Source organism: Megascapheus bottae, chromosome 5, assembly GCF_031878675.1.
Source record: "Megascapheus bottae isolate mThoBot1 chromosome 5, mThoBot2.hap1, whole genome shotgun sequence".
NCBI classification, from domain to species: Eukaryota; Metazoa; Chordata; class Mammalia; order Rodentia; family Geomyidae; genus Megascapheus; species Megascapheus bottae.
Window position 1 is genome coordinate 55696735 of NC_143513.1, and position 288358 is coordinate 55985092.

At 39.3% G+C, this 288358-nt stretch overlaps 2 protein-coding genes, 2 long non-coding RNA genes and 2 pseudogenes across 5 annotated transcripts in view; 1 reads left to right on the forward strand and 5 right to left on the reverse strand.

The window, feature by feature from the left end:
• LOC150063427 (uncharacterized) overlaps positions 1-16254 on the reverse strand; it is a 90803-nt gene extending 74549 nt beyond the window's left edge. The window contains exon 1 of the long non-coding RNA XR_016535423.1: positions 16188-16254. This is a non-coding gene — a long non-coding RNA (uncharacterized LOC150063427). The remainder of the gene's footprint in view (positions 1-16187) is intronic.
• A 4075-nt stretch (positions 16255-20329) lies between these two features.
• Positions 20330-25764, reverse strand: LOC150063429 (uncharacterized). Its single transcript, XR_016535421.1, has 3 exons — positions 25645-25764; positions 21416-21514; positions 20330-20397 (listed from the first exon to the last, which is right to left on the reverse strand). It is a non-coding gene; the product is annotated as an uncharacterized LOC150063429 (long non-coding RNA).
• A 38557-nt stretch (positions 25765-64321) lies between these two features.
• On the reverse strand, positions 64322-65143 carry LOC150063430 (periphilin-1 pseudogene; annotated as a pseudogene).
• A 3422-nt stretch (positions 65144-68565) lies between these two features.
• Positions 68566-74824, reverse strand: Coxfa4 (cytochrome c oxidase associated subunit FA4). The gene is made up of 4 exons (XM_090332361.1): positions 74657-74824; positions 73170-73258; positions 71082-71142; positions 68566-68783 (listed from the first exon to the last, which is right to left on the reverse strand). The coding sequence occupies exons 1-4, from the start codon at positions 74696-74698 to the stop codon at positions 68727-68729; spliced, it is 249 nt and encodes an 82-aa protein (XP_090188487.1). The 5' UTR covers positions 74699-74824; the 3' UTR covers positions 68566-68726.
• A 5223-nt stretch (positions 74825-80047) lies between these two features.
• On the reverse strand, positions 80048-93690 carry LOC150063432 (uncharacterized; annotated as a pseudogene).
• Positions 93691-94050: 360 nt separating this feature from the next.
• Positions 94051-232233, forward strand: Phf14 (PHD finger protein 14). 2 transcript variants are annotated; one of them, XM_090333168.1, is made up of 18 exons: positions 94051-94179; positions 94616-94726; positions 104780-105543; positions 114107-114251; positions 120696-120855; positions 128096-128207; positions 131561-131698; positions 138183-138329; positions 139218-139488; positions 140486-140592; positions 142077-142172; positions 144445-144548; positions 145800-145931; positions 147292-147460; positions 158059-158109; positions 158225-158346; positions 197700-197817; positions 232037-232233. In XM_090333168.1, coding segments are annotated over exons 1-18 (2823 nt in total). In that variant the 5' UTR covers positions 94051-94178; the 3' UTR covers positions 232112-232233. The 2 variants fall into 2 exon arrangements, with proteins under 2 accessions (XP_090189294.1, XP_090189295.1); XM_090333169.1 differs by lacking the exons at positions 197700-197817; positions 232037-232233 and adding an exon at positions 188195-188420.
• Positions 232234-288358: the final 56125 nt, after the last annotated feature.

Here is a 288358-nt window from a genome sequence, read left to right on the forward strand (position 1 = left end):
TTTGGGCCAGCCCAGGCCAGGACACCCTTTCGGGACGGGGTCCTGGCCTCTCACTGGATTGGGGGGTTGCGGGGAAACACAGGGGGAGGCGGAGGGTAGGGTAGGGCCGGGCAGGGCAGGGCAGGGCAGGGCAGGGCAGGGGTAGAGGATGTCGGCGCGAGAGGAGTTCCCCTGAAGGCCACCGGCCGGCCACAGAGGCCGGGCACGGGGACCTGGGCCAGGACAGCCCTTCGGGACGGGGTCCTGGCCCTTGCGTGGGGCAGGAGGGACAGTGCAGAGAACCCGCGCAAGGAGGCGACGCAAAGACGCACGAGAGAGGCAAGAGGGAAGGAAGAGAGGACGGCGCATGGACGCAGGGGGGTGGCCCGGGCACAGCCCTCGGCCATGAAGGCCGCGCCGGGCTGTTTGGGCCAGCCCAGGCCAGGACACCCTTTCGGGACGGGGTCCTGGCCTCTCACTGGATTGGGGGGTTGCGGGGAAACACAGGGGGAGGCGGAGGGTAGGGCAGGGCAGGGCAGGGCAGGGGTGGGGCAGGGCAGGGCTGTTTGGGCCAGCCCAGGCCAGGACACCCTTTCGGGACGGGGTCCTGGCCTCTCACTGGATTGGGGGGTTGCGGGGAAACACAGGGGGAGGCGGAGGGAGCAGGAGGCAGGGCAGGGCAGGGCAGGGCAGGGCAGGGGTAGAGGATGTCGGCACAAGCAGAGTCTGGCCAAGGACGCCCTTTCGGGATGGGGTCCTGGACTGACTCAAGCCAAGGGGACAGACGAGGGCATCACCGGGGTCAAGCTGTTGATGTGCGGGTGGCAAGATGGCCAGTGGAGGCGAGTGAGCCTCCGCAGCCACAGAGCAGGCCATGAAGACCTGGCACAAGGCTGTGACCAAAAGCCCCAAACCGGGATCGGGGTCCTGGCCAGTCCCGCCTTTGGGTGGAAGGGAGGGGGAGCGAGGGACTGGGCAGGGACAGGAAGGATGTCAGGGGAAGGGCAGCAGGTAGTGAGGGGAGGCCGGGGAGGGGCAGGGGGTTAGGAGGGAGGGAAGGACACAAGAGAGCGGGAGGCAGGGTCAGCGCAAGCAGAGTTCCTCGGAAGGCCACCGGGCGGGCCACAGAGGACGGGCACGGGCACCTGGGCCTGGACAGCCCTTCGGGACGGGGTCCTAGCCTCTCACTGGATTGGGGGGTTGCGGGGAAACACAGGGGGAGACGTAGGGTAGGGCAGGGCAGGGCAGGGCAGGGCAGGGGTAGGGCAGGGCAGGGCAGGGCAGAGGTAGAGGATGTCGGCACAAGCAGAGTCTGGCCAAGGACGCCCTTTCGGGACGGGGTCCTGGCCTCTCACTGGATTGGGGGGTTGCGGGGAAACACAGGGGGAGGCGGAGGGTAGGGCAGGGCAGGGCAGGGCAGGGCAGGGCAGGGGTAGGGCAGGGCAGGGCAGGGTAGAGGATGTCGGCGCGAGAGGAGTTCCCCTGAAGTCCACCGGCCGGCCACAGAGGCCGGGCACGGGGACCTGGGCCAGGACAGCCCTTCGGGACGGGGTCCTGGCCCTTGCGTGGGGCAGGAGGGACAGTGCAGAGAACCCGCGCAAGGAGGCGACGCAAAGACGCACGAGAGAGGCAAGAGGGAAGGAAGAGAGAACGGCGCAAGGACGCAGGGGGGTGGCCCGGGCACGGCCCTCGGCCATGAAGGCCGGGCCGGGCTGTTTGGGCCAGCCCAGGCCAGGACACCCTTTCGGGACGGGGTCCTGGCCTCTCACTGGATTGGGGGGTTGCGGGGAAACACAGGGGGAGGCGGAGGGCAGGGCAGGGCAGGGCAGGGCAGGGCAGGGGTAGAGGATGTCGGCGCGAGAGGAGTTCCCCTGAAGTCCACCGGCCGGCCACAGAGGCCGGGCACGGGGACCTGGGCCAGGACAGCCCTTCGGGACGGGGTCCTGGCCCTTGCGTGGGGCAGGAGGGACAGTGCAGAGAACCCGCGCAAGGAGGCGACGCAAAGACGCACGAGAGAGGCAAGAGGGAAGGAAGAGAGAACGGCGCAAGGACGCAGGGGGGTGGCCCGGGCACGGCCCTCGGCCATGAAGGCCGGGCCGGGCTGTTTAGGCCAGCCCAGGCCAGGACACCTTTTCGGGACGGGGTCCTGGCCTCTCACTGGATTGGGGGGTTGCGGGGAAACACAGGGGGAGGCGGAGGGTAGGGCAGGAAGGGCAGGGCAGGGCAGGGCAGGGCAGGGGTAGAGGATGTCGGCGCGAGAGGAGTTCCCCTGAAGGCCACCGGCCGGCCACAGAGGCCGGGCACGGGGACCTGGGCCAGGACAGCCCTTCGGGACGGGGTCCTGGCCCTTGCGTGGGGCAGGAGGGACAGTGCAGAGAACCCGCGCAAGGAGGCGACGCAAAGACGCACGAGAGAGGCAAGAGGGAAGGAAGAGAGGACGGATCAAGGACGCAGGGGGGTGGCCCGGGCACGGCCCTAAGCCATGAAGGCCGCGCCGGGCTGTTTGGGCCAGCCCAGGCCAGGACACCCTTTCGGGACGGGGTCCTGGCCTCTCACTGGATTGGGGGGTTGCGGGGAAACACAGGGGGAGTCGGAGGGTAGGGCAGGGCAGGGCAGGGCAGGGGTGGGGCAGGGCAGGGCTGTTTGGGCCAGCCCAGGCCAGGACACCCTTTCGGGACGGGGTCCTGGCCTCTCACTGGATTGGGGGGTTGCGGGGAAACACAGGGGGAGGCGGAGGGAGCAGGAGGCAGGGCAGGGCAGGGCAGGGCAGGGCAGGGGTAGAGGATGTCGGCACAAGCAGAGTCTGGCCAAGGACGCCCTTTCGGGATGGGGTCCTGGACTGACTCAAGCCAAGGGGACAGACGAGGGCATCACCGGGGTCAAGCTGTTGATGTGCGGGTGGCAAGATGGCCAGTGGAGGCGAGTGAGCCTCCGCAGCCACAGAGCAGGCCATGAAGACCTGGCACAAGGCTGTGACCAAAAGCCCCAAACCGGGATCGGGGTCCTGGCCAGTCCCGCCTTTGGGTGGAAGGGAGGGGGTGCGAGGGACTGGGCAGGGACAGGAAGGATGTCAGGGGAAGGGCAGCAGGTAGTGAGGGGAGGCCGGGGAGGGGCAGGGGGTTAGGAGGGAGGGAAGGACACAAGAGAGCGGGAGGCAGGGTCAGCGCAAGCAGAGTTCCTCGGAAGGCCACCGGGCGGGCCACAGAGGACGGGCACGGGCACCTGGGCCAGGACAGCCCTTCGGGACGGGGTCCTGGCCTCTCACTGGATTGGGGGGTTGCGGGGAAACACAGGGGGAGACGGAGGGTAGGGCAGGGCAGGGCAGGGCAGGGCAGGGCAGGGCAGGGCAGGGGTAGAGGATGTCGGCGCGAGAGGAGTTCCCCTGAAGTCCAGCGGCCGGCCACAGAGGCCGGGCACGGGGACCTGGGCCAGGACAGCCCTTCGGGACGGGGTCCTGGCCCTTGCGTGGGGCAGGAGGGACAGTGCAGAGAACCCGCGCAAGGAGGCGACGCAAAGACGCACGAGAGAGGCAAGAGGGAAGGAAGAGAGAACGGCGCAAGGACGCAGGGGGGTGGCCCGGGCACGGCCCTCGGCCATGAAGGCCGGGCCGGGCTGCTTAGGCCAGCCCAGGCCAGGACACCTTTTCGGGACGGGGTCCTGGCCTCTCACTGGATTGGGGGGTTGCGGGGAAACACAGGGGGAGGCGGAGGGTAGGGCAGGGCAGGGCAGGGCAGGGCAGGGCAGGGCAGGGCAGGGGTAGAGGATGTCGGCGCGAGAGGAGTTCCCCTGAAGGCCACCGGCCGGCCACAGAGGCCGGGCACGGGGACCTGGGCCAGGACAGCCCTTCGGGACGGGGTCCTGGCCCTTGCGTGGGGCAGGAGGGACAGTGCAGAGAACCCGCGCAAGGAGGCGACGCAAAGACGCACGAGAGAGGCAAGAGGGAAGGAAGAGAGGACGGCGCATTGACGCAGGGGGGTGGCCCGGGCACAGCCCTCGGCCATGAAGGCCGCGCCGGGCTGTTTGGGCCAGCCCAGGCCAGGACACCCTTTCGGGACGGGGTCCTGGCCTCTCACTGGATTGGGGGGTTGCGGGGAAACACAGGGGGAGGCGGAGGGTAGGGCAGGGCAGGGCAGGGCAGGGGTGGGGCAGGGCAGGGCTGTTTGGGCCAGCCCAGGCCAGGACACCCTTTCGGGACGGGGTCCTGGCCTCTCACTGGATTGGGGGGTTGCGGGGAAACACAGGGGGAGGCGGAGGGAGCAGGAGGCAGGGCAGGGCAGGGCAGGGCAGGGCAGGGGTAGGGCAGGGCAGGGCAGGGCAGAGGTAGAGGATGTCGGCACAAGCAGAGTCAGGCCAAGGACGCCCTTTCGGGACGGGGTCCTGGCCTCTCACTGGATTGGGGGGTTGCGGGGAAACACAGGGGGAGGCGGAGGGTAGGGCAGGGCAGGGCAGGGCAGGGCAGGGGTAGGGCAGGGCAGGGCAGGGGTAGAGGATGTCGGCGCGAGAGGAGTTCCCCTGAAGTCCACCGGCCGGCCACAGAGGCCGGGCACGGGGACCTGGGCCAGGACAGCCCTTCGGGACGGGGTCCTGGCCCTTGCGTGGGGCAGGAGGGACAGTGCAGAGAACCCGCGCAAGGAGGCGACGCACAGACGCACGAGAGAGGCAAGAGGGAAGGAAGAGAGAACGGCGCAAGGACGCAGGGGGGTGGCCCGGGCACGGCCCTCGGCCATGAAGGCCGGGCCGGGCTGTTTAGGCCAGCCCAGGCCAGGACACCTTTTCGGGACGGGGTCCTGGCCTCTCACTGGATTGGGGGGTTGCGGGGAAACACAGGGGGAGGCGGAGGGTAGGGCAGGGCAGGGCAGGGCAGGGCAGGGCAGGGCAGGGGTAGAGGATGTCGGCGCGAGAGGCGTTCCCCTGAAGGCCACCGGCCGGCCACAGAGGCCGGGCACGGGGACCTGGGCCAGGACAGCCCTTCGGGACGGGGTCCTGGCCCTTGCGTGGGGCAGGAGGGACAGTGCAGAGAACACGCGCAAGGAGGCGACGCAAAGACGCACGAGAGAGGCAAGAGGGAAGGAAGAGAGGACGGATCAAGGACGCAGGGGGGTGGCCCGGGCACGGCCCTCGGCCATGAAGGCCGGGCCTGGCTGTTTGGGCCAGCCCAGGCCAGGACACCCTTTCGGGACGGGGTCCTGGCCTCTCACTTGATTGGGGGGTTGCGGGGAAACACAGGGGGAGGCGGAGGGTAGGGCAGGGCAGGGCAGGGCAGGGCAGGGCAGGGGTAGAGGATGTCGGCGCGAGAGGAGTTCCCCTGAAGTCCACCGGCCGGCCACAGAGGCCGGGCACGGGGACCTGGGCCAGGACAGCCCTTCGGGACGGGGTCCTGGCCCTTGCGTGGGGCAGGAGGGACAGTGCAGAGAACCCGCGCAAGGAGGCGACGCAAAGACGCACGAGAGAGGCAAGAGGGAAGGAAGAGAGAACGGCGCAGGGACGCAGGGGGTGGCCCGGGCACGGCCCTCGGCCATGAAGGCCGGGCCGGGCTGTTTGGGCCAGCCCAGGCCAGGACACCCTTTCGGGACGGGGTCCTGGCCTCTCAATGGATTGGGGGGTTGCAGGGAAACACAGGGGGAGGCGGAGGGTAGGGTAGGGCAGGGCAGGGCAGGGCAGGGCAGGGCAGGGCAGGGGTAGAGGATGTCGGCGCGAGAGGAGTTCCCCTGAAGGCCACCGGCCGGCCACAGAGGCCGGGCACGGGGACCTGGGCCAGGACAGCCCTTCGGGACGGGGTCCTGGCCCTTGCGTGGGGCAGGAGGGACAGTGCAGAGAACCCGCGCAAGGAGGCGACGCAAAGACGCACGAGAGAGGCAAGAGGGAAGGAAGAGAGGACGGATCAAGGACGCAGGGGGGTGGCCCGGGCACGGCCCTAAGCCATGAAGGCCGCGCCGGGCTGTTTGGGCCAGCCCAGGCCAGGACACCCTTTCGGGACGGGGTCCTGGCCTCTCACTGGATTGGGGGGTTGCGGGGAAACACAGGGGGAGGCGGAGGGTAGGGCAGGGCAGGGCAGGGCAGGGGTGGGGCAGGGCAGGGCTGTTTGGGCCAGCCCAGGCCAGGACACCCTTTCGGGACGGGGTCCTGGCCTCTCACTGGATTGGGGGGTTGCGGGGAAACACAGGGGGAGGCGGAGGGAGCAGGAGGCAGGGCAGGGCAGGGCAGGGCAGGGCAGGGGTAGAGGATGTCGGCACAAGCAGAGTCTGGCCAAGGACGCCCTTTCGGGATGGGGTCCTGGACTGACTCAAGCCAAGGGGACAGACGAGGGCATCACCGGGGTCAAGCTGTTGATGTGCGGGTGGCAAGATGGCCAGTGGAGGCGAGTGAGCCTCCGCAGCCACAGAGCAGGCCATGAAGACCTGGCACAAGGCTGTGACCAAAAGCCCCAAACCGGGATCGGGGTCCTGGCCAGTCCCGCCTTTGGGTGGAAGGGAGGGGGTGCGAGGGACTGGGCAGGGACAGGAAGGATGTCAGGGGAAGGGCAGCAGGTAGTGAGGGGAGGCCGGGGAGGGGCAGGGGGTTAGGAGGGAGGGAAGGACACAAGAGAGCGGGAGGCAGGGTCAGCGCAAGCAGAGTTCCTCGGAAGGCCACCGGGCGGGCCACAGAGGACGGGCACGGGCACCTGGGCCAGGACAGCCCTTTGGGACGGGGTCCTGGCCTCTCACTGGATTGGGGGGTTGCGGGGAAACACAGGGGGAGACGGAGGGTAGGGCAGGGCAGGGCAGGGCAGGGCAGGGGTAGGGCAGGGCAGGGCAGGGCAGAGGTAGAGGATGTCGGCACAAGCAGAGTCTGGCCAAGGACGCCCTTTCGGGACGGGGTCCTGGCCTCTCACTGGATTGGGGGGTTGCGGGGAAACACAGGGGGAGGCGGAGGGTAGGGCAGGGCAGGGCAGGGCAGGGGTAGGGCAGGGCAGGGCAGGGGTAGAGGATGTCGGCGCGAGAGGAGTTCCCCTGAAGGCCACCGGCCGGCCACAGAGGCCGGGCACGGGGACCTGGGCCAGGACAGCCCTTCGGGACGGGGTCCTGGCCCTTGCGTGGGGCAGGAGGGACAGTGCAGAGAACCCGCGCAAGGAGGCGACGCAAAGACGCACGAGAGAGGCAAGAGGGAAGGAAGAGAGGACGGATCAAGGACGCAGGGGGGTGGCCCGGGCACGGCCCTCGGCCATGAAGGCCGGGCCGGGCTGTTTGGGCCAGCCCAGGCCAGGACACCCTTTCGGGACGGGGTCCTGGCCTCTCACTGGATTGGGGGGTTGCGGGGAAACACAGGGGGAGGCGGAGGGTAGGGCAGGGCAGGGCAGGGCAGGGCAGGGCAGGGCAGGGGTAGAGGATGTCGGCGCGAGAGGAGTTCCCCTGAAGTCCACCGGCCGGCCACAGAGGCCGGGCACGGGGACCTGGGCCAGGACAGCCCTTCGGGACGGGGTCCTGGCCCTTGCGTGGGGCAGGAGGGACAGTGCAGAGAACCCGCGCAAGGAGGCGACGCAAAGACGCACGAGAGAGGCAAGAGGGAAGGAAGAGAGAACGGCGCAAGGACGCAGGGGGGTGGCCCGGGCACGGCCCTCGGCCATGAAGGCCGGGCCGGGCTGTTTAGGCCAGCCCAGGCCAGGACACCTTTTCGGGACGGGGTCCTGGCCTCTCACTGGATTGGGGGGTTGCGGGGAAACACAGGGGGAGGCGGAGGGTAGGGCAGGAAGGGCAGGGCAGGGCAGGGCAGGGCAGGGGTAGAGGATGTCGGCGCGAGAGGAGTTCCCCTGAAGGCCACCGGCCGGCCACAGAGGCCGGGCACGGGGACCTGGGCCAGGACAGCCCTTCGGGACGGGGTCCTGGCCCTTGCGTGGGGCAGGAGGGACAGTGCAGAGAACCCGCGCAAGGAGGCGACGCAAAGACGCACGAGAGAGGCAAGAGGGAAGGAAGAGAGGACGGATCAAGGACGCAGGGGGGTGGCCCGGGCACGGCCCTAAGCCATGAAGGCCGCGCCGGGCTGTTTGGGCCAGCCCAGGCCAGGACACCCTTTCGGGACGGGGTCCTGGCCTCTCACTGGATTGGGGGGTTGCGGGGAAACACAGGGGGAGGCGGAGGGTAGGGCAGGGCAGGGCAGGGCAGGGGTGGGGCAGGGCAGGGCTGTTTGGGCCAGCCCAGGCCAGGACACCCTTTCGGGACGGGGTCCTGGCCTCTCACTGGATTGGGGGGTTGCGGGGAAACACAGGGGGAGGCGGAGGGAGCAGGAGGCAGGGCAGGGCAGGGCAGGGCAGGGGTAGAGGATGTCGGCACAAGCAGAGTCTGGCCAAGGACGCCCTTTCGGGATGGGGTCCTGGACTGACTCAAGCCAAGGGGACAGACGAGGGCATCACCGGGGTCAAGCTGTTGATGTGCGGGTGGCAAGATGGCCAGTGGAGGCGAGTGAGCCTCCGCAGCCACAGAGCAGGCCATGAAGACCTGGCACAAGGCTGTGACCAAAAGCCCCAAACCGGGATCGGGGTCCTGGCCAGTCCCGCCTTTGGGTGGAAGGGAGGGGGTGCGAGGGACTGGGCAGGGACAGGAAGGATGTCAGGGGAAGGGCAGCAGGTAGTGAGGGGAGGCCGGGGAGGGGCAGGGGGTTAGGAGGGAGGGAAGGACACAAGAGAGCGGGAGGCAGGGTCAGCGCAAGCAGAGTTCCTCGGAAGGCCACCGGGCGGGCCACAGAGGACGGGCACGGGCACCTGGGCCAGGACAGCCCTTCGGGACGGGGTCCTGGCCTCTCACTGGATTGGGGGGTTGCGGGGAAACACAGGGGGAGACGGAGGGTAGGGCAGGGCAGGGCAGGGCAGGGCAGGGGTAGGGCAGGGCAGGGCAGGGCAGAGGTAGAGGATGTCGGCACAAGCAGAGTCTGGCCAAGGACGCCCTTTCGGGACGGGGTCCTGGCCTCTCACTGGATTGGGGGGTTGCGGGGAAACACAGGGGGAGGCGGAGGGTAGGGCAGGGCAGGGCAGGGCAGGGCAGGGCAGGGGTAGAGGATGTCGGCGCGAGAGGAGTTCCCCTGAAGGCCACCGGCCGGCCACAGAGGCCGGGCACGGGGACCTGGGCCAGGACAGCCCTTCGGGACGGGGTCCTGGCCCTTGCGTGGGGCAGGAGGGACAGTGCAGAGAACCCGCGCAAGGAGGCGACGCAAAGACGCACGAGAGAGGCAAGAGGGAAGGAAGAGAGGACGGCGCATGGACGCAGGGGGGTGGCCCGGGCACAGCCCTCGGCCATGAAGGCCGCGCCGGGCTGTTTGGGCCAGCCCAGGCCAGGACACCCTTTCGGGACGGGGTCCTGGCCTCTCACTGGATTGGGGGGTTGCGGGGAAACACAGGGGGAGGCGGAGGGTAGGGCAGGGCAGGGCAGGGCAGGGGTGGGGCAGGGCAGGGCTGTTTGGGCCAGCCCAGGCCAGGACACCCTTTCGGGACGGGGTCCTGGCCTCTCACTGGATTGGGGGGTTGCGGGGAAACACAGGGGGAGGCGGAGGGAGCAGGAGGCAGGGCAGGGCAGGGCAGGGCAGGGCAGGGGTAGAGGATGTCGGCACAAGCAGAGTCTGGCCAAGGACGCCCTTTCGGGATGGGGTCCTGGACTGACTCAAGCCAAGGGGACAGACGAGGGCATCACCGGGGTCAAGCTGTTGATGTGCGGGTGGCAAGATGGCCAGTGGAGGCGAGTGAGCCTCCGCAGCCACAGAGCAGGCCATGAAGACCTGGCACAAGGCTGTGACCAAAAGCCCCAAACCGGGATCGGGGTCCTGGCCAGTCCCGCCTTTGGGTGGAAGGGAGGGGGAGCGAGGGACTGGGCAGGGACAGGAAGGATGTCAGGGGAAGGGCAGCAGGTAGTGAGGGGAGGCCGGGGAGGGGCAGGGGGTTAGGAGGGAGGGAAGGACACAAGAGAGCGGGAGGCAGGGTCAGCGCAAGCAGAGTTCCTCGGAAGGCCACCGGGCGGGCCACAGAGGACGGGCACGGGCACCGGGGCCTGGACAGCCCTTCGGGACGGGGTCCTAGCCTCTCACTGGATTGGGGGGTTGCGGGGAAACACAGGGGGAGACGTAGGGTAGGGCAGGGCAGGGCAGGGCAGGGCAGGGGTAGGGCAGGGCAGGGCAGGGCAGAGGTAGAGGATGTCGGCACAAGCAGAGTCTGGCCAAGGACGCCCTTTCGGGACGGGGTCCTGGCCTCTCACTGGATTGGGGGGTTGCGGGGAAACACAGGGGGAGGCGGAGGGTAGGGCAGGGCAGGGCAGGGCAGGGCAGGGCAGGGGTAGGGCAGGGCAGGGCAGGGCAGAGGTAGAGGATGTCGGCACAAGCAGAGTCTGGCCAAGGACGCCCTTTCGGGACGGGGTCCTGGCCTCTCACTGGATTGGGGGGTTGCGGGGAAACACAGGGGGAGGCGGAGGGTAGGGCAGGGCAGGGCAGGGCAGGGCAGGGCAGGGCAGGGGTAGGGCAGGGCAGGGTAGAGGATGTCGGCGCGAGAGGAGTTCCCCTGAAGTCCACCGGCCGGCCACAGAGGCCGGGCACGGGGACCTGGGCCAGGACAGCCCTTCGGGACGGGGTCCTGGCCCTTGCGTGGGGCAGGAGGGACAGTGCAGAGAACCCGCGCAAGGAGGCGACGCAAAGACGCACGAGAGAGGCAAGAGGGAAGGAAGAGAGAACGGCGCAAGGACACAGGGGTGTGGCCCGGGCACGGCCCTCGGCCATGAAGGCCGGGCCGGGCTGTTTGGGCCAGCCCAGGCCAGGACACCCTTTCGGGACGGGGTCCTGGCCTCTCACTGGATTGGGGGGTTGCGGGGAAACACAGGGGGAGGCGGAGGGTAGGGCAGGGCAGGGCAGGGCAGGGCAGGGCAGGGCAGGGCAGGGCAGGGGTAGAGGATGTCGGCGCGAGAGGAGTTCCCCTGAAGGCCACCGGCCGGCCACAGAGGCCGGGCACGGGGACCTGGGCCAGGACAGCCCTTCGGGACGGGGTCCTGGCCCTTGCGTGGGGCAGGAGGGACAGTGCAGAGAACCCGCGCAAGGAGGCGACGCAAAGACGCACGAGAGAGGCAAGAGGGAAGGAAGAGAGGACGGCGCAAGGACGCAGGGGGGTGGCCCGGGCACAGCCCTCGGCCATGAAGGCCGGGCCGGGCTGTTTGGGCCAGCCCAGGCCAGGACACCCTTTCGGGACGGGGTCCTGGCCTCTCACTGGATTGGGGGGTTGCGGGGAAACACAGGGGGAGGCGGAGGGTAGGGCAGGGCAGGGCAGGGCAGGGCAGGGCAGGGGTAGAGGATGTCGGCGCGAGAGGAGTTCCCCTGAAGTCCACCGGCCGGCCACAGAGGCCGGGCACGGGGACCTGGGCCAGGACAGCCCTTCGGGACGGGGTCCTGGCCCTTGCGTGGGGCAGGAGGGACAGTGCAGAGAACCCGCGCAAGGAGGCGACGCAAAGACGCACGAGAGAGGCAAGAGGGAAGGAAGAGAGAACGGCGCAAGGACGCAGGGGGTGGCCCGGGCACGGCCCTCGGCCATGAAGGCCGGGCCGGGCTGTTTGGGCCAGCCCAGGCCAGGACACCCTTTCGGGACGGGGTCCTGGCCTCTCACTGGATTGGGGGGTTGCGGGGAAACACAGGGGGAGGCGGAGGGTAGGGTAGGGCAGGGCAGGGCAGGGCAGGGCAGGGGTAGAGGATGTCGGCGCGAGAGGAGTTCCCCTGAAGGCCACCGGCCGGCCACAGAGGCCGGGCACGGGGACCTGGGCCAGGACAGCCCTTCGGGACGGGGTCCTGGCCCTTGCGTGGGGCAGGAGGGACAGTGCAGAGAACCCGCGCAAGGAGGCGACGCAAAGACGCACGAGAGAGGCAAGAGGGAAGGAAGAGAGGACGGCGCATGGACGCAGGGGGGTGGCCCGGGCACAGCCCTCGGCCATGAAGGCCGCGCCGGGCTGTTTGGGCCAGCCCAGGCCAGGACACCCTTTCGGGACGGGGTCCTGGCCTCTCACTGGATTGGGGGGTTGCGGGGAAACACAGGGGGAGGCGGAGGGTAGGGCAGGGCAGGGCAGGGCAGGGGTGGGGCAGGGCAGGGCTGTTTGGGCCAGCCCAGGCCAGGACACCCTTTCGGGACGGGGTCCTGGCCTCTCACTGGATTGGGGGGTTGCGGGGAAACACAGGGGGAGGCGGAGGGAGCAGGAGGCAGGGCAGGGCAGGGCAGGGCAGGGCAGGGGTAGAGGATGTCGGCACAAGCAGAGTCTGGCCAAGGACGCCCTTTCGGGATGGGGTCCTGGACTGACTCAAGCCAAGGGGACAGACGAGGGCATCACCGGGGTCAAGCTGTTGATGTGCGGGTGGCAAGATGGCCAGTGGAGGCAAGTGAGCCTCCGCAGCCACAGAGCAGGCCATGAAGACCTGGCACAAGGCTGTGACCAAAAGCCCCAAACCGGGATCGGGGTCCTGGCCAGTCCCGCCTTTGGGTGGAAGGGAGGGGGTGCGAGGGACTGGGCAGGGACAGGAAGGATGTCAGGGGAAGCCAGCAGGTAGTGAGGGGAGGCCGGGGAGGGGCAGGGGGTTAGGAGGGAGGGAAGGACACAAGAGACCGGGAGGCAGGGTCAGCACAAGCAGAGTTCCTCGGAAGGCCACCGGGCGGGCCACAGAGGACGGGCACGGGCACCTGGGCCAGGACAGCCCTTCGGGACGGGGTCCTGGCCTCTCACTGGATTGGGGGGTTGCGGGGAAACACAGGGGGAGACGGAGGGTAGGGCAGGGCAGGGCAGGGCAGGGCAGGGCAGGGGTAGGGCAGGGCAGGGCAGGGCAGAGGTAGAGGATGTCGGCACAAGCAGAGTCTGGCCAAGGACGCCCTTTCGGGACGGGGTCCTGGCCTCTCACTGGATTGGGGGGTTGCGGGGAAACACAGGGGGAGGAGGAGGGTAGGGCAGGGCAGGGCAGGGCAGGGCAGGGCAGGTGTAGAGGATGTCGGCGCGAGAGGAGTTCCCCTGAAGGCCACCGGCCGGCCACAGAGGCCGGGCACGGGGACCTGGGCCAGGACAGCCCTTCGGGACGGGGTCCTGGCCCTTGCGTGGGGCAGAAGGGACAGTGCAGAGAACCCGCGCAAGGAGGCGACGCAAAGACGCACAAGAGAGGCAAGAGGGAAGGAAGAGAGGACGGCGCAAGGACGCAGGGGGGTGGCCCGGGCACGGCCCTCGGCCATGAAGGCCGAGCCGGGCTGTTTGGGCCAGCCCAGGCCAGGACACCCTTTCGGGACGGGGTCCTGGCCTCTCACTGGATTGGGGGGTTGCGGGGAAACACAGGGGGAGGCGGAGGGTAGGGCAGGGCAGGGCAGGGCAGGGGTGGGGCAGGGCAGGGCTGTTTGGGCCAGCCCAGGCCAGGACACCCTTTCGGGACGGGGTCCTGGCCTCTCACTGGATTGGGGGTTGCGGGGAAACACAGGGGGAGGCGGAGGGAGCAGGAGGCAGGGCAGGGCAGGGCAGGGCAGGGCAGGGGTAGAGGATGTCGGCACAAGCAGAGTCTGGCCAAGGACGCCCTTTCGGGATGGGGTCCTGGACTGACTCAAGCCAAGGGGACAGACGAGGGCATCACCGGGGTCAAGCTGTTGATGTGCGGGTGGCAAGATGGCCAGTGGAGGCGAGTGAGCCTCCGCAGCCACAGAGCAGGCCATGAAGACCTGGCACAAGGCTGTGACCAAAAGCCCCAAACCGGGATCGGGGTCCTGGCCAGTCCCGCCTTTGGGTGGAAGGGAGGGGTGAGAGGGACTGGGCAGGGACAGGAAAGATGTCAAGGGAAGGGCCGCAGGTAGGGAGGGGAGGCCGGGGAGGGGCAGGGGGTTAGGAGGGAGGGAAGGACACAAGAGAGCAGGAGGCAGGGTCAGTGCAAGCAGAGTTCCCCGGAAGGCCACCGGGCGGGCCACAGAGGCCGGGCACGGGGACCTGGGCCAGGACAGCCCTTCGGGACAGGGTCCTGGCCCTTGCGTGGGGCTGGAGGGACAGTGCAGAGAACCTGCGCAAGGAGGTGACGCAAATACGCACGAAAGAGGCAAGAGGGAAGGAAGCGAGGACGGCGCAAGGACGCAGGGGGGTGGCCCGGGCACGGCCCTCGGCCATGAAGGCTGGGCCGGGCTGTTTGGACCAGCCCAGGCCAGGACACCCTTTCGGGACGGGGTCCTGTCCACTAACGGGATTGGGGGCCAAGGTGGGAATCACGCTGTTGGGAGCAGGAGGCAGGGCTGGGGCAAATGGTGTCGTGGAGAGAGGAGTTCCCCGGAAGGCCCTCGTGCCAGCCACAGTGTCCGGTCACGGGGACCTGGGCCAGGACAGCCCTTCGGGATGGGCTCTTGGCCCTTGCGTGGGGCAGGAGGGACAGTGGAGAGAACCGCCCAAGGATGTAACGCAAACACTCATGAGAGAGGCAAGAGGTAAGGAAGAGAGGACAGCGTTAGAGGGAGGGTGTCTGCCAGGCCCGAGCCTAGGTCCTGAAAGCCGGGCCGGGCTGTCTGGGCCAGGCCTGGCCAGGACACCCTTTCGGGACGGGGTCCTGTCCTCTAACGGGATTGGGGGCCAAGGTGGGAATCACGCTGTTGGGAGCAGGAGGCAGGGCTGGGGCAAATGGTGTCGTGAAGAGAGGAGTTCCCCGGAAGGCCCTCGTGCCGGCCACAGTGTCCGGTCACGGGGACCTGGGCCAGGACAGCCCTTCGGGACAGGATCCTGGCCCGTATGTGGGGCAGGAGTGACAGTGGAGAGAACCCGTGCAAGGAGGCGATGCAAAGACTCATGAGAGAGCAAGAGGGAAGGAAGAGAGGACGGCGCAAGGAGGGAGGGTGGCTGCCAGTCCCGAGTCTAGGCCCTTAAGGTCGGGATTGGGCTGCCTGGGCCAAGCCAGGCCAAACCAAGCCAGGACACCCTTTCGGGACGGGGTCCTGGCCTGTCCCAGTGTTGGGTGGCAAGTTGGGGATGTAGGGAGGTGCAGGAGTAAAAAGGATGGCCCGAGAAATGACAGCAAAAGTTAGAGGGGTTAGGCACATGCGGGGTACACCGGAAGGCCACCCAGCCTGCCATAAAGGCCGCACAGTTTGACCTGGGCCAGGACAGCCCATCGGGACGGGGTCCTGGCCCTTTCATGGGGCTGGAAGGCAGTTTGGAGGACCCACGCAAGGGGCAAAGCAAGAAGCCGGTGCGAGGTGTTAAGAAGTGTGGATGGCGCAAGGACACAGGAAGGTGGCCCGGGCACTGCCCCAGGCCTTGAAGGCCGGGCCAGGATGTCTAGCCAAGGACATCCTTCGGGTCAGGGTCCAGGCCCTTGCATGGGGCAGCAGAGATAGTGGAGAGAACCCATGCAAGTAGGTGATGCAATGGGCAGGAGTGAAGCAAGAAGGAAGGAAGAGAGGACAGCACAAGGAGGGAGGGTGGCTTCCAGGCCCAAGCCTAGGCCCTGAAGGCTGGGCTGGGCTATATCGGCCAGGCCAGGACACCCCTTGGGGACCGGGTCCTGGCCCGTCCCAGGGTTGGGTGTTAAGTTGGGGACGCAGGGGAGGGGCAGGAGTGGAAAGGATGGCCGAGGAGTGGAAAGGATGACAGCAGAGGACAGAGGGTTTTGGCGCGAGCAGAGTTCCCCGGAGGGCCACCCGGCCAGTGACAAAGGCCTGGCAGGGGGACCTGGGCCAGGACACCCTTCGGGACCGGTTCTTGGCCCTTGCATGGGGCAGGAGGGACAGTGGAGAGAACCTGCGCAAGGAGGCGACGCAAGACGCACGAGAGAGGCAAGAGGGAAGGAAGAGAGGACGGCGCAAGGAGGCAGGGAGGCTTCCCAGGTCCAGAGCAAGCCTTGAAGGCCTGTCCAGGCTCTCTGTCCAAGGACACCCTTTAGGTTGGGATCCTGGCCTGTTCCATGGTTGGGTGGCAGGGCGTGCCCTCAGGGAAGAAGAAAACAGAGGAAAGGTTGGTGCAAAAATGGACAGAAGTAGGCAGAGTAAGGGCATAGGTGGTAGGGGCAAGCAGAATACCCTGTAAAGCCATCTGGTAGGAGCCAAAGCCCAAGCAGGGTGATCTGGGTCAGCACAGCCCTTGGATATAATGGCCTAGAACTGTTATGTCGCAGGGACTGCAACACCTGGCAGTGACAACAAGGGTGGAATGAAGCTTCACCAAAAGTTGAAATGGTTTAACTTAAAGAATGGATCAAGGTTATCATCAGCCATAGCATCCTACCTTGCCTTCCATCTCTTTTCTGGTCTGCTCCATTCCCTGCTTTGGAATTCATGGCGTTATGCTGTCTTTGGATGAAAACTTTTGTTATTGGTTTAAAAGAAAGAATTCTACGCATTTTTGAATCTTGAAATCCTATTCTTATTTTACAAGCAATAGAAGTAGATATCATGCGTTAAAAGTAATACTTTCCCTTGGGCTCTCCTAGCAGAGATTTACAATAGAGCAAACTTTGATACAAAAGGTCATATAGTATGACACTAAATGAAAGGATCTCTAGGATATAGAAACATAAGCCATATAATGAATGATTGTTGTTCTTAAGATACTATGTTATCTCTCATCTCTTTTGCTGTCCCCTGGTTATCTCATATTGTTACAGTATCTCACTTTGTTGCCTGATATATAGGATATATTTGTATTTGGTTATTTGAAATTGGATAGGGAAGGGGGGGGAAACAAGATGAGAGGTGGGAGTTGGGAGGAGGGAAATGGGGACCAAGACATGTGAAAGGGTATCAATGTATGTGAATTAATGCACCTTCTATCTGGCAAATATCATGTAACCCTTCTATCAATTACATAAAAATTATATGAAAAAAAGTAATACTTTCAAGTGTGGAGTATGGAAAAAAACATTCCTCCTGGTAGAAAATATCCAGTGACTCTGGATTTTAGTAATTCTATAGTAATTTAGTAATTCCTATAGTAATTTTCATATTTCCTTACTTTATTCCAATTTGTACTATACACAATATACCGATCTCTTTCCAATCAAAGTTGTTGATGAATTAGTGTAAGCTCCTTTTTCACTTGTTTTGCCTAACATTTCCTATAAAGGTGACTTTCAACCAAGTCAGCTTTTATTTAACTAACTATAGGATACTGCATTCCTTTGGAAAACATAATTCTGACTATATGTACTAGAAATAATTTTAAAACTCGTCCTTGTGGCCTAGGCATGTGGCCTGGTGTTAGAGTGCTTGTCTCATATGCACTAAGCCATGGGTTGGATTCCTTAGTACCATATACACAGAAAAAAACCTGTGAATCAAATGGTAGATTACTACCCTTGAGAAAACCCGGGGACCATGCCTAGGCCCTGAGTTCAAGCCACAGGGCTAGCCAAAGAACTCTTTCTACTCCAACCAACTCATGTCTTTCTAAAAGTATTTTCATTGTGGCAAAAATTGTAGCCTACTGGCATACTTCTTTCCTACTATGCAGGCAATCTTGCGAGTGATTGCTCATTACCACATACATAGAAAAGGTAGAAAATAGCGCTGCGGTTCAAGTGGTCAGCAGTAGCTTTGAGCAAAAAGTGTCTGAGAACAGTGCCCAGACCCTGATTTCAAGCCCCAGGGCTGGAAAACATAAATAAATAAAATTTATTACATTGTCAGGGTGATACACGGAGGGGTTACAGTTACATGCATAGGGTGGGTAGTACATTTGTTGTTGGACATTTTTACCAGGTCCCATACTTTTGTTCCACTTTCCCACCCCAACCCCTGTCCAAAGTTGTAGAGTTTACTACCAACCTATCTTTCTGTTATTTTTTGTTTTAACTGCACTTAAAGTTGCATCATAACTATATTGTGCATACTTTTACTTTGATTAGTTCTGTTATTACACTAGTGACCAAAATCCTTATATGCCTTTTAATAATATATTATATTCAACATTCACAGGTGAATTTCTTAGTCTTAAGAAAGGCAGATCTACCAATTTACCCTGTAAGAAAATCCTCAAGGTACTAACTTATGTCTCCAAGCATGTCTGGCTATGTCTAACCACTCTCCTGGCACCGCCAGCACCCCCAATTCAACTATACCTGCCTTCAAGACCACAGGACCTTATCTCACTTCAATCCACACCAACCCCAGGACTAACTTCAGGATGTGCTTCCCTGAAGGACTTACACCTTGTGCTCACTGGTTCTGTAGCAAGTATACAGAGAGTGCACTTTTGCTCCAAGAGTCCATCTAGGGGAAAAATTTAAGCCAATGAAGAAGTTCAAATACATCCAGGCTGCACAAAGACTCAGCAACATCTTTTTCCAGCCTGTGCTAGTACTAGGTCACCATTTACACTTTATATATTTCCCCTCCTTTACAACCCGCTACAACACTAACCCTAAAGAGCAGACTTTTGCCTGGTAATGAAAGCACTGAATTCATTGAATGGGCTAACAATCCTGGTATTGGAGAGAAAGGAGGGCAGAATGTGGTCCTGAAATAGCACATTTTAGGGTCACCCAGTAAATAATTCTGCCTTGAGGGTCTTTGGGTGTATTTTTAATTGTTTAAGTTAATATACTTTATTGTTATTATACAGGTGTTGATGTACAGAAAGATTCTAATTGCAGGAGTTAAGCAATGAGGGCATTTCCTTTTATACAGTGTCTTCTGTTCCCTCAAACCCTCCCACCCCCAATCTTTTCCTTCAGTTTCCTCCCTTGAGCTGTATTGTTCACTTTCACTAGTGTCCAGTGACCTCCACCTTTTAACCTCCAGTTCTACACCCTCCCATATATATGCACATGTATATGTATATATAGATATACTTGATACATATATACTAGATATGTGCCTCAATACCCCATACAAAAGGAAAGAAGACAGAATCAACAAAAATTTAAAATATGAAAAATGTTAAAAGAAATGAGTCATTTGTTTCTTTATCTTGGAGTTCATAATGATACATAATATATGTATATGCATTTGATTTTGTGTTACTATGAATAGACCTGTAGGCATTCCTCTTTTTCCACCTTAAGAGTATATACTCTTTTTGGTCTCATTGTGTACAAACACTTAAAATACTGTATTTTTTTTTATATCCTAGTGTATTTTAGATCTAATTTCTGCATATTAGGGAGAACATGTGTCATTTGTCTTGCTTGAGCTTAGCTTACCTACTTAACATGATTTGTTCTAATTCTATGTATTTCCCTGCAAATGCTTATTTTAATTCTTTCTAATGGTTCTATAAAATGCCATTTTAAAAAGTACCTCATTTTTTGGATCAACTTCCACCAGACTGCTGTACATAGAGGTTGTACTAGTTTATATTCTCACTAACTGTGCTGTATAGCCCCCTTTGCCCTGCATTCCTGCTAACATTTGAATTGACAATGTGGGCCAATATAACTGGAGTGAGAGGGAATAAGTAATCTCAATGAGTGCACAATGACTACCTGGAGACAAGGCCAAAAATTTAAACATTGGGTACCAGTATCTGTTATTGACTTCATTGTCTGAAAAACAAATTTGGTAAAGTCATTATCCCCTCCCTTTTCCTTGACAAGTTTATATATAAAGAGAATCTGTATGCCATCATGTTTACAAGGGAAAAGTCACAAACACAAGTGAACCTAGAAAGACTGTTGTCCTTGCTGGCCATTAGTGGCTCAAGCCTGTAATCCTAATGACTCAAGGAGGTTGAGATCTGAGGATTGCACTTCAAAGCTGGCCCAGTCAGCGAAGTCTGTGAGACTATTTCTCTAATCAACTACCAGAAAACTGGAATAGGCACCACGGTTCTAAGTGATAAGAGTGTGAGGCTTGAGCAAAAAAGCTCAGGAACAGCACCCAGTCACTGAGTTCAAGTCCCAGTAAAAAAACAACAACAAAAAATACATTCTAAAAAACATTTAAACTATCTGTTGGTATCTGTACTGATGAAAAAGTGTAGCAAACAAAGATAAAAATTCATCATTATGATTTAGTCTATCAATTTATTACCTTCATAGCACAAAAGTAAAGATATAACATGCCCTGTAACAATCTGTTGTTTTGTTTTTTGTTTTTTTATAATCCTGGGGCTAGAACTCAGGGCCTGGGCATTGTCATTGGATACTTTTTGCTCAAGGCTAGCACTCTAAGGCTTGAGCTACAAGAATCACTCCCGGTTTTTTCTGGGTATGTGATACCAAGAAATTGAACCCAGAGCATGCTAGGAGAGCACTCTACAACTTGGGTATGCTCCTGACCCAAGCAGGATCACATTCTTGTGGGCCACTTTTCTGGAAGCCCAGAGCTCATACAGCAAGAGGGCAACACCATGTCACCTTGGAGTGAACCACAGAACTTGCACACAAAACATCACTACTAGCACTAGTGTCTAGCATTAAGGGATCTTACCTACTGTCATTCAGACACATGCAGATCTCCATAGTGGTGGACAACCCAACTTAAGCAAAAAGCTGCACCTATGAGGACAAAATGTACCTTAATTACACTTTTAAGAAAAGCATCTTTTCATCTAAATGGAAAAACTGAGCTTTGACAAAAAATAAATTTGAAACTCATTATGTTGTTTGTTCTAACTTTTCTCCCATGCAATCTTTTTGGTATTGATGACTGAACAAGAACTTTGTACATATTAAACAAGTATTTGTTCTGATAGCTACTATCCCAGGCCTGAGTAGTTTGTTATCAAGCTTGTTTTAAACTTGTTTCTTGTAAAAGGCCAGTCCAAGCTGGCCTTTGACAATCATCCTGCCTTCACTTCGAGATAGTCATTAACCTAAGAAAATCAGTTCTGTCTGTATGGCAACAAATTATGATTCCTGAAATCAGATTGTGTTCTCATCTCCACACAGGATGGATGAAAAACTAAACATACAGGTGGATGGAAAGTTCTAATTTTAAACATAATGAATCTAATTTGGTAAAATCATACTAGGAGAAAAATATTACACGACAGCATAACAAAAGTACACTAATCCCAGGCCAGACCCACAAACACTACTGGAAAGTTAAGTAGAAAACACAGGACCTAGGCTAGGAGTGTACCCTGGAGATAGAATAATCGCCTAGCATGTAGTAAATTCGAGATTCAATTCCTTGGAACCACATACTCAGGAAAAGCCCGAAGTGGTGCTGTGGCTCAAGTGACAAAGCACTAGTCTTGCGCAAAAAGTGTCCAAGGAGAGTGTCCAGGCCCTGAGTTCAAGCCCCAGGACTGGCAAAAAAAGAAAACACAGTAACTTTGTTAAATAAAAAACTACTGGGGACAGGAGATTAGCATAGTGGTAGACTACTTGCCTGGCATGCATGAAGACCTGGGTTCCATTCTTCCGTACCACATACATAGAAAAAAGCCAGAAATGGTGCTTTTGCTCAAGTGGTAGAGTTCTACCCTTGAAAAAGCCCAAAAACAATGCCCAGGCCCTGAGTTCGATGCCCAGGACTGGCAAAAATAATTATAAAAGGTAAGTAACTTACCATACATAGAAGACTATGAAAATAATGACAGTAATTCTGTTCTTGTGGACAGAGGAACACTTCCCATTGTACTTCCATTCATGTCCATTTTTTCATTTTCTATAAAAAGAACAATAAAATATTTAATTTAACCTATTTGTTATAATTACTAGTTAGAACATCACGTCAACCTATGATTCATTTGTAAATATTACACAAACTAACAGAAGGATTTAAAAAGGAGGTTTTAATTTTACAAGCTCTTCAATGAACTACTGAGGATCTACTAAGTTCAAAATAAAAAATACACATTACTATAGATGTTGGCCTCATCAATCATTCCACACGTGTGCGTGTGTGTGTGTGTGTGTGTGTGTGTGTGTGTGTGTGTGTGTGTAAGTGGCATTGTGGCTCAGAGTAGCTAGTCTTGAGTGAAAAGCACAGAGATAGTGTCAAGGCCCTGTAAGCCATACAACCAACAACAACAAAAGACCAATAGGACACCTAGTATTAACATACACACATGCACATTTTTACACATACACATGTATAAATACATACAATGACACGCACACACACACATACCAATAAGACCAAGAGGGCCAGAATTCAACACCCAGTACCACATCACAAAAAAGTTAAAGCAAAGAACAGCCAGAGGCCCTGAGAAGGACCCCTAGTACCACACACAAACACATATATATACACACACACACACCTCCAAACAAGAGTAAGGCCTTGAGTTCAAGCCCAACTACTGGTATACATGCATCAAGGAAAAAGCAAAAGAACCTTTACTGGCACTATAACCTTAGTCCCCCTCCCCCCAAATAAAGAAGGGGAAAAAGGCTTTAAGTTCAAACCCCATACCTCATCAAACCCACACCCATACACATATGCACAAAAGCCAAGCAAAAGTGAGAAGCCTTAAATTCGAGGACTTCACACAACCACACACACACACAGAAAAAACAAAACAAAACAAAACAAAAAGAGGCTGGAGTGTAGAGTGCTTGCCCAGCATGCAGGAATCCCAGGGTTTGATTCCTTGCAACTACATACATGGAAAAAGCCAGAAGTGGTGTCCAAAGTGGAAGAGTGCTACCCTTAACAAAATCCAAGGCAATGCTCAGACCCTGAGTTTAAGCCCCAGGACTGGAGAAAAAAATAGAAAAAAAAGCAAAATCAAGAGGACCTTGAGTTCAAGGCTCACTTCTAGCACATAAACACGCACACACACACACATCTCACTTCTGGATAATGGATGCACATGTGTGCATGCACACACACACACACACATACACACACACACACACACACACACGCACACACATACACACGCACATAAGTGCACCAAAGAAAATGGAAAGACTTTGAATTAAAGCAACAGCCTCTCACAACAGGAAAAAGAAAATGTCAAGATAGAGCCATGAGTTCAAGGCTCATTTCTGGACTTCTGATATGCAGACTGACACAGATGACACAAGCACTTGCACACAAAAGCAGAAGACAAGCAAGAAGTCCAGAAATCAATCCACAGGACCTCCAAAAATGAAAAGTGAGAGGCCTTGAATAGCTCACCACCACCACCCTAAATAAATTTGTAAAATATATATAAAATATACAAAAAAAAACTCCAACCAAGTGAGGTCTTGATGTCAAGCTTTAGTACCTCACCACAAACAAGAGATAACAGTGTTTAAAAAAAAATGTACAGGAAGTGGCCCTATGACTCAAGTGGTAGAGCAATAGTCTTGAGCTGAAGAGCTCAGAGACAGCACCTAAGCCCAAATTTCAAGCCCCATGACCTACAAAAAAAAATTATCCATTTCATTACTTATATAAATGTAACACCCCGCTCATCATCTTCTCAATTAAAAAAAAAAGAAATTAAACTAGAGTGAGAAGTGTTGCATTCAATTCAAGGACAACTAGCTGTTCCTTCAAACACAAGTATGGACAAACACACAAATAAGAGTGATAGGCCCTAAGTCCAAGCCCTACTACTGTACCACAATGAAAAAAACAAACAAACAACAAAAAAAAGTGCACCTATGGTAGCTCACGGCTATAATCCTGGCTATTCAGAAGGTGCCAGGCCTGGTGTTCAAGCAATAGTACAACACCACAAAAAAAGGAAAAAAGAAATAAAAATTTAAATAGCAGGGCTGGGAGTTTGGCCTAATTTGTAGAGTCCTCCCCTAGCATGCTCAAAGCCCTGGGTTCTATTTCTCAGTACTACCTACACAAAAAAGGCCAGAAGTAGCACCGGGGCTCAAGAGGCAGCACACTAGCATCAAGCAAAAAACATGACCAAAAACAGCACTCATAACGCGAGCTAAAGCCCCAGAACTGACAAAAAATAAATAAAAATTTAAAAAAAAATCTAAGCATGAGCAAAAGAACTTCAGTTCAAACCACAGTACTCAACTACATTCAAAATAAGAAAAGGCCAAGCAAGTCAAAGGGTCTGAGTCCAAGCTCCACTTCCAGCACACCTCAGTGTGTGTGTGTGCACACACAGGCACGGGCACATGTGCCTGCACACGAACATGCACGCCCACAAACGAATAGCCATAGACAGATACAGACACACAAACAACCTCAACACCAAAGATGAGCTGGAGGCACCAAGGTCAAGCTACAGTACCACATACTCCCCTTACCCTGCAAAAACACACAACAAAGAGCAAAAAGACTCTTGAGATTCTCCAAGTACATTACCACGCCCACAAAGCCAACCAAAGCCAGAAGTTTTTTGCTTTTTTGGGGTGGTGTGGGGACAGTCCAGGGGCTTGAACTCAGGGCCTAGGCACTGTCTTTGGGCTTTGTCAAAGCTAGACCTCAACCATTTGAGCCACAGGGACACTTCTGGCTTTTCTAGTGAATGAGGTACCTAGGAATTGAACCCAGGGCTCTTGTGCATGCTAGCCAAGCACTCTTCCACTAGGACACATTCGTAGTCCCAAGGCCTTCAGTGTTAAACCACTGTGACCATCAAAAAAGCCTGAAAACAAAAGCAAGAGGCCTTCAATTCAAAACCCAGCACCTCACTACAAAAAAGAAAAACAAAAGCCAAGTGCCAGGCCAGGAGTTCAAGCCATAGAACCACACCACAAAAAAGAAAAATACAGAGCAAAAAATCTAAAATGAGGGAAAGGCATTTAATTGAAGCCCAATAACCTCATCACCACCCGCCAAAATCTAAAAGGCAACCAAAAGAGCCTAACTTCAACCTCCATTTTAGGTGCAAGAGCACATAGCCTCTCACCTGCATGCTCCCGAGAGTGCACACACAAACACACAAATGCACGCATACGCACACGTGCACACACAAGCACACACAAAAGCCATAGAGAAGTCAGAGGACAAAGGGAGACAAACGCTGAACAAAGGTGGGAAGCCTTGAGTATAAGCCCAAGTAACCTCCTGGCCACCAAAAATTTAAGAAAAAAAAAAAACTCCACACAAAACAAGCCTTGTGAGGTAAATTTCCCTTAATAAATAAATACTCCAGACAAGAGTGAGAGGCCTTATAGGCAAGCCCTACTGTTCTGAGACTGCCGTGTCTGAGGGAACACACACCAAAGACGTGAGAGGCCCTGAGTTAAATTCCTGCTACCTCACCACAAAATTTTAAAGGCTAAACAAGAGCAAGAGGTCCTCAATTAAGCCTAAGAACCTCACCACAGATGAAAAAACAGAAAAAAGGAAGAAAAAAACAGAAAAGAAAATCTGTGGTACTTGACCAAACTATTCCAAGCTAGCAAATACTTGGTGAAAGCTCTAGAAAGGAAAAAAGAGCAAAAACTCCATAATTTCACATACCCCGTGAAGAAACTTTTCTGCGGTCACCCTGGGAGACAGAGTCCACAGAGCACTTTGGGCTCAGAGGTAGAGGTGGACAGGTGGAAAGAGGCGGCAAGGACTGCATTCCAGTAACAAGACTTCCTCAAGTGGTTTGGCGCCAAGAGGTCAGGGCTTTGAAAGCCTAGGCTGTGCTGACTGGTAGGCCTCTACCAGAAAGGGGTGGAGTGGAAGGTAACAGCATTCTGATTGGTTGCTATGCTGGGTGGTAACAGCATTCTGATTGGTTGTTATGGGTTGTTTTTTTTCTCCTGCAAGGATTCACCCCCAGGGTCAAGGAAAGGTTATGAGCTCTAGAAGGGTCTAGAAAGTTGAAGGGCCTAGGGAAGGTCAGAAGCGAACAGTTCATTACAAGGTCTCATATGCAATGGTTTTCAACCTACCTGGGGTCCTTTGGTGATTTACTTTGCCATTTCTACTTGAGTTCAAAATATTAAAAAAAAATCCTGGAAAGGAAAGGTACAAGATAGGGAGAGGCAAATGCCCTTAAAACAAAACAAAACAAAACAAAAAACAAGTGCCAGGCCAGGGGTTCAAGCCATAGTACCATACCACAAAATTAAAAAAAAAAAAAAAGCAAAAGAAATAAACATTTAAATAGCAGGGCTGGGAGTTTGGCCTTGTTTGTAGAGTACTTGTCGAGCATGCTCGAAGCTCTGGGTTCCATTTCTCAGTATCACATGCACAGAAAGAGCAAAAAGTGGCACTGTGGCGCAAATGGCAGGCACGAGTCTTGAGAAAAAAAAAAAAAAAAAAAAAACAAGACCAAGAACAGAACCAAGGCCCTGAGTTTAAGCCCCAGAACTGGCAAAAAAAAATTAAATTAAAAAAACTAAAAATCGGGCCAGGAGTTGGCCTAGGGGTAGAGTGCTTGCCTAGCATGCACGAAGGACCAGGGTGCAATTCCTTGGTACCACATACATAGAAAAAAGCCAAAAGTGGTGCTGAGGCTCAAGTGGTAGAGATCTACCCTTGAGAAAATCCAAAGACAGGGCTCATGCCCTGAGCTCAAGCCCAACACTGGCAAAAACATAAATAAAAATCTAAGCATGAGCAAAACACCTTGAGTTCAAACCACAGTACTCAACTACATTCACAAAGAAAAGCCAAGCAAGTCGAAGGGCCTGAGTCCAGGCTCCACTTCTAGCATACCTCAGTGTGTGTGTGCACACACATGCGCGCCCCTAAATGGCCACAGACAGATACACACAAACAACTTGAACCCCAAAGATGAGCTGGAGGCACCAAGGTCAAGCTACAGTACTTCATACTCCCCTTCCCCTGCAAAAACACACAACAAAGAGCAAAAAGACTCTTGAGATTCTCCAAGTACATTACCATGCCCACAGAGTCAACCAAAGCCAGAAGTTTTTTGCTTTTTGGGGTGGTGTGGGGACAGTCCAGGGGCTTGAACTCAGGGCCTAGGCACTGTCTTTGGGCTTTGTCAAAGCTAGACCTCAACCATTTGAGTCACAAGGACACTTCTGGCTTTTTCTAGTGAATGAGGTACCTAGGAATTGAACCCAGGGCTCTCATGCATACTAGCCAAGCACTCTTCCACTGGGACACACTCGCAGTCCCAAGGCCTTCAGTGTTAAACCACTGTGGCCATCAAAAAAACCTGAAAACAAAAGCAAGAGGCCTTCAATTCAAAACCAGTACTACGCCACAAAAAAGAAAAATACAGAGCAAAAAATCTAACATGAGGAAAGGGCCTCGATTGAAGCCCAACAACCTCATCACCACCCGCCAAAATATAAAAGGCAACCAAAGGACCCTAACTTCAAACTCTATTTTAAGTTCAAGAGCACATAGATTCGCACCTGCTCAGACCCTCATTTATGCAAGCGCACTGAGCGTGTGCGCGTGTACACACGCGCGCACGCACACACACACACACACACACACACAAACACACACGCAAACGCCAGAGACTAGTAAGACACCAAAGGGGGAAAAACGCAGAACCAAAGTAGGAGGCCTTCAGTTCAAGCGCCAGTAACCTCGAGGCCACCAAAAAGTCAAGAAAAAAATAACTCCACACAAAACAAGCCTTGTGAGGTAAGTTTCCTTAATAAATAAATACTCCAGACAAGAGTGAGAGGCCTTATAGGCAAGCCTAAAGACGTGAGAAGCCCTGAGTTCAATTCTTGCTACCTCACCACAAAATTTTAAAAGTTAACAGGAGCAAGAGGTCCTCAGTTCAAGCCTCAACCTCACCACAGACGAAAAAGATAAAAAGAAAAGAAAATCTGTGGTACTTTACCAGGCTAGAAAATACTTGGAGAAAGCTCTAAAAAGGCAAAAAAAAAAAAAAAAAAAAAAAAAAAAAGAGAGCAAAAGGCCATAGTTTCACTTACCCCATGAAGAAACTTTTCTACCGTCACCCTAGGGGACAGAGTCCACAGAGCACTTTGAGCTCACAGGTGGATAGGTGGAAAGAGGCGGCAAGGACTGCATTCCAGTAACAGGACTTCCTCAAGTGGTTTGGCGCCAAGAGGTCAGGGCTTTGAAAGCCTAGGCTGTGCTGACTGGTAGGCCTCTACCAGAAAGGGGTGGAGTGGAGGGTAACAGCATTCTGATTGGTTGCTATGCTGGGTGGTAACAGCATTCTGATTGGTTGTTATGGGTTTTTTTTTCTCCTGCAAGGATTCACCCCCAGGGTCAAGGAAAGGTTATGAGCTCTAGAAGAGTCTAGAAAGTTGAAGGGCCTAGGGAAGGTCAGAAGCAAACAGTTCATTACAAGGTCTCATTTGCAATTGTTTTCAACCTGCCTGGGGGCCTTTGGTGATTTACTTTGCCATTTCTACTTGAGTTCAAAATATTAAAAAACCTGGATAGGAAAGGTACAACATAGGGAGAGGCAAATGTCCTTAAAACAAAAACGTTCACACCTGGGGCTGGGAGTTTGGCCTAGTGGTAGAGTGCTTGCCTCGCATGCACAAAGACCCGGGTTTGATTCCTCGGTACCACATATGTAGCAATAAGCCGGAAGTGGTGCTGAGGCTCAAGTGGTAAAGTGCTAGCCTTGAGAAAGTCCAAGGACAGTGCTCAAACCCTGAGCCCAAGCCCAGGACTGGCAAAAAAAAAAAAAACAAAAAAAAACAAAAAACGTTCACACCTGTAATGCTAACAGGTCAAAAAACTGAGGTCGTGGGAATGTGGTTCAAAGCCAGCCTAGGCAGAAAAGTCCAAAAGACTCTTCTCTCCAATTAAACACCACAAAGGCAGAAGGTAAACTATGTCACAAACACTAGAGAACAAGCTTTGAGCAACAAGGCTTAGAGACCGCACCCAAGTCAAGAACTAGTTCAAGAACCAAGTGCAAAAACCAGCACTGTAAGAAGGAGGATTCAATATTTGCATACCCAATGCCATGAAGATGGTATTGAAAATATAAACACAACTACACAGAAATAAAAATTTATGACTCTACACACATAATGTTTTATGTATATATAGATTAATATGTATCTACGACATACAAACCCTCAGACTAAGTTTAATTGTGTTCTAAAATCTAAGTGCCTGTAATTATATATAGAGACTCCACTCTTGGATACATGTTTGTTAAAGACGGTATTTGAAATATGATGCAAAAATCAATGTTAATAAATTCTTAACTTAAAAAAACTTAGGGGCCGGGAGTTTGGCCTAGAGGTAGAGTGCTTGCCTAGCATGTACAGAGGCCCGGGTTCAATTCCTCAGTACCACATACATAGAAAAAAACCAGAAGCGATGCTAAAGCTCAAGTGGTAGATCTCTAGCCTTGAGAAAGCCCAAGGACAGTGCTCAGGCCCTGAGATCAAGCCCAGGGCTGAAAAAAAAACAAAAAAACTCTTGGGCTGGGAGTTTGTCCTCTGCCGGGAGTTTGGCCTAGTGGTAGAGTGCTTGCCTACCATGCAAGAAGATCCATGTCTGATTACTTGGTACCACATACATAGAAAAAAGCCGGAAATGGTGCTGACACTCAAGTGGTAGAGCTCTAGCCTTGAGAAAGTCCAAGGATAGTGCTCAGGCCTAAGCTCAAGCCCAGGCAGGACTGGCAAAACAAAAACAAAAACAAAAAAAGAACTAGTACTGGAATACACACACACACATGCTAATTTAATGCATATTCCAGAAAACTAAGAAAAATGGAAGAAATAGTGGAAGTTAGGAAGGATGAGAAAAAGCAATGAAAGGGAGCAATTAATACCACTTCTTTGTATTAATATATTTTTAATGAATGGGGACTCCTTTGCATGACTAAAGATAAAATCATGTGAGACCAATCAAGACCGAAGGAACAAAAGGTGCAGGGTATCCTTAACATGTGGCTACTACATCCAAACAGAGAGAGGACTCAATATTTGCATACCCAATGCTATGGACATGGTATTGGAAATATAAACCTAACTACATACACATAAAAACCTATGACTCTATCGACATAATGTTTTATTTCCTAAATTAATATGTATCTATGATATACAAACCCTTAGCCTAATTTTGATTATGTTCTAAAAACTAAGCGCCAGTGATTATATACAGAGATTCCCTTCTTGAACAACTGTTTGTTAAACATATCATTTGAAATATGATATAAAAATCAATGTTAATAAATTCTTTAATAAACAAAAAAACTACTAACAAAAATAAAATCATTATTATTAATTTTTGCGCGTCTATGCTTGAGCTCAGGGCCCGAGCACTGTCCTTGGGCTTCTTCAAGACCAGTGCTCTACCAGAGGAGCCACAGCACAAATTTCGGCTTTTCTCTGTATTTGTTACCGAGGAATTGAACCCCAGTCTTCTTGCATGCTAGGCAAGCACTCTACCACAAAGCCAAACTCCCAGCCCTTTCCCTCTTTTTTTAATGTGTGTGGTAACCAAGGAAGCGAACCAGGGTCTGCGGGCATGTCTAGACAAAGCAATCCACCACTGTGCCAAACTCTCTGTCCTAATTTTCTTTTCCTTGACAAGAGAAAAATGTTTAAGTGATGCTGTGCCTCAAGTGGTAGGGTGCTACTCTTGAGCACAAAGAGGTTCAGAGACAGCACCCACCCAGCCCCGTTCAAGCCCCATGACTGACATGCACAAAGACCCTGGTTTGATCCCTTGGGACTACATACATAGGAAAAGCTGGAAGTGTTGCTGTGGCTCAAGTGGTAGAGTTGTAGCCTGGAGAATGCCCAAGGACAATGCCCAGGTCCTGAGTTCAAGGTCCAGGACTGGCATAAAGATTACAAAAGTTAAGTCACTTTACCTTTTGTAAGGAGAGTATGAAAACAGAAATAGTAATGCTGTGGACAGAGGATCCCTTACCATTCTACTCCCATTCCCGTCCATTTTTCTCTGAATTTATGTATCATTTTCTACAAAAATAACAACAATAAAATACCTAATTTAACATATTTGGTATAATTACCAGTTAGAACACCACTTCAAAGTATCATTCATTTGTATACATTCCCCAAAGTAACAGAAGGGTTTAAACAAGGAGCTTGTAATTTTAGAAGCTCTGCAATAACCTACTGAGGATATACTAAGTTCAAAATAAAAAATATAGGTTACTTTAGATGTTGGCCTCATCACTCATTCTATACATTTGTGTGTGTGTGTGTGTGTGAGTGCGTGCACGCATGAACATGAGCGTGCAAACACACACACCATTGCACAAGCATTCCATCAGTATTGGGGCCTGCACTCAGAACCTGGCCAATGTCCTTTAGCCTTTTGGCTCAAATTCAGCACTCAATCACTTGAGGTGCACCTCAACTTTTGGCTTTTTGGTGGCTAATGGGAGAAAAAGTTTCGCAGCCAGGTACGATTGCTCACACCTGTAAGCCTAGCTACTCAGGAGGCCGAGAGCTGAGGATCTTGGTTCCAAGCCAGCCCAGGCACCAAAGCTGGTGAGATTCTTGTCTCCAATTAACCACTAGAAAACCAGGAGTGGTGCTGTGGCTCAAGGGAGGTAGGGCAGGAGCCTTGAACTGAAGAACTCAGGGGCAACACCCAGACCCATGGAGTCCAAGCCCCACCACCACCAACAACAACAATAAAAAATAGATTCACAGACTTTCTTGTCCCAGGTAGGATTACAAGCATGAGTCATAGGCACCCAACAATAGTACAAGTCCTGGGCACTGTCCCTGAGCTTCGTTTTGCTCAAGGCTACTGCTCTACCATTTGAACAACAGAACCCCTTCCTTCTTTATTATCCAGTTTATTGGAGATAAAAGTCTCACAAAATCCCACTATCTGGTGATTGTAACTAGATCACTTCTATACCCCAACAACAACAATAAAAAACAAATCTCACAAAGTGAGCACTAGAGTCTCACACCTGTAATCCTAGTCAATCAGGAGGCTAAAGTCTGAGTATCACTGTGCAAAGCCAGCCTAGGCAGGAAAGTCTGAGATTCTTACCTCCAATATATACAGAAAGAGCCAGAAGGGGGCCTGGAGCACTTTACTAGTGGTAGAGTGCTCACCTAGCATGCATGAAGCCCTGGGTTCGATTCCTCGATAACATATACACACAAAAACCCAGAAGTAGTGCTGTGACTCAAGTGCCAGATTGTTAGCCTTGAGCAAAATGCATCCAAGGACAGTGCCTAGGAACTGAGTTTGAAGCCCCAAGGGGAACAAAAAAGAAAAACCCACAAGTGGTGCTGCAGCATAAGTGGTTGATCACTATCCTTGAGGAAAAAAAAAAAAAAAAAAAAAAAAAGCTCCAGGACAGCTCCCAGGCAGACTTTTCTGTCCAGGCTGGCTTCAAATCATGATCCTCAGATCTAGGTCTTCTGAGTAGCTAGTATTGTAGGAGTGAATCACCAGTACCCAGCTGCATTACATAGTTTTCTATTAACTGCTAGTAAGTGAGGAGGCTGGGAATATGGCTTACTGGTAGAGTGCTTGCCTAGCATTCATGAGGCCCAGGGTTTGATCACTCATTACCACATAAATAGAAAAAGCCAGAAGTGGTGCTGTGCCTCAAGTGGTAGCGTGCTAGCCTTGAGCAATAGAGACAGTGCCCAGGCTCTAGGTTCAAACCCTCGGACTGGCAAAAAATAAATATTAAGTGCAGCTGGGAGTGAAATTTGGGGATAGAGTAGAGCTGAGCAGGCTTTACACATTAGAGAGAGAACAGCAGACAAGCCAGATGAGAGTCTGGGCCTGTGTGTGACTCTTGCACAAATATAAATAAAGATATTCATGGAAATATTTCTTAAGCAAGGGTTACCTAGAGTGAAGTCTGAAAAGCTAAGTTTGACTAAGTATTCCTGACAGTCATCCTCTCTGGGGCTAATTGCAATTGCTCCAAAAGTTCAAATCTGCACACTTAAAACAGCAATGGATAAAAAAAGTGAAATAGAGCCAGGCATGGTGACTTACACCTGTAAACCTAGCTACTCAAGAAGTTGAGAACTGAGGATCAAGGCTCAATGCCAACCCAGGCACAAAAGGACATGAGACTCTTATCTCCATTTAACCTCTAGAAAACAGGAAGTGGGGCTTGGCTCAAGGGTAGCCTGGTAGCCTTGAGCTGAAGAGCTCAGGGACAATGACAAGGCCCAGGGGTAGTGCGGTAACCATGAGCTGAAGAACTTAGGGACAGTGCTCAGACTGAGTTCAAGCCCCATGACCCATACAAAAAAAAAAAAAGAAATAGCAATAAGTTAAACAATCTAGTTAAATTTAAGGCAGACAGCCAGTTATAACCACTGAATACAGAATTTTAAGCTCCTAATAAAAATCGATAGCATTGTTATAATTAGGAAGATATGGACCATAACCATTATTTTACCATTCACGTATAGGACACTTTCTTGGTACAGTGTCTTCCTCAGGCTAATATAGTTGGGGAATGGAAATCAAACCTAGAAAGAAGTCAACAACAATTAGTTATCATAAGGTCTAAATTATAAAGGTAGCCATTTAAAAATATGTCACATCACTCACGATGGGTTTAAATTTATAATGGCCACTTTTTTCTTCTTCAGGTCCAGAAGAATCCCAAAGTCTCAGGATGCATCTGAGCAAAGTGCAAGCCAATGACACTTTGCCACACACCTAAATGACAACACAAAGAAAAAAAGATGCCTATTAACATTTTTCCAGTCTCCTAGAGGTTCAATGCTTAGCCTGGCAGAAAGTCAAAGCATTGCTTAGTCATTTGCTTTTGCCTGGACTCTGAATGAAGGGGGTGGGTGGGGAGGCAGTCATTTTATACCCAGACTTGCACCTATGCCTGTGAGGGTCAGGTTGGCAGCATTATCTGCTCTCACCTATACATGACCTATGCATAGCCCACCCAGAAAATGGGGTTCCTTACCTGTCCTCAAACTTGGTGGAAAATGGAAATATGAGATGCAGACTTGCCATCTGTGGATGCACCTGAGCTCTTTCCCAACCACTTAGTCCTTACCCAATGGGATCCTCACACATTATAATACAGGAGCAACATATTTTGCTTTCAAATCAATTATATATATGCACCCTAGGATATCAGGAAAAACTTTATGTCTCATAGAAATTATAAGAATAATGGCAAAGACCTCCTTCCTTTTAAAGTAAATCTTGTATAAACCAGCTACCTAATTGAAATAAATGCAAGCCACGTTACCAAATTAAAATAGTTTTGAAACAACCTCTCTTTTCCTTTTTTTGTGATTCCTGGGGCTCAAGCTGGGAACCTAAGCACTATCCTTGGACTTTCTCAAGGCTAATGTTGTACAACTGAGCAACAGCACCACTTCTAGCTTTTGCTGTACACATGGTATGGAGGAATCAAACCCAACGTTTTATGCTTGCTATGCAAGCACTCTAACACTAGGTCCCACTCCTACCCCAAGAAACAACCTTATCTAGGGAACTTACCTTCATATTAGCATATAAAATTGACCTCTGAATGCCCTGTAGGCAATTACCAAATTACAACCATTTCAATTCCACATAAATGCTGCAGGCAGACCTGTATGCTCTCATCTCCATTCTCCAATACCTGTTTTCACTTTCCAATTTTTCCTATTGCTCTTTTATCCCCTGCCCTTAACCCTACCATCCCCATCCCCACACATACACATTCTGGAACAATCCTCAGGACAAAGCACCTTTCTAAAAGCTCTTTGGGACTCCCTGGAGCAAAAAAGCTAAGGGACAGTATCCAGGCCTTGAGTTCATGTACCCATATCAACAGCACAGGGGGGGGGGATAAAAAAACAGGCATCAGTGTCTAATATCTATAATTCTAGCTACTCAGGAGTTTGAAATCTGAGATTATAGTTCAAAGCCAGCCTAGGCAGTAAAATCCATGAGATTCATTTCCAATGAACCACCAGAATTGAAAGTGGCATTGTGGCTCAAAGTGCTACAGTGCTAGTCTTGAGTGAAAGGCTCAGAGACACTGCCCAGGCTCTATAAGCCACCTAACCAACACCAACAAAAGAGCAAGAGAGCACCTAGTATTGACATGCATGCATGCATGCATGCATGCATATCACACATACACATACATATCACACATACACATACACACCAAGTCCAAGAGCGCCAGTACCTCATCACAAAAAAGTTAAAGCAAAGCAAGATTCAAATGCCCTAAGAAGAAACCCTAGTACTTCACACACACACACACACACACACACACACACACACACACACACACACACACATACACACCTCCAAACAAGAGTAAGTTTTGAATTCCAGCCAAACTACTGATATGTGCATACACACAAGAGTATATGTGCACCAAGGAAGAGCAAAAGAATGTTTTTTGGCCCTGCTACCTTAGTCCTCCTTCCACCAAATAAAGAAGGGAAAAAAGGTCCTGAGTTCAAACCCCTTACCTCACCACACCCACACCAACAACCACCCCCATACACATACACATAAAAGCCAAGCAAGAGTGAGAAACCAATCAAGTGAGGTCTTGATGTCAAGCTTTAGTACCTCACCACAAATAAGAGGTAACAGTGTTTAAAAACAAATTTGGATGAATCTAGAGCGAATCATGTTGAATGAGACAAGTCAAGACCTAAGGAACAAAAGGCGCATGGTATCCTTAATATGCGGCTATTAAATCCAAAGAGTACAAGAGCGAGGACTCAATATCTGCATACCCAATGCTATGGACATGGTAATGGAAATATAAACATAACTACAGAGACATAAAAACCTATGGCTCCATAGACATAATGTTTTATTTCATAAATTAATATGTTTCTATGACATACCAACCCTTAGTCTAAATTTTGATTAAGTTCTAAATACTAAGTCCCAGTGATTGTAAATAGAGATTCCCTTCTTGAACACTTATTTGTTAAACTTGTCATTTAAAATATGATGTAAAAATCAACATTAATAAATTCTTTAATAAAAAAATAAAATAAAATAAAAGTAGCAGCCAGATACCGTGGCTCATGCCTGTAATCCTAGCTATTCAGGAAGCTGATATCTGGGGATCAAGATTCAAAGCCAGCCTGAGTACTAAAGAACTTGAGATACTTATCTCCACCTAATCACTAGAAAACAGGAAGTGATGCTGTGGCTCAAGAGATTGGGCTATAGCCAAAAAAAAAAATGTACAAGAAATGGCCCTATGGCTCAAGTGGTAGAGCAATAGTCTTGAACTGAAGAGCTCAGGGACAGCACCGAGGCCCAGAATTCAAGCCCCAAGACCTACAAAAAAAAAATAAATTTACACATTTCATTACTTATGTAAATGTAACCCCCTGCTCATCAACTTCTCAATTATAAAAAAAGGAAAAACTAAACTAAACTAGAGTGAGAAGCCTTGCATTCAATTCAAGGCCAATAACCTGTTCCTTAGAACACAAGTATAGACAAGCAAATACCTAAAAGTGATAGGCCTTAAGTTCAAGCCCTAGTACCTTACCACAAAAAAAAAAAAAAGACCAGGAGCCTGTGGTATCTCACAGCTATAATCCTGGCTATTCAGAAAGTTGAGCTCTGAAGATCACAGTTCAAAACCAGCCTGGGCAGAACAGTCCTTTTGAGATTCTTACCCCCAATTAACCACTCAAACACTGGGAGTGCAGTCTAATGATAGAGTGCTTGCCTAACAAGCACAAAACCCTGGATTCAATACCTTGGTACCACATACTCAGAAAAAGCAGGACGTGGCACTGGGGCTCAAGTGATATAGTGCTAGCCTTGAGTACAAAGAGGTTCAGGGACAGCACCTAGGCCCTGAGGTCAAGCCCCACAACTGACTTAAAAAAAAAAAAAAACCTCCAACCATAAGCTAAGTCTTGAGTTCAAGTCCCAGTATGAGACCACACACACAAAAGGAAAAAGCCAAGCAATTGGAGAGCCTGAGTCCAAGCTCCACCTCTAGCACACATTTGTCACATACACAAAGATTAACAAGATACCACCAGTTCAAGTGACAATACCTCTACCCCCCATGCCTACAATTCTTCAATATTCTAGTGACAGCACATGCACACGCAAACACGCAAAGACAAATGGCCCTGACAAGTTTGTCCAAGTAACTTGCCACCCCAATACAAAGCCAAGAAAGAGCTAGTCCCTAAGTTATTTTATTTTTATCGTTGGTTCCTAAGTTCATGAGTTGGACAAACAAACCAAACAAGAGAGGCCCTTAGTTCAATTTCTAGTAAAACACACACATACACACACACACACACACACACACACATACCAACTCTATGCATGAGCAAAAGGCCTTGAGTTCAAGCCCTAATAACTGATCACACACACACAAAAGAAAAAAACAAGTGAGAGAACCTGAGTTCAAGCTCTACTTTTTTTTTTGCCAGTCCTGGGCACTGAACTGAGGTCCTGAACACTGTCCTTGGGCTTTCCTCAAGGTTAGAGCTCTACCACTTGAGCCACAGCACCACTTCTGGCTTTTCTATGTATGTGGTACAGAGAAATTGAACCCAGGTCTTTGTGCATGTTAGGCAAGCACTCTGCCACTAGGCCAAACTCCTGGCCCTCAAGCTCTACTTCTATCACACCTGTGTGGACATTGCACACACACACACACAAAGATAAATGGAAGTGAGGCTACACTATCTTATTTTCTCCCAACCCTAGAAGTGCCCATGTCCACACAAACATGTGCCCGAGCACACCCTCACAACAAAGAGCAAAAAAGACCTGAGTTCATGCAAGTACCTCACTAATTCCACAAAAGCCACCCAAGAGCTAGAGGCCCTAAGTTTTAAACCACTGACTCTGGGTTGTGGGAAAAAAAAAAAGACTTGAAACTAAAGCCACAGGCTTTAAATCCAAGAAACAGTACCTCACCACACACACACACACACACACACACACACACACACACACACACACACACAAAGCCAACCAAGAGCTAGACCTGGATTCAAGCCATACTACCATGGGTACAATGACATGAGAAAGGATATCAATGTTTGTGAAGTAGCACCTTCTATCCGGTGAATACAATGTAACCCTTCTATTAATTACAATAAAAAATAGATGGAGAAAAACAAAATAAACTATAAGCATGAGTGAAAGGTCTTGAGTTGAGGCCTCAGTACCCAGCTACACACAGATAAAAGGCCTAGCAAGTGAAAGAGCCAGAGTTCAAGCACACCACTGTGTATGTATGTGTGCATACAAGCACGCGCCAAATCACGGTCACAGGCAAACATGGACACACACAAACTTCCTCCCCCAAAGATAAGCACGAGGCACTGAGTTCAAGCTACAGTACTTCATTAACCACACCACTTCCATGGGAAAACACACAAAGAGCAAAAGACTCTGAGTTTCTCCAAGGACATTACCACAGCCATAAAGCCAACAAAGGCCCTAAGTTTTTTGTTGTTTACTTTGCCAGTCCTGAGGCTTGAACTCAGGGCCTTTCCAGGGGCTTTCTCAAGGCTTGTGCTCTACCACTTGACCCACAGCAAAAGTACAGGCTTTTTCTAGTGAATGAGGTACCTAGGAAATGAACCCAGGGATTTCATGCATGCTAGCCAAACAGGCTTTCATTAGGTCACACTCCTGGCCCCAAGCCCCTAAGTTATAAACCACTGTGGACATCAAAAAAGCCTTGAAACAAAATCAACAGGCCTTAAGTTCAAGTCCACTACCTCACCACAAAAAAAGAAAAAAAAAAAAAAAAAAAAAAAGTGCCAGGCCAGGGGTTCAAGCCATAGTAACACACCACAAAAAAAAAAAAAAAGCAAAAGAAACATTTAAATAGCAGGGCCTGGAGTTTGGCCTTGTTTGTAGAGTACTTGCCTAGCATGCTCAAAGGTCTGGGTTCCATTTCTCAGTACCACATGCATGGAAAGAGCCAGAAGTAGCACTGTGGCTCAAATGGCAAGGCACGAGCCTTGAGGGAAAAAAAAAAAAAAAAACATGACCAAGAACAGCACCCAGTAGGCCCTGAGTTTAAGGCCCAAAACTGGCAAAATAAAAAATTCAATTTAAAAAAAAAAATCTAAGCATGAGCAAGAGACCTTGAGTTCAAACCACAGTACTCAACTACACTCCAAAAAAGAAAAGGCCAAGCAAGTCAAAGGGCCTGAGTCCAAGCTCCACTTCCAGCACACCTCAGTGTGTGTGTGCACACACAGGCACGGGCACATGTGCCTGCACACGAACATGCACGCCCACAAACGAATAGCCATAGACAGATACACACACACAAAACAACCTCAACTCCAAAGATGAGCTGGAGGCACCAAGGTCAAGCTACAGTACCACATACTCCCCTTACCCTGCAAAAACACACTACAAAGAGCAAAAAGACTCTTGAGTTTCTCCAAGTACATTACCACGCCCACAAAGCCAACCAAAGCCAGAAGTTTTTTGCTTTTTTGGGGTGGTGTGGAGACAGTCCAGGGGCTTGAACTCAGGGCCTAGGCACTGTCTTTGGGCTTTGTCAAAGCTAGACCTCAACCATTTGAGCCACAGGGACACTTCTGGCTTTTTCTAGTGAATGAGAGTACCTAGGAATTGAACCCAGGGCTCTTGTGCATGCTAGCCAAGCACTCTTCCGCTAGGACACACTTGCAGTCCCAAGGCCTTCAGTGTTAAACCACTGTGACCATCAAAAAAGCCTGAAAACAAAAGCAAGAGGCCTTCAATTCAAAACCCAGCACCTCACTACAAAAAAGAAAAACAAAAGCCAAGTGCCAGGCCAGGAGTTCAAGCCATAGAACCACACCACAAAAAAGAAAAATACAGAGCAAAAAATCTAAAGTGAGGGAAAGGCCTCGAATTGAATCCCAACAACCTTATGGCAACACGCCAAAAACTAAAAGGCAACCAAAAGACCCTAACTTCAAGCTCCATTTTAGGTATAAAAGCACACAGGCTCACAGCTGCTCATGCCCTCGTGTGCACACACACCAACACACACACACACACACACGTACGCGCAAACGTATGAGACTAGTAGGAGGCCAAACAAAAGTAGGAGGCCTTGAGTTCACGCCCCAGTAACCTCATGGCCACCAAAAATTTAAGAAAAAAAACTCCACACAAAACAAGCCTTGTGAGGTAAGTTTCCTTAATAAATAAATATTAATAAATAAATACTCCACACGAGAGTGAGAGGCCTAACATGCAAGCCCTACTGTTTCCAGTGGGCCTTGTGTGAGGGAACACACACCAAAGATGTGAAAGGCCCTGAGTTCAATTCCTGCTCCCTCACCACAAAATTTTAAAGGCTAAACAAGAGCAAGAGGTCCTCAGTTCAAGCCTCAGAACCTCGCCACAGACGAAAAAGATAACAAAGAAAAAAAGAAAAAAAAATTCTATGGTACTTTACCAGGCTAGAAAATACTTGGAGAAAGCTCTAAAAAGGCAAAAAAAAAAAAAAAAAAAAGAGCAAAAGGCCATAGTTTCACTTACCCCATGAAGAAACTTTTCTGCGGTCACCCTAGGGGACAGAGTCCACAGAGCACTTTGGGCTCATAGGTGGACAGGTGGAAAGAGGCAGCGAGAACTGCATTCCAGTAACAAGACTTCCTCAAGTGGTTTGGCGCCAAGAGGTCAGGGCTTTGAAAGCCTAGGCTGTGCTGACTGGTAGGCCTCTACCAGAAAGGGGTGGAGTGGAGGGTAACAGCATTCTGATTGGTTGCTATGCTGGGTGGTAACAGCATTCTGATTGGTTGTTATGGGGGTTTTTTTCCCCCTGCAAAGCTTCACCCCCAGGGTCAAGGAAAGGTTATGAGCTCTAGAAGAGTCTAGAAAGTTGAAGGGCCTAGGGAAGGTCAGAAGCAAACAGTTCATTACAAGGTCTCATTTGCAATTGTTTTCAACCTGCCTGGGGGCCTTTGGTGATTTACTTTGCCATTTCTACTTGAGTTCAAGATATTACAAAACCTGGATAGGAAAGGTACAACATAGGGAGAGGCAAATGTCCTTAAAACAAAAACGTTCACACCTGTAATGCTAACAGGTCAAAAAGCGGAGGTCTTAGGACTGTGGTTCAAAGCCAGCCTAGGCAGAAAAGTCCAAGAGACTCTTCTCCCGAGTCAAACACCACAAAGGCAGAAGGTGAACTCTGTCACAAACACTAGAGAACAAGCTTTGAGCAACAAAGCTTAGAGACCGCACCCAAGTCAAGAATTAGTTCAAGAACCAAGTTCAAGAACCAGCACTGCAAGAGCAAGAATTCAATATTTGCATGCCCAACGCTATGGACATGGTATTGAAATATAAACACAACTACACAGACATAAAAATTTGTGACTCTATAGACATAATGTTTTATTACATAGATTAATATGTATCTACGTCATACAAACCCTCAGACTAAGTTTAATTATGTTCTAATATCTAAGTGCCAGTGATTGTATATAGAGATTCTCTTCTTGATTACTTTTTTGTTAAAGACGTCATATGAAACATGATACGAAAATCAATGTTAATAAATTCTTTCCTAAAAGAAATTTACAAAAAGAAATTACTGAAATACACACACATTCTAATTCAATGCATATTCGGCAAAGCTAAAAAAAAATGGAAGAAATAATGAAAGCTAACAGGGATGGGAAAAAGCAATGCAAGGGGGCAATTGATAGTGCTTCATTTTATTAATACATTTTTAATGAATGGTGACTCTTTTGCATAACTAAAGATAAAAATAAAATCATTATTATTAATTTTTGCCCATCTGCTTGAAGTCAGGGCCTAAGCACTGTCCTTGGGCTTCAAGACCAGTGCTCTACCAGAGGAGCCACAGCACAAATTTCAGCTTTTTTCTGTATATGGTACCAAGGAATTGAACCCCAGTCTTCCTGCATGCTAGGCAAGCACTCTACCACAAAGCCAAACTCCCAGCCCTTTCCCGCTTTTTTAAATGTGTGTGGTAACCGAGGAAGCGAACCGGGGTCTGTGGACATGTCTAGACAAAGCACTCCGCCACTGTGCCAAACTCTCTGTCCTAATTTTCTTTTCCTTAACAAGAGAAAAAAGTTTAAGTGATGCTGTGCCTCAAATGATAGGGTGCTACCCTGAGCACAAAGAGGTTCAGAGACAGCACCCAGCAAGCCCCATGACTGACAAAAGAAAGAAGAAAACAGAAAGTTTGAAAGCAGTTGAAAAAGGCAAGTTTACCACATACTGCTGCCAGCTACCAGGCATACCTGCCATCACTGATAAACACAAGCTCAGAACGCTGTCTCCAGAGGCCTCAAAACACCAGACACTGTGGAGCCTTGTATATTTCATGTATTGTCAAGGAGAGGTCAAAGCCCAGGTCAAGGGTGCTTATAATTACTGATCTGCTCATCTCCTAGGCTGGTAACCTGGACACAATTCTGATCAACATTTGTGGGGCTTTGTTGTTGTTTTTTGGAACTTTTTTTTTTTTTGCCAGTCACGGGGTTTGAACTCAGGGCCTGAGCACTGTCTTTGGGTTTTTTCTCAGGGCTAAAATTCTACCACTTAAGCCACAGCACCACTTCTGGCTTCTTTTTTTTTCTATGCATAAGGCACCGAGGAATCAAACCCAGGTCTTCGGTCATATGTAGGCAAAGCATTCTATCACTAGGCCAAATTACCAGCCCAATTTTTAATTTTTTGTTCTGTTTGTTTTCTTTTCTGCACTGTCCCTCAGAATATTATGTTTAAGTTTGGAAAAAGAACAAATCTTGGACACTCTAAAATACTAACTTGCAAGTGTAAACATATTTAACAAGTGCCTAAATTAATCTAAAAAGTACAACAGATCATGTTCAGGAACCCAACTCAATGGCAGTGGCCTTGATCTTTCTAGCACTCCAAAAGTAAACAAGGAAAAAACAAAAAAGCAAATCTAAGGAAAAACTGAAAAATAAAAACATAGCAAACCAAGCCAGGTTGCTCATGCCTAATCTTTGCCACTCAAGATGATGAGACTTGAGGATCTTGCTTTGAACACATGCTGGACAGGAAAGTCTGAAGCTGTGACTGCAATGGTAGATTACCAGTCTTGAGTGGAAAAAATAACAATAAAAACAAAACAAGGGCTGAGAGTTTGGCCTAGTAGTAAGAGTGCTTGCTAGCATGCACAAAGACCCGGGTTCCATTCCTTGGTACCACATACATAGAAAAAGCCAGAAGTGGTGCTGTGGCTCACATGGCAGAGTTCTAACCTTGAGAAAGCCTCAGGCCCATGCTCAGACCCTGAGTTCAGGCCCCAAGACTGGAAAACAAAAACAAAAACAAAAAAAAAAAAAACAAAACATAAAAAACAAGGGACCATGCGCTTGCCCTAAACTCAATCTACAGTACTGGCCCCAAAACAGAAAAAAAAAATCTTTGGTATGATATTCTAATTACTAGCAGACTCAATCAGAAGACAGATTTTGAGATTGAAGCCTCTCTTAAACATCCCTCCGTTCCTGCTAATTTCCTGCAAAATGTGCTAGGGATTTCTTATCGATATATACGATATAAAAGATCTTAATTCAGATCTTGATTTCTCTTAAAAGTAGAAAAATAAAAATGAGCAAAACCTGGCATATATATCCATCTATTAGTACTTCAACGAAGAGGATATAAATTATAAAATAACTAAAAAGATCTCACAGCTATCTATCTCTTATCTATACTGTAGTCATTTGCCCAAAAATTCCAGTATAGGTTTAATTTCTACTTTAAACTTGGGCCTCAAAGAACCTTAACGCTCATATAGAAAAAGGTGAAAACTAAAGATCAGTGAAAAACTGTAAGTAGTGGTGTGGCTCAAAGTAGTAGAGCACTAGTCTTGAACAAAAAGGCTCAGGGACAGTGTTCATGCTCTGTGTTCTAGCTACACAATTGCCAAGAAAAAAAAAAGTTGTTAACTAAATGAAGAAAAAAATCCACTGAAATTAGCTGTACTTAATATTAAAATACAAAGTATGTTCTTAATTTTCTATTTAAATCAGTTCGTCTTTTTATCTTATTCATTGATAATGGTAGGATTTTGATATCAATGACAAAGTGCCCATAATTTATAAAGCATGGTTAAAAAATCTTAAAAGTAATGTTTAAAATATCAAAAAAATGGTGCCGGGGTTTGGTCTAGTGGTAGAGTGCTTGCCTAGTATGCATGAAGCCCTGGGTTCAATTCCCTGGTACCGCACACACACTAAAAGCCAGAAGTGGTGTGGTGGCTCAAGTGGTAGAGCATTGACAAAACACAAAGGCAGTGCTCAAGCCCCGAGTTCAAGTCCCAGGACTGGCAAAATAAATAAATAAATAAAATACCAAAAAAATGTAATTTCGGGGGATGGGGTCACAGTTTCTGTTTGTTTCCCTCAATTCCCCTTTCAAACATCTCTCCCACAGCTCCAGAAATCCATACCTTCAGGGAATAAGCTAACAGTCCAAGAAGGAAGGTATTGAATACTACGGGAGAAATTTAGAAACAATGCCAATATCCTTGGCCTGCAGGTAAATGGGAGCTCAGGTGTGGCTGGCTAAGGAAGAGCGGGAAGGGATACTTCTGGCTGCTGACAGAACAAAAGATGCTTCAATTTATTTGATTCAAAAGAAGGAGAGTAGCAGAGATCTGAGGATTCAAGGGTTTGGGGGGTTTTGGGGGAGCATGGCAAGAACTAGGTGAAACTAGAGACTGAGACTGAAGTTCAGTGCCAGAAGGTGGGCATAACATATACCATGCCTGAGATTCCACAGAAAAATAAAATAGTACCTAAGGCAAATAGCGAGTAATAAGGCAAGACCCTGAGGTGCACATAGCCTCACTACCCATTAAGGGAGGAGTAGGCTTGTGACTTTCATTTTACAGCTCAGTAAATTGAGGCTTGGGCCTTCGTCTAAGGTGTTGGAACTAGTAAGAGCCAGAGCTGACACTTAAGTTGGAGCCTCTACTACTTAGAATCTCCTGCCCTGCTTCTCATGCCCACCTCAGGAAAATTGCACCCCTGTCCTGGAACAAGGGAGGAGCCCAAGCACCAGATAAAGCAAAAAATAATAAGCTACAGCTTGAGGCCTTAAGTTTATTCTCAGTTTCTGGCACTTACACAGAGCCAATAGTGGGGCCTTGAAGTACCTATCAGACAACAAACAGCTGCACCAGAGAGGACAACAGCTATTAGAACTGCTCTTCAGTTCTACTTCTAAAATAACATTACATCACAAAACTCATCTTCTAGAAAAATTATTATTACAGGATGGTTTCTTTCCTTTAGAAAGAACTGAAATTTGCATTTTAAAAAAATCATATTATTCATGACTGGAAAGACCTGATAATGAACCATCATCCTCCTCCAAAATGCTTACCTACAGAGAGTGATATATTGTTCAGAAGCAGAACACTAGTCTACTGTCCATAAGGTCCTGGGTTCTATCCTCAGTATGGGCTTATGGAAAAGTTGTACAACACCCTCCTAGAGGGTCCTTCTGATGCCCAGTGGAGTGGTCTGGGACCAGCACAGAGCAACAATCCTGATGGCGCCAGATGCCTGACCCTAAGACTCAGGGTGGGTGACAGAACTTCAGTGTTACCAAATCTGGATCTATCCCACAATAAAAGTTACAATACACCATATTGTAATCTACCCACTACTAGCTACCCACTACAATCTACCCACTACTAGATACCTAAAGATAAAAATTGAAGGCAAAGAGGCCAAGAGTTTTGCCAGTGGTAAAAGTGCTGGCCTAGCATACACGATTGCTTGCAACCACCTACATAGAAAAAAACCAGAACTGGTGCTGTGGCTCAAGTGATAGAACATGAGGCCTTGAGAAAGCCCATGGACAGTCCTCAGGCCCTGAATAAAAGCCCTGGGACTAGCCCAAAAAAATGAGGGCAAGGATGCAGCTCACTTTAGAACAATGCTTGCCAAGAACCAGGTTGTGATCAGTCTCAGACACAACAAAAAGGAAAATCAGAGCCAGGCTGAGCTCTGAAAATCACAGTTCAAAGCTAAGACAGACAAGAAAGTTTACCAGACTCTTATCTCCAATTAGCCACCAAAAAGGCAAAAGTGGAGCTGTGTCTCAAAATGAAAATGCACTGGCATTGAGCATAAGACCTTAGGAATGGAGCTCAGGTTTTGAGTTCAAGCCCTAGGACCAGAACCACAATACTCAAATCTCTACCCCTTGAGTAGCGAGGATTTGTTTTTGCCAGTTCTGGGCCTTCAACTCAGGGTCTGAGCACTGAGCTTTCCCCAGGCTAGAGCTCTACCACTGGAGCCACAGCACCATTTCCAGCTTTTTATATGTGATACCAAGGAATAGAACCCAGATCTTTGTGCATGCTAGGAAAGCACTATTACCACTAGGTCAAGCTCTAAGCCCAGTTGCAAGGATTTTGCTTGAGCAACCACCTCCCAGCTTGGTCTACTGTATTTTTGTTTTTTAGTTTTTATTTAGATTTGATTTTGTTGGTCCTTGTTTAATTCTAGAGTGCTAGAAAGAATGAGATCAATGCCACTGCCATTGAGTAGGGTTCCTGGTGTATGTGTGTTTGGTTTTTGTTTAATTTTTTGCTTTTTGCCAATCTTGGGGCTTGAACTCAGAGCCTGGACACTATCCTTGGGCTTTCTGAAGACTACCAGTGACCCACAACACCACTTCTAGCTTTTTTCTGTATGTGATACCAAGGAGCCGAGCTCAGGTCTTCATGCATGATACCCAAGCACTCTATCACTAGGCCACACTTGCATCCTGATTTGATGAGGGTTTTTTTGTTGTTGTTGTTGTTTTTTGCAGGTCCAAGCACTTGTACTCAGGGCCTGGGAATTGTCCTTGGGTTTTCTCAAGGCAAGAGCTTTACCTCATTAGTCACGGCGCCATTTCCTGCTTTTTTTATATATGTGGTAATCAGGAAATGAACCAGGGTCTTCGATCATGTCTAGGCAAAACACTCTACCCCTAGGCCAAACTACCAGCCCTGTTTGTATTTTTTTGTTTTCTTTTGTTTGTTTTGTTTCTACACTGTCTCCCAGAATATTGTGTTTAAGCTTGAAAAAAACAAATCTTGGATACTCTAAAATACTAACTTGCAAGTGTAAACATATTTAACAAGTGCCTAAATTAATCTAAAAAGTACAACAGATCATGTTCAGGAACCCAACTCAATGGCAGTGGCCTTGATCTTTCTAGCACTCCAAAAGTAAACAAGGAAAAAACAAAAAAGCAAATCTAAGGAAAAACTGAAAAATAAAAACATAGCAAACCAAGCCAGGTTGCTCATGCCTAATCTTTGCCACTCAAGATGATGAGACTTGAGGATCTTGCTTTGAACACATGCTGGACAGGAAAATCTGAAGCTGTGACTGCAATGGTAGATTACCAGTCTTGAGTGGAAAAAATAACAATAAAAACAAAACAAGGGCTGGGAGTTTGGCCTAGTAGTAAGAGTGCTTGCTAGCATGCACAAAGACCCGGGTTCCATTCCTTGGTACCACATACATAGAAAAAGCCAGAAGTGGTGCTGTGGCTCACATGGCAGAGTTCTAACCTTGAGAAAGCCTCAGGCCCATGCTCAGACCCTGAGTTCAGGCCCCAAGACTGGAAAAAAAACAAAAACAAAAAAAAAACAAAACAAAACAAAAAAAACAAGGGACCATGCGCTTGCCCTAAACTCAATCTACAGTACTGGCCCCAAAACAGAAAAAAAAATCTTTGGTATGATATTCTAATTACTAGCAGACTCAATCAGAAGACAGATTTTGAGATTGAAGCCTCTCTTAAACATCCCTCCGTTCCTGCTAATTTCCTGCAAAATGTGCTAGGGATTTCTTATCGATATATACGATATAAAAGATCTTAATTCAGATCTTGATTTCTCTTAAAAGTAGAAAAATAAAAATGAGCAAAACCTGGCATATATATCCATCTATTAGTACTTCAACGAAGAGGATATAAATTATAAAATAACTAAAAAGATCTCATAGCTATCTATACCTTATCTAAATTCCAATTTAGCTTTAATTTCTATTTTAAAGTTGGTCCTCAAAGAACCTTCAGGCTAACACCAAAAGCTGAAAACTAAAAAAAGGTGCAAAACTGGAAGTAGTGGTGTGGCTTAAGAATATACTGTAATCATTTGCTCCAAGAACATACAAACCCCACTGGTGGCTGTAGGACTTAAATAATCTTAAACTTTATACTAAATAAAGATGACTAAATATCTATATTAACCAAAATGAAATAGAGCTAGAGGAATGGCTCATGCAGCACAACTCAAGTCCTTGAGTTTGTACTTATGCCACCAATATGGAAATGTTTGTGAGTGTATATGTGTGGGTGTGTGTATTCACTGCCAAAATTTACTCCACTCAGTTTAGATATCTATTAAAATCAGTCTATTCTTCCAAATTGCTGACAGAGAGAGAAAAAACTTTATAGTAACATTTTATTGGAAAATTAATTAGTATCATCATTTTTTTTTGCCAATCCTGGCTTGAACTCAGGGCCTGAGCATAGTCCTTGGGCTTTGTCAGGGCTACAGCTCTGCCACTTGAGCCACAGCACCACTTTCATCTTTTTCTATGTATCTGTTACCAAGGAATCAAACCCCGGTCTCCATGCATGCTAGGCAAGCACTCTACCACTAGGCCACATTTCTGGCCCTTGTCTATTTTTTTTTATTAAAGAATTTATCAACATTGATTTTTACATCATATTTTAAATGACAAGTTTAACAAACAAGTGTTCAAGAAGGGAATCTCTATTTACAATCACTGGGACTTAGTATTTAGAACTTAATCAAAATTAGGCTGAGGGTTTGTATGTCATAGAAACATATTAATTTATGAAACAAAACATTATGTCTATAAAGTCATAGGTTTTTATGTCTCTATAGTTATGTTTATATTTCCATTACCATGTCCATAGCATTGGGTATGCAGATATTGAGTCCTCGCTCTTGTACTCTTTGGATTTAATAGCTACATATTAAGGATACCATGCGCCTTTTGTTCCTTAGGTCTTGACTTGTCTCACTCAACATGATTTGCTCTAGATTCATCCACTCCCCTGTGAATGCCATTATTTTATCTTGTCTGTTGGCTATGTAAAATTCCATTGTGTATACATACCACATTTTCTGTATCCATTCATCTGCAGTAGGGCATCTGGATTGTTTCCATCGCCTGGCTATTGTGAATAGTGCAGAGATGTACATAGCTGAGCAGGCCCTCATCTATTTTTTAAAAAAGTGCTTACAAATCATGAGGAAAGGAGAGAGTCAGAAGTATAGTGGCCATACTCTGAATTAAGCACTCTCAGTGTAAGCACTCTTAGTGGCAAGCAGTATCATTAAGTATGCACCAGATCCTAGGTTCAATACCAGCACCACCAAAGAAAACCAATTCAGCCTAATGAGAAGCACCTGAGAATTAGAGCTGAGAAAAAATAAACATTCCTATGCACACACAATGCTGATCCTTCTCCACAAGGGAAAATTAAAGGAACAGGCTTCAATTAATTGTGCAAGAAAAATACAAGTACCAGTAAGAAACCTGTTTAGGAAAGAAGAGAGGAACCAGGAGTTTGGCCTAGTGGTTGAGTGCTTGCCTAGCATGCACTAAGACCCTGGTTTGATCCCTCGGTACCACATACATAGAAAAAGCTGCAAGTGTTGCTGTGGCTCAAGTGGTAGAGCTCTTACCTTGAGAAAGCCCAAGGGCAGTGCTCAAGCCCTGAGTTCAAGCCCCAGGACCAGCAAAAAAAAAAAAAAAATCCAGGCACAGTGACTCACACCTTTAATTCTACTTACTGGAGACTGAGATCTGAGGATCAAAGTTCAAAGCAGCCCAGGCAATAAAGTCTATGATACTTTTTTTCTCCAGTTAACCACCAGAAAACCAGACGTGGCACTTTGGCTCAATGTGTGGGGTGGTAGCCTGAAGAGATCACGGACAATGCCCAAGCCCATAGTTCAAGCTCCATTAAAAAAAAAAAAAAGAAAGATTAGAAAACAAATTTACAAGGGCTGCAAATATGGATTAATTGAGAGTGCTTGCCCAGTATGCACGAAGCCCTGGGTTCAATTCCTCAGTACCACATGAACAGAAAAAGCCAGAAGTGGCACTGTGGATCAAGTGGTAGACTGCCAGCCTTGAGCAAAAGAAGCTGAGGGACAGTGTGCAGTCCCTGAGCTCAAGCCCCAGGAAAAACGGTTTCACAGATTTTCCTGCCCAAGCTGGCTTTGAACTACAGGCTTCAGATTTCAGCCTCCTGCATAGCTAGGATTATAAATGAAAGCCATCCAACTCATAACATCTTTTCAGTCTAGAATTGCACCAGAGTGCCTCACTTATGCTTGGCAGGCACTCATTGAAACATATTCCCAACTCCACCAGATTATGTTCTACCTTACAGACAGCAGCTCAGACACACATTTCAGGTAATTCTATGTTCACTTCCTGCGGAATGGCTCAAACCATGCTGCTGAGCAAAAGCACAGAAAGTTAAGACTAGCTAAGAGAAGATCAGATGAGATTTTGTTTATTAGTAACTCACTCCCACATAGAACAAGAATTCATATAAATTATAAAGATCCAGACACTAGCCCAGAACATTTAGGGCTTCAGCCTTTTCCCCCAAGTTACTGCTGCATTAACTGAACAAGCATTAAATTGCTGCATGTCCATTATCTTTCACCAAACTGCAACGCCTAATGAGGAGACTTCATAATCATTTACCAAATATTCTAGCTATAAACTGAGGCTCACAAGTCAATACCTGAAGAAAAAAAAAAGTGAATCCTGATGTCACAAGCCCTTAGCTAGGCTGGGATTTAACCTGTTACAACAACTCTTTCTTACTCAACTCAAGTATTCATCCTTCAGCCTTCTCTAAACTCAGCCAGGCTGATTTTTTTCTTTATAAGCAAGGTTTATTCTACTAAACAGAATTTCCGCAAGAAAATAGCTTATATAATTCCATAGAGCAATTAACAGATCCTAACCATGGAGCTTGGAGAAAAGTGGTTTGTCCACGAAACCAACATCAGTTACAGCTAGAGATAATTCTTCATAATTATGTCTATGTACTAGCTAACTTTGAAAATAACAATATACTACTCCAGATGACAGTGACTCATACCTATAACACTACTTGCTCAGGAAACTGAGATCTGAGGATTGATGTTCAAAGCCAGTCAGAGCAGTGATGTCCTTGAGACTAATATCCAATTAACCAGCTAAATGTTGAAAGTAAATCAGTGTCTCAAGTAATAGAGCCTTTAGAACAAAAGAAAAGGAAACACTAAATGACAGCATCCAAGACCCTGAGTTCAAACCCCAGTACAGGCACCAAGCAGGGAGAGAGAGAAAGACAGAGAGACAGAGACAGACAGACAGACCCACAGATGGAGAGAGACAGAGAGGGACAGAGACACAGACACAGACACAGACATAGACACTGAAACAAATGCATAATCAGGCTCATAGTTCCAAAGACAAAAAGAAAAAACCTCATATATCGCTAAGTGATCAGTATTCTTGTCCTGTAAAACAAAATGTTCCATATAATACAATACAAATAAACAACTGCCAAACAATAGCTTGTAACAATGGGAATATTTTGACAGAGCCAAATATTCTAAACTTGGAAGCTCAGTGAAGATAGGCTGGTATCACACATTATTCTCAGATACCAAGCTTTACTGATGATTCTTTGTCCCTTTTTCTATACTCTCCACATAAATGGGCTATTGACACTTCACTGAATGCTTCTTTCCATTTGCTTTTTAAGAATAATAACAATGACACTTGGGACCTCTTTTACTTGATTTTTGCCTCCAGCCTCTCTTTCCCACTCGTTTAAAGAGAAGTTACAACCACCTGAAGAAGCCACCACAGCCACATTCTGGGGTCAGCAGCCTAGGACAGCACCATCAACACTGATGCTTACAGGATCTTAAAGGATCCCAAAGTCTGCAGAGGGCAAGATCGCAGACATGGCTTACCCTTGTAAATTCATGCATGCATTTTGGTAAAGAATTCAAAATCCAGGTAAAAGGGCCTTTAGTTATTCCTGGCCATCTCATCTGCTAGGCTCCTAATTTGGACAGTATTATGGCCAATATCTGCTTATTCTTTCCCAGAAGGAAAACTCCCTAAATTTAAAAAGAGCAAATTTCCAAAGCACTCTCTAATAACTTGTAAGAATAAACAAATGCATTGAATTAAGCCTGAATTAACCTAAAATAAAATCAGATCGGGGTTAGGGACAAGACTCAGTGATAGAGGCTCTGGTTTTGATTCCTAACACTGGAAAAATTACCAAACAACAGCAATTTTTAAAAGTTAAATAAAACTGAAAGTAAATATTCAGCAAAACAAATATAGTTATAACATTGTAAATACTCCACAAATTCAGACAAGAAGAAAAAATTGGAATAGAACACTTCCTTTAAATATGCCCTTGACTCCTGCTTATTTACTGTAAATATATATATATCATTTCTATGGTAGTATACATTATATTTTTAATTGTGGGGATAATGTATAGAGGGGTTATAGGTAATTACTTTTTGCACATTGATGCCCCTTCTCATGTTTTTGTCCCCATTTCCTTCCCCCATCCCCTCCCAACCATCTTGTCTTCCCCCTTCCCTTACCTATTTCAAATAAACAAATAAACCTATATACAATATACCAGGTATCAAAGTCAGATACAATAACAACACGAGATTAATCAAAGGTCAAAAAAAGAGAAGAGAAATAACATAGTATATTAAGGTATAAATTATCTTGGGACTGGGAGTTTTGCATAGTGGTAGAGTGCTTGCTTAGCATGCACAAAGACCGGGTTCGATTCCTTAGTACCACATATATAGAAAAAAGAAAGAAGTGGTGATTTGGCCCAAGTGGTAGAGATCCAGCCTTGAGAAAGTCCAAGGATAGTGCTCAGGCCCTGAGCTCAAGCCCAGGACTGGCAGCACAAAAAAAAAAAAAAAACCAACTTGAATCTTGAGGCTCACAGTGAAAGAAGATGAATAAATAGTTAATGAAAAGGAAAAAGATTGACATCTGTTCTTAATGTTAAAATTAGAAGTATATTCTCCTTGGCTTGCTATTCAAGTACATTTATATTTCCAACTCTCTTCTTCAATTTTTTTTTTTAGCCAGTCAGGACCTGAGATATTAAGAGTATTTTCTGTACAAGAAACCCCAGTTAATTATGTGGTTGTCAAAGCAAAGCCTTTCAACTTTGTCGCCAAATACTTTAAATCCAGAAGCAGGTGTTTACCAAGTGTTTTAAGTGTTTAAGTGTTTATCATCTTTTTACTATTTAATAAATTAACTATCACTATTTGTCAAGCAATAACAATTCTCAAGTATTTGAAATAAATGGGGGGGGGAAGACCGACAAAAAATACTGCCAAGGGCCAGGAGTTTGGCCTAATGGTAGAGTACTAGGCTAACATGCGCAAAGACCGGGGTTCAATTCCTCAATATCATATACATAGAAAAAAGCCGGAAGTGGTGCTGTGGCTCAATTGTTAGAGCTCCAGCCTTGAGAAAGCCCAAGGACAGTGCTCAGGCCCCAAGTTTAAAGCCCAGGACTGGCAAAAAAAAAAATACTGTCAAGATATGAAAAGGAAAAGAAGAATTTGAAAGAAACTGGGGCTGGGAATGTGGCTTAGTGGTAGAGTGCTTATCTAGCTTGCATGAAGCCCTGGGTTTGATTCCTCAATATTACAAAATGAGAAAAAGACAGTAGTCATGCTGTGGATCAAGTGGTACAGCACTGGCATTGCCTTGAGCACAGAGAGGCTTAGGAATAGAGGCCAGGCCCTGAGCTCAAGCCCCAGGACTGGCAAAAAAAAAAAAATGTAAACAAAAAAATAAAAAGGAATTCTGACAGAAAAATGCACTAGGTGTCTTAGGCCAGCACATAGAAGATATTTATACAGAAAAATTAAGAAAGAAGCCAGGCGCAGTGGCTCATGCCTGTAAATCGTAGCTACTAAGGAGGCTGAGATCTGAGGATCAAGGTTGGGTGGTAGCCTTGAGCTGAAGAGCTTGGGAACTGCACCTAGGCCTAGTTCAAGCCCCATGACCCCCCCAAAAAAAATTAAGAAAGAACCCATGCTTTCAACTGAAGTCAACTACAGTCCAGCCAAATAAACCTAGGAATGGATGAAGGAGCCTCACCCTGACTTCTCACCTGGGCAAGAGGAGGACATCAGAAGCCAGCAAAGTCTGAGAGATCCAGAGAGGCAGGCCAGGGATGAAGGTACTGCTGAAAACTTCCTTTCTGGGTTTGCAGAGTCAGTTTTAAGTTTGTTCCCAGAAAGACAAACCCAGCTGCTAAAATGCATGCCCAAAGGGGAATAACCTGGTAAAGGAGGTGCTTAAGAAAAACTAGCAGAGATATTTACTAATAATGCAAACTCCTCATAGCTGCAAGAAAGGGGAACTTCTGATGTGGATGACAAAGGCAGCAAACAGAGATGCTTCAGGCCAGAAGCAGAACCAGCCGGAAGAGCCTCCATTCAATTGTTTCAGCTAGACTCAAGGAGAATGCTGGGGGGCCCATAGCTTTGACTAGGTGAAATTGGAGCTGGGGTTGTTTCTATGTGGTAGGGGGCTGCAAAACCCACACAGGGAAATACTGAATCCAGGGCAGATGGTGTGTGGCTTAGCAAAACCCTAAAATGAACTGTTCACTACTTTGTAGGAAAGGGAATCATCTTGTGATTCTCATTTAATAGATCAATAAACTGGGGCGCACAGAAATATTTGTCTGGAGTCTTGGTACAAATAAGTACCAGGTTTGACATTTAAATTGGAACTTATAGGTTCAGCCAGAATGCCTGCCCCATACTGCCTTTTCTGCCATAATAAAGCATATTTGCCCTTACATGAGCCCCATTCCTCTTTGGAAAACTATACACTTGTCCTGGAACAATGAAAGCCAAGTGATCGAGTTCAAACCTGAAATGGAAAAGCTAAGCTAGAGCTTGAGGCCCTGAGTGCAATGCCTTCTCCCCTCCCCCAAAAAACATATATACATACATATATATATATATATATATATATATATATGGTTAAGTCCTGAAGTATATCTTCAAATAACAGTTGCTCCCATAGCTACACAAAAGAGCTCCACAGCTGCAGGTACTGCTCTATTTATACTTATTATATTCTTATATTAGCTACTTTTGAAGTAGCATTACACAATAAAACTCATTTAGAAAAGTTATTACTACAGGGTGCTTTTTTTTTTTTTTTGGCCAGTCCTGGGGCTTAAACTCAGGGCTTGGACACTGTCTTTAGACACGTTTTGCTCAAGTCTAGCACTCTTCCACTTGAGCCACAGCACCATTTCCTGCTTTTTGTGTGTATGTGGTACCAAGGACTCGAACCCAGGACTTCATGCATGCCAGACAAGCACTCTACCACTAGGCTGCACTCCTGGCCCTATCCTTGGACCCATTTTGCTCAAGGCTAGTGCTCTGCCATAGTGTCACTTCCAGCTTTTTCTTCTGTGTCTGTGATACTGAAGAATAGAACCCAGGGCTTTGTGCATGCAGGCAAGCAGGCTATCACTAGGTAGCCCTACAGGGTGATTTCTTTACAAGCCTTCTCCAAAACCTTCCTCCAGTGCTGGGGCTAGAGCTCAGTGGTACAACAGTAGCCTATGCTCAGTTAGGCCCTAGATTTAATCCCTACTATGTAGAAGGGAGAAAAATGACACAGCACCTCCTATATGGTCCTTCTGAAACCTAGGAGTGGTCTGGGGTCACTAAAAGGCACCAATCATAGTCATGTGAGTGGTGTCAAGCAGGCCCAGTATGCTTCCTCAATCTCGAAGCCAGAGTGAGCAGCAGAGCTACAATGTGACCTGAGCCTGGCATCTCACAGCAGAATTCAAGGCAATCCCCCTGATGTGTCCTGTGGGAAGCTTTTATGACAGGATAATAAAAAGAAACACACATTCTAGTACCTCTTAGATATCTCAAAATAAAAATAAAATGAGCCTGGAACAGAGTGGCTGGCAAATCTGGTCCAGGTTTTCATCCTCAGCACTGCAGAAAGACACCCAAATCAAACAAAAACAAAACAAGCAATTTAAGTACAGGTTCTATTATCCTGTTCCACCTATTCTAAATGTTCCTCAAACAGTAGTCTGTAGCTCATGGTAAGCAAGCAGTAATCTACTAAAGTCAATAAAGTTGAACACAAACCCAATGTGGTGGCTCATGCCTATAATCCTAGCTACTCAGGAGGCTGAGATCTGAGTATCTAGGTCCAAAGCCAACCCGAGCACTAAACACTATGAGACTCTTATCTCCAATTAACCACTAGAAAACCAGAAGTGGCACTGTAGCCTTAAGCTGAAGAGCTCAGGAACTGTGCCCAGGCCCAGATTCCAAGCCCCATAACCAACAACAAAAAAAGATGAACACAGATGATCGAAAAAGATATTAGTATTATTAACCAAGTGACGGATTTGATCTCTCAGCTCCAGTGGGAGCCCCTTTACCCATCTGTTGAAAGAAAGAGAGAGAGAGAGAGAGAGAGAGAGAGAGAGAGAGAGAGAGAGAGAGAGAGAGAGAGAAAGAAAGAGAGAAAAGAAAGAAAGAGAGAAAGAAAGTTATGCCTAAGACCCAGCCATACCACTCCTAGGCATCTACCCTGAGCATCGTAACCCAGGAGATGATAAGGACACCTGCCCAGCCATGTTCATCGCTGCATTGCCAAGTGATGGAAACAACCCAGATGCCCCACTACATATGAATGGATACAAAAAATGTGGTACAAGCCAGGCGCAGTGGCTCACGCCTATAATCCTAGCTGCTCCGGAGACCGAGATCTGAGGATCAAGATTCAAAGCCAGACCAGGCACAAAAGGACCTGAGACTCTTATCTCCAGTTAACCTCTAGAAAATGGGAAGTGGGGCTTGGCTCAAGGGTATGGTGGTAGCCTTGAGCTGAAGAACTCAGGGACAATGCCCAGGCCCAGGGGTAGTGCAGTAGCCTTGAGCTGAAGAGCTCAGGAACAGCACCCAGGCCGAGTTCAAGCCCCATAACCCCCCCCACACACACACACACAAAAAAAGGTACATATATACAATGGAATTATACATAGCCACCAGACAAGATAAAATAATGGCATTTGCTGGGATATGGATGGAATTAGAGCAAATCAGGTTGAGTGAGATTAAACCAAGACTAAAGGAACAAAAGATGCATGGTCTCCTTGATATGTAGATATTAGGTCCAAAACATACAAGAGCAATGACTCAATACTTGGGTACTCAAGGTCATTGACATGAACTTGGAGCTATAAATATAACTATATAGATATATAAATATATGATGGGATATATATTCTATAGACATATTGGTATATTACATAGATGGATATGTATCTATGACAAACTCTCAGTTTAATTTTAATTTTGTTGTTAAATTTATGTACCAGTGATTGCATATAGAGATTCCATTCTTGAATACTTGTTTGTTAAACTTGACATTTGAAATATGATATAAAATAATCAGTGTCAATAAAATCTTGTAATAAAAAAAAAGAGGGCTGAGAGTTTGGCCTAGTGGTAGAGTGCTTGCCTAGCATGTACAAAGACCCGGGTTCAGTTCCTCGGTACCACATACATAGAAAAAAACAGAAGTGTTGCTCAAGTGGTAGAGCTCTAGCCTTGAGAAAGTCCAAGGATAATGCTCAGGGCTGAGCTCAAGCCCAGGAAAGAAAGAAAGAAAGAAAGAAAGAAAGAAAGAAAGAAAGAAAGAAAGAAAGAAAGAAAGAAAGAAAGAAAGAGTTTCCCTGGAAGAAAGACCTTGGCTAGCACACACACAAAATTTTTTGCCAATCCTAGGGCTTTAACTCAGGACCTGAGAGCTGTCCTTAAGCTTTCTCAAGGCTAGTGCTCTACTACTTGAGCTATAGCACCACTTCTGACTTTTTCTGTGTATGTGGCACCAAGGAATCAAATCCAGGGCTTTGTGTAAGCTAAGCAAGCACTCTGCCACTAGGCCACACTCCCAGTCCCAATATTGAATTTTTAATTCTTGAAACACATGTCATTGCTTAACTTTAGCACTTCCTTCTTACTCTAATTCAAGTGAACAGGGAATGGGGATGCATATGCAGGGTATCTCAAAACCAGGCCAAAGCTTGTCCTACCAATATCTTGACCATTTTTCTCTTAAACTGTTTATTCAGGTAATATTAAGGCAAGTGTTTGTTTTGACAGAACTGAGGGTTAAACTCAGAAATTGTGCTTACTAGGTAAGCACTTGGCTCTACTATGTGAGCCAAGCATTTTTCTTTTTGCCAGTCCTGGGCTTAATCTCGGGGCCTGAGCATTGTCCTTGGGCTTTCTCTCTCAAGGTTAGTGTTCTACTGCTTGAGCCACGGCACTACCTCTGGCTTTTCTATGTATGTGGTACCAAAGAATGGAATCTGGGTCACCATGCATGCTAGACAAGCACTCTACCACTAGGCCAAACTCCCAAGACCCAAGCATTTTTCTTTAAAGTGGTTCTCTCTCAAATATTTTTATTTGTTTGTTTTGGGTGCTATCCTGGGACTGGACACTGTCCCTGAGCTTTTTATGCTCAATGTTAATGTTCTGCCTCTTCAACCACAGCTTCACTTCTGGGTTGAGGGGTTTGTTGTTTTTATTTTCTGGTAAGTTATTAGAGATAAGAGTTTGACAGACTTTTCTGCCACAGCAGGCTTCAAACTCTGGTCCTCAGATCTCAACCTCCCAGGTTACTAGGATTATAGGCATGAGCTACCAGCACCAGGCTTCTGGGTTTGTTGTTTTGTTTTGTTTGTTGCCAGTCCTGGGGCTTGAACTCAGGGCCTAGACATTGTCCTTGGCCTTTCTCAAGGCTAGTACTCTACCACTTAAACCACAGCATTACTTCCAGATTTTTCTATTATGTGGTACCAAGGAATGGAACCCAGGGCTTCAGGCATAGTAGGCAAACACTCTACCACTAGGCTACACTACAGTCCCTCAGGCTTCAGTTTTAAATAAAAATACAGACTTCCAAATATATATGTAAAATAATAGCTTCCAAAAACAAATTACTAGATCACTAAATTGTGATAGACTGGGAAAATAATTGCTATAACTTAATATGGATCCAACTCAGGAAAATAAATTAAATGGTTGGATTTTCCCACACAAACAGGAATGTTACTCATACATTAAAAAGAATGGTAATGTGCCATTTGAAAAAAAAAGTGGAAAGATGGAGGTGTAGGTGGGAATTTTTTTCTTTTTTGTCAGTCATAAGGCTTGAACTATGAGCCTGGGCACTGTCCCTGAGCCCTTCAGCTCAAACTCTCTACTACTCTGAGCCACAGTACCACCTCTAGTTTTTAAGTGGTTAATTGGAGATAAGAATCTCACAGACTTTCCTGCCTGGGCTGGCTTTGAACTCCAATCCTCAGATCTCAGCCTCCCGAGTAGCTAGAATTACAGGTGTAAGCCACTGGTGCCTGGCTGAAAAAAAGCACTTTTAAGTATGTCAAGCCCAGAGAGACAATGAATGTGTTCTCCTGTATATGGAATCTATAATTAATTTATAAATATATAAGTAAACATGTACATAAGTATATTAATGAAGTATTATGGTAGATTTACAGAACTCAAATGATGTAATTCCTTACGAAAGCTAACTCAAAATTCAACAAATTAAAAACACCCAGAAACAGGTACTCAAAAGTGGAAGGGCGGGGAAGGTGGTTTGGCCTAATGGTAGAGTGCTTGCCTAACAAGTACAAAGACCCAGGTTTGATTCCTCAGTATCACATACACAGAAAAAGCTGGAAATGGGGCTGTAGCTTAAGTGGCAGAGAGCTACCCTTGAGCAAAAAGTGTCCAAGGACAATGCCCAGGCCCTGAGTTCAAGCCCCAGGATTGGAAAAAAAAAGTGGAAGGAAGAGTTGAAGAATAAGAAGAAGGAGACAATGTAGTGAGAACATTCAATGGCTTACCCACAGGGCTAAGATGCCTGAAGGTTAGTGTAGTTGAGAAGATGTTTTAAATATAAATAAGATTCTCATACACATATTAGTTATCACCTTTCTCTAAGAATAAAATTTGTTTTGGTTTTCTTGCTTGTTTGGAGATAGGGTTGGAGATAGGGTCTTTCTAAATTGGCCAGTGTATGGTATCTGAGGTTACAGATACACAGATACAGACCACAGAACCTGGCTGGTTTTTGTTGTTGTTGCTGTTGTTGTCTCATTTTGTTTTGCTTTTTTTTTGCCAGTCCTAGGGCTTGAACTCACAGCCTAGGAACTGTCCTTGGGCTTTCGCAAGGCTAGCATTCTAATACTTGAGCCACAGCACCACTTCTGGGTTTTTTTTTCCCCTACGTATGTGATACAGAAGAATCAGACCCTGGTTTTCATGCATGCTAGGCAAGCACTCCACCGCTAGGCTAATCATCCAGCCACAGAACCTTGGTACTTTCATCATGTGTCCCTGAGGAAAAACGTTCAGTCATACTCAAATAATGTCTGTGCTTTCTTTAATATTCCCACTTAGTTGACCTAGACCTTTTTGTACGGCACTGCTGTATTTTACTGTGCCTGGCATTTGCTATAGGACAGTCTGAAGTCTAACACCTTGTAGCATCCACCTCCATGAACCTCATTCTTATCTCCCACTCAGACTTCAATTGGCCACCCACTAAATAAACCTTCACTATCAGCTGTTGCACAATTCTTCCGTGCCTGCAGCTGTGGGATTCCCTCTCATTGCTTGTATATATCCATTCCATTCATTTCAAGTCTCAGCTTCCAGACTAGCTAGGATTATAAGTGTTAAGCCACCAGCACATAATTGGAGGTGTCTATTTTTAGCACTGTAAGAACTCATGCCCTTGACATGGCTGGATAGTTACAAGCGACAGAGTTGAAATCAAGAAGTAAATAATTGCAGGAAATATCAGTAAAGAATGGTGACTGGCTATGAGAAGGTATACTTTAGTTTGACAGAAAAGAAATAGCTTGGGGCAGGGAGTTTGGCCTAGTGGTAGAGTGCTTGCTTAGCATGCAAGAAGACCCAGGTTTGATTCCTCCATACCACATATATAGAAAAAAAGCCAGAAGTGGTGCTGAGGCTCAAGTGGTAGAGCTCTAGCCTTCAGAAAGTCCAGGGACAGTGTTGAGGCCCTGAGCTCAAGCCCAAGACTAGCACAAAAAAAAATAGAAATCACTTTTTCTCACAATCCTTTACTTCTCTTTATATATCTTTATTCTTTCCTTCAAATTTTTGAGGAGTTAGCTGACTTAAATGCCCAGAGGTCTCTAGGAGAAAGATATCACTGGTGTAGGGTGGGAGTATATCACAAATGAAGTTAAAGTAGATGCCCTCTCTCCACCCCTCTCTTTGTTAGGCCTGGGGCTTGAACTCTGGGCTTGGGCATTGTTCCTGAACTGTTCAGCTCAAGGATACCACCCTTCCCCTCGAGCCACAGCCTCACTTCTGGTTTTCTAATGATTAATTGGAGATAAGAGTCTTAAGGACTTTTAATGCCTGGGCTTTGAACAGTGAAACTCAGATCTCAGCCCCTGTGTAGCTAGGATTTCAGGTGTGAGCCACCTTGCACAGTGCCATATCTCTTTTATCTCCCAAACTGCTATTCCATTACGTTGGTGAAGGGGCCATAGTGGTCAGATCTTGCAATGCCTTGTTATGGTTGCATTGAGTGTATAAATGTACAACATTGTCTTCCAGTTATTATACAGACTATGTATTACATACATAGATAAAAAGCTGGAAGTGGTGCTGTGGCTCAAGTGGTAGAGTGCTAGGCTTGAGAAAGCCCAAAGGCAGTACCCAGGTTGTGAGTTCAAGCAAAAACAAAAACAAAAAGAGAGAATCCTCAGGAGCTGACCCACTTGACACTTTGTCTCCAGGAACAGCAGTAACAATATCCTACAGGCCTCATCACCCAAGCTTCAGTATCCTGGAAAACAGCTATTCATCACATATAGTATGCCTTCTTCCCCTTACCAAACCACTGATAGTGAGGCTTGAATTCTGGAGCAGGACTCTGCACCTGAGTTTTTCTGCTTAAGGTTATCGCTCTACCACTTGAGATACAGCACCACTTCTGGCTTTTTCTGTATATGTGGTACCAAGGAATTGAACCCAGAACTTTGTGCCTGCTAGGCAAGCACTCTATCACTAGGCAAAACTCCCAGCCTTTAGTATACCTTCTGATTTGGAAGACCACCCCGGCTGGAATGGGACAACTTGAGCCTCTGGTCTTCCTGCAACACAAACATAACTGCTGTTTTTATTTAATATGCTGACAGAATATTTAATCCATTTCAGCCAGGCACTGATATCCCCATACTCAGTTTAATACTACTGTTACCTTGATCTTAGGAACCTGAGGTCTTAGAGGAACTGAAGCTTGAGTAGCAATATCATAAGGTTTATTTATTGTGTTAACCCTAATCCATCCTACTGCATCTGTTCCAATCACATATATACTTTCGCTTTTTTTTTATTTAAACTTGGTTGCTTTGTTTTGTATTTTTTTTAATTTCACCAAAAGCTTTACAATATCTGCTTTTCCTCTGTTGATCATCAAGTCTTTATGGTAAAACAATAAATGTTTTGTCACATCGGTTGGGCATTACTCAAAATCAATAGACAATCTACAAATAAGAACATACAGCAAAATACACTGTCTAGAACACATCTGTATATATCTATCCTAAATTAAACTTTAAAAAGGGATTTATTTTTTTATTGTAATTAGTAAAAGGGTTACATGATATTTGCCAGATAGAAGGTGCATTAATTCACATACATTGATACCCTTTCACATGTCTTGGTACCCATTTCCCTCCCCCCCACACCCCCCCAAAAAAATAAAAAAGGATTTAAAGAACAAAAACCAAATAAGCTGTTTAACACTGACAACTCTAGAAGAATGCTGCTAATGCCAAGCTATATGCAGCTTTAAATGCTTATGTCTAAACTGAAATATGTTAGCAAAACACTAATTCAATAAAACAACTCCTTAGTCTATTACAGTGTCTCAAATTTTACTTTTAAGCTTGTAAAACCATCTTGATTAAAGGAACTGAATTCTGGAAGTAGACTTCCTTTAAGAGAAAGAAAAAAACACTGGGAAGATTAAATAAAATCAACATCAGTGTCTTCCTGATCTTTCTAATGTCAGCAACACCACTGTTCACATTAAAGAATAGCAGGGTTAATATATGGGAATTTTACTGGCCTTATACTTTATAAATGGATAAGTCAAGAAGTTAGATTTCAAAAAGAGGAAAATTTAGGTGGCCTAAGAAAACTTATGTGGCCTTCATCAAGCTTTTAAATTTGTAAAATGGCATAAAACATACTTTGAAGCACCCATTGTAAGTTCCATAAAAATCATTTATGCTGCTATTTCCACTTTCAATATAATCTTTAGGACTTTTAGATGATATCAATAAAGGGCATAAAAATAATGTCAGAATGTGAGTATATGTTGGAAATGGAAAAAGGATGGGAGGATAATGCAATTGGGCAGTAATAACAAACATGATTGCTAAAGTTTCATACTAACTAATGCTACAAAATTATATATTTTGGCTCAATGCACAGGACTGCTGAAAATGGCCAGGAAATGAGTGTAATATTCTCATGGTCCTCGTTAGATTCTTAACTAACTCTTGATGTGGTTGGCTCACTCATGAAGGACTGGTACACATAAACTCCTTGCTAGCTTACTAATTCTTCTTTCAAGAACACTTGAAGGTTAAAGGACGTCTAAAAAGTGACCAGAACAAAATATTCTGATTATAGAGTAGTAAAAGAATAATTTGCAAATGACTTAATTATGAGCATGTGATCATATTTTTTCAAGTATGGGCCTATGAAAATGTAAAACTCCAATGCTCCTATTATGTGGAGTTTTTTCTTCAGAAAGGCATTTGAGGCATCACATCTTTAAAATACTTACCTTTCATCTCAAGCTGCTCTTTTATTCTTACTATATGATTCTTGTACAAGGAATTATTTATTTGGAAAAAATATTTTAAGATGTGTTTTAGAGGTTTTAATGTTTTTGTTGTTGTTGCTGAATGAGAATTGTTCTCAAAGCAAATATTCATTAAGATACCAGAGTACTGTTTATTAGGATGGTACCCTCCACCGGCTAAAGGCCTAACAAAAGAATCAGGTTAAACAATAATAATAATAATAATAATAATAATAATAATAATAATAATCACACCTCAAAATGCTAACAGTTTTCACATGGCAATCTCCATTACAAGTATGCAAAAGACTGCACATGTTTAAGTGGAATGATCTCTACTTATAAATTACACTCACATGACCAAACAAATCACCACATGTTGTGGAAGATAGTAAAACAGAAGTAAGTATAAAAGACTGCTCTCCAGGACTGCTTTACAAAGCTCGGCAAAATAACCTTCATTTTTTGGGGGGAGGGTGGGGAGGAGTTGGTGGGGGGTGATATAGGCAGGGAATATGAACTAGGTGGCTTTGTGTTTAGAAAAAAATATAATTAAAATATTTATTTTAGATGTTTAACTAAATTGGAAATGTGGCCAAATAAAGTATCTCTTTGTAACAAAAGTTCTATACATTATGGATTTACAGAAATCCAAAGGTGGAGGAGGGAGGGAGGCTGGTTACATCTAGAAACATTTCTTTCTTTATTTTGCCTGAACCCTAATTCTTCTAAAAAGGCTCTCCAAAATCTTGAGCAGAATTATCATATTCTGCAATGAAATTCTTTAGTTCTTCAACACACCGCTCACCTATTTCATGTAAATTCTGCCTCAGTGCAAACTGTATTGACTGTTCTAATGATGGATCTTTTTCAATCAGCATTTTCACCACCATCCTGATAGTTTCACAGTCTTGCCAGTAAACCTGCTCTATATCTTTGGTTTTTGATGCTATTGCTTTAGAGCGACTGTCTAGCTGACTGTTTTCAAATAATTCTGTCCCATCTATTGTGTTCGATTCAGGTTCTTTGGGCTGGTCAATTAATAATGGTGCAGCAAGTACAGTCTCAAACTCAGAACTTTCAGGCAAGTTACTTTCATCAAACTTCTCTAACTTTTCCGCAGCCCACTTGCTTGCAGCCTCAGCTAGTTCCTTTTTGGTTAACCTAGTGGGTTTGTCTAACAGCTTTGATGATGGAACTGCTGAAGAGCTTGAAGGTGAAGTGTCTCGTGATGTTTTCAAACACTGAGCATCTCGTGATGTTTCAAACACTGGTGGAATGAGTATGACTTGCTCCATTCTGGAGAGTAGCCCCTGCTGCTGACACTGGAGCCAGACCTGCTGTGTGGAGAGTCCTTTCGACCACCGGGTGATTGTCTGAAAACTGGAGGCTCCCTTTTATGGGGAGTACGGTCCCGTGAGTAATGAGAAGAGTAGAAACTTTTCCTTCTAAAGCCATCTCTTGTGTCCCTCATGGTTGCTGGAGAGTAGACAGGAAAGCAATAAACCACATATATTCTTTCTATGGAGCTAAAGTCATTTTGTAAATTGGTGTTTTCTTTTTTTTTTCTTTTTTCTTTTTGTTGGTTATATGGCTGAACTCTAGGTCTAGGCGTTGCTCATGAACTCTTCAATTCAAGGCTATTGCTGTACCACTGAGCCACAGTGCCACTTTCAAAAGTTGACATTTTTTCCCCCAGTCTTGGGGACTGAACTCAGGGCCTAAGCACTGTCCTTGGGCTTTCCTTAAGGCTAGTGCTTACCACTTGAGCCACAGCACCACTTTCGGCCTTTGTATGAATGTGGGTACTGAGGAATTGAACCTCGGTCTTCGTGCATGCTAGGCAAGGACTCTACCATTAGGCAAAACTCCCAGTCCAATGACATTTTTTTAAATATGACTAAATGTTTAATTTTACAGTATTGCGTGCAAAATTTTGACAGTAAAGCCCAGATAACCCTAGGGTAAATATGATTTTTTTAATCTTCTTCCTGAGTTAGCCAATGTATAACCATAAGGTTCAATGGCCCACCTAATATACTAGATACTGTAACCTTCCCTTAATATATAAGCCCTGGACTGGGATCATGGCCTACTGGTAGAGTGCTTTGCCTAGCATACACGAAGCTCTGGGTTTGATTCCTTGGTGCCACATACACAGGAAGTGATGCTGTGGCTCAAGTGGTAGAACGTTAACCTTGAGAAAGTCCAAGCCCCAGGACTGGCAATGTGTGTGTGTGTGTGTGTGTGTGTGTGTGTGTGTGTGTGTGTGTGTGTGTATGCCCTGCTGGCTCAGGGCATACTTATTATTGAGTAAGCTCTCTTGATTTACTGGGGTTTTTTGGGGAATGATTTGGCATGCATCAGACTTGATGGTTTGGGGGTACTATTCACAATACTGATGACTAAGGGGAGCTGAACCCATTGAACTGGACTTTTAGGTTCTTTCCCAGAGATATCACCTAGGGAATCAGTCAATGTGCAGTTAAAATTGTTATAGTTAACTTGGTGCTTCCTGGATGTAAATGACAGCCCAGTGTTCTTCCTGATCTGGAGTTGGAGTCGAAGTTTCCTTTACTCCAGTGTGGCAGCCCAAACATCCATTGCTGTACTTAAAACATCCAAAAAAGGTCCCTCCCAGGCTGCCTCAAGCCTTTTTATAAGTCTTGATGAGCACATAATTACCAGGTTGATGAGGGTGAACAGGAAAGTCAACCCTCCTCCACCCCTTTATTTTGTAAGGGAGAGCAAAGTAGAAGGCAACTCAAGTATACAGCTGTGGGCCCAGAAACTGATTGACTTGCTCAAACTCTGACGGGATCCACTAGAAAGATTGCAGCTTCTTGATTTTTACCTCAGAATTAGTGAGAGGGGCATTAACAAATCGAATTCCAACTTTCTCAAGGGGACTCTCTCAGAAGGGAAAGACTCTGGGTGAAGATGGGAGAAACGCCAGGGATGAAAGAAAACCCAGAGATTAATAAAGCTAGGCACAGTCTGTAGTTGCAGAGGAAAACTGTTACCTGCTTCCTATGTGTGGCTCTAAAACCAATGCCTCTGGGGCCAGTGCATTGCCTAGAGCATCAACTAACTGCCTCACCTCCAAGACTACCCATGAGTAGGAATCTATTCTTTTTGTTGCTCTCAGGGCAGGGCAAGGAGCCTCTTTGAGAAAACCCCATTATATTGGTTCCTTCATAAGAGCCTCCTACTTTAATCTTAGGGGAATGTGGAGTCTAGTCCTGGAATGTCTGGTTGTGTGTGGAGTTGGGTAAGCAGACTACACCCTTCCCAAGAAATCAAGAAGTCAGTGGAGGGGAAAACCTGCCAGAGGAGCAGCCAAGAAGTGGCAGAGCAAGGATTAGGTTCCTCAGCACCAACATGAGGGCCTCTCCTCTCAGAACAAGTCAGGCAGGACTTCTTTTCATGGCCCTTTGAGGAATAGGGAAGTTTTCAATGTTAAAGGACTTGCTTTTAGGGCAATGAAAGATAACATAAAAGCATGCACAGTGGCTTACGCTTGTAATCCTACCTACTCAGGGAGGCTAAGATCTGAGGATCAAGGTTCAAAGCCAGCCCAGGCACTAAAGGACCTGAGACTCTTATATCCAATTAACCTCTGGCTTGGCTCACGGGTAGAGTGGTAGCCTAGAGCTGAAGAGCTCAGGGACAGTGCCTGGCCTAGTTCAATCCCCATTATTGCTCACCCCTCCCCCCAAAAAAACATAACCTGGACTAGGACGGAAGCCAACTCTGGTGCCATGCTCTATTTATAAAGTAAATCTGGCTATATCAGGAAAATATAGAATACAGAAAGACTAGGTGAGGCTATTTTCATATTCATCTGGAATCATTTCTTCTTTTCACAACTTAGTATAGGAAGAGGAATCAAGTGCTACTGATCTTCACCGATAAAGGCTAGGGTCTCTGCTAAACATCTTCAATACATAGAATTGTCCACTATAATGAAGAATTGGCTGCAAGTCAACAGTGATAACTCTAAGCAATCCTGCTCCTGAAACTGAAATCATGCAGACACTAATAGTTTCTAAAGATATGATTCATCTTAAATTTCTTCAGCTATTTAGCAATAACCCAAATGCTTTGTTCATTACCTTGCAGGTTACTTATAAACAAATTTACTTACATTAAAGTCAAAGTCATCTCACTAAATGTTTCTATGTGATAACTTCTACCTCATGTGAAAACATATAGGAAATATGGCTGATTCTTGATTAGCCATCACTGAATTTCTCTGCTCATCAGACCACTGGATTCTACACAAAGACCTCAACTGTGTATCAATGGCAAAAGACACATACATTATGTTTTAAACATAGTTCCAATTCCCTAGCCTGTTTTTTCTAAAGGTAATTCTCCCACATAACCCTTTCCTAAACTTTTCTGATTTACTTAGACTCAGGGCCTGAGCACTGTCCTTGGGTTTTCTCAAGGCTAGAGCTCTACCACTTTATCCACAGTACCACTTACCGCTTATGGCTTTTTTTTTCCTATGTATGTGGTACTGAGGAATCGAACCCAGGTCTTCATGCATGCTAGACAGGCCCTCTATCACTAGGCCAAATTCCCAGCCCAAAGCTACATAAATTTTTAACATCACTCCATAACAAACTCAGTGAACTCCAAATTGCCAGTCACAAAGGCTTGAATATTCTTCACAATAATACTTTGCATAATTTCCAGCTATCATTATTAAATACTCTACTACTAAAGTAATGAATGGTTGCACAGAAGAGGAAAATTTGTTAAGGCAGTTCAAAGTCTCATTTTCAATTACATGTATTTAAGAAATTCTTCAGATTCAAATAGCTTAATGTTTTTCTATATTCTAGTTATAAGAAATCAGAGGGACTCAGCATTAAATAGTGACACACATCAAGTTTCAGAGATTTATTAATCAGTGTAATAAATCCAACAAATCAACATAATTATGTCATGCGTTTGTAGGAGATATTTCCTGGCAAAGTGGAAAATTGTGCGGATGGCTTCTGAAAGACCTTCATTTTCAGCAGCTTTATTGTGAGGATTTTTCAAATTTAGAAGTCAGGACCTTCTTTCTTCAGTTTACTGTAGTCCACATTCACAGAGTAGAACTTGAAAAAGGAGAATGACATTTTAGATAATCTATCAACACAGAGAAATGGCATAGAAGTTTTATAGAGTTCTTTTTATCTAGCTTTCTGTGTACATAACAGAAAGTGAAGTTACAACCTCTAAAAAAAAAAGTCTGAAGGCTGGGTATGGCCCAACTAAGTGCAAGAACTTGTGTTCAAGGCTAAATGCAGTAAAATAAATGAATAACCACGATTCTGTTTCAGAGTGATATACTCTTAAATTTCCCTTTTCTTTTTTTCTTTTTATTTTTTTTTTGCCAGTCTTGGGGCTTGAACTCGGCCTGAGTGAGTAGTGAGTGTAGTTACAGCCAGAACTCTCCTTCTGGCTTTTAAGTAACTAATCAGAGGTAACTTTCTTGCCCTGGTTAGCTTCAAACCTCAATCCTCAGATCTCAGCATGACTTGGTTCCTATTGTATATGCCTCTACTTCCAATTAAGTTCTTCATGTACATTAAATATATACAATCTCCAATAGAAAAAAATAGGAATATAGACAACTGTCATTCCTATTTTACTACAGTGCTATAAATATCTCCCTCTCCCTCTCTCTCTCCCTCTCTCTGCCAGTCCTGAGGCTTGAACTTAGTGCCTGGGCACTGTCCCTGAGCATCTTTTGCTCGAGGGTAGCACTATAACACTTGAGCCATGGTGCCATTTCTGGCTTTTTCTGTTTATGTGATATTGAGTAGTTGAACCCAGGATTTCATGCTTGCTAGGCAACCACTCTACCAGTACAGCCCGTGCTATAAATATTGATGGGAAAAATCTTACAACCAAGAGAGGGTAGAAATACATTTCATTTATGGTTTATGCAACTTTTCAGACAAAAACTGATCGGCAGGGCAGCCAGGTGTTGGTGGGTAATACCGGAATTCCTAGCTACTCAGGAAACTCAGACCTGAGGAATGTGATTAGAAGCCATCCTGGGCAGGAACGTCTATGAGACTCATTTCTACTAGACAACAACAACAAAAAAAAAATCAGGGACAGAAGCCAGGACCTGAGCTCAAGCATCAAGACTAGCACACACACAAAAAGAACACCTCACTTGCTTCAGAGGCTGTCTATTTTCTGTCTGTCACAGAGGTTTACTTATTTCTAATCCAGAATGCATTGATATCACCAACACAATCATATTTGGTGACAGCATTTAGAAAACACTGCATTTTTGCAGGGGGTGTGGCTCGAGTAGCAGGGCACCTGCCTAGTGATCATGAAGTTCCAAGAGGCACAAAAGAGGAAAAAAAATCATTTATATTCAAGACTAATATTAGAAATAAATTAAAAAGCTCCATTTGAAATCAGCTCAGAATTTCTCTGGAAAATCAGAAATCACAATGCATATAAGTCCGTAAGGCTTATTCATTTGTGTGCCAACACCACAGAAGCAGTCCGTCATGCTATAATTACTTGAAAACTACAATTATCACCAAGAGAATCCATATTACAGAATCATCATCAACATTTTCTTCAGTTTATATATCAAGAAACTCAGAGCTGAGGTTAGTATATTCCAAACCACTTGATTTATCATTTAGCACTGTTTTCGAACTATGCACATAAAAATAATTCAATATACTGTTTGATGAAAGAATCAAGGCCTCTTTTTTTCCCCCAGTGTTTCTTAAATGTAGCAACTTTTTTTTTTCTCAAATGACTACTTAAATTCATAAGACAGAAAGAAAATCAGGCTGGGTACTGATGGTTCCTGCCTGTAACTCTTAACTACTCTGGAGGCTGATCTCTGAAAATCAATCGTGATTTGAAGCCAGCCTTGTCAGGAAAGTTGGTGTAATTCTCCACAATTAATCAACAGAAAGCCAGAAGTGGAGTTATGGCTCAAGTGGTAAAGCAATAGGCTTGAGTAAAAGAGTTCAGGGACAGTGTCCCTGACACCCTGGCACCAAAAAATATCAGAAAAGAAAAAATATCAGTATATCTATTGATCATTTTTTGAGATTAAGTATTCAGATTGCTTGTTCCAACTAAAGCAGTACTGCATATGTGTGTGTGTATGTGGGTACACACACATACATGTGTGCACCAGTCCTGGGGGTTCTGGGGGTTGTACTTAGGGCCTGATCATACCCAGAGTCTAAAGGCTGTGAAGAAATTAGTAAAAATATTCATTACAATGGGCGATTCAATTTCATAGAACAATCTATACTGGACAAAGTTCATTATAACAAAATTTAATTGTAGTTCCAATTTCAAGATAAACTACCCAAGGCCAATTTCTTAGTTTCCAACAATTCTGAAACAATTTTGTGCCTTACCTTGTACTGATCATTGGGACCCAGTTTGTTCCAGGGTTCTGGGTTATTCTTCCTGTCCCAACTAAAATGAATATAAAATTATAATTATTATAGTACAATACTTTTATTGTAAAGTTAAAATGGAGACCAAATCTGTAATAAGCTCACATAATCAAGCAATGAATAGAACTCTGAGTTTCAGGGGCCAGAGTTTGACATAGTGATAGAGTGCTTGCCTAGCATGCACAAAGACCCGGGTTCGATTCCTCACTACCACGTACATAGAAAAAAGCTAGAAATGGTACTGTGGCTCAAGTGGTAGAGCTCTATCTTTGAGAAAAAGAACTCAAGGATAGTGCTCAGGCCCTGAGTCCAAGCCCAGGACTGGAAAAAAAAATTAAAATAAAATAAAAAAGAACCCTGAGCTTCAGGGGGAAGCTGTACTGTCCCTACCATCATCACAGGAGATAAGATGCAGGCTTCTACAAAGGCTTTTCATTTTATCACTGAAGTGATAGGTATGTGAATTGTTTCTCAACATTACCTATTGTGGAAGAGTAGGCAAATCTTTTCCTAAATTGTTACTAAATACTTAATACAATACAAATGCCAGGGGCTAGTAATATGACTTAGTAGTAGAGTACTTGTCTAGCATGCATGAAGAACTGGATTATATTCCTCAGTACCACAGAAACAGAAAAAACTGGAAGTGGCATTATGGCTCAAAACGGTAGTGTTAGCCTTGAGCAAAAAGCTCAGGAACAGTGCTCAAGCACTAAGTTCAAGCCCCAGAATTCGTTTTAAAAACAAGCAAAATAAATAAGTAAAAACCACCACCAAGAACAAAACAACCAAACCAACAACAACAAAAAGAAGTATGAGGAGCTGGGAGTTTGGCCTAGTGGTAGAGTGCTTGTACTAGCACACACAAAGACCTGGGTTCGATTCCTCAGGACCACATACGTAGAAAAAGCTGGAAGTCTTGCTATCAAGTGGTAGAGATCTAACCTTGAGAAATCCAAAAGACAACGCTCAGGGCCTGAGTTCAAGTCCCAGAACTGGCACACACATACACACACATACAAATGTACATAGAATTGCTAATGCTATACTTTATGATGACTTGAAGACTCAACCATAATAAAATAAAATATTAGCAAGTCTAGGTGCCGGGAGTTTGGCCTAGTGGTAGAGTGCTTGCCTAGCATGCATGAAGACCCGGGTTTGATTCCTCGGTACCATATACATAGCAAAAAGCCGGAAGTGGTGCTGAGGCTCAAGTGGTAGAGTGCTAACCTTGAGAAAGTCCAAGGACAGTGCTGAGGCCCTGAGCCCAAGCCCAGGACTGGCAAAAAAAAAAAAAAAATATATATATATATATATATTAGCAAGTCTATTATACTAATAAGAAAATAAAAATCAAAGAATTTCATTTCAAAAATCAGAAAAAAATTGACAATAACCAAACAAAGATCTGAACTTACTGTCTGGCTACAAAAGTCAGGTAACTATGTTATCTACCCTAAAAAGACTAACTCCTAGCCAGTTTGACAAACTATCAAAGTTTTATACTTTTTTGTTTGTTTTTGATCATGGGTCTTGAACTCAGAGCCTGGGCACTGTCCCTGAGATTTTGTGTTCATGGATAGTGCTCTACCACTTGGATCCACAGTGTAACTTACAGTTTTTCTGGAGATTAACTTCAGATATGGAGGGCGTCTCACAGACTTTCCTCCCTGAGCTGGCTTTGAACTGTGATCCTCAGATCTATTTCCTTAATAACTAGAAAAACAGGCATGAATCACCAAGAAAGCTTTAAACTTTTTTTTTTTTTTGGTCAGTTGGGGGGCTTGAACTCTGGGCCTGGGTATTGTCCTGAACTCTTCAGCTCTAGGCTACCACCCTACCCCTCGAGTCACAGTCTCACTTCAGGTTTTCTAGTGGTTAACTGGAGATAAGAGTGTCACAGACTTTAATGTCCAGGCTGGCTTTGAACTATGATCTTCAGATCTCAGCCTCCTGAGTAGCTAGGATTACAGGTGTGAGCTAGGATTACAGGTGTGAGCCACCGCACCCTGTGGCAAGTTGTAAACATTTTAAAGTGCTTACCTAACATCCGGATTGAAGAGAGCCAGGCGTGTCACATACATTAGTGCTCCAGTACCTCCCGCTCCAATGAATACAAAAAGGGGAATCAACTGGAACCAAATATAAAACGGACAAGAATTAAGAAACAATTTCCACTTTGCTAGTATTAACTAAAAGAGAGGTTACAATAGCTTCTACAGATTAACTTCCAAATCTCACACTGCTTCTTTGCTATCTTGACTTGCAATTTAAGAGAGCATAATAGATTTCTTATAAGATTTATGTAACAGATTTATAATTATTCTAATGAAATGGAGTTTGCAAAGGATGTTACAGTGATCCTGGCTTAAGGATCTGATGTATTAACATGGAGCAAGTTTTATGCATATTTTTAAATTATCAACAATTTATACTACATTTTCGGGATCCATGCATCAGTTGTAAGTCAGCTAGGTTATAAAGTCTCACTTAGTATTTTCACATCATTTCTACTAAATTTCGTGGCTTCTTTTATGTCAAGGCTAAGGGGAATTAAAGAAGTTTTCAGAGGGCCGGGAGTTTGCACGAAGACCCAGGTTCGAGTCCTCTGTACCACGTACATAGAAAAAAAAGCTGGAAGTGGGTGTTGAGGCTCAAGTGGTAGAGTGCTAAGCCTTGAGAAAGTCCAAGGACAGTGCTCAGGCCCTGAGCCCAAGCCCAGGACTGACAAAAAAAAGAAAAGAAAAAAGTTTTCAGAGAATTAAAAACGCTTTCTGGTAATTATATGTGTCTCCAAAAGGATGTATGAAAAACATAACCTCTGTGAAGAGTGTGAATAAACAGAAACAAGCCTACTACCAATATTGGCTTTAATCAGAAATAGAAAACACACTTACCGACTCATTAAGTATTCAGGAAACTGAGTTTAAGACAAAGATAACACACATATATCTATAGATATATAGATATCGATAGACATATATCTGAGGGGCTTTGTTTTTGTTGTTTGCACACTGACATGCTAGTAGGGGGAGGAGAGCAAGGAACAAGTCATCACAAAAACTTAAATGAAATTAAAAGACTGCAATCTCAAGTTCCCTAAACGTCAAGGCATCCATTCATCCAAAGTGAAGATTCCAAGTTCAAGGGCCCCTCATACTACGGTAGGTCTGGTGGTGCAATGCGGGGAATGCATCCTCCCCACAGAAGTCGCCTAACAGAGATCCTAGCCTTAGGAGCTCAAGCCCATCTCTACCACCCCACCTACAAACCGGCATCCGGTTAATTATCCTCACAATCACGAGGCAGTTCATTCTCCTCGTAGGTGTCCCTCACCTTAGGCCTGCCAGCAAAAACACGACAGACACGGCCTAGAAGGCCACACGGCACAAGAGCCTGGGTCACCACGAAGACCAGACGAAGCCTAACTCCCAGGGTCGCCCAGGGGCTGCGGAAGGAGACCGTTCCCTCGGGACTACGAAAGCGCTCCAAGACACCACATGGACCCAGGAGGACACCAAGGAACTTACGCTTGGATGCTTCTTGGCCTGATTGATGATCTGGCGGAGCATGTTTGCAGCAGAGGCCTGAGGTTCCAACCAGAATAAACAAACCTTCCAGGCGCGAGACTTACGCCGGCTCTGAACCCTGGCCCGTGCGGACGTCCAATGTCACCCAGATCCACCGATCTGAAGGACCCTTAGCTTCTGGAGTAGCCTGCGGGGCGGGAGGTCCCGGATGCGGCTGTCTTTGACAGTGCCTGTTTCGACCAACTGCATTCCGCAACCGCCCTAACCTGACCTGCTCATCACCATTCCATTCCAATATGAAATAGCCTTCATTCCTGTACTATGGATATTTCTGGCTAGTATCTTTGGCCGTCGAAACTAGAGGCTTTCGATGGACCAGTCAGGCAGTGTTCTAGGATGCCTGCGCGTTGAAATCCGAGGGGGGCGGTCGCGCTCCGCGGGTGGGGGCCTGTCGCTCGGCGCCGGGAAGCCGGGGCCGCGCGCGCCGTCGCTCTTGGGGGCGCGCGTGCCGGGCGCGCGCTGGGCGGCCCGGACGGCCGCCTAGGGAGCTGCGCGGCGCCTGTGCCGGCCCAGAGCCGGGCGCCTGGAAGGCGGGTCGAGTCTCCAACCGCCAAGGTCATCCACCAGCTGTGGTTTAAGATGACAGCAGCTGCTTCCCGTTATAGCCTGTGGCTTACAGAGTTGGAAGCTAAGAACTAATAAAGCAGTAGGCTCTGTTTAATACTTATCTTCACAAAGAACTTCAACGTGTCTCTTCTTTGTGCTCGCGCACGGGCCAGTAATGGGAGTTGAACTCAAGGCCTCCTGCTCTCACTTAGCTTTTTGGTCAAGGCTAGCGCTTTACCACTTGAGACACACCTCCACTTCCAGCTTTTTTGCTTGTTAAGAGTCTCAGACTGCCCCACTGTCATCCAGCCATCCTTAGCAATTAGGATTCTAGCTGTGTGCCATTGCCACCTGTCCAAAAATGGCATTCTTCATATTCAATGGTCCTGTTCCTACAAACCATCTTTTTCCATTCCACTACCCCAGTTCTATTTCTTTGTCTGTGGAAGGGGCTATGTGGGGCCCTTGAGGTTACTTTACAACAGATAATCTCAACCCTTGCAGGTCCCTTAACTTAAATCCTTAACCAAGTGATCCAGTAGACAAAAGTAGGAGACAGTTTCACTAGAAAAGTTAGCTTACAGTAGACAATAACTAAGTGAAAAAAATCTCCAGTTGTAGATCTGTGGAGCAGATATGTTTGACATAAAGGCCTGAAACTCCTGAATGAGCTGGAAGTCTATCATGGCTGACACCTAGAGAGATCAGAGTGGGGACCAGACCCTAGGCCAATGTCACATAGAAGGCTTTATATTCAGAATATTTCTTTTTTCATGATTTCTTTTCTTTCTTTCTTTTTTTCTTTCTTTCTTTCTTTCTTTCTTTTTCTTTTTTTTTTTTTTTTACCAGTCATGGGGCTTGAACTCAGGGCCTGAGCACTCTTCTTGGTCTATTTTCAGGCTAGAGCTCTACCACTTGAGCCTCAACACCATTTCCAGCTTTTTTCTATCTATGTGGTACGGAGGAATCGAACCCGAGTCTTCGAGCATGCTAGGCAAGCACTTCACCACTAGGCCAAACTCCCAATCCCTATGTTCAGAATTTTTGGAGCTCCTTAAACAAAATGTTCCACAAGGTTGCTTTGACCATAAAGAATAGATAAATGATGAATTCAGGGCCTGTACACTGTAACTGAGCTTTTTCACTCAAGGCTAGTGCTCTCTGACTTGGAGGAGTTTATCTGATTTAGAGATGGGCAGGGGAATCACAGAAATGATGAGACAAAAGACAAAGGGTATAGAAATGCAACAGTAACATTCACAAGACACTATGTTGAAAATGAACTTTACAACTTAGGGGAGGAAAATAGCAGGAGAAATCTAGAGATAGGGTAACAATGTTCCACAAGAATTGTATTCATATCCTTATTTATACAACTCCAACCCCTCTGTATATAACCTTTACAATAAAAACAAGAAGACATTTTAGGACTCTGGTGTAAAATGAATCACATAAATCAGTGACATTGTTTACCAAGAAAAGGTTGAGAAGAGAGAGTCTATCTCAAGGTCAAGACAAAATATGGAGCTGAGGATTCCAACATGCACTGTGTGGGAGAGGAGATAGGACAAAGGGAAGGACACATCATCATCATCAAAATTGCTATAAGGGTGATATGTTATGAAGTTTATGAAGCCTATTACCCTTTTGTCATTCATTCACTATACCTAAGTACATATTCTATACCAGGCACTATTCTACACACTAGGAATATAGCCATGAAAAAGAAAATTATCTTAAGAGAACTTACATGCTGTTTGGAGAGAACAAACAATATTTAGCAAATATTTATCAAAACAGAATGAGTGAAAAATCACATGAGAGAGGTAGAGGAGAGGTTACTTAATTAGAGTGGAAGAGAATCTTTCTGAAGATATTTAAGTTAAAACCTAAATAAGAATTGGTAACCTGATAGTTTTTTTCTAAAAAGAACAGATCATTTTAATGGCAACGAGAAATGGCTTAGAAAATTGGGGGAGGGGGGGCGTCAGTTGTAGGGCTTGAACTCTGAGCCTGGGTGTTGTCCCTGAGTTCTTCAGCTCAAGGACCACCCTACCCCTTGAGCAACAGCACCACTTGTGGTTAATTGGATATGAATCTCACAGACTTTAGTGCCCAGCTGGCTTTGAATGGCGGTCCTCCTCAGATATCAGAGTAGATAGGATTATAGGTGTGAGCCACTGCACTTGGCATGGTTTAGAAACTTTAAAAAGCATTAATAGTAATAAAAACAAAAACAAAAAACAAAAGTGCTCAAAGACAGCCAATGTGGTTGATCCATAACAATAAAAACAAAAATCAGCAAGAGAGTAATAATTTCTGGCATTTTTTCATGATAAAGAGCACAGCTGTTAAAAATCAGCAAAGTATTATAGACACAAACTTTTTAGACATGAACAAAGAATACTAAAATACTAAATGTAGAAAGCTCAGTAAATAAATTGCGAGACCTTTCATTTATTTTTTGTTTTTATTTATTTTTTTTGCCAGTCCTGGGTCTTGAACTTCAGGGCCTAAGCACTGTCCTTGGGCTTTCTCAAGGCTAGCACTCTACCACTGGAGCCACAGCACCATATCCAGCCTTTTTTTATATATGCGATACCAACGAATCAAACCTGGATTTTCATGCATGCTAGGAAAGCTCTCTTACGACTAGGCCAAACTCCAGGCCACTCTTATTTATTTGTTTATTTTTATATTTTTTATTGTAATTAATAGAAGGGTTACATTATATTTGCCAGATAGAAGGTGCATTAATTCACATCCATTGATACCCTTTCTCATGTCTTGGTCCCCATTTCCCTCTGCCCCACCCCCACCCCTCATCTTGTTTTCCCCCCTTCCCTATCCAATTTCAATCTTATTTATTTTTTAAAACATTTGTTTGTGGTCCTGGGTTTTAACTCAGTGTCTGGGCGCTTGGCCTAAGTTTTATTTATTTATTTATTCATGTATTTATTTTGTGGATCATGGGGCTTGAGCTCTTCAGCTCAAGGCTACCACCCTACCCTTGAGCCACAGCACCACTTCCTATTTTCAGTTGGTTAATTGGAGATAAGAGTCTGAGGTCTTTCTGTGCCTGGCTGTCTTTGAACCTTGATCCTCAGATCTCAGCCTTTTGAGTAGCTAGGATTACAGGCTTGAGCTACCAGGCCCTGCTTGCTTTTTTTTTTTTAATTTATTTAAGTTTTTATTAACATTGATTTTTACATCATATTTCTAATGTCAAATTTAACAAACAAGTATTTAAAAATGGAATCACTATATGCAATCACTGGCACATAAATTTAACAACAAAATTAATATTAAGCTGAGAATCTGAATGTCATAAATACATATCCACCTAAATAATATATTAATATGTCTATAGAATATATTCCATCACCTATTTATATGTCTATATAGTTATATTTATATCTCCAAGTTCGTGTCAATGATCTTGAGTTCCTGAGTATTGAGTCATTGCTGTTGTACTGTTTGGATCTAATATCTACATATCAAGGAGACCATGTGCCTTTTGTTCCTTTGGTCTTGGCTTATCTCACTCAACCTGATTTGCTCTCCTTCTGTCTACTTTCCGGCAAATGCCATTATTTTATTTTTTCTGGTGGCTATGTAGAATTCCATTATATATATGTACCACACACTTTTTTCTTTCAAACCAAACACACAAGGGCCAAAATAACATTTTTTCCATGTATTTTTATTGTAATTAGTAGAAGGGTTACATTACATTCGCCAGATGGAAGGTGCATTATTTCACATACATTGACACCCTTCCTCATGTCTTGGTCCCCATTTCCCTTCACCCCACACCCACCCTCATCTTGTTTTCCCCCCTTTCCTATCCAATTTCAAATAACCAAATATGCAGATATCCAATATATCAGATAACAAAGTGAAATACTGTAACAATATGAGATAACCAAGGGACAGCAAAAGAGATGAGAGATAACATAGTACATTAAAGACAACAATCACTCATTATATGGCTTTTGTTTCTATATCCTAGAGGTCCTTTCATTTAACGTCATACTCTATGGCCTTATGTATCTAAGTTTTGCTCTATTGCAAATCTCTGCTAGAAGAGTCCAAGGTTTCTATTGATTATGGCAAATGAGGGAAACCATTGAGCCTATGTTCCTTTGAGTCTGGCTTACTTCACTTAATATGATTTTTTTCTAAGTTTTTCCATTTCTTTACAAATGGGGAGATGTCATTCTTTCTGACAGCAGCATAGAATTCCATTGTGTACAAATACCACATCTTGTTCATCCACTCATCAACTGAAGGACATCTGGGTTGGTTCCATATCTTTGCTATGGTAAATAGTGCTGCAATGAACATCGTTGTGGTAGTGGATTTAGTATGCCTTGTTTTAAATTTTTTAATTTTTTTTGCCAGTCCTGGGCTTGAGCTCAGGGGCCTGAACACTGTCCTTGGATTTTCTCAAGGCTAGAGCTCTACCACTTCAGTCTCAGCACCACTTCCGGATTTTTTCTATGTATGTGGTACTGAGGAATCGAACACTGGTCTTCAGGTATGCTATGCAAGCACTATACCACTAGGCCAATCTCCTGGCCCTCAAAATAACTTTTACTAATAAAAATTCACAAATATCAAAGGCTCCACTTCTTTTTCTTAAGTCTCTGAGTTGCAATTCTCTTAACTAACATCTTATCACAGACTTCAATATTAGCTTACTACCTTCTCTAACACAGCAAAGTACTTCTGGCATCTTACTCATCAATGTCATAACAAGATGCTATGTATAGGGTTTCATTTTTATCTATGAGCACAGGTGCTCCTTTTTGCTATCATCTAAGGGTAGGAAATTAGGCATCCTTATCTTTTTGCTTCATCAATAGCATATTCAAGTTTTTTCATCATATCTGGAGATCCTTGGTCAACCTCAAGTAACTGAAGAACCCTTTCATACTTTTGTTCCAACACCTCAATTTCTTTCATGAGCAAATGTTTTATATCAGCAATGGAGTCCTCAAGTCGTGCTGGCAGGGGATCAGGCACAACAGCTGGTTTAGCCATTGCTTCAACTTTTGGGTCACCTTTCTCCCTGGGCTGTTTAAGGGTGATGTCTTGCCTTCTCCCTTTTCCTCAGTTAAGGTTTCAAGTTGAGGTTCTTCCATTCTCATTTACTCTTGGGTGTCAAATCCTCACTATGCTTCTCTGGGTCCACTTCATTTTCAGGCCCTTCAGAATTTTTACTTGCTTCCTTTTCCCTCATTTCCTCTATTGCTTCATTGGTGATATATTCAATATAATATATTTTCAATTCCAGAGTTGTTACACCAACAACTCTGCAACTCTTTCATGTTTTTCTTTTAACTTCTTAATTTGATTCCTAATCTTATGTTGTAGATAGGCATCTCTATCTTCAGGACTTTCTTCTTTTCCCGCTTGAAAGTATATTTTTAATAATCTTTAAGTATGTATACAAAGGAATTGCCATTTAGCAAAGCAATTTATGATTCAATGCATCTGGATCAATGTGACAACTTTCAGCATTTTCACCAATCCTTCCTATTCTACCTCTTCTCTCCCTTTTCTGAGTTTTGTAGGATATACATTGAATTCTTTTTTCTTTTTTTATTGTAATGTATGGAGGGGTTACAGTTATATTCGCCAGATAAAGGGTACATTACTGCTCACACATTGATACCCCTTCTCATGTTTTTGTCCCCATTTACTTCCCCCCACCCACTCCCAATCATCCTATTCCCTCCTTCCCTTTCATATTTTAAATAAACAAATAAACATATATACAATATACCAGGTAACAAAGTCAGATACTGTAACAATATGAGATTAAACAAAGGGCAACAAAAGAGAAGAGAAATAATATAGTACATTAAGAATAACACACATAATATAAAGCTCTTATTTCCATATACTGGAGATCCTTTCATTTAGCCTCATCCTATAGGTCCTTATGTATCTAGGTTTTGAGCTATTATAATCCTCTGACATGAGAGTCCTAGGTTTGTACTAATTATGACAAATGAGCCCATGTTCCATTGGGTCTGGCTTACTTCACTTAATATGATTTTTTTCTGTAAGTCTTTCCATTTCTTTACAAATGGGATGATTCATTCTTTCTGATGGCAGCATAGAATTTCATTGTGTATAAATATCCAATCTTCTTGATCCATTCACCTATTGAGGGGCATCTGGGTTGGTTCCATATCTTTGCTATGGTAAATAGTGCTGCAATGAACGTCATTGTTGTAGTGGTTTTAGTATGTCCTTGTTTCTGGACGATTGGATAAATGCCAAGTAGTGGAATTGCTGGGTCATAGGGAAGCTCTATGTTTTAGTGTTTGGAGGAACCACAATACTGCTTTCCATAGTGGTTGAACCTGGCCACATCCCCTTCAGCATTTGTTATTAGATTTCTTGATCATGGTCATTCTAACTGGAGTGAGGTGGAATCTCAAAATTGCTTTGATTTGCATGTATTTTATGGCCAGAGATGTGGAGCATTTCTTCATGAGTCTGCAGGCTATTCTTATTCCTTCTTCAGAGAAGTCTCTGTTCATGTCTTTGGCCCATCTTTTAATGCAATGGTTGTTTCTTTGAATATTTCTTTTGGAGAGTTTCAATTTTTTTTTAGCTATCGTCATATTTTAGATACAAGGCCTTTGTATGTTGTATGGTTAGTGAAGATGTTCTCCCACTCAGTGGGATTTCTATTTAACTGGCTAGCTATGTCCTTTGCCATACAGAAACTCTGCAGTTTAATGCAGTCCCATTTGTCCAAACTTTCTTTAGTTTGTTGTGTTTCTGGATCTTTATTAAGAAAGTTTCAACCTGTGGCAAGGAGACCTAGTGTATCTCCTATTCCTTCTTGTAATGTTTTCAGGGTATCTGCTTTTACCTCGAGGTCTTTGATCCATTGGAATTAATCCTGGTGCCACAGGAGGATGACATAGAAGGATCCAACTTCAGTTTTCTGCACGTGCTTAGCCAGTTCTGCCAGCACCACTTGTTGAAGAGGCTGTCTTTCTTCCATTCTATTTTTTTTTTGCCAGTCCTGGGCTTGAGCTCAGGGCCTGAGCACCATCCTAGGACTTTCTCAAGGCTAGTACTCTACCACTTGAGCCTCAGCACCACTTCCAGCTTTTTTCTATGTATGTGGTACCAAGGAATCGAACCTGGGTCTTCGTGCATGCTAGGTAAGTAGTGTACCACTAGGCCAAACTCCCAGCCCCTCTTCCATTCTATTTTTTGGGGGTGGGGGCTCCCTTATCAAAGGTTAGGTGGCCATGGATCTCTAGGTTGATTTCTGGGTCTTCAATTCTATTCCACTGGGCCTATTCCTATGCCACTACCAAGCTGTTTTGGTTACTTTAGCTCTGTAATAGAGTCTAAAGTTTGGTATTGAAATTCCTCCTGCGCTGTTCTTTCTGCTAAGAATTGCTTTTGCTATATGGGGTCTTTCATTATTCCATATGAAATTTTGGATTGCTTCTACTATTTCCTTAAAGAATGACATTGGGATACTGATGGGCATTGTGTTGAATTTGTAGATAGCTCTTGGCAAGATGGCCATTTTCACAATGTTAATTCTTCCAATCCAGGGGCAGGGGAGTTTTTTCCCATTTCCTCAGTTCTGCTTTAATTTCCTTTTTCAGGTTTTTAAAGTTTTCATCATAAAGGTCCTTTACATTCTTAGTTAAATTAATTCCTAGGTACTTTATTTTCTTTGAGGCTATTGCAAAAGTTGTTGCTTTCCTGATTGCTTCTTCACTGGTTAAGCACCTGCAGAAAACTAAACTTGTATCCTTCTATGTCATCATCTTCTTATGGCACAAGGATTAATTTCAAATGGATCAAAGACCTCGAGGTAAAAGCAGATACCCTGAAAACTTAACAAGAAGGAATTGGAGATACATTGAGTAATATTCTAAATAGAAGGTACTTTTTTAAATCAATATATCAGAGTAATCATCACTTAGAGGAGAGTCATTGCTGATCTGCAGTGGCATATATAGAGAATGGGAATGTTGGAAGTCATCAGATTTATGATATGTACTATTTTGTCTCTGCCTCAAAAGGATTCATGGGAGTCATTGGTGAACAAGATGACAGGGATCAACTAGAATGTAAGTAGACCACAGACTAGTAAAATAACTATTGGCTTAGAGAATGTGATTGTCTCATATGGGAAATGAAATTTAGGCTCCCCAGTCTTCTGGAGATAAGAAGCAGATAGAATGATATGCTTATCTTCCTTTGCCTTATGTGCTCTTTAGTTGGATTTAAGGCCAGAGACAGTACAATGAAGTAGAAAGAATTCAGATGGCCAAGTCTGGTCCTAAGCAAGGTTTATCCTGTACCTTCAGTTATCAGTAAATTTTACTTGATGAAACTTCAAGACATGTGTACATCTCTTTTTTTCTTTCACCTAAATCTTAGTCCCATCATTATACTATGGGTGTTGGAGGGTAAATGAATTCTCTATAGCTCACCAGATCAAGATAATATATACATAGAAAAAATAGAGTTCATTGCCTTGGGGTTATAGTTCAGAGCTAGAAAACTAAGCAGGCTTGAGAAAATGAAGGGAAAGAAAAACAGCAAGAGAGTATAGCTTTAGTCACACTCTGTACACTTTGACTTAGAAATAACGTATGGTATTTTAGCTTGCTTCTAGTGTGTGTATATCTTGAGGGGAAAAAGTGAGAAATGAATGTAAACCAAAGACATAAAATTATTGTAGTCAGGGGCTGAGAGTTTGGCCTAGTGGGAGAGGGCTTGCCTAGCATGCACAGAGACCCAGGTTGGATTCCTTAGTCCCACATACACAGAAAAAAAGCTAGAAATGGTGCTGTGGCTCAAGTGGCAGTAGCACTAGCCTTGAGAAATCCCAAGGACAGTGCTCAGGCCTGGAGCTCAAGCCCAGGACTGGCAAAAAAAATATTGTAGTCAGAAGGTCAGACTTTGCTGCAGTGGTTTTGGCCCTTATTATGAAAAGTTTCTTTTAAAAAATTTCCCTGTTGATATCAGGTTTAGCTAGATGACCTGATTTGGGAAATAGAGCATAGGAAAGAAAAAATAATACAGAAAGAATTCAAATGTGAGATATGGAAATAGCCCAATGAATGAGGTTTAGATTCCTTATAGATACATGAAACAGACAGATGGAGGGTTTACAGTATAAATGCAGATTATGCAGAAGGAAGTGCTATGAGGATACTGAGATTCGGACATAGTCTGCATAGAAGGAAGGTGGGGGGAATCAGATGGAAAAGGTTAATCCAGATTTGATATGTGGAAAGTTATCTTTTAGGCTATTAAGCTTCGTATTTTTTTTTTGTTCTTACCTTAGGGCTTGAATTTGGGCATGGATACTGTCCTTGATCATTTTTTTTCCTCAAGGCTAGCATTCTACCACTTGAGTCACAGCTCTACTTTCAACTTTTTGGTGGTTAATTGATAAGAGTCTCCTAGGCTTTTCTGCCACAGCTGATTGTGAATCATAATCCTCAGATCTCAACCTCCTAAGTGAGTAGAATTATAGATACAAGCCATCTCTCCTCTGCCATTAAGATAGGCAGATAAGATAGACAGATAAGATAGATATACAGATAGATAGATAGACAAATAGATAGATGAGCACTAGTGTTTCAAGCCTATAAGCTTAGGCATTCAACAGGCTGAGACTAGCTGGGTACCAGTGGAGGTGTGGCTCAAGTAGTAGAGCACCAGCCTTGAGCATAGAAGCGTAGGGACAACTAGGGCTCTAGTGACTCATACCTGTAATCCTACCTACTCAGGAGGTTGAGATCTGAGGAACACAGTTCAAAGTCAGCCCAAGCAGAAAAGTCTGTAAGACCCATATCTCCAATTAACCATTCAGAAAACAGAAATGGCACTGTGGAAGAGCAATAGTCTTGAGCTGAAGAGCTCAGGGACAGCACCCTGAATCAGAGGTCATGACCAATAAATAAATTAATTAATAAAAGCTTAGGACAGAGTCTAGGCCCTGAGTTCAAGCACCAGGATTGGTGTGTGTTCCTGTGGATACACATACATGCACACACACACACAGACACACACAGGCACAGACACACACAGACACACACACATACAGGCTGTGACCTAGAGGATCAACAGTTGAACAAGTGAAGTCTGCAGGACTCCACTTCCAAAGTAACCAGCAAAAGGCAAAATGTTGGGTTCAAGATGTGGCTCAGGGGTAGTAAACCAACCAGACAAAGTTAATGAGCACAAAGACCTCAGTTCAAACGTTTAAAATAAATTTTATTGTTATTAAGGTGCTGTACATTTCACAAGTCGGATAATGAACACATTTCCATTTTTTTTTATTTTTTTGGTCAATGTCACACCTTGCTTTGCTTTTTCTGTTTCCACTTCCTGTCACTGCCTACAAGTTATATAGGCCGTTTTCACTTAATGTATACGTGTAGAATGAATGATTAATGACTGCATTAATTTACCCTTCCTCTATTGCTTTCTGCACCCTTTTCCTTCAAACAAACAAACAAAAAAAATCAGACCAGGAGTTTGGCCCAGTGGTAGAGTGCTTGCCTAGCATGCACAAAAACCCAGGTTCTATTCCTTGGTACCACATTCATAGAAAAAAGCCAGAAGTGGTGTTGTAGCTCAAGTGGTAGAGCTCTAGTCTTGAGAAAGTCCAAGGACATTGCTTAGGCCCTGAGTTCAAGACTAAGGACTGGCAAAAACAACAACAACCCCCCACCCACACACTAATACTACCTCTCCAGCTACAACAAGAGCAAAATATATGGGCCTGGGAATTTGGCCTAGCGGCAGAGTGCTTGCTTGCATGCACGAAGACCCAGGTTCAATTTCCCAGTACCACCTACATAGAAAAAGCTGGAAGTGGTGCTGTGGCTCAAGTGGGAGAAGTCTAGCCTTGAGAAAGCTCAAGGACAGTGCTCAGGCCCTGAATTCAAGACCCAGCATTGGAAAAAAAAAAGAATAAAATATGTTTAAGAAAGGAAAATGTTTATATCCAAACCCAGAATAAAACAACTGCAGGGCATATGGTCTTAATAAATGAACTGAATTTTTAGCATCCAAATCCAAAATCCACGTTCTTTTGATTTTTTTTTTATTTTTTATTTACCACTTGTGGGGCTTGAATCCAGGAATTGGGCATTTTTCCTGAGCTCTTTTACTCAAGCCTAGCACTCTACCACTTTGATTTACTGTGCTACTTCTGGTTTCCTGGTGATTAACTGATGATAAGAATTTCTTGCTGGGAGCTGGGTGTGATGGCTCATGACTGTAATCTTACCTATACCTGTAATTCTACTTACTCAGGAGGCTGAAATCTAAGGATCTCAGTTCAAAGCCAGCCTGGGCATGAAAGGCCATGAGACTCTTATCTCAATTAAGTGACAGAAAACCAGAAGTGGTGATGTGGCTCAAGTGATAGAAGGCTGTCCTTGAGCTGAAGAGCTCAGGAACAATGACCAGGTCCAGAGTTCAAATCCTACAACTGACCCCCCCCCCAAAAAAATGAATCGTGTGGACTCTTATCCAGGCTGGCCTTGAACCATAATCCTCAGATATCAGCTTCCTGAGTAGCTAGGGTTGCAGTCATGAATCACCAGCATAAGTTTCCCTTTTTAAAAAATTTCTTGTTTCTTTGTTTTTATTTAATTTTATGAATAACTTTAAAATACAAAAACATATTTGTTGTTCAAGTTAAATATGATTGCATGCAATTTAAGGTCTAAAAGTAACTATCAATTGTACCTAATATAAATTATTTCTTCTTATATATTTTTCCTGAAGACTTGTACCTAGAAACTTTGAGAAGTTTTAGTGATTATATGTTGATATTTATGGTTGTGTATGTGTGTATATATATATATATACATATATACGATAGTATAGAAAATTGTTTCTCTTTTTATTCTAGTCCTGGGCCTGAGTACCGTCCCTGAACCTCCTTTTGTTCAAGGTTAGAGCCACAATTCTACTTCCATCTTTTAGGTGGTTGATTGGAGATAGTCACAGGGACTTTCCTTCCCCGGCTGCCTTTGAGATCTCAGCTTCTGAGTTGCTAGGATTATAGGTGTGAGCCACCTGCACGACATAGTTTCTTTAGAAAAAAATTATTGAGCCATGGAGTGCAATTATATTAATGTAAATTGAAGTCAGAATCTTATATTTTTATTGTTTGCATTTAGGCTTTTAATTATTTTTTCAGGAGATAAATTGACAAGTGAAGTTGTTTTTATGATCAGACAAATGAAAATTAGGCCTTCACTTGCTAATAAAAGTTCTGAGGCTACCCTTAATCTAAAAACAAATAAGTTTTTCTACCAGTATGGTTATTTAGCATAAACTATGATTAACTGCAAAATTTCTATTAGAAAATGAAAGCACTTGCTGGTCTGTGAATGTTTACTTCACTGTTATAAACCTGAACGCTTCACTGTCATCAGTTCAAAGTAAACAGTTGAAGCACTTAATATACAAAATTCAATGAAGATTAAAAAGCAAAGAAACTAGCAATTTTAAATAATAGTACCTCTTGTCATTGAAACTTTGTGGCTATCTAGTATCTTGGAAAAGTTTGCTTATATGTTTTAAAATATAGTAAACACTAGTATTAGTTTAATTATTTTAGTTTATCTATTTTCTCTCCCTTTCCACATTACCATTCAACATATATCTTCAAATTTTAAACTGCAATACTCTTTGTCGTTCTCATCCTCCTTTTCTTCTTCTTTTGGTGTTTAAGACAGGAACTCTTTGCAGGCTGGCTTCTAACTCATTACGTAGCCCATGCTGATCTTGAATTCTTAAACCTCTTGCATCAGACTCCTGAATGCTGAGCTTACAGATGTGTACCACAAACCTGACTAATTTATCTTTTCTCTGAATTCTTTAATGCATTCAGCTACTTGTTCATTAGTTAAACTTATATTGGCTGTTTGCTAAGTACTGATTATTTTGCTAAGTACTTAGGACAAAGACATTTAGTAGTATCTTCCATAAATAATACATCAATAATAATGAACACTTTAATAAAGCAGCATATCATAAACAAGTGAATAAATTTGTAAAAAGAGAGTAGAAAAATCACATCTGAAAGTTTACTCCTAGTCTTTCTATACTATTCCAGGTCTGTTTTTATGTTCTACATTATTTCAATTACACAAACAAATATCATTGTAATAAGTTTAAGTAATGAGAGTTGTTCAACTTTGTTCATTTTCAAGATTGTTTTGAGTGATCAGGATTCCTTCCCCCCCCTTCACATTCTGTGCATTATTTTGTGTAGTGCTGACAACTTTGGGAAGGGGGGCAGGGTGATCAGTTCTGGGGCTTGAATTGGGGCCTGGGCTCTGGCCCTGAGCTCTTTTGCTCAAGGCTAGCATTCTACTACTTTTAGACACAGCACAACTTCCCCTTTTCTAGTGGTTAATTGCAGATAAAAGTCTAAAGAACTTTATTGCCTGGGCTGGCTTTGAATCATGATTCTCAGATCTCAGCCTCTGGAGTAGTTAGGATTACAGGGACAAGCCATCATAAATAATGGTATTGTAATCCATAAACATAAATTGTCTTTCCATTTTGTTTCTTTAATTTCTTTCAGTAAAGTTTCATGTATCCCTTGTATAAGTCTTTAACCTCTTTGTTTAGTTACTATGTATGTTGTTCTTTTGATACAATTACAAATTGAGTTGTATACTTAATTTTTGTATTTCAGATTATTCACTGTCAGTGTGTAGAAATGTAACTGATTTTTTTTTTTTTTTGCCAGTCCTGGGTCTTGAACCCAAGGTCTGAGCACTGTCCTTGGGCTTTCTCAAGGAGAGCGTTTTACCACTGGAGCCACAGCTTCATTTCCAGCCTTTTTCTATATATGTGGTACCCAGGAATTAAATCCGGGTCTTCATGCATGCTTGGAAAGAACTCTTACCACTAGGCCAAATTCCCTTCCCCATAACTGATTTTTTAAATACTGTCATGTTACCCTACTTTTTGCTAATTGTCTTTCAGTTTCCTGCTCTCATGTGTATCTTTTTGCTTTGCTTTGTTTGATGATGTTTGTTGAGGCTCTGCAAACCATGTTTCTACTTTGCTAGTTAACTCTCTTAACTAAAAATAGGCTAAAAAGTGGGAGAAATGGGGGCTGGGAGTTTGGTCTAGTGGTAGCGTGCTTGCCTAGCATTCACAAAGACCCAGGTTCGATTCCTCGGTACCCCACATACATAGCAAAAAGCTGGAAGTAGTGCTGAGGCTCAAGTGAGAGAGTGCTAACCTTGAGAAGTCCAAGGACAGTGCTCAAGCCCTGAGCTCAAGCCCAGGAATGGCCAAAAAAAAAAAAAAAAGTGGGGGAAATGATATATTGTTTCTTCTTTTGTTTTTTTGTTCTTGTTACCAATATTTCAGAAACACTCTTTCATCTCTAAAGCAACAGTAATTGCTAGAGTAGCACTTTTTTCTACCTTGAAGGATTGGACTTTTTTTTGGTGTGTGTGTGTCTTTCTTTTGAGACAGGATCTTGCTCTATGATGCAGGATGTTTTCAAATTTGCTATGTAACAGGCTGAACCTCAAATTCATAATCCTCCCTCAACTTCACAAATGCTTGGATTATAAGTATGTAGCAGCCTGTACGTGCCTTTTAGGTGGTCTTTTTTTTATTGTTGTTGTTGTTGTTTGGTGCTGGTTTCTGGGCTTTAATTCATGTCCTGGGCATGGTCCCTGAGGTCCCTGAGTTTCTTGTTGTTTATTGTTTGTCACAAATCTAGGGCCCTACTACTTAAGCCACAGCTCCACTTTTATTTGTTTGTTTGTTTGTTTTTCCAGTCCTGGGCTTGAGCTCAGGGTCCTTGGACTTCCTCCAGGCTAGCACTCTACCACTTGAGACTCAGCATCACTTCTGGCTTTTTTCTATGTATATGGTACCGAGGAATTGAACCCAGGTCTTTGTGCATGTTAGGCAAGCACTCTACCACTTGGCCAAACTCCTGGCCCCTTCTAGCTGTTTCTAGTGCTTAATTGGGGAGAAACAAGTGAAGCTCATGAACTTTGCTATCTGGGCTGGGTTTGAAATGTAATCGTTGAATCTCAGCCTTCTGAGTAGCTAGGATTGCAGACATGAGCCAAAGGCAATGGTATCTTTTAGTTTAGGTTTTTTTTTTTTAATTTATGAAAACCTTGCTTTATCCTAATTCCTATACTCTCCTTTTTTTTTTTTTTTATAAATGAATACTTTTAGTTTCCTGGAACCTCTTTCTAAAATTCTTTGGCATCAGCACCAGCCAGTTAGTAGACTTTAAATCCCAGTTCCATATGGGTCTGAAGCACTTGAGTTTGATTGTCAACCCAGGAACCCCATCCTTCCATTTTTGAACCTTTAAAGATTGTCTTTAGCTAGAGATCACAAGCATGAACCATGGAGCCTAGCTATAACTCCATTTCTAAGTGTGAGAACATAGCTTTTATTTGAGTAGGACCTGTAATGCAAATGAAAAGGAGAAGAATTGGAGGGCTTTTGGCTGGAGGGTGGCCTAGTGGTAGACTGCTTGCAAGTACAAAGCCCTGGGCTTGATTCCTTGGTACCACCTACACAGAAAAATTTGGACGTTTATGTATGGCTCAAAGATGATGTCTAATGTCCTGTGTAGAACTGGCAAAAAAAAAAAAAAGAAAAGAAAAGAAAAAAGGGAAGCCTTTGATTAGTACACAACCTAACACAGTCTACGGTTTGCATTCATTCACACTGTTCTACATATTAACCTTGTCAGAATAACAACAGCAATAAAATCCCGATGCCATCAAACATTAGAAGAATATTCCTAATATAAAGGAAAATACTGTCATTAAGATCAGACTTTGTCCTTGCTCCTTTGGGCATATGAGATCAGACTCTAGTTGCAGGATGCGTAATTCATTTTAGTGTCTTCAATGAGACAGCCTCTTTGGCAGGAAAGAAAGGTCTAATTCTATTAACGAAGAGAAGCTCTAAGAATATTGTAACTGCTATTCCACTGTCAAGATATCATTCTTCCTAATCAAACACTTGATTCTCACAGACTGTGCCTGAAATCTGAGCTGATGGCTTTAGCTTCACTAACTGATTGTTAACTGCAATGATTATAGGATCTCATGAGATGTGATTCTTTTTAGAGTAATTATGCTCAGTGAAGGTGTGTATATGTGGGTAACAGTGGTGATAGTTCTTTTCAAAGAACATTCAAGAAAGTGTGAACATGTTCTTAGTCTTCTAAACTTGGGTGAGAATAAGCTAGAGAAGCTGGAACATCCTATATTTTACAGGACATTCTTTTACTCCCAGCTTTTTATGTTTATGTGGTACTGAGGAATCGAACTTAGGGTTTCATGCACACTAGGTGAGCACTCTATGACTAAGCCCCATGCCCAGCTCCTGCACGTTTTTTTTCATATATTTTTATTGTAATTATTGGAAGGGTTACATTATATTCACCAAATAGAAGATGCATTACTTCACAAACATTTATACCCTTTCTCATGTCTTGGAGCCTGCATGTTTTATTTTCACTGGAGCAAATTTTTTTTAGCCCCTCAAACCTGGGTTTTCCCTTATCATTCTTCTAATTTCCCAAAGCCTTTCAGAGCTTCCACTTCAGCCTATTCCAGTTTGTCATTTCTATATTAAAGTTCTATTAAAGGCCTTAATAAACAAGCACTTAACTCCTGATGATTATCTGATAATTTAAATAATTGTGTTACCAGTGCATGTCTGGGACTAAAGGTATTTTAATTTCCACTGATAATGAGGTCATCAGCCTGTAGATCTAAATAATATTGACTAATACATCTCAAATTTGCAGTGTTGCCATTTTGTCTTGTCTTCCTTATTGCAGGAAAGCCGTTAGGCAGCAATCAGATATTAGTTTCAACTTGCTTACTTAGCCCTGAGCATTTACTTACATTCCTCCTTTGATTTGAAATATTGCATTTCCTGGGGGAGTTTTTCATTCTGCCTGGATGTAAAGCTAATTTAGTATACAAAGACTTCCCTGAGTCTTCCTTCCCTGGTGTGCAAAGGCTCCACATTTTTCTCTGGTAGCCTTGTCAGCAGTAACAGTAATTTACCTAACTATAACTTCAACTTTAACTTCCTATCCAGTAGTGAAAAGTAAAAAAGCATTTTGTGCAAGGTACATCTTGCAAATTGCTCCACACAAATATTTTCAAGCTTGATGCAAATTGGTCACTATCACAAAAACTTCAATGCTGCATTGTATGATTCCATTCTTGAAGCATTATATTTCACAGCTTTTTACATCCCTATATTTCTAATGTAATAATCATTGCCATTCAAAGAATCTGATGGAATAAATGATGAGTTGAATCAGCTTCACCCAAACTGTATATCTATCCTCGATATACAGTTTGAATATCATTAAAACTGTTTTATGTTCTAACATTTTAGTGTTTTAAAATGAGTTAACATGTTTTTCAAGCTGTTGAAAGATTGCCATACATGTACATATTTGTCCCGTTTTTACTAATGGAATTAAAAGTTCATCTTTTTCAAAATTTTTATTGTCGGGGTAATGTCTAGAGGGGTTACAGTTATATTCACAAGATACTGGGTGCATTACTTCTCATACATTGATACCCATTCTCATATTTTTATTCCCATTTCCCTCTCCCCGCCCTCTCCTAATCATCTGGTTCCCCCCCCCTTTAAAAAGGGATACATTTTAGGATAAATTTATAGCTAGATATAAGACATTATTTAGTTCTAGACAAATAGCCTAAAAAACTCACACTAGTAAGAAATTTTTCCCTATGTGTATTTTTTTTTCTTAGCAAAGCTTGCATACTTTATTTGGAAACATCTGTATACAATATAATAGTAAATACAACTACACAGATACTGTAATTCTTTCTGGTAGAATAATGTTAAAAACAGCAACTAAACAAACTCTAACGAGATATCCTGGCACATTCCAGGATAGAACAAGAGATGTAATTAATGGGTGAGTTTGTCTGTGGGTGATATGAGCTATGGTTGCTTGAAGTGCCAAGGTAACACAGGTCTTTTTGTGGAAAGTTTATTCTAACTAAATTGTTAACAAATGAAAACTAGGGGCTAGTGGTATAGTGATAAAATTTGTTGCCTAGTAAGCATGAAGCTGTGAGTCGTTCCCCATCATCTCAAAACAAAATTTAAAAAAACAAAAAAAGCAGAAAATCTGAAACATGAACTCCCTCCACAGCTGAATAAAAGGGTGGGACTAGGCGCGGAGGGGGAGGAGACTGCGTGAGATGGGCGGAGCCTCTAGGATTGTGGGCGGAGTCTGAGCTCAGCTTGCTGAGCTGCATTCCATTTCGACTTCCGTTGAGCTGTGCTCCCCAAGTACCAGGGGAGGGGCTCGGCTGGCAGCGACTGTTGCGCATGCGCTCTTCCCCGCCGCTGCTCTGAGGGCCGCACTCAGCCTGTTTTCACTTCCTTCTTTCCGAGCCGTATCCGGGTCAACGTTTTCTCTATTGTCTCCGGTAGTCGACCTCAGACTGCGAATTCTGGGTCTTTTGTTGCTTCTGGTGCAGGCCAATAAAGTTTTTTTTTTTAATTTATTTTTAATTTTATTTTTTTTTCCTTCTGGTTTTAACTGTGGACAATTAACTTCCCGGGGCCCTCCGGGCTGGCCTGGCTGCCCGGACCTGAGGGCGCCTGTAGCCGGGGTGGGGCGCCGTGGTTCGGGGCGCGCGCAGCGGGGCCGGGCGGGGGTGAGGGCGGGAGTCGGGGTGACGGGGGGCGGGGGGCTGCACCCGGGGGCGCCCCGTGAGGTCGGATAGCACCCTCCGGACTTGCCTCCGCGGCCCGGGCCCCTGGGCCCCCGCGGTCTCTCCTAGGTCTCTCCTCACGACCGCCTCGCGGATTCCTTAGTAAGTGCATCCCAGGCCATGTGGGGAGCCAGGGCCGTTTGGACGCTGGGGAAGGCGGGACTCGGGGAGCCGGGGGTGCCGGGCGGGTCTCGGGGCGCCGTTCCGCTCCTGGGGTGCGTGTCCCCACCTCTCCGTGGGCTGCTTTTCCACTGACGGTTAAGTTGTCTGAAGGGAAAGCCCCGCGGGGGTCGCAGCGGCGTCTTCCCCGGACGTACGCGGAGGGAGGGGGCGGTGGGATTTTTCGCCTTTCCCCGGGATCCTAACACTGACCACGGAGGTACCCCACCTTTCCCCCCGCCCCAGGCCCCACCCCAACCTTCTCCGACCACTCAAGACAAAAGAGCATCTTGATCTTCCCCTCCGCACCCCCCACCCCCCGCCCCGTGTCTGCTGTGATTGCCAATGACCATGTCATTTAATTTTTCTTTCTTAATAGTGGATCGCAGCTCCAAGAGGAGGCAGGTGAAGCCTTTGGCAGCTTCTCTCCTAGAAGCTCTCGATTATGATAGTTCAGATGACAGTGATTTTAAAGTTGGAGATGCCTCAGGTAAATGTTTCCTTTCTCTCCCCTTTGCTCAGCTTTCCTGGAGTGGGGCTTACTTTTTTATTTTTTTTTGATAGCTTTTATAAGAATCAGTTTTGATTAAAACAAAGATGCAAAGTGGCAGAACATACACTTCCTTTATTTTGTTAGGTAGGTTTTCTGCATTTCCCTAAGAGCTTGTCAGTATATCCTGTCATTGCTTCTCTTTTCCTTTCCTACTTACGCAGAAGGCAGAAGGCCCAAAGACACAAACACATCTCCCACTAGTCTACACTTTACAGTGTCTGTATGCTTATTTCGTGGACAGAGGAAAGTAAAACATCCCAAGAGTATTGTAGACTAGAAATAACAATGACCAAAGTTCTATCCCTTGGCACTATGGAGATTTTTGCTTTCTGCCAAGTCTCTTACTACAATAAAGTTGATGAGAGCAAAAACTATTCATATTATTTATTTATTGGTGGCACTGCAATTTGAATTTAGGACTTCCTCACTGCTCTAGGGCAGTTTTCCACCATTTCAGACAGGTTTTCAGCCGTTTGTAAGTTATTTTTCAGATAATGTCTCACATTTTGTGCCCTCAAAGGCCTTAATGATCTTTCTACCTATGCCTCCCATGCAGCTGGAATTGCAGGTGTAGGTTCCAGTTTATTTGTTAAAATGAGATTTTGCTAACTTTTTCTTGGGACTGCCCTGAAACTTAATAAGCTAGCTCCGCCAGAAATCTGGAGTAGCAGGAATTATGCATGTGAACCACTTCATTAATCCAAAAAACAAAAAACAAAAACAAAACCCCCTCCCAAACCCCCTAAAACAACAAAAAACTCCAAACAAACCAAAAACCAAACCAAAATAAAACCAGGAATTATACCTTATAGATTCTGCTTTTTTGAACATTTTTGAGGTGTGACATATATAGGTGCATTGTACACAGTGATATGAAAACATTCGAAGAATCATTCACATTAGTAAAAAATTAAAATACATACAGAAGTATGTTTTTCTTTGTATCTTTTGTCCAGTGTATCTCATTTGCTTAATTAGGTTTTAACTGAAGGTATATGAAAATCAATTATATGAAGCATTTTCTGTGAAAAAAATTGAACACCTGATCAATGGAATTATTTATAATTCTACCATTTTTTTTTTCTTCTTTTGCCATTCCTGGGCCTCAGCACTGTTTGGGGGCTTTCTTAAGGCTAGTGCTCTACCACTTGAGCCACAGCACCACTTCCAGCTTTTTCTATGTGTGTGGTACCAAGGAATCAAACCTGGTCTTTGTGCAGGCTGTGCAAGCACTCTAACCACTAAGCTAAACTCCCAGCCCCCCAATTCTACCTTTTAGCTAGAAATTTTAACTAATGAGAAATAAAGTAAGAAGAACCTTTCCAATTTTACCTGGGCACCTGTGGCTCACATCTGTAATCCTAGCTACTCAGGAGGCGAGATCGTAGGATCATGGTCAGAGGCAGACTGGGCATGAAAGTTCTTGAGACTCTTATCTCCAGTTATCCACCAGAAAATGGAAATTGGCTTGTGACTCAAGTGGTAGAGCACTAGCCTTGAGCTGAAGAGCTCGGTCGGGGACAGTGCCAAGACCTGAGTTCAAGCCATATGACTGACAAAATAAATAAGTAAAATAAAATTTTTTTCCAATCTTTTCCAATTCTCATTTTTGCTTGAGGCTCAGTGGATCAGATGCAGAGTCTTCCATGTGTTAGGCAGATGTAGTACCAGTTTTTAAGTATCCTTCCAGAGTGTTTGTTTTCCATAGAGATATCTGACTCTGTTCCTCTGGGGTGTGTGTGTGTGTGTGTGTGTTTGTGTGTGTGTGTGTGTGTGTGTTTTCTAGAGATGGCAAGAAGGATGAGGTTTGGTTGATTTGTGTTAATGTTAATTACTTGTGATAGTATCAGCAAGTTGAATTTGCATTGTGATTTACTGAAAACTGTTGGGTTTGCAATCTCAATTAACTTCTACAGTAACTTAGTGCAGGAGATACTTGGTTTTCTTTCTTTCTTTTTTTTTTTTTTGGTTTGTTTTTTTGGCCAGTCCTGAGGCTTAAACTCAGAGCCTGGGCACTGTTGTTGGACTTTCTCAAGGCTAGCACTCTACCCTTGAGCCACAGCACCATTTCCAGCTTTTTCTGTATATGTGGTACTGAGGAATCGAACCCAGGGCTTCATACATGCTAGGCAAGCACTCTACTTCTAGGCCATGCTTCTTACTCCCCACTTTTTTTAAAAAACAGGTCATTGGGTTACTGAATAATAAGTTCAGTCAGGCAGTAACTTTACTTGTCTTTTTTTTTTTGGTGGGTCTTGGGCCTTGAACTCTGGGCCTGGATGCTGTCCCTGAGCTCTTCAGTTCAAGGTTACTGACCTACCCTTGGACCTGGGTAGCTCTAGGCTACTGGCTTCTGCCCTGCCCTTGAGTCAAGTCCTTCTTCCCATTTTCTAGAGGTTAATTGGAGATGAGAGTCTTAAGTCCTTTTGTGCCCGGCTGGCTTTGAACCTTGATCTTCAGATCTTAGCAAGCTGAGTAGCTAGGATTACAGGTGTGAGCCACTTTGCCCAGCAATTTTACCTGTCTTTTCTGCAGTAGATACTAGGCATGACTAAGTATATTTTTAAATTAAAATGACATGGTTATTGTGGTTTCTAATGATTAGCAATCAAAAGATGATATGGGGCTGAGAGGTCAGCCTCGTGGTAGAGTGCTTGCCTAGCATACATGAAGACCCAGGTTTGATTCCTCAGTACCACATACATAGAAAAAACCTGAAGTGGTACTGTGCCTCAAGTGGCAGTGCTAGTCTTGAGCAAAAAAAGTGGCCAAGGACAGTGCTTTGGTTCTGAGTTCAAGTCCCAAGGACTGGCAAAAAAAAAAAAGATATGTTTATCTTGATTAACTTTTAACTTTTTCTTCTATGCAGCTCTCATTTGATTGACTTATGCTTGTCATTTCCAAAAAAGAAAAAGAAAAAACAGAGAAAGGCGGAAAAATTTAACTATCTTTCCTATCTTAGTGAAGACTGATTAGATGAGACTATTCTAGGTTAGAAGACAGGAAGAGATAGGTTTGTCAATAAAACTGTAAACTGGAAAATAATGTGTTGGAAGTCATGAATTATGGGGAGAAACTCAAAAGCTTATTTTAAATTTTCTGGAAACATTTTTATGTTTATAAATCTTGATTTTGAGGATAAGTTTTTCTTTTTTATTGAGTCATTTAGAGGTAGAAAACAATTATAAAACAATGATACAGAGATAAGGCTAGCTTTTTCCATGTACATGGTATCAAGGAATTTAACCTAGGGCTTTGTGCATGTTAGGTAAGCACTCTATTACTAGGCCACACTCCCAGCCCCTAATGTACTTTCTGAAAATAATTTTTGTTCTCAACTTATTCAGAGATTTCTGACTTTCATTGATTCTAGGGACTATGATAGGATAAGGTTGTAATCAGTGATAGGATAAGTTTTGATGTGTTATTATGCTCTCCTAAAAAACTTTCAAAATCACATAATGTTCTTACCATGGAGTACCCAGTTTGCTACTTTTATAGTTTATCTCCCTGTCTTTTTGCAATCTTAAATTTAAGGACACGAATTGTAAGATCACAAATTTATTTTGTTAGTTCTTATGTTATTGTAAAAAAAGAATTAGTGGAAATGGTTTGGTCTGGAATAATTAATATTCAATAGAGATTGAGTCTCATTTCCACTCTCATTTCAGGTGAATTAGGTATTCTCCTTTGTTAATATGTTCATTTTCTCCAAATTATCCTTCTCTCATCTTCAAATCCTTTCTTTCCTGTGTCTAACACATAAAAAATTGAATTTATCACTGGTTTTCAAACATACCAAAGTTATGAAATCTTAGTTTTACTTATAAATAAGAAATTAAACTGAAGTCAAAGGTAACAGGTGAATATCCATCCATATTCTAAAAAAATTCTAGGAATATCCTACCAAGTTCCTTAAGACTTAAGTAAAATGCTTAAATTGGTTGGCCTCAATGTTTTGTAAACTTCATTCTACATATCACTGTTTAAATCTTCATCTTGAAATCATTTACGTTTTTGTTTAAATAAAAAAAAGATTATTACCATTACCCTAGATGATGCACACAGTTTTATTTATATGCTTTTCAGATGATAAAATACAAAAGAAATAAACACTAAAGAATGCTCTCCCAATAAAGAAGCAAGTAATTGTGTGTGTGTGTGTGTGTGTGTGTGTGTGTGTGTGTGTATTGGTCTTGAGGCATGAACTCAGGGCCTGGGTGCTGTTCCTGAGATTCTTTTGTTCAAACCTAGTGCTGTTCCACATGAATCCAGTGCCATTTCTGGATTTTTCTGAGTAGTTTACTGGAGAGAAGAGTCTCATGAACTTTCCTGCATGAAAAATTTCCTAGCGTCCAACCAGAATCCTCAGATCTCTGCCTCCTGAAGAGCTAGGTGTGAGCCACCAATGTCCTGCTAACAAGTAATTCTTGATAAAGTTAAAAGTTATTGGGTATCAGAAGATGTAAGTCTGGAAAAGTAGAAGGTCAAACAAATAGACTTATTTTTATTTATTTTTGTCTGCTGTGGGGCTGGAACTTTGGGCCTTGGCGGCCTCGGTGCTGTCTTGTTTTTCAGCTCAAAGCTAATACCCTACCACTTGAGCCACAAGGCTACTTCCTGTTTTCTGGTGGTTCACTGTCACGGACTTTTGTGCCCAGGCTGGCTTTGAATTGAGATCCTCAGATCTCAAGACTCCTGAGCTAGGATTGCAGGTATGAGCCACAGGCACACTGCAAAACTTTAAAATAATTAGGTGATAGATTTTCTGTTTTACTTAGAAAAACAAAACAAAACAAAACAAAACAAAACCCAACAACCCCCTCTACATTAGTTGCAAAAGAAGAGTTTCATTGTTTTTCACAGAAGTATACAATGTTTCCAGATCAAATTCCCTCCATTTGTCCGTCTTACTTTGCTTCCTGTTTTTTTTTTTTTCCACGTTGTGGGGCTTGAACTCTGGGCCTCCACACTCCACACCACTATTTCTGAGCCTCTTTGTGCGCAAGGGTTGCACTCTGGCACTTGATTCAGAGTGGTACTTTTTTTTTTTTTTCCAGTCCTGGCCTTGAGCTCAGGGCCTGAGCACTGTCTTTGGGCTTTCTCAAGGGTAGAGCTCTACCACTTGAGCCTCAGCCCCACTTCCGGCTTTTTTCTATGTATGTGGTACTAAGAAATCAAACCTGGGTATTTATGCATGCTAGGCCAAACTCCCAGCCCTGCCCTTTTGGTTTTTTAGTCGCTAATTGTAGATAAGAGTCCCAGTGTCATGGGGCCCCCGATAGCTTCGGGCTGCTATCGTCAGATCTCTGTCTTCTGAGTAGCATTATACAGGGGTAAGCCATGGGCACCTGGCAGCTTCCTGCCCCCCCCCCCTTTTTTTTGACAATCTTGGGACTTGAACTCAGGGTCTGAGCACTGTCTTTGGGGTTTCCTCAAGATTAGGGCTGTATGATGTGAGCCATAGCACCACTTCTGGCTTTTTTCTAAGAATACACAGGTATTCTTGCATGGTAGGCAAGCACTCTACCACTAGGCCACACTCCTGGCCCCGGCTTCCTGCTTTTTGAGACAATTTTAACAGGTTCCATTGTTCTGTTTTCATACACGCACACAAATCACTTTGACCATAGCCTAGATGAGGGCTTTAAGTTTTTTTTAAATCTTCAGTGTTATTGGCATTATATATTGGATAATTCTTTGTTGAGGAGAATCAACTGTACATTACAGGATCTTTCACCATATCTGTGTCCACTACTCAATGCTAGTAGTATCTTCCTAACCTTCTTTCCTAACGCCTCACCTGGTGACAAACATCCTTCCTTGAAGGTGAAGCCTGTCCTCTAGGGGTGAATTTGTCCTCACTTGTGAATCAGTGGTTTAGATTTACTCTGAAAACATAAGAAGACACAACTATACTTAGAGTCAGAAGTTGAGGATAAGTTGTGTTGGCTGACTTTTGACAAGAACAACTCAGGATTAGTCAAAGATGAAGCCAAGATGGTAACTCACAATTAATCAGTTGAGTAGTGATCTGTATGTTATTGCTCATATATATTTATGTACTAATCATTTTGTGCTCTATCAATGAATAGACTAAGGTTGCTGAAATTGTTGGAAATATATTACAAAGTTAAGGTAAAGCTGAGTTGAACCATAATGGTTTTATTTGTTTTAACATTTATCATGGAAAAGCGTGGCTATAATTTTGATGATGATTATTATAGTAATCTTTATTTTTATTATTGAATATTGTGAAGGAATTCTTAAAATTTGGCTTTTTAATTATGTAACCTTAGAAATTTTTTCTTGAATTTCTGTTAGTTGAAATTACTACTGCTTCATGAAACTGACATGTGTTGTATACTTGAAAAAGATGAATTTTTGAGTAAATGGGAAATAGTATTCCAGTCTTAAGTATTTTTTAAATGTTAAAATGTTTTATTTAATGGATTTGAGATTAACTTTGTCTTTTGCCTATGATAGTTTTATTTGAAGTAGCTGGCTCATTTCTCCATTATATTATTCCTTTCCTCTTCTTTAATTTGTTTCCCTTTTCTTTTTAAATCCTCTTAATAGTTTATTGAGCACCTGGTGTAGGATAAATGCTGTGAAACCATTATAATATTTAATTTCATACTTAAGATATGTCCATGACATAGGCACTCGCACCTCTGTTGGACAGAGGGGCACAGGAAGGTCACAGTGCTGCACAAGTAGCTGGTGACCAGCCTTGAAAGAATCCTTGGGCTTTAGCACAATGCCAGATTCACTTGGAGATGGAGAATGGCCAAATATGAATGGGGTTGAGACCTATGGCTCAAGCCTATAATCTTTAGCTGTTCAGGAAGCTCAGATCTGAGGATCATGATTGAAAGCCAGCCTGAGAGACCATGAGACTCATATCAAATTAACCATCAAAAATCCAGAAGTAGAGATGTGGTTCAGGTGGTAGAGTGCTAGCCTTGAGCAAAAAACAAACAAACAAAAAAACTTTGGTACAGTGGCCAGGCCCAAAGTGCTAGTCCCAGGACTGGCACAAAGGAAGTGAGTGAGTAGGCTTCACAGAGGTACATCATGCTTTCACAAACACAGACCTCTACTTTACATGCAGTGTAGGGGCTTGGTTCCCCAACATTAGGAGGAATCTCAGGGTCTCAGGCCAGACTTTCCACAGTTTCTCCGTAAGTTGCAGGTTGTCCTGGGCCCAGAGCCTAGGGCTGGACAGGAAGTAAAAGTATCATCAGGCTCATGAATAGGCTGGTGGTTCAGGACCAGCAGGAAGCTCAGGTTCCTAGTCCAGCAGGACAGGATTCACTAGCTCATCCCTATAGTCACAATATTGGGCCACAGTGTCTGGGGTGCCCCCATATATGCAGTTGAATGAACATTTATAAGTGATAGATTTGAAATGTGATCCAGAGAGGTTCTTTGACTTTGTAGTAACAGGATTTTTTTTTTCTTTTTTTGGTGGGATATGGGGCTTGAACTCTGGGCCTGGGCGCTGTCCCTGAGCTCTTCAGCTCAAGGCTACTGCCCTACCCCTTAAGCGACATCACCACTTTCCTTTTCTAGTGATTAATTAGAGATAAGAGTCTCAGGTTCTTTAGTGCCCAGATGGTTTCAAATCATGATCCTCAGATCTCAGCCTACTAAATAGATAGGATTACAGGCATCAACCACTGTGCCCAGCAAAATACTATTTTTGATGGGTAATATTTATAAGAAAAAGCCAGCCATGTGGTGGCTCATGCCTGTAATTCTAGCTACTCAGGAGGCTAAAATCTGAAGATCGTGGTTCACAGCCAGCCTGTGCACTAAAGTCTAATGTCCATGAGATTCTTGTCTCCAATTAACCACCAGACAACTGGAAGTGGCACTGTGGTTCAAGGGGTAGGGTGGTAGCCTTGAGCTGAAGCGCTCAGAGTCAACGCCCAGGCTCAGACTTCACGTCTGAAAGAAAAGTATTATTTCCACATGTAATAAGGAGAACTGATGACTGATGACAGAAATTAAAGAAATAACTTGATTTATGTGGTCAAATTTGATACATCTGTAGTGTCTATAGTTGGAATGTGAGTAAGTAATATATCCTGTCTGATGAATGATGAGGTGGAAAAACTACTAGGATCTGTGGGACAATTTCATATTCTTCTAGTAATACGTTAACAAAAATAAAACATTTGAATGTCTTAAAAAGGTCCTATATTCATACAAAGTTAAAAAATAACTCAAAACCAAGCCTAGCCATTTACGTCTACTTTAGAAATTGATTAACTGTGAAAACCAAAATTGAACCATAAAATTCTCTGTTAAAAATCATTTAGTGGGCTGGGAATTTGGCCTGGTAGTAGAGTACTTGCCTAGCATGCACCAAGACCTGGTTTCTATTCCTTGGTACCATATACATAGAAAAAGCTGGAAGAGGTGCTGTGGCTCAAGTGGTAGAGCTCTACCCTTAAGAAAGCTCAAGGACAGTGCTCAGGCCCTAAGGTCAAGCCCTGGGACTGGCAAGAAAAAAATATTTGGTAAAATTTATCAAATAATCCCAAAGTTGGGATAGTTTTAATTTGTGTTAGTTATTAAGTTATGTATTGATAAAATGTCTTTTATGAGATTGATTTAGGAGAAAATATTTATTTATTTATTTATTTGTTTTGTGGGTCATGGGGCTTGAACTTGGCCTGGGCACTGTCCCTAAGCTCTTCAGTTCAAGGCTTCTGCCCTACCCTGGAGCCTAGCTCCACTTCCTGAGCTTTAGAGATTAACTCGAGTCTCAGATCCTTTTGTGGTTAGCCTTGCTTTGAACCTTGAGCCTCCTGAGTAGCTAGGATTACCAGTGTGAGCCACCACACCCAGTGAATCGTTGGTTTTTATCTTCATTTCTAGCTCTTTTAATTATGACATACTTTTACAACATTTCAGTTTTCTTTAGTCATTGTTCATGAAAGCTTATTCTCTACCTGTTCAGTCAAATGTACTTATTTTGTAGATTTTTTTAAATTTAAAAATGTATAAAAATTTTTAATCTTACCAGAGGTGATTTTTTTTGATCAGTTGAATTTGTGTATGCTTTTAAAAGTAATTTTCTTTCTTAATGATTTGTAGAAATTTGAACTTAAAAAGTTGGTTGAAGTCTGTCAAGTTTAGAATCAAAACAGATTTAGTTTTGGTGCTGGTACTAGTACTCAGGGTTTTGTGCTCTTGCTTGGCCTTTTTTTCCCCTCTGCTTAAATCTGGTGCTCTACCACTTGAAGCATGCTTCTGTTTCTGGCCTTTGGCTGGTTAATTAGAGATAGGGGTTTCAAGAGATTTTTTGCTGAGATCTGCAGATCTCAGTCTTCTGATATAAACTATTCTAATAAGCAAGAACACTGAAAACTTCTCTTGCATCTTTTATTTTTATGACATTTCTATTGTCCCTTTGTCTGTGATTTCAATCTAGAATTAGTTTGATGTTTTAGGGTTGTACAAGTTGATTATTATAAATATGGCCATTCTTCTGAATAAAAATAAATTAATGAACTGGCTTTGGGTGAGATTTACCTTGTTTTGAAAGTAACTTTTTGTTTAGTATAATCCTGTATTGTTTATAAAAGAAAGAGGGCTTTGTCCATATTAAATTATCATTACATTAAAACAAGTGCTTATTAAAATTACTTTTAGAAAAAATTTGTTTCTAGGATACTAAATGAACTAGATGACACAATGAGTGCTACTTTTTATACAGTTAGCATATTTTTACAGTTTACCATGCAGCTCATATACTCATCTTCACTAATGCTATATTGAATTAAAACCATTATATCAACTTCATTGACTTATTATTTAATCTGGTTGGGAATGTCTACCATTCTTTGACTTAGATTTGTTTATATTGTTTTGCAAGTTATTCACAAGTTTTGGTGGTTTCATTTTGTGTCAGTGTTGTGTGTGTGTGTGTGTATGTATATACATATGTGTGGTTTTTTTTTCTCATATTTTTAACAGATTCTGAAGGGAGTGGTAATGGAAGTGAAGATCCTTCAAAGGACAGTGGAGAAGGTTCCTGTAGTGATTCTGAAGAAAATATTTTAGAGGAAGAACTGAACGAAGATGTTAAGGTTAAAGAAGAAGAAATTAAACCTTCTGCAGGGGAAGAAATATTGTCATCTGACAAACAGTTAATTAAAATAGAAAAGAAAGAGGAAGAAGAGAATGGAGAGAGACCTAGAAAGAAAAAGGAGAAAGAGAAGGAAAAAGAGAAAGAAAAGGAGAAAGAGAAGGAAAAAGAAAAAGCAGCCGGATCTGATAATGTGGCCATTTCTGCTGCTGCCACCAGTCCTCCTGCAGCAAATACATCCCCTTCTGTACCCACTACAGCAAGCACCACAGAGGAACAAGTCAGTGAGCCCAAAAAATGGAATCTTCGTCGCAACCGACCACTTTTGGATTTTGTATCCATGGAAGAGCTAAATGACATGGATGACTATGACAGTGAGGATGACAATGACTGGCGGCCTACAGTGGCCAAGAGGAAAGGGAGATCAGCATCTCAGAAGGAAGGAAGTGATGGAGACAATGAGGATGATGAAGATGAGGGAAGTGGGAGTGATGAGGATGAGAATGATGAAGGCAATGATGAAGACCATAGCAGCCCTGCTAGTGAAGTGGGTTGCAAGAAGAAGAAGAGTAAAGTTCTTAGCAGAAACAGTGCTGATGATGAGGAACTGACCAATGATAGCCTGACACTATCTCAAAGCAAGAGTAATGAGGTAGATCAACCCAATTTTTATGATTATCTGTCTGTCTGGGGAAAAGGGAATTCGTGGCTTCCTTGAATTCTATTTAGCTATGTTAGTGGATGAGAACTCTAAAAATAACATTTATTCATTTGCTCAACAAACTTTTATTGTCAACTATTTGTTATTATACTCAAGAAGTTTATAATTTCTATTCTCAAGGAGCAAAAGATAGAGAATTTTTTTTCTGTCAGTAGACTTGGGAAATGATAGTTTCCTTTCCCCTCCTTTTTTCCCTCTCCCTGATGCTCATGAGACCACTGCATTGTGCTTAGAGGATTATGAGAACAGCTCACTTTTCTTTTCGCTTAGCTTAGTTCATATTCACAAACTTTACAGACTTTATTTCACAGGGCTTTACAATTCTGTTGAAAGGGACAGCAAACAGCTTAATTTCTCAGACTTCTAGAGTTCTAAAGGTTAAGTCCTTATGCAATTGTAACATCAATCATCAGTATAGTCATCAACCTTTGCTTTGTGTATACAGGAGTAAATATGGACTACCTTTATGTATATTTAGTGAACAAATTCTTTCTGCAAAGAAATGAAAGAAAAGCAAATATTCCATCATAAACAAATGTTTCTATCATAAAACTACAGTAATGACTCAGTTCTTCCTCTTGAAGTTCTACTACTGAAAGTTAGGTTTATCCATTGAGTCCAGAGATGCAACAACAGTCAAGACTCTTCAAACACAAAAACTGTCTTTTGTCTGTGTGTTTATGTATATGTTTTTCTTCAAAGGAAAGATTGAGTTATTGTCTTACATGTAGATGTATCTATTACATCACATGTATCACTATAATAATTCTGTCATTTCTGTTAATGTGGTGATAGTCACTAAAATTTACTTCTTTTTTTGTTTTCCATGTCATTAAAATAGGTTTAATAGATAAATTTTCTTCTTATTCTTTATTTATTCTTCCATATTTTTCTGCTTAAAATTTTTCTTTAGCAACAATTATTTAATTAGATTTCTTGTAGAATTTGGTGATTTTTTTTTCTTGCTGAAACAATTCAGAGCAATTTAGGGGTTATTTGTGATTGGAGATGAAACAGCAGCTTAACATTTTGCATTTTATATAGTTCTTCATGTCCAGGTTGCTCACTTTTTTATGCAGAATGTTGCCTCCAGTGCTGTCCTAATTTATCTTTAGGTAAAGGGAAACTCTTTTGGGATATTGGGCTGCATTTTAATGATACAGCACAAGATGTGTCATATTAATGTTATCTTCAGGAAGTAGAAATATGGAAATCTGTTATATTTCATTTAGGCATGCCTTCAGTTTATACCATTTGATATATATTTATTGCCTCATTTATACTAAACATAATCAGAAATGTAGTTTAGGTAAGGAAGGAGGGAGTGCATATTAGATTTAGGCTAAGGTATTGGGGATACCTGAAGATGTTCAGAAATATGTAAAACATATATTACCTATTAATGAAACCACAGTTCTGAATAGTACTTGAGGCTTTAGTTCACTAACTTTTTTACTTTTTATTTTTATCTTTTATGTTGGTCTGAAGGCTTGAACTCATGGGCCTGGGATCTGTCCCTGAGCTGTTTGTTTATGTTGGAAGCTAGTGTGCTACTTTTTGTGTGCCATTACTTCTGGCTTTTTTGGTGATTAATAAGATATAAGAGTCTCATGTACTTTCTTTCCAGAGCTGGCTTCAAACCAAGATCCCTGTATCTCAGCCTCCTGAGTAGATAGGATTACAAATGTGACCCACCAGCAGCCAGCTTAGACCAGTAACTTTTAAATACAATTAAAATCACACATGAGGGCCAGGAGTCTGGCCTAGTGGTAGAGTGCTTGCCTAGCATGCATGAAGCCCTGGGTTCAATTCCTTGGTTACTACATACACAGAAAAAGCCAAAAGTGCTACTGTGGCTCAAGTGCTAAACTGCTAGCCATGAGAAAGCTCAAGGACAGTGCCCAGACCCTGAATTCAAGCCCAGGTTTGGTCCAAAAAGTCACATGTGATATTTATATTTTTTTTCATAAAACAATTTTAGTAAATACTAGGACATTGAATCTTTTTAAAAATTGTAATTAATAGAAGGGTTACATTATATTTGCCAGACAGAGGTGCATTACTTCACAAACATTGATACCTTTCTCATGTTTTTAGGACATTGAATTTTTTTTTTTTTTTTTGCCAGTCCTGGGCTTGAGCTCAGGGCCTGAGCACTGTCCTTGGACTTTCTCAAGGCTAGAGCTCTACCACTTGAGCCTCAGCACCACTTCGGGCTTTTTTCTATGTATGTGGTACCAAGGAATCAAACCTGGGTCTTTGTGCATGCTAGGCAAGCACTCTACCACTAGGCCAAACTCCCAGCCCATGGACATTGAATTTTTTCCTGTTAATTTTTCAAAGTCATTTCAGAAATGGGATACTGTTGGGCACTGTAATCCTAGCTACTTGGGAGGCTGAGATCGGAGGATCACAGTTCAGAACCAGCCCAGGCACAAAAGTCCATGAGACTTATCTCCAGTTAGCCACCAGAAACCAAAAATGGCGCTGTAGCTGAAGTATAGAGTGCTAGTCCTGAGCTGAAGAGCTCAGGAACAGTACCCAGGCCCAGAGTTCAAGCCCCATGACCGACCCCAAAAGAAAAACAAAACAAAACTCACAAAAAAGAAATGCCAGGCTGGGAGCATGTCTAGTGGTAGAGTGCTTGCCTAGCATGCATGAAGCTCTGGGTTTGGATCCTTTGTGCCACATACACAGAAAAAGTCAAGTGGCTCTGTGGCTCAAGAGACAGAGCACTAGCCTGAGCAAAAAGTGTTCAAGTACAGTACTCAGGCCTTGAGTTCAAGCCAGGATTAGAAAAAAAGAAAAGAATAAAGGGAATACAAAGAAATATTTAGTTTATGAGTCAGTAAACTTTTCTTGGGTATTGTGTCAGGTAGATTTATAGAGAAATGTTCTATTTGAAGAAAGTTTGAAGTTTCTTAGGGAATTTTAGTTGTTTTTGAGTAGAGTCCTTTGTTTATAGCTATTGCTTTCAAACATTTTGGACCTAGGATCCTTTATATTGTTCAGAATTAGGGAGTTACCCTGTTATTATTTATGTGGATCATCTGTTGATATTTAAATTTCAAAACAAAACTTAGAAATTTCAAAAAGCAAGACCTACCAGAAGCTGATAAGTTATCTGATTAATATTAGTTAACTTCCTGAAGCTTCTGAAAAACTTCTTATCCCCATGAAATAACAAGTGAGGAAAAGGCAGATATTATGAACAGAGAGAGGCTGCACTACTTGGAAGCTATGATGGAATTTCCTGCTTTTGAATTGAGTATTTGGTAATAGTGTGTTTTCTGCATTTTTAGAGTGTAGTACACTCTAATAATGCTCTGGTAATATGGTTGTGTCCTGTACAACCTTTTATATTGATACATTTGTGGCTCACTGTTTTGCCTTTTGGTCTAAGGGGCTCTCTCTCTCTCTCTTTTGTGCTGGTCCTGGGACTTGCATTCAGGGTCTGGGCTCTGTCCCTGAGTCTCTCTGTGCTCAAGGGTAGTGCTTTACCACTTGAGCCAAAACACCACTTCCAGCCTTTTCTGTATATGTGGTACTGAGAAGTTGAACCCAGGGCTTCAGGCATGCTAGGTAAGCACTCTGTCACTAAGCCACATTCTCAGCCCATTTCATCTTTTTATTTTGGTTTTTCTAGAGGTATATAGGAACTTCATTCTAATGTGAGGTAATGTAATGATTTGGGGGATCAATTTTAAATTTCAAAATAAAAATACAAACAAGTATTCACTGGTTATCTAGTGTCCAGTAGAAATTACATTAGATTCCATTAAACTATTCTGTAGTCTTAAGAGTTATTACAGAAGATGCATAGCCAAAAGAAGTAAACATTTTGGTTTTATATTTATTAAGTATAATTAAGGCCATGTTTTATCTATTAAAGAAAACAGATTATTTATATTTTTCTTTGGACACATTGTCTAATGATTTGGGCACTTGTTTAAGGATTATGTAGGGATGTAGTTTCTTCCTTTTTTTTTTCTTTCTTTTCTTTTGTGCCAGTCCTAGACCTTGAACTTAGGGCCTGGTCACCATCCTTGGGCTTTCTCAAGGATAGCACTCTACCACTTGAGCCACAGCACCACTTCTGGCTTTTTCCTGTGTTTGTGGTACTGAGGAATTGAATCCAGGGCTTAAAGCTAGGAGAGCACTCTACCACTAGGCCACAATCTCAGCCCTTTTTTTCCCCCCCCTTTTTATTATGTTTAGAAGATCTAGAGCTAAATAAATCAGAACAGGAGAAATTTACTTAGTGTGATTTTCTCTGCCTGCGAAGATCACATATATACAGAGAAATTGTTGTCCACCTAATGTTTAGTCATTCACTGTTTTGTTTTATGAGCAAACTCAGAAAAATAGAAATTACAGTTCCCTGTGGATGTTTTTTGGAACCATAGAATTAGTTTCTCATGCATAAACCATGTTTCCAGGGCTATTCAGTTATAATTCCACAAGAGCAATATTAGTAGAGTCCACTAACCCGAGTATCCTCTTAATATGCTTGCTCATGAGGCTGTTTCCTACTGTGTACTGTACTTTTGTTTCTTAAACCTAGATGTGATCATTAAAAAAAAATCTATTTGGGCTTACTATTGGGATGACATTTAAATTAGTAATCCTCATTAAGGATGGTAAGTTTTCTTTGGGAGTTCTAAACAAGATTCCCTCCTTTCCCTACACCCCCACATCACTGTCTCATGCCAGTGTCATAAATTGTCAGTTCATATTTCATCTTTGGAATGATCAACAAGTGCAGATGGTTATTGCGCCTAATACTTGCCAGAACTATCCTGTGTACTTTTTTTCTTTCCATGTATTACTCACCAAAGCTTCATGAAGTATGTCTTATTTTTCTTTTATCATAGACATTTTACAAATGAGGAAATTCTACCTTTAAGGTTCAATAGTTATTGAAAATGGATTGTAGAACCCAAGAATGTATTACTTTTAAGTTAAATGCAATTTCCTTTGAAACATAGCTGATGTATGAAAATATGGGCAGATTTTTGTTTACTGTACCAATGATAAAACACATGGAGTTTCCACATAGAATTCTCTCTCTTTCTCTCTCTCTCTTGTTCTCTCCCTCTCCCTTCCCCTTTTCTTCTCCCTCTTCCCCCCCCCCCATGGGTCATGGGACTTGAACTTGGCCTGGGCGCTGTCCCTGAGCTCTTCAGCTCAAGGCTACTGCCCTACCCTTGAGCCAAGCCCCTCTGGTTTTCTAGAGGTTAATTGGAGATAAGAGTCTCAGGTCCTTTTGTGTCCAGGCTGGCTTTGAACCTTGATCCTCAGATCTCAGCCTCCTGAGTAATTAGGATTATAGGTGTGAGCTACCATGTCGCTTAGGATTCTCTTTTTTTTTTTTTTTAACTTGGTAGCCATTAACTGCGAAATATTTTGTTTAGTTTTACTACAAAGCAATAAAATACAAACTTGGAAGTGCTACAGTTCTTAAGAGAAAGAGCTTCTTCTCCTTGATTTTTGCATTTTTATTTATTGTGTATATAAATTAGTTGTAATTTTAGATGTATATGCAATATATATTGAAATAATTATTTACTATGACTTTCAAATGTTTTGAAATATAGTCTATGAATGAAATTTACAGATTTTGAAATAATGGACTCAAATGTTACTTTTGAATATTGTTAGACTTGAAAAGATTATAAAAATATGAAAGATTAATATGAAATTTAGGGAATATCTTCTATGGAACTCATTGATTCATTTTGGTTTTAGGTATGATTCAATTTGTAAATGAAAATGCATGAACCAGGCCGGGACTTTGGCCTACTGGTAGAGTGCTTGCCTAGCATGCACCAAGACCCAGGTTCGATTCCTCGCTATTACATACATAGAAAAAAGCCAGAAGTGGTTCTATAGCTCAGGTGGTCTTGAGGAAGCCCAAGGACAGTGCTCAGGCCCTGAGTTCAAGCCCAGGACTGGCAAAAAAAAAAATTCATGAGCCAAAGTTATTTTTTATTACACATAGTGCTAGACACAGTTTATTAAATATGTTAACAATTATTTTTGTTTTGTTTTGCTTTTTTTTTTGGAAATAAACTTATTTTGTTGCTCAGGCTGATCACCAGTTCCTCGGTGTAGGTTCTTTTTGTCCTCAGCCTACAGTCATGAGCCATTGTTCCAGGTTTAATCATTTTCTTCTATTCTCTTTTTTTTTTTTTTTTTTTTTTTTTTTGTGGGTCATGGGGCTTGAACTTGGCCTGGGCACTGTCCCTGAGCTCTTCAGCTCAAGGCTACCACCTTACCCCTGGGCCTGGGCACTGTCCCTGAGTTCTTTAGCTCAAAGCTACCACCCTACCCATTTGCCAAGCCCCACTACCTGTTTTCTAGTTTTCTAGAGGTTATTTGGAGATAAGTGTCTCAGGTCCTTTTGTGCCCAGGCTGGCTTTGAACCTTGATCCTCAGATCTCAACCTCCTGGGTAGCTAGGATAACAGACATGAGCCACCATGCCTGTGCCCGGCCTCTTCTATTCTTTTAGGTATTATTGGGAATGGAATTGAGAATTTAAGGCTTGCTAAACAAGCATTACACCATTTGGTTTGTATTCCTACTATTTTCGCTTCCCCCCTTCCACACTTCAGGTAGCATTTCCTGATTCTCTTACCTCCATCTCCCCAGTAGAGGATTACAGCTGGATTATAGTTGTGAATCACAATGCTATGCTTGAATCTTCTTTTTCATTTTTTTTTTTATTGACAGTACTATGTTTTGAACTTGGTGTAACTGAACAAATGTTTGGATACATAAGCCATACTCACAGCACTTTTTGTTTTAGTTATGACTACCATTATTTTTGGATATGACCTTGTGTTTGTTCCTGGGACTGGTTTCAAACTCAGTCCTCCACCTAAGCCCTTCTGTATTCCTGTGGTTAGAGCACACACTTCCCACATGCTTGGTTTGTTAGTTGATGTAGGTCTAGCTAACGTTTTCCTTGAAACAACATTGATCTTTCTCTGCCTCCTGAGAACTGAAGTTGTGAGCTACCATGTCTGGCTCCTAATTCTGAGACTACCAGCACAAGCTATCATGCTTGGCTTTTAAATTAATTTCTTTTCAAAATGAGATTTATCCTTGTGGTTATTTTTATTTTATTTCTTTTGCCTGGGGCCTGAACTCAGGGCCTGAGCACTGTTCTTGGGCTTTCCTTAAGGCTAACGCTCTACTACTTGAGCCATAGCACCACTTCTGGCTTTTCTATGTATGTGGTACTGAGGAATCAAACCCTGGTTTTTGTACATGCTAGGCAAGCATTCTACCACTAGGCCAATCTGCTCCTGCCCCTCCCCCGCTTGTGGCTACTTTTTAATGTACTAATGTGCTATGTGAACTTATTTCTTTAGTATTTTTTTTTGTCTTTTCTTTTTTTGGCACTGGTGATCGATCCCAGGACATTGCACTTGCTAGACAATCGCTTTGCCACTGAGCTACATCCCAGCCCTCTCTCTTATGTTTTATCCTCTGTTGCTGCAGTATCTGACTTTGGTACCTGTTATATTGTATACATATTTATTTTTTATTTGAATCAGAAGGAAAAGGGAAAAAAAGATGAGACAAGGAACAAAGGAGGAACCAGTGTATCATTGATAGTCACAAGACAATATGTTGGAAATGAGTTTTACGACTTAGGGGGAAGGATAGTGGGGGAAAAAGGATGGGAAGGGGTAACAACATTCAAGTAGTAATGTACTCAATACTTTATGAATGTAACCCCGCATACATAACCCTGTCAACAAAATTTAAATTAAAAAAAACTTATATTTGGGGTCGGGGGTTTGGCTCAGCGGAAGAGCCCTTGCCTGGCAAGTGCAAGGCCCTGAGTTTGGTCCCTGGCTCTGGGGAAAAAAAACAAAACAAAACAAAAAAAACAAAAAACAAGACAACTTATATTTAAAGATGTAGCCACTCAGACTGTCATTGATTCAGTAATCTTACAACTTTTGAACTACCTACCACGTATAGGATATAGATTCTGCAACTCAGACCTCACATGCACTTATCAATATGTTACCTTGAAATTATTTCTTTCTATTTCATATATGTATGTCTTTTTTTTCCCAGATAGTATTGAAAGCACCTGAAGTGTAGGAATTTATACTTTTATAATCCATATGTAAGATTAATAGTTACTTGTGGATTAATTACTTCATTTTTAAATTTTAGTTTAAGGTGCAAAGTAGAACAACCAAACAAATGAACATTTTTGCATGTTTGGTTTTAATGCATATGGAAGAGAATGTATGGAATTTTCCAAGAAATGAAAAGTAAGAGAGTGCTTAGAGGGTTCTGTGACACAGGTACACTTCTGAAATGTAGACAAACTCTGGAGTCACTAAAAAGAATAAAGAATGCAGCACAAATTGGAAAGACACAGTAACATTTAAAATTGTTTAAAGTAGGAGTTTTATTAAAATTACTCTTTAATTGAAATGTCACTTTCTGATGTATTTTAATGTTAGGACTCGCTGATTCTTGAGAAGAGTCAAAACTGGAGTTCTCAAAAAATGGACCATATTCTGATTTGCTGTGTATGTCTTGGTGATAATAGTGAAGATGCGGATGAAATAATTCAGTGTGACAATTGTGGCATTACAGTCCATGAAGGTAATTTGGCTGGTTTTTCTCCATCTAGAAGTAATGTATTGACAGTATTGAAATAAATATAAGCAACCTCTTTTTCATCTTATCAGTTTCAAGGTTTGTCTGTGTTTATATATGCATATATACATAAATATACAAAAATCATATATATACATATGTATATACATATGTATATATACACATATATACATGATTTTTTTCTTGGTGTGGGATTTGAACTCTTGACCTTGGTGCTGTCTGTGAGCTCTTCAGGTTAGGGCTAGCACTCTACCCCTTGAGCCACAGCACACTTCTGGTTTTCTGGTGGTTAATTGGAAATGAGTCCCAAGGACTTTTCTACTTAGGCTGGCTTTGAAGTGTGATTCTCAGATCTCAGCCTCCTGAATGGCTAGAATTACTGACATGAACCACTGATGCTTTGCTATGATGTGATATTTCATTTGAAGTTTCAAAATAGATATGAGTTCTGGTGACTTATGCCTGTAATACTAGCTTCTCAAGAGGCTGAAAATTGAGGATCGCAAGTTCTAAGACAGCCTAGGAAGAAAAGTCTGTGATTTATCTCAAGTCTGTTATTTATCTCAAATTAACCAGCAAAAAAGTCAGAAGTGGAGCTGTACCTTAAGTGGTAGAGCACTTACCTTGAGAGAAGATGCTAAAGGAGAGCAGAATTCCCTGAATACAAAAAGGAGTTTAAAAATGGATTTTCATTAAATATTAATCCCCAGAAAAGGGAAAGAAGTAGGACATAGTATTACTAAGGTTTTATTTTTAAATTTCAGTCCTTTAAGTGACAAATTTCCATATTGTACTTCAGACATACAACTTTTAAAAAATGCCCTTTTGGGAATGAGTAATCTCCTTGGTGAAGATCGTATAGTTTTGGTATCTTCACTGAAAAATTTAATAAGCCTGGTGCTGGTGGCTCATGCCTATAATCCTAGCTACTTCGGAGACTGAAATCTGAGGATCGTGCTTCAGAGCCAGCCTGGGCAGGAAAGTCTGTGAGATGTGAGACTCTTTATCTCCAATTTACCACTCAAAAGTTGGAAGTGGGTTCAAAGTGGTAGAACACTAGCATTAGGTAAAAAGAGGTCAAGAACAGCTTCCAGGCTCTGAGTTTAAGCCCTACAGACCTTGACCAAAGAGAAAGAGTGAACACACACACACACACACACACACAGTGGCAAAGCAAAGTGTTTAATAGAGAAAAAGAAATAGAGGATACACTCTTAGAAAAAATGGTAGGTTGGAGCTAGATGGGCTCAAGAGAACCGTTGAGATGTTCAGAATTTCAGTTTTCCAATCAGTGGTCATGGTAGGTCTTAGGGAGGACAAAGAACTCCCTGGTGTCTCTTACTGTGTAGGAGAAGAGATTGGTTTCAACCTTCTTACCCGTCAGTTAATCTGCCTTAGTCTCATGATTATTTGTTTCATTTTATTTTGCCAGTCTTGGGGCTTGAACTCAGGGCCTGGGTACTGTCCTAGGGCTTTCTTAAGGCTAGTGCTCTGCCACTGAGTGACAGCACCACTTCTGGCTTTGTGTGTGTGTGTGTGTGTGTGTGTGTGTGTGTGTGTGTGTGTGTGTGTGTGTGTGTGATAGGGCTTGAACTCAGCCTGGGCGCTGTCACTGAGCTCTTCAGCTCAAAGCTACCGCAAAAGCTACCGCCCTACCCTTGAGCCAAGCCCCTCTTTGTTTTCTAGAGATTAATTGGAGATAAGAGTCTCAGATCCTTTTGTGCCCTGGTTGGTTTTGAACCTTGATCCTCAGATCTCAGCCTCCTGAGTAGTTAGAATTACAGGTGTGAGCCACAAGCCCAGCCTGGCCTTTTCATTGCATGTGGTACCAAGGAATCGAAACCAGGGCTTTATGTATGTCAGGCAAGCATTTTTCCACTAGGCCATGCTCCCAGACCATGATTTTTAAATATGAAGTTCTTGAATGCTTTACTTCAGAGAGAAAACATTTTAACCCTCATTATATAGCTATATTAAAATACAGAGTAGAAAATAACATTAGACAATATACGATTATTCTAGTTAGCATGGGGTTACTTCCCTAATAAAGCACTGTTGGTCAAAAATACTATCTACCCAAAAAGTGTCAAGTTTTTGCAAGGTGAAAATGTTAAAAATCAAAAAGAGTAAGTCAAGATCTGATTGTAGTCCTAAAATGCACACAATCATAGTGTTTAGTTGTATTTTCTCTAGCCTTTCTTTTCTTTTTGTTTTTGGTACTAGTCTGGAGCAAAAACTTGGGGCTTGTGTGGTATCTCTGAACTTTTGTTCTCAAGGCTAGCATTCTACTATTGAGCCACAGCTCTACATCTACCTTTTTAGTACTTAATCAGTGATTTATTTCATGGACTTTCCTGCACAGGCTGATATTAAACTGTGATTCCCCATATCTCAGCCTCTTGTGTGGGTGTGATTATAGGCATTAGTCACTGGACACACTCCTTTTTAAAAAACCTGTTTTTGGGCTTAAACTCTCGCCGAGCACTGTCCCTGATCTTGTATTGCTCAAGGCAAGTGCTCTACCACTTGAATCACAGTGCCACTTCTTGTCTTTTGAGTAGTTTATTGGAAATAAGAGTCTTACAGAGTTTCCTGTCCTGACTGGCTTTGAACAGCCATCCTCAGATCTCTGCCTCCCGAGTAGCTACTATTATGGACATGAACCACTGGCACTTAGAATTAATTTGCGATTTTGATAGCAGATAATATGCCAAATGATGCATGTTAGATGCATAATTCTAATTACTTGTTAGAGAATTCAATCCATCCAAATGTAAAGAAATCTATTTTCTCTTTGAAATCTGAGGGCTGCACTTTGTCACTTACTGTAAATCCCTTTGTGACAAGATCTATAAGTGAATCTTAATAGCAGGCTTCCCTTGAATGTGATGTCACTTATCCTGATATGCTGATTGTAGTATGTGTGACAATGTTGGTGTGTATCATAATGGTGACAGCATATTAGGCAGTGCACTTACCCAGCAGTTGCCTTCATACTGAGTTGCTATTTATTTGAATGAGATAGACTACCAAGAGATGTCTTCCCATTTGTTTATTTTCTAATGTTTTGTTAACCTAGCCCTAGACCATTTTTATTTTTACAGTATACAGAAAAAGCTCTGCATATTGCTCTTTCCCAGGTACTAGTATACGTTCTTTTAGGCTTTAGGAAATCTTTGTGATAGGAAGAATGCATCTTACATGTAATTTAAGCAGAATTACTCACTTTAAAATAGTATTCTAATTAAAAGTCTAATGATTGTTAATTATTATATTTTTGCAGTAGCATACATTTGTAGTGAGGTACTTGATTTTGATTTTTCTACACATGCATACAATCCACTCAGGACAGATTCAATGGCCACTCTTCCATTCTTCCCCTCTTATGTATTGTTGTTATCAGAAAGTAGTTGTACAAGGGATTTCACTTCAACATTTCAACTTATGAGTACAATGTATCTTGATAAATGTTACATCATTCATGTGTTGCAGTTTTTCTTTTTCTTTCTTTTTTTGTCAGTCATGGGGCTTGAACTCAGGGTCTGTCCAAGAGCCTCTTTGTGCTCAAGAGTTAGTTTTATCACTTGAGCCACAGTGTCACTTCTAGTTCTCCTCCATGGATAATTAAAGATAAGAGTCTTAGTGGGACTTTTCTTCCTGAGCTGTCTTTGAACAGCAGTGCTCAGATGTCAGCCTCCTGAGTAGCTAGAATTACAGGTGTGAGCCACTGCTGCCCCACTGTGTTGCAAACTTTTAATTTTAAGGGTAACTTTTGTGCCCCTTTTTTCTATAACATTTTGAGAGACATTAAATAGCATTAAATATGTATTACTTTTGCAGTTCCTATGTTTTAGAGAGTCAATTTGTTCAAAGTTACATAAGTAGGAGGCAGCAGTTTAGTCTCTTGTGAATGGGGGAAATTTTTGAAGCAGATCAACCATATCTTAGTTTACATTATTATGTGCTTAAATTTGTGTTTATTGTATACGTCATTCAAGGTTCAGTGTAGTTATATGTGTTGTCTATGTTTACTCATTTCTAAACACTTACAGTGTTTCCCATATGGAAAAATATCTCTTCTCTGTACTCAATGTTTTGTGTGGAAGAAAAGAAAGAAGTGGATGTAAGGTACTGGAACTTTCTTTTAGGGTTTAGTAAACTCCCAGTTATGGTGGAATGATATGGAACCAATGGCAGGTGAAAGTGGCAGGTAAAGAGCTATAAGACAGGGGTGTAGTTGATTTTTCAGGGGCAGTGAAGCTGAAGAATAAATTTTTATTTGGTGTTGTTCTTTGAGCTTCCATAAATTATCAGTATTTTTCTTTATGAAGGAAGAATGCTATAGAATGGAGTTTAGAAAACATTCCAAAGGTTATTTGTAAGACTTTTAAGACTATGGAAGTGTATGCCATGTATATAGTATTTTATCTTTTAAAAATAAAACTGGAACTTTTGTGTGAGAGGTAATGCACATACTACCTAGTGAATATTAACTGTAACCCCTCTATACATTACATTAAAAAATAAAAAAAAATCCCTGGAATTTTATGTTATTCAAAGTGAACTGCTATGATCTGTTCTGATTTTACTGAATGAAATTAATAAATCTTCTTGGGAGCTTTATTGACTTGGCAATTGCCTATTTTCTATGAATAAGGATGGACTTTATCTAGTTTGAAGTATTTGTTTTAGAGGAACATTTCTGTATTAAGAAAACAGGTTTCTCTGTGGCATTGTGTAATTGTCTAGTACCTTGAGTAAATAGATTAAATGTGTTTATTTTTTATTTTATAGTGGTGATAATGACTGTTCCCAAGGAAAAAAGATATATATTTTAATTTATTTCCCATTTACAGTATTCATACAAATAGTAGTGATAAAGACAGTGATTTCCAACTACTACTGAATATTAAAGAAATAAATGAGTTTTGAATCCTGTGGTATCTTGGGTACAACAACCTAGTTCTTTTGAATCTGAAATTTGACATTTCTTTCCTTTTTTTTCTTTTTCTTTTTCTTTTTTGCCAGTTGCAGAGCTTGAACTCAGGGCCTGGGCACAGTCTTGGACACTTTGCTCAAGACTAGCTCTCTGGCACTTGAGCCATAGCACCATGTCCAGCTTTTTCTATGTATGTGGTACCAAGGTATTGAACCCAGGGCTTTATGTATGCGAGGTGAGCACTCTACCACTAGGCTAAGCTCCCAGCCTGGCATTTCTTTTTTGTGAGTTTCAAGTTTTTTTTTTTTCCCCAGTCCTGGGTAGACCTTGAGCTCAGGGCTTGAGCACTGTCTTTGGGCTTTTTCAGGCTAGAGCTCTACCTCTTGAGCCACAGCACCACGTCTGGCTTTTTCTATGTGTGTGGTGCTGAGGAATCGAATCCGGATCTTTGTGCATGCTAGGCAAGCACTCTCTCACTAGGCCAAATACCTGGCACCCGAGTTTCATATTTTAATAAAGTTCAACTTTCAAATAGTGTGGGAATAATAATAATTAAGGATTTTCATAAGACATTATAAGCCATTAGTTGGAAGCCAATCTTTTAGCTATCTGTTAGACTATTTTAATTATCCCTCTGTGTTTTGTAATAGTAGTGGTGAATGAAGGACATACATATTGACCTATGCCTCTTCTTTTCATCTATTTCAGTTATGAATATACATTCACAGAAGACAGAATTACATAATTTTAAAGAGACTAAATACTTCACTATTGAATACCTCAGAGGTTGACTTAATTGAGAATGGAACTCATCATGTCTACCTCTAGTTTGATTTTTTTTCCAAATTGTTCTGTAGCTCTAATTATGTGTGCATGTGTGTTTCTGTATTATTTTTCTTTTAATAAAATTTTCACATTATAGCCCTATAAATTTATTTTATAATCTGCTTTATTCAAAATTGTTTTTGTTACTTTTTTTGCTGAGTTTAATTTCATGTAAATTCTAGTGTTGGGTACAAAGGAAGTTCAATAAATTATTACTGGGCAGTTAATCTAGTTTCTTATAAATAGTAATTCGCATTTTTATGTATCTCTTAACAATTTGTAATAAAAAATTCTAAAAGTATCTTTAATGTTTTTTCTGTAGTACTAAAGTTATTTTTTATATGTAACAATCTATTAAATTATTTTTAGTAAAGGTTTTTTTTTTTTTGCTCATTTGTCTTTGTTTTTTTTGCTGGTATTGGGGGTTGGACCTTAGACTCTCATGATTTCACAAGGCTGTTGTTCTACCACTTGAGCTACACTTCTACTTCCAGCTTTTTGATAATTAATTGGAGCTGAGAATCTTAGTGACCTTTTTCCCTGGACTGGCTGCAAACTTCAATTCTCAGATCTCAACTTCATGTATAGTACTCAGCATGAAAATTATTTTTACAAAATAAAAAAAAATGTTTAAAAATGTTTAATCACAACTGTTTCTTTTTTAGGTTGTTATGGAGTTGATGGAGAAAGTGACTCCATTATGAGTTCAGCTTCTGAAAACTCCACTGAGCCTTGGTTTTGTGATGCCTGTAAATGTGGTGTTTCTCCTAGCTGTGAGCTGTGTCCAAATCAGGATGGAATTTTCAAGGAGACAGATGCTGGAAGGTTGATGTCCTAATTCTGTTTGATTCGTATTACTACTATTTAACATGAGCTCTTTAAACTCTTTTTTGTATGACTTTTGATATACGTATTTCATGTCACCATTTCTTTGAATCTTCTTAAAATAGAATAAAGCCTGTAGGCTACAGATGGAGGAGAGGAAGATCATTTATTGAGTACTATCATTTGTGTTTACGTTCTCATCTCATCTAATTTTAATAATGACCCTGTGAAGAAACAAATGGTAGTTTACCAAATCTTAGGGAAGAGGGCTTAGACTCAGATCAATTACAAATGTTTTTATTATTGACTCAAGCCTATTAGCTGATAAATGCTTATATTTGAATTCTGTCTCATTTAAATAGTATATCATACTCTTTGATTTGAAAAGGGAGAAATTTGATATAAATAATTATTAAGCTGTGGTTAAAGAGGAAGCATAAGAGAACTCTAAAGAATCCCAGGGATGAGGGAGATTAATTATCTGAGAATGACAAAATTAGAAAATCTCTTTCCCCAGATTTTGGGTTCAGACTTTGTTGGAAAAATGGTCATTATAGCCTTATAGGTTTCAGTATGTAGAAGTAGCTGCCTAGACATGGGTTACAGGAGATTGTGGATCACTGCTTTGAAACCTGGACTGTGTGGTGTCTGGATTGAGATATAGAAACATGGTTTTCAGGTTGTGCAAAAGCTGTTAAGTCTCTGAAGAACTGAGCTTGTGACTGGGACAGAGGAAAAATGCACTCCACTCCTCCCTTTTAGGAGATTCCTTCTTTTTATAGGACATTTGACCATGGAGTTATAGGGCCCACTGCCATTGAGCTTAATATAATTCTCAATATAAAGGATAAATGTTAAGAGAAACTCTACTGTTGTATCAAGTATTAAAGTATGAATTTGAAGCTGAAAAGCAATAAACTGATTGGTGACACTTATATTCCTACATATGGGCCATTGTCATCATAATAGTATTGACTTCATCTCCCTTTTTTAAAAAACAATTTTTAAGGATATACCACATAGGGAGGATGATTGGAAATATAAGAGTAATTTCTAATCTTATGTGTTTTGCAGGTAACTCTTCTGTTTTTCACTAGAACAGGGGGTACTTATGTTTAAATGTTTACAAATAAAGTTATATTATTTAACAGCATTAGTATTTAAATAGAACAAAGCCAATACAGATTTCCTATGTCCAGTATACTTTACTTAAGTAAAAAGTATATCTATATCTATATTGGACATAATGCAGAAGTCCTTGAGAAATATTGCTACGTATTAGATGGCATACTAGGAATGCATAGAATATATCATAGATTATTGGGTAAATTTATGAACTGAAGTCTAGAAAACAAGGCTGAAAATCTTACCTCTTTGTAATCTAAAAATTAAAGCAAAATAGATATGTAAATTGTATATTGACATGCATTTGTGTACTGTACCATAGACAGCATTATTTTATGTTTAAACTGGTCTAGAATTAAGGGTTTTTTGTTTGCTTTGTTTTGTTTTTCATGGGGCTTGAACTCTAGGCCTAGGTGCTGTCCCTGAGCTCTTCAGGTCAAGGCTATTGCTCTATCCCTTGAGCCACAGCCCCACTTGCAGTTTTCCAGTGGTTAATTGGAGATTAGAGTGTCATTGGCTTTGTGCCCGGGCTGGCTTTGAACCTCTGATCCTCATATTTCAGTCTCCTGAGAGCTATGGTTACAGGGGTGAGCCACCAGTGCCCAGCTGAATTAAGGTATTTATTTGTTGTGGGGCTTGGAGCTCAAACTTGAGGCCTAGACCTGTCCCAGCTCTAGGCTACTGCCCTACTCTACCCCTTGAGCCACAGTCCCACTTCCTATTTTCTAGTGATTAATTGGAGATAAGAGTCTCAAATTCTTTAGTGCTTTAGTGCCTGGGCTGGCTTTGAACTGTGATCCTCACATCTCAGCCTCCTGATTAGGTAGGATTACAGGTGTGAGCCACTGCACCTGGTTCAAAAAAATTTTTTTTTACTAGTCCTGGGTTCGAACTCAGAGCCTGAGCACTGTCCTTGGACTTTCTCAGGGCTAGAGTTCTACCACTGAGCCTCAGCACCACTTCCAGCTTTTTTCAATGTATGTGGTACTCAGGAATTGATCCCAGGTCTTTGTGCATGCTAGGAGCACTCAACTACTAGGCCAAACTCCCGGACCTCAAAAATTCTTTTATGTACTATTTGAACACTTTATGTTGTATGTTGATGTTCATAACTGAGATATAGGCTGTAACACAAATTGTGTGCTTTTTTTACATTTTGCACCATGTAAAGTATGGTTGATAATGCATTATAGACAAGAAAGCTAAGAAAATTTGATAAAGACTTGTGGTATTCTTTGTTTTGCTTTGTTTTTGTGGGTCATGGTGCTTGATCTCAGACTGGGCCCTGTCCCTGAGCTCTTCAGCTCAAGGCTACCACCCTACCCTTGAGCCAAGCCCCACTTCCCATTTTCTAGAGGTTAATTGGAGATAAGAGTCTTAGGTCCTTTTGTGCCCGGGCTAGCTTTGAACCTTGATCCTCACATCTCAGCCTCCTGAATAGCTAGGATTACAGGCGTAAGCCTAGTGTTATATCTTTAAATGGAATTTAGGTGAAAAGGAAGAGTAATGTATGTAATGAAAATTGTATCAAAATTTGACTTGTAGCATATAGGCTTAATTATACCCTTCCTCCTCAGTGTTTGATAGGAACCACAATTCTACACAAAAATGATGTGATATGATATGGGAAAGCCATTAGGATATTATTTATCTTTTATATATTTTATTAAATAATAATGTTAATTTATTTAACATTGATTTTTACATCATATTTCAAATGACATGTTTAAGAAACAAGTATTCAGGAAGGGAATCTCTATATACAATCACTGGCACTTAGATTTTAGAACATAGTTAAAATTAGGGTGAGGGTTTGTATGTTATAGTTACATATTAATATAAGTAATAGTAGATTATGTCTTTAGAGTAATAAAGGATATTCTTGTTACTGTACTTTTTTTTGTTGTTGTTAGTCCCGGGCTTGAGTTTAGGGCCTGGGCACTGTCCTTGGGTTTTCTCAAGGCTAGAACCCTCTACTACTTGAGCCATATCACCACTTCTGGTTTTTTCTATGTATGTGATACTGAGGAATCCAACCTGGTCTTTGTGCTTGCTAGGCAAGCACTCTACCACCAGGCCAAATTCCTATCACTTTAATCTATTTTTTTTTTTTTTTTTGCCAGTCCTGGGCTTGAGCTCAGGACCTGAGCACTGTCCTTGGACTTTCCCAAGGCTAGAGCTCTGCCACTTGAGCCTCAGCACCAATTCCAGCTTTTTTCTATGCATGTGGTACCAAGGAATCGAACCCGGGTCTTCGTGCATGCTAGGCAAGCACTCTACCACTAGGCCAAACTCCCAGCCCATAAATGTACTTCTTTTTTTTTTTTTTTTTGCCAGTCCTGGGCTTGAGCTCAGGGCCTGAGCACTGTCCTTGGACTTTCTCACGGCTAGAGCTCTACCACTTGAGCCTCAGCACCACTTCTGGCTTTTTTTCTACATAAGTGGTACCTAGGAATTGAACCCAGGTCTTCGTGCATGCTAGGCAAGCACTCTACCACTAGGCCAAACTCCTGGCCATTATTTATTTTTTTAAGGGAGAATATTTTACTTAATCTAAGTCATCCTGTAGATTTGATCGTAGGACACATAGACATATCCTACTTCTTTATATCCTTGATGATTGCCCTCTAACTTAGGACATGACATAGGGCTCTGAGCTAAAGGACTGAAAAATTTACCTCTCTTTCCTCATCTAAACAATGGAAAATAGTTAAGTGATTTATTATATTGACATAAATTTGTAGTCTGTATTATAGACCCAGATACTCGGCTGCTATATGCCAAATACAGATGTGACAAAGAGTAGAGAAAGGAGATTTATAACATGGTACAGCAGCCTGTAGGGCGACAGATTGTTGGTGTATCATCAGCCATTTTTGGGGCACAGACTAGAAGTATAGGATTAAACAGACAAAGAACTAATTATGGGTAGAGGAAAAAAGGACTTATAGTTAAATAGTTCCAGTGACAAGTATGTATTTGTGGTCAGAGATGGCTTTGTTCAGATGTCCGAGTTGGTGACAGTGGTTTGACTATTGTTTTTTGTTTTGTTACAATAAAAGTTATTGATACCTTGAAGGTTGTACAGTCTCCTATAAGCTCCTACCTGGCTTCCAACATGGCTCTTAAGCATCTGCAGGGGAGTCTGGTTTATGGCAAACCATAGAGTTACAAAATGATAGAAGCAGGGGCGCTTTGATTTTCTCCTGGTTTTAGCTAATCTATTGGCCCAAGTTAACTATTTGATGCTTTTTAGCAAAATCAGCTTTTAAGTACCTGTTACAATATAATTTTCATTTTTTTTTCTTTTGCAAGTCCTGGGGCTTGAACTCAGGGTCTGGGTATTGTCTGTGATCTTTATCAAGGCTAGTGCTCTACCACTTGAGCCACAGCATTACTTCCAGTCTTTTCTATGTACATGGTACTGAGGACTCAAACCCAGAGCTTTGTGCCTGCTAACCAAGCACTCTACCACTAGGCCACATATCCAGACCATAATTTTCATTCTAAAATGAGAGTTTTATGAGGAATATAGTGCTAGCCTTAGTTTGCTTTATTAATGTACATAAATTTAAAATGATATATTAAGGTTTGTATAGTAGAATGACAATCACAACTTGTTTTTGTCTCCCTTTTTTTTTTTTTTTTTTTTTTTGCCAGTCCTGGGCTTGAGCTCAGGGCGTGAGCACTGTCCTTGGACTTTCTCAAGGCTAGAGCTCTACCACTTGAGCCTCAGCACCACTTCCGGCTTTTTTCTATATATGTGGTACCGAGGAATCAAACCCAGGTCTTCATGCATGCTAGGCAAGCACTTTAACCACTAGGCCAAACTCCTGGCCAATCACAACTTTTTTTTGGTGGTTCATGAGATGTTTGATTTTTTTCTCCTTTTCCCAATTAACATATGTCAGTATAATGTTGAGCAAAATGGATGGTAAAATAACAGGGAAGATTTCTTGTTTTGACTTCCCAAGTTTTCTTCACTGCAAAGTTCTAAAGTATGTTCATGCTAGACATATGAACAAAAAGACTACTGATTTTAAAATGGATCAAAATCATATTAGAAATGATTTTATTTTGTCATAGGTTTGATATGTATTTTAGTAAGGACTCACCTTGGTTTCCTCACATGAGTTGGTGGGTGAAGTAATACACTGATGTGCCAATCACTCTGAAACGGCAGTTTAAATATGCACTGCTTGTGTGACTTGTTCTGAAGCATTTTAAGAAGGTCAGTATGAAGGAAGCAGCCAGCTGTTGGGTTTATCAAAGATAAACTCCTACAGAGTACAGCGACATTTAATACATCAGTGGAGCATGAAGAAACTTCGCAAACTAAATTGAGAAAGCAGCTGCTTGTTGAAGATGTGTATCTTTATATTGAACTCCACAGGATACATTTGGGAGGTTGGATTAAATGTATCAAGAAAATCTCAAAACTAGAATTTTTCCCCAGTAGAAAAGATAGTATTTTTTTTTGAAGATTTATAACTGCGTTCCTCAGTATCAATGCTTCTTTAATCCATTACAACTCAGAGGGTATCATAAAACCAGACTTATATAGTATTTAAGGCTATTTTAACTTTAAAAAGTGGAATTTGTGAATATTTTTACAAGATTGATAGAGAATTACCATATTGTCTCTTGTCTTTTTTTCCCCCCAGAAGGCATATAGAGCTACTAATTAAACTTGACTATGATTCAACAGTTTTTTTATTCACAAACATTATATATTTAAAAAGTTTCAGATCAATTTTTTTAAAAAACTGAAATCCTAACCAACTAATTTTTTTTCAGCACACAGATCACATCATTTAGGAATACAGCATTATTCAGACTTTGCATGCAAGGTATATAAATTCTAGTACATAGACTGTATGGTGAACAGATGAGTAATTTTTTGTTTATTTGTTTGTTTTGGTCAGTGATGGAGCTTGAATTCAGGGGCTGGGTGCTATCCCTAGGGAGTTTCTGCTCGAAGCTAATGTTCTCCATTTTGAGCCATAGTTCCATTTCTGGTCTTCTGCTAGTTAACCAGAGATAAATATGTCACTGGATATTCCTGCCTGGGCTGGTTTTGAACTATGATCCTCATTTCTCAGCCTCCTGAGTAGCTAGGATTATAGGTTTCAGCCACCAGCACCCAGGTCAGATGAATAATTATTGAAAATTGTTCTACACCTTCATTTTTTTTTTTTTTTTGCCAGTCCAGGGTCTGAGCACTGTCCTTGGACTTTCTCAAGGCTAAATCTCAGCACCACTTTTGGCTTTTTTATTTTTATTTATTTTATTTTTTATTTTTTGCCAGTCCTGGGGCTTGAGCTCAAGGCTTGAGCACTGTCCTTCGGCTTTCTCAAGGCTAGAGCTCTACCCCTTGAGCCACAGCACCATTTCTGGCTTTTTTCTATGTATGTGGTACTGAGGAATTGAACCCAGTCTTTGTGCATGCTAGGCCGGCACTCTACCACTAGGCCAAACACTCAGTCCCTGGCTTTTTTTTTTATGTGTGTGGTACTGAGGAATCGAACCCTGGTCTTTGTGCATGGTAGGCAAGCTCTCTACCATTAGGCCAAACTCCTAGCCCTCTACACCTTCTTCTAACGAACTACTTTTACTTGGGAAGGTCAAACTCTACACTAAAACTGTTAAAATAAATTTTTAAGTATTATTCAACAGTTTCAGCTTTTGGAAAAGAATTAGCAATTGTTAACCACTATATGTTATGATCACAGATTCACTTCACAGTTCTTAATTTAGGATCCTTAATTTTGGAAGTTCTTATAATAATGAATGTGAATGTTTCTATGCACTTGAAAATGCTACTTTATTTCATTGTAATTGTACTTTCATGCATATATTTAAGAACAAGAATAAAGTACATTGGGTTTTAAGTAAGTCTACGTCTACATTTTGGCAAAGCTGTTGTCATTTTTTTGTATAACTACTAGTATTCTATAGGTGTGTATTCTTCACTTATGTGACTGAAATTGAGTATTTCCCATGAATCACAGAATTCTTTCAGTAGTATTTTAAGATGGCATATGTTTTCTTTTTGCTTTCCATGTGAGAAACTCATAAAAGGATTGATAGCAAAACCATGTCTTCTCTCTACTAGATGGGTTCACATCGTTTGTGCCCTCTACGTTCCTGGGGTAGCTTTTGGAGATATTGACAAATTGAGACCAGTAACACTTACAGAAATGAACTATTCCAAATATGGTGCCAAGGTAAGACAAAAACATATATACTCATCTGAACAGAAAAAAAATTTACTATTAGTATCTCTGGCTTTTATTAGTATCATTATCGTGAAAGATGTTCTTATTAGTGATTGTGTTCTTTGCTGGGGTGTAATTCTGCATCATAGTCATTGATATTAGATTTCCTAGAAAGGTAATGATGCATGAATTCTTCCATGTATTGTTAATTTAGTGAAATGGTACTTGAAATTATTACTGTTTTCCCTGGCTTGTGGCACATTATCAAATACATAGAGCTGGGCCTTTGTATAACCACGTGGGTAAATTCCACTTTTTTTTTTTTTTTTTTTTTTTTTGGCCAGTTCTGGGGCTTGAATTCGGCTTGAGCAATGTCCTTGGCTTTGTCAAGGCTAGAGCTCTACCACTTAAGCCACAGCACCACTTCCGGGTTTTTTTCTATGTCTGTAGTACCGAGGAATTGAACCCAGGTGTTTTGTGTATGCTAGGCAACCATTTTAGCTCTAGGTGAAATTCCTGGCCCCATCTTATTTTACTTTGTCTTTGAGACAGGATTTCCCTTTATAGGCTAACATCTCATGATTCTACTGCCTCAGCTTTTCAAGTATTGGGAGTACAGGCCATGACATCCTACTCAGTTCAGTCCTAAATTTTGATTTTTGCAGTATAATTTATCAAACTTTTACACACACACACACACACACACAAACACATGGAATACTTTTTATCTTATTCACATTTCAAGAGTTTAATTTTCATAACTACGTAAACTTCTGCTTAGTAAGTGACTCTTAGCCTTAAGAGTTTATCAATCAAGCAAGATTGAAAATAATTGTAAGTGCCACATATTACCTTAAATCAAAGTATATAATTGATAAAAACAGCCAAAAACCACTGAAGCTAATTAGATAGGAACTCAATCTTTACTGTCTTTTATGAAGTTGGGAAGCAAAACTCTTAAATAGCATCAATAATATATTAAAGTTGGCATAAAGAGATGTTCTAGTCCTTTGGGGTTGTTTTAATAGTACTTTTTTAATTAAAGAATTTATTAACATTGATTTTTACATCATATTTTAAACAAGTTTAACAAACAAGTGTTCAAGAAGGAAATCTCTATTTACAATCCCCAGGACTTGGTCTTTAGAACTTAATCAAAATTAGGCTAAGGGTTTGTATGTCATAGAAACATATTAATTTATGAAATAAAACATTATGTCTATAGAGTCATAGGTTTTTATGTCCATATAGTTATGTTTATATTTCCATCCTAAAGCTCTTGAGCCACTCCACTCCTCCTTTTCAGGTGGTTAATTGGAGATCGAGTCTCAGATCTGCAAGCCTAGGCTGGTTTTGAATCTGCATCCTCAAATCTCAGTCTCCTGAGTAGCTAGAATTACAGGTGTGAACCACTGGTTGGGCAACAAATGCTGCTTATGCTAAGTAATTTATTAACAGTAAAAATGTCTCATTTATTAAGATGGGAGAGTCCAGCACCAAGGTGGTAGGTAGCAGCTGGGATATCTGGCTTCTCTCCTTAAAAGATGGCTCCAGCCAGGTGTTGGTGGTGCACTCCTTTAATCCTAGCTACTCAGGAGGCTGAGATCTGAGGATCACAGTTCAAAGCCACCCTTTGCACAAAAGTCTGTGTGACTCTTATCTCCAGTTAAACACCAGAAAATCAGAAGTGGAACTGTGGTTCAAGTGGTAGAGCAATAACCTTGAGCTGAATAGCTCGGGGTTAGCACTTAGGCCCAGAGTTCAAGCCCCACAGCCGCCCAAAAAAAAAAAAAAAAAAAAAGAAAGATGGCTCCAGGGCCGGTACTTTGGCCTAGTGGTAGAGTGCTTGCCTAGTATGTACAAAGACCTGGGTTTGATTCCTCGGTACCACATACATAGAAAAAAGCCAGAAGTGAAGCTGAAGCTCAAGTGGTAGAGCTCTGGCCTTGAGAAAGTCCAAAGACAGTGCCCCTGAGCTCAAGCCCAGGACTTCGAAAAATGAAAAAAAAACAAACAAAAAAGGTGGCTCCTTTTCCCACATCCTCATGTAGCAGAAAGAGGCAAGCTTTTATTCAAAGTGTTGGACAGATCCCTTATAACCTATTTTAATATTGTTACATTGGGTACTGTATTTCTGTATAATATATATATATATACACACACATTTTCAAAGGAAGTTAATCTTCAGACATATATGATTGGGAACTTAGAGATAGTTGCATTGGAAAATTCTAATACAGAAAATTCAGAGATTGTAAGGTTTCTCCTATCTGGAATTTTGTCCTTCATTTCTAACCTTTCCTTATAATCCTCCCTCTTTTTCTTCTTTCTTTACTGCTAAATTTTGCTGTGATTCATTTTTGGTAATTGAAATACTTTAATAACTTCAGCTTCTCCACTCCAGAATTAATTAAAGCACTAGACTCTAATGTTAATTTCCTGGTCAGTTAATTCTGTACAGTTATATTACCTTGACATAGTCATGTTACCTCTGATGCCTTTAATCTCTAGTTTAAAGAACCTGTTTTGTCCACGGGTTCGGTTCTAGAGAACATCCCTCCCCCACACCCCTATTTAATCAAATGCTTAATAACAGCACTTTTTTTTTTGTCGGTTGTGGGACTTGACCTCTGGGCCTGGGCGTTGTCCCTGAGCTCTTCAGCTCAATGCTACCACCCTTCCCTTGAGCCACAGTGTCACTTCTGGTTTTCTGGTGGTTAATTGGAGATAAGAGTCTCTCAGACTTTTTAATGCTTGGGCTGGCCTTGTACCGTGATCGTCAGATCTCAGCCTTCTGAGTAGCTAGGATTACAGGCTTGAGCCACCAGTGCCCAGCTTTTTATGGTAATTTTGCTTGATTACAATGCCTAGAGTTTAGTGTGGGTGTTCTCCTTAATTTTCTAAGTGATACTGTTAGCATAGACTAGTCACACAATGCTGGTTTGCAGCCTCACTCCCTGTAACTTTCTTTGATATTTTGAGCAGGTGTGTTAACTCAACTCCATCTCTATTTTCTCATGTGTAAAATGGGAATAATTATAGCATTTCTTTGACATAGTGATTTGTTAAATAATATACATAAAACCATTCATTTATGAATGGCTTGGACGAGTACCTGGCATGCAATCTTGAAGTAATATTCTTATTATCACTATTACACCAGTTGAATTTTGGCTTATTGGAACTATATAAAGAATTTCCATTTTCTTATAAACACATGGCTTGCCTACAGTTTGTATTGGTACTCAATTGACTTGCTATTTTATTTCTTTAGTATTTTAAGAATTTAGTGGATCCTTCAAGTAAAGAGGCAGTCTTTGAGAACTTTTGCTCTAAGCATTCTTTTAATTATTCTTTCATAGGAATGTAGCTTTTGTGAAGACCCTCGCTTTGCTAGGACTGGGGTTTGCATTAGCTGTGATGCTGGCATGTGCAGAGCTTATTTTCATGTGACCTGTGCACAGAAGGAAGGTCTACTTTCAGAGGCAGCAGCAGAAGAGGTAAGTTTAAGTAAATAGTGGGTGATATGTTCATTAATTTTCTCATGAGTTAGTCATGTAAGATCTGTGAAGCATAAAAGAAAACTTAAAAGCTTATTTTTAAAATCTTTATTTTGGTCATTGATCTAGAACTTCAAAAAGCAAATAGATGTGAGTTTTACCAGTCTTCAAATAGTTAAGACTTTTGGAAATCTTACTAATATTTTTAATTTTTTTGACAGTACTAGTTTTCAAGATAAACCTTGGTAAAATGTTTATGAAACTGAGTAAGGTGGCACATGTTTTTTTTTTTTTAAATGAATTCTTATAGCTGAACTGTAGCATGAATTCATTTATTCAATGATACATTTTATATCAGTAGGTCTAAGCCTGCATGGCAGTTTCTTCTGATTAAAAATAATCACAGCTGAGCACCAATGGTTCATGAATATAATCGTAGCTACTTAGCAGTCTGAGTTAAGGACTGACCAGTTAATCCAGGATAATTTAAAATATAAAATTTTTATTGCATTCCTATTAAGCAGGGGCCATCTAGAAGCTTCTGAAACTCCCATGTAAATTTACTAAATATGCTATTTAATAAACTTATTCAAAATTATTTGATCCACCTAACAACAGCAGCTAAAGATCTCATTTAACCCCTTTAAATTTAATCTATGAATGACTCAACCTAATAAACCAAGGTTGCAAAAAAGAAAAATAAATTTTTAAAAATCTATAAATACAATCCAGATGCCCTACTGCAGAAGAATGGATACAGAAAATGTGGCAATATATATATATATATATATATATATATATACACACACACACACACAATGGAATTCTACATAGCCAACAGACAAGATAAAATAATACATTCACAGGGAAGTGGATGAATCTAGAGCGAATCACATTGAGACAAGTCAAGACCTAAGGAACAAAAGGTGCATGGTATCCTTAATATATGGCAGTACAAGAGAGAGGACTCAGTATTTTTGCATTGGGTCTAAAAATACTGAGTCCTCTCTCTTGTACTGCCATATATTAAGGATACCATGCACCTTTTGTTCCTTAGGTCTTGACTTGTCTCAATGTGATTCGCTCTAGATTCATCCACTTCCCTGTGAATGTATTATTTTATCTTGTCTGTTGGCTATGTAGAATTCCATTGTGTGTGTGTGTGTGTATATATATATATATATATATATATATATATATGCCACATTTTCTGTATCCATTCTTCTGCAGTAGGGCATCTGGATTGTATTTATAGATTTTTAAAAATTTATTTTTCTTTTTTGCAACCTTGGTTTATTAGGTTGAGTCATTCATAGATTAAATTTAAAGGGGTTAAATGAGATCTTTAGCTGCTGTTGTTAGGTGGATCAAATAATTTTGAATAAGTTTATTAAATAGCATATTTAGTAAATTTACATGGGAGTTTCAGAAGCTTCTAGATGGCCCTGCTTAATAGGAATGCAATAAAAATTTTATATTTTAAATTATCCTGGATTAACTGGTCAGTCCTTAACTCAGACTGCTTTCCTCTCACACACTGTATCCTCTCAACAGTATTTTCAGGTTATGGTGCCTCTTTGAAAATTTATTGCTGTGATATGGTCAAAGTCATCCTTTATCTCCTGAATTAATATGATAATCTCCCTAGTCTTTTTCCTTTAGTTATTCTAGACCAGAGGTTACATTTTGCTGCTACATAGTACTAGGTAGTAAATATTTTAGGTGTTGTAGGCTTCTGATTTATGTCATATGAGCTTTACCATTGTAGTATGAAAACAGCCACAGACAATTAAATGAATGAAATAGTTACATCCTAATGAAGTTTTATTTATAAAAGAGGTAGGACAAGTTGTAATTTACCAATTCCTGCTGTTAAATTTTGCACAGCCAGTACAGATCCACTAAGGTCTAAGTCAAATTTTGTCATTTTCTTGTTTAAAGCCTTCAGCAGAGTTTTCATTTCTTTCCAAAAAGTTTCTTACATTATTATATTATTCTTATTGAAAGCCATTATTTTTCTTTTGTATTAACTCATAATATGTGTGAGCCAATTATTTTTTTAAGGTAGCATTTTTCTCTTTTTTTCTAATAATAGATTTGGGAGGAAACTCTTCCTCTGTTTACTTAAGTTTTTATTTAGAGAGGACTGTGGCTTAAAATGACAAATGACACATTAGTGAGAAAATAGAGATGCTTATTCACATATTTATACAGAAGTCTACATACTTACATATTTATGCAGGAGATTCTCTGCAAAGCAAAAAATGAGAAGGTAATCTCCCTAGCTTTACAGAGAAGAGATTGGAGAGAAATGATTTTATAAGAGTTATTAAGCTTCCAGGAAAACAAATGAGATAAGAAAATTTGTGGTAGTATTTACTTATGCTGGTATGAGAGAACTTTGCCAGTCATTGTCCTCTAGAGAGAGGAGGGGAGCCACACTCCCACCAGTTCTTCCTTACAATAAACAAAAGAAGATGTGAAAAAAGTTTGTTTTTACATCTGTTTACTCTTACGTCTTCATGTGAAAATAACTGAGATTTTGAGTAGGATCCTATGTCAAATATGTCAAGTGGTTAATTAATAAAAGATTTGATTTTTGTTATATGACCATTCTAAATGTATAACTGATTACATTAACCTTTTTAAGTTTCTGGGAACTTCAGAGCCACATTTTTAGTCTACTCCTACCATTACATATGAGGCTTTAGGATGTATGTTTTTACTATTAGTTTTTTATTACAAGCTATTGAATATCTACCAGGTTGTCAGCAACAGATAAGAGAATACTTAAGTACAGTGGCTTTAACAGTGCATTAACTATCTCAAATGCCACCCCCCCCAAAACAACTAATCTCTTGAGTTTGCAGCTTACTTAAGGATCCAGAATCTTTCTTTCTTTCTTTCTTCCTTTCTTTCTTTCTTTCTTTCTTTCTTTCTTTCTTTCTTTCTTTCTTTCTTTCTTCCTTCCTTCCTTCCTTCCTTCCTTCCTTCCTTCCTTCCCTCCCTCCCTCCCTCCCTCCCTCCTTTCCTCCTTTCTTTCTTTCTCTCTCTCTTTCTTTCTTCCTTCCTTCCTTCCTTTCTTTCTTTCCTTTCTTTCTTTCTTTTCTTTTCTTTCTTTCTCTCTCTCTCTCTCTCTCTCTCTTTCTTTCTTTCTTTCTTTCTTTCTTTCTTTCTTTCTTTCTTTCTTTCTTTCTTTCTTTCTTTCTTTCTCTTTTTCTCTTTTTCTTTTTGCCAGTCCCAGAGCTCTACCACTTGAGCCACAGCACCATTTCTGGCTTTTTCCACGTATGTGGTACTGAGGAACCAAACCCTGGTCTTCATTCATGCTAGGCAAGCACTGTAGACCAAAATCCCAGCCATAGTTTTTTTCTTTTATTCCACTGTCCTTCTTCTCGCCTTGTTTTTCTTTCTTTTTTTTTTTCCCCCCTTTACAAAAGTTTAACTTAGGGCTTTGTGCTCTCACTTTGTTTTCTTGCGTTGATATAATTCTATTTGAGACCTGCCCCCAGCCTGGCATTTTGGTGTTTAATTGGAGATGGAATCTCCCAGAGTTTTCTTCCAGAGCTGGCTTCTATCTGCTGCCCTACAGATCTTAGCTTCTTGAATATCTGGGATTATAGGTGTTAGCTTCCCTTTTTTACTTTCTTACATATTTTTACATTTATGTACCTGTCTTTGTTGTTGTTGTTAGTGTTTTTTTTGTGTGTGTGTCAGTTATGGGGTTTGAACTCAGGGCCTGGGTGCTGCTGTCTCTGAGCTCTTTTTTGCTCAAGGCTAGTCCTCTACCACTTTGAGCCACAGCCCCACTTTTGATTTTCTGGTGGATAATTGGAAAATAAGTGCCTCAGGACTTTCCTGCCTAGGCTGTCCTTGAACCTGGATCTTTAGATCCTGTGTAGCTAGAATTACAGGCATGAGCAACCAGCACCCAATTTACTCACTTTTGGTTGGTTTTCATTTTCCTTAAACTTCTTGCCTCTTTTTCCAAACATGATTGAAATACGTAAACATTGCATTATGGCATTTAAATAGAAGAGGAGGAAAAGGGCTGTATGTGTTGTGGGTGGTTCTTCTTAGGTTCTCAAATTTGGACAGGCCAAAGAAGAATCGAGGTATGGTAGGGAGGGGGAGTCATAATTTTATTCATAAGGTCTGCTATTCACAAATTCCTCCTCTTCTTCCTCCTCCTTCTCCTCCCCCTCCTCCTCCTCCTCCTCCTCTTCCTCCTCCTCCTCCTCCTCCTCCTCCTCCTCCTCCTCCTCCTCCTCCTCTTCTTCTTCTTCTTCTTCTTCTTCTTCTTCTTCTTCTTCTTCTTCTTCTTCTTCTTCGTCTTCTTCTTCTTCTTCTCCTTCTTCTTCTTCTTCTTCGTCGTCGTCGTCATCTCACAGCATAAGAACACCCTGTATATTGGCTTATCACAGACTCACAGACCACAAAGAAATACCAACTGTTAGTTGGGCGAAGTGGCTTACACCTGTAATCCTAGCTACTCAGGAAGCTGAGATCTGAGGATCACAGTTCAAAGCCTGCCCTAGGACTAAAAAGTCCATGAGATTCTTATCTCCAATTAATCACCAGAAAACTGGAAGTGATGCTGTGACTCAAACCTTGAGCTGAAGAGCTCAGGGATAGCACCAAGCCCAGAGTTCAAGACCACAACAAAAAGAGAAAGTCAGACCAGCCTTCTTCTCTTCATGGGTTCACATTCTGTCTTTCAACCCCTGACTCATATCTCTATATAATCCCCAAGCCTTAACAAGCATAACATCCCACTGTTTAGCAGATACAATGGCACTTGGCTAGGATGGCTTCATAGGCCATGCAGAAGTTCTTAGTCTCAAGGTTGCCTAAGGTAGCCATGCATAGAAGATTCAAAGGAACTTTCTTGAATATGCTCAACCAGGTAAATACCTGTTCTTGGGAAATTCAAGTCTAAAGCCTCTAGAAACTATATTAAGAAATCCTCACTACTCCATTTACCATTCAGGGGCATTTTTTTTTATCGTTAGGTGTGAAAACTCTTATGTATCTACTCTCAAAGATTGTTTCTGATCATATTAGGTGCCAAAATAGTCATTATGGTCACTGTTACAATGAAAGAGCTGAGAATGTAAAACCTGTTTCTTTTAGTTTCTCTCAAAGAAAAGGAGCTCTGCCAAATAGAACCCATGGGAAGAGAATAATTGAGAAGTAAGTGAGTGACTTGATCGCTTGCCACAGCAAGCTTACAAAGCTGCCAGTTTGCTTTCATTCATTGTGGCCTATCCAGGAATTTACACCAAATTAAGTGAATTGATTTAGCAGGCATTAAAGTGCAGAAGGAAGGAACTGAGATGGTGAATGAAGAGAAAAAAATGGCTTGGTGCTAGTGTTTCATGCCTGTAATCTTAGAGTCTCAGGAGCCTGAGATGTGGAGGATGGAAGTTTGAAAGCATTCCCTTTCTTGCAAATGACATAATTCCATTCTTCCTTATGGCTGAATAAATCTACATTTATACCCATACTATGTATTTTTTTTTGACCCATTTATCTGTTGATGGGCATGTAGGCTGAGTTCCTTAGCTCAGATTCTGTAAATAGTGTTTCAATAAACATTAATGCTCAGGAGTAGAATTGCTGGGTCATAGGGAAGCTGTATGTTTGATCTTTTGAGAAACCTCCAGACTGTTTTCCAGAGTAGTTGAACAAGTTTACATGCCCACCATCATTTGTAGCTTGTTTTCTAGATAGTGGCTATTGTAACTGGGATGAGATGAAGTCTCATAGTTGTTTTGATTTGCATTTCTTTTATAAGCAGCCAGAGATGTTAAACATTTCTCAATGTGTCTATTGACCATTTTTCACTTCTTCTGGGAAGAAGTCTTCAGCCAATTTATTAACTGAGTTGCTTTTTGTTTGATGGTTTAACTTTCTAGGATTTAATTTTTTAAGCTCTGAGTATATTCTGTAAGGCTCTTGTCTGATGTATAGCTGGTTAAATACCCTATGGGCTTTTTAGATTTGGATTCTGTTGTGCAGAAAATTTTAAATTTGATGCAATCCCATATATCTGTCTTTGACTTTTTTGGGTTTCCGATCTTTTCTTAGAAAGTTCTGACCTGTGTCCAGAAGCCCCAGTGTTTCTTCTATTCCTTTCTGTAATAATTACTACCTATTTTATCTCTTTATGGTACTGGGGATCAAACCCAGATCTTGGAGCATATCAGGCAAGGGTGTACCATTGAAATGTACTCCTACACTTTCTTCCACAAGGCCTTAGAAAGAAAATGATTACTGACTTGAAGTTCCTAATTGGAAGTTAATATATAAGGTTACGTTTCAAAAGCAGTAATCTTTATCCTAGTACATGAGATTACATTAGCCATTTATTAGGAAGGTAACTAATACAAGGAAGTGTTCCAAAACAGAAATCGTATTTTATGTACATTTTTTATGAGTCAATGGAATAAAAATTTTCACTTAACCTCCTTTTTTTGTATAGGATATAGCAGATCCATTTTTTGCTTATTGTAAGCAACATGCAGACAGGTTAGACAGAAAGTGGAAGAGAAAAAACTACTTGGCTCTACAATCCTATTGTAAAATGTCTCTGCAAGAGAGAGAGAAACAACTGTCACCAGAAGCACAGGTATGGGAATCATGTGAACTTTGTTGTTTTTATTTTCAGATTACAGATTCCAAAACTTAATGTGTTTGTCAATGATGTGACCTCTTAATCTGGCCCAGTTTAGTATAGTTATGGCATTTGATTAGTTATCTATGTAAAGTGGTTTGTGCTTAAGGCAAATGGTTAGTAGACGTTTAAGACATTAGTTTTTATCTAGTGAACAGATTAGCCAATTATAAAGCGTACTTCCACCTGTATAGTGGGACTAAAGGGAAATTGTGATGTGTGCTCAGTAGATGTTTGTCTTTCAGTCAATTTTAATGTTTTTCCAGAGGATTTGATCAGTTTGCCTATCATTCAAAACATTCTTATATGTATATTAAGTATATGGGAACATTACAGTTACTGAGAAAATCAGCTACAGCTCAATCAAATCTCTTTCTTACTTCTATAATCATAAAATAAGACAGTTGTTCCTAGGAATAGATTTAGTTTATTATAACTTTTTTTTGGCTTTTTAATTTATTTTTATTATAAAGGTGATGTACAGAGGGGTTAGACTTACACATTAATATAGTAAGAGAATTCTAACTTGATAGCTTTATATTGTGTGATTGTTGTTTTTATTGCAACTCTTGAGTTGTACAGTGTATCTTAAGGGCCATTGATATAGTTTGTTTTCAATAGGCGATTCTGGTTATTTTTACCTTCTACTAGTAAAAAACAAAAAGAGTGTATCCATGTTGTTACCTTTTAAAATTTGTGTACATTTCTTTTTTTTTTTCATAAAGAAGCAGTCATTATTTTAGAGATTACAACACACATACAAGTGAATTTATCAAAATACAGTACATTTCTTCTACTATATCCATAAAAGTCAATCCTGTACTATTTACATTTCTTTTTTAGGCAAGGATCAATGCTCGGCTTCAGCAATATCGTGCCAAGGCTGAATTGGCTCGCTCTACCAGACCTCAGGCCTGGGTTCCCAGGGAAAAACTACCCAGACCCCTTACTAGTAGTGCTTCAGCTATTCGTAAATTGATGCGGAAAGCAGAACTAATGGGGATCAGTACAGATATCTTTCCAGTGGACAATTCAGATACCAGTTCTAGTGTGGATGGAAGGAGAAAACATAAGCAGCCTGCTCTCACTGCTGATTTTGTGAACTATTATTTTGGTTAGTATAGATAATGGTACACATTCTTTTTTTACTAGAAATAATATGTTAATGAACATATCTATTGTGCATTTATTTTTTTTTATTTATTTATTTATTTATTTATTTATTTATTTATTTATTTATTTATTTATTTTTGCCAGTCCTGGGCTTGAGCTCAGGGCCTGAGCACTGTCCTTGGACTTTCTCAAGGCTAGAGCTCTACCACTTGAGCCTCAGCACCACTTCTGGCTTTTTTGTATGTGGTACAGAGGAATCGAACCCCGGTCTTCATGCATGCTAGGCAAGCACTTTAACCGCTAGGCCAAACTCCCCGCCCCTGTGCATTTATTTTTTGTGAACATTATTAGCCAAATTATAGATGTTAAAAAAAGCATGTTTGTTTTCCTAAGTTGTAAGGTTCTTTTTTTGGGGTGGGGAGGAATTTAGATTTATGGTGACTTTTTTTTAGTATACATAGAAGTTTTATACAATGTAGCTTTATCCATCCATATCTACATCTAGTTTCTTTGTGTTTTCTTTCTTTTTTTTGGCCCGTCCTCAGGCTTGAAGTCAGGGCCTGAGCACTGTCCTTAGAGTTTTCTCAAGACTAGAGCTCTACCACTTGAGCCACAGCACCATTTCCAGCTTTTTTCTATGTATGTGGTACCAAGGAATTGAACTGGGGTCTTTGTGCATGCTAGGCAAGCACTCTACCACTAGGCCAAACTCCCAGCCCCTCTTTGTGTATTTTTTTTTTTTTTTGGCCAATCCTGGGCTTTAGCTCAGGGCCTGAGCACTGTCCTTGGACTTTCTCAAGGTTAGAGCTCTACCACTTGAGCCTCAGCACCACTTCCAGCTTTTTTCTATGCATTTGGTACCAAGGAATTGAACCCGGGTCTTCGTACATGCTAGGCAAGCACTCTACTACTAGGCCAAACTCCTGGCCCCAATTTGTGTGTTTTTTATATTAGCTTTTACTTGCACCTAAAGTAAATTTGATATTCTATTTAACTAGAGAGAAATATGCGCATGATTCAAATTCAGGAAAACATGGCAGAACAAAAGAATATAAAGGATAAATTAGAGAATGAGCAAGAAAAGCTTCATGTAGAATATAATAAGGTAAGTTGGCTACACAATACACAGAATAATATAGTATATCTTACTTATGATACCTTTTGTAATTTTTATGGCATTTATCCTTGTCTCAATTTTAAGTTTTTAATGCCTTTAGTTTCTTTTCTAAGTTTACTATGTTGTTATCAGCATTATTTCTTTGTATCTCCTTGGCATAATTCTCATGGTTTTACATGGAGTGATTCATATTATCCTCTCCTTAACATTATAATGTGGGTATGCTTATTGACCCAATTTCCAGGGATGGGAACTAAATTCTGAAGAGATTATGTAAATTTTCCCTGTCCATTCAGTTGTCATGTCACAGAGTTCAGGTATGAGACTAATAGGTATAACTCCATTTATTTCTAACCTATAGTTAATGTTACAGAGCTTCTCATTGTAACTTGGTAGAACATTTCCAAGTTTATTTAAAAATCTATTTAATTGCATTGTAATGTTACTTTCAATTAAATACTATTTCCTAATTTATTTTTATTGTCCCTCTTTTCTTAAAAACAGCTTATTTGCTTATTTGTCTTTATTCATTTTGTGTGTTTTGTGGGGGGGGGGGGTTGAATCCAAGACCATGTACAAGCCAGGCACACATTTTCACATTTTACTACTTGATCCATGCCTTCTAGATACACATCTTTATATTTTGTACATAGAAACAATATGAAGCTAAAATTGTACATTCTAAGAAAAATGAAAAAGGTTTTTTTTTTTTTTTTTGCCAGTCCTGGGTTTGAGCTCAGGGCCTGAGCACTGTCCTTGGACTTTCTCAAGGGTAGAGCTCTACTACTGAGCTTCAGCACCACTTCCAGCTTTTTTCTATGTATGTGGTACCGAGGAATCGAACCTGGGTCTTTGTGCATGCTAGGCAAGCACTCTATCACTAGGCCAAACTCCCAGCCCAGAAAAGTGAACATTTTAAGTTGGTATTAGCTGGGTGCCAGAGGCTCACATCTGTAATCCTTTCTATTCAGAATCCTGTGTACACAGAAAAAGCTAGAGATGGCGCTGTGACTCCAACACTAGCCTTGAGAAAACTCAAGAACAGCAGTGCCCAGGTCCTGAGTTCAGGCCTCAGAACTGGGGGGAAAATACTTTACTGGAACCAGATTTAGGTGACCTGGAGATTCTTGTTTGTTCTGTGATCTGGGCCAAATCACAAAACCCTGTGAGTTTTGTTCATTTATGGGGAAAAATGAAGGAAATGCCTCTTAACGGAAGTATAAAAAATTGAACGTGTATGAACTTATGTAGCAAACTAATTATATATAAATTTGTGGGGATCATCAGTAAAAATGCTAGCATGAAACAATGGTTAGGCTAATTAGACATTGTGTAGTTTTGTTTCTCATTAATTTGTGATCTGAATATATGAAAGTACATGGGAAACTAATGTGAATATTTTTGGATATTTATGTATAAATTCCTTACATTTTTAACTAAAAAAGTTTACTAATTTGCCTTACTCTTTGTAGCTGTGTGAATCTTTAGAAGAACTACAAAATCTAAATGGCAAACTTCGAAGTGAAGGGCAAGGAATTTGGGCCTTACTAGGCCGAATCACAGGGCAGGTTGGTTTATTTCCAATTACTCTCTTCAATTCTTACTGTATGATTTTCAAAATCCAGATTTTTGACACAAGTGTCACTTTGTTCACTGAAGAATTGTGTTTGATCAGTGCCTGATCTTCTGGGATAATGATTTCTGCCTGAAATCTATCTAGAGTATTGCAAGCTGCCTGTTGAGAACCTGCAGCTTAATTTGGTTGTTTCAGCAGCTATCTTGTTTGCAGGATTTTTTCATTTGCTCTAACTGATTGACCTGTCACTTTTGATAAGCCTAGATTTGAAGCATGAGTTTCTGCTACTATCTTCTCCTTTCCTTTAATTTAGCAAGCTGATGCTCTCCATCACAGTTTTCCTTTCCTATTCTCGTACTATATTCACTTTTTAAATTTTATTTGGTTTAAAAACTTACAAACTAGTGAAATTGATTTTGTATTAATTTGGTTTGAACTGTGTAAACAGGTTTTTTTTTAACTGAAGTATTACAAAGTATAATTTTCACCTATCTGTAGCTTCTATTACTATCACTGTGGGGTAAATTAACCTTTATCCATAGACACCTTTAGTTCTTAGAGTTGAAAAAACATGTATTGCAAAATGGAATTTTAAATGCCTTTTTTTTGGCTAGTCCTGGGGCTTGAACTCAGGACCTGGGCACTGTCCTTGAACACTTTTGGCTCAAGGCTAGCGCTCTGTCACTTGAGCCACAGCATCACTTCCAGCTTATTATATGTATTTGATACCGAGGAATCAAACCCAGGGCTTCGTGCATATGAGCAAGCACTCTAACATTAGGCCATGCTCCCAGCTCTTAAATGATGTTTTGTTACTGTATCATTGATCAATTTAGATTATTTTCAAGTAATTTGTGGGGCCTGTTCACTGCCCTTGAGATTTCTCAGGGCACCACTTCTGCCCTTTTTTGTGTATGTGGTACTGAGGAATCAAACCCAGGGCTTCGTGCATGCTAGGCCACACTTCTGACCCTCAAATATACTTTTTCCTTTTTTAAACTGTGGTTGACACAGACTCTGTTTCTTTCTTTATAAATGTGGCTTCATTTTTGAAGGAGGGCTTTTTTTTGTAGGGGGAGTGGTGGTCATTTGTGGGGCGTGAAACTGCGTCTGGGTGCTGTTCCTAAGCTTTTCTGCTCAAGGCTAGCACTCCACCACTTTGAGCCACTGCAACACTTTCAATTTTCTGATGCTTTATTAGAGAAAAGAGTCTCTTGGCCCTTTCCGCCCTGGCTGGCTTTGAGCCACCATCCTTAGATCTCAGTCTCTAGGATTATAGGTGTGAGCCATCAGTGCCTGCCTGTGAAGGAGGCTTTTCAGTTATTTTTTACTGTTTCAGGGGTTTACAAAGAGTCAAATTCATGATAAGTTTATATATAATTTTATAAAAGCCATGCAAACTTTTAAGTGTGAACAGAGTAATTTATCTTAAAAGATGAGAATGATAAAATCAACTTTTATGTCTATTAATAGGACCTTGGTTGATTTTTGGAATATTATAGCATTTTATATCTGATATTTAGTGAAGATAATGTTGAGTACCACATTTTAGTTTATTTGCCTATTTAGTATTGCCTTTTAGCCTAAGTTTTAATTTTGTCTCTTAAGAACCTTTTATGTAAAGTAAAATATTACCTATTATAAGAGGTATTTCATTTGTAAAATGAGTTTTGCACATTTCCTTTCAAAAACATAAAATGCAGAGCAGGGGTAGCATTCATTTGTACTGTTCGCATGATGCCTTCCTTTTCCAGTTGGATGAACAGATGTGGTCCCACTGGGCCACTGAGAAATGACTTTGATAGATGGCTGCTGTCTAAGAAGCCAGCATACTACAGATTAGTAGAAACCCAAAGAGAATCTCATCTGCTTTGTTGAAGAGTTTGGTCCAATAAGATAATTTTTCTAATTAACCTACAGAGCACCAATATGGCTGGGATGTTGAGGAAAATAAATGGTCTCAATATTCTTTTTGTCAAATGTACTGTTACATTCTTTTCAAGCCTTCTCTATGCTTATTCTCACCTTTCTCTTTTTAAAGCTAAGTAGTTTAAATTTTATAATGTTGTAATATGTCATAGAAAATTGATGAAAGTATGTAATACAGGTTTCTAATGGAAATAACTGCTTAACAAAACTTTATATTTGCCATTGTAATAATGGATAAAGCAAGTCCTAGAATATTTAGGTGGCAATATTTAGGAAAATATAGCATTATGTTTTATTCTTACAACAATCTGTACTGCATTTGTTCAAACCAATAGAAGTTGAATATACCAGCAATTTTGCGAGCACCCAAGGAGAGAAAACCAAGTAAAAAAGAAGGAGGCACACAAAAGACATCTACTCTTCCTACTGTGCTTTATAGGCAAGTAATTAAATTGTGATAGAATAAATCATATTATGGATTTTTTTTAACAAATGCTTACCAGGAAGAAGATACTTTAAATTTAATTTGTCCAAATTAGAATTTAATTGAAATGCATTTGAAGCTGTTTTTATAAAGTAGTTTTTTAGAGTGAATGGCAGAGGATACTTTTGTTGGTATTTAATAAGACAAATGACTTTTGTGTCTATAAGTAACTGGACACACATCTGTATATGCTTCATGGAGATAATAAGGAGTTTCACTCAGGGAATTGGAACTACTTAAAAAATGTGATTACTGTCTTAAATTTAATTATTTATATTTACTTAACATTTCTTATAGTTAGTAGTCACCTAGTTTTAATAATGTTAACCACCACAAAAATGACTGAATATTTACGGCATATTTTACTTGAATGAGTTGTAAAGTTTTGCTTGCTTGCAAGTAATAATGAATATCCTTTCTCTCTTGCTCTCTCTCTCCTCTCCCTCTCTCTACATATAATGATGAATAGTCAATTTATACACCTATGAATCTATTGTCTTTGTTGGTAGTGGAAACTGAAGATGAATTTTAGACTTGAGACTAGATTATTATTGTTGTTATTATTATTATTATTTTGCTAGTTGTGAAGCTTGAACTCAGGGCCTGGGCACTGGCCTTGAGCTTTCTCAAGGCTAGCACTCTACCACTTGAGCCATAGCACCACTTCTGGCTTTTTCGACGTATGTTGTACCAAGGAATGGAACCCAGGGCTTCATGAATGCTAGGCAAACACTCTACCACTAAGCCACACTCTTTGCCCCTCCATATGGTTTATCATTATGTCTAGATACTATAATTTTTTTAAGAAATATTTTTATTCTTTGCTTTCTGTGCTCATAAAAGTGTTCACTTGCTAGATTAAGTTTACATAGTATTTCTAACTCTTAACTAAAAGCCTCACTTATTTTTGTGTCTAAAAAACTTAAAAGCTCATTTTCTTCATGTAAAATTTATCAATTACATCAAGGAGGAGGAGTGTGGAAAAAGCTGTTTCTATATGTTTATTTGTGCATACATGTATATGTATGTACACTATTTAAAAAAATCTCAAAATATTCTAAACTAAGTTATCAGTATTGTTAAAAGTTGTCTGCTATGAGATAAATAATTTATCAAAAGAAATAGTATATGAAAAGTTTAAAAATGTCATAGTTAAGGTTGTTTCACTATGACAGTCTAATCTTCATTTGTTGCTTTTATTCTAAGTTGTGGAATTTGTAAGAAGAATCATGACCAGCATCTTCTTTTACTGTGTGACACTTGTAAACTTCATTACCATCTTGGATGTCTAGATCCTCCTCTAACTAGGATGCCAAGAAAGACCAAAAACAGTTATTGGTAAGTAAGATGGAGGGGGCTTAGAATTGGGTTGCTTCCAGCACTACAGTGATAAAAGGGGAAGAACAGAGAAGGAAAAACAACAACAAAAAACACAGAAAGTAAAGTAGAAACCCTCTAGTTTCCATTTCTTGGAGTTGTCTCCTTCTTTTTTGTTGAATATATTCCTTAGTATTCAGTGCTTTGGGCTAGGTTAATTTGAGACATATGACCGGCAAGACAGGTACATAATAATACAGAAGGAACTGCCAAATCTGGGAAAGGAAGGGGAGTGAGTTCATATTAGATATATGCATTTATTAAATAGTAGTTTGTTGAGAGCATAGAAGGAAATGTTCTGGATGATGAGAGCCTCTGTAGAAAACATATTGGAGATATCTGATTTGATCAGCCTAAACTGCAAGACCATTAAGTGAATAAGTAAGTGTTATGATCATTTGGCTTTTCTCAAATTATATCAGCTGCTTAGGAGAAGAGGGGAGGGATCTACACATTTTAAAGTTGGAGATAGAGATGAGTAAAGCAATTAAACAAGATTAAATAGTTAAGGAATTTTCCAGAGAGTAAAGTATTTAATAAATTATAAGTTACAGTCAAAGGTACTAATGAACACATATTTAAGTAGAAAGTTTATGAATATACATTTACTTTGACTAACTGGTTGTAAGGTTTTGAGATGCTATAACAACATGAAGATTGTCAGTATATAAATTGTCATTTTTTTAAAACAGTTTCTAAAGATTTTATAGTCTTCTTTAGTTGATATTTTCAGCTCAACTTGTCCTTTACAGTTCAAAGCTATGACAACTGTCATAAGGCAGAGAATCTAACTCCACAAAGGATTATAATTTTTAGACATAAATACTATGAGTATATATCACTCAAGGAAAAGGCATGATTTAACCCATTCTTTTTTTTTTTTTTTTTTTTTTTGCCAGTCCTGGGCTTGAGCTCAGGGTCTGAGCACTGTCCTTGGACTTTTTCAAGGCTAGAGCTCTACCACTTGAGGCTCAGCACCACTTCCGGCTTTTTTTCTATGTATGTGGTACCGAGGAATCGAACCCGGGTCTTCATGCATACTAGGCAAGCACTTTAACCACTAGGCCAAACTCCCGGCCCTTTAACCCATTCTTAATTGCTGTGCAATCAGAAAGATGTTAGTATGGTCACAGGTGTTCTTATAATTCTTAGGTTATATTTAAATTGTTGTTTGTATTATTATTCATGGTCATCATTCTGGGAGGAATGTATATTTTCCTACCTGAGTGTTTATATTCTTCACATATACTTGTTTGTTTATAAAACTATAGCTAAAGCTGGAAGCTAATAAATAGATGACCTTATTTCTTGGTATTTTCAGGCAGTGCTCAGAATGTGACCAGGCAGGGAGCAGTGACATGGAAGCAGATATGGCCATGGAAACCTTACCTGATGGGACCAAGCGATCAAGGAGGCAAATTAAGGAGCCTGTGAAATTTGTTCCACAGGATGTGCCTCCAGAGCCCAAAAAGATTCCAATAAGAAACACGGTAATTTATTTCATATTTACCATGATTATCATAACCTTCTGAGGTAAACCGTGAGAAAGAGGAGTAAAGATATACTTAAAGCCAAAGAACCATCTATATTACTAATGATAATTTTTACACTTTTTTCCTGTATTATTAAATATATGTACCTGAGTTTATAGTTTGTGTGGTCAGTTGAAAGCATAATAAAAATTATATATATACATACATACATATGTATGTATGTATGTATATGTTTGTATATCTATATCTATCTATGTATCTATCTATCTATGTATCTATCTATGTATCTATCTATCTATGTATCTATCTATGTATCTATCTATGTATCTATGTATCTATGTATCTATGTATCTATGTATCTATCTATCTATCTATCTATCTATCTATCTATCTGCCATTTGGTATATATTCTACTCAGTATATCTGTCCTTCATCTTGATGCAATGTTTCTTTTCCTCCCTTTGGTAATTCCTGGAATGGGACTCAGGATCTGGCATATGCTCTTTTCCTGAGTTACATTCTGACCTTGAACACATCTCAAGTTGAAAGACAACATTCCCAGAGACTTGAATGCAAAGCCCCCCCTTCCCCTGCATCCTCTCCATCCCTGAAATCATGGCAGTCCTACTTGGCTAGCACAAAGGTCACTTCTCTCCTCAACTTTATGTTTATTATTCTCTAGGTTTTTTTCCTTCAAATGTTAACTCTACGTATTCACAAATACTATATAGGATTATTGGGGGGTTTTGTTTTGTTTTGTTCTGTTGTTTTTTTTGCTAGTCCTGCGGCTTGAACTCAGGGACTGGGCACTGTCTTTGAGCTTTCTCAAGGCTAGTGCTCTACCACTTGAGCTGTTGTTCCTACAATTCTCTTTTTATTCCCGTCTCTTATTTTTGCATACTTTTGGATCTCTCTTTTTTTTTTTTTTGCTTTTTCTTCTTTCTTTCTTTCCTCCTTTTTTTTTTTTTTTTTTGCCAATCCTGTTGTTGAGCTCAGGGCCTAAGCACTGTCCTTAGACTTTCTCAAGGCTAGAGCTCTACCACTTGAACCTTAGCACCACTTCCGGCTTTTTTCTATGTATGTGGTACTGAAGAATCGAACCCGGATCTTTGTGCATGCTAGGCAAGCACTCTGCCACTAGGCCAAACTCCCAGCCCTAGATCTCTCTTAAATATAATTTTTTTTGGTTCTGTTTTCATTTTCCTGCCCACATTGATACAAATGCAACTTTTTTCTTAAAGAATTTATTAACATTGATTTTTACATCATATTTCAAATGACATAATCAAAATTAGGCTAAGGGTTTTTGTATAATAGATACATATTAATCAATGTAATAAGACATTATGTCTATAGAGTCATAAGTTTTTATGTCTCTGTAGTTGTGTTTATGTTTCCCGTAACATGTCCATATCATTGGTTATGCAAATATTGAGTCCTCATTCTTGCTTTTTTTTAGGTCATGGGGCTTGAACTCTGTGCCTGAGTGCTGTCCCTGAGCCATAGCCCCACTTCCCATTTTCTAGGATTAACTGGAGATAAGAGTCTCAAGTTCTTTAGTGCCCGGGCTTTGAACCTTGATCCTCAGATCTCAGGCTCCTGAGTAGCTAGGATTATAGGCATAAGCCATTGCGCGTGGTGCAACTTGTTTTTAAATTCATCTTTTGGCCTCCAAAAATTAAAAAAAAAATTACCTTCATGAAATAATATAGGATAATGTTAAGCTTCTCGTTATCATTACAAAGACATGCCATGGGGTATTTATTTATTTATTTACTTATTTATTTATTTGTCAGTCCTGGGCTTGGGCTCAGGGCCTGAGCACCGTCCTTGGGTTTTCTCACTTGAGCCACAGTACCACTTCTGGCTTTTTCCTATGTATTTGGTACTGAGGAATCGAACCTGGGTCTTCGTGCATGCTAGGTAAGCACTCTACCAGTAGGCCAAACTCCCAGCCCCCATGAACAAATGCAGCAGTTGTACTCATTGGGCACTATCTTGAAAATAAGCTATATAACTTGTGGGGGATGGAGAGAAAACTGGGAGAGCTAGTGAAGGTGTAACATTGTTCAAAAAGAAATGTGTGGGAGAGCTAGTGAAGGTATGACATTGTTCAAAAAGATGGCAAAGGACATAGCTAGTAAATTAATTAGGAAGCCTACATAGTGGGAGAAGATCTTCACCAACCAAACAACGGACAAAGGCCTCATATCTAAAATATATCAACAGCTCAAAAAACTGAATTACTCCCAAACTAATCTCCAAAGTAACAACCATCCATTAAAAAATGGGCCAAAGACTTAAAGAGAGTCTTCTCTGAAGAAGAAACAAAAATGGTCTATAGACACATGAAGAAATGCTCAACATCTCTGGTCATAAAAGAAATGCAAATCAAAACAAAGCTAAGATTCCACCTCACTCCAGTTAGAATGGCCAGGATCAGGAAAATGAATAACAACACATGCTGGAGGGGATGTGGCCAGGAGGGATCACTACTACACTGTTGGTGGGAGTGAAACTTGGTCAACCACTATGGAAAGCAGGATGGCAGTGCCTCAAAAGACTAAACATAGACCTCCCTATGACCCAGCAATTCCACTACTTGGCATTTACCCAACCATCCAGAAACTAGGGCATATTAAATCCACTAGCACAACAATGTTCATAGCAAAAATATGGAACCAACCTAGATGTCCCTCAGTTGATCAGTGGATCAACAAGATGTGGTATTTGTACACAATGGAATTCTATGCTGCTGTCAGAAAAAACGACATCACCCCATTTGTTAGGAAATGGGAAGTCTTAGAAAAAATCCTATTAAGTGAAGTAAGCCAGACTCAAAGGAACTTAGGCTCAATGGTTTCCCTCATTTGTCATAATCAGTAGAAACCTTGGGCTCTACTAGCAGAGATTTGCAATAGAGCAAAACCTTGATACATAAGGCCATATAGTATGAAGCTAATTGAAAAGACCTCCAGGATATTGAAACAAAAGCCATATAATGAATGATTGTTATCCTTAATGTACTAGGTTATCTCTCATCTCTTTTGCTGTCCCTTGGTTATCTCATATTGTTATAGTATCTCACTTTGTTATCTGATATATTGGATTTATTTGTATTTGGTTTTTTGAAATTGGATAGGGAAGGGGGGAAAACCAAGACGGGGGGGGGGGTGGAGGGGAGGGTAATGGGGACCAAGACATGTGAAAGGGTATCAATATATGTGAATTAATGCACCTTCTATCTGGCAAATATCATGTAACCCTTTTATTAATTACAATAAAAAAAAGAAATGTGAGGTCTCGCTAGTGAAGGTGTGACATTGTTCAAAAAGAAATGTACCCTTGGCAGGTGCCAGTGGCTCATGCCTGTAATTCTAGCTACTCAGGAGGTTGAGAATTGTAGTTGGAAGCCAGCCCAGGCAGGAAAGTCCTGGTGAGACTCTTATCTCCAGTTAACCATTCAAAAACTGGAAGCAGGGCTGTGGATCAACTTGGTAGAATGCTAGCTTTTAGTAAAAGAGCTTATGGACAGGGCCCAGGAGTTTGGCCTAGAAAACCTGGGTTCAGTTCCTCAGAAAAAGCTGGAAGTGCTGATGTGGCTAAAGTGGTAGAGTGCTGGTCTTGAGCTGAGCCCAAGGACAGTACTCAGACCTTGAGTTCAACCCCCAGGATGGGCAAAAAAAAAAAAAAAAGAGCTAATGGACAGTGCTCAGGCCCTGAGTTCACGCTCTACAACCTACAAAAAAAATTACTATTTATATAACTAATCCCTCTCTATATATCACCTTTATAATAACAATAGATCATTTAAATTTTATCAATTTATGTCTAATTCTCTTGAATTACAAATGTTAAACTACAATTTTCTTCAGGCTATTTAAAATAGTTTTAGGTTATTTGGTGTTACTAAAAAGGAATGTTTTCTCATTATAATAATAAATATTATCTTGGAATATTGTTATTTTCAGAAGTTTAGATCTTTTAATAAATTTAATTGCATATCTTATTGGGCTTGCTTCTGAGGAATTGTTTAGAAACGAGAAATAAGAAATTATCTGCTTTAGATTGAAGCCCCATTTTTTTAAACTCTCTGAGATTAATTACTTGTGTGTGTGTGTGTGTGTGTGTGTGTGTGTGTATGTATATGTATGTGTGTGTATGTTTATGTATGTGTATGTGTGTTGCATTGCTGGGGTTTGATTCATGCCTCATGCATACTAGGTAACTTACTGAGATCCATCACCCAGTTACATCCCCAGCTCCATTATTGAGTTGTTTTCCCTTGTAATATTATTCTCCCATATTTCACTGTCTCTCTCTCTATATATAGTTATTTTATTTTTTGGTCAGTCCTGGGCCATGAGCTCAGGTCCTGAGTGCTATCCTTGGGCTTTTCAAAGCTAGAGCTTTACCACTTGAGCCACAGCACCACTTCTGGCTTTTTCTTGTATGTGGTACCAAGGAATCAAACCCAGGCTAGGCAAGCATTCTATCACTAGGCCAAACCCCTGGCCCCTTTACTGTAAATTTTTATATTTAAAAATAGCATCTGGTATGCATGAACAACATCATGAATTGTGTGACGTTAACATTTTTTTCTTTTTTTTTGCCAATCCTGGTGCTTGAACTCAGGGCCCAAGCATTGTATTTGGGCTTTCTCAAAGCTAGCGCTCTACCACTTGAGCCACAGCACCACTTCTGGCTTTTTCTGTATGTGTGGTACTGCAAAATCAAACCCAGTTCTTCGTGTATGCTAGGCAAGCATTCTACCACTAGGCCACATTCCCGGTGCCCCATGTTAACAAATTTTAAAGATGGTCTGAATGTTCCATGAAATTAGCAGTGCCAATTCATGTTGTGTGTGACTACAAAGGGTGTGTAAAGGGAAAGAAGGCATTATCACATGGATATATTTGAGGAAGCCCTAGTATGTTATTGTTAGGCATGTACCATCATACCTAATTTCAACCGTTTTACTTTTAATATAAATAATTGTGAATATCATTGTGGAGGCTTGTTTTGCTTCAAATTATTTCTGTTGAAGGAAATATTTGTCATTAGTATATTGACTTTTGCATGTAGATTGAATTATGAACAGTTTTAAACTTAATATTCATATAATTATTAATCACCAATAGGTTGGGTTCTTTTTTTACCCTTTTTTATTTTATTTTACTGTTGGGGTAATGTATAGAGGGGTTACAGTTATATTCATCAGGTAGTGGGTGCATTACTTCTCACATATTGATACCCCTTCTCATGTTTTTGTCACCCTTTCCCTCCCTTAACCCCCTCCCAATCATCTTGTTTTCCTCCCTTCCCTTCCCTATTTCAAATAAACAAATAAACATATATACAGTATACCCGGTAACAAAGTCAGATACAGTAACCACATGAGATTAACCATAAAGGGAAAAAAAAGAGAAAAGAAATAGCATAGTAGATTAAGAACAACTACCACAAAGATAAACCTCTCATTTAATAGGTTGGTTTCTTAAATTCTAGAACTGCCCTGTTCACTACCAACAAGTCAGTACCATTCTGTGTATCTGTCATATAACACTGGGGAAACTGTAAGATTACCATACAGACAGCTTGCCATACCTCGATTTAAGTGCCGTGTGTGTGTGTGTGTGTGTGTGTGTGTGTTTAAAGTACCTTGTTTTGAGACATTTTCTCTGCATTGTTTTTTATGTGGAAACCTTTTTCTCCTTTTTGGCAAGAAAATTACTTTGAAGAAAATATAAATTAGCTTTGTCCATGTTCTTTTTGAAGTTACTTTAAAATTGATGTTTGTACTTTTGGGCATATTTTGTAATAACTTTAATGCAACTTGAAAGCTTTCAGATTTTGCTTTTCATTTTCTTTACATTTGGTGTCATCTGGTGACTTTTCATCTCTTATGCAAGTGCCAAAGGACTTTTTAGGACCTCACTTTTTGCAGTGTTATAGGCTCACACAGCCTTATCTTCTGTTTTCTTTGAAGTTTTGAGTTCTTTCTCCTGAGTTATATATTTTTGTTGTGTTTTAGGTATTTCTCTATTTTGCAAAGTAAGGACAATAGATAAAGTATTTTTAGCAGCATGTCTTAAAACTTTATTATCTTATAAGGCAATATATTTCTTTCTTTCTTTCTATCTTTTTTCTTTCTTTCTTTCCTGGAGCTTGAACTCAGGGCTTGAGCACTGTCATTGTCCTTTCTCAAGGATAGAGCTCCATCACTTGAACTACTGCACCCCTTCTGGCTTTTTCCCTTCCTTCCTTCCTTCCTTCCGTCCTTCCTTCCTTCCTTCCTTCTTTTTTTCTTTCTTTCCTTCTTCCTTTCCTTCTCCTTTGTAAGTCATGGGGCTTCAACTTGGCCTGGGTACTGTCCCTGAGCTCTTCAGCTCAAGACTACTGTCCCACCCCTGGGCCTGGGCACAGTTCCTAAGCTCTTCAGTTCAAGGCTACCGCCCTACCCTTGAGCCAAGGGTAGGCTTTTGTGCCTACCTTTTGTACCTGGCTGGTTTTGAACCTTGATCCTCAGATCTTAGCCTCCTGAGTAGTTAGGATTACAGGTGTGAGCCACTGCGCCCGGCAGTTCTGGCTATTTCTGTTATGTGGTACTGAGGAATCTAACCTGGTCGTTGTGTATGCTAGGCAAGCACTCTGCCACTAAGCCAAACTCTCAGTCCCAGGGTGATATATTTCTTTTAGGATATTAGTTTAGAAAGGAAATTAACAACTTAACAGACTTTATTTGAGAGATAATCCAATGCCCTAGAGTCTACTTTTATTACTTTTCCATTTGAAAAGATTTTTCATGCATTCAAAACAGACATTTAATAATGAAATGGCTGAAGTCTTTAGAATATAAAATAATTAAATGGTTATATACATATATATATACAGTTATAACATGTATTTGGATGCTAATTTATGAAAACTTGAAAAACTTACATTCTGTGCAATTACTGGTTTATTGTATATTATGCCCATTGTCTTATTTGACTTGGTTTTATATTAAATATTTGAATTATTACAATTTAGAAAAAGAAAATTTATTTATGAGAGATTTAAAAACCAGAGTTATCTATTATTAGACTCAAATATACCTCCAAGATACTAAGTAGATAAAACATGTGTGTCAAGGTTTCTGAGAAGAAATCTTGGCAAATAATTCTCTGACATATTAAAACATTTTTGACTTATTTTGACCTGCTGGATGAGTTCTGTTGTTATTCTTTACTGAGGCAGGCCTATTTAAAAACTAAAGCTTCTATTTTGTCTTTTGCTTCTTTAAAACTTTATCATTTTTATTAATTTCTAGGACTATATGGTAAAGACACTGAAAGACAAATGGAAAGTTTGTATTTATCATGATCTAGTTGAAGGGCTTGATAAAACATACTTATCATTACCATTCCATCTTATGTTCATTGGTGACTCACAGAAACAGTTGGCACTTAGCTCATATCTTGCTTATATATGTATATATAATGTATGTACACACATACACATATACATACATATGTATGTGCATGTATGTGTGTATGTGTATGTATATTATTATATATACACAAACATATGCTGTATTCTTTGAATATTTTATGAACTCTGATTTGCTTTCAGTATAGTTTCATAATTGAAAAATATTTTAGATATTATACCTACATATATACATGCATAATGGACATGTTTGAATATACTATTTGTATAGCTTCCAGAAAGGTTGCTAACATTTAGTTCATTGTATAAATCGGGGATTATGTAGCTCCTGTGTTCTCTCCTATGAATTATATAGAGATATATTTCCTATTCATCAGACCTTTTGGATTTGTTTATTATTGTTTGTATAAATGTTGGTTTGTCATAAAAGAGATATGACGGCTTGGTGCTGGTGGCTCATACCTGTAATCCTAACTACTAAGGAGGCTGAGATCTGAGCACTGCAGTTCAAAGCTGGGCAGGAAATTCCATGAATCTCTAATTAACCACCAGAAATCTGAAATTGTAGCTGTGGATTAAAGTGGTAGAGCACTACTCTTGAGCAAAAGGAGGTCAAGTACAGTGCCCAAGTCCAGAGTTCAAGCCCCACAACCTAAAAAAAAAAAAAAAAGGAAAATTGACAAATATATGAAGCCCAGGTTAATGATATTAAGGCTGTAAAACTAATAGTTGTTTGTAAGTTTTTTTAAAACTAAATTTTATTGTTGGGATAACAATATTACTTTATTAATAATTACTTCAAAATGTAGTAAAATTTGGAATTGAGGGCTGATTTGATCAATCATTTGGAACTTCTATTCCTTCTTCTACATACTGTCTTCATACTGTTTTATTCATTTAATTTATAATTTATATCAGCCATAAAATCTAATATAAAATGGTTCCTTATTGAGTCTTACCTTCTTTTTTTTTTTTTTTTTTTTTTGCCAGTACTTGAATTCAGGGTCTGGGCACTCTCCTTGGGCTTTCTCAAGTCTAGGGCTCTACCACTTGAGCCACAGCCCCACTTCCAGCTTTTCTCTTATGTATGTGGTATTAAGGAATCAAACCTGGGTCTTCATGCATGCTAGGCAAGCACTCTACCAGTAAGCCAAATTTCCCTATGGATTCTTGTATATATTTAAAATGAGGCAAACTCTTAATTAAAATTTATTAAATGATCCTCTTTTTTTTTTTTTTTTGCCAGTCCTGGGCTTGAGCTCAGGGCCTGAGCACTGTCCTTGGACTTTCTCAAGGCTAGAACTCTACCACTTGAGCCTCAGCACCACTTCCAGCTTTTTTTTGTATGTATGTGGTACCAAGGAATTGAACCCGGGTCTTCGTGCATGCAAGGCAAGCACTTTAACCACTAGGCCAAACTCCCAGCCCCGATCCTCTCTTTTTTTTTTACTGTTGCTTTTTGTTTCATACCATATGCCATATCATTAACAAGTTCTTGTTATGTTTATGATTCATTCAAGTACATCATAGTTGAAATACTTTATTTAGGTAAAATTTACATGGGTTCTTTTTTTGTCTTTATGTTTGTAGTTGGTATGTCCTTAAAAATAGAAAGAAATCCATAGCTTTAAAATTTTTTCTGGCTTGAAAATTGGTGATTTTTCTTAGTTGCATATGAAATTAAACCATCTTCTACAAGTGTACTAATTTAATAAATATGAAGGAATTATGCTATTACTTTTTTTATTAAAGAATTTATTAACATTGATTTTTACATCATATTTCAAATGACGTATTTAATGACCACATATTCAAGAAGGGAGTCTCTATATACAATTACTGGCACTTAGATTTTAGAACATAATTAAAATTAGACTGAGGGTTTGTATATCCTAGTATTAGTTACTTTGATAGTATAATGTAGTTAGATATAAAATTAGAAGAGAACACTAGTTGGAAATTTTTCACTGGATATAATCTTATGTTTTCAATTGTAAGTAATTTTTATTGAGTTTTGTAATGTTATTTATTGTTAGATAATTTTACTCATCTTGGGCCAAGAGTGTGGCCTAGTAGTGGAGTGCTTGCCTAGCATGCATGAAGCCCTGGGTTTGATTCCTTGGTGCTACATACACAGAAAATGCCAGAAGTGGTGCTGTGGCTCAAGTGATAGAGCACTAGCCTTGAGAAAGCTCAAGAACAGTGCCCAGGCCTTGAGTTCAAGCCTCAGGATTGGCAAAAACAAACAAAAGAAAATGTAGGCAAACAAAAAACAGAAAAATTTATCCTAGACAATGTCAACAAAAATTAACAGTAGAAACAAAAATGTCTCCATAAATATCCTTGTATAAGAACTTATTTTTAGTATATGAAATTTTAGGAAACAAAATCATCTTAAGACCTGTATTTGTTTTTTAGTTTTAAATGGCCAAGTGATATATATGTGTGTCATTATTTCTTGATTACATAATTTCTTCCAAAAATATGTACACTTCAACCAGAAAACCTGTGGTTCACACCTATAATCCTGGAGTGCTAGTCTTGAGAATGCTTGAGGACAGTGCCTAGGTCCTGGGTGTAAGCCCCAGGACCGCAAAAAAAAGAAGAAAAAAAATTATTCCTCTTTTCTGGGATTACATTATTAAGTTTGGATTTAATGTGCAAGAACAATGACTAGTTTTAAGAGCTGAGATACTCGTTTGAGGATTATCTCTAAAGTACCTGTGGTGTGACACCAACTGGTCATTTCTATAGATTACTTTTTCAGATTTTGAAAATGGTATCACTTTATATTCCTGCTTTTCTGCCCAGAAATTGCATTCCTTGTGTCGTTACTACAAATATATAGCAGTGATTACCATTTGGTAGTTAACTTAAAAATGGCTCTCATAGATAATTAAAAGTATATGAGCTCATTTTTAAAGTGATAATGTAATAACACATATATTGTTACAACTATTCATTTATTTAGAATAAAGAACTTTCAAGTGTCTTTCATTTGCTGTTTTTCTTTTATGATGTAAATTTAACAAAAATGCAATGAAGCATTACAATACTAATTAGAATGCTAATTTTCTAGGTATTGCATTCTCAGTAACTTTTCATAAAGAAAGTTTGTTTTTATCATTATTTAAACATTAGATATCTTTGTGCATTTCTTTTAGAGAACAAGAGGACGAAAACGGAGCTTTGTTCCTGAGGAGGAAAAGCATGAGGTTGGAATAAGTTAAGCACTTTTTATAGTCTGAACCTTCAGAAACTTTCTTGTAACTTATTTCTGTTTCCCTCATAGTCTGATGTTGCTTTGCTTTATTCTCCCTTTTGTGGCAGGAAAGAGTACCTAGGGAAAGAAGACAAAGACAGTCTGTGTTACAAAAGAAGCCTAAGGCTGAAGATTTAAGAACTGAATGTGCAACTTGCAAAGGAACTGGAGACAATGAGAATCTTGTCAGGTAAGTGGAAGGCTGAGACTGCCTGTAGGGATTCAAGTCCCGTATTCATCATTTTCTCATCACAGATAAAATGAAAAAGAAAAAAAAACAAACAAAAAAAGCAAAACACAAATACAGCATGGAACCTTTATAAATATCTTATTTAGTGAGGACAGTACTTCAGAAACAGATTTCCGCCACTCACTGACCTGCCACTTGTGGTTTTTCTCTGGATTTAGATGTAAATTCAAAATAAGTGATCATCTTAGTTTTGAACGCAAGAAAATTTAGTTTTCTCTTGGCCAAAAAAAAAAAAAGGAAATTAATCTAGACTCTTGTATGTGTTGTTTATTATATTCATAAGACCATAGTTAATAAACGTGGTTAGATGGAGTATTGGCAATGATGGTAAGGTGGACCTTTTACTGGCAGGAGCTCCATTAGCACTTCTTTATTACTTACCAAAATAAATGTGTTAAATGCTTCTTTCTCGTGAAATAAAGAAAGGTGAAAAGATGGCCTAGGTGGATTTTAGTTTTTGTTTTTTCTTTCTTCATTATTTCTTTGTTTTGTTTTGGTACTTGTATTTCTTTCTGTCTTTTTTTTTTTAATCAAACATAACACTACTCAGGGATGTCAGGGATGGTTCTCAGTGGTCAGAGCCTTCTAATTTTAGCCACAGGCTTATCTGCTGGAGTGTAAAAATTATTCAAGGTGCCTAGTGAGATGGGGGAATAGGTATTTAACAAAAGAGATTGTTTCTAGGAGGCATTAGATTTTCAAAGGCAATGGCACAGGTTCTTAAAGTATGTTTTCTTTCAAAATTTGTCTATATTAATACCCTATTAAATTAACTGAGGACAAAGAAGTCAGATATTTCAAAAAATGATCTTATGTTAATAAATATATTAATATTGTATTTAAATTCGTACTTTGAAAATAGCAAAGGATGGCATGTAGTTAGAATATAAGGATAAAGTAAAAATACAACTCCAAAAAAGAAATACAAAATGCTGTAACTAAGCTAACAATGTCTGTACTATTAATTTTTTGAAGTAATTTATGTAGGGTCTCTGAGAGCTATTCTGAAGAATGTTTATTGAAATTTAAGGTGAGGTAGTTCGCAATTTAAATGATATATATAAGCACTTCTGATCAAAGGGTCATTTTTTTAAAGTATGGATAAGATGAAATCCTAGGTTAAAACATAATTTAATGTAGTATGTAAAACTAAAAACAAACAAATTAAAAATAACAATCTTATATAATAAACAAAATACAGTCCATGGAAATTTCCTTGGAGTTGAGAAGCATTTGGTTCAAATAGCAGTTTGATGTTTACTGAATTGTGGCTCATTCTTAAGTTATTTGAATCTACATGCATTTGTTCCATCTTACTACATATTTTAGATACTAGATTGATTCAGGCCTTTCATTATTGGAGATGTACTTTTTTACCCAAGTTTTGTTTGTTTATTTTTTACATAACCCATGAAAAGAAAATAATTTTTTTTCAAAAATGGCTTTACAAGCTCAGTGTGTGATTCATACCTAAATTCTTAGCTACTTAAATGGCTGAGACTGGGAAGATCATGGTTCAAGGCCAGGATGGGCAAAAGTTCATAATATCTGGTCCCAACATGTTAAAAACTAGGTGACATGTTATGAACGTGTCACCTCAGCTATGCAGAAAGCAAAAATGTGTACAGTCTAGAATAGCTCATGCAAAAAGAGAGACCCTATTTCACAAATAACCAAACCAAAAAAGGTCAAGTCCCATCGTAAAAGAAAGGTGGGGGGAAGTGCACTTTATAATAGGCGTTTCAAGCTCCTCATAGTTATTTGTCTTGAGAAAAAGCAGGATTCATCCATATTCTATTCATGATAAGATCTTTAAGTAGTATTACAATATGCAGTATCATAAAATATCTCATCACTGTAATACTTGTAATTATTGAGTTTAAGCACTGTTGCTCTTGGATTAAAGAATAATTTTATATAGAAATTCATTGTTTTAATAAAAAATACTATGCCATTTTACCTAATATTTATTTTGGATCCCTCTGTCAGGTTTCTACATTTTTATGATTATGTTGTATCATATATTACATATGTTCATGCTACTTTTTAAATTTAAATTTTATGATATTTTTAATAAGGCTTAATTTTCTAAAAATGTATATTTTAGTGATCAGAAATGCATTGTTCTCATTGTGTGTGCCTATTGGGTTCTCCTATAAAGTTAAACTTTAGTAATTTACTGAATGTACGGTTCTTGTTTTTGCAAGTTTTTTGAATTAATATCTATAACTCTGTATAGCTTGCTCTTTAAGCAGCTTTGATTTGGAAAACATACTTCTCTATGTAATTCAGGCTATATAGGAAATCCCTTCTTAATTATTTTAGTTGCTTTTATTTGTATATGATTTTATATGAATTTACATGCGTAAGTTCATTCATATCATTGGGAATTTGCATGCAATTCATCTGTAAACTGTAATTAGTAGTTTTCAGCTGGTGTTTTCTACTTTACCTGAAAGTTTCCCTTAGGTGTTTAGCTAATGATTTAGTATGGCTGTTCCTTAGTTTATCCCCTATTATATGTGATCAAAATCTTTCTTTGCTCTATTAGGTATTTTGTAAATAATTATGAATGATAAAATCTTTTCTATATAAAATATTAAGAGGAGTATTATTTACTCTCACAAAGAATATACATGTATATGTTGATACAGGGCTATAATACATACTTTCTTTTTAATCTCAGAAAAAGTGTATATCCTGTCTGGTATATAATTATTTTTAAAGTATAGGGGCAAAATGAATTTTAGAATTAGTCATTATGTGTCTGTGAATTCTCAGCTTTAGCTATTTCCATCAGATGCAGAAAATAAGAATATTATCAAGGTCCTAAAGGAAAGATGATTTATAGTATCTTAATAAATGTTTTAATCATGCTTCCCTTTTGCCATTCAATTTTTAATCTTAACTGAAAGTTTCTTATTTTCCTTTAAAAGCATTTGTTTATTTTATTCATAATGTGTCATTCAAATGCTAAAAACTAGGAGAGAGTTTTATTGTACTTGTCCACTTAGTAGTTCCACAGTTATATTTGTTTCCACATGTAATGCTCATTAAATGCTTGATAAATGCTTAATAAGTACACTTCACATAAGTTAATGGCTCATTAATTCTTTTGCTGAGTTAATTAAACTTTGGCTATTATAATGTAATCTGAGGACAAATTAAATCACTAAATTAGTGTTCAATATAGATGCTTAGAATTCTTAACACTGGAGGATTACTCTGTCAGTTAACACTAACTCTGTCAGTGAAATATTTTGTGTGCAAAAATGTATTAGGCAAGGCAATAATAATCACAAATTTCAGATTAGTTGATGCATCATTGTGAAACTAACAATGAAGCGATTATTCTCATTGAATATGCTTGTAGGGTTTTAATGTTATAAATTATAATGTAAAACATTTCAATGGGAGAAAAAAGCAAGTATTTTTTTCATATATTTTTTATTGTAATTAATAGAAGGATTACATTACATTCGCCAGATGGAAGGTGCATTACTTCACATACATTGATAACCTTTCTCATGTCTTGGTCCCCATTTCCCTCCCCCTAACCCCCACCCCTCATCTTGTTTTCCCCCCTTCCCTATCCAATTTCAAATAACCAAATACAAATATATCCGATATATCAGATAAAGTGAAATATGGTAACAGTATGAGATAACCAAGGGACAGCAAAAGAGATGAGAGATAACATAGTACATTAAGGACAACAATCACTCATTATATGGCTTTTGTTTCTATATCCTAGAGGTCCTTTCATTTAGCATTATACTGTATAGCCTTATGTATCTAGGTTTTGAAAGAGCAAATATTTTCATAGAATTAAAAATCTTATCACTTAGGAATCCTCTTACATAGTATTTTAAATTTTATTTTGTGTTGTAGCAGTATTTTGAAGCATTGAGAGTTGGAAATGATCTGTAGAGCTAATAATTGTTTTTCTTTTTTCATATATTTTTATTTTAATTAATAGAAGGGTTACATTATATTCACCAGCTAGAAGGTGCATTACTTATATCGGATAACAAGGTGAAATATTGTAACAATATGAGATAACAAAGGGACCGCAAAAGAGATGAGAGATAACATAGCACATTAAGGACAACAATCACTCATTCTATGGCTTTTGTTTCTATAACCTGGAGGTCCTTTCATTTAGGGTCATACTATATTGCCTTATGTATCTAGGTTTTGTGTTGAGCTAATGATTCTACTCTAGCAAATGTTTGCTTGCTACATTCCCCTACTTGAGTATTTGAAAATTATATAGATACTGAGATATTTTAGAGATAGGCTAAGGCATTGCACTTGCTAGCCAAATACTTTGTTACTGAGTTACAACCCAGCCCCTGAGATTCTAAGCAGAATTGCTACTACTTTTTATCTATTTCACATCTCAGACATGTAGCTCTTGAATGTTTTTCCACAATAGCATGAAATACATACATGCATGCATGTCCCTTTCAACTAATTTGGATAATTCATATCTGCTATAAGTTTAACTGGGCTTCTCTCTTTAAAACTATCTTCATAGTAGAGTGATTGTTTTCCTCATCTTGATCCTTGCCTGAAGTCACTGAGTGTAGGAAGAGTGACCACTACAAAGTGGTGAGTCACTTACATACTTTATAAGAAGTTATACTAACAAATCTTTGGCAAGACATTTAATCTTCCTATTGTTCATACAAAATTTAACATAGAAGAAACCATATCATAGTCAAGAAATTTCCTGTACATGCGTATAGAAATTTGCTGCTTAACCCTTTAGAATTTTCATCAAAAGGGAAGTAAAGTCTGATTTTTAAAGTCTATTCTTTTTCTTTATTTTCTTTTGTGTGGGGTCCAATAACAGGACTTGAACTTGGTACCTGAAACTTTCAATCATTGGCAAGTGCTCTACTAAGTGAGCCTTACCTCTTACCCTAAATCTGATCATCTAAATGTAAACAAATGAATTGTCAAAATTATTTCAAAATTTAAATATAAGAATATAATATGACCTTTTCAAGCTTTCTTTTCTTTTCATTTCTTTTCTTTCTTTTTTTCTTTTTGCCAGTCCTGGGGCTTGAACTCAGGCTCTGGGCACTTTTCTTGGGCTTTCTCAAGTCTAGAGCTCTACCACTTGAGCCACAGCACCATTTCTGGTAAGGAGGAATTGAACCCGGGCCTTCATGCATGCTAGACAAGCACTCTACCACTATGCCAAACTCCCAGTCCTGAATTCTTACTTTTATCTTTATATTTAAAATAACTATAATTATAGAAGCAATAGCTTTTCATGGAAATTGTTTTTTAAAATAATTTTTTATTAAAGAATTTATTAACATTGATTTTTACATCATATTTCAAATGACGTGTTTAACAAACAAGTATTCAAGAAGGGAATCTCTATATACAGGAAATTCTTTTTTAAAAATGTTTTTAAAATGATTATCTTTAAAGTTGTAAAAGGAAAGCCAGGTGGCTCACACCTGCAGTCCTACTCAGGAGGCTGAGATCTGAGCATCGTGATTTGAAGCCAGCCCCTGCAGTAAAGTCCTTGAGACTCTTATCTCCAATTAATCACCAGAAAACCGGAAGTGGCTCTGTGGCTCAACTGGTAGAGCGGTATCCTTGAGCTAAAGAGCACAGGGGCAGCGCCCAGGTCCAGCGTCCTAAGTCCCATGACCACCTTAAAAAAAAAATGAAAGAGTAAAAGAAGTTTCCTTTAACAAACCAGTTTGTGAATACAATCTATCTTGATCGTCACTCCTTTCCACATTTGCTCCCATGTCTTCACTGTCTGCCCCTTCCTTCAGTCTTTTTAATGTTGTTGGCTATATGTTATATTGTTGTCTGCAATTTTCCTCTGTTCTCTTCATTCATATACATCTACTCCTGACACCATACTATCCCTTTCCAAAACTCACTGGAGTTTATTTTGCTGAACTTTGATTTTGGCTTTCTAAGAAATAGCATCATTTAAGATTTCCCTTGAATCTACCTTATTTCAAGTAATACATTTGTATGAATTTGTAAGCCACTGATATGTTTACTTGCTAAATTTACCTTCCATATATAAGGAATCCTTTGTCTCTCTGTGCCTAACTTCATGTATTTATCAGTCATGAGACTTAGTTTATGTCTTTTTTCCTTTAATAGGACTGTCCTTTTCTTTAGTCATTCTCCTATGCTGCACACACCCTGGAACTCTGTTTCTGAGACTTTTCTGCTTCTTACAGAGTTTTAGAATTTGTTTTTCTTTTGTGAGACTAAGTCAATATTTATTTATTTCATGTATTTTTCCTTATTTTTGTGATTGTTACATTGATTTTGCTTTGCTTATGCTTAGAACCAAAATCCTTCATCATGCCATCATCCACTATTTATAAATTATGTTATTGTCTTTTTCACTTATTTTTAGAAATTTAAAACCTTTCCCAATAGGGAAAAGGCTTTTGTCTTAAGCAAAAAGTAGGTTACACATAATTTTTGTTTTGTTTTGTTTTATGTTTGTAACAAGGTCTCACGATGTATTAAGGGCTGGCCTCAAACTCCCAGTCCTTTTGCTTCAGCATCACAAATTCTGTCATTTCTGTCCATAAAAAATTCTTTTTATTAACTTCTTATATTCTGGACTGGAACTTGAACTTCAAATCTGGGCACTGTCCCTGAGCTCTTTTGCTAAAAGCTAACACTGTAACACTTAAGCTACGGCCCCATTTCTTGCTTATTTGTAATTAATTGGAGATTGGTGATAAGTCTTATGGACTCTATCTTCCCTTCCCTCCCCTCCCCTTCCCTCCCCTCCCCTTCCCTTCCCTCTCTCTCTCTCTTTCTTTCTTCTTTCTTTCATTTTCTTTTTGGATGTGAGGCTTAGACTGTGGGCCTGGGCCTCCTTGGGCTTTCTCGAGGATAGAGCTCTACCACTTGATCCACAGCCCCAGTTCCAACTTTCCCCACATATGTTGTACCAAGAAATTGAACCCAGATCTTCATGCATGCTAGGCAAGCAATCCATCACTCCTGGCCCTGACTTGGCTGGCTTTGAATAGCAATCCTCAGATCTCAGCCTCCTGAGTAGTTAGGATTACAGGTGTGAACCACCAACATCTGGCTTTTATGGACTTTGCCTACTAGGTTATAACTATGACCCTCAGAACTGAGCCTTCTGAGTAGGTGGGATTACAGCTGTGAGCCACCTGTGCCAGGGTAACCATTTCCTATTTTTTATAATAGTTGTTTATGTCAATGAGAGTTATACTTAATCTCTGTGGTTCTGTTTTCTTATTTTACTTGAGGATTTTAGGTTAAATCATGTCTGAGGAATAACAAAGCAGCTTTTATGTTCATAAAATGCCTGCTATGTTAAATTTTTAATTTTTATTTATACTTGGTTGTAAGCACTTGTATTCAAACATACTTCCAGTAAACGTTTTTTTAATAATAATTCAGTTACTTGAATTATTTTTCCTGATTACTTTTCTTAGAATGCAAACCAATTTTCTAGTTGCCTTGCCTCTCATTTAGCTGGGTTAGGAGAAAACAAACTTTTGCAAAGCAATTACTTATAAGAAATTATTTTATTGCAACAATTCCATCGTGATCGAATTTTCATCTCTTAAAAGTATACCCATTTTAATTGTAGAGCTTAATGATTTTTAGTAAGTTTTTAAAATTGTTTAGCTATGCCGATACTGCAAGCTTTAGAATATTTCCACCACTTTACAAAATGCTGTGCTGGATATTTTTTTGGTCTCCAGCTTCAGCATTGCCTCAGTTGTCCCTTCTCATTTGTTCCCGCAACCTGTTCTTTTCCTGGCCACTCTTTTCTTCTTAATAGTCATAGGGTGTTGTTGTTTTCCATTTACAATGTAGACATGGCTCCCTTTATGCATTAACTATATTTTCTCCCCAAATTCATTTATTCTACAAGGGAACTTTTCATTAAATCAATACCTTAGGTCTTTTGCTCAAGGCTAGTGTGCTATGGCATGCCACCTCACCACTTCTGACTTTTTCCTTGTTAATGAAATATAAGAGTCTCAAAAATTTTCCTGCTAGGGTAGTTTCAAACCTTGGTCCTCAGATCTCAGTCATCTCAATATTTTAAATGTTAGATTAAAGAAAGAAGGTGGGCTGGCTACCTGTGGCTCAGGCTTGTAATCCAGCTTCTTTGGAGGCTGAAATCTGAGGCTCACAGTTTGAAGTCAGCCAGAGCAGGGAAGTCAATGAGACTCTTACCTCCAGTTATCTAAGACAAACCAGAAACTGGAGGTATAGCTCAAATTATAGTGTGCTAGCCCAGAGCAAAACTCAAGGAGAGCTCCCATGTCCTGAGTTCAAGCTCTAAGTGCAGCAGCAGCAGCAACAACAACAACAACAACAAAGAATAAAACAAACTACTACTTGTTTTATATAACTACTCTAGGTTTTATTAAATTTCAGAGAAGAATTTTGTATTATGGGAAGCACTGTTAGATCATTAAAGTTGAGGATTTAAACACTTTTGGGTTTGAAATTCATGTTTATTACTTATGTTTATCTTCCTGTTGTTTAATTTCTTAATTTTCATAAACAATAGTACCAATTCATTGGGTTATCTGGAAGGTTAAATGAGTATAGTAGTAAAGGGCTTGCAACACTGGTTAGTAAATGGTTACAAATTCTACAGTCTCAACATAATTTATCCTTTTGTTCTTTAGTTGAATAAGACATATTGATAAATGCATTTGTTATAGGCTGGATAATAGAGTCATTTTCAGTATCAAAACTAATGTAATTTGTAAAATTTGATGACCTTGTAAAATATATTTGACATTTTTTGAGCTTTTAGTACTATGTTCTTTTTTCTCTTAAATGTCTGATATTGTTTAAAATGATATTGTATCATTTTAAAATTTAGTTCCCAGTGAATTATTGTTTCTATTTTGTATTGAATAATGGTCATAGTATTTATAATGTAACTGGACATCTGTAGAAACTTGTCTGGGATATTTGGTATTTGGCATAATTATAGCCTTTATAGATAATTTTAAATTACATCAGTGCTTCAATATTTGTGAACATTATGTACTATACTTACATTTTATTTGTGCCTATCAAAATGACACATTTATATATATGTCACATGTGCACGCAATTAATTCCATATTTTAAAGTTACCATTTGGGAAAATTTATGAAGCTAATCTGATCATTAGCACTTTTAAAGATGGTCATCTTTTTAAAATTAAATACTTATGTAGGATAACTCATCATTGTTCTAATTATAGATTTAAAAACCTCTGAATATATATGCATAACAATGTGACACTTTAGAGAGGTGAGTATTTTATCCACAGCTTGTGGATAAAAGTACACCATATTAAGCCAGGTGAGGTGGCTCACACCTGTAATTCTAGCTACTCAGGAGGAAGATCTGAGAATCAAAACTCAAAGTCAGCCCAGGCACTAAACTCCATGAGACTCTGATCTCCAATTAACCACTAGAAAACTGGAAATGGCGCTGTGGCTCAAGGGGGAAGGGGGATAACCTTGAGTTGTGGAGCTCAGGAACAACGCCTAGGCCAAGAGTTCAAGTCCCATTACCACCACCACCACCACCACCAACAACAGCAGTAAAAGTGCACCATATTAAAAGCACACTAACTTTGCCTTTTGTGAATGAAGTTTTTATACAAGTGTACCTCACTCGTTCTCTTTTTCTTGATTACTTGTGATCAAAGGTATTATTATTATGATCAAGAGTTATAGAACAGTGAGTAGATGATGATTTATAGTTCTGTGAAATTTAATAAGCCTAGAAAATAAAAAAAACATTGTCTTTTTCTTCATAAAATAAATGTCAGTTTGATTCTTGAGAAGTTTTGTACTATTAGTCTGGTTCTGTCTTCACCATGCATGAATGAGAGATTTTTTTTTAAATATATTTTTATTGTAATTAATAGAAGGGTTACATGATATTTGCCAGATAAATGGTGCCTTAATTCCCACACATTGATACCCTTTCACATGTCATGGTCCCCATTTCCCTTCCCCCTTCCCCCACCCGTTCCCTATCCAATTTCAGATTGAATGAGAGATTTTTAATTCTTGAGAGATATAACTTCACAGTTATACCCTTAGAATGATTTGGGGCTCTGGAGTTTGTGTGTGTGTGTGTGTGTGTGTGTGTGTGTGTGTGTGTGTGTGTGTGTGTGTGTGTATGTAAGAGAGGGAGGTGTTTTTGTTAAGCTATGATATTTAAACAAGAATGCTTTCACATTTATATTTTTTTCATTAAGGGTAGAGAAGTACTCAAACCTATTTCCTCCCTACATTTAATCTTGTTCATTCATTTTGTGAACAACACCATTTTTCTGTTAATAACGTTGACGTGTAATAGAGAGGGAAGAAATAGAAAAAAACTTTATAATATTAAATATCTAAGTGTAAGTTATTCTGAATAATTCATGATGCAACTATCTTACAGTGCTACTTATTTTTATAACTATTAGTAGCCCATAATATTTTCTAATTTGATTTTAATTGAACATATACCAATCAAAATTATGAAAACTAACTGTGATCACTTCTAATTTACTATAGAATATTCAGTTTGTGAAAAATGGTAAGTTCCTCTTTTCTAAAATAATTTGATTTTTTTTTTTTTGCAAATCCTGGACCTAGAATCTGGGACTAGGACCAATAGTGTTTCTTTGTTTCCTTCCTTCTCCTCCTCTTCTTCTTCTTCTTCTTCTTCTTCTTCTTCTTCTTCTTCTTCTTCTTCTTCTTCTTCTTCTTCTTCTTTTCCTTCTCCTTCTCCTTCTCCTTCTCCTTCTTCTTCTTCTTTTTCTTTTTCTTCTTCTTTCCTCCTCCTTTTTCTCCTCCTCCTCCTTCTTTGTTTAGTTTTGTCATTTTAAACAGAATAAAAATTATTAGATAAACAATCTTTTTTTTTTTTTTTTGCCAGTCCTGGGGCTTGAACTCACGGTCTGAGCCTGTCCTTGGGCTTTCTCAAGGCTAAAGCTCTACCACTTGAGCCACAGCACCATTTCTGGTGTTTTCTATGTAATGAGATAGTGAGGAATCAAACCCGGGCCTTTGTGCATACTAGGCAAGCACTCTACCACTAGGCCAAACTCCTGGCTACAGGTTGCTTTTATTTATTTATTTATTTGTTTATTTATTTTTTAAAATATATTTTTATTGTAATTAATAGAAGGGTTACATGATATTTGCCAGATAAATGGTGCATTAATTCCCACACATTGATACCCTTTCACATGTCATGGTCCCCATTTCCCTTCCCCCCTCCCCCACCCCTCATCTTGTTTTCCCCCGTTCCCTATCCAATTTCAGATAACCAAATTCAAATATATCCAATATATCAGGTATTTTTAAAAATTTCTTAACGGTTATACAGTTTCAAAGTGCAATCACATTTATCCTAAACAAAAGTGATTTATAGTAATCAGTTTCAGAATTAGCCCTTTGCACTTTAATGCAGTTAATAACATTTACAGCTAAATAGTGTATATACAGCTGTTTTTTTTTAAAGTTTCCTCTAATGCCCTTCTATATTTCTATAAAGACCCAATGTTCTATTAAAAATACATAATCAATTTGTATTTGGTTATTTGAAATTGGATAGGGAAGGGGGAAAACAAGATGAGGGGTGGGAGTGGGGGAGGAGGGAAATGGGGACCAAGACATGTGAAAGGGTATCAATGTATGAGAATTAATGCACCTTCTATCTGGCAAATATCATGTAACCCTTCTATTAATTACAATAAAAATATATGAAAAAATAAAAATACATAATCACAATTAGGTTGACATGAGATGGCTTGGTAGCTGGCCTTTACCACTGTACCTTATCAACAGCAGTTTCTTTGAATCACAGCATCACTTTCAGCTGGATAACCACTCAAACCACTGCCCTGTGATTGTTTGAAAATGCCATAATCCTTCAAATGCCACATTGAACTGAAAGAGAAAACCATCAGTAGTGCCTGCACAGTTATGTAGAAGGATGAGCCCTATACTAAGTTAAAAGATGTTCTGCAAGAACAGTAACCTTTCCCTTGATGTGTGCATTTTCCATTACATTTTTGACACAAAATGTTGTAGAATGATTTAATGGTGGCATTTTGTTTTGCTGACTTTCCTTTTTTCATTAAAAAGAAACTAGTTAGAGTAGAAACGTAAGGGAAAGTGACCAAACACTGAATTCTATAATAAGAATGTATTTTCAAAGTAAGTTAATACAAATTTTTAAAGTATGATTTTCCTCTTCATTGTATTGCATGTTAACTATAATATATAAAATTACTAGGTTTAGTTACATTGTCAAAAATGACTAGTTTTTTTGGGGGGGGTTGGGGTGCAAATCCTGGAGCTTGAACACAGGGCCTGGGCACTGTCCTTGGGCTTTCTCAAGAATAGCGCTCTACCACTTGAGCCACAGCACCACTTCCAGCTTTCTTTTTCTGTTTTTTCCTCCTGTGTATGTGGTACAGAGGAATTGAACCCAGGGTTTCGTGCATGCTAGGTAAGCACTCTACCACTAGGCCATGCTCCTAGCCCATGACTTTAATTCTTTAAAGCTATTTTCTTTCAGTTTTTTCTTTCCAGTAACCTTTGATCATAATTTAAATCAATAAATCAAGAAAGCTTTATTTATTAGGTTGACCTAACTTATTATATATGAAATGCAGAAAGTTCTTGCTTTAGATTTTCACTCTGTAGTAAATATTTGTGTATATATATGCATATATATACATATAAGTTCAGAAATTATTTATGTCTATTAAAACATACTAAGTGTAGTTATATAGAGAAAATAACTTACCAAAATACAGTTTCCCTTCCCTGACCCCACCTAATCATCTTGTTTTACCCCTTCCCTTCCCTATTTCAAATAAATAAACGTATATACAATATGCCAGGTAGCAAGTCAGGTATAGTAGCAACATGAGATAAACCATAAGGAGAAAAAAAAGAAAAGAAATAACTTCACAGAGTACATTCAGAACAACAATCACAAACCTCTTGTTTTCATATCCTAGAATTCATTTCACTTAGTCTCATCCTATATGGCCATATGTCGCAGTTATTTTTTTTAAACTGGATTTTGCACATTCATATTTGATAACATTTCATTTAAAAATGTCTATCTTAACTGGGTGCTTATGCTTTACAGCTGCAATCCTAGATACTGAAGAGGCTAATGGTGAGGACTGTGGTTCAAAGCTAGCCAAGGCAGGAAAATTTGTAGGACTTATATATACAATTGAGAATCAAAAGATCTGGAAATAGTGGCTCATGTGGTAGACTTCCAGTTTTGAACACAAAAGTTCAGGGATATTGCTGTTGCCCTGAGTTATTTATTTATTTTTTTTCCTTTGCCAGTCCTGGGCTTGAGCTCAGGGCCTGAGCACTGTGTTTGGGCTTTCTCAAGGCTATACCTCTGCCACTTGCCACTTGAGCCACAGCGCCACTTCTGGCTTTTTCTGTGTATGTGGTATGGAGGAATTGAATCCAGGGCTTCTTGTATGCTAGGTAAGCACTCTACCACTAGGCCATGCTCCCAGCCCCTGAGGCCCGAGTTCTATCACCAGGATAGTCTCTCTGTCTCTGTCTCTCTGTCTCTCTCTGTCTGTCTCTGTCTGTCTGTCTGTCTCTCTCCCTCCCTCCCTCCCTCCCTCCTTCTCTCTCTCCCTCTCTCTTTCTCTCTTCCCTCCCCCCACAAATAACTATATTTTTCTTCTCAGATATATATGAATATTCATGAAAGTATTAGTTTCAATGAAAAAAATTCTATATTTCTTAGCCATTATATCATCAAACATTCCTTTCTACCCAACTAACATTTTTAATGAGAGGCTTTATTATTCTTCCAATGAGTCTTCCAATAAGTATAATTAGATTTAGTGTTTTTGATGAACTCTGTCATGATTTCTCTCAAATATTTCAACAAAAGTTTATGTTGTATTTAAACCTTTTTAATATTCTTTATCTTTTATTTTATTTTACATATTTCAAACAGTAGCTTAAAATGTAGATTAAAAGAATTCATTAAGACTAAATTTACCCCATACGTTCAACTACAAGTCACAGAGATGCTTTGTTAGTAGTATGATTAAATTGTGCCCTGCTGAGCCAAATGTATTAGGGGGCCTTCATGTACAAAGAGAATTTAGAGTTCCTAGGGAGTTTCTAAAGACATGGCTAATATGTTTCCATTCATTTATCTCACTAAAATCCTACTTATTGTTACCTGTTCCTTATGTTAATGGTGCTTCCACAGTGATGTGAATTATGTCTAAGAGATCTCAGAAAGCTGCTAGTGATTTGGTGTAGGGTGATAGTAGAAAATATAAAATTAGTAAAATTATCACTCTTGTTTGGAAAATGAGATGAACACACAAAAAGTTAAAAGTACTCTTAAAATCCCAATAGTAGAAAATAAATGTGATATAACATTTCTTAACAATATGAATCAAAGGCATTTGAGTTAAATGTGAGGATGTTGATTGTGAAGAAACAACACTTGTAGGCATCTTTCCAGGGAATGTTTAGACATTGGCACAGGTTTTAAGAATGGTCTTTATAGTACTCATTATGGTAGTGAAACATAATAAGAAGCATAATATGGGACCAACTGTAATGCCTAGTACTAGAGAACTGTAAGTGAATTATATATACTATGAATTTCTGTTTTATAGACTTTTGAGTGTTAGAGAAGAAGGGAAATTACATTGTAGAAATTGTAAATAAAACTGACTCAAACTTGTGATTGTAGAGTTTAGGAGACTATGGGGGTGTGTGGCACTTTCTTGCTCTCTCAGGCATGAGGGAAGCACTAAATGGGCCTGCTATTGCCATTTATACTGGGAAACAGAGCCCAGAAAGACTTAGAGACATGTAAAAACAAACCACTGAAAATAACAAACATAAAGCTGGGCATTGGTGGCTCATGCCTTTCATCTCATCTACACAAGACGCTGAGATTTGGGGATTGGGGATCCAAGATTGCATCAGGGCAGGAAAGTCTAAGAGACTCTTATGTGAAATTAACCATCAGAAAACCAGTAGTATTATGGCTCAGTGGTTGAGCACTAGCTTTGGGCAGGTGAAGCTCAGGGACAATGCCCAGGCTCTGCATTCATCAAACCCATGACCAATACTACTTCCTCCTCCCTCAACAAAAAGGAGGCTGGACATATTTCTCAACTGTAAATTTCCTTGTCTAGCAACTAAATGTCCTAAGTTCAACTTCCAGCACTGAAAACACAAATAGAATAAGAAAACAATTTGGGAAAGCATATGAAATGAATAAATTTTACTTTATCCTAAGAGAGCTTAATGAATCTAGGAATTTTCTTATACTTTTAGTACTCATTTTGAGTTGTTTGTAGACAATATATATGTAATAAGAGCAAGTTTGCCAGCACGGTGGCTCATGCCTGTAATCCTAGGTATTCAGGAGGCTGAGATCTGAGGGTCAAGGTTCAAAGTCAGCCCAGGCACAAAAGGACCTGAGACTCTTATCTCCAATTAACCTCTAGAAAATGGTAAATGAGGCTTGGCTCAAGGATAGGGTGGTAGCCTTGAGCTGAAGAACTCAGGGACAGCTCCCAGTCCTAGTTTAAGCCCCATGACCCCCACCCCCTCAAAAAAAAAAAGATACAAGTGTCATTCTATCCAGCTAAATTCCCAACAATTACACTTGCTGTTGTTGTCCATGTTTTCCAATCATTTATTTGAGTGTTCCATACCTTTCTTATGCATTCAGTATGAATTATTCTGATTTTTCCCTGTACTATACCACATGAAATATGGTGTATATACTTAGAGATTAAAATTTTTTTTGATATCTACACATAGTTTATCCTAGCCAAATTAGGTATATTTGATTCTTTTTAACTTATGCATGGGACCTCTATCTCCTGTTATCAGAATTCCTTATCTCCAGGTCAACTTGGATGAAAAAGTTCATACCTCTTTCCTGGAGAGAGAGAGAAGTTTAATGTGGTGGCATACACCTGTCAGCCAAGCTACAATGGAAAGCCCAAAATAGTTTGATTGTAGTATACAAACCTGGGCAGGAAGTGAGACCAAATCTAAAAAAATAAATAAATAAAAATGACAAGCTTATAAAAAGGCTGGAAATGTGGCTCAATGGAAGAGTGCATACATAGTAAGTACATTCAAATCCCAGTACTGCCAGTGGGGAAAAAAAATTAAATTGAGACACATTGGTTTGTACTTTTCTAGGAATAGATGATGTAGACTATTAGATGTTTGGAAATCACTTAAAACAATAGTAGTTTGTTTAGCCACAGTTATAAAGTGGTCATTTAAAAGACTTTGACATAAATACTTACTTAAATAGTCCTTGATTTTGTTAGGACTCAGGTTCCTCAACATTCAAAAGCCTAACAAATTAGCAGAGAACACAGCAATTATCATAATACAATCTAAAAATCTTTGTCCCGTAAGGCTGTTAACTTTATTTTGTTTTGAATTCTTAGTTTTTTTTGTTATTATAAAGGTTATGTACAGAGGGATTACAGTTACATAAAGTAATAAGTACATTTCTTTTGAGGCAATGTCACTCTTTTCTTTGATATTTCACCAGTTTCCTTTAGAATGTTATTCATAGCATAACAATATTTGTAAGACAACCTTGTTACTATTGTCAGCAATAGGTTAGGATCCACAAAGAAAGTATTTTTGTTTCAGATTCCAAAGTTCTGTATTTTTCAAAATAAAGATCAGATATTGTTTAGAGACAGTCTACACAAGAGTTACAAAAAAATGGTTGCCCAAAAGTAAGTATTTTTTATCATCAGGATGATGTAGTGAGTACATTACTTCTTGAACACTATTACCCTTTCCAATGTTTTTGTCCCACTTTCCCTCCTCCCATCTCTCCCAAGTGATAAAGCTTATTTCTAACATATTGTCTTGTAAATTGTCCCATTAGGGACTATTCATAGGTTCATCCTATGTCCTTTGTCTCATCATCTTGTTTTTCCCCTTCCGTTCCCCCGATTCAAATAAATAAATAAATATGCATGATACACCAGGTACCAAAGTCAGATACAGGAACAACAAAGGATAAACCATGAAAGGGGAGGTGGAGAAAAAGAGAGTAATCTTCGATTGCTATTCGTTGGTGAAAAGCTGGGCTAGAGGCATGGCTCAAGTCCTAGTGTGGAGGCCAAACAAATAAGCTGAATGACCTCAAAGTTCTGAGTTCATATTTAGATACTGGCACCTAACTGAATAAATAAATTCCATTTTCTGAAAAATTAAAGCGTATCTATGCTTATATAACATTGCTCCTTTTATATTTGATTGCTTATCCTATAGTTCTTTAAGATAATGAATAGATAGGATTAGGAGTGAAATTATCCTTATAGTTATTTTTATCAACTAAAATGTTGGATTATATATACCATCCTTTTATTTGTAGTAGAAATAGAGTTAGAAGCAAGAATATGAATCAGTGTTATAACTTACAAGAAGTTGTGTTTATTGGAAAATTTTGATTGTTTTCTTTAAAAGGTTGCACATTTTCAATAAGTGGGGTCTGGTAAGCTTAGCTTTTTGCATATATTGTCACCACAAATTTAAAATATCAATTTCAGAACTAATCTCTTTTAAAAAAACTCCTGAAATTGGTTATTATATTTAATTTTTGGTCAAGGTTTATTTATTTATTGTTTATGGAACTATAACTTTAGTACTTTGTTGATGAAAAGAAAATATGAAATTTTCAAAACTGAACTATATAGCCCAGTGTTTTTTACCTTTAATTTTTACAATTTCCCTTTGAACCTCATCTAACTGTACTGTTTTCTTCTTCTTTGTTATTCCATTTATTTTTGGCTGTTCTTGGGGCTTGAACTTAGGGCCTGGTGATGAGGTTTTGCTCAGAACTAGCACTCTCCACTTGATCTACAGCTCTACTTCAAGCTTTCAGTTTTAACTTATTGAAGATAAACCTTTTACAAATTTTCCTGTTGGGGCTAACTTCTTGAATAGGGAGGTTTACAAGTATAAGCCACTTGTGTCAGGCTGTACTGTTTTTCCTTAATGGAGTATAATTCAAAACTCTGGGAGCATTACTTTTGAGTTAGTTAATTAAAATATTTAAAAACAAATTTGAAAATAAAATCTTATGGATGATAAAAGAAAGCCAAATTAAAGGTCTTGTCACATTATAATACTATTGATGTTTTACTCTTTGATTTCAGTGAAGAATTGTTCCTGCAGTTTTATGTGTGTATGTGTCATATTTGTAGTAAAAAGTAAATGAAGAAGTCAAGCATTGTGTGATTTAATTCTTATTTTACAACTAAGGAACTCTGAATACTAAAATATTGAACTACATGAAAATTATTTAAGTATGTTCTGGATAAATAATATCAAGTGGAGGATTTTTGCTTTAAGTGAAACTATTAGGATACTTTATGCCCACGGAATCTGATCAGTATAGCTGCATAAGCAAGATTGGTCCAGGAAGGACTGAATAAATGGGACTCAGTCACATCTAAGTGAAATAACATCAGTCAGTAACTTTCCTTTTAGTCAGACCTGTATTTCTCCTTTCCAGTTATCCATTTGTGTCCATGATTAAGAATCACAGTTTCGAGATTATATCAAGGGCCTTATTGTGACATGATGTATAAATACTGATCTTTTAAAAAAGAGAATTAAATTTTAGATTTCTTTAATCATCTGTAGTTTATTTAAAAAGATATATGTCTCTCTGCTTTATTTAAAAAATAAATAAAGATGCCTATATTCTACTAGATTTGCATTAATTTGGGTCTTTTTTTTTGTGGGTCATGGGGCTTGAACTCAGCTTGGGCACTGTTTTTGAGCTCTTTAGTTCAAGGCTACCACCCTACCCCTGAGCCTGGGCATTGTCACTGAGCTCTTCAGCTCAAGGATACCACCCTACCCTTGAGCCAAGCCCTCCTTCCTGTTTTCTAGAGGTTAATTGGAGATAGTCTCAGGTCCGTTTGTGCCTGTGCTGGCTTTGAACCTTGATTCTCAGATCTCAGCCTCTTGAGTAGCTAGGATTATAGGCATAAGCCACTATGCCTGGCTGGGTCATATGTTTTAAAGAGAATATTGTAGGCTTTATTCATTCTTTAAATTACTCAAAAAATAGATTAGAAACCTAAAAATGTAACAGATCATGTGGTCATTTGTAAAAGGCTGAGAGACAAGTTTTCATATTAATCAAGGACAGTGAGATTTGCATTGGAGCCTGAATAATGAGTACATTTTAGGTTATTTACTCCAAAGGAGATAATAAATCCAAGAGGATGAATGAACTTTGTGGGACTATAGGAGTGGTGCACTTTTAAACTTAAGAGTACATACAGACCTTATATTTGTGCTAGTGGAGATTCATTGAAGGCAAGGGTAATATACTTTAGGGGATTGGTATTGCAGAGGCTCATGAGATAAAGCAATGGGCTTTAGAAATAGATCAGGTAGTCTTCTGGGAAAGGCAAAGTATTAGAGTGACTCAGAGAACACTGGGGTTAACAGCAGATAATTAATGAAAATGAAGGATTAGAGAAGAAAAAGCAGGGGTAGGGAGCATAGCCTAGTGGTAGAGTGCTTGCCTAGCATGCATGAAACCCTGGTTTCAATCCCCCAGTGCCATATACATATAAAAATCCTTCTGTGGTACTGTGGCTTAAGTGGTGGAGCACTAGCCTTGAGGAAAACCCAAGGATAATGCTCAAGCTCTGAGTCCAATTCCCAGGACTAGGGGAAATAAAAAAAAGAAGAAAAAACAGTGTTAAAGCTGAACAATTTGAGAGAATGGCAGAGCAGTAACAGAATGGTGAGACATGTTTGTTTTGGTTTCAGAAATTCAAGATGAATGGTGTCACAATGGATTATGAAGTTTGCTTTTAGGCCTGTTGAACTAAAAATTTACAAAGAATACTTGAAAGTTAAGAGATTATAAAGATACAGAGAAATGAAACTCTGGAAAAAGAAAAGCCTGAACAATCAAAAACTAACTTTACCCAAGTATAATAAAATGAAAGCCTAAAAAGAGAAAAATAAAACAAAAAAAATGGGGTAGCCTTTTCTAGAGACAGATACTCTGTCATTCACTTCATGAAGCCAAGCATTCAATCAAGTTGACATGCAAGTTATGATACACAATAAAACAAGAGAAGGAAAGTGGAAGGAAGGAGGCAGGGAGAGAGAGAGGGAAAAAAAAAACTAGAGAACATAGTAGGGGGCTTATTTTCAGTATACCAAAGACTGTGATACCACACTTGGCCCTCAGTAGTTTTGTTGTTACTAGACAGTTATCTATTTCACTGATAGCATTTTGCCCCCAAAATAGTAGGCCCAGAATGTTTTAATCTATTTTTTTATACTACTATATTATAGCTATCAAGTTTTTTGTTTTTTTCTTCCGTGGGTCATGGGCTTGAACTCAGCCTAGGCACTGTCCCTTTGAGCCAAGCAGCACTTCCTATTTTCTAGAGGTTAATTGGAGATAAGAATCTTAGGTCCTTTTGTGCGGGGGCTGGCTTTGAACCTTGATCCTCAGAATTCAGCCTCCTGAGTAGCTAGGATTAAAGTCATGAGCCACAGGACAGAATAGATAACTTTCCTTTTTTTTTCTTTTCTTTTTAGATAGTCATGGGACTTGAACTATGGGCCTGGGCACCGTCCCAGAGCTCTTCAGCTAAAGGGTACTGCCCTACACCTTGAGTCATAGCACCATTTCTAGGTTTCTGGTGGTTAACTGGAGATAAGAGTCTCATGGTCTTTAGTGCCTGGGCTGGCTTTGAACCACAGTCCTCAGATCTCAGCCTCCTGAGTAGCTAGGATTACAGGCATGAGCCACTGCACCTGGCTAATAGATACCTTTCTTAATCAATAAAAGTAAATGTTGTTACTTTTAGAGTTATACTTTGTGCTTAGTTTTTTTTTTTTTTTTTTTTTTTGCCTGTCCCAAGGCTTGAACTCATGGCCTGAGCACTGTCCTTGGGCTTTCTCAAGGCCAGAGCTCTACCACTTGAGCCACAGCACCACTTCTGGATTTTTCTATGTGGTACCAAGGAGTTGAACCTGGGTCTTCATGTATGCTGGGCAAGCACTCTACCAAGTAGGTCCCTTAGCCTGATTTTTGAACCTCTTCAGTAATATTCCTACCATTGTTCTTCAGTTTTTGTTTGAATACTTTATAAATATATAAATATTGCTAAAAGATGACCTTCCCTTCACACTGTCTTCAAAAAATTGTACAAGGAGATTCTGTTTTAATATGTCCATTTATGTGTACAAGTGCATCCTGATCAGAATCATCCCGGCTATTCACATTCTTAAAGTTCACTGTTTATGAGCCGTATCTAACTCAGTGACTCCTTTGGTATGATTTCATTGAATGAAAAGTCAATGAAGTATACACACTTCTAAACACAGTATGATCATCTCTTCTCTTTCTGTCTTCATCTTTCTTTACTCTTGAGCTGAAAAACATGTGGAAAATGAAGACTTTAATTTTTAAATTTGAATGGAGGTATGCTTGTGTTGGTCTGTATGGGGACAATATTTCTTAATCTAATTCAATCTTTCTGTAATCTAAAATTTTCCTATAAAATGAAGTCTGGGGGATAGCCTAGTGGTAGAGTGCTTGTCTAGTATGCACAAAGCCCTAGGTTTGATTCCTTGTTACCATATACAGAGAAAAAGGTGGAAGTGGCTCTGTTGCTCAAGCGGCAGAGCGCTAGCCTTGAGCAAAATGTTTCCAAGGATAGTGCCCAGGCCCTCAGTTCAAGCCCTAGGACTGGCAAAAATAATAGTAACAACAACGACAACAAGAAAAAACAGGTCCGGAGTGTGACCTAGTGGTAGAATGTTTGCCAAGCATGCATGAAGCCCTTTGTTCGATTCCTAGGTACCATACAAACAGAAAGGAGCAGGAAGTGGTGCTGTGGCTGAAATGATAGAGTGATAGCCTTGGGAAAAACCTAAGGACAGTGCCCAGGCCCTGAATTCAACCCCAGGACTGCCACACAAAACAAAAACAAAAACAAACCAAAAAACCCCAAAAGACAAAGCCTGTTCATTTTTAAATATTTCAAGAGCACTAAACTCAGTGTTCATTAAGTAACAGTGAGGAAGCACAAATAAGCACATACAGGACCCTAGGTTAGATTGCTGCACACAAAGCAAGCTTTCCTCATTATAAAAATAACCTCATAATGCTAAAGTGATAAACTTATGAAAATACAAAAGTATAAAATGTTTTGCCATAATCTTAATGGTATCTTAATGAATTTACTCTAATTTACGATTTTAATAATTTAATGCAAAGCACTTTAAAACTAGCTACTTTCAGCATGTCTCTGCATTTTGTAACTTTGCTAACTGTTGCTGCTGCTGCTGCTTCTCTACAACGCTCAATAATATGGCCAAAACTTGAACTCCAGTATCTGCGAAATGTCTTCACTATCGTCACTAATATTCAGATTATGGATTCTCTTCCTTCATTTACTATTGCACCCTGCTATTCAAGTCATTCTCTAAATACCATTATTCCAAAGCTTTCTTATATGTGCTAAGTAGTTCCATGCAAAGGAAGGCAGACAACACAGAATAAGTCTAAAGTTTACATTTTGTTCTACTATTTTTAATTTACTTGAGGCTAGGGATGATCCTATTCACTTGAAATCCCAACAGTCGAGGGAGTGAGATAGGAAGATCTGTAGCTTGAGGCTAGCCTGGGCTACATAGCAAGATGATGTTTTAAAACTCCAAAAGCTTGGCATAGAGTTCAGTGGTAGAATACTTGCTAAGGAGGCATAAGACCCTAGATTAGATCAATGCACTCAAAAACAAAATCAAGCAAATCGATGATTAGTGGTTTAATCTGAATATCTTTAGAATTAAAATGATGTTTTGTGCAGTAATTGTATTGTAAAGAAAAATTAGTAAAATTATCTATTTCTCATATTTTTCTTATTGTAATTAATAGAAGGGTTACATGATATTTACCAGATAGAAGATGCTTTAATTCACATACATTGATACCCTTTCACATGTCTTGATCCCCATTTCCCTCCCCCCACCCCCACCCCTCATCTTGTTTTCCCCCCTTCCCTATCCAATTTCAAATAACCAAATACAAATATATCCGATATATCAGGTAACAAAGTGAGATACTGTAACAATATGAGATAACCAAGGGACAGCAAAAGAGATGAGAGATAACATAGTACATTAAGGACAACAATCATTCATTATATGGCTTTTGTTTCAATATCCTGGAGGTCTTTTCAATTAGCTTCATACTATATGGCCTTTTGTATCAAGGCTTTGCTCTATTGCAAATCTCTGCTAGTAGAGCCCAAGGTTTCTACTGATTATGACAAATGAGGGAAACCACTGAGCCTAAGTTCCTTTGAGTCTGGCTTACTTCACTTAATATGATTTTTTCTCAGTCTTTCCATTTCCTAACATATGGGGCGATGTCATTCTTTCTGACAGCAGCATAGAATTCCATTGTGTACAAATACCACATCTTGTTGATCTACTCATCAACTGAGGGACATTTAGGTCGGTTCCATATCTTTGCTATGGTAAATAGTGCTGCAATGAACATTGTTGTGCTGGTGGATTTAGTATGTCCTTGTTTCTGGATGATTGGGTAAATGCCAAGTAGTGGAATTGCTGGGTCATAGGGGAGTTCTATGTTTAGTCTTTTGAAGAACTGCCATACTGCTTTCCATAGTGGTTGAACAAGTTTGCACTCCCACCAACAGTGTAGTAGTGATCCCTCCTGGCCACATCCCCTCCTGCATCTGTTGTTATTAGTTTTCCTGATCCTGGCCATTCTAACTGGAGTGAGGTGGAATCTTAGCTTTGTTTTGATTTGCATTTCTTTTATGACCAGAGATGTTGAGCATTTCTTCATGTGTCTATAGGCCATTTTTGTTTCTTCTTCAGAGAAGACTCTCTTTAAGTCTTTGGCCCATCTTTTAATGGGATGATTGTTTCTTTAGAGATTAGTTTTGGGGTGATTCAATTTTCTGAGCTGTTGATATATTTTAGATATGAGGCCTTTGTCTGTTGTGTGGTTGGTGAAGATCTTTTCCCACTCTGTAGGCTTCCTAATTAATTTACTAGCTATGTCCTTTGCCATACAAAAGCTCTGCAGTTTAATGCAGTCCCACTTATCCAGCCTTTCTCTGATTTGTTGTGATTCTTGGTCCTTATTAAGAAAGTTTCGACCTGTGCCAAGGAGTCCTAGTGTATCTCCTATTCCTTCCTGTAAAGTTTTCAGAGTGTTGGCTTTTACCTCAAGGTCTTTGATCCATTTGGAGTTAACTCTAGTGCAGGGTGGCAAAGAAGGATACAACTTTAGTTTTCAGCATGTGCTTAACCAGTTCTGCGAGCACCACTTGTTGAATAGGCTATCTTTCTTCCATTCTATTTTTTTGGCTCCCTTTTCAAATATTAGGTGGCTATAGATCTGTGGTTTAATATCTGGGTCTTCAGTTCTATTCCATTGGTCTTCAGACCTGTTCTTATGCTAGTACGAAGCTATTTTGATAATTATAGCTCTGTAATAGAGTCTAAAGTTTGGTATTGAAATTCCTCCTGTGCTGTTCTTTCTGCTAAGAAGTGTTTTTGCTATCTGGGGTCTTTTATTATTCCATATGAAATTTTGGATTTCTTCTTCTATTTCTTTAAAGAATGACATTGGGATATTGATGGGTATTGCGTTGAATTTGTAGATAGCCCTTGGCAAGATTGTCATTTTCACGATGTTGATTCTTCCAATCCAGGAGCATGGGGGGTTTTCCATTTCCTCAGTTCTGCTTTAATTTGCTTTTTCAGGGTTTTAAAGTTTTCATCAAAAAGGTCCTTTACATTCTTAGTTAAGGTAATTCCTAGGGATTTTATTTTCTTTGAGACTATTGCAAAAGGAGTTGCTTTCCTGATTGTTGCCTCATTCCTCTCACTGTTGGCATAGAGGAAGGCAGTTGATTTTTGAGGGTTAATTTTATAGCCTGCTACCCTTCCAAAGTTCTGAGTCAGCTCAAGGAGCTTGGGAGTAGAGTCTATAGGATTCTTTAAATACAGGATCATGTCATCTGCAAAGAGGGAAAGTTTTACTTCCTCTTTCCCTATTGAATCCCGTTTATGCTTGCTTCTTGCCTTATTGCACTGGATAGGAATTTCTAAAACTATGTTAAAGAGGAATTGAGAAAGTGGGCATCCTTGTCTCGTTCCTGATTTTAGAGGGAATGGCTTTAGCTTTTCGCCATTAAGTATAATACTAGCTGTGGGTTTGTCATATACAGCCTTTATTATATTGTGGAATGTTCCATGGATTCCTAGTTTCTCCAGAGCTTTTAACATAAAGGGGTGTTGGATCTTGTCCAATGCCTTTTCTGCATCTATTGAGGCAATCATGTGATTTTTGTCCTTGCTCCTGTTGATGTGTTGAATTATATTGATTTGCGTATGTTGAACCAGCTTTGCCTCCCAGTGATGAATCCTGTTTGAGCATAGTGTATAATTTTTTTGATGAGTTGTTGTAGACAAAATCATGGACGAAAATGGTAATATCATGACAGAAATTACCAAGATCCAGGGTATCTCAAACCTTTACGCCAACAAATTTGAGAATCTAGAAGAAACGGACGAATTCCTAGCCAATATTAACATACCCACACTGAACCAAGAAGAACTAACCCAACTAAACAGGCCTATTTCAAGCACTGAAATAGAAATGGCAATAGGAGACCTTCCACCTAAGAAAAGCCCAGTGCCATATGGATTCACAGGTGAATTCTATAAGGTCTTCAAAGCAGAGCTCACACCAATACTCCTCAAGCTCTTCAACGAAATTGAAAATGAAGGTTCTTTACCAAACTCATTCTATGAAGCCAGTATAACCCTCATCCCCAAACCAGACAGAGATCCATCAAAGAAAGAGAACTATAGACCTATTTCTTTGATGAACATCGATGCAAAACTTCTCAAGAAAATATTGGCCAATGTCTAGTAAAATTAGTTTTGAATGAAAACTTTACTGAGAAGTGCCTTTAAATTTTCTTAATTTTTATTTATTTTTTAAATATTTTTTATTGTATTTAATAAAAGGGTTACTTTGGAGATTAGTTTTGGAGTGATTTAATTTTTTGAGCTGTTGATATATTTTAGATATGAGGCCTTTGTCCGTTGTATGGTTGGTGAAGATCTTCTCCCACTCTGTAGGCTTCCTGATTAATTTACTAGCTATGTCCTTTGCCATACAAAAGCTCTGCAGTTTAATGCAGTCCCACTTATCCAGCCTTTCTCTGATTTGTTGTGATTCTTGGTCCTTATTAAGAACATTTCTACCTGTGCCAAGGAGGCCTAGTGTATCTCCTACTCCTTCTTGTAAAGTTTTCAGTGTTTCAGCTTTTACCTCCCGGTCTTTGATCCATTTGGAGTTAATTCTAGTGCAGGGTGACAAAGAAGGATATAGAGGTTATATACAGAGGGATTATAGTTATATAAGTCAGGTAATGAGTGAATTTCTTTTTGAACAGTGTCACTTCTTCCCTCATTTTTTCCCGAACTTTTTCTTCCCAATTCCCCTGTCTCACAAGTTAATGATTATATTGATTTGACAGTCTGTGCCCCCCATTCATACTATGGGCTAGATGAATGACTTTGAACCAAATTACCTATGGAATTTTCTCATTTACTTCCTTCCCCCCCCCAACCTTGTAACTTTGATAACAGGACCATTCTAAAGAAATCACTCTCCAATTCTGAAAGTGATCTTGAGTCTATAATCCTCCTTTAATCCAGCATTTGAATTATGTACTTAGCATGGTTACTAAGCAGGAGAACACGAGCTTCTGCCAGAAATACTTATAAGTCCTCTGCTTTTAGAGGCAGTTCTAGTCGCAAATTGAGTTTCTGTCTCCAAGTGTGCTAGCATTATTTTTGTGTAAAAATTTCAATCCTCAGCATTATATGATTCAAATACAATTGCTATTAGAAACTGGCTATATTCTCTCTCACTTTCCACGCTTCTACCTTCCTTCTTCCTCCCATTCCTCCCTCTTCTCTCTCCTTTCCTCCTTCCCTTCCCTTCTTCTTCCTTCCTTCCTTCCTTCCTTCCTTCCTTCCTTCCTTCCTTCCTTCCTTCATACTTAATTTTACTACCCTGTTTCTTACATTACTCTTGTAATGGGGTTTTGGATTATTGTGTTTCACATTGAGTTTCATGTATGTAATGCATAATATTAATAAAATAAAAGGTGAAATTTATTTGAAAGTAATGTTAGCTACAATTTTGAGAGTTAGTGATATATTTGATATCTGTGGTATATTATGTAAGAACTTCCCATATTTTAAAACTTTTGAAATGGAACCCCAGATAATTGTTATTTGAAAAGTGTTTTGGGCATGAGAAATACAATATTTCTGTTTATTTATTTAGCAGTTCTGAGGTTTGAACTAAGGGCCAGGGCACTTTCCCTGGGCTTTCTCAAGGTTAGTGTTCTGCTACTTGAACCACAGCACCACTCCCAGACTTTTCTGTATATATGGTATAGAGGAGTTGAACCCAGGGCTTCATGCATGCTAGGTAAGCACTCTACTACTAGGCCATGCTCCTGGTCCAAAATATAGTATTTCCATATTTGATTTTTGTTAGGTCCCAGACTCTGATCTACAAGATATATTACTCATTCAGTTCTTACCATAGTCCTATAAGTTACACATATCTCCACTTTAGAGATGGGATAACTGATTTACAGAGACACTAAGCACTTAATATGAAAATAAATTGGTTCAAGTATATATTAAAATTATATTCTTACATAATAAAATGGAAATTATTCCCCTTTCCAAAAAAAGGACTGAGGAATTTGACCAATCTGTTGGCCTTCCTATTAGTCAGGAATTTTTGAGGAGTATTATATGCTAGTGCTTTCCACTTATGTCATCTCACTCTCACCCCACAACCTCATGAGCCAGATAACTGATTTTGTCCTTGCCTTTTGGATGAGGAACCTGAGAGTTACTGGCCTATGATTATATATCTAGAAATGGGTAGAACCAGAGATTGATTCTAAGCAATCTTTATTATATACCCCATGTACTAATTAGTAGGCATGTCACCTTGCCATACTATATTGCTGTAAAGTATTTGACTTTGATGGGGTCATATGACATGGATGCTTTTTTGGTAGGTAATTGTAGAAATACAAAGTGCAAAATACTTTGGTAGCTAGTGGTATATGCACAATGGATACTTTTGAATATAGTAATTCCTTTCCTTCCTTAAACAAATATGTGAGTAAGTTTATAGGTACATATTGAATAAATGAAGCCAGAAGTTGATGTTTAAAATTTAAATACTACAGATTTTTCTTCTAGCAGTACAGGGCCAGCATAAGGCACACTGTTTCTGTGGTATGAACAAAGGTTTGAACTAGTAAATAAAGTTTAGGTTGGAAGAATTTTAGTGATGATTGTATAGTTTTCCCCAATTCAACCTGGATTTAATGTTTAAAGCAGATTTTCATGATATCTATTTTACTAATTTTCAAATGAGTATCAATGGCAAGTAAAATATTCTTTTTCAGTTTTGTTTTTGTTAGTTTTCATTACATGTACATAAAATTGAGTTCATTATGGTACTGTTATAAATAATGTTCCCACTTACTCTTGCATTATGCTTTTCCAGTCATGCTGGAAGACAAAGTGGTTGGGAGAGAATCAGGCTCAGATTATGTTCCGACCTCTTCACTTGCAGACTAAAGTGCTGAGAAAATTTAGCATGTACTATACTATTCAAGAAGAAAATTCAGCTTTTTCTATTATTTCTCATATTGTTTGCAAATTCATCATTTTTCTGGAAGTTGTTTCACCTTATATTCTTTTTTCTTTATAATTTTTATTTTCACTTTATTTGGAAGTTACTCAGTTTGGCATGACAGGTCTTCTTAGTGCTTTACTTTTCTGTGTGCCACTTTTCACTTTCTTTTTCTCAATGGAACTTAGAAGCATTAAACACATCGCTCCAATATTTAAATACTAAAATAGATACTTTGTATGATGTGTGACTCCTTCGGAAACTTCTGTTATCTATACAGATCTAAATACTTGAAAGAAAATATACATATTAAAGTTTATCACATTAAAAATATTAAGCCTCTATATGATTTCTCCTCTGAAAATATACTAAGGTAGTAGTTAATGGTGGTAACCAAATATTTTAAATCAAGTCTTGTAGAAAAAAAAAGAATGTAGGGATAAGGAATAAACCTCACTTGAATATTTTCTCCTTGAGATTATATTTGAGTCTAACTAGCCCTACATTATATTAGTTAGGATTTTTTTTCCCAGCACAATTGCATGCTGTTTACTCCAACATTGTTAAATTGCCATATCTGGAGGGGGGAAAAAGCAAGCTGCAATTTTATTGATCAATTTTATGTTTTCCTTTCCAAGCATAAGCCCTTAATCTGTTTATTTTTGTTAGTAAAAATAGATTTATTTTGATAAACAATCTAGCAAGAACAATACAAGAGGAGGCAACTCAATGTTTTAAAAGAGATAGTTCAGTTTTAATCAATGAGAGCCTACATAAGATCATGGCATTCAGATTTAGGTTCTCTATGTCTTTTGACCAATCATATGTTATTTTGAATCTACTGTGGTATTATTGGTATGTTTCTTAAGACATAGTGCAGAGCTGCTATGATCTTTAAATGTTAATGTTCTTTTCTTATCACTTTACTGTGTAGATACCCTTCATGAGACCCAACTCTGCCACAGCTCGTCCTCGGAGGCAATCCCGGAAACCACTTTTATAAGTGGATAAGTGTACTCCCAATTGAGTATATAAACTAAAGGAGAACAACTATCTTGTCCTTCCCATAAGCTTATCACTACAAAAAGTTGCTTTTGATGGTCAGGTTTGGATAGAATGTAATTGGTTTGTTACTTGCTCTGACAAGGCAGTTGATTTGCTGGTATGGTTTTTTTGTTTTTTGTTTTTTTCCGTTTTTGGTTTGGTTTCGTCCCCCTCCCCTTTATTTTTTGCACTCATCAGAAATATTTGATATGTGCATTGCTGAAAAATATGGGATAAATGTCTTGTCAGAATTGTCCTATTAAGTAAATGTCTTTCCTTCTTGCTTTTTTTTTTTTTTTTGGCAAATGACATATGGTGTTTGGACTCACTGAAGAGTTCTGGAAGCCTGTGGCATGTACATGCAGAATGGTCTTGCTGTTGTTGAACAATACCAGTAACAAATAAGAAAGACAATGCTTTCCATTAGTGTGCAAATCTTTCACCCACCTTTCTCTATATATTCATATATGAAATGCTGCTGCATTGGGGAACACATATAGACTCCCAAAATAAATCTTATTTCTAATGATAATTCCAGCAAAAGTGAAAGATGTGAAATATTTGATGTTTTATTTTATGTTAGCATGGACTTTTTACAACTTTAGATTTTAAGCTCATAAATACAAATATATCTGTGTTTGTCTCTAGATATTTTTAGAAATACCTCCATTTAGTTCTTACTGTTTTACTTAATATGAACATTCTGTATTCAGTATAATAATCTTTGAACCATAATGATGAAGTTGTGAAATAAGGAGGGAATTACAAAGCTTGACTATACAACCTGCCAGCTGAAAGATCTGCATCAACTATCTTTCCAGAAGTTTACAAAATTAAAATTTGATCTTCAAGCTTTAATCAGCCAGTCTTAAGTCAACGACAGAAATATATTGACTATTCCAACACTCAATCTTGAACTGATTTAGAAAAGACTCTGGTGAGACTGAAATGCAAATATACCAGTAAATTGTCAACATGTTTCTTGGAATTTCCTGATTTGTAAATGTGACTTTGGATCTCTTTCCATGTACACTGACAAATTGGAAATAGTTTAAAGTGTAGTAATAGAGTAGGCAATGTTATTGATAAGAAAACACAAATGTAATTATAAAGTTGCTGTATACTAGTAGCCTATAGATATAGGGACTATATGATTGGTTAAGATGTCTAATAAAGTCATACATGTCTGAAGTCATTTCACATACATTGGAGAAAATAATTAATAATGATTAGTCCTTATTAGCAAAAGTTAATAGACTTCTTTCTTTCTCTCTCTCTTTTTAAAATTTATTATTATTATTATTATTATTATTATTATTATTATTATTATTATTATTATTGCCAGTACTGGGGCTTGAACTCAGGACCTGGGGACTGTCCTTGAACTTTTTTTGCTCAAGGCAAAAATCTACCACTTGAGCTACCGCTCCACTTCTGGCTTTTTCTGTGTATGTGGTGTGGAGGAATGGAAATCAGAGCTTTGTTCATGTTAGGCAATTCCTCTACCACTTGGCCTCACTCTGGCCCAGTAGACTCTTTCTGAGCACATAAGTTTAAGGAAAAGTTGATATATATTGCTATGCTAATTAAGCCAGCTAATTCAACAAATATAATAATGTTTTCTGAGTGAGCTGAATTAATATATTAGGTGTTGACTCTTTTGTAAGATATGATGAGGAAGTAGTGATGGTTATTTCATTCAAAATTTGTCTTTCTTTTTTTCCCTCTTTCATCCTTCTTTTTCTAACCCCCATTTCCCTTTCTTTTCTTCCCTACCCTTCTTCCTTCCTTCTTTTCCTTGCTTCCTTTCTTCCTTCTTTTGAGGAACCTTTTACGTTTTAGTGTCACTATCAACCAAAATCCTTTTCATCTAGATTCTAATTAAAATACTCTGACAGATAGTATGGTAGTGCTCCACCTTGAAATTTTTAGTGGTGGATATGCTCTTTTATGCTTCATCCTAGTCCTATGAATCTATGTTACATATTGCAAACATCAACCGCCTAATTTATAAGCTGATAGCTTTGGTAAAAGTGTATCACTTCTGAAGGCAATAGATTTTCTCCTAATAATCATCTAAACACATAGCATTTCTACAATATAAAATTAACCTATCTATAATTGATCCGTTGCTATTCGCTTACTATGTATATAAGTTAATATTAATAATTAGTTTTTAAAATATTTTTTTTTCAGTCCTGGGGCTTGAACTCTAGTCCTGAGCACTCTCCTTAGGCTTTCTCTTGGCTAGAGCCCTACCACTTGAGCCACAGAACCATTTCTGGCTTTTACTATATATGTGCTACCAAGAAAGGAACCACAAGGTCTTTATGTATGCTAGGCAAGCACTCTATCACCAGGCTAAACTCGTGGCCCCCATAATTACTTTTATTTCTTAAACATAAGAGAAATGCAATGGCACAGAATAGACAAAGGAAGAAACATGGAAATAATCAGGAATAGTTACATCTTTGAAATGATGATATAATAGTAAATAGTAATGATTCTCAGATTTCTATCATGTATTTGTTGGAACTCAAGGCTGTCTTTTTTGCTTCCTTTTCGCCCTTCCTTCCTTCCTTCCTTCCTTCCTTCCTTCCTTCCTTCCTTCCTTCCTTCCTTCCTTCCTTTCTTCCTTCCCTCCCTCCCTCCCTCCCTCTCTCCCTCCCTCTGTCTCTCCTTTTCTCTCTCTGTCTCTTTCTTTCTCTGTCTCTGTCTCTCTCATTCTGTCTGTCTCTCCCTTTCTGTTGGTCATGGGGCTTAAACTCAGGGCCTTGTCCCTGAGCTCCTTTTTTTTTTTTTTTTTTTTTGGCCAGTCCTGGTGACTGAACTCAGGGCCTGAGCACTGTCCTTGGGCTTTCCTCAAGGTTAGTGTTCTACCACTTGAGCCACAGAACCAGTTCTGGCCTTTTCTATGTATGTAGTACCGAGGAATTGAACCCGGGTCTTTGTGCATGCTAGGCAAGCACTCTACTGGTAGGCCAAACTCCTAGCCCCCTGAGCTCCTTTTTGCTCAAGACTAGCACTCTTATCACTTTGAGCCACAGTGCTACTTCTGGTCTTTGAATGGTTAATTGTAGATAAGAGTCTTAAGAAGACTTTTCTGTTCCATTTGGCTTTGAACTACAATTCTCAAACCTCAGCCTCCTGAGTAACTGGGCATGAGCCACCAGTATCCCATTTCCCTCTCTTTGTTTTTTACTGGATTCACAATACAGAAATATTTCTGAATTTCTCAACAAAGTCTGTTAAAATGCAAATGGACTCTGCAGCAGAGTAGAATACCTACGTTATGTCAAATTGAATTTTCATTTTATGAACCACTCTTGACAGTTGAAAACTGTTTCAAGAGTTTTAATTTAGAATTGCATTCATGTAAATGCACATAACAGAAAGGGTTCTGATCAGAGACAGGTATACATTGTAAATACTTTGTGCTCAATGCAGCATTTTCTGTAGACCTGCAGGTAAGATTTACTGCTGTTCAGGTCCATAAGATGTAATGAAATTGGATGCTCATGCTGGGCTTCGTAAATAAAATGAGATTGACCCCTAGCCGTTATCTCATTTATCTGATTTACCTTGTAAAAATCAGGACCTACACTATTGACTAGAGCATAATTAGTTAATTATGAACAAGGTAATACTAAGTTATATGGAGGCTGGAACACAGCAGGTGGTTCTGCTGAAAAGTGTCCAAGGGCAGGAGCAGATGGAGATCAGAACAAAAGCAGACAAGTTTCAGGTATGGAAATGTCGAATCATTCTCTCATGCTGTGAAAAGATAGTTGACCTTACTGTGTATTTTCTTTTGAGTTGCTTTGTTTCATAGCTTGTTTTTTCATTTCATTTTTAATCTTGTAACTGGGCTGCTGCAGAGGCAGATAACTGAAATGATTCTAAATGGATTTGGATTTTGATAATCTGAGTGTTTCTTAATATATCTTCATGTATAAAGAATTTTTCATCTGTTTTGCTATTCATTCATTGTTGCCAGTTGTAGAAATCAACAGTAAGGCATTAATGAAATATGTTCAGGTCTTCTACCTTAGTCTGGCATTTGTGGAACAAGGCCGTTTCTAATTATTTTGTATAGAAGATGTGGTTTGCTGTGCAAATGTAAATCATAAGGAATACACTATTGTATTTATTGATAGCATTATAGCATTACCAGAATGCAGAATTTTGTGAAAGCTTGTATTATTATTTTAAAGGTGATTATTTTAAAATTCATAATCTATATGAACACCTTCTGTTAAAGTGTTCACTTGAAATATTGGCCACTGTTCAGTGAAATAATCTATCCCCGTTAGTTAATAGATTTGTATGTTTGAGCTGCCAGTGAGGTTTTTAAGTAATGGTAATTAATATTCAACAATTTAAAATTTTTATGGTATGAATTCTATATATAAATGACAAAAATGTCAGAAAATTCAACCCATCAGTTTTGTTGATATTTATTTTTTAGGTAAGGAAGTGAAATGGTGTAAAATTTTTAGAGTGAATTCTTTGTTTAGCTTTGTATAGACCTGAAGTATGACATAAAATAGCCTTGATTATGAACATAAACTTGATCAACAATGTATACCCTTGGAGTCTCTTGTACAGATTCTTTGTGATGTTATCATGTGGGTATAAATTATTTGCGTAGAAAGACCACTGAACTGCTTCCCTTTTTTAAAAAGTAGTCACTTACTTAGTAGTTACTTCCCTAATGAGTTTATTATTTGGGAATAAAAAGTTAAAGAAACCCTGCCTCTTAGGCATAGGAAGAAATATATCAGTTGTTTCATTTTTGCTTATTGGCAAATTGTCAATAATAAGTAAGCACCTGATAGAATGCTTGTTTGATCATATCACATGTGAAGATAAATCATTCTCTTCCTCTCCTTTGTCCAGGGTGCTATAATTAATCGTAATGCTAAGTAAGTATTTCAAATACATATCAAGCTATGTATATGTGGTCACTGCCTTTTATTAAATCAATGTGTAGAAGGCCATATTGAGCTGTTTCATTATTTGTATCTGTATCCAACATTAATCTAATGTACAGGAATTTTTGTTTTGAAAAAGTATATACATTCAACTTTGTTTAATCTTATAAATCAGATTAATTTGATCTCACTTGTGATAATGTATACAATGATTATTAGAAACTTTAAAGAGACTTCTTGCAACCTCCAATTTGCATTTTATTTTAAAAATTCAAGTGTTTCTTTTTAGGTTAGGTTTATATTCTCATTAATATTTTTAAGGCACTATCTTATTTCATAATGTACTATTGGTATATTATAATAATGTATTATAATAATTACATAGATATTTGTGATGTTTAATAAACTATATTGCATTATATCACTATACTTTGTGGGTCAGTGACTTCCTTTTGTAAGCTTAAAAACATATTATTGGCTATATAGTTTGATATACATGTGTTACAGCATATGCTATAATTAAAGTAGTTTTAAGCAAAAATTAAATATAGAAATTATAGATAAAATTAATCAATAACTACTTTATCTCTGTGACAGCCTTCAGGTAGAATATGGTTATAGGCTTATATAAGAATTCTGCTTCTTTAGTTTTTAAATGTTCTAGGTTGCAACATAGCCAGAATTAGTTGAATTAAGAAGATTTGATAAACTACTTAGTGTTATGTTCATGTTTGTGTGAAGTAAGTCATCTAGTATTTTTCTCACCTCTACATGACTTTTCAGTTTCTAGGGTTCTTAGTAGTATCTCTTAATTTGTCGATAGTATTCTTATGGTTTCTCTTAGAATTCACTTGTGTTATTCAGGACATACTGTTAATAGCAAATAAAGCTATGGCTTTTTTCCCCCACCTTAATCTTCTAAGGTAGAAACAATGACATCTCTATTATTTTATTAAATTTCTTTTTTATTTTTAAGTATTTGCACAAAGGAGTTGCCATTTAACAAACCAGCTTATAAACGCTATGCACCTTGATAAATGTCATCCCTTTCAACATTCTTACCCCACTTCCATCCACCCCTTCTCTTTTTCTTCATTTTAGAGAACGCTCATTTGACCTTCATTTGTATATTTGTGGGTTTTTGTTATTTTTATTTTTGATTTTTATGTCAAAGGGCTTGAATTCTGGGCCTGGCTGCTGCCTCTGAGCTCTCTCAAGACTAGGGCTCTACCACTAGACCACTTGAGCTGCAGCACCACTTTTAGCTTTCTGGTGGTTAATTGGAGACAAGATCTCACAATCTTCCATGTCCAGGCTGGCTTTGAGCCATGATCCTCAGATCTTAGTCTCCTGAGTAGCTAGGATTATAGGCTTGAGCCACCAACACCCAGCTTGTCTATATGTTAATCAGCAAAGCTATTTGCCTACAAGACTAGGTTATTTCCTTTATTTTTTCTTTTTAATTTTCTCTCTTGGGTTTTGGCAGATTCTAAGAATATTAACTGCTCCTTTTCTGCTACTTAGCCTTATAGTTGCATTTTTGACTTCATGGTGAGTGTAGTAGGATGTTAGAGAATTGCCTTATCATCATTAGTTCTTTAGATTCATAAACAGTATGTGAGTGTTCCTCATGTCCTCTAAGACAATCTGAAAGGTATTGTAATGAAGTAATCAAGGAGTAAGGATAAAATCATTTTAAAATACCTTTTGTTTTTGTCAGTCACCGGGCTTGAACTTCGAGCCTAGGCACTGTCCCTGAGCTCTTTGCTCAAGGCTAGTGCTACCACTTTGAGCATCGGCAGAAAACTTCCAGTTTTCTGTTGGTTAATTGGAGATAAGACTTTCCCGCTTGGGCTGGCTTTGAATCATGGTCTTCAGATCTCAGCCTCCTGAGTAGCTAGGAGTATAGTATGAGTCACTAGCTCTAGGCTAAGCTTTTTTTTTTTAAAGGTAGAATATTAAACTTGTTATTTTCCCTTTCTAATAGTTCTTGAGCTAAAAGATAATTTTATTTTACAAATACATTATTGAAACCAGCAACTGACTGAAACTGTATCAGTGCAACAAATTTGTCCTTTTTATAAGCTGGAAATGAGTAAATATCATTTTTTATATGTAGAAGACAAATAATGAAGTGTGATTTATTTTTACATTTATCGTATTATTGACTTGTGTTGTGGACTAGAAATAACTTCCAAAGTATGTTGTTGTAAATATACAGATTAGTTTGCTATTTGATTGGAACTAGAAAAATATTAATATCATTACTCTCTTTATCAGTCAAGACCTAGGATCACTGGCAGTCTGAATCATAAAACATTACCTGCAATGAAGTCAGGCACAGTGGCTCATGCCTGTAATCCTAGCTACTCAGGAGGCTGAGATCTGAGGATCATGGTTCAAAGTCAGCCTGGGCACTAAAGACCGTGAGACTCCTATCTCCAATTAACCACCAGAAAACAGGAAGTAGCAATGTGGCTCAAGGTGGCAGGGTGGTAGCTTTGAGCTGAAGAGCTCAGTGACAATACCCAGGCCCAGAGTTCAAGTGCTCTGACCAACAACAAAAAAAACCAACCAACAAACAAAAAGAATTCAACCCATGCTGGGCTCCAGTGACTCATACATGTAATCCTAGCTACTCAAGAGGCTTATTACTGAGGATCATGGTTCAAAGGCAGCCTGGACAGGAAATGCTCTGAGACTCCAAAAAAAAAGGCAAAAATGGTGCTGTGGCTCAAGTAGTGGGTCACTTGCTTTGAGTAAAAGAAACAAAGAACAGAGTTCAGGCCCTAAATTCAAGTCCTAGGATCCACAAAGAAAAAAAAGCAGGAAAAAAATTAAAAAAGAGAGAGAAACGAATTTGAACAATTTTATGCAGTAAGTGACAAACATAGATATTCTGGTGACCAAAAGAGAACAGACTATATTTAATTTAGCTCATTAATGAAATAAATATTGTAAAAATTTTTACCATAGATTTTTGAAATAGTAGCTTCCATATTTGAAGGAAGCATCATACCTTCAGTTGTGTAGATAAAGTAGCCATCTCATAAAGTCAGAGATGCTATCCTCTGAAGGTTTATGTCATCATGTTTAACGTAATTGAAACATTGGCCATTGAAAGGTAAATTAGTTGTTGGAAGAATAACAGAGAGAAAAATTATGACACAACTGTGCCATAATTCTTGCCATAAATTTTTATCTGAATCACTTGGCTAAGTTGCTCAATTTTCTGCTTTTGTTTGTTCCTTGGGAGGTTAGGATTTTTGTAACATGGAAGAATGTAGGTTCCTAGTTTTCTTTATCATCATAATTTTTAAAGTCTGTTGATTTTCTTTATGTGGTGTTCACATACAAATAACTATTTACATAATAAAGACTTGCATAACAATTTTGTATTTTATAATATGTTTAATAAAATTTCCATTGGTTTTGGACTTTATATATTTTACATCAGTGAGTACATAATAAAGAATCTGATGGTTTGTTTAAGAAGCATGATTTTTCCAGCTTGTAAGAAAGCACAAAGAAAATGAATATAATCCTTCCTATAAAGTATACATTTTTGTTATTTGTTGTTAATTTTTTGGTCTTGTTATTCCAATTGATGCAAAATTCTTTTTACACAACACTGAAATAATACAGATTTTTCTTCATTGTCAGCAGGATGAGATTGTCTGAGACGAAGAATAGGTATGATAGTTTTCTTAGATTTTGTACATTATAGGAGGCACTGCACTCAAAACATTTCCTAGTAAGTTCTCAAATGTGCTAGGAAATACATTGAAAAATGAAAAGCACAGAAAAAATTGAATAGATAATCTTGAGAGTAACTTTAAATTCTTAGATTTTTTTTATCCCTTTGTAAACCTAAATTTTCTGTTATTTAAAAATTGCTTATTTAACGTGGAAAGATGTACTTATTTGCTGTGAGAATGCTATAAAAGTTAGAAAGTGCATTTACAGTCTAACTGGAGAAGGAGAGAATTAAGGCATAAATTTTATGACTTCAATTGCAGTGTAGAGATGTGTAAAGTTCTAAATCTTCTAAAATAATTGCAGTGTATTAGTTTGAATTACCAACACTGAATTATTTATATCTTAGTAAATGTTTTCAAACTACCTAAAGGACAAATGATTCTTTCAGTTTAAAATTAAAATAATTATGGTTCTTAGTTTTGCGCATATGTCATTATATATACATATATACATATTCATATACCATTTTTTCTAAAATCAAAATATTCTAAATGAAACTTGTTTTGTCAATTTATTATGGTCTCATTATTTTCCCTGACATTCATTTCAGGTTTAAATTTTCTATGGCATAAGTAATAACTTCATAATCATGAGTAAAGGGTAGAAGTAACAGTTGAAATATAAAGTTGAAATATACAGTAGTTTTTTGTCAAAAATATTTTAAAATTATTTAGAAGCTCTGTAAATCTGTTTATCTTGCAGGTGTGATGAATGCAGGCTTTGCTACCATTTTGGCTGTTTGGATCCTCCCTTGAAAAAGTCCCCTAAACAAACAGGCTATGGATGGATATGTCAGGAATGCGACTCTTCATCTTCTAAGGTAAAGCAGAAACTTGTAAGATGTCTAAGAAAATGAATACCCAGAAGGTGGAACTTGAGGCATCCAGGAATGTTTTTCAAACACATATGTAACAATCCATATAACCTAAGCCAAGTCAACATCATGACATTTTGGCATTAAATATAAGGTATAAAGTAGACTTATTGTATTATTTGTTTAAAGAGAACATACTTCCTTATTCAGTTTTTTTATGACAAATTTAATATAGATCTCAATAACTTGTCTCCACTGAAACACCCCAAATGATGATAATTTGTTTTGGCATGACTAAGTGAACACATACAAGTATTACTTTAAAAAGTGCCTCATGTATATTCGCAGGGGACAGTGAGGACTTAAGTATACATCACATTTCTGGAGACTCTGCTAATTACTGCTGTTCAATCTTTTCACCCTTGTTTAAGCTGCTTTATGGGAAGCTGTATAATGTACATGACAGGTCATTATCCGAGTAGTACAAGATGAGCTGTCTTAACTTGAAGATTTCTATTTGGCTTGTTCCTATTTGCTCTTTTGAGTATACTACACATTTTGAGTAGTAATAAGTTGTGGATTCACATACATAGAAATCCCACATAATTCTCTATGGAAGATTTTCTTGAATTACCAAAGCATGAAACAAGTGGTATTTCTCCACAGTCATTTGTATTAGAAATCTCTGAGTAGGAGAAGCATATTTTAAAAATATTTAAATTTTATTTTGCACATTGTGGGCTTTGAACCATTAAAATTTTAAACCAATGTCCAAATGTGTACACGTACACACACACACATATCTATCTGTCTGTCTGTCTGTCTGTCTGTCTGTGTTTCAAGTACCCTGTCACTGAAACTTTTCCCTCTTTACAAACTGAATGGAACTGATACTCTCTAAGGAGTGTCTTGCCACAATACATTAAACAAGCACATTTAATTGAAATGTGGTAATATTGGAAATTGAATGGCTGAATTTTATGTATTGTGAAGATTTATGAAAAATATACAACTAGAATGAATTATCCTTTAAAGTTCTTTTAAATTTGAAGCATTTAACTGGCCCATAAAAAATGATTTAAAAATATGTTAACACTTCATTTGACCTCTGTGACTTTATATATTATGTTGAATTTTAAGTTTTTGTGTTCTGCATGTTTGATATATAAATAATTTTCAGATGAAATGTTTAGCATTCACTGTCCCAATTCACTGCTCTTTTAGTACAACAAGCAGTATAGCTTAGAAAAACGTACTTTACTAAGCTTTACTGAGTTTTGCTTTTCCCTTTTACTTATCAATCTATATAAAAGTCAAAAGTACTGTTTTCTGCATTAGAATCCCATAGAACAAATCTGTGGTGATTAGCAAACTTGCTAAAAGTCTGAAAATCGCCGGGAGTTTGACCTAGTGGTAGTGTGTTTGCCTAGCATGCACAGAGACCCAGGTTCGATTCCTTGGTACCACATACATAGAAAAAAGCTGAAAGTGGAACTGTGGCTGAAGTGGTAGAGCTCTAGCCTTGAGAAAAGTCCAAGGACAGTGCTCAGGCCCTGAGTTCAAGCCCTAAGAGTGGCAAAAAAAAAAAAAGGACTGACTGATAAAAGTCTGAAAATCAAATTAGTGGTGTCACCCCTTGGTGGGTTACAATTTTGTATTGAACCTTTGAATTTCTTGTTTGCAGGTGAAAAGAGTTAAGCCCACAGATTTCTAGTTGATTTGGACTATTGAAGTTTAGTCTGTTTTCAATTGTTCTCTTTTCGTGGGGGGAATAAAGTGGTTTGTGGTAATGTCCTTTATCTTTTAATTTCTGTGCTGTACTGTAGGACATTAGTAATAATTTTCCATTGATGACTTCTCTAAATTGATAATAAAGCCTTTAAAACAGTAAAAGTCTGCTCAACGGGTAGGAAGAGGCTCAAGACCAGCAAGGTCAAATAGTGATGCTCCACCTTACAAAAGCAAAGCAAAACATTTCTTATTAAAAATGAAATAACAACAGAAGTAGAATAAAAGAATATTAGGAATATTATTACTTAAGCAGAAAATTTATGTTTCAAACTAATTTAGTTATCTTTCATCTATAATTAATATTAATTACTATTTATCTATTATTATTGCCATCTTGATCTAAACACCTTTAAAAATTATCCTTAAATCATATTAAGTGAAGTAAGCCAGACTCAAAGGAACATAGGCTCATTGGTTTCCCTCATTTGTCATAATCAGTTGAAACCTTGGGCTCTCCTAGCAGAAATTTACAATAGAACAAAACATAGATACATAAGGCCATATAGTATGATGCAAAAGAAAAGAACCTCCAGGATATAGAAACAAAAGCCATATAATGAGTGATTGCTGTCCTAAATGTACTGTTATCTCTCATCTCTTTTGCTGTCCCTTTGTTATTGGATATTGTTATAGTATTTCACCTGGTTATCTGATATATTGTATATATGCATATTTGTTTATTTGAAATAGGATAGGGAAGGGGGGAAAACAAAATGAGAGGCAGGGGTGGGAAGAGAGAAATGGGGACCAAGACATGAGAAAGGGTGTCAATGTTTGTGAAGTAATGCACCTTCTATCTGGTGAATATAATGTAACCCTTCTATTAATTACAATAAAAAATATATGAGAAAAAAGATTCTTAAAACCTACAGATAAAATGCTTTCTAAATTAATCTATTATAATACAGAATTAAAATACTAAATTACTTTCTAAGTTGTACTTAATTACAAACTTGAAAAATCAAGACATTTTCTAAGTTAGATGGCATGTGGTGCTGATGTTTTGTATAGCATGCTGTGGATACCATGTGTGACAAGAACTAAATCATAACTGAGATAATTAATCCAAGTACCGTGGGGTGCCATACATGGAAATGCTTTTCAGAAGTCACCAACTTCCCAGTGTCCTTTAGTTCAGAACCACATTTCATATTCTTGTTTTCTTTAAAAAATATTTTAGAATGTGATCAAAAACTTGAGGGGTAAGCTAAAGAAGATTGTATTGTAGCTTCTAAAAGCCTTCTTGTTCACTCAGAACCTGAAAAACTGAAATTGATTTATATAATAAACCAATGTATTACAGGTCATAATGTTATAAGATACAAAAGGATTGTGGAAGATAGCATGCATATAAAGTTGTTATCCCCATGTGTATACATGGGGAGGGATGCACTGTGAAGACATTGCCGGTCCTAGTTTACTTGGAGTAGCCACCCTCAACGTTGTGAAAGAAGCACCTGGATACTAGAATGATTGAAATCCTAATTTTGAGAATCAGAAGAAGACTTTATAGATCCCATGTATGGATAGAATAAGTTGTTTCCTCTAATTTCATTATTTTATCATTGTATACAACTACACATGTGATAACTTCTTTTTTCTGACATATATTGTACTTTAAGAAGTATATGGCCTTACTCTTTTTTTGTATATTTTTTGTATATTGTAATTAATAGAAGGGTTACTTTATATTCATCAGATAGAAGGTGCATTACTTCACAAATATTGAAGTCCTCATGAAGTTCTCATGTCCTGTTTCCCATTTCCCTCCTCCCTCCCTCCTCACAACTTGATTTCCACCCTTCCCTCTCCTATTTCAAACAACCAATTAAGCATATACAAATTATATCAGATAACAAGGTGAAATATTGTAACAATATGAGATAACCAAGGGACAGCAAAAGAGATGAGAGATAACATGGTACATCAAGGATAACAATAACTCATTATATGGCTTTTGATTCTATATCCTGGAGGTCCTGAGCACTGCACAACTAGGCCAAACTTCTGGCTCAGTTTGTACTTTCAAATGTCAATAATTCTTTTTCCTTAGAAAAATTCACATAGCTATATTCCTAGCTACTCAGAAGGTTTAAGGTCTGAGGATTGGGCTTCAAAGCCAGCCTGGGCTTGAAGGTCATTGAGACTCTTATCTCCAGTTAACCAGAAAAGAGGAAGAGGCACTGTGGGTCAAGTGGTAGAGCATTAGCCTTGAGCTGAAGGTCTCAGGGACAGTATGCGGGCCCAGAATTCAAGCCCCATGACCCATTAAATAAATAAATAAATATTCACATTAAATTCATTAAATTGATAGAGTGGTTGTTTTTGGTGTGTGTGTGTGTGTGTGTGTGTGTGTGTGTGTGTGTGTGTGTTTATGTTTGTTTGTGCTAGACCTGGGGCTTGTACTCAAGGCCTAGCCTAGACATTGTTTCTGACCTTATTTTGTCCAAGACTGTGTTCTACTACTTGAGCCATAGCACAACTTTGGACTTTTTCTGGGTTGTTTAGTGGGGATAAGAGTCTCAAGGGCTTTCCTGCCCTGGCTGGCTTCAAGCTTTGTCCTCAGATTTCAGCCTATTGAGTAGCTAGGATTACAGGCCTGAGCCACAAGCAAGTGACTTAATGGAGCTCTTGTGAGTGGAAATAAGGAATAAATTATATAGAACATCAAATATGCCAGGTAGTGTAGAGATAAAACCTTTGTGAGCTCGAGAAAGAAACCTACTGTGTTCACATCCCAGACGTTTACAATGCGTGTCACTGCAGTTTGTTGAACTTCTGATTGTTCATTTGTGAAGTTTCATGGAAGAACATGGAATAATACAGGCCCTTAGTATATGATGATCATTTTAGCCTGAGAGAAAAGTTCAAGATTAGTGATAATTTTCTGATTTCCAAATAGGAAACTTTTATTTTGCCAGTCCTGGCGCTTGAACTCAGGGCTTGAACATTGTCCTTGGGCTTTCCTCAAGGCTACTGATCTACTATTTGAGCCATAGCACCACTTCTAGCCTTTTTTCCTATGTATGAGGTACCGAGGAATTGAACCTAGGTCTTTGTGCATGCTAGGCCAGCACTCTACCACTAGGCCAAGCTCCCAGCCCTGGAAATGTTTTTGATCAATAATCTAAGGAGAAATTTTCTGTTTTAATTTTTATATATTTTCATAAGGTGGAAACTCAGATAATTCTACTATAAATAAATATAAGTAGTATAGGGAAAAAGATAACAACTGGTTAAGTTCCTTTCTTCACTGAAGTCAATGAAACACAATTCTGTTTTTTTTTTTTTTGCCAGTCCTGGGCTTGAGCTCAGGGCCTGAGCACTGTCCTTGGACTTTCTCAAGGCTAGAGCTCTACCACTTGAGCCTCAGCACCACTTCCGGCTTTTTTCTATGTATGTGGTACCGAGGAATTGAACCCTGGTCTTCATGCATGCTAGGCAAGCACTTTAACCACTAGGCCAAACTCCTGGCCCCCACAATTCTGTTTTAAGGGAGGTGTCACCCTAAAATAAGGATGATTTAGGCCCAGCAGAGCCTAAATTGAGGTAGGTGAAGGTATCTAAAAATGAATATCTTTGGCCAAACATTAGATATTATATATATATATGTATATATATAATACATACGTACATATGTATACATACACACACATATATATACATATGTATGTATATATATTTTCTGTCCCAGGGATTGAACTCAGAGTCGAGCACTATCCTTGGGTGTTCTCAAAGCTAGATTTCTACCACTTGGGCACAGCACCATTTCTGGCTTTTTCTAGTGAGGAATCGAACCTGGGTTTTTGTGCATGTTAGGCAAGCATTCTACCTCTAGGACAAAGTCCTCGGCCAAGTACCTATTTTTTGGGTCACTTTTTGTTCCCATTATCCACATTCCTTTGCAGTAAAAATCTCCCTAGTAGAAAACATACTTGGGCCAATACTAAATGCAACACCACTTAGACTCTCACTGTTTTGCTAATAATATTTGCATGATATTTTTTAAATGGATAGTATGAAATTATTACCTCATCTGCAAAACATTAAAAAGAGTTCCCACCTCAATGACAGGTAAAAGTCTTCCTGTACTGCTTATTATTATTGTTGTTGTTGTTGTTGTTTTTGGTGCTGGTCCTAGGCCTTGAATTTAGGGTTTAAGATTATTCGTGCCCTACCACTTGACTCACAGCCCTACCTCTGGCTTTTTTTCTTTTTTCTTCTTGTGGTAGTTAATTGGAGATAGCAGTTTCCTGGGCTGTCTTGTTATGGCTGGGTTCCTGTCCTCCCCCTCAGACTTACCCTGCTGACTATTCTCAGGCTGGTTCCATTTCTATTTTTAAATTAACTTCTTTTGTTATTCTTTTAATTCACCCTTTTTTGGAATTCTTTTAACTTCTTTTAACTCACTCCTGTTGGGATTTCAGATTTCTGAGTTATTGTATGCTCAACATGTTATTTCTTTGCCTTTTGGCTATATTCATATGTTAAATCTACTCTCTGATCACCTATTTTAGTGTTTTAATATTTTTTTTCCTAAAGATTTCTTAAAGGTTTATTGTGTAGTATTAAAACTTTATTGGAGTTAGGTTGTATTTTTTGTTGTTGTTAAATGTACCTTCAATAATGGCTAAGATGATTATCTGCTTCATTGGTTTGAAAATGCTTTTAGAGTATGCAGCTAGAGGTTAAAAATTTTTAGAATCCCTTTGAGAAGTTCAAGAGGCATTTTGTCAGCAATACATTCATTTTGTGTTCTAAAAGGGTGACCAGTCTTCATTGTAAAGACAAAGAGTTTTCTTTATATTCTAAATCTAAACTCACATTTTTAAATTCTCATGATCAGATATATTAATATATGTTTCCAAGAAGTATCGATTGATTAAAACTATTCAGAATAATAATCTATTTCAACATTACTTCATTTTGTTAGTTTAATGAAGCGGTTTTAATAATCCACATCAGCAAACCATTGCTTAATAACAGTTTAAAATTTTATCTTATTATCTAATCATTACCTTAATTATAATTATTTTTCCCACTGAAAGCTATTGTAGGGGTATAAATGAATAAGTAGTTTTAGAAGATACTTTGTTCATGAAATTAACTGTCCCCCAAATTCCAAATTTTGTCTGCCTGCCTATCTACCTGCCTATCTGCCTTCTTCTCATAGTCTGCATTTCCAAACAGCACTTGGGAACTTAAAGCTCTATGTGTTTGTCATTTTTTTTTGTTTTTCCTTTATTAAGGCTTTCCTCAGATCAGAATCTCCTAAATAGGGGCAGATATGATTAGTTATATTTTTCAAGCCCCCAGTAGCAAGATGAAAACAAAAATCTTGCAGTCTGAATCTGACACCTTTAAACAAAAACTTCCAATTCACTCTACAAAGGATAAAAAGATGCAAAAAAATTGTCAAGTACTCTACCAGCATGACTCACATTGTGATCTTTTTTCTACCTCTCTTTCACGCCCATCACCTCCTACTTCCAAACATTTTGTACCTCTACGCCCTCAGCCCTCAGCTCTTCTCAAGCCTATCCTTCAGCTGTTTTCCTTTTGTTAAAAGATTGTGACTCAGCATTTCAATATATGTCATTTCAAACCATAAGCTTTAGCTTCCTGGGTTTGAACTACATTGGTTTACTTCAAATGTCTTTTTGTCAGAAATAACTAGAGAACTTATGGAGTTAGGTTTACTAGAAATTTATGTCTATTGATTTAAACCTGGTCTCACTGCTGTCTTTTGTTAGCTCTTTATTAGCATTTTGTAATGGATATTCAAATACTGCCTACGTGTTTCAAATTTTTATTTGTAATGTCAACATGTTCACTTAAAATTTTTTGAATTGTTATTATAAAAGTGATATGCAGAGACATTACAGTTAAATAAGTCAGATAATGAACATTTCTTTTTTTAAATAATGTTACCCTTTCCCTTGTTCTTTCCCAGTTTTCCCTCTTTCCGTTCATAAGTTGCAGAGTTCATTTTTAATAGTGTTCAGTGAATACCACTTTTGCATTTATTCATTCTTTGTCCCTTCATTTCTGTGATCCCCTTGCTCCCTACAGATAAATAAACAAGACAAAAAGAAAACAAAAACAGCCACAAAGAAAAACCTTGTTTCAATTTTCTTGAGAGTATGTTCACTTTAAAAAAAAATAATCTTCTCTTTACTGAGGAAAAGGGTACCTCTCAATTAAAAATAAAACAAACAACACATTTTCTAAATCAACCATTATTTATTTTTTGTTTCAGAAACAAAACAGTGCTATTTCTTTCTCTTCTGTATCTACACTTTGGTGTTTGCTGCTACTGTTTTTTTCTTACCTTTTTTTTTTTTTGGTCAGTTGTAGGATTTGAACTTTGGGCCTAGGCATTGTCCCTGAGCTCTTTATCTCAAGGCTATCACCCTACCCTTGAGCAACAGAGCCACTTTTAGTTTCCTGGTGGTTAATTGGAGATAAGAGTCTCATGGACTTAAGTGCCCAGGGTGGCTTTGAACCACGATCCTCAGACCTCAGCCTCCTGAGTAGCTAGGATTACAGGCGTGAGCCACCATGCCCAGCTCTTAACCTTTCTTTCTTTTTTTTTTCCTCTCCAATCCTCCCTCCCCTTACATCCTTTCTTCTCTAAGTTTCCCTTTCTCTCCTTTTCTTTCAATACTCTTTTAGGAAAACCTTCTTTAAGGTTTGGAATTGTCTTTAAGTTAAATGTCTGGTTTAGTAGTCTATTTATTATTGTCAGTGTAACAAAATACCTGGAGAAAGGTACTTACTTCATAAAGAAAACTTCAGAGTTTAGTTCATAATAGAAGTTCAAGGTCCAGGGCATTGGCATTGGGTTGATTCTAGTGGGGACCTCATGGCAGAGGGCTTGCAGACAGTAGACATATGTGCAAGTGACATCACACAGGTAAAAAGCTAGTTTTTCAGAAATTTTATATGCTCTTGGGCCAGGAGTTTGGCCTAGAGATAGAGTGCTTGCCAAGCATGCAGGGAGACCTGGGTTTGATTCCTCCATATCATATACACAGAAAAAAGCCAGAATGGTGCTGTGGCTCAAGTGGTAGAGTGCTAACCTTGAGGAAAACCCAAGGACAATGCTCAGGCCCTGAGTTCAAGCCCTAGGACTGGCAAAAAAAAAATAGTTATGGTCTTTTGTAAAAACTCCTATGGGAGAAATATCAAAAACTCTTTCAAGGATAATTGCAGTGACCTAAGGACCTCTCACTAGATATGCCTCTTAAGAATTCCACCACAGAAAACTCATGCCTATAATATTAGCTACTCAGAGGCTGAGATTTGGGGATCAAGGTTCAGAGCTAGCCTTTTGTGGATAAATCTGAGTGGTTCTTATCTCCATTTTACTACCAGAAAGCCTAAAATAGAGGCAGATGTTAAGAATCCAACTTGTCAATAAAAAAGTTGAGCAAGAATGTGAAAACAAGATGATTGGGAGGAGGTGGGGGGAGGGAAATGGGGACAAAAACATGAGAAGGGATATCAATGTGCCAGAAATGATGCACCTACTACATGATGAATATAACTGTAACCCCTCTATACATTATCCTGACAATAAAATAATAATAAAAAAGCTGTACAAAAAAAGGACATGAATCCTTGAGTTTAACCCTTAGTATCTGCACACACACAAAATTCTACCCAATAAACACAGTCACACAAACCAAGGACTCCACCATGTGAATCCATGGATTATAATCTACTTCAGCCTGAGAGCATGCAGTTTAAATCTTAGTTTTCCCACTATCATTAGAACTGAACTGAATTCATTTTGTTGTACTTCTGGCTTTTTAGTCATTAATCAGAATCTCCTGGGCTTTCTTGCCCAGGCTGGTTTCAAAGCACAAGCCTGAGATCTAAGCCTCCTGAATAACTAGGATTATAGGTGTGAGATAAGGATGCCTAAGTTAAAAATGTTTTTAAACCTTCATTTTTCTGAAAGACAGTACAAGTGGCATAGCTTCTGGCTTTTTCTTTCTGGGCTTATGGCTGTATATTGAAACATTGAAGATGTGTGGAGCATAAATTTTGCCAGCCATGATCCAAATATGCAGAAAAGTCCAGGAATATGCAATAGATGAAAATACCTGTTCAGCAGATATTTTTAGAATACTGTGTTTCTGTCAAGTTCACCTACTTCATTTCTGTTAATATTTAATCATTGTTGTTCATAGTAAATATTTTTGGAACAGAGATTTTAGTTTTTCAATTAGAAAAAACGTTTTCTCCTCTACAATTAATACTACTTAGAAATTCTAAAGGTGTAACATTGATCTGACAATATACATATTTTGTATTTTTCTACACATATCTTTAGAGGAAGCAGTAGCTCTTTCATTAACACAGGTATTTTCCTTATCTCGAGGGACCTGCTGTATGTCTACAGTGAATCTCATCATTTATTGAATGAAAGTCTGTGGTGTATTCCTAAGATGTGAAAAAATTCTATTTATACTAAGACAGCCAGTGCAAAGCACAACACAACAAAACAAAAAGCCATGTGCTTTGGCTTATGCCAGCCTGGACACTAAAGTTGGTGACTCTTTTCTCCAATTAACCACTAGAAAGCTGGAAGTGGCACTGTGGCTCCAGTGGTAGGGTAGTAGTTTTGAGCTGAAGAGCTCAGAGACAGCGCCCAGGCCCAGAGTGCAAGCCCCAACGATTAACTAAGTAACTAACTGAATGAATGAATGAATAAAACTTCTTGTCCCTAAAAAATACTCACATTTTATTAGGATCAGACCATAATGGTTGATAAGTATGGTATCTTTATGAAGAAGTTGAAGTTCCTTAGAGGATGTTAAGATCAGAAGAGGGAAGAAAAGGTTTAACTCTAGAAAACTTCCCAAGGAAAGATTCTTCTTCAGAATAGAAATTGTGGTGTGTAGTTCAGGGCTGCCCTTACTTTAAAATCTGTAGTTACCTAAAGATTTATTGATTATACATTCGGATTCCATCTTACAAAGGCAAACACCAACATTATGTTATATTTCCCATATCTAGTCAAGAAGATAATCCTTCTGAATTCTTACTTTCTAAAACTAATTGTACTGTTAGAAAAAGTTTAAATTCCCACCAACAGTATAATAGGGTTCCCTTTTGATCACATCCCTGCTAATATTTGTTATTGTTAGTTTTCCTGATAGTGGCCATTCTAACAAGTGTGAGGTAGAATCTCAATGTTGTTTTGATTTTCATTTCATTTATGGCCAGAGTTGTTGAGCATTTCTTTATTTGACTATTGAGCATTCTTCTTCCACTGAGAAGTCTCTCTTTTAACTCTTTTGCCCATTCATTGAGCAGTTTTAGTGTTTCAGGGTTTATTTTGGGGAGATTAATTTTTTGAGCTATAAATATATTTTAGATATGAGTCCCTTGTCTGATGTATAGCTATTAAAGATTTTCTCCCATTTTGTGGGCTTTGTATTTATCTTGCCAGCTATGTCATTTATTAAGCAAAAGCTCTTCAGTTTGATACAATCCCATTTATCCAGAGTGTCTTTGAGTTGTGATTCTGGGTCTTTGTTGAGGACGTTTTGCCTTATGTCTAGAAGGCTTTGAAATAATCCAGAGCCAAAGAAACGTGGACTTCATGGTTTCCCTCACTTGAGGAAACTAGAATATATAAATACACAGAATGACTAAAATAACACTAGGACATGATAATATATAGTGATATATATATAGGACACTGGTCTTTAACATGGAGAGGTCAAAAGAGGTATGCATAGGACTCAATAGATAGTTGATTATGCAAAATAATACTCTCTGAAATGAAATCCAAGAAGAGGAAATAAGAGACATTCTTCACTTGCCGTTGTTGCTATTTTTGTTTTCTTTTCCTTTTATTTTATTTGCTAGTTTGTTTATATTTGAGAGGGCAAGAGAGAGTACATAAAAGGTAGAACAAGGAAGAACAAACACAACAGTGATACTTGCTAGAAACTATGGAAAATGAACTGGATATCTTATGAATGGAGATGGGAGGGAAAGACTGGCAGAGAGTGATTGAAGGGGAGACATATTTGAAAAATAATTCTACTGATTCATGTAACTATAACCCCTCGGTATATCAACTATAAAAATACCAACTAAATAAAGAGAAATATTTTGATAATTGCTGTGCTTGTGAAATAATTTCGAAATATTGAATTTTTGTTTTGTTTTCCAGTCCTGGGGTTTGAATTCAGGGCCTGGGCATTGTCCTTGAGCTTTCTCAAAGCCAGCACTCTTCTACTTGAGCTTTTTCTGTGTACATAGTACTGAGGAATTGAGGGCTTTGTGCATGCTTAACAATAGCACTCTATCACTAGGCCACATTTTTGTCTTGTCTTTGGAGGTTTTTTTTTTTTTTTCTGTGGTTGTGGGGCTTGAACTCAGCCTGGGTGCTGTCCCTGAGCACTTCAGCTTAAGGCCACTGCTCTACCACCTACCACTTGAGGCACAGTGCCACTTCTGGTTTTATGGTCCAGATCTCTGGTAGTTAATTGAAAGGTTTTTGTTTTGGTGGTTATTTTGTTTTTGTTTTTGTTTTGTTTTGTCAGTCCTGGGGCTTGAACTAAGGGCCTGGACTCTGTCCTTGGGCATATTTTGCTCAAGGCTAGTGTTCTACCACTTGAGCCACAGCACCACTTCTGGCTTTTCCTGTGTATGTGGTACTGAGGAATCAAACCCAGGGATTCATACATGGTAGGTGAGCACTCAACCACTAGGCTATGCTTCTGTCCCAGGAGGCTTTATTTATTTATTTATTTTGGATAAAGATGTACCTGGATAACGTAATAAATTGAAGAGTTGACTCACATCAATTACTCTAGTGGGAGGTATTGAACAGGAAGAGGAAGTGACAAGCTATTGCTGCTACTTGCCACACTGTCTAATATTTTCACCCTGTCAGACGTCAGAATTGAAAACAGCTCTTTTTTTTTTTTTTTTGCCAGTCCTGGGCTTGAGCTCAGGGCCTGAGCACTGTCTTTGGACTTTCTCAAGGCTAGAGCTCTACCACTTGAGCCTCAGCACCACTTCCGGCTTTTTTTTTTCTATATGTGGTATCGAGGAATCGAACCCTGGTCTTCATGCATGCTAGGCAAGCACTTTAACCACTAGGCCAAATTCCCGGCCTGAAAACAGCTCTTAAAATTAGTCTAAGTCTCACTTAAAAGATTTGTTTAAAATTAGTCTAAGTCTCACTTAAAAGATTTGTGAGGGTCGGGGTAATGGGTATGTAGCTCAGTAGCAAAGCAGTTGCTATGTCTTGGATTTCACATCTCCAGTACTATAAAAGAAAATAGTTAAAAATTAAAAAAACAAAAAAGATTTGTTTGAGCTCTATCATCTGTCTGCCTCTTTGTCTGTCTACCTATCTATCAATAATTATCTATCATCAAGTTTAATACCTGTGAAGCACTGAGAATAATATATCTATTGTGCTTTCATCTTTTTGTGAAGGCCTTTTAAAATTATCTTCATACCTAACTATAATGTTTGGAAATGGTCTTTATTTTAAATTTAACTTTAACCAAGTATTCATTTTCATATATTTTTTCACAGAAATGTTTCTGTTCTTTCCATCGAGACTCCTGTTTTACTGGCAGTGTTAAATGTAACTTTAACTTTTAATTCATTGCTGCAGTTATGTTTTCAGAGCCTGCTGTAGGAGATAAACCCATTGCAAATGAAGACAGAAATCATTTTCTTTTCACCTCAGGCCATACAGAATTGATTGGGGTAATAAAATGACAGCATCTTGTAATATACTGGAGGCTCTTTAATTTGAAAACCAGTTCCAACCTGGTTCAGAGCTTGTTTAAACCTAATTTATAGCTTACATAATTTTCAGCTGGCCGATCAAGGTAAAAGATGATGTGTAAAAACTGATCAAGGATTAGCTTATTCAAAGATGCCTTGTTAACAACAACTGATAAAAAAAAATTTTTAAAAATGGAGAAAATGATAGAAAAAGTTAAGATGTTGTTTTACATAAATAACACAGTTAATAGTAGCTTACATGTTTCTTTGTAAGATCAGTGGTGTTTTAATTTTTTATATTTCAACTAGAATCCTTCATTTTTCACCACACTAAGGTCAGTGGAAGTCTAGATAGATTAGCAGCTGTTGTGACTTTCACAGTGCCAAATCTATTATATGCCATTGTGGTAGAGTGGCTGCTAAATAGTTCTGGTCTGTCAGCATTTTAATTGCAACTAATCCTTCTACAGAGGTAAGCTGAAAGGACTTGGAGCTCCTATTTATGTGAGCTGAAAAATCAGTATTAGTCCTTTTTGCTTTGCAGGCTCTTTCTTCTAGCATTTCTTTTTTCCAGTCCTGGGGATTAAATTCAGGGCCTGAGCATTGTCCTTGGGCTTTCTCTAGGCTAGTGCTCTACCACTTGAGCTACAGAACCATTTGTGTTTTTTTTTTTTTTGTTGTTGTTGTTTTTATGTATGTGGTACCAAGGAATCAAACCCCGGTGTTCGTGCATGCTAGGCAAATATTCTTACCACTAGGCCAAACTCCTGGCCCTACTTAATCCTTTTTTAAGGCAGGAAAAAAAGCAACTTACACAAAATGAAGCAACTCGCAATAATATTCTGTACTATGAGAGTTCAACATTTTAAGAAATTCTGCATGCATTCACAAGTTGAAAAAAGAGATTACGCTTAACATTTTTTATGTGTAAGTTTTCACATGGTTATTACTTTTCTTTTTAACCTTAAAAAAGGTAGCAGGGAAGATCATATCTTTTGCCGTATCATGGAAAGTGCAGGAAATTTCAGGAGTGCTTTGTACTACACTTAGTATACTGTAATTATTCTGGATATCTTTGTGAAAGATTAATGTGAATACACCAGTATGTTTGAATGTAAGATGGTCTTAGGAGGAAACAAAAACATTCTGTTACTTCATTGGAACTCATCTAGATATTTAGTTATTCTTATGGACCAAAAGACTGTAATTGAATTGTGGTGAATAGGATAAATATGGCTCTAAAATTTTAGTAACTTTTAGAAGAATTATAAAGAATTTTTTTAATTTATTTTTATTTTTTGCCAGCCCTGGGCCTGAGTTCAGGGCCTGAGCATGGTCCTTGGACACTTATTACTCAAGGCTAGTGCTCTGCCACTTGAACTGTGTATGTGGTACTGAGGAATCGAGCCCAGGGCTTCATGCATACCAATAAAGTATTCCATCTCTCGGCCACACTCTTGCCATAGTAAAACTGAAATGATGTGAAAAATGTGTGAGGAGTGTCATGAAATGTACTTGGGTTGGAGTATGTACTCTTCACTTAGTAGTTGTGTCATTCCCATTCAACTACTTTATCTTTGTAAGGTTATATTTCTTCATCAGAATTGTTTCTCTGAGCTTATGTGAGGAAATACAATTAGTACTATATTACTAATTTCTTTAGGATAATTGGAATTTTAGAATCTATATCTAGAAGTGAATTATGGATCACCTAGTTAAGTCAGTCTTGATCTCCTCAAGGCCATCCCTACAGTTAAAGACAGTAAGAGTTTAGAAGAGGTGTGTGTGTACTGTTAGACCCATAATAAATGGTAGTCAATCCCAGATACAAATCTGACTTGTTTTCTTTTTTCAGTCCTGGGTCTTGAACGCAGGGCCTGAGCAATGTCCTAGGGCTTTCTCAAGGCTAGGGCTCTACCACTTGAGCCACAGCACCACTTCCAGCTTTCTGTGCATGTGGGTACTAAGGAATCGAACGCAGGGCTTTGTGCATGCTAGGCAAGCATTCTACCACTAGGCCTTGCTCCTGGCCCCAGATCTGACTTTCTTGTCTAAGTCTCTTCCTGTGTACAGTTCTAGTTGCAGTGCTCATGACAGACATTTGTAGTTAAATCTCTTAGACCTCCACATAGTTTCAAATAGTGTGTCAGCTCCATGATTATGCCAGTTGATTTTGTTTTATTTTTTTAAGTAGGCAAAGAAAATTAGAAAAAAAACACCACTGGTTTGGTATGAAATAAGTTACTTTGAAATTTCCCTTGCACCATGTGCTAGTTTGCATATTATCTGAAGTATGGTTTGGTGCAAGACTCCCATAGTAATTAATCCCAGGGCTTTTATGCCTGCTAGATAACCACTGTACCCTTAGGCTACACTCCCACCCCACATATTTTATTGTTTTAGTTTCATGTTTCATCAACGACATGTGACACTAATAGCTAATTTTTGTTCCCAGTTTTAAAGCTTCATTTTAACTTGTTGATTTGAAGGAACCTTTATATGTCCTTTTTCTGAAATAGATGTTTTCACTGCTACATACCACTTTTTCTTTATGCATTGTGTGTCAGAGTTAACAAATACTGCTTCGTAAAGCCAGGTACTGATTCTGAACCCTGTAACTCTGGCTACTAAGGAGGCTGAGATCTGAGGATCACAATTTGAAGTCAGCCTGAGCAGAAAAATCTGTTAATTTTTTGACTCCAATTAACCACCAGAAAACTGGAAGTGAGGTTTAAAGTGGTAGAGCACCAGCCTTGAACAAAAAAGCTCAGGGACAGCGCCCAGGCCCTGAGTTTGAACCTCATGTCTGACAAAACAATAACAACACAAACTCCAAAAAATGCTTCATGAAAGGAAAAAAGGACTAACTGCTTAGTATGTTCTCTTTAAATTGTCAGACTATGAGAATTAATTACCTAGAAAATTATGAGTGACTGAATTTCTGTTACTTACTGCCAGAAATTTAAGAATAAAACAAGTAATTAAACAGAAGGATTCACTAGTTTTTACTTTTAAATGAGGTTTTTCTGACATTTTGAGTTTTTTGGGGGGGTAGGAGGGAGAGGATTGATGCGGGTGCACATAATTTTTACTGCATTTCTCCAAAATATCCTGTGTACAATGATGTTAAATTTATCATTAATGAAAAAAGAAATGCAAATACATGTTATTCAAATACGTAAAGCTGTGGTTTCTTATTTTCTTAGAATTGTTAGTCATCCAAGAGTTTTAAAGAAGCAGAAACACAGTGACCTTTTGTGTTCTTATAGTGATATCCATGGTGATTATTCAGGACTTCATAATGGATCATTTTTATCTGTATCTATGTCTGTTTTGTTTATATAGAATAAATATGCATGTTTCCTCATTTTTCTCGAGTAGAAAATTCAGATAGGATAGGTTTGAAGTATCTGCTATAATTCATTGCTCGAAAAGAAAAGCCTTACACTGATATAGTGTGGAAAATAAAACTAAATCATTTTACCAGAAAGCTCATAACCAAGATAAGATCAGCATTTTCCTTCTTGAAGAGGTGTTATCCATATATTAAAGTGAAAAGGAAATACTTTATTAAAAATCTTTGTGACAAATCTAACCTATCATTACTGCAAACCTAGCATGAAGAAGGACCCTGGTATATTTGGTAGGGAAGAAAATATGGTAAGGTTTTGTTGTAGTCTTGTGTTCAATATGGAAGATTTTTTGTGAAACACCTAAAAGGTAGAATGTAACAGTTGTTACATTAATACTTCAGAGTTTTCTAATTAAGATCTCAGAACAGATTATTCTTCTATTTAGTATCCAGTGATAACATTGCTTTAATGAGTTAATGGCTACTTGTCTATCTTAAAAGTTTATCAGCTGCATGAATTTGAAAAGCTTAGGGTTTTTTGTTGTTGTTGTTGTTGTTGTTGTTGTTTTTGTTTGCCAATCCTGGAGCTAGTGCTCCAGCGCCTAGGCACTGTCCTTGAGCTAGTGCTCTACCACTTAAGCCACAGCACCACTTCCTGCTTTTTCTGTGTATGTGGCACTGAAGAATCAAACCTAGGGCTTTGTGCATGCTACAAAGCACTCGACCACTAGGCCATTCTCCCAGCCCCCTGTTACATTTAGAATGAGGTAATGATCTTATTTGACTCCAGTGCTAGCAGAAGTATGTCCTTTACTTTTTGTCTCTAATACCTATTTTCAAAATTCAATTTCCTTTTTCAGTGAGACTGAAAGAGGAAAAATGGTTCTTGTGTACATATAACCTTTATATCTGAAAATTTCCCAGTTCAAGTAAAAAGTTACATTTGTATCCTTATTGTAGCTATAAACTTTTTGTACCTATAAAGTTACTTAGGCTGAACATGTACAAATCTCTACACTGTTGATTAGCCAATAACTTCACTAGAAGCAGGTAAAAACATTAACATTTCCAAATTATTTTATGATAATATAAACTTGCTGATTCAATTGTTATAATTTGTGGAACCAGTTTTCTAGTTTCAACACTCTTGTTGCCTAAAGCCATTAACTTAGTTACACACATAGCAATTTTATGACAATAATTTATGTAAATAAACTTAATTCCATCAATTTGGACAATGACTTTTCTAATCAAATAAGTCTATGCTTTGTTCCATAATGAAATACACAAAAGAACATGAAAAGTAACATGTAGTATAGATATGTGAATATTACTATAATCCTATTTAATTAAAATAGTAAATTAACATCATAGAAGACTAAGCATGTTAATCTTTTTCTCTCATTTTCATTGTATGCATCTGAAATTACCTTATTCTAAAACTTGTTGGGTTAATAGTAGTGAGTGAACTAAGGATAACATGAAAGCATATTTCATATGCAAATTATTTTAAAACCATAGCACATAAACCCTTGAATGTGTAGACCTCAGTTTTTCATCATAGACTCTTATTAATTATATTGCTTACATTATTAAATGTTTTAGAAGCTTTAGGCTTATGACAGTCTGCTTTGTTGCAGTTTTCAGCGGGCTATTGTTAAAATGTGAGGATTCCTACAATAGAATATTTTCACATTGTAAAAGTCTTGTAGTAAAATAGTTTTGAGAGTGTCAGCATAAGAGTATCAGATGGTAAATATCTTTGCTCCTATAACAGGAATATCCTTAACCTTCTTATATTGTTCTTGTCTAGTATGTTGTCTTAGGCACCATTCTTTGAGGGATTCTCACCTTGTCCTTTTCCTTCATTTGCTATCTGCATTTATGGACTTCAGCATTGTTTCTGAAAACTTGAACAAGGTTTTGTAAGACCTGCATTGCTTCATGTTTCTACTTTTCTTTCCAAATTGGAACTGTTTATAAGAAATAACTACACAAATACAAAATATTATATACCTCCTATTTTACAATCATGTAGAGATAATTCTAAGAAGCCTACATGGAAGATGAGAAAAAAGTTGGACTTGTCTATGTGTCTGTTTACCATTTATGAATGTAGGTTATAAAAATGTGTGCATTGTTTTTTTAAAGCATGTATAGAATTCAGCTTTTCGTAAGTTTTCCTTGCATCAATACATTTAGCTCCCCATAATCTCCCAGCATATGGGTTATAATCTTTAAATAAGATGTGGAATGATGCTCTGTTTATAGTAAGTGTATTTAATACTGTACAAATCAATACCTCAACTTTTTCAAACTTTTTTTTTTTGACCAGTTCTGGGGCTTGAACTCAGGGCCTGGGCACTACTGTCTCCAAGCTTCTTTTGCTCAAGGCTTAACACTATTACATCTTGAGCCACTTTTGGCTTTTTCTGTTTATGTGGTACTGAGGAATTGAACCCAGGCCTTCATGCATGCTACATAAGCCACATTCCTAGCCCTCTCTCATCTTTCTGTTAGCATTGCTTTTTTTTTTCAGTTAGAAAACAATTTTAATGGTCTTAATTATATATACACTTATAAAGATACATACTTTACATTTAAAATTTTGTCCTGAATTATTCTTTTTTTTTTTTTTTACTTTTTTATTGTCAGGGTAATGTGTAGAGGGCTTATAGCTACATTTGTAAGGTAATGAGTACATTACTTCTTGAACATTATTTCCCCTTCCCATGGTTTTCTCCCACTTTCCCTCCCCACTATGAAATTTGCTAAGAAACTAATTGTGGAACTATTTGTGTTCTATGGCTAGTAGGGTTTACCTAATCTTGATTTCCTCCTCTCCAAACTTTCTGTCAATTGTTTAGAAAGACAATAATCAGCTGATAGGAAGGATAACTTACCTCTCTTTACCTTTTGTATCCTCCATTAAAAATGTAATAAAAAATAAATTAAAAAAAGAGACTACTTTGGGCCAGGAGTTTAGCCTAGTGGTAGAGTGCCTGCCTAGCATGCACAAAGACCGGGTTCAACTCCTCAGTACCACATACATAGAAAAAAGCCAGAAGTGGTACTGAGGCTCAAGTGGTAGAGCTCTAGTCTTGAGAAAGTCCAAGAACAGTGCTCAGGCCCTGAGCTCAAGCCCAGGACTGGCAAAAAAAAAAGAAAGAAAGAATACTTATTACACAGGTTAGTAAGTATCAAATGACATAGACTGTAGAACAGGAGATGTGGTTTATCAGCTAATTTAAAGCAGAGGTTTATCAACCTAGAGTCAAACTGTAATTCTTCCACATGCATAGTGTTTTTCTTTGAACAGATTATTTAATAATGCTGTTGTGGTGGTGAGACATATTGCTAGCCTACTTTGAATAGTTTTATGAATTCTACGTATTAGATAATCGCTCAACAAGAGCAGAAAGTACCAATTTGAATTGAATTAATACCCATGGGTAATTCAAACATCCACATCCATAATGAGAACTAAAAGTGGTTGATATTTTCTGAGAAGTTTTATTGTACAAAGAATTTTATGAGTAAATAGTTCAGGTCATATTTTTCTTACAGCATTCTCATGACACTTACAAAATGCAAAATAATATTAACACTGACTCATAGCAACACTGGTGCTCAGGCATTGCTTTTTATTCAGACTAAAAACTGCAAGATCAGAATAGAGCACCTCTTAAATATTAGGATAGGAGGTCTATTTTTATACTGAGGAAAAGTTTGATTCAACATCAGAAATATTAAATATAACCCTTAGCCAAAGCTTAGAGGTCATGCTGTTGTGCTGTTTCTCTGTAGGGCTTCTGATTTTTCCATTGTGGATCAAAGTTGGTCACTGCAACTCCAATTATTCTACTCCTATTCCTGAAATTTAAAAGGAAGGGTTAAGTATAATATAGCAGCTCTTTTTAAGACATTTTAACAAGATGTTGGTTCTTCTTATTACTATCCCTTACAATCTTGTCAAACTTAGTGTTTCTGCCTTTGTCTGACTCATACTTAGATGTTATTTGATAACATTGATCATTCCTTTTGTTTTGAACTTTTAAAACAATTTTCCTGATTTTCTATGTTCTTGGTTCTCTTTATTAAAAACTGGCAGTTCCTCCTTAGTCATATTAGCTGAAATTTTCATTTATGTTCAACTTACTACAGGTCTACAGGTCCTTTTTTCCCCCACATATGTCTCTTGATAATTGCATTTAGTCTCAGAATATGTGTTGGAGATTTTTGAAATTTCAGACCTATCCTGGAACTCATCTCCTAAAATCTAAATTGATACATTCAAATATTGGCCTAATATTTCCATTGGAAACCTATCAGTCAGCTCAAACTTAACTGTTTACAAAATAGAATTCTGAATTTCGTATTTCTTTTCCTCTCTAATCATAATGTGCTTCTTCCTTAATTATTCCCAGCACAATTCCATTATTTTTGGAGTGATCAGAAACAGAGAAACCATTCCTAATTACTCTCCTTTGTTTATGCCCCACATCTATCTGACTGTTCTTATTCCAAAGCATGTCATGTTCTTCCCATCTCACTACTTCTGTAGTACTGCTTCCAGACTTCCATATTCATATGTTTATCTAAGGTCTACTCTGTCTCCATGCTGTAAGAATACCTTGAAATTTCAAATAAAAATATATTAGTTTCTTAATTTGTCCAATAATTGACTACCTATTGGATAATCTGTACTGACTTGTGTAGTCAGTCTTGAATTTCATTTGAAGCCAGATATCCTGACCTTTCTCAGATGTTTATTTCTGAGTTTGTATCTGTGTCGGGGCCTTAACTTTTGTACTCTCTTCGTGGACAGGCTTGACTCATGGATTAGGGCATGACCAGCTTCTTCCAGTCATTCAAGTCTTAGCTCAAATGTTATTTCTTCCATAAAGGATCTTCCCTGACTAGACCTCGCCTAAAAAAGTCTGCCTTTTTTTTTTCTTGCCAGTCCTGAGCTTGAGTCCAGGGCCTGAGCCGTGCCCGTGGACTTTCTCAAGGTTAGAGCTCTACCACTTGAGCCACAGCACCACTTCGGGCTGGTCCTGATCACTGTCGTTGGACTTTCTCAAGGCTAGAGCTCTATCCCTTGAGCCTATGTATGCAGTACCGAGGAATCGAGCCCGGGTCTTCGTGCAGCTAGGCCAAACACCTGGCCCCAAGTCTGCCCTAATTTTGATTTTCTTTGTTATAAATTGAAGTTCTCATTTGTAATGATGTTTCAACTAATTCTCTTGACGATTCTAAGTATATAATAGATAGGAATGGAGAAAGCACATGTGGTTCTCTTTTTTTTTTTTGCCAGTCCTGGGTTTTGAGCTCAGGGCCTGAGCACTGTCCTTGGACTTTTCTCAAGGCTAGAGCTGTACCACTTGAGCCTCAGCACCACTTCCGGCTTTTTTTCTACGTATGTGGTACCGAGGAATCGAACCCGGGTCTTCATGTATGCTAGGCAAGCACTTTAACCACTAGTCCAAACTCGCAGCCCTCTCTTTTCTAATCCTATTGACTATGGTATATTTGTTATGCCCTGGTCTTTAGCTGACATGTTTCCAGTGTATGATGCCAGGTTTTAAACTGATGGCAATTATGTTAGCTAGCTTTCTCTGACAGGAATTAGCATACTATTAAATGTTTATTGTGTTGCTTGTGGTATGTGTGAAACATGTCTGAAACAAGTTGACTCCTTGTGCCCTGAGACCTAACAATGATTCAGGCTGCTTACATTCACAGGGATTATACCACAGTTCCAAATCTTTATTCTTCCTTAAATGCATCTGCTTTAATCAGTCTTTTGAATTGTGTCCAAGGAGTCATTTTAAACAATGTTGAAAGGTTAACATTCAAATGTAGTCAGTTTTCTGTTTTCAAATTAGAAATTAGAGTAACAAAGCATATTCTGTTTAGGTACTCTCAGTCTGTGACAAAGGATATACCAGTCCTTTTTTAAAAATAAGTTAAATTTTAGGGGAAAAGTCCCATATTTTAATGAAAGATTATAAATTAAAATTTTTAGAATAATTGGTGAATATCACCATTATGAAAAAAATCACATTTTCAAAACTTTCAACATATTTTTGATTGGGCAGTGAGATTGCCACCTACTTTCAGAATAAATGAAATAATTTAATTTGTATCCTTTCCCCTTTTTATTTTTTTATTAAAGGATTTATTAACATTGATTTTTACATCATGTTTCAAATGACAAGTTTAACAAACAAGTGTTCAAGAAAGGAATCTCTATATACAATCACTGGGACTTAGTTTTTAGAACTTAATCCAAGTTAGGCTAAGGGTTTGTATGTCATAGAAACATATTAATTTATGAAATAAATCTCCTTTTTAAATTTTTTCTCAGAATACCCTGTGTCCTTTCTCTTTTTAACATTTTGTAGAAAGACAGTTTCATTGTGACTTTTCCAGATATACATACAGTGTAGTTCATTAATCTTTGACCTTTATTTGATATATTTAAATACATAACTTCACTTTTTATAAGTCTAGTTTTATATGCAATTAATTGTGTACTGGATTTTTCATTTAAGCCCCTTAAGTTTGAACTACCAGTATTTCCAAGAATCTTGAGAGTCTTGAGTGGTTCTAACTCTATATAGACTTAGGAATCTTCTTATGTACAGAAGCTGTTTTTTCTTCTTTTGAAAAGTGAGCTTTTGGTTTAGTAGTTGTCAAAGAATTAAGAAAAGTGGAGACCTGGTAGTAAATCTTCTTTATATGAGCTTATATTAGGACCTCAGAGCAGTCATCTCCAGATAAACTCAGAATAATTGTAAGGCTAAACAAAACCTATAAAGTACATAGGTATATAAGTGTGATGCACAAATAAGGCATAGCATATAAGCAAAGTTTATTTTTATTCATTATTACTCTCTGGTGTTGAGCTATGACATCAAAATAATATATCCTTCTTCTATCCAAAGGTTAGTTTCATGAATCTTCAAAACAAATTATTTTTCCATGTAAAATAAATGGATCCTCTCTTCCGACAGTCTTAACATCAAGGACTACAGCTGTTAGAAATAAACTTATTAGAAAATGAATTTTAAAACTTTATTCCCAAGTGAACAGACTAAATATCCTATTTGAAGCTGAATATTATTTTCCTCACCATGAATCCATTAATCTTCATTGTTATATTGAAAATTAATAGCTCATTAGACAAACAAGTAAATGTCTTCTATGGCACATTAATTTTTCATGAAGCAAATTTTGCTTCAAGAAAAATTTAACAAAATACTATTTTATAAAATTATATATAAAAAATCCTAATCATGGCACTTTATTATCAATATCAAAAGTAACAGCCTTATTGAATTTATAGATTATTTCTTGGCTACAGTTTTCCTTTTGATTCAGTAAAATTAAGTTACTATGTAAATAATCCAGTTTCCATTAAGGGAGTATAACTTATATTTTAGAGGCTTTTTTTTTTTTTTTTTTTTTTTTTTGCCATTCCTGAGCTTGAGCTCCAGGCCTCAGCACTATCCTTGGACTTTCTCAAGGCTAGAGCTCTATCACTTGAGCCTCAGCACCACTTCCGGCTTTTTTCTATGTATGTGGTACCGAGGAATTGAACCCGGGTCTTCATGCATGCTAGGCAAGCACTCTACCACTAGGCCAAACTCCTAGCTCCTAGCTCCTAAGGGAAGGGAAGGGCCAGTTATTAGGCTTGAACACATGGCCTGGTTACTGTCCCTGAGCTCTTTCTACTGCTTTGAGCCACAGTACCAGTTCTGGTTTTCTGGCAGTTAATTAGATATAAGAGTCTAGCTTTGAACTGCAATTCATAGATTTCAGCCTTCTGAATAGCTAGAATTATAGGCATGAACCACCAGTGCCTGACTATATTTTAATTCTTTTTTAATTTTTTTTTTTTTTTTTTTGCCAGTCCTGAGCTTGAGCTCAGGGCCTGAGCACTGTCCTTGGACTTTCTCAAGGCTAGAACTCTACCACTTGAGCCTCAGCACCACTTCTGGCTTTTTGCTATATATGTGGGGTACCAAGAAATTGAACCAGGGTCTTCGTGCATGCTAGACAAGCACTCTACCACTAGGCCAACTCCCGGCCCAATGTATTTTAATTTTTTAAGTAACATTGAGATTATTATATTAGTGGATGAATATTTATTCAGTTTGACAGTGATATGTGTTTTATACGTACTTAAGTATTCTTGATGTACAATATTTAATAAAGAAATCTAAAATATTTCATGTCTTTTTTCTAATTGTGTTATCAACTAGAATAGCTAAAGATTATGATTGATTTTTTATGGGGAAGAATAGAAGTTGAAATATAGTTTGGATTAAAAAAGTAAACACAGAGCTTAATCAAAAATAAAATGGACTTAGTTACTGTTGCAGAATTTCTGCTCGTGCAAAATAATACATGAATCTGCAGTTTTCCATGAGCCTCTCAGTGATTTTTTTTTTTTTTTTGGCCAGTCCTGGGCTTGAGCTCAGGGCCTGAGCACTGTCCTTGGACTTTCTCAAGGCTAGAGCTCTACCACTTGAGCTTCAGCACCACTTCTGGCTTTTTTTCTATGTATGTGGTACCGAGGAATTGAACCCGGGTCTTCATGCATGCTAGATAAGCACTCTACCACTAGGCCAAACTCCCGGCCCCAAAGTTTTTTTTTTTTTTTTTTTTTTTTTTTTGCCAGTCCTGGGCTTGAGCTCAGGGCCTGAGCACTGTCCTTGGACTTTCTCAAGGCTAGAGCTCTACCACTTGAGCCTCAGCACCACTTCCGGCTTTTTTTCTATGTATGTGGTACCGAGGAATCGAACCCGGGTCTTTATGCATGCTAGGCAAAGACTTTAACCACTAGGCCAAACTCCCAGCTCCCTCTCATTGATTTTTATCCAATGTTAAATTTCTTAGTTATAGAGCTGTAATTTCACCGATAATCTATACTTTGTTGTATATTTTTAGAGATTATTTTGCCTTATATTAAATTTATAGATTTTTTGTCTTACTTCTGAGAGTTTAAATCTCCATGAGTACTTAGTATAGAAAATTCAAACAACCTAAGTTTAGAAATGTGTTTAAGTTCCAAAAGGGAAGTGTTTATACCTATTTTATACATTTAAATATTGATACATTTGAGATGTTAAACTGTTATATTTATGTAAGAATTTTTCAAAGAACGTATTTACATCATATTCACAGTATACTATAAACCTTTTTCCCCCATTTGGTGCTGGAGTTTGAGATTGCTAGGCATATACATTATTACCTGTACTATGTTTCAATCCTTTTTGCTCTTAGGTCATTTTGCAAATAGGATCTCATGGTTTTGTAAGGCTGGCCTTGAACCGTGATCTTCTCACTCTCCATCTTCCACATGGTTGCAATTGCAGGCATAAACCATTATGCCTAGCTCTAAGCTTTTAAATTAATATATGTTGGACATGTGGTATTCACATTCGAAAATTTATTTCTGTTGGCACATTATGAATTTGAGCTTAGTTGGTTCATTTTTTTCTAATTAGTATTGACCATAAAAGAACTTGGGAGCCTTAAAACTTCCAAACAAGGTAAGATTTCTTTTTAAAACCAAAGCAAAACCATTATAAGCTTACTAATGCAATAGTTTATTGTGTTAGCCATTTCTGAGCCAACTTTTCTGTAGTGGATGATTACCGGAGACAGAATTTTCTATCTTTAAGCTTCTTGAGTTATCAGACATATCCATTATATAAGAACTCATGTTTCAAGAGGGAAACTGAAGTGTAGCACCATATCTTAGTAGTTAGCACCATATCTTAGATACCTTTAAAAGTTATGTGCTATTTTTTTACTGAAGTAGAAGCTTATAGAATTAGGTTTTTGCTCATTAAAGCAACGCCCTAGTATACTACTACAAAATTAAGAACAGTAAGGAAATGAGTGGGTTGGGAGGGATGGGTGAGAATGTTGATCAAGGTGCATTGTATTCATAAACTGCCTTGTTAAATGGCCACTCCTTTGTACAACTACTTTAAGATAATAATAATAAAAAAGACAATCCCCTTGCTCACTGTGATGATAATTACCACCCTTTATTTTGTTTCCTTTCTTTTTTTTCCTACTTATTATCCAACATTCACTCCTTCCATGTACTCTTTATGATTCCTTTGATGGCCTTGCCAAGGTGTGTGTGTGTGTGTGTGTGTATGTGTGTGTGTGTAATTTTGGTTAGTTGTGGGGCTTGAATTCAGTGCCTGGATGCTCCATGTCAATTCTTAAGGCCTTTCTTCACTGGTCAAGGAGACTCATTTGTGATCCCAAATCATACATGAAGAATCCTAAGTGTTATTTTTAGCTATCTCATTTCTATGCTACCTGAAGCGGCCATAAAGAAATAAAAGGTAGGAGTTGCTGTAGACAAGAAAGTAATTTTTTTTTTTTTGCCAGTCCTGGGCTTGAGCTTAGGGCCTGAGCACTGTCCTTAGACTTTCTCAAGGCTAGAGCTCTACCACTTGAGCCTCAGCACCACTTCTGGCTTTTTTCTATGTATGTGGTACCGAGGAATCGAACCCGGGTCTTCATGCATGCTAGGCAAGCACTTTAACCACTAGGCCAAACTCCTGGCCAAAAGTAAATTTTCTCTACAAGTTCTGTTCCAAAACAATACATCAGAGAGAGAAAAGATTGTGCAAATAAAAGTTAGATATTCATGAATCTTCATGCGGCAATTAGAAATATATTACTTTCTTTTTCTAACTTACTTACTGCTAAAATAAAGGTAATGATTTTATAATATGAAATAAATTTTCTATGTGTGTTTCTTAAATCTGGAAGCAAAAAAGAGAAGCTTTCTTTAATATTTTATTTGCATAAGTAAATAATGGTAAAATACCTCTGTGATGCTTTTAATATATTATTTACATAAGTTAATAAAAATGGTAAAATAACTCCAGGATGTTTCTGTGTGTACGTGCACGTGTGGTGATGTCATGGTAGGATGGAAACAAGGCACAGCCTTTAGCCCCTCCCTCTATTTAACAACCCTTACATTTGAGCTGAGTTGACTTAGAATGCTGCCTTTGATTTTATTATAGCTCTGGATTTGTAATTAAACACGCAAGTTGCCAAAGGAAAAAAAATTCATACACTATACTTTTTTTTGCAGTGAATTTAGTTAAGCATTTCTTGTAATTTCATTTCAGTATCTACCATGCCCCACTAAAGTTGGAATTCAGTTGTAAAATGGTAGATTAATTGCCTTTTGTATTACATGAAATAAGAGCCTCAAATATGCAATGTCAGGAAATTTAACTGTGGTCTTCCATTGCTTATTCAATGCATTGGAAAACTGAATGCAGAAGTACAGGAAGAAAGGCCAAAGGTTGTTAAATGTAGCACATCATACACATTCTGCACTTTACTTAATGATCCAAGTGTTTATTACCATGAAGTAAATGCACCATTTAAAGAATTATAGTAGAATTGTAAAACGTTAAAAAGTCTAATTAATTTTAGTCTGAAGCATGCAGTGGGCTCATTTTGCCTAAAACATTTTCATTATCATCAGTATTTTTCCAGTTATTAAGATAAATTTTTCCTCATTGTGCAGCACTAGCATATTTTCTGTACTAAAGCAGTCTTAAATACTGTTGAGAGTTATAGCTGATGTGATTTCAGTGAGCAAAAGAAGGTAATTTGAGCACAGATTGAAGCAATATTGCTTTTCTCGGCTTGTTCTATATCTGCTAACATTTAGAATAGATTGTATCTACATATTGTCCCTAAAAGATACAAGTACTTAAATTTTTAAAAAGATCATTATTAAAACATACAGATAATTTTGGCTGTCAATTTAAATCCCAATTCAAGAACTCCTTTCCCTAATGAAAGGAATAATATATTTAAAATCCTTTAAATATCTTAAGGATATAGAAACCAATTATCCTAGATTTTACTTCTATGTTTTTCATTTTGCTGTTGTAGCATCAGGCATTTGTGCAATGACTGGCATGCTTGGTAAAGTAAAAACAGCTGAAGTCATTCTCTTTGTGAACATACAACCCCATCACTGACTCATTACTGGAAATAGTTCATAGAGCCAGAGAAGAAAGGGATTCAATGAACAAAATCATATTTGCCAGGTGTGAAGTTACTTTCATCTGCTCCAGTTTGTGGCAACCCCAAGTCTTCCTATTTATGACAACATCTGGAGATCCACAGAGCCACTTCCAGTTTTCTGGTTGTTACTTGGAGATAAGAATCTCATGGGCTGGCTCTGAACCACGGTCTTCAAATCTCAGTCTTCTGAGTAGCTAGGATTTCAGGTGTGAGCCCCTGGTGCCTGGCTGATGTGATATTTTTAATGTATCCTATAAATTACTGGTGTGGTTAGCCTTGATTTCTTGGTTAAGATGCAATATAAATTCCTTTTACAGCCATTTCTACACATGTAAAGAGGCAACATAGACTAGTTCTCTTTTAGTGCGACCTCACCATTAAAAGAAATCATTTGGCTGGGATGTAGCCTAGGGGTAGAGTGCTCACCTTGCATGCACAGAGCCCTGGGTTTGAGTCCTTGATACCACATATACAAAAAAATCCAGAAGTGGTGCATTGTGGCTCAAGTGGCAGAGTGCTAGCCTTGAGCAAAAAGTGTCCAAGGACAGTGCCTAGGCCCTGAATTCAAGCCCTAGGACAGGCAAAAGCAAAAGCAAAAGAAAACAAAACATCATTTAAAGCTCAGCAGTTTACAAAGTTAGCACTAAATCATGTTTGTCTATAAGCTATAATACTACCAAATACTACCAAAGTAATAAGAATTGTGCTACAATAATTTCCCTTTGTGCTTGGATTTTGTTTCCTCTTAATAGAAAAGAGAGATGAATAGGTTTTATTAATTGGCCTCAATTCTTTGAACTAATAGAACTATTTGAACTATTATTTCCATATTTGTAATTATGGAAATGTAGATGCCTATAATAAAAAAGTTTGTGATACAAGCTGAATAACATTTAGGCATAACCTTTTAAGTCTAATTCAGTGGAAGAAGAATTGACCTTAGATAAATATGGCAGACTTAAAAAATTTTATTTTATGACTATAGCTCTTTTAGTCTTATACTGCCATCTGGAGCATAAAGTCATTATTACAGTGTCTCATGTGTGCCTAGAAATGACCGTTTTCTTTAGTGTCATTCTGTTAAAATAAAAAGGAGTGAAAAGGCTAAGAACCACATGTACTCATTTTATATCATGTATGTTGTATGAGTATGTACAACTGAAATTTCCCATATAACTAGCAGGTATATGGGGCTGTTATAATCAGCATGTTTTCTGGAGTATGTGACTTGACAATGAGAGGTAAACTGTCTGATTTCCATACCCGCAAAAGGTATGTTTTCTTACTAATTGTTTCAGAGCACTTCATGAGACAAATGCCAAACTTGTCAGGGCTGTCACTAAGAAAATGATCCGTGTAACAGGGTCTTCTTTCATTGGGAAACAAAACAGATGTCTTGTCTGAGCAAAGAGTGAAAAAAAAGACTGCCTTTAATATCCTATAGTGAAAAAATACTTTGGGAGAAGAGGCTTCGGTTTATTTCTTATGTAGTCATTTGCCATTAATTTTAGATTTACTTCCTAAATTTTTAATTATAAATTAACTTGTGTAAAAAATGCCCTGTGAGGCCAGGTGGCAGTGGCTCACACCTGTAATCCTAAGTACTCAGGAGGCCGAGATCTGAAGAGCGCTGTTCAAAGCCATTTGGGCACAAAAAGTCCATGAGACTTTATCAACAGGAAACCGGAAGTGTCACTATGGCTCAGGTGGTAGAGTGCTAGCCTTGATCTGAAGAGCTCAGGCACAATGCCCAGGCTCAGAGTTCAACTCCCATGACAGAAAAAAAAAAAAAGCCCCATGGTATTAAATACATACAATTGCGTATTTCCCTAAAGCTTCCTTCTGGAGTTTAACAAATAATCTAGTTCTAATGTGTTCGCAAAATATGTTACCATTATTTTGATAATTTTATGTCATAGCACTTTTAATGTTATTCCTTAGAGTTAATTACCTTGAATTCCCCTTTGTAGTCCTTTTCTACATTTAAATTATCTGACCTTATACAAAAGAAGAAATAGATTGACTATTATTAGTCATGCAGTGACTTAATAGAAACCTGGGATGTGGCTTAAGTGGTAGAATTCTTATCTAAATGCTTAAGGTTCTGGTTGCAATTCTCAGTACCATGAAAAGTAAAAAGAAAGCATAGACAAATTCCTTAAGTTCTCTCAACATAATGAAATGTATGAAACAGTTACAAACCCATCCCAAACAAGTTAAGACACACATTTGTATGATAGGTTTATTTCTTTTTCATTTCTTTTTGCCAGTCCTAGTGATTAAACTCAGGAGCATCTCTTCTTGAGCATTTAACTGGAGATAAGAGTCTTGTGGAGGGGCCGGGAGTTTGGCCTAGTGGTAGAGTGCTTGCCTAGGATGCATGAAGACCCGGGTTCGATTCCTCGGTACCCCACATACATAGCAAAAAGCCGGAAGTGGTGCTGAGGTTCAAGTGGTAGAGTGCTAGCCTTGGGAAAGTCCAAAGACAGTGCTCAGGCCCTGAGCCCAAGCCCAGGACTGGCAAAAAAAAGTCTTGTGGACTTTCTTGCTGCTGCTGACTTCAAACCTTGATCCTCAGAGGTTAACCTCCTAAGTAGCTAGGGCATGATAGGTTTATTATTAAGGTAAATTCAGTGGCTCACATCTGTAATCCTAATTATTCAAGAGACTGAGATCTGAGGATTGAAGTTCAAAGCCAGCCCAGACACAAAATGCCTGTGAGACTCTTATCTCCAATGAATCCCCAGAAAACCGGAAGTGGCACTGTGGCTCAGGTGGTGGAGCACTAACTTTGAGCTGAAGAGCTGAGGCACAGCACCCAGGCCCAGAGTTAAAGCCCCATGATGAGGTGGGAGGCTGGGGAGGGAAATGAATTTAATAACATTACGTTAAATTTTCCAGTGTATTCACGTATCTTCATATTTTAAACTTTCAAGTTTTTCACATTGATTTTAGTACGATATTCATGTAAATTACAACATTTTATTTCACTTTACTCTAGTTTGTTTCATAATAGTGGTGTCATAATCCTCAGGTTTATTCTCAAGCTTTTACGTTTTTGAGTTAGGGTGGCATTAAAGGTTAGTAGTGGGAAAAGAAGAGACCGGATATACTTGTTAAGTGGAGAAGCATCCCCGGAGTAGAATCTCTGCATGCCCCCGAGTGAGGGCTACGCATCACCATGTTCTGGCTGGGTTGGCACATACTCCCCCCCCCCCATGCTTTTGCTTACGTCTGTTTTTAGCACTGCTACATGAAGGCAGGTTGCTGCGAGTGTGGCATTGCATAAGTAACAGTGTTTTTCAAGTGGTGCATTAGTGCAGACATTTTTTACTCCATTGCTTCACATAATTAAAAATATTAATTTGCCTCAAAAAATAGACTCCAACTGTGTACTTAAATGTGCCTTGTTAAGTGTAAGGAATATAAAATAAAGAAGATGAAAACATGTTCAGAAACATCTTGACAAATTCGGTACATCCCAGCAAACTTCTTTTCTTTCTTTTTTTTTTTTTTCTCGGTCGTGGGACTTGAACTCTGGGCCTGGGCGCTGTCCCTGAGCTCTTCAGCTCAAGACTAGCCCTCTACAACATTGAGCCACAGTTTGAGCCACAGCACCACTTCTGATTTTCTGGTGGTTAATTGGTGCTAAGAGTCTCATGGACTTTCCTACCGGCACCTTTCCACCACCTTTACCTGCTGATTTTACACTGTGACAACGATGGCAATGGATGGTGAAGCTTAAGATTTGATTTATAGGGCCAGGAGAGTGGCCTAGTGGTAGAGTGTTCGCCTAGCATGTATGAAGACCTAGGTTCAATTACTCTGTACCATATACATAGAAAAAGCTGGAAGTAGTGCTGTGACTTAAGTGGCAGAGTGCTAGACTTGTGCAAAAAAGGACAGTGCTCAGGCCCTGAGTTTAAGCTCCAGAACTGGCAAAAAAAAAAAAAAGGGAAGGGGGGGTTGGATTTATAATAAATTATAACTAAAAGGTAATTTCTTGGACCTTTTTATTTAAGTATGGAAGCTATTAAGATGTCTTCAGGAGGTCTTAACACAATCAGTACCTCTACTCACTAGAGCTAAAATGTTAGTTGACATATAGTGGCTTTTATACTTGGAAAAGTACATAAAGTTATATTGCAAAAAAGCTATTCAAAACCCAATAGATAATTTCTCTATTAAGGTCAACAGTCTAAATCACAGATGCTATTAGGTTTAAAAATACAACACATACCAAATAATATTTCTCCATTTTACTGATTATAGGCTAAGGTTGTGTTTTTTTTCATAGAAAATAAATATGTAAGTATTGATTAGCATTTTCTAAAAAAGATCGATTCATTAATCAGGGCTCCAAAGTTATTTAATTTAATTGAATTGGTTTTACAAAATGCAGACATACAATATGACATGTTGATAGTTGATGTTACTATTATATAGAGATATTTAAATTTCTGCTCATGCTTTAATTAACTTAGAAGAAACAATGCCTTTTATTTGTTAATAAAAATGAAAGATCTCATGTGATAAGCCAGAAGTAATATCAAGACTGCTTTGTACTTGGCCATTGTTGAAAAAAATGTATAATGAGGTAGTTTACAAATTGTAAGATGAAAAATTTTCTCAGGCTGCCATTCTTTATACTTTGAAGGTCACTAGTTCATATTAAAATGGGATGCATTTCATTTTCATAGTAGCAGTCATTATGATGTCACTTCATTTATTCTCCATGTTTCCCAAGAACATGGTATAAATTATGAAGCCACCACTTAGCATGGACATTCCACATGATCACAGGCTTTCTCCAGCCTGATGTCGCCATGTTTCCTGCTTTAGATCTGAAGTAATTTTAGAAGTAATTAGAAAATTGACAGTCTTGTCAAGAAAGTATGTTTTGTATCTAAGAGTGAAGTAAAATTATCTAGTTCACCCTTATATCAGTGGCAGATATTTTAAAAAATAATTCTTAGGACATTGATAAAATGGATTGTGTTTAAAAATTACAGTGTGAGGTTAAAATAGCACATAGTATATTTAAATGTTACAGAATTTTCTTGTATGTGTTCATAATCTTTTCTTTAAAATTGTATGAGTCACTGGTGATTATAGTCTTGCAGATTAAATACAGTTGAAATGTGTAATTGAAGTACAGCTAAAAAGCTATGTTAAAGTTTATATTTTAATGTCTTTTTTCTAAAATTTATTTTACAGGAAGATGAAAATGAAGCTGAAAGAAAAAATGTATCTCAGGAGCTCAACATGGAATCAAAAAATCCAAAGAAATAACTGGTTTTCTCTAGTGTTTTCAAAAGTTTGCAATTTATCTAGTAGCAGATGAAATTTCTAATTTGTAAAATGATAAATTGTAAAATTTAATTTGCAAAAATGTTCTCAATAAAGTCATTGAAATAGGAGTTTACATTTCAAATTTTATTCTTTTATTTAGAACACTTCAATGCTGGATTACTTTTATTTTAATTTATTTTATTTTATGTGGTCATGGGGCTTGAATTCTGGGCCTGGGTCCTGTCCCTGAGCTCTTCAGCTCAAGGCTACCACCCTATCCCTGGAACCACAGAGTCACTTCCGCTTTTTCAGTAGTTAATTGGAGATAAGAGTCTCATGAACTTTAGTGCCCAAGCTGGTTTTGAACCATGATCCTCAGATCTCAGCTTCATGAGTAGCTAGGATTCCAGGTGTGAGCCACAGCACCTGACTATGTATGTATATATGTATACAGGTTTTTCTTTTTTTTTTTTTAGCCAGTCCTGGCTTGAGCTCAGGGCCTGAGCACTGTTCTTGGGCTTTCTTCAAGGCCAGAGCTCTACTGCTTGAGTCACAGAACCACTTATGAGTTTTTTCTATGTATGTGGTACTGAGGAATGAACCTGGGTCTTCATGCATGCTAGGCAAGCACTCTACCACTAAACTCCTGGCCCTTATTGCTAGATTTTTTTAAAGTATTTTTAAATTTTTAATGTATAAAGGGGTTACAGTTATGTTTGCCAGATAGAAAGTGCATTAATTCTCCCACAATGATATTCCTTCTTATGTTTTTGTCCCCAATTCCCCTCTTTGCTAGATATTTTTTAAAGGGAGAAATGCCTTACTAAAATTTGAAAGCATGTATTTTCTTTAGTCTGTAACATGTTAACACATCTGAAAAATTTGAAAGAAAATTCTGAGGGTCTTATATCTTCTTACTAGTCTCTCTTGTCTATCTGTCTTACCATGATTTTATTTACCAATATAAAAATAGGCAACAGTTAAAAAATGAAGAAAGAAACACTTAAAACTACTCAGTTCTGAAAGATGAAAAACCAGTTTCTAATTTCATTGACTTATTGCCAATGCTTTAGAATGAGGGGAAAAGGAAGAAGAATGACAGTTTAAAACTCTCATGATAGAGGTGATTTTAACTTGTAAAATTTTTATAAGGACCTACAGAGTGCAGGATTCTACACATTTTCCACAGGTATTTTTAAAGCAGTATCTATATTTGGTTCTTGGGCTTAGGAATTTTCTAGAATTTCTCTGATCCTTAACCTTCCTCTAGTTCAAAATAACCAGCCATTTCATCCTCCCTGGTTCTAATTCCTAATTCCTAGGTGTCATTTGCCAACTACAGCAGAAGTGATGAATCCATTTGCTATTTTCAGAGACAAATGTTTTGGGTGGATGTCTTTGATTATTGAAGGCAGAGTTTCTTCACATGAAAGGCAGAACCTTGGGAGACTTGTAAGAGAATGCCAGCATACTTGTGGTGAGAATAGATTCCATGTATTTGCTCAGAGCCATATATACATACATATATATATATATATATATATATATATATATATATATATATATAAATTGCCAGTCCGGGGCTTGAGCTCAGGGCATGAGCACTGTTGTTGGACTTTCTCAAGGGTAGAGCTCTACCACTTGAGCCTCAGCACCACTTCGGGATTTTTTCTATGTATGTGGTACCGAGGAATTGAACCTGGGTCTTTGTGCATGCTAGGCAAGCACTCTACCACTAGGCCAAACTCCCCGCCTTAGAGCCATATTTTTAATCACATGATCTGACAAGCCCAATAAATTTGTGACAGTGGGATGTGCTAGCGGCTGTAATATAGTGAGCTGAAAGGGAGAAAAGCTGTAAGTAGGTAATGCAAGGAATTCACTGAAGGATAGCCTCTAATAATCTAACTGTGGAGACCAGGAAAGCAACAATAACACATAGAATAGGCTCCATGGAAGAATTTTGGTTCAAAGACTTAGAGCCAAAGATAAAAGTCTGAAAAGTCAGTTTAGAACCTGCAAAGGGCCAGTAGTGACAAATCTGGAAGAAAATAATGCAGGGTACACAGCTACCATTTTTTATGTACTATGTCAAATGTATTATGTATTAACATGTAGTATTCCACATAATTGTCCAGATACAAGCAGAAGATTAATAATATTGATTCTTACAAATGATCAATATGAAGATTAGGGGAAAAGAGGTAACCAAAGTTATGCAATTTTGAGTTGGTAAAAAGAATTCAAACCCAAACGATGTTATACCAGAATGTCATATTTATTCATTTTGTAATATCTAGTAATACTACATTATTTTTATCTCCATGAAAAATTCAGTCTTTCTTATTATTGATCTCCAACTGCCTATCCTATGTAAATCCGTTTTCTATTTTTTTTTTTTGGCAGTACTAGGATTTGCTCTAAGAGTAACACATATCTGTGCAGCCTCCTTGCTTAGCTATCACTCTACCACTGGAGCTAAACCTTTAACCTGGTTTTAGGGTATTATTTTGGAGAGGGAGCAAGTCTCTTGGACTTTTCTGGCATGTTAGCAATGGAAACTCATGTTATTGAAAGAACCACAAAATAATAAGACATTATGGAAATTAATTTGGTAAGTTAAACCAAATAGTATATGACACATAATGACATCAGAGAAATGAAAACATACTCAAAGATTTGTGTGTGTGTGTGTGTGTGTGTGTGTGTGTGTGTGTGTGTGTGTCTGGGGCTTGGCTGGCGTAAGGGCTTGTGTGATGGCCCCGATCTTTTTTTGCACAAATCTAGTATTTTACCATTTGAGCTACAGTTCGCTTTCCAACTTTTTGGTAGTTAATAAGACATAGTCTCATTGACTTTCTTGCCCAGGCTGGCTTGAACCATGATCCTCAGTTCTCAGCATCCTAAGTAGCTCAATTACAGGTGTGAGCCACCAACACCTGGCTTGTACATAAAACATTTTAACAGTTGCATTCATAATAGCCCCAGATACAAATCATTTAAGTTTTGCATTTACAAAAATAATCACACTTCATACTGATTGTTTTTATTTTCAGAAACCACTTGCCATGCTAAACTGCATAATGCAGGCAACAAAATTAGGCTTTAATTCGCACATTTGTAATAATAGTATATAGGAAATAATCACTGCCTATGAAAATGCTAATGAAAGATTAAAAAGAAATCAGCACAATCCAAACTCTTGAAAAGCTAGCATTCAAAAGTAGCAACAGTATACCTCATTCAAAGCAAAACGTCCTATTTAGTTAAAACATTTTAATGATTTCAGATTCATTTAATGATTCCTGCATGATCTTATCAGTGAAAACCACATTTAGCCTCCTCATTATTCAGGAAGCTTAAGAAGATCTGAGGATCAAGTTCCAAGCCAGGCTAGTCAGGCAAGCCCCATGAAACTCTTATTGCCAATTAACTGCCAGAAAACCAGAAGTAGAGCTATAGCTCAAGTGATAGAGTTCTAGCTTGGAGCAAAAAAGTTCAAAGGTAGTGCCCAAGCCCTAAGTTCAAGCACCAGGATAGGTGCCCCAAACAAAGAGACAAACAAAAATAGTTAAATGCAGTTAAAAAATTGAAATCATGGTCATGTCTTCTAGTAAATTATCTCAGATTGAGAAGCTTAAGCAGAGGGAAGAATAGACTCCACATTCATATATTTATAAACTCTTTGAGTTTCATTCTCATCTACACCATACCAAATGAGATGCGCTCTCCCTGAGTGGTAATAGTTTCTCATATATAACTTTCTGATCAACGAGATGAAGTGAGGTGAATCGAGGTGGGTTTGCATTTATAATAGTTTTCAAAAAGCATTGGTGGTATTGTTCAGTGTGTGTATACATATATATGGATATGGATATATATGTAATTATATATTTCAGAGACATAGCATGCCCCAAATTAACAAATGCATATACTATCTTTCTGTGACACCATCACTAATGGTTTTTCTTGATGTTGAACTGCTGGAAATATTAGCTATAGATGTCTCCTCCTACATCCATCGTAATTTGTTGTTTCCCAGATACTGCAAACTGTTGCTCTTTAAATTGAATGTGTACCACACAAATGGAAAATTTTCTTCCTATACATCCCTCGCATGGCTACATCAGATTAATTCCAAAGCTTATTGAGAAAGAAGAAATCAACTCAAGAAATGAACTCAATTAATTGCTTTGACATTTCTCCAGTGCCTTGTATTCTTGAGGCCTTTACATATTTTTTGTTTCTTTGTTTGTTTGAGTGCTAGCATTGTGTGGGACTGAAGCAATTTGCTTTGACATTGGGCTAAACAGGACTTTTCACTTAATGGTCAAGTTGTTTAGAAAACTCCCATTTTATGTAACCTCAAGAAAACAACATTTTTCATAGCTACGACTGAGCAAATTTCATCCACGCCTCAGTCCCAGTGTATCCTGGTCAAACATGTTTTCCAGTCATGAATTCAATGTGGAATCCATTACTTTGTTATCTGGAGAGAATTTGAAGTGCTAAGAGCAAGAGTATAAAAATGCAAGCTACTATGGTATTATTCTGATTGGTTTGAGGAAAACTATTAATTTCCTAGTTATAAAGTCTAGTAAGAACAACCCGTTAAAACTGTTGAGCCATGAAAGCCATTTTCCTTAAGGGCTTTAAATTTGGGAACACACTCATGAAATTTATAGCTTTGATGAGATATTCTTTGCCTGCAGTCAAGATGAGCGCGAGATCATTGGTTTCTCAGCATGATCCCTATGTGTTCTTGTGTGCACTGGATTTCATTAGGCTCATAATAACACAATGAATATTACATTGATATTTGAAAGGTTCATGATTGTCTCTTATTTTACTTCTTTCATTTACACCTGCAGATATGAAACATCTCTCTAGAAAGTAAGATACATGTCACTTATACTGATATCAGTAAACAACAAGGCACCATTTTCTTTTTTTCAGTTAATATTTAATTTTAATAATACCTTTTGGGTTTGAAGAATCGGTTATCAAGGCACCATTTTCATATCCATGTTGTTCAGGTTGTATTCGAAGAGGCGACTTCCAAAATCAATGTATGATGGAATCAGATCTATGTGCGAGTCTGAATATGATCATTTCATGATTGATACATAAGGAAAAGGCACATCTTCATGTTACATATCTATTCCAGCCCTTATTTGTTTTAACACCATCTAATTGAATTGTTAAAATCATTGTTGCTTTTAAAAATAGATAAGCTCCTTCAGGACATTTAGATTGGAGACAACTGAGCAAGACAGCTTATTACCTAATAATCAGAAAAAGTAAATTGATACTGTGGGAATCTGTCATTCCATGTCCCATGCTGAAATAACACGTGGTAAAAAGCTGTGAACAAGAAAAACTGTTTATTTGCAAAACATTACTATTTCTGACATTAGGCAATGAAATTCTGTGATTAAGGAATCTAGTACTGCAGCTGTGTTCTTAAATTTGTGAAGATATTCACAGGTATTTTATCTGTAAGTTATGATCCTTTACCACTTATTATTTCAGACATATTTCTAGATAGGCTAGAGAGAAGTACAACGCGATTCAATAATTATTTGTCATGTCTTTTGTTTCTCTATCCCTTTTTCCATACCAGATTATCTGTAACCAAATTCCAGAATTCTCTTTTTAAAATATATTTGCTTCTACACTCCTAGCAATTAATTTGCAATTGTACATTTTAATATTATTCTATAAGAATTTTTTTATATTTTAAATGTTTGACAGTTGGTAGGTTAATGTTAATGGAAAATTGGACAACAGGATATGCTGTCTCTTGCACTACAGACTGCTTTATTAGTGAGATTCAAAGGGAGATATTTGTTTGGATTTTTAATGGTGATGATATGAAAAGTAGAACTAATCAGAGCTGCATTGTTGAACTGTGATATCTTTTCTGAGTATATTAACAAAGGACAAGACTGGTGCATTGAGAAATGTCTTCAGAAATGTTACGTTGTTAGTAAAAATTAAATTAACAAATTGAACAGTTTTTAGGTTTAGGATTTTGTTTTTTTTTCCCTAGGAAATGCTTGAGACAGAATATACTGTTATCCAATTTTCTGCCCTTCTTTTTGATTGGTCAGAAGTTAGGTTCACAATTTTGCACTATTGGCTAGTTTTAAAATTTATCTGAGCAATCAAATGACACCTGACTAAAGCAGGAACTTGTTTGGAAAGCAGTTCTTACTCAGGTGGTATTCTACCATTTGAGCCATGCCTCCAGCCCCTAGAAACACAATTTTTATGACAATATATCTTCTTAACTAATATATCTTCTTATAACATTGCAGCTACCCCTTAAATGACAGTTTTCAACAATGATCTGGGTCTTAGCCTCCTAAGTAGCTAGAATTAAAGGTGTGAGCCACCAGAACTAGGATAAAGTTTTTCAGTGGAAATGAGGTTTGAACTGAAACCCTCCCAACTTCTAAAAAGACATACCAACATTGAGCCATTCCTCCAGTCCTATTTTGTCTTTTTGTATCTGTAACAGAGCCAGTCAATGATTCTTCCATTAAAATAGTCAATTTTCCTTTCTCACAAAAGCTATGCTTTCTAGAACTAGTTGCTTCCTCTAATGAAATATCTTGTCTAGCTTCATTCATTGGAGGCCATTCTCTCAAAAAAAAATTAGACACAAGTATTAGAGAAGAAAAGAACTCAAATACAAAATGGGAGGCAAAAATCTAAGTAGAATTTAATTTTGCTTTAGATCCATTGTAGATTTGAATAACATTAATCAGCCTTCAAAGCAAAGGGTACTATGTAATGGTATTACAATGGCAGGGTGCAGAATACTAAGTACAATACAAATTAAGGACTTACTGGCTCAAAATGCCCTCACAGATTCTGTTGCCAGTAAATTTCTTTTACATAGACAAAATCAAGAATCGTGCGCTTTCTAAAACTTTGAGTAAGAAAAAGTTAGGTGACAATTAATCTCTAAATATTCTAAACACATCCAGGGAAGATATATTTCTCTGGCTTGTACAGGCTTTCATTTCTCTGCAGCTCACTGAACTGACAAAATGTCAAAGGGAAATCTCAGCACATAGTATCCATAGTTTATATTACAATATATTGTGGAATGAAATGGCTCTTAGCCTCCCTTATAAAAAATAACAAAATACATCCATTAACCAGACCCTTTAGTTTTGCACTCATTCACATTTAGTCTGGGTCTTTCTCCTACTGGCTGAGAGCATCATAATCCACAAATCACACTGAGGACTGAGTTGAAAGAACAATCTTGAGCAGCAAGCTGAAGAACTCTCTCTGTACAAGACATCTCAAGAGAAGCCTTCAGAAGAAGGTCCTGCTTCCTGCTAAACTGTGGCTTGGGCAAAGTCTGGAGGGACCAATACACTGTGGTCACTTCTGATCCAACACTGCCTTGGAGAAGTGAAGAATGATCTCCAAATCGCGTGTGCTTCTGCCAGACAAGCCTATTTCTTACAGAATCCAGGTTTTTGGTCTGTTTTTGGTATGTCAGGGGCTGTTCTAGTTCTAGCTCGAGCTGGGTGATGCAGTATTTCCCTGCTCAGGATTTTCCTGATATTCCAAGGGAAAAAGAAGGAACTAAAACCGAGGCATTTTAGAGGGCATGGTGAGTGATATGTTACATCACCTTTAAGATCTTTTGGTCCTTATGATCTAAAGGTAACCATGTTTACCTTACCACCAAGAGAATTCTTGTCTATCTATTAACCAACAGGGTAGACTCCAGGAGAGTCAGACTTATCCATAGACTATGCATCTTTATCTGTACATTTCTAGCTGTGTTATTATTATTACATTTTTGCCAGTCCTGGGCTTGAGCTCAGGGCCTGAGCATTATCCCTGGGCTTTCTCAAGGCTAGAGTTCTATCACTTGAGCCTCCAGCACCACTTCTGGCTTTTTTCTATGTATATGTTACTGAAGAATCAAACCTGGTCTTCGCACAGGCTAGGCAAACACTCTACCACTAGGCCAAACTCCCAGCCCTAGCTGTGTTATTTTTAGGGTCAAAGTTCCCTGGTTTTAAATTTTGTTAATTTGTTAGACATTTATATGTATTACTCTTCAGGAATATGTATGTCTACTATTGGAGACAATACAGCATCTAGTCATGCTCATTGAAGCTTAGTTTTACTAGAATAAGTGATTTGGCACACTTTTCGGCTACCTCAGTCAAAGAGATTTTTTCTTCTTGTCCTGGGGTATAAAATTTTGAGCTTGGGTGCTGTCCCTGGGCTCCTTTTCCTCAAGGCTAATGCTTTACAACTTGATCCACAACACCACTCAAGCTTTTTCTCTGATTAATTGGAGATAAGAGTGGCTCAGTTTTCTCCCACTCTGTAGGCTTCCTAATTAATTTACTAGCTATGTCCTTTGCCATACAAAAGCTCTGCAGTTTAATGCAGTCCCACTTATCCAGCCTTTCTCTTATTTGTTGTGATTCTTGGTCCTTATTAAGAAAGTTTCGACCTGTGCCAAGGAGGCCTAGTGTATCTCCTATTCCTTCTTGTAAAGTTTTCAGTGTGTCAGCTTTTACCTCCAGGTCTTTGATCCATTTGGAGTTAATTCTAGAGCAGGGTGACAAAGAAGGATCCAACTTTAGTTTTCTGCAGGTGCTTAACCAGTTCTGCCAGCACAACTTGTTGAAGAGGCTATCTTTCTTCCAGTCTATTTTTTGGGCTCTCTTGTCAAAGATTAGGTGGCTATAGGTCTGTGGTTTAATATCTGGGTCCTCAGTTCTATTCCACTGGTCTTCAGGCCTGTTCTTGTGCCAGTACCAAGCTGTTTTGGACAAAGGCCTCATATCTAAAATGTATCAACAGCTCAAAAAATTGAATCACTCCAAAACTAATCTCCAAAGTAACAACCATCCCATTAAAAAATGGGCCAAAGACTTAAAGAGTCTTCTCTGAAGAAGAAACAAAAATGGCCTATAGACACATGAAGAAATGCTCAACATCTCTGGTCATAAAAGAAATGCAAATCAAAACAACTCTAAGATTCCACCTCACTCCAGTTAGAATGGCCAGGATCAAGAAAACTAATAACAACAGATGCTGGAGGGGATGTGGCCAGGAGGGCTCACTACTACACTGTTGGTGGGAGTGCAAACTCATTCAACCACTATGGAAAGCAGTATGGCAGTCCCTCAAAAGGCTAAACATAGAGCTCCCCTATGACCCAGCAATTCCACTACTTGGCATTTACCCAACCATCCAGAAACTAGGGCATACTAAATCCACTAGCATGACAATGTTCATTGCAGCATTATTCACAATAGCAAAAATATGGAACCAACCCAGATGTCCCTCAGTTGATGAGTGGATCAACAAGATGTGGTATTTGTACACAATGGAATTCTATGCTGCTGTCAGAAAAAACGACATCGTCCCATTTGTTAGGAAATGGAAAGTCTTAGAAAAAATCATATTAAGTGTAAGCCAGACTCAAAGGAACTTAGGCTCAAAGGTTTCCCTCATTTGTCATAATCAGTAGAAACCTTGGGCTCTACTAGCAGAGATCTGTAATAGAGCAAAATCTTGATACATAAGGCCATATAGTATGAAGCTAATTGAAAGGACCTCCAGGATATTGAAACAAAAGCCATAGAACGAATGATTGTTGTCCTTAATGTACTATATTGTCTCTCATCTCCTTTGCTGTCCCTTGGTTATCTCATATTGTTATAGTATCTCACTTTGTTATCTGATATATTGAATTTATTTGCATTTGGTTATTTGAAATTTGATAGGGAAGGGGGGAAAACCAAGACGGCTGGGGTGTGTGGGGGGGAGGGTAGTGGGTACCAAGACATGTGAAAGGGTATCAATGTATGTGAATTAATGCACCTTCTATCTGGCAAATATCATGTAACCCTTTTATTAATTACAATAAAAAATATTAAAAAAAGACAAATACCAAACTGGAAGGTCACTTCTATTGCCACTGTCAGAATAGTGTATCACCAGCTCTCAGTCTTCCATCCTCTCTTCAACTGGTTGTCAGTTTTTCCCCTTGGGACTCTGAGTCTAGGCTATACTCTGATTGGTTGCCCCTGTTATAATAAAGTATTTTGGAAAGTAAAAAAAAAAAAAAAAGAGTGGCTCAGTCTTTCTTGTCCAGGCAGACTTCGAAGCTCGATTCTCAGAGCTCAGCCTATAGCATAGCTAGAATTGCAGGCATGAACCACTGGTGTCCAGCTCAAAGAGGCATTTTTTTTTAATGTAGCAAGAGAGATTTTTGTAGTAAGGAAGATATACGCTCTTGATCAACACACACTATTATACAATTTGTTTCTGTTGTTATTTTGGCTAAGTTTGTGGTAATTTGTATATAAGCATTAGACAGCTAAAATGGTTGATGTTTACAAAAGCATATTAATTGAATTCTATACCCATATCATGCTTCATTTTTTTAAAAGAAAGTTTTAAATCCCATGAAATAAAATGTTGCATACTATATTTTCCACTCCTTTAAATCTCCTTTAAATACACAATGCCTTCTGAGAAATGCAATGAAGAAACTGTTGGGCCAGAGTTGCCCTAATTCTTTCCCATTATTAAGTTGTTAGACTTTATCTCACAGTGACAGATACCTGAGAGAAGCAATTTAAAGGGAGAAAGATTTATTTTGACTCATGCTTCAGTCCATCGTTAGCTGGCACCGTTGTTCTTAAGCCTGTACAAAGGCAGAACCATAATAGAGGAAAGGTGTGGCCAAGGAGAACTGCTTTTCACCTGGCAGCTAAGAAGGCAAGATATCTACTAGAAACATCCCATCAATGACCCACTTCCTGTTACTAAATCCCACCTTCCACAGCTCTACCACCTGCCAACAGTTCACTCAAACTCCTGAGTTTATCCAATATGGAAACATCTTTGCAGACGCTTGAGAGTTGCAATCCAATGAAGTGGAGAGGCAAAATTAACTTAGCCTTATTTTGATTTTGTAACTTCTAGCAATATCACGCAGACAGATTTTTAAATGGTTGTACCCCAAGGGGTGGTTGTAAAGAACAATCACCTTTTGAAGTGTAGTCCCACTTCCTCCAAGGTACATAGCTACCTAAAACAGGTGCTTGTCCAGGAAGTCTTAAGGGAACCAAATTCCAGATGCTCAGCTTCCCTGTATTCTCATCTTCAGACCAATCTAATATATCACAGGAACAGAGTGTGAGATGGCTTGCCATTCCTTCTTTTTATTTTTTATTTTTTTGGTCATGGGGCTTAAACCCTGGGCCTAGTTGAGCTCTTCAGCTCAAGGCTGGCACTCTACCACTTGAGCCACAGCTGCACTTTTTGTGTTCTGGTGGTTAATTGGAGATAAGAGTCTCATTGACTCTTTGTACCTGGGTTGGCATTGAACCACGATCCTCAGATCTCAGCCTCCTGAGTAGCTAGCATTACAGGCATGAGGCACCGGCACACAGCTCTTTGTATTTTTTTAAAAATCAAGTTAGGGCATCATTCCTGTCTATCTATAGTCTATCTTTAGATGATGATCAAAAACACAACATGAAGTTCTAGAGTCCATATGAGGAAGTGAAAGACTAAAACTGGGTATCGAATTCTTTTACCAAGTAGATTTCCTATTCCTTTCTTGTACTTTGTAGAATGTTTGGCAGGGAAGAAGGGGCTTGATGTGGCCATCTTTGGATTACAATCTACCTCAATGGGCAAACATATACATAGAAATCGTTAAGACAAAATACATGATGTCAAGACATACAGCTAGACACATTCCCAGAACTGAAAGGTATTAAGAAAACCCTCTGCTTTGGTTGCTAATGGCTGCCTCAATAAGGCAGGTAATCACACTTGGTAAGTCATGGGCTGTTGCATACTCTTAGTTAATTTGTGCTGCTGACCAGAAAGGGGGCAGATAATGAGTTAGCCCACTTTCCATGCCAAACATATAAACATCAAAGCCTCACAGTCAGCCTAAAGTTAAGGTATAGCTTATAAGTATGAGAAGGCACACTTTATTTATTTAGTCCTGAACCTTGAACTCAGGGCCTGAGGACTACCTTTGGGCTTTCTCAAGGCTAGGGTTCTACCACTGAAGCCATAGCATCACTTAGAGCTTTTTTTTTTTCTGTGTATGTGGTACTGAGGAATTGAACCCAGGGCTTTGTGCATGGTAGGTGAGCACTCTATCACTAGGCCATACTCCTGGCCCTGAGAAAGTGCACTTTAATGAGTTATAAAGCTTGGGCTCTCATATTTTGAGTGCTTTTCATGTTATAGCATCAACTGAGCCTTTCCCATTACAGAAGAAAACCAATGCTGTCTCTTGTAAGACAACATTTCAGGTTCTTTTTATTAGATTCACTTGTTCATTACAATGTGCAAGGCATAAGGCTCCCAGCCTGATTTAAATTCTACCCAAGGTTTTCAGATGTAAGCCTGTTCAGTTGCCTTGTTTACCTGTAAACGTATGATAGACCATATTTTATGCCCCAGGAGAGATTTATAAACACACACACACACACACACACACACACACACACACACACACACACACTCCTTATGGAATTCTGTATACTGGTAAATATTTATGAAAACTGAAAATGCATTATTTTTATTTTTTGCCAGTCCTGGGCTTGGGCTCAGGGCCTGAGCACTATCCTTGGACTTACCCGAGGATAGAGCTCTACCACTTGAGCCTCAGCATCATTTCCAGCCTTTTCTATGTATGTGGTACCACCAAGGAGTCAAACATGGGTCTTTGTGCACACTAGGCAAGCACTCTACCACTAGGCCAAACTCCCAGCCCAAAATGCATTATTTTTGAGACAGTGTCACTCTTCAGGCCAGGCTTACCTGAACTCAAAGTCCTCTTGCGTTAGTCTCTCTTGCATACTGAAGTTATTGATGTGTGCCACCATACCTTCGTCACTGAAAATATAGTATTTAAACAATGTTAATTATTTTAAAATGGAAGGACTTGGATTTATTTTAGTATGATTTTGTTTTTATTTCTAAAGTGAGTATGCAGCACAAAGAATTAAATAAGTCACCTATGTGTGATTACTTCATAGATCATATGAAATACTCAGGAAAAAACAGCAATAAAGTTACTTTTCCCAGGAATTTCTCATTACAGAGACATATATAGTCTAGCTATGTAAATTTATTCTTTATATATGGCCTATTCTGTCAAAAAGTTGGGATGGCTTATATAGTGTATACAAACAATAAGAAATAAACGGTCATAAGTAAAAGCAGGGACAGGTAATATGAATTAGGATAGAAAAGCCAAAACAAGAGAATATTAAAATGCAAACAAGTAAGTCCTACTGAGTTGTTAAAGTCAAGTTGTAAATTCAGTTCTGAATTTCCTGGAGGATAAGCAGCTAGAAATTAATGGATAGACTAACTGATTGTGATATGTTATCAGTAGGAAAAATGTCTTTCCCATTAGCTGCCTAATTCTTTAATACTTTACACTAAATATCCTTTACAGATAAAGCTTAATATAGAATTTTTTGTGTGCAAAATAAAGGATTGTTAATTAAAAGAAACTATATAAAGAAACATGTGTTTATAGAAGTGTTTGAAAACCAATGGTTTCAAAAAATATTACGATAAGGAAGAAGCTTTCAAAGTTCGAGGTTAACGGGGAAAAATAACCAAAAGCCTGCTGCTTTGAAGGTTTAATCCGAGATGCTTATCCAAACCTTTGTTGAGCAAATCTTGCAAATAAGACCTTGTCAGAAGATCCACAGCATTTTCTGTGGGAACCTGAAATGTCAGCAAAACAGGCTTTCTGATGATATTATGCAGCCAGAGCCCCCAGCTGTTGGGATGAATTTGGAGGGGGAAGATAGAAAATTGTTTCATTACCTGATTCTTGTACTGGATGACATAACAGCATTTCTGGTGATAGGCATAACTTAAAGAGGTAACAACACAGAGAAAGAAGTAAAGAAAGAAAATAAGATAGTTTAACAAGAGCCAGACACACAAATCCTCAACAATTACTGGTATTATTGGTACAGTTCAAGTGTGGATGGTACGACTTTTACACAGATAAAGAATGAATGCATCTTTTATTTAATTCATTGTTTAAAAGGAATCCAAGCAGATGTCATAACTGGTTCAGAGGAGACTCCAGAGAAAAGAGGCATCTATACATCAAGAATATTGAAATAAATTTTCAAATGGGACCCAAAGTATTCTTTTCCAATAAAGAAGAGGGCTCTCTTCCCAACAGATTATTCATTTTCACATATGTAGACATATATATTGGCTTTGCCATCTATTATGCATTAGCTCAAAAGTAATGAAAGATTAGAATCAGTTACCTCTGGAAATTCACCTCTAGGTGGGACTCACAAATGTCAATTCGAGGTTAAATGGAATAATCTTATTTCATTTTGTTGGGAATTCCCAAAGTAGCTATGACTGCCCTCCTGGACACCTCACTGGTGCAATTATTTTGGGAGAAATTTGATGTGAATGAATATTCTTTCTCATACTTCCTTGGATACATACATGAAACAGTACCCTTCCATCCACTGGCATCAGAGATGCCTAAGCTGTTTGCCAGTTTATTTCCAGCTTCTTTTGTAACTAGGAATGGCCACAATCTGGTCAAATCAATGTGATCATAGTGAGTGACCCACTTCCACATACCTCCTTCTCTGTCCTGCCAGCTAGGTGTGGAAGACTCCAAGGCACATAAGACATGGAGACCTATTTCAAATGCCCCTGGGTACCTGAATGACTATGATCTCTTGCTCTTGAGTTTTGTGATTTGTTTGCCATAGCACCTAACATTACCTTAGCAAATAGATGTCAACTTTCTTTTGAATGTACACAGATTAAATATAGCTAATAAGTTGACATTGTTTATGATCAAAACAATAAACATCTGCACATTAACAAGAATGCTCTCATCTCATTTCTGTCTTCCCTTTTGGGCTCACCAATCCTAGGTCTGTAGGGCATCTTCACATATAAAATCAGTCTATACAAATAATATGTCTGTACATCTTATTTTCTTCTCTTCTTAGCCAAAAGCTAACATAGGATTTCAACTGCTGTGTATCTTCCTTATTTCACAAAACAGGGCATTCTGGTGACCTTTCCATTGGATACATAAGAACCTCCTCTTTTTGTTTTCTTATTGCTGCTAAATGGTTTCTTTGGAAAGGCTACTCTAGGTTATTTAACCAGCCACTTATTGATGGACATTTGTCATTACATCTTTTTGAAGGAAGATGTTAGTATAATATTTAAGCACAGTCCTGACAGATCGCAGGCTATAGAAGACATGGCCACTTGGAAGAGTCTTCTTTAATTCACCAAAGACAATATACAGCACCCATAGGGAGAGCCTAAAAGAAAGAGAGGGAGCAATTGAGTGGCATTACCTTCACCATAGCATGTCCCAAGGGAAGGGCATGATTACTTCAGTCACTGCTCCAGAATCTTATTCGTGTCCAGAGTGTAATTGGCTCCAACTGATGACATTGCAATCTCTCAGAAAGATAGACTCTCACTGATTCACATTTGCACGTTAGAAACTTCTTAACCTCAACTTCTCCTTGTAGAAAGAGCTAAAATCAAAGAAGGTTCCAATCTTATTGCCAACTGAAACTTCTATAATTCTTGCCTTTCGTTCTTACTTTTCTCTGCATCTTGCACATTTTCTCTTGTGTGTTTAGGACTGGACTATGGAAACTTACTTCTTGTCTCTCCCAGATTCAAATTCAAGAAGGATTCATCACTGAACATCCTTTGTCCTAAAAGCAGGAACCAAGTCCTACTGGTTGTTCACAGTGGTCCCTGCGGACAAGGCTTGATTGGAATGCAAATTTGAGTAATTCTAAATGGGCAACATAGTCCTCTCAGCTATATAAATTAGCTATTGATGGTGGTTTGGTAAATAGACTCTATTACTGTCTGAGGACTCCTATTATCCTCAATAATAACAAAACATATCAGGAATAGAGTTAGTTATCAATCCTGGAAAAAAAGGAAATTGGATATTTTGGTGGAATTGTAGATCTTTCAACATGAAAAGATTCTTGAAGATTGTTATGTTTGCCAGTCTCCTTTCACATGCGAAGATATACATCAAAGGGGCCTGTGTCTTGCTCAGGGGTATACCAAGAATGGGTCACAGAGATTTGAGCTATCCATATCCATATTTTTTTCATTGTAGTTCGGGTCTCTTTTCCACAATGTGGTATAACTATGTTTTGATGACTCTTAGCAAGTCTATTAATGGGTGTGGGTTTGACATGTCTAAGTTAACATTGGGGTTAATTTAAGCTCCAAGAAATTATTCATCACTGAAAGCCTGTTCCCTATGAGTATTGCTAAAGATGTTTAAAGCAATGTTGCGTTTTCTGAGTCAGGATGACAAGAACAAACCGTCTTTTTGGGAGAGGGCTAGAGGATATGCCATAGGGATGCCACTCCTTTTTACTGTTGTTTTTCCCTAGAATCTGAAATATTGCTTTTTCCAGACACTGGGGCAGTATTTCTGGGCACATAGATGCATCTTCAAGAAAAAAGAAGGATCAAAGTAATACACATTCTATTCACTTGGTGTTCAGCCAGATTTGATGCATCTGCATAAATGCATTATGCACAGAATTGACCTACACAGATTAATTTATTTAACAGAAGTATTTATTTAACAAAAATAAAAGTTATTGGGATATTTTATCTTTGGAAGGGGCTGCAGAGTTTGCTCCTGCACTTTTCAGGTTCAGACCCAATTTCATTTATTATCCTTTCATGTATTGGTATTTAAGCATTTCTGGCTCATAATAAACAAAGATGGTGGCACTGATTTTATCTATCAGGAAAATATCTTCCTTTTACCCCCCCCTCCACAGACTTCAGTATAAAATTTTGCACCATTTCTGACCACATGATCCCAAACTGGACCAGTCACCATACTTCATCCCTCACAAATCAGCATAACCTGCAAATTTAGAACATATCTCACCTTTAGAATTTTCTCTGCTGGAATTTTCAGAGTAATTTCTTTCTTTTGAGCTATGAGCATCTTCACAGGTGGGATGGAAACAGAACAACCTGACACATTTCTTGTTCTAAAGATCCTGTAGCAACCCTGGCACCAGATGTTTCTCCTTTGAAATCCAAATGGATAATCTTTCAGGAATCACCTTTTGTTTAATCTAGGTTGAGTGCAGACCCCAGATCATGAGCAAGACTCCTAAATGCTTGTTTCATAAACCGGAGTGTCATTTAAAAAAATTAATGCAAAGATAACTGCCAAATGGATTGGCATATGACTGTAGGCCGTTTAGTGTCTCCTCCCTGGAGCAGGCTGTGTGGGAAACAAAGTTATGATGAAAATGTTGCTTCAAAAGTGTAGTTTTAGGATAAAAGGACTAGGCCAATCTCAAGGGCTCACTTTTGATAATCCATGGCAGTTCAGGGACAGAATGCCTGCTAAGCAGGGCAGATTGATTCTGCCAGCTAAACCAGACCCCACTCTCTTGCAAAATTCATAGCTTCATATTGACAAATTCTCATATTTCATTTGGGTGTTTGTCAGTCACCAAGAAATGCTGATTTTTCTCATCAAAGTCATACAATTTTACATATCTTCAACTTTTCTTGTTGTTGACCTGTTGGCCCTCTTCTCCATGACCAAATCCCTTCACTTGTGCAACTTTCTTTTCCCTTCCCAGATTGTAGAAACCCTGCAACCTCTTAGGACTTGAAGCATACATCAACAACCTATGAGACATTCCTATTTCTGCTCTAATCAGAGGATAAGCCTATTCTTTCCATGTGCCTCTTCATGGCACACATCTCTTCTTTTGTGGTGGCATCAACTGTTTGCAAATTGTGTGTCAGATAATGAATTCTGTGAGGACAAGATATTCAGTCCTACCCATTCTTTGTGACCTTCTGTTTCTCACATACTTCATGACAAATAGTAGATGCATAGATTCATGTTTGGTGTTATCCAAGAGGGGTGTGTGTGTGTGGTGTGAGGGGGGGAGAGACAAAGACACACATATGCACACAGAGAGAGAGAGAGAGAGAGAGAAAGAGAGAGAGAGAGAGACAGAGACAGAGACAGAGACAGAGAGAGAATTGGAGCCTCACATTCTTTTTTCATATATATATTTTTATTGTATTTAATGGAAGGGTTACATTATATTCACCAGATAGAAGGTACATTACTTCACAAATATTGATACCCTTTCTCATGACATGGTCCCCATTTCCCTCCCCCCTTCGTCCCTTCATCTTGATTTCCCCCCTTCCCTACACAATTTCAAATACCCAATTAAGCATACATACAATATATCAGATAACAAGGTGAAATACTGTAAAAATATGAAATAACCAAGGGACAGCAAAAGAGATGAGAGATAACATAGTACATTAAGGACAACAATCACTCCTTATATGGCTTTTGTTTCTACATCCTGGAGGTGCTTTCATTTAGCATCATACTATATGGCCTTATGTATCTAGGTTTTGTTCTATTGTAAATCTCTGCTAGGAGAGCCCAAGGTTTCTATTGATTATGACAAATGAGGGAAACCATTGAGCCTCTGTTCCTTTGAGTCTGGCATACTTCACTTATTATGATTTTTTCTAAGTCTTTCAATTTCCTTACTAATGGACAGCCTCACACTCTTGCTTAGCTTTGTTTTCTTTGTTTCAAGCCTGCTTTTCTACTTAAGTCACACCTTCACTTCTGGTTTTTTGCTGGTAAATAGGATATATGATTCTCCTGGACTTTTCCATTTGGGCTGGCTTTGAACTTTCATCTTCTGCATAGCTAAGGTTACAGTAATGAGACACCAGACCCTGGCTGGAGTTTGAGTTTAGTTTTTATTAATTATAAGTTGTTGTTCATATTTTTTGGAAATAGTTGACAGAAAATCAAAATACCTTTAAAAATTAGGGTGAAGATTTCAGAAACAAGTAAAAGCAACTCCAAACCAAGGGAAACAGAAGATTTGGGGGGATACCGGATGTAAGGCTCATGACCATTGCTAAAACATTCTTTTTATCCTTTCCACATTCTTTTTTGTTTGTTTTGTTCCTTCATTTATCATTCAGAATATCACAAGAGAAAATTCCCTTCATTTAATTTGTAACGTACTAGTTTAGTTTACATAGACAAGTCAAGCTAACTGTTTTTCTTTTTTATCAGTTCTCCAAAAAGCTAAGCTCATTACATACATATTGCAGTCATCAATGCATGTTTAGCTTATGTATCATTATCATTTCATAGATTCAAAATTCTTTGGCATATTTCAATGTATTTTATTCAGTATCCTCAGTAATACCCAGGCTGTACTATTTTTTGGCTAAATGGCAGTAGTGTTGGGGAGGAGTCTCTTCGAATTCTTATGAATTATCTTAGTAGTCTTAGCTCCTTTGCTCACTCTTTTAAATGCTACCCCCTTCTAATTTTTAACTTAAGTAGAACTTCAGATATCAGAAACTTTGATCCTTTCCACATTCTTCTTCAATCTACTTGTTGTGAGTTTTATATCTCACAACATTAGCTACCAACAAAGAACTAAAAATTCCTAAGCTTGAGATGGAAAATTCCTGAAGAATTATTCAGGATTGTGAGGGACATAATGAGATTAGCCCTGGTTCTCTACTTCTCACTAGATTTCTTCCTTAATTTTGACTGTGATATTCTTCTCACATGCTCAGGGGGAGTAGACACAAAGTTGTCCTGTTTGTGAGCCCAGCGTCTGGAGGCCTCTTTTGTTTCTGCTTCTGCTCTCTGGCTGCATTGTGAGCAGACCTTGGCCAGCCCTCAGGTCCCAGAAGGGGATAAAAGATGTGGGAGCAGACTTGCCTCGCTCTGGATGCAGGCTGCATCTGCTGACCCCTGTTGACTCAACTGCATGAGTGAGCTTAGCCAAGACCATCAGAGTCATGCTGCCAAGCCCAGCTGCCATTCAGATGTTTCCTGGCTTTGGAGAATAATTTTTTTTAAGCCATGTGAGTTTACCTCAGAAGTTTTGTAGGACTAGCTACAAAAATCAGCTTTCAAAACTTGCTAATTGGCCCTGAGCAAAATGCTCACTCATTTGTATTTCACTCTGCACCTCTGTAAACAAGGGAGAGAAACCAGCTGTATATACATCAGAGAATCATTATGGGAATAAGAGGACCTAAAATGTAGAATGACTGTCACATAACCATGGACACAGTTGCTATTGCAGTCTTTCCTATGGAGACCCATAGGTAGGAGGGAGGATCTTGAAACTGACCTTGCTTGGGCTCATGTAGTGTGGACGGAGGGACAGAGGATCTATAAGAAGATGTCAGTAGACTGAAAGTTGGACATGGAGAAAGAAGCATTTGTCAGGGATTTGTATGCTGATTCCACATTAAGATGGGAGTCTTTTTCTAATTATTTCTCAACCTCTAGTTTCATTGGTAAATTCTGAATCATAACAAATGACTCCAGATACTTATCAAGGAACCTGAGTGCGCCCTGATTCTTCAATTTACCAGCCATTTCCAAGTGTCTCTTAGGTTCTCTGTTGTGTGAAAAAATTAATAATTAATGCGGTACATAATAAATGTAAAGCAAACAAATAGGCACTGCTTAATAAATGGTCGCTGGTGCTGAAGCCATTTTTATTTTTGCCTCTTCTCTGATGGGCTGTTTCTCATTAGCTTGATTTGAGGAGATGACGTTCCTAGCCTTGCCTCCTAGCATTTAGGGATTCTCTTTCCTAACTGCAGCCTAAGGCACTCTTGTTAAAACATGATATTTTTAGGAGAGGATCACAAGGGCTTAATAGCAATGTGCACGTGACCATATAAACTGATGCTTATTGAAATGAACTCAAATAAATGGAAAGAGGAATTATTTTATTTTACTTTGTTGGGCTGTTTTAAGATTTTATTGTAAAGATGATGTACAAGTTGTATATACAAAACACAAGAGGCTTCTTATTTTATTTTCTATTCGCCTCCCCCCCCTCTACTTTTTGCCAGTCCTGGGGCTTGAACTCAGGACCTGGGCACTGCCCTTGGACATTTTTGCTCAAGGTTAGTGCTCTGCCACTTGACTCAACGCACCACTTCTGGACTTTTCAGAGTATAGGGTACTGAGGAATTGAACTCAAGTCTTCATGCATGCTAGGTGAGCACTCTACTGGTAGGCTACACTGCTGGCCCTTTCTTTCCCTCCCATTTTGTCACTGGTTTTGACCTCTGTACTTTTTGTTTTATATGTAAGTCTGTCTGATTTGGTGAGGGAAATAGGAAGCACAGGAATGGTGGGACAAAGGGTGAACTAATTCATCAGTGGTTCTCACTAGACATTATGTAGGAAATGAAGTATTCCTCTTGTCCAGGAAGAGGTCAGGAAGGGCAAGACTGGGAGAAAATGAAGGAAGAGGTGGCACTGTTTTAAAAAAGAAATATATTCATTACCTGACTTATGTAACTGCCACCCCTCTGTAATTCACCTTTAACATGAAAAAAACCTCACATGTGTATAAATTCTGAATATAAGCAAGGTATGATGACTCTGATGTAGGTCCTGCTGGGTGTGTTTTTACCTCTAGTTCCACAAAGGGGACTAGGTCAGGAGAAACCTTGGATTTAGGATTGGGAAATCCTATCATGGAGATTCTGAATGGCAAAGATGTTATTAAAGCCTGTACATGATGAGTAATGGAAAAAAGGGAGGCACTAGCTGCCTCCAACCCCTTTTGTCTCTCCTTGGCTGAAACTCCTGACGGATGCTGGTAATGGCATCCAGCCTGCTGCACTGGGCTGTCATTAGTATGTGCCTGGAAAGGCAGAGCTTTCTTTCCTTCCTTCCTTTCTTTCTTTCTTTCTTTTTTTTTTTTTTACAAACAGACCTTTGCAGGGAATTGCTCATTATTCCCATGACATTATGAAAGGAAGAAACATCCCAATTAGTTTTCACCTCCAAGAAAGAAAGGCAAGTAGCAAGCAGTTTTCTTCTGGCAACAAGCAGAGAGGGGAGAACCTTACACCCCGCCCCTCCACCCCCAGGTTTAAGTGTAGTCTGATCACAAGCTAATGGAGTGGATTTTCCTGTTTTCATCTTTCTGTCTGGCAATAGACATAACCTCCATCTTTCCCAGAGGAAGAGGAAGATGGACCCAAATGGGCTGCTATTTCTGAGCACTGAAAGCAATTGCCCTTTGTCATGTCACATGTGAGTATCAGGAAGCTGAGAAGAAGGGTGCTTTTCTAGATGGTTGAATGAAAAAATTTACCCAGGAGAGGAAAAGATCAATAAAAATGTTGCTACAATGAATTAAATAAACTTGCAGTCATAATTATAGACACATTCTTGAGACAAATGAAACCATTTTTAAAATCCTGGCATTTATATGCTGGGACTGTGGTGTATTGAGCAGACAGGGCTGGTACAGGGGTCTGAATGGAGAGGTATGTGGATAGATGGTTGTTATGTTGCAGAACCTCAGGAGCATAGAATCATGTGCTTCATGCATAGTTTTGGTGCTTAGAGATTAGTTCTTCAGCAATGACAGGAAGACATCAGCAGGTTCAGGCTTCTCAGCATGTCCACAGAAATACCACTGTACTCAGGAATAATTGGTTAATTCTCAGCCTGGACAGGGGCTGCAAAGAGCTGTGCTTTTATCCACATTGCCAACGATCCTGGTCCACAGGAGCTTCTTTCAGTGTTTTTTTCTTTTTTCCAGAAAGGACATGATCAATGGCTATTTTTTGTTTTTTAAGATCTTCATTTTAGGTAAATTTATTTTCCCATCATGAGTGCCAATGCTATCGAAAAGACAAATTAATTTAACATGAGTGACTTACTAGTCCCTTATGAATTACTTTCCAATTGTTTTTAATAGCATCTCTTTATCTCTAGCACAAGAAAAACACAATTGACCTTTTACAGCCTCTTTTATAAATGAACCCAATTGCAGTTCAGCAGTTCCACTTTCAGATCTTTATCTCCTGGCACCTTGAATGCAAACTCATTTGAATGCAGGTCCAGCTGTCTCTCTAATGGTATCTATCCATTAATTAAACACTCTCTGCTTAGCCGGTTACACACCAGCAGCTGTAAAGGATGAGGAGGCAGTTTTCCTTTAATCTACAAATATTTATTTTCTTTGGAGGGATTGGTTGGGAAAAGATTAAGTATATAGGAGGATAACCAGCTTATGGAGAATTTGTATTTGTGGTAGGAGTTTCATGCTGAGACACGTCAGGTGCTGTAGGATGCATGGAGGCTGGCTCCTAATCCCTGCAATCATAAATTATGAAATGCTGGTTAGAACACGTATCTTCCTCCATCTGGGCAACAGAATTGGTCTTTGTTCTCTGAGTATTTCAATGAATGCATATGAATGCATTTGCAGGGAAGAGTGAGTATAATTCAAACAGAATTGGGTCTGAAATTTATGGGATCCTGTCTGCACAGGAGCCAGGTCAAAGCTTGAATATTCTTATCCTGCCACAATGCATTATGGGGCTCTCCTTAGTCCATTTGCAATTTTCTTGGGGCCTCAGACACATTCATCACTGGACTGTATGCACACTTCCCTGGAATAGCAACACAATACATTGAAAGTTTGACATAGCTTTAGGTTTTTAAAATAAATGTATTTAAGTACAGATGAAATATGTGTTGGAAGCAGTGCATTAGAAGGGCAGGTAAAGAAACTAAGAGAATCAACACTGCAAGTATCTTCAGCTCGAACAGTTCATACTTCAGTATGTATTTCATTTTCAAGAGACTAATTCTTCAGATCATTTTAATACCATATACACATACACACACAAGAATATACTTATTAAGTTAACAAGTACGTTCTCATTGCAGTCTATATACACCTCACAAAATAAAAGACCACATTCACATATTAAAGAACATAACTTGCTGCATTTCATGAATGTTCATTTAGTATCCATTAATAAGAGCACGTAGTATCCGATGTCTTTTCCACCTGCCTCACATTTTTTTTTCACACACTCTTCTGTCAGAAAGCCTGGGTCAGTTTTTCAGGATAAGGATTATGGCTTAGCTTCAGTTTCCCTGATAGTAGAACCTGGTAAACAGAGTCAGATGCAAACAGCTTCTGGAAGTTATCTCTCAAATTACAGGCAAAGGAGTAGGAGGAAAGATGATGCTAAAGAGGGGACTGTTATTTAAGTTGCCACTATAAATGAAGTTAATACCACTGAGAAGAATCTAGAAGGTCCTAGGAAGCATTGGGCAATAGGGATCTGAAGTGCTTAAAGCCCAATATCTTTTGGAGAGAGGGGCATTCACTCCCTTCTGCTTTGATCTGTGTTTAGCAGGCCATCAGCGTATACATTGGTCTAGAAAGGCTTTGGACAAGAACCTAGGAAGACACCTAGTGTCTCTACTTCAGCTGTAGTCAGATTTGGCCAAGAGTTCTATTGGGAGCAAATGATCCCAGTTTGAAAGATATACAAGGTGTCATATAAGTTAAGCATTTTGGGGAAAATGGATTTTCTTATTATTCTTTAACATATACCTGCAAAGATGCACTAACATCCTTTATATTATTTTCAAGAGATTAATTGACCAATAAGGTTTAACCAAACATCACATATTGAGGTAGGTGTTACAAGAGACAATCTTGCCATTCAAATTAGAAAATTTTGTAAAAAATAAAATGTTGCTATGATGGCATAAACATCCATAGAATGTCATGTAGAGCTGGGAAGGAAGTGATCAGTTCTCTCAGAGGGGAGGAAAGAGGAGAGGAAAACTGCACTAACAGATTAGCTCAATGTAGGATTCTGAAGACAAACAAATCAAAAGAAGTGTATTTTAGATAATGTAACAGTGGAAATAAGGTTAGAAAAGGAAAAGGAAAATCTTTCTGGGAATCAAAAGTCAGTTTGACTGGGAAATGCCTTCAAATGGGAGAGTCCAGAAATGGCGAAAGGCTAAGGGACTTACTGTGGAGATCTGATACTCAGACTAGAGTTTGCCCTTATGACTGATTTTTATAAGAAGCTTTGCTCAAATGAGTCCACATTATGACTGCTGGAATAAACAGAACTATGGTTAAAAATAATAATGACAATTTTGCCTGGAAGGCAACTCCAGAGGGCTATTACAATTAAGTCAGCAAAGATACTAATTGCATAAACCTAATTTCACGAGATTTACAAAATGCAGCTATTTATGTAAGCTCTTTGGAGGGTCATGAAATTGCATTAGACATGAAATAGAAGCCAAAGAGCCAGTAGAGGTGGACCTTGTAACTTGGCTTACAGGAGTCTATTGGTCTGAATGGAAGTAGGCTTCTAGAAAGCAGGAAACAGAAAAGAAGGTGTCTAAGTCTGGTCTGCAACTTCCAGTACCTCAGCTCTAGAGACGAATGCCAAGTCCTGTAAAGAGGCACTCAAGTCTGAGATGAAATGGGAGGTTTCTGTAGGGAATGAAAAAGAAAGGATTAAAGCAATGATGCCTTTGTGCCCAGGCACTGAAGGGGTGTTGGGAGGAGAGCATTCTTCCCCTTTCTCAAGAGATGCAAGGCCACACACACATACCTTGAAGGCTGAGAAGATGATGAAATTGTCCCCTTGATTGTGACATTCAAGTTTTCAAAGGAAACATGGCTAGTAGTTGTCAAGGAAGAAAGTAGAGTAGAATGGAGAGAAATAATAAATGCTACAACCTAACTCTTGATGGAGCCAACACTTGGCTCCAAGTATACTAAGTTTACTTGGTATACAGTGTATACATTTTAGGACTATTTCCTGGTAACTGCAAAATGATTGGGTCATGTTTTTAAATATGGGAAACTACATCAATAGGTAGAGTTAATGCCACTGGAATCTAGGTTAACATAGTATCATTTGTTTCCATGAAAGAAAAGATTGGGTTTAGGAATAAACAAGTACAGAACCAGTAATGTGTCCAGTTGAGTCATGGTTCAAGGACTTTAGTCTTTACCTTGTATGTATCATGATGATATGACATATTATCCTGGCTTATACCAAAAAGTCTAAAAGTCCCTGAAAACTGACAAGTAATCATGGACAGAGCTAGTCATGTCAATCTTCTCTACCCTCTTTCTGGATAGCTTATCTTGGTCCAGGTATCGATCAGTGCTGGGAAAAGGGGCTGTATATTCAACTCTTCTGCCAAAGCAGGAACATTTATGTGAGTAGAGGTAATAGAAGGTGACAGGCAGAAGGAAATTATGGCCAGGAATCAGCTACATCCAATGAGACAATGATATTTGGAGGAGACTATGACAAAGAAGAGAAAAATCAGAGTACTGTCATTCTCCAGAAGATGGCTGGCAGCACCGCTGGGTGATGTATGATGATACAGGCTGCTGAGTGCTACCTTCCTACCTGGGCTACATCAAGCCCTTATGAAGCAACAGATTTATTGTATTGGTGCATCACCTAGTAGAAAAGCTTGAGGAATTGTGGGTAGTGCTTCTCCCCCTCCCCCATTAAAGCCAATAACCTGCTTCTTTTATCTCAGCAAGCAGAAACCTCACAAAGTGAATTAGAACTCTGACACACATTGATTATGTTTCCATCCTCTTATGTTTTGTGACAATATGTGTTTAACTACTGTTGTCACAAAAATAACAGGACTGGAATAACACAAGATACAGTCATTAATATGTGAAGAGTATCTTTATCTTTTAGTCTTCCTTATGTTCCTATATTTTTGCAGATTTTCTATTTAAATAATTCTGAGTGAGAAATAAAATGCACCTGGAGTTTCTTTTTCCTAACAATAAAATATACTTGCAGTAGGAACTTGTTAATAATGGGGATGTGGGGGTGTTCACCCAAGTTATTTTGAGTATTGTAATATGTAGTAGAATGTAAAGTATGAATTCCTTTTGGTTGTGCAATTTCATCATCAGAAAATTTTATCTACTGATATTCTGATATAACTGGGCAAGGGAAAATGGAAGAGCTGGATCTAGATGGCTCACAGCTGTAATCCTAGCTACTCAGGAAGCTCAGATTGGAGGGCTGTAGTTTTAAGCCAGCCCAACCAGGAAAGTCCATAGGACTCTTATTTCTAATGGACCACAGAAAAGCTGGAAGTGGGGCTGTGGGTTAAGTGGTAGAGTGCTAGCCTTGAGCACAGAAGCTTAAGGGATAATACCTAGAACTCCTATCCAAGCCTCAGGACCAGAATTCAGCCCTCATCCCATGCAATACACCACATATCACACACAGACACACACACACACACACACACACACACACGAACCAGACACACAAATAAACACAGGTGGAAGGATGTTTATAGAAGGAAAGTTTAGAAGTGAAAAGTTATTAAAGGCTTACATATCGGTTAACAATATTTCATTAAATTATAGTGTGGTCATATTACCTAGCATTAAAATGAATATGTGCATTAACAAAAACAAGCTGTTTTCATTCTCAAGAGATCTTGTATTACTCTGATGAACACTGACATTTAAAAAAAATTACCAGTGTCATACCGGCAGTTTGGCCTAGTGGTAGAGTGCTTGCCTAGCATGCACGAAGACCCAGGCTGGATTCCTCAGTACCACATACATAGAAAAAAGCCAGAAGTGGTGCTGAGGCTTAAGTGGTAGAGCTCTAGCCTTAAGAAAGCCCACGGACAATACTCAGGCCCTGAGCTCAAGCTCAGGACTGGCAATAAAAAATACCAGTGTCTGGTGTGGGGGGGAGGGAAATGGGGACAAAAACATTGGAAAGGGTATCAATGTGTGAGAAGTAATGCACCCTCTACCTGACGAATGTAACTGTAACACCTCTATACTTTATCCTGACAAAAACTTACCAGTGACTTCTGAAGCAGTTTTCCAAATGAATTAATGGAGCAAAAATATCTTTTCTAAATACTATTCAAGAAATAATAGATGTGGATTGTCAAATACTTCTTAGGAAAGGTTGAAGTAAAAGGTAGCAGCTCTTAGGGAATCAACAAGAGAATACTTGGTATCATAAGACCATGGGATTTTCTTTTCCTTTCTGAAGTCTTAGATATACTTTCATGTTTTACTTATTTATCCTTTTTATTATTATCGTTAAGTAGTTGTACAAAGGAATTGCCATTTAACGAAGCAATTTATGAATACAATGAATCTTGGTCAATATCACTGCTTTCCACATTCTCACCGGTCCTTCCCCTCCCGAACCCGTACGCACTTCTTGATTGTATTTACCTTAAATGATTCCACCAAAAAGAAATCACATGGAAAAACAATATGTTGGGGCATGTTCATGGTACACTGGTAGGTAACCAGATTTACAGGTATATTCTCTATTTTTTGACTATATGCTTTCATTTATGCCACCTAGATTTGCTTTGACAGAATTGTGAAAGGTATGAGCAATGAGAGCATGACAGGCAATTCTAAGGCTGTGTAGAACAAAGCAAAAATAAAATAAAAATGATAGGGCACAAAATAGTATATCCAGAAAGATAGGCTAAATTAGAAAGTTTTCGTGCATTTTTTCAATAAGATGTGTATAAAATATGGCTTCTGCAAACAAATGATATTTAGGTAATAGTGATAAGAATAGAGTCCTGGGCCATATTCTCATGTAGGCAGTGGACAAAAATAAAGTCAAAAAACTTTACTGAGGGTTTATTTTATTTTCTTCTCTATCAAATGTCTTATAAACAAAGGTGATCATATTGAGCTTATTCTGATAAGTGAGTTCAATGTGAGGTGACAAAGCAATGGGCATTTAAAGTATTAGGTTTTTGGAGAAATCAACATTGCTGCTAGTTCTTTTTCTTAGAAGCCTATTTAGTTTCTTTGCCATTTATTAATTTGGTTGTTAATTTGGGGGGATTTGTTCTCTTCAGCTTCTTGTATAATCCATATGTTAGGCTCTTGTTGATGTCTAGCTGGTAAAAATCTCTCAATCCATAGGATGTCTTTTTTTTTTTTTTTGCTTAGCAACTGTATCCTTCCCTTTCAAAAACATTTTAGTTCAATACAGTCTCATTTGTTGACTCTTTGTCCAGTTTGCTGAGTTCCTGGAAGTCTTGCCTATGCCAACAAATTCTAATGTTTCTCCTATTCTTTCCCATAGTAGTTTCAAGGTTTAAGGTCTGACATTGAGGTCTTTGATCAATTTTGAGTGGATATTAGTATTAGTTGACAGCTAGAGATTGAATTCCAGTCTTCTACATATGGATGTCCAGTTTTTCCAACACGATTTGTTGAAGAAGCTGTCTTTTTCCCAACATATAGTTTTGTTTCCTCTGTCAAATACCAGATGACTGTAAGACTACAGATTTACTTCTGGTTCTTCCATTCTATTCCATTTATCTTTGGGCCTATTTTTTCCATATATTTTTATTGTAATTAATAGAGGGTTATATTATATTCATCAGATAGAAGGTGCATTCCTTCACAGACATTGATATCTTTTCTTATGGCATGGTCCCCATTTCACCCCCTCTCCCCCCACTCATCTTGATTTCCCCCCTTCCCTATCCAATTTCAAATAATCATTGGGCCTATTTTTATTCCATTGCCAAGCTGCTTTTGTAATTATAGTTCTGTAGTAAATAAGTTTGAATTTTGGAATTTGATACCTCCGAATCGCCAATATTGCTTTTTTTTTTCCTTGCCTCAGATTTACTTTGGCTACTTGGCACCTTTCATAGTCCCATACAAATTTTTGGATGTTTTTCTTTCTCAGTGAAAAGTGGCATTGGAACTTTAATGGATATTGCACTGAATTTGTAGATCGCCTTTGGCAGTATTGCCATTTCCACAATATTAATTCTTCTAGTTCATGAAATGGGAGAACTTTCTACCTATTCGTGGCTTTTCCAATTTTCTTTTCCAGAATTTTATACTTTTTGCTAGAGAGGCCCTTCCTTTCCTTAGTTATGTTCATTGCTAGATTTTATTTTTTGAGGCTATTGCAAATGGAATTGTTTTTCTGATTTCCCTTTCTGTCCTCACATTGTCTGTATACAGAAAAACGATTGAAATTTTGTGGGTTAATTTTGTATCCTGTCACTTTACCAAAGTTATCAATCAGCTCTAGATACTTGGAAGTTGAATCTCCAGGGTCTTTTAGAAATAGGATCATGTAATCTGCAAACAAGGATAGTTTATCTTCCCATATTTCTAACAGTCCTGTAAGTGGAAATTTGCAGTAGTTACCATTTGACAAATGAGTAGTATTGTAACAAATTAGGAGAAGAGATGAATTTTGGACTTTCAAGTTCTTGCCTTACAAATAATGAAGTTTCATGGAAAACATCAAGGCAGACACAAGCTATCACTGTATATTCTTCAAGTCAGAGAACAATAGGTCAGTAGAAAGGCAGTGGAAGGGGGCACATAGGTCCAGAGACAAGGGACCTGAGAACTGACAGCTTGCTGTAGTCTTGTTCTGCAAGATCAGTTGTTCAAAGAGATCTGTTACATATCACATTTCCTTCTTGTCTGTCACTGGGGTTGGCCACTCTAACAGATGCAGATGACAGGAAGAAGGCAACTGTAACGAAACAGAGTTTTGTATCTCAAGAAAACTTCACATCTCTTATTGACATTATTTTGTCAATTATTTTTATGCTGCCACTCCTCTTCAGATTATAAACTTCGTGAGGATAGAAAATACCTTGCTCATCTCAATGTTATCTGCTTCCTCAAAAAGTATATGCTGGCTGAATAAATGGGAATTCATAAAAGCTTCTTTGGGAATCCCCTGGCCTATTGTTATTCCACTTGTGTGGTTCAAGAAATCTAAAATTTGATCATGTCAAATTATATTGCAGTAACACATGCTCACATTTATAACATGTTATACTTAAAATCAATAGCAAGATGCTAGCACAGAACAATGGAAGTGCAAGGTATACCTGCGATAGCTTCTCTATAAACATTACTCTCATGGCAGAAGATTCTGGCAGGTTGACTAGCAATTTCTTCCTAAATGCAAGGGCTGTGAGTATTCTGAATGGTCAGGAAGCAGGAACAATATGAACAAAAGCAAGTAATATTTTAGGAAACAGGAGTAACTGTGTGAGACTTGCAATGAGGGCACGTGGTGGGAGTGGAGAAAGAATGAGGCTGGAGAGAGAGAGAAATGAATAGTTTTGCCTATTGTGTACAGAACTCCATTCTCAATTGAATTTTCAACAAATAGGGAAATCAAAGGCTTTTAAATGGAGAAATCTTATCCTGTCTGTATTTTGGAGAGAGAGCCAGCAGATTGGAACAATTGAGTTAGAAGTAGTGAGGGGGTTGAGGAAGCACAAAGGGGATGTAGAAGAGCTTGGGGGAGCTTGCAGCCAGAGAAAGGAAAGGAGAAACTTCCTGAAATATCATCAGTCAGACTTGGTGATAGTTTGAAGAAAACATTTAATAATCACCCTTCCTTTAATACATGAAATGGGAAAGATAAAATTGCAGAAGCAAGTGTTTCACAGTTAACAAAGAAAGGGGAAACCAAGAGTCTTGTCTCAAGGAATAGGCAATGGGAAACAGAAAATCAACTCTTTTTTTCATATATTTTTTATTGTAATAAATAGAAGAGTTACATTATATTTGCCACATAGAAGGAACATTAATTCACGTACATTGACACCCTTTCTCATGTCTTGGTCCCCATTTCCCTTCCCCCCCACCCCCACCCCTCATCTCGTTTTCCCCCCTTCCCTCCACAATTTCAAATAACCAAATACAAATATATCCAATATATCAGATAACAAAGTAAGATACTGTAACAATATCAGATAATCAAGGGATAGCAAAAGAGATGAGAGATAACATAGTACGTTAAGGACAGCAATCACTCATTATATGGCTTTTGTTTCAATATCCTAGAGGTCCTTTCATTGAGCGTCATACTATATGGCCTTATGTATCTAGGTTTTGCTCTATTGCAAATCTCTGCTAGGAGAGACCAAGGTTTCTACTGATTATGACAAATGAGGGAAACCATTGAGCCTATCTTCCTTTGAGTCTGGCTTACTTCACTTAATATGATCTTTTCTAAGTCTTTCCATTTCCTAACAAATGGGGCGATGGCGTTTTTTCTGACAGCAGCATAGAATTCCATTGTGTACAAATACCACAACTTGTTGATCCACTCATCAACTGAGGGACATCTGGGTTGGTTCCATATCTTTGCTGTGGTAAATGGTGCTGCAATGAACATCGTTGTGCGAGTGGATTTAGTATGCCCTAGTTTCTGAATGGTTGGGTAAATGCCTAGTAGTGGAATTGCTGGGTCATAGGGGAGCTCTATGTTTAGCCTTTTGAGGAACTGCCATACTGCTTTCCATAGTGGCTGAATAAGTTTGCACTCCCACCAACAGTGTAGTAGTGATCCCTCCTGGCCACATCCCCTCCAGCATGTTGTTATTAGTTTTCTTGATCCTGGCTATTCTAACTGGAGTGAGGTGGAATCTTAGCTTTGTTTTGATTTGCATTTCTTTTATGACCAAAGATGTTGAGCATTTCTTCATGTGTCTACAGGCCATTTTTGTTTCTTCTTCAGAGAAGACTCTCTTTAAGACTTTGGCCCATCTTTTAATGGGATGGTTGTTTCTTTGGAGATTAGTTTTGGGGTGATTCAATTTTTTGAGCTGTTGATATATTTTAGATATGAGGCCTTTATCCGTTGTGTGGTTGGTGAAGATCTTCTCCCATTCTGTAGGCTTCCTAATTAATTTACTAGCTATGTCCTTTGCTATACAAAAGCTCTGCAGCACCAAACTTTAGACTCTATTACAGAGCTATAATTATCAAAACTGCTTGGTACTAGCACAAGAACAGGCCTGAAGAACAATGGAATAGAACTGAGGACCCAGATATTAACCCACAGACCCATGACCACCTAATCCTTGACAAGGGAGCCAAAAAAAATAGAATGGAAGAAAGACAGCCTCTTCAACAAGTGGTGCTGGCAGAACTGGATAAGCACCTGCAGAAAACTAAAGTTGGATCCTTCTTTGTCACCCTGCACTAGAATTAACTCCAAATGGATCAAAGACCTTGAGGTAAAAGCCGACACACTGAAAACTTTACAAGAAGCAATAGGAGACACACTAGGACCAAGAATCACAACAAATCAGAAAAAGGCTGGATAAGAAAATCAACTCTTAATGCCTCAGGGACAAACACAAGACGGTCCCTAGCTCCTGGTAGGTTTCTCTGGAAAAGATCTATGATAGAATGAGAACAGAGGAGAGATTTGAAAGATGATATTGGAAAGTACATAATGAGTTTGTGAAACAATATCAACCAATATGGGTCAAACTACTTTAAAATATGCACGATTCCAGTAACAATAGCTATTCCATCTTCACTGGGATAAGCCTTGGTAGGAATACCTCCTTTGAGATAGCCATTAGAGTCTTATGCCACTTGCTGACTCATTCTGATGCATAAATGGCATTGAACACTCAATCTCCGAATCCTACAAAAGAGGGAAAAAAAGCATAGTGGCTTACCTGGTGAGTGGGATCCCATGGAAATACTGGTAGCATCTACCAACCTTCACTCAGTTTTCCTTTTCCCATATCCTCAGGTGGGCACTACCCACAGTAACTCAAGAGGATGCAGGTCCAGTGGTATGTCCTCCTCCTCCTCCTCCTCCTCCTCCTCCTCCTCCTCCTCCTCCTCCTCCTCTTTCTTCTTCCCCCACCTCTCTCTCTCTCCCCCCCCACACACTTTATGGTCAATCTCAATCTCATGTTGTTACTATATCTGACTTTGGTACCTAGTATATTGTATATATGTTAAATTGTTTATTTGAAATTTGGAAGGGAAGGGGAAAATCAAGATGATTGGGAGAGGGTGAGGGGAGGAAAACTGGGAGAAAAACATCGGAGGGGTATCAGTGTTCAAGAAGCAATGTACCCACTACCTGGTGAATGTAAATGTAACCCCACTCTACATCACCCAGACAAAAAAAAGTGATCTCCTGAAAGTTCTCCTCAGTTTCTGAATATTCTCTCTCTCTCTCTCTCTCTCTCTCAATATATATATATACATATATATACATGTGTGTATATATATATATACACAGAAACATATATATGCCAATGATTTATTTTTAAGAGCTGCTAAGCGAAACGGACTCAGGAAGTTTAGCTTAAGAGGACAAAACTGAACTGGGTATGGTGGCTCACTCTACTCACGAGGCTGAGATCTGAGAATCACTGTTCAAAGCCAGCCTGGGCACTACAAAGTCATTATCTCCAATTAATCACTAGAAAATAGAAAATGGGGCTCTGGCTCCAGGGGTAGGGCCGTATCCTTGAGCTAAAGAGCTCAGGGACAATGCCCTGGCCCAGAGTGCAAGTCCCATGACCAAAAAAATAAAAAACAAAAAACACAAACAACAACACTAAAACTGAATTAACGGCGCCAGGAGTTTGGCCTAGCGGTAGTGTGCTTGCCTAGCATGCACGAAGACCGGGGTTCGATTCCTCGGTACCTCATATATAGAAAAAACCTGAAAGTAGTGTTATGGATCAATTGGTAGAGCATTAGCCTTGAGAAAAAAGTCCAAGGACAGTGTTCAGGCCTTGAGTTCAAGCCCCTCGACTGGCAGAAAAACAACCAAACAAACAAAAAACTGAATTAAGGCCCAGATAAATTGTGCTTATCACTTTTCATGATTAGTCTGACTCACTATTCCAAAGTAACACAGAATTATTATAGTTTAAAAAAATCTATAACAATTTTAGTATGGTTTTTTTCCTGGCCATTTACATATTTTTTTCATTATGAAATATTTGTAACTTCCCCTTGAAATTGGGTCAATCTCAGCTTTGCTTATCTTACTTTGTCAGTTGAGATGGTCACAAAATCATAATAAATGCCATGTACAACTTATTACTGGTTGCTTCCGTGTTTGTGAAGCCGATATGATACATACAGTGATGAACTAGAGCCTTTAATTACAATTTTAAATGGAAATCTCAGAAAGGTGTTTGTTCCTCTCATATCACTTTCACACTTGCCCCAACCATTAGGATTAGTGATTTCTATCCAGTTTTGGCTTTGTGAGCAACATGATCAAGTGGCTCAATAGCATTCCAATAAATATCCAGAGTGGTTTTGTTCAATTTAGGCAAATAATTTTTTTTCTTTTTTTTATTTCATACATTTATTGCTTTTTTGCATTTTTTATTGTAATTAGTAAAAGGGTTACATGATATTTGCCAGATAGAAGGTGCATTAATTCATGTACATTGATACCCTTTCACTTGTCTTGGTACCCATTTCCCTCCCCCCCCACACCCTCCATCCGTCTTGGTTTTCCCCCCTTCCCTATCAAATTTCAAATAACCAAATACAAATAAATTCAATATATCAGATAACAAAGTGAGATACTATAACAATATGAGATAACCAAGGGAAAGCAAAGGAGATGAGAGACAACATAGTACATTAAGGACAACAATCATTTGTTATATGGCTTTTGTTTCAATATCCTGGAGGTCCTTTCAATTAGTTTCATACTATATGGCCTTATGTATCAAGATTTTGCTCTATTACAGATCTCTGCTAGTAGAGCCCAAGGTTTTTACTGATTATGACGAATGAGGGAAACCATTGAGCCTAAGTTCCTTTGAGCCTGGCTTACTTCACTTAATATGATTTTTTCTAAGACTTTCCATTTCCTAACAAATGGGGTGATGTTTTCTTTCTGACAGCAGCATAGAATTCCATTGTGTACAAATACCACAACTTGTTGATCCACTCATCAACTGAGGGACATCTAGGTTGGTTCCATATCTTTGCTATGGTAAATAGTGCTACAATGAACATTGTTGTGCTAGTGGATTTAGTATGCCCTAGTTTCTGGATGGTTGGGTAAATTAGGCAAATAATTTTATAATTAAGATTTTATGCTTTTCCTTCCTCTGGTGCATTATTCAGGCTTTTTAGCCCAAGACTTTGAAATATCTTCCAGCTGCACACCTATGAGCATACTCATGCTCCTCCATTTTTAACTTGTGCATATTTAGAGTCATTGGGACAACAATTGCTACCAGAACTCCAACTATCTGGACACAAATTTGATTTCAAATTATATTGAAATAAATCCCTTGCAGATCATGAATTTGACTCTAGAACTACTACTTGGGAAAATCAAGTAATAATTTAGGACATTGGTGTCTCACCTTGCATAATGTGGATATGAGCAAATTGGCAAATCAGAGTCATTTGATTGAAGGGCTTGAGATAATGAAAAAAAAATCTGTAAACATCACATCAAAGTAAAAATAACTAAGACCCACATTCCATCTCTTGAACCCTGCTGTCTGGAGCGGAAAAGACACTTAGACTTGTCAGTCTTTGATCATAATTTAGGGGAATATTATTATTATCGCCCAGTGAGGGATAAAGAAAAAGCTCTGAAAAGGTAATAATAATTCTAAGGAGATAATTAGGAAAGACTTTATGGAGAAAGTGGCATTGGAACGAAGCTTTGAAAGATTAGGGAGAAAGAATGAAAGCTGATGGAACAGAGTAATAATCATATTTAGGTCATAGATAATGACAAGCTAAAGGAGGCCACTGGGAACTGAGAAGGAAAAGTATATTCAGACAATGTCCCTTGTATGTAGAGTAACTTTAATTACTCACTCAATCTTATTTGAGATGATAGCGAAAGCCACTTCTGGGTGCCAACAATGGCAATGACAGATTCAAAAACATAATTTCATGTAATTCTATTTAACTCCCATTTTACAGTTCCATATATCAATATTGGAAGTTCTACTGGTGACACTGAATAAATTTTCTTATTCCCCAATGGTTCTGTGAGAAGGGATAGTTTCAGATAATTGCATGACTTTTATTATGAATATTCATTGCCTTCCAGTTTTGAAGCTGAGGGTGTGTTAAATGTTCTCTGCACACTGAGCTTCTAGATATAAGTATTGATGGCTGGTATCATTCACCAATACTGTTCACTATATCATTCCCTGATTCAGGAATATTTTAGAGATCTTTGTTGAGTTCTCTGACTTCATTCAGAATGATAGCACCAAGAACAGATGTTTTGCTTCAAATACAGTCTTTAATTTTGCTTCTTTTGCTCCATGTTTGTGACTTTTGTTTTGCCAATTCCCTATATGTTACTTAACATTTACTGGTAGTCTGAGAGGATGTTTGCAATTTAGGACCTGCACATTGGAGGGTTCTATTTGTTTTCAATGCAGTCTTTCAAAGAATGCTAGCAGGGCTGCTTTTGTCCTACTTGTGTAAAGAAATATTGTGTTTCCTAAGTATGTTTAAAGTGCACATGCCAATGAGTGAAGAGATGGAACAAGCATCACGGTAGAGAGCATACTCGTGTAGTAAAGCTTCTCACTTATCACTTCATGGCATCAACGAAGGAGAAAAAGTAGTCTCTCAATATATTTTCCAAAAACATGCTTCTAATGGCCTCCTTCCTCCAACTGGAAAACACTCATTAAAATCTCCATCACCTCCCACCACCATCAGCCAGGACCATGCCTTCAACAATATGATATTTAAATATTTAAGATCGGAACCACAATTCTGTGTTGGATAGGTAACTTGTCTTATTCTTTCCTTCCTTCCTTCCTTCCTTCCTTCCTTCCTTCCTTCCTTCCTTCCTTCCTTCCTTCTTTCCTTCCTTCCTCCCTCCCTCCCTCCTTCCCTCCCTTCCTTCCTTCCTCCCTTTTTTTCTTCTGTCAGTTGTGGGGCTTGAACTCTGGACCTGGGTGCTGTCCTGAGCTTGTCAGCTCAAAGCTACTGCCCTATCCCTTGAGCCACAACGCCACTTCCGATTTTCTGGTGGTTAACTGGAGATAAGTGTCTTATGGACTTTAGTGCCCAGACTGTCTATGAATGGTGATCCTCAGACATCAGCCTCCTGAGTAGCTAAGATTACAGGTGTGAGTCACGGTGTCCGGCTTCTTCCCCCCCTTCTCTCTTCTTTCTTTCCTCTTTCTTTCTTTCTTTCTTTCTTTCTTTCTTTCTTTCTTTCTTTCTTTCTTTCTTCCTTTCTTTCTCGTTGGTTGCCGGGGCCAGCCGGCAGCAAACCAGGGTTTGCAGATTGGGATTCCTGAAATAGGGGCAAGGACTAGGAAAAATTAAAAGAGAGACAAACAGATGGAGTTCGGGAGGTCTGCAGCCCAGGTAAAGACTGCAGCCCAGTTTATTTTAAGTTCCGACCTTAAATAGTCTTCTTAAAACTAGGGAACTGCCAGAGGCTACATTCATACAAAATAGTAAACAAGTCACATATAGGATAAATGAGAAAGGATTAACATTGCTTAAAGTCATCCTGATAAGAACTGATTGACATTGCTTAAAGTTATCCTGATAAGAGTTACTTCCTTGTGTATACAGTTGTGTAGGTCCAAGGTCAGGTCCAAGGTTAGGTCCAAGGTCATTGACCCCACAGTCGGTCCCCAACAGTTGGTAAGGAGGGTTGAATTCCAGGCCTGGAATTTTCACTCAAGGCTAGTGCTCTACTACTTTGAGCCACAGCACCACTTCTGGTTTTCTGGTGATTAATTGGAGAGGAGTGTTCCGTATACTTTCCTGCCCAGGCTGACTTTGAATAATGATCCTCAGATCTCAGCCTGCAAAGTATCTAAGATTACAGGTGTGAGCCACCAGCGTCCAGCAGATAACGTCTTTATAGTAAGAATAATCCGCATTAAGAAGACTCACATTCAGATCCAGTAGTGATCACAAGATCCTATATACTTTGATCCTACACTTTGACTGGGATTAAATGAGAGTTTTGGATCTCTGAGTGAGGATATGTGTGCTTTGCCTATGAAAAGGATAAAAATGAATAAATATCATTAAGAGAAGAGACAATCATATTTTGTATGTTTGTTCAGAAAATGCACATTTCCCCTTTCCACTTTTCTAGCCTCTGGATGCTAGGTTTAGCCATGTGATTTGCTTTGCCCTTGGGGTGTTTGTGGAGATAAACAGAAGCGAATAATTGAACTGTAACTTTGTGTTGGTGCTTCGTCATTACCCTGAGCAGAGTATGCCTTGGGGAGCCTGCTGGACTCAGGAGAAGAGAGATATGCATCAGAGCCACCCTAGCTTACCTGTAACCTGAAGCTTGCAGTATCACCCCAGGCAGCCCAGATCTATGAGGAGGAGAACAAGGGCTTGCTGCTGTCATGCCGGTAAAGTTTGGAGTTCTTTGTTGTACACATCAATAGCTGACTGATAGGATGGAGCATCCTCAGAACTGCTATGCACTGAATCACTCTACCCTTCGGCACTTTTAGTTCTAGTTTTCAGAAAAAAATAGATTTAGAGAAATTCAATAAGAGAGTTTAATGTATGGCCAGCCTGCCTGAATCCAGTCCTTATTTAACCCTTCAGTGCTAGAAAACTCAGTTTTGATTTTTTCCCTCTGCTGCTTGACCCTGATTATAAGAATGCCTGCTTTTTTTTTTATTGCCAATTCTGGGCTTGAGCTCAGGGTCTGAGCACTGTCCTTAGACTTTCTCAAGGCTAGAGCTCTACCACTTGAGCCTCAGTACCACTTCTGGGTTTTTTTTTTTTTTTTTTATGTATGTGGTACCACGGAATTGAACCAAGTCTTCATGCATGCTAGGAGAATGCCTGCTTTTTGATGAGCATCTTTAGAGGGCAGAAAGAAATTTCTATAGCTGTATGTGATTTAGGTAAAGAGGGTATATACCAGGCCTGACCAGGGTCTTACTGTGGAGTTCGCAAAACTTAGTCTTGCATCAAATGTACCTTATACTTACATTTAGTTTTTCTAGTGAAACATATCACCCATACACTTCAAGTATATAGATGTACATCCATATATATACCTTATTCATATAAACACATATTTACATATTTTTATGTGTATATATAAACATAAAATTTTGAGTCCTTCTAAAATTAAGAAATGAACCTAAAATACTTAGTTGGTCAAAAATCTCATGTGGACTATGTGTGCTTCCTCCCAGTACCTTATTCCATTATGGCTGCTACAACAAAATAGCATATATTGGATGTTTTAAATGGCAGAAACTTACTTTCCATAGTCTAGAAACTGAGCAGTGCAAGTTAAGACCCTAGTGTAGTCATTGTCTGATTAGAGCCCACTTTCCCATCACAGCCATCTCTTCAGTATTTCTTCTCGTGACAGACGAGATACAGTATCTCCCTTGGGCCTCTTCATAGGGGCACTAATTCATGTCATGAAGACTCTACTTTCTTCCTCTTCCCCCAACAAATACCTGCACATTGGGGATTAAGTTTCAACATGTTAATTTCATGGAAAACGCACTGCAACTGCTTACTTGCAACTTTAATCTTCTAAATCCTAAATGTGCCATGTATACCTTGGTATCTCTCTTGAAGAGATCTGAAATTGCTGTGTACAGATTGAGAAGACCATGATAATCTTCCCACTCATGACAATCATGAGAAAAGTCAAGAATACCTTTTTCTTTTCTTTTATTTTCTCCAAGGGATTGGAAGGCATCAAGGGAAGCAGCGTGAGTAGAAATAAAGAACTAATGGTCTGTTGAGCTCACATTTGTACCAGGCAATTTACATGTGTCCTGATAAAGCACGTAGCTCACACAGATAGAAAACTCTCTCAGTGAATGTACATTCATAGGAACACCACAAAACAATTTCAACTGTTCTGGAAAGTTGAACTTTGAAGTAGTCAGATGGGGGTTTCTCATGCAGGAGAAGAAAGCTTCTCTCCACCATGAAAAAAATGACTTGGAATAATTCTTTGAAAAGGTACCATGTTTGTTACATTGGGGTTAAGTTTTAAGTTTTGTTTTTCTACAAAATATGCAAATATTATCAGCCAAAGGGGATAATTTTTGGAAGCAGCTTTCTGATTGTCTTAATGACAATTAGTAGATCTAAAATTTTTGTTTCCTTAGAAAACGTTACCTATTCTTTTTTTTAAAATTATTGTCAGGGTAATATATACAGGGGTTACAGTTACATTCATCAGGTGGTAAGCGCATTACTTCTCACACATTAATACCCCTTCTCATGTTTTTGTCCCTATTTCCCACTCCCGACCCCTCCCAATCATCTTGTTTTCCCCCTTCTCTTCCCTATTTCAAATAAACAAATAAACATATATTCGATATACCATAATGTTACCTATTCTTTTAGAGTCAAAAGATTCTTTTCAGTATTTTTGTCTATTGAAGATCATTCCAGCTCTGTACATGTAAAAAATATTATCCCCAAGGCCAGATATCTAAACTGTTCCACTCATTAAACCAGCGTTAAATAATGAAAGTCGAGGTGAATAACTCAACATTTGCCTGTATATTTAAACAGCAAGATCATAACCAATTATGTTCTTATAACTAAAATTTTAAAACATTTGTTTAAGCCTATTCCTCTTCTTGTTGAATGCTCCTGTGTTATATCCTAGAGGAGGGGTCTTTGGATTTCATTTTGGTGAAGCCATGTTAACACTTGCCTAGTGTCTGGTATGAAAGAGTTACTCCATCACTGTTGCCTGCCTGCCTGCCTTCCTTCTTTCCTTCCCCCTTTTCTACCTCCCCACCTCCCTCCCTTCCTTCCTCCCTTCAGTTCTGCCTCTCTCCCTCCCTCCTTTCCTCTCTCCCTTCTTACCTTCCCCCCTTTTGCTTTTCTGCATCCCTTCTGTTCTCAGTTGCCACTCAGTCAAATAGTTTTAGAGAAAGTTTTCCTGACTCTCTGCTCATGACTTTTTATGATTTCTACTCTAAGAATTGCCTTTATGAACCATTTTGATTCACATGATCATTTTCAATCCATGTGGCTGACACTGTAGGTTGATCTTTACTGAAATGGGATATGATGTACATATGCGGGGGAAGGGGATGAAACAGGTGTAGGCACTTTGCTCTAATCTCTTCAAAGCAAAGACCTCAGAAAGAAGCTGATCATAGCGCCCTCCTCCCTGGCAGCTATGGGTGCCAGGGCCCTCTCTGTCCTGCATCATTAAAGCTTACCCCCGACAGCAGAAACCCAGGGATTCCCCTCTCTGTTTCAGGCCTTCTCTGATTTGTTCAGGATAAAAAGCACACTAATCATTGCAGGAAGCCAGAAATGAGGGGACTCAGATCTTTATTTTGCAGAAGGAAAGCTTGCTCTTAAAAGAGATAGATTGGTTTCCTCAAGGTCGATGGCTGGAGAGTGGTGGAGGAAGACTCAATCACTGTTCTCCCAAAAGACTGTATCTTTAGCACACATCTGTATCTCCAGTGTCTTAGATGCTATCTGAAACTGTGCTGTCAGTCTGTGAATGTGGCTTAGTGGTAGAGTGCTTGCCCACCATGTTTGAAGCCCTGGGTTCAATTCTTCAGTACCACATAAATAGAAAAGGCTGGAAGTGGTGATGGGACTCAAGTGGTACAGTGCTGGCCTTGAACACAAAGATGCTCAGGGACAGAGCCCAGGCCCTGAATTCAAGTCCCAGAACTTGTAAAAAAAATGTTTATTTGTTTATTTCAAATAGGATAGGGAAGGGGGGAGGACAAGATGAGGAGCATGGGGGGAGGGAAATGGGGACAAAAACATGAGAAGGGGTATCAATGTTTGGGAAATAATGGCACCTTCTATCTGGTGAATATAATGTAACCCATAATTACAATAAAAATATTTAAAAAACTAACCCCCAAAAGACTGTGCTGTCCAAAATGTTGTTGGCAGCCCAAGAGCACTGGCAGTTCTGTAAATGTGTTGGCCATGCAAGATCCAGGACCTTTTATTTCAATATATGATGCTCAGATGATGTATATACACATCACGATTTGAGAAACAAAGATATCAGCCCTAAGTAAAGGTAAATACTTAATACTTAAAGGCATGCAAAGTGTAAAAGAAAAATATACATGAGAGATGTCAGTCAAGAAGCTCTGACATGAACTAATGAGAAGATACTAGAAGATATTATGGTTGCAGGTACAGCTCAACTGTGCAGAGCCTGTCTAGTTAGTGTGGGGCCCTGAGTTCCAACTGAGTACTACAAAATAAAGCAAGTCACAAGGAGACACAAGAAAAGAGAAGGAAGCAAATATATAAAGAATACCAAAAAGCAATTTCTGGACATTAAGTCACAGACTGAAAGAGCAATAACATGAGAAGCCAGAACATAAACACAAGGAGAAAATAGAATAATATAAAATCTGAACAGAAAATGGATTCAAATCTATTTGTACTATGAATCCATATTAATAGCAAGGGGACTGTATTTTCAAATATTAAAGTTGGTTCATACTGGGTTCTTAGTGGCAGAACACAAAGATTTCTTTCTCTTAGTTTTAGCAGTAGAATCTTTCCTCCTCCTCCTCCTCCTCCTCCTCCTCCTCTTCCTCCTCCTCCTCTCCTCCTCCTCCTCCTCCTCCTCCTCCTCCTCCTCCTCCTCCTCCTCCTCCTCCTCCTTCTTCTTCTTCTTCTTCTTCTTCTTCTTCTTCTTCTTCTTCTTCTTCTTCTTCTTCCTCTTTTGTCTTGTCAGTTGTGGAACTTGAACTCAAGGCCTGGTGCCTGTCCCTAAGCTCTTTCACTCAAGGCTAGCAGCTTTGAACTCAGCAAGACTTCTGGTCTTCTAGTGGTTAATTAGAGATAAGACTATCTCTATCATGTGCTTGCCTATTCAGACTGGCTTGAACCCATGATCCTCAGATCTCAGCCTCCTAAGTAGCTGGGATTACAGGCGTGTGCCACTGACATTTGGTTAGTAAAAGTCTTCTTAGAAGACTTCACAGAATTAGACTACCAGTATCTACAGACAGAAACAGTCTATCCAGAGGCAAAAACACTAACATTGAAAACCCAGGCAGTCACCCTCACTTATGGAAGATTAGAAACATGGTTTTCATGATGGTAAAATCTTTTGAAAAAATAAATAAGGCACCTAGGAGTTGTATCAAAAATTAGAGATCCATACAACAGTATGTAGATTCATCCAATCAAAGAGATTATATATATATATATATATATATACACACATATATAAAACCATGGATAATTGAGGTGCTGTGGCTCACACCTGTAATCCTAGCTACTCAGGAGGCAGAGGTCTGAGGATCACGGTTCAAAGTCAGCTCAGGCACTAAAGTCTGTGAGACTCTTATTTCTTTTTTTTTTTGGGGGGGGGGGTCCAGGAGGTCTGCAGCCCAGGTAAAGACTGCCGCCCAGTTTATTCTCAACTCAAGGCTATATCCCTTCTTGAAACCAGGGAACTTCCAGGTGTTACATTCATATGGTAAATCTCAGGTCATTTAAACAGAATAAGGCCAGAAAACAATAAGACAATAAAGCAATTGTCTGATGCAAATCAAGGTACAGTTTGATCCCACTCTGGCTCCCAACAACTTATGGGTATGTTGCTTTTTTCATATATTCTTTTTTTTTAATTTATTTATTTTTTATTGTAATTAGTAAAAGGGTTACATGATATTTGCCAGATAGAAGGTGCATTAATTCACATACATTGATACCCTTTCACATGTCTTGGTACCCATTTCCCTCCCCCCCCCACACCCCCCACCCGTCTTGGTTTTCCCCCCTTCCCTATCAAATTTCAAATAAGACTCTTATTTCTTATCTTTTATCAATTAACCACCAGAAGTGTCTCTGTGGCTCAAGAGATAGGGCCATAGCCTTGAGCTGAAGCGATCAGGGACAGCTCCCAGACCCAGATTTCAATCCCCACAACCACCACTAACAATAAAAATCATGGATAATTGGACATATAACATCAAAAGGGAGGAATAAATCTGAACATATTACTGCATATAACTGTTTCATTAATGAATTAAAATGCACTCAGCCAGGCACTGGTGGCTCTTGCATGTACTCCTAGGTACTTGGGAGGTTGAGATCAGAAAGACTGTGGGCCAAGCCCAGTGCAAGTTCTTGAGACCCCTTCTGAACACATAGCTAGGCAAGCCTCCATTCCAAACAGTATGGGAGGCTGAGAATGGAGATTCCATCTCCACAGGAGGCTGGATGTCTGATGCACACCTCTGAACCCAGCAGTTACAAAGCCTAATGTAATTGGATCAGTGTTTAGGTTGGTGCCCATGTTGGAATAGACACTCCAGCTTAAGAATAGTCAAGACTAGAGATTATGGCTCAGTATAGATTACGAGAGTTGAATTAGCAAGTGAGAAGCTCTCTGTTCAAACCCAAGTGCTGTCAAAAAATAGCAGCAGCAACAACAAAATACAAGCCAGAGTCACAAATTTAGAAAGCTAGCTATACAATGTCAAAATGCAGATTGTTCTCTAAATTCCAATGGTTCAAGTTAAAACTGAATTTACAATGCCTTGAGAATAGCCTAATCTTTGGGCAGCAGCAAGAAGTCCCCACTGGCAGTGAGTATTTCAATGACAAAGCAAAACAACAAAAAATGTACACTTTAATAAAACTGTGCTACCAAGATATAAGGCTTGGCATGGGTATATTAGATACATTACCTACTTTAGAGTATTTTTAACTTACGATGGTCACAACTCCATCAGAACTCAAGGATCATCTCTAGTGATATATTTAAAGAAGTCTGATGTGACTGGTTACAAAAGCATGCATCTAATTGTAGTAAACAAAATTAATTCCCTAAGGAAGAAAAACCAGACTACATTGCAACCATAAAAACAGAGTCTCTGTGCCTTATATGGTTAATTCACCAGTTGTTACCTAAGTATAGGAAATCATAGCACTGAAAAAAGACAACAATGTGGCTATTTTTTTTAGAAATGCAAGCATAATTCCTTCTATGTTTTCATTTTATGTGCTCACTATGACATTAGTTACAGAAAGCATGAAAACAAAAAAGAAAAATGCCAAACAGCTCAAGCTTTCAAATAGAGATACGCTGTGTAGATGTGCATAAAAAGTTTTACATACAACTAGCCTGGACCAACATAACTTGATCCAATTGAAAGAAACAGATTTATGTAGTGATGGCAACTAGAAGTTTAAATTACAACTCCATGGCATGTCAATTATACGATATGGTTGTCCTTTATAGTGTAAGCTACTTTGTAGAAAATACATTAAGTTTATATTCCAGAATGTAGCTTCATTTATCTCAGTTATGAACTTATCACTGAAATCCAACTGCGTTATTATCTCTTACGTGGTTGAATAAAATATTCTTTCCACACAAACGAAGTAAGTTAAATGTGGAATTAATAATATAGATTGTCATTGAAACCACATACTCTGATAGAAAGATAAGTACCCAAAGAGGTAAACTAGAATTTACAAATATTTTTTAGCAGTTTGGTATTCTAGTAGGAACATCCTATTTTTGCAAAAGTTGTCATGTTAGTGCGGGCCGGTATTTTCGCTGCCTCCATTCATGGAGTACCCTCGCCACCTGGTGGAAGGCTCTTCTGCTTCCTTTGATGGGGGAGTTGTACACTGTAGATGATTGTTTGAAGGTCATTTGAAGGTCATTGTGATTGGGACTATAACTTATATACTACTAGAGAGGAGAACATGTGAAGTTTCAAATTCCCTTTCTCTTTAAGAACAGATTTATTTTTCAAGTCCCTTGTTAAATCTTGCCAAGTAATGAGTAAGAGGATACTTCCCACTTACCAAGTTTATTAAGCTATAATTAGCAAAATGAGTATTGAGAATACTTATGACCTATCATGTGACATTTTGTTTTGATATAGTTACTCCTTGTGGAATAATTAAACCAAGTTAATTACCATCCCCACTACTTTGTATAAATATTTCGTGGCAAGAATAATTAAGATCTACTCTCCCAGCAATATTGTTTCATATACTTATCATTACTATGTTGTACAATATATTTTCACAATTCATTATTCAGGAGGATAACTATTTAAATAATATATCTCATAATGTATACTAGCATTCAAATGTAGGCTCTGCTACTCAGTAGCTATCATTTATCCTCTCTGAGCCTCAGGTCTGGTAATTATGCCTGTAATCATTGCCATTTACAAGGCCGAGACTTGGGAGATCTATGTTTGAAGGAGGTTGGGGCAGAAAAGTTTGTGAGGCTGGGTGCCACCAGTGTCTCACACCTGTAATCCTAGCTACTCAGGAGGCTGAGAGCTGTGGATCGTGGTTCAAAGCCAGCCCAGGGAATAAAGACCAAGAGATTCTTACCTCCCATTAATCACTAGAATAGGCAAAATGGGGCTGTGGCTCAAGGGAAGGGCAGTAGCCTTGAGCTGAAGGGCTTAAGGACAATGCCCAGGCCCAGAGTTCAAGCGCCATGACTGGCCTCCCCCTACAAGAAAAAGAAAAGGTTGTGAGATTCCACCTCCAAAACAGTGAGCATGGCTCAAGTAGTAGGGTGTCAACTAAGCACGCAAACTAAGCAAGTGTAAGGGCCTGAATTTGAATTCCAGTAATAGTAAATAAACTAACATATTAAAACAATATTCCACTGGCAATATAGAATTGCCAGAACTCATATGATGTTGCAATGTTTTTCTATTGATGAGGAACATGGAGCCTCATAATCTAATAAGAACAAAGGGAGGAATTAGCTCATATAAATTTAATACCAAAACATAAACCTTGGAGGGCAGCAATTCCCCTTTCAAAAACCTTTCCAAATGAGTGACTTATTTGTTGTGAGCCTTTGCATGACTGGGAAAATACAAATACAGAAATTAGGCAGTTGCAAAAATGTATGTTAATCCTTATAGCATGGATTGTGTAATGAGTTCAGGATGAAGGAGAATCAAAAGAAAGTTTTGATTTTCAAAGTAAGTCTAATTTCATCACTTCTATCCCAGATTAGCAATAAGCATAGAAACTATTTTGCAGAGGGATAGGAATATTTTTTTTGTCAGTCCTGGGGCTTGAACTCAGGGCCTGAGCACTGTCCTTGGACTTTCTAAAGGCTAGTGTTCTACCACGTGAGCCACAGCACCACTTCTGGCTTTTTCTATGGATGTGGTACCAAGGAATTGAACCTGGGTCTTGCTGCATGCTAGGCAAGTACTCTTCCGCTAGGCCAAACACCTGGCCCCACAAAAGCTTTAATAGCTTAAAAAAACATTGTGGAGGAAACCCCTAAAGGTAAGTTCTGCTAATAGAGGTTGGTCTCTGCCGGTGTTGCTGAACTCAGTCCTGTTAACCACACAGTATCAATCCACAATGGCTGCTATTTCACATCTAGTCCATTTCTTGTGCATGCCTGGCAGTTCTTCAAAAAAAAGAGATCAGTTGCCACATTATTGACAGCAAAGATCGCTCCTTGTCAAAGCATTAATACAGTTTATCTCTAGGTACTGGGATTATGGATGGGTTCATTTTTTTCTCTTTGCTTATCTGAAATTTATAATTTTTCTATAAGAGTATTACTTGTATTAAGTTTTTAAGTAGGGAAAAGCCTCTTTAAAGTGAACTTTATCAGTTATATTCAATTCAAAATCCCTCTTCTAGAGCTGATCAAGAAGAGAAGATTAAGCATGGATATTCATTTTTAGAATGGTAAGATCAGGATTTTCTTTTATGCACTAGCCTTTTATTCAGCAAGTAATTAGGAGCAAAGATGTCTGATTAGAAGGACAGCTAGTGAGGAGATGGGGCTTGGGAAGGGGTCTGGTCCTGCTCAAATGGAGCTTCCATGTGGTCACCAGATGCTAAGGAAACACACAGGATCCTTTGTACTCACTATCACAAGGCCACATGATGATGCATATAGTGCTCTGCCATTAGTAAGTTCCAACTGGAATCTAGGTCTAGGTCATAAGAGGACTGAATACTCAGGGGGCTGCTTGTAGAAAGGTGGAGAGGACTGGTGGCCAGATGCAGAGATGAGTCAGGCCAGTCTGGACTCCCATCTCCTACTGTTGGTGATGTGCTAATGTGACCTTGGATTAAATGTTACTTTGTGGCTCCGTTTTCTCTTCTTCAAATGGAATACCTTTGTAATACATACCTTGAAGGGTACAAGCCTTGGGAAACAGGATAGCTGCTCCTGTGAGTATCTGAACTCACAGCTGCTAGTCAGACAGCCCTATTGAGGAGGTAAAGAGGGCAGATTCAGCTCAGGGAGCAGAGCTACCTGACTGGCAGCTGTGAGTTCATTACTGACAAGAGCAACTACCATGTTCCCCAAAACAGCTGGATCTGGCCTATTTCCTTTCTTGTCTCTGATGTGGGTTGGGAAAACAACTCTTGAGTAATGAACACTCTTGTGTGGGCTCATTCCTCAGCATGTTTCTTCACTGTGTCCCGGCCAGTGTTGGCCTCACTGTTGTCTCTAGAAAGTGTGACATATTGGACATGCCATCCCTTACTACTTAGAGTGTCTTTAATATAAAGAAGCTGTGTCCAGCACATTTGCTCAAAGGAGGAATGTAGCATATGTGCAGCAAGCAGAACCTTACATGACAGGACTCCATTAAAAATTTCCCAGGTTACTTCTATCAAGGATATTTCTCACTGTTATTGGTTTTGATGAGTTCTTGGCTTTTTCTGCAGTTATTCTAAGGTTCTTGGTCTTTTTTGTCAGTTTTGAGGCTTGGTCCAACCATTCCTTTGATTTAATTTTTTAGTCATCCTGGGGTTTGAAGTCAGGGCCTCACACTTGGTGATTTAGCATTTGAGCCATGTCTTCAGAGCTGTTACTAGGCTACTTTTTTAATTTAAATTTTATTGTAAAGGTGATATACAAAGGGGTTACAGTTATGTAAGTCAGGTAATGTATACATTTCTCTTTGAACAGTGTTAACTCCTTCTTCATTTTCTCCCACTTTTTCCCCTCCCGAGAATCCTCCCCATCAAGTTGTAAAATTCATTTCCAGCATAATGTCTAGTGATTGTATCACTGTTGAATTTGTTCACCTTTTGTCCCATTGTTTCTGTGATAAACTTACATGTGAGACAAAAAGATTGAAATAAAAAACGGTGACATCAGGGAATAAAATGAAGAAAAGAAAGATAAAAGAAATAACAAAATAATACAATAAAAAAACCTCTCATTGCCATTTGTTGCAGATCATTTCGATAAGCATCATTTTATATGGTCATATACACATAGCTATTTCACCATGTGGTTCTCTCCTAAGACTATCCTAGACATATTCTAATTATTACAAATGAGGGAAGCCATTTTGTCTATATTTCTTTGGGTTTGCCTCAATTCACTTAATACAATTTTTTTCCAAGTCTTTCTATTTTCTTATGAATGAAAATGTCATTTTTTCCTGTATGGAAATACAGAATTCCATTGTGCATAAATACCATACTTTTTGATCCATTCATCCACTGAGGGGCATCTGGGTTGATTCCATATCTCAGTTATGGTAAACAATGCTGCAATGAACACGTTTATGCTGGTAGCTTTAGTGTGGGCTGGTTTGTGGTCTTTTGTGCAAATATCCGGCAGTGGGATTGCTGGGTCATAGGGGAGCTCTGTGTTTACTCTTTTGATGAGCCTCCATACTGCTTTCCAAAGTGACTGAACAAGTTTACATTCCCAACAACAGTGTAGTAGTGTTCCATGTTGGCCATATCCCTGATAGCTTCTGTTCTTGTTACTTTTCTTGGGAATGGCCATTCTAACTGGTGTGAGGTAGAATCTTAACGTTGTTTTGATTTTCTTTCTTTTTCTTTTTCTTTTCTTCTTTTTTTTTTTTTTGCCAGGGTTTGAACTCAGGGCCTGGGCATTGTCATTGAGCACTTTTGCTCAAGGCTAGTGCTCTACCACCTGAGCCACAAGACCATTTCTGGCTTTTTCTGTATATGTGGTACTGAGGAATTAAACCCAGGGCTTTGTGGGTGATAAGCAAGCACTCTACCACTAGGCCATGCTCTTGGCCTATTTGCATTTGTTTTATGGACAGAGATGTTGAACATTTCTTCCATTTCTTCATGTGTCTATTGTAGATTCTTATTTCTTCTGCACTGAAAACTCTCTTTAAGCCTTTAACCCACTAATTAATGGGGTTCTTTGAAGATTTGTTTTTTTTGGGGGGGCTTAACTTTCTGAGCTGTAAGTATATTGTCTGATGCATAGCTGGTAAACAAAATCTCACATTATATGGGCTTGCTTTTTATCTTGCTAGCTATGTTCTTTGCTATACAGAAGCTCTTCAGTTAAATGCAATCTCATTTACTCAGTAATTCTTAGACTTCTTGTGTTTCTGAGTCTTCACTTGTTGGGAGCCAGTGTGGAATCAAACTGTACCTTGATTTGCATCAGACAATGGCTTTATTGTCTTATTGTTTTCTGGCCTCATTCTGTTTAAATGACCTGAGATTTACCATATGAATGTAACACCTGGAAGTTCCCTGGGTTTGAAGAAGGGAGAGGAGCCTGGAGTGGAGAATAAACTAGGGGGCAGTTTTTACCTGGGCTGCAGACCTCCTGGACCCGATGTGTTTGTCTCTCTTCTATTTTTTCCAGTCCCTGCCCCCTATTTCAGGAACCCAAATTTGCTGCCGGTAGGCCCCGGCATTCACTTAGGAAGTTTTGACCTACTCCAAGGAGTCCTATGTTTTTCCTATCCCTTCCTGTCATATATTTTTATAATTGTCTCATCTTACATTGAGATTTTTGATCCATTTGAAATTGATTTTGGTGCAGGATGATACATAAGGATCTAACTTCAGTTTTCTGCACATTTATTATATAGGCTGCTTTTTAAAGCTAGTATCTTTTTCTTCTTTCAACAGTTAACTGGGAGCAAATGAATAATTTCATATCAAACTGATTGGCCACGTTCTTCATTTAGCCCCGTGTATTAAAAAATCTAGTGTCTTTTACTTAAAAATAAATAGCTTAGACTTAAATAAACTACTCTCTTACCAAGGTTGTGGAATTTGAGGCATGGATTATTTTCATATAGCCAGCTTTTGCTAACCTGCTGCTGGCATTTCTGATCACATTGAAGGTGGATTCTGAGATCAGGAAACAAAATCAAATTGAGACAGCTGTATTTCTGCCAAATCACATCTCTAACTATACTTAACACTTCGAGGTGAAACTATAAACTCCTTAATTTAACTAAGCTTAAGCATACATTTCCCCATTATTTATTTCTGCATGATTTTTCCCAAAAAATGCCTTAGAGCGCTCTCACAAAGGAATTTATAAACCTGGCTTGATTGATAACTTCTGTAGGCTTCATAGGCACCAGGGCTGGAAGATAAATAAACCTAAATGCAGACTGGAAACTGTGTTTCAAAGGACAATGGTGATGGGGAAGAGTGAAAGATTGTTTTGAATGCTATTGCCAGGATCATTTCAGCAGCTTGAAAACAGCTGATAAACACCACAGGAAAAATAGTGAAGCCCTCCATTCAGTGAGACCTGCTTGTCCAGATAGGGTTGGGAGGCTGCCAGCAGGTGAATCAAATGTCAATTGGGTTTATATGGTAGAAGACAGTCTGTTCCAGCAATACTGGGACTGAAACAAGAGAAGGAATTGGGAAAGTGCTATTCTTCAGGAGGCCTCTTTAAGGAAGTGAGGACAGCCTGCTGAATGCCAAGCAGTCCTGAGACAGGACTGCCTCATATATTTATTGCAGGAACAAGAGTAATCATTTCTCCAGCATTAAGGATATTATTATTGAAAGCATTCTGCCTGGCTGAAAAAAATATGTAATACTTCCGTAGAACATTCACAGAAGTTGAATAAAATGAATAGCTTCTGGTTTCTGTTACCAATCAGTTCGAAAGTGAACAGTAGATTTCTTAACCTACTTACTTAAGGGGGAGAGGGACGCTGGTCGTGAGGCTTGAAGTTGGGGCCTGGGCACTGTCCCTGAGCTTTCTGTGCTCAAGGATAGCATTGTGTTATTTGAACAGCCCAACTTCTGGCTTTTTTGGTACTCAGTTGGAGAAGAGTCTCACAGGCTTTCCTGCCTGGGCTGGCTTCAAATCTTGATTCTTACATCTCAGCCTTCTGATTAACTAGGATTACAAGCATCATCCACCACCGCTGGGCCACAATTACCTTTTAAGACTTAAGGATTTTCATTTCTTTGTAAATAAATAAAACTTCCTGGGCTGGGAGTTTGGCCTAGTGGTAGAGTGCTTGCCTAGGATGCACGAAGACCCGGGTTCAATTCCTCAGTACCACATACATAGAAAAAAGCCAGAAGTGGTGTTGAGGCTCAACTGGTAGAGCTCTAGCCTTGAGAAAGTCCAAGGACAGTGCTCAGGCCCTGAGCTCAAGCCCAGGACTGGCAAAAATCAACAACAACAACAACAAAAAACCAACAAAAAAACTTCCTCATTGCAATAACTTAAAATGATCAGAACTTCATATTTGGAAACTATTCAAATAAATTATGTATATATTCACAGAAATTCTGGTAAAGTCTCCCATAATAGAGAGGAAAATTTATTCATGGCCCCAACTATCATTCAATAAAATTACTTGTTTTACTTTAGGAATTATAATGTGTATCCCCCCCCCCTCTCTCTCTCTCTGTCTGTCTCTCTGTCTCTCTGTCTCTCTCTCTCGCTCTATGCCCTTGCTGACATCTCTATTGGTGGAATTTATCATAAGACTTATGAATAACACTGCTCATATTCATAGACATGCTATGAGCTTTTGATTACACTTATAAAGTGTTATATATTTTTAGAATTTCACATGGTTTTAGGAGGATAATTTTAAATGTAGGTACCACATTGAAAGTTACAGTTTTAAACACATTCTTAATAAGATTAAAGAGCTGTTATAATTAGGAGAAATCTTGGGCTCTCCTAGCAGAGATTTAGAATAAAACAAAACCTAGATACATAAGGCCATGTAGTATGACTCTAAATGAAAGGACCTCCAAAATATAGAAACAAAAGCCATATAATGAGTGATTGTTGTCCTTAATGTACTATGTTATCTCTCATCTCTTTTGCTGTCCCTTGGTTATCTCATATTGTTACAATATTTTACCTTGTTATGCGATATATTGTTTATGCGTATTTGGTTATTTGAAATAGAATAAGGAAGGGGGGGAAGCATGATGAGGGCGGGGTGGGGGGAGGGAAATGGGGACCAAGACATGAGAAAGGGTATCAATGCTTGTGAAGTAATGCACCTTCTATTTGGTGAATATAATGTAACCCTTCATTAATTACAATAAAAAATATATAAAAGAATAAAGAGCTGTTTTGTTTCTTTGAGCTTTGTTTTCTATTCCTTTCTTCACCCTTGTCTTCTCTCAGTTTGGTTTCCCTATGGAGTTTTTTCTTTTCTTTTTAAATTTTATTGTCAGGGTGCTGAATAGAGGGGTTAGAATTACATTCACAAGATAATGAGTGCATTACTTCATGAACATTGTTACCCGTTGAGTTGTGGCTCAAGTGATAGGGTGCCAGCCTTGAGCTAAACACTCTCAGGGACAGCACCCAAGACCCTTACTTCAAGCTGCAGGTCCAGCGCACACACATACACACACACACACACACACACACACACACACACACACCTATGAATTTTTCTTTTGTACTAATTCTGGGCCTTGAACTCAGGCCCTATCCCTGAGCTTTGTTTTATTTTTGCTCAAGATCAGCACTCTCATTTGAGCTACAACTCCATTTCCAGAGTTTGGTGATGAATTGAACATAAGCATCACATGGACTTTTCAGTGTGGGCTGGCTTTGAACCGAAATTCTCAGATCTTAGGCTCCTTAGTAGCTAGAATTATAGACATGGGCCATTGGTGCCCAGCACCCTCTGGATTCATTAATGAAATTTAAACTTATAGAATCCCTAGCTCACTTCACTTCAATAAACAGCAGTTAGTAGTTATCTTTTTTACCAGACAGAGTGAAGAAATTAGTGAGATAGTGCATTATTGCAAATTGGGCAACTTACTTTGTTTGACCAAAGGCCTAAGACTTCTTTGCCACGGCTCCAATTCATTCTAATTAAAAGTTCTCTTTCTCTATCCTGTTAATTTGAAGATGTCAAAACTACCAGTCAAATTATTTTCTTAACTATGTGCTTCTTAATTTAAGATGAAGTTCAGCAGTTTCCTGTTCATGCCTTGCATGAGCTGGGATGACAGGGATGTTTGCCATATCTAGCTATTGGTTGAGACGGAGGAGGTCTTACAAATCTCTTATCAGGGGTATTCTTGAACTCTGCTCCTGATCTCTGTTTCTCAAGGAGTTAGGATTACAGGCACAAACCTTCAGTGCTGACCTTGTATTTTATTTTTTGCGATGAACCATTCTTGAGGGCAGTGGAAAGTCTGGATGTTTCCTCACATAACACCAGGGAGATGTTACGAAATTGGTGAGGCTGCCTTTAAAATTCAATATGCTTTCAAAAATCCCAGCAAGTTATCTTTATATTGTTCCCACAGGAGGATCACTCAACAGTTACAGATATCCCTTGTCCAGAGTTCCTTACAAGAAGTGTGGCTTGCTGCCTACCATCCTTACATTAATGTTTGAAGTTTGCTTATTCTTTTTCCTCTCTTCTGAGGGAATCTGGCTCCCTAGCTTCTTCTCTTCTATGCTCATTAAGACATATTTTGGATAATCCATGGGTGAAATACATGACCGGTAAATTTTGAAGAATAATTTATACAAGGACATAAGCAAAATAAGTTTCTCTAGAAATCAAAAATTTTAATGTCTTAAAAACAGGATTAATAAATGGGTAGTTTGTTGGATAGTATAATTTGTGACTATTATTCTTCCACTTCAATTTATTTATGGTTTCCTTTTCACACTTAAAACATCCCTTGTTTGAATAATGAATAATATTGTCATTCATACAGTGGCAAAATTTGATTATACTTAGAGATTCTCTGAATCTTACTTATCAAAGGTTTCTTCCTTCTCTTGATGGCTGGGAATTCCACAGAACTGTGAAGACTTGATTTAATTTAGAATTGGTAGACTGGGTTTTCGGAAGACTTGAGCAGCTAGCACCAAGCAGATACTCTCAAATTCAATGATTTTCCAACATAACAGAGACTCTTTTTCTTCCTGTATGATTTCTGTTGTCCTTTCAAGAAACTATGCCTTAACTCCAATCAAAATGCCTTATTTATGTAATTCTGCTGATTAATGTGATAGAGTTCAGGCCATGCTATTTCTAAATATGGAACATTCATATTTGAAAACACAGCAGAAACAAAATGGTCTCTTTTTTAATGAATTTTTTATTGTGATTAATAGAAGGGTTACATCATATTCACCAGATAGAAGGTTCATAACTTCACAAACATTGATACCCTTTCTCACGGCATGGTCCCCATTTCCCTCCCACCCTCCCCCCTCTCATTTGATTTCCTCCTTTCC

Bases quoted from the DNA above. Each gene is read 5' to 3' on its own strand.
- Coxfa4 (XM_090332361.1), bottom strand. From the start codon at position 74,698: ATGCTCCGCCAGATCATCAATCAGGCCAAGAAGCATCCAAGC. The intron at 73,259-74,656 runs GTAAGTTCCTTG...ATTTGGTTCCAG, and splicing joins AGGCCAAGAAGCATCCAAGC to TTGATTCCCCTTTTTGTATT. The intron at 68,784-71,081 runs GTAAGGCACAAA...TCCTTTTTCAAG, and splicing joins GTCCCAATGATCAGTACAAG to TTCTACTCTGTGAATGTGGA.
- Phf14 (XM_090333168.1), top strand. The intron at 94,727-104,779 runs GTAAATGTTTCC...TATTTTTAACAG, and splicing joins TAAAGTTGGAGATGCCTCAG to ATTCTGAAGGGAGTGGTAAT. The intron at 120,856-128,095 runs GTTGATGTCCTA...TCTCTCTACTAG, and splicing joins AAGGAGACAGATGCTGGAAG to ATGGGTTCACATCGTTTGTG.